Source organism: Lepisma saccharinum, chromosome 18 (assembly GCF_977018435.1).
Source record: "Lepisma saccharinum chromosome 18, izLepSacc3.1, whole genome shotgun sequence".
Classification (NCBI taxonomy): Eukaryota; Metazoa; Arthropoda; class Insecta; order Zygentoma; family Lepismatidae; genus Lepisma; species Lepisma saccharinum.
Window position 1 is genome coordinate 22,395,079 of NC_139246.1, and position 261,910 is coordinate 22,656,988.

The 261,910-nt window shown below is 39.5% G+C and overlaps 2 protein-coding genes across 3 annotated transcripts; both read right to left on the reverse strand.

The window, feature by feature from the left end:
- Positions 1 to 3,678: 3,678 nt before the first annotated feature.
- LOC146002464 (tetratricopeptide repeat protein 28) lies at positions 3,679 to 190,626 on the reverse strand. 2 transcript variants are annotated; one of them, XM_083140323.1, is made up of 22 exons: positions 190,442 to 190,626; positions 89,055 to 89,312; positions 71,983 to 72,130; positions 69,160 to 69,386; positions 67,516 to 67,720; positions 65,767 to 66,909; positions 61,855 to 62,087; positions 60,702 to 60,992; positions 57,956 to 58,138; positions 57,645 to 57,796; positions 42,353 to 42,639; positions 26,426 to 26,703; positions 23,272 to 23,521; positions 21,210 to 21,372; positions 19,506 to 19,667; positions 16,080 to 16,773; positions 15,035 to 15,301; positions 13,405 to 13,614; positions 11,316 to 11,547; positions 10,213 to 10,407; positions 7,102 to 7,209; positions 3,679 to 5,862 (listed from the first exon to the last, which is right to left on the reverse strand). In XM_083140323.1, exons 1-22 carry the CDS (start codon positions 190,463 to 190,465, stop codon positions 3,863 to 3,865), a joined length of 7,710 nt encoding a protein of 2,569 aa, XP_082996449.1. In that variant the 5' UTR covers positions 190,466 to 190,626; the 3' UTR covers positions 3,679 to 3,862. The 2 variants fall into 2 exon arrangements, with proteins under 2 accessions (XP_082996449.1, XP_082996450.1); XM_083140324.1 differs by lacking the exon at positions 190,442 to 190,626 and adding an exon at positions 118,236 to 118,284.
- A 22,948-nt stretch (positions 190,627 to 213,574) lies between these two features.
- Positions 213,575 to 214,102, reverse strand: LOC146002158 (uncharacterized). Its single transcript, XM_083139876.1, has one exon. It carries the CDS (start codon positions 214,100 to 214,102, stop codon positions 213,575 to 213,577), a length of 528 nt encoding a protein of 175 aa, XP_082996002.1.
- Positions 214,103 to 261,910: the final 47,808 nt, after the last annotated feature.

Here is a 261,910-nt window from a genome sequence, read left to right on the forward strand (position 1 = left end):
ATAACTGTACACACAAAGGGATGAGAGTTTGGGTATATAGTCAGGTATTGTACCCACCCATACCCGCATTACTTGATGTGTACAGTTACATCCCACAGTAAGCTCAGCTACATTGGCAGAATCATCTGTACAGTGCAATGCAGATTGGTGTTTTCTTTTTCACATAATTCAAGTGTTCATCTTAAGGTTTGGCCTTGCTTAGCACCACAGTGCTCCAAACAGACTCGCTCACTGAAGAAGTGCATGCCATCCTCCAACAGAAACTGCCACTGGACAAATTAGCACATCACACCTGGCACACACTGAAAGATCTGAGTTAGAAGGTGGAAGCACAAGCCCATTGCAAGCTTCCATCACCAGAGTCTATACAGTGCCAGGATACCTACCACCTTTGGTCCAGATGCAATAATATATGATATTGAAGGCAGGAGGAATCTATGAAATTAGTAGGTCACAATAATAAGAGCAATGCCAAAGCAAACTTTTTCAATACATGATTTCCTACATCATGTAGTGTCAAGTTGCTGGTAAATGCCAAGGGCCTGTTCTGGGTTATACATGTTAAGTGCAGGAGGTCTGTGTGGTTATCTGTTTCAGTGAGGGAGCTTGATTCCATGTTGAGCTGTAAATCGAGATTGTTCCACTTTTCTTTGGAGGAGGAGACTGGCTACTGTAAAAGCACTCTTGGGTGATTGAGACTTCATCCTGTAGATGCACTTCAACAGGGTAACATCACACAAGGTAAAATTGTCTCTATTATATGAGGTGTAGAATTCAAGATAGTTGAGCACCCTTGTGTAGTTATCCACACTGTCATAGAACACTTACAGCATACCCAAGATATTTAGCAATCATAAGTGAATCAGATTTCAGATACGATAATTATATAAGGTATGCCTACTACTATTATTTTCCTGTAGTTTACGGTTATTACAAGCATAAGAAAACAGTTTTTCTTTGTGACGTTTCAGGAGAACACACACTCCTTTCATCAGACATTTATTTTCATTTTGACTAAAGATACAGTTATAACAATGGTTAGTAATTTTTTAAACAAAAAGAATCCGTTATATAATGGATGTTATAGCTATATTACAACAATGTAACATTGACAACATCCATTATATAAGGGATTCTTTTTGTTTAAAAAATTACTAACCATTGTTATAACTGTATCTTTAGTCAAAATGAAAATAAATGTCTGATGAAAGGAGTGTGTGTTCTCCTGAAACGTCACAAAGAAAAACTGTTTTCTTATGCTTGTAATAACCGTAAACTACAGGAAAATAATTCTATAATGCAAGCAATGCGTACATACAAGAAAAACTATTATGCCTACTACTGTTTTTGTGGTCTATGACAGTGTGCATACACAATGGTGCTCAACTGTCTTAACTCTACACCTCATATGAGGGAACCACTTTACCTCATGTAGCGTTATCCTGTTGGAGTGCATCTACAGGATGAAGTCTTAATTACCAGCGAGTGCTTTTACAGTAGACAGTCTCCTCCTCCAAAACTTCCAGAGAAAGTGTTATCTGAAAGGGGAAAAGGAACAATCTCCATTTACAGCTCAACATAGATTCATGCTCCCTCACTGAAACCAAAATAAGTTTCTACAACCATGCAGACTCGACTAGCGCAGCATTAGCCAGGACATGCCCAAAGCCTAAAAATCCGAACTATAGGATTTGAAATAATAATACTCATTAGGTCTGCCAATTAGTATAGTGACTAGTACTGTTGCCATGCAATTAAGGGATTTGTGGATTACATTAAGGTTTGGCACACACAGGTAAAACGGTGAAAGCAAAAAATTAGGTGAAGTATGGGCAGATTTGTAGATCAGTTGGTGGAGCATTGGCACGGTATGCCAGAGAAACTGAATTTGAGTCCTGGTGAAGACTTCATAAGGATTTGCAGTTTAATTTCCAGTGGACCTAGACAATATTTAACCCCAGCCCCCACCAAGCACAGATTTTTTTTTTTAAAATAGGTAAATGTTCATGTTTTTTCATCCACTTTCACAACACTCATGATCCAAATAATTGCACATTCTTATCTTGGTTAGGCTAATTACCTCATTCGTTCCAGGTAAATGTTCAGAAATCTACAATAATTTTGTTAAGCGGTTACTAACCAAAGATGCTCTTTAAATAAATTATCCCAAATTACACAATTCAGAGAACTCTTTAAATTTAGCTAAGGTAATACCCACTAAAATTGTACATTAACTAGTGATCACAAAATGTTCACCACCTTCAAAGACTCACAGGCCTCTGCCCTTGAGTTGGTTCCTATACATTAACATGGAATAGAGATTTCCTTCTACGCATGAAGAACAGTAATATGCAAGTAGAGTATGTAATACGCATACACGATGCTATCTACGGAAACATGGTGATAAGCTTGGGCATCACAACTGGTGCTGTACAAGCGAAATCAAATTATCCACCCCTGGTCCATGATGCACAGTTGCAAAGATCGGATCCGCGCAGGAACGAAAACTTTTTTCAATGACTTTGTTATCCTAAAGCCGTCCAACTCTATTATTACCACATGCTAACTACTGTGATCCTGAGTAAAATACAGCACAGTGCAGTGGTTAGTGCATATCCAGAGGTTCAAGGATTTGGAAGCAGCGAGAACTTTTTCAAGAACCTTCAATCATGATGAAAATTCGACTGGTTCAATCAGCAGACTACAGTGATCGATCGACAAGTCTTCGGAGAAGCCAACCCATCTCTAACATACTGTATGTACGGCAGCAATCGAGAAATCTAAATCAGAAGTTAATGCAGTGAAAAAAATTATTGCTGCTGCGACAGGAATCTATTTTTGGAGCTCTGGAACATGCAGCAAATGTGCAACCACTGCACCATGATCTTCTTATTTTCCATTTTCAGCCGCCAGCCTGGAAATTAAATTGAAAATTCCTTCCACTCCCAGCTGGGATTGATTTCCTGCTCGAGGCATTTGCCCTTCATCGTGTGAGGTGATGCGAGGCAAACTGGATGTTGTGCAGATACCTGTGCCACCCTTTGGGTGTGAAGTTTGAGGGGAAAAAAACAAAAACGAAGTTTCTCTACCTGCAATATTTTCAGTTAGTCAATTCGTAGACATTAGCGATGAAGGCTACCTTAATGTTTGACGGCTGTGGCCATTTGGCAAGGAATGCGACATTGCTACTTGAGGAACACTGTAGGTGCCTTGGGAGGAATGACTGCTCCGTCTCCACGTTGAAATGTTAGTGATGTCCATTTTGTGAAGTGTACCACATTCAGTCCATAGAAGGTTTATCTCTGCTCCGGCAGTACATTTACTTCCCATCGTTTTTCAATGTACATGGTGAGTCACTGGCAACAGCAATTTTGCTGATGCTTTTGAATGATCCTAATTGGACATTGCACTTGCAACCTCGAAGTCAAATAGATCCCTTGTTAGATTATCATTTCAGCTGTAGTTTACTTACAATGTATAGACATCCTTGTAGCACCATGTCAAGAAAATTCACCAACCTTAATCAGAATTCCCAGAAGGTTGCTTTGCTCCTTAAACTGCAAGACAAACACAAATTGTCAAGACCAGGTAATCTGCAAATTGTGAAAAAATAATAGGTATTAGGGAAAATTAAGACTTGGTATAAACTGCTATGTCTACTGTCAGCTGCAAACTAAGTTATTAAATAACAATTTGAAATTTATTTCTTGTGAAGTTTTCATATCACATACAAAATTATAAAAGTTTACTCACAAATGGATATGAGAACACATCCAATAATTTGGCTGTTTTCCATCACAGTAATACATTTGTACATATTTACAACTCTTGTACTCACTTTCACACACAAACACACGCACTGTTAGCACTGTGATGGTTGCTGACCAAAACTAGTGAACCTGGTAGACTTCATACGAGACATGTGTTTACTCGTTGAAGATTTCCTAATGGTGTCTTCAGTATTTGCAATAGACTCTTCATTGTTCACAGTTGTCCGTTGTCTCTCACTTTCACTTTCTTCATGAAGGTCCATTAGACCGTTCGTCCTGTGAAGTGGTTTCGGATCACTACTATGGCTTGAATCACCTCCCACTTTTGTAGCAAAAACACTTCCACTTTTGTCCTGACGTGAAGTAAAATACGTCCTTTGTGAAATTGCCGATTTGATTGCACTAGGGGAGTATGTACTACTGCACTGCGAGTCTGTTATAGATCGCCCATCCCCTTCATCTCTCCTGCTGAGATCACTACCAGAGGGTGAACTTTTGTTTCCAGACGAACCGGAACCCTCCCGACCATTTTCACTGAGCTCGCTGTCGTGAAAGTGGAGGGAGAGCCACGGTTTACTGGATTTAGGTAACACTGGTGGAAGAAGAGAGTCCATTTTGCAAGTTCCCGAACTCTGCTGACTCGCTGTATCGTCAGAGAGCAAGATGTTGTCGAACCCTGCCAAACCATCATCCAAAAGTTTGCTGCACTGGTCTTTTCCTCTATCACTTGGAGGCCCTGCCATGAGTAATTTCGAGAGCGGAGGTGCCAATCCTAAACCGATGTTTCTTTCGTGATACACGTCTGAAATAGGGGTGAGCTCTCGATTCAGTCTTCGCAGCTGGGTCGCTATGATGTGATCTTGGATGTTGTTATGGCTGAGAGTTCCCGATGCTTTCCCGCTAACATCATCTCCACCCTTTATCACAGATGGCCCGGTATCAGTCTCTGCAGAGTGTGGAAAGTACAACCCACTTCCTGCACTGTTGTCTGCATTATGTGTGGATGTGGGAACTGAAGAACTGTGTCCCATCATTCCCCTAACCATGGGTTGCAGCCTAGCATGCTCCGACGAGTTTCTTAAAGTCTTATTCCCACAGCCACTTTGATCACCCAGCACAGCCGAAAAGCTCACGGAAGATCCTGATGAGGACTTGCCACCTTTGTTTGGATCTTCAAGCTTTCTTACATTAATAGGTCCGATTTCGGTACGAACGCTTAACCTGTCGATGGTTGAACCAGTAGTATTGTTCAACTTTAATCCTGCAGAAAGATTTCTGCCAGTTGTGTAGACTGATTTCACATGACCTCCTCGACCCATTCCACTTAAATTAGAGTGATTCGGTCCAAAATCTGAGTCGGAACTTTGAGATTCGAATCCCGAACTGTTTCTTGAACCAGCTTTGTAAAGCCCAGCTTTGTTGGCAAGCCTGCCCATTGGTGCACTTAGAAGGGATGGCGGAAGAGGGTGCAGCGAATCTACTGACGAATCTGGTGCTGTGGACTGTTGGGCTGCCTGCCGGTGAGGTCCAGAACCGGATGCGATGGGTTGACGTCTCACTGTGGCATGGCCGTTCTCCCAGTCGGTCATGGAGCTGGTGCTGCTCGAAGAATCGGGACGATGCGAACCTCCATGGCCACCAACACCACCGTCACTTGTTGGTGGCGAACCATTGCTGTAATGATTGCGGATTCTGTTTTGATGAGCCAAGGTGAGAGCCATGCAAGGACTCGTAGATGCCGGAGACATTCCGTTGGCTCCTACAGGTCCATGTTGGTAGAGAGGACGAGTAACGGAATCCACGGGGCTCGGGGTGAAGGCAGCATCACTCTCCCTACCTTTAACATCACCAGCACATGCCGTCCTACCATCTGGCTCTCCCCGTCGACGGACGTAGCTGGTGAATGCTCCAGTGTGTCCAAGTATGAGGGGAGTTGTCCGTCGGGGAGGGACAAACGGCAGAGGAGGTATGGATGGAATTGGAGGGGATGGTGGTTGGCCACTGCCTTCATCCATATCTGCTTCCAAAGATTCCAGGCTTTCCAGGGAACTTGATGAGTCTATACTCAGGCTCTTTGGCGCTTCTTGTGTATCTGAAAAATACAAAAATAAATTATTAACATTATGTGCAAAATTACAACTTTCATGATAGAGCAATGGGATGGACCGATATGGACTTTTGGCTGATGCCAATAAAGTACAGATATAACATTTACCAATACCAATAACAAATATTCTACCGATCCAATATAAAATTCAAAATGGTTCATTGACCTCCTTCTTAAACATATGTTACCAGATGAACCAAGCTTTCGCAGTGCATAAGAAGCTGCATACAATAATATTTACTTTAAAAAAAATACAGCGTTGAGATTACATGTTTATATCCACAAAAATAATAACAAAACTACACTACTAAATCATAGGAAATTTATAGATATATTGGATCGGTAATTTTACCGATTAATCTGTCCCATCCCAATTATATATAAAGAAGTTAGTTCTGCATTTTTTTTCAAACTTCTTAATTGTGAATGCTCACTGTGGCTTCACTGTCCTCAGATTATGTGTTTTGAAATCAATACGTTGAAAAGAAAAACACAGAAATGAGAAATATTTCAGACTTGTTAAAGATCCAGGAATTGTAAATAAATTCAATTCCGGTCCGGCAAGCGTAAATCGGTTCTGGACTCTTAAAGAATCTTTTAAAGTAATTCAATTCAGTCCCGGAACCTTTTTCCAGATCAATTTAAATGCAGTCTAAGTTTGGTATTGAAATGAAACAATATGCAACTTGCACCAAATTTAAATTGTGCTAGAAAAAAGTTCCTGTTCTGTTACGGAACCGATTAGCATTTATGGGTTACTGGACCTTTAAGCTGAAAAATTTTCCACTTTGAATTAATCTGTAGCAGATATTTAATATCCTGAAAAATTACATCTGTTTATAGTTTCTTCTACAGCTTTTAATTCGGTCTACTTGAGGTTTGCTCCCACTATTTTCTAGATATCTGCCTTTTGTGGCACACACTGTATGTCTGTCTATTTTCTATCACAGATATTCAGACAACAGCAAAAGTGAACCACATGTGAATTGTCTTAGAATAAAGTGTAATTTTTCATAATTTGGAATACCAAAGTGGATTTTCGAAAGTACCAAAGTGGTTTTTCGAAAGTTTTGATCTTGGCCTAAGGTTCAGCATGGCCTTAGCTGCAGAAGTATGCCCAGGAGGCATCATCAAGGGTAGTAAATTCACCGCATGATGGAAGGTTTATATTTATATATCTGACTGACTAAACATTGTCTTCCACCATTATTCAGAGATACTCACCAAACAAAGCCAGAAGGGCCTGAAGAACAAACTGAATGCTCCTCTTGTTAGCCTGCTTGCCAGTCCTCAGAGTCACTTGATCCTGGCCCACGTCCATCAAATCAAAACCTGAGAAAATGTAATTCACAGTTAGCAAATCCATCACACAACCTGATCGTTATTATTGCCCAACAGGTCTCCGGAAGATTTCACACTGAAGCAACAAGCTGCAAGCGACACGGGCATTTACACAGAAATGACAAGCGACATGAGCCAATTCAGTCTAAAGCAAAATATTTACCATGCATGTGCTAACAACAGCACAATTGATTGATTTGGTTTCTTTTACTTCGCTTTTCTGCCACTTTTGGCTAATCTCGAAGCTGAGGATGAGTGATGATATGATGAAATTAATGAAGGTACAGTGGGATCCATGAATATTACCATGCAAATTGTCCATCACCCATGTTCGTGCACTTATTTGACCGAATAAGATCTTCAAAAATTAAAAAGAAACTCAAAACAAGCTGTTGACAACTTCTGCACCAGCATACATAAAAATCCATTGCTTAAAAACACACAGGATGTTAAGAGAAAAATTCATGAAAATAGTCATGGACAATTTGCACGGTAATACTCATCGATCCCACTGTACACTTACAAACACCCATGCCCAAGCCAGGATTCGAACCTAGGACCCATGGCATCGTAGAACAGCAACATGAGCCAACATGCACAGTAATAAGACATGCAAGCAACAAGTGACACATACAGCTTGCCGTGTCTCTTCAGTTCGAAAGGTTGTATTGATTACTAAGGGTTCGCTTCCAAGCAATACTTGTTGCGTGTTGCTTCAATGTGAAATCTTCCTGAAACCTGACAAAATTGGCAGATAAAAGATCCCCAGCAAAAACTACATGAAAAATATTGTAAAAATTTACTTTTCTACAAATATAAAAAATTAACCAAATATTTGGTCTAGGAATTAATTCGTGCACCTGGACAAGAGATGGCGTAACGAGCGTATCGTCCCACAGTTCCGTGTATCCACACATGCATTGAAAACTCCTGTCAACGTGCATCGTTCGTAGTATAGGGCAGTTGATTGATGCGTCAACAAGAGCATTTTGTAGTCAACTGAACATGGCGCAGTTCGTGCCAGATAAAGTGTTTTTGCGGGGTGTTCTGCTTCATTACTTTAACATGCAGAAAAGTGCTACCAAAAGTCATCATATTTTGGTGGAAGTGTATGGTGACCATGTGCTAGCTGAGCGAACGTGTCAGAAGTGGTTTGCACGGTTTAGAAGTGGTGATTTCGGCCTGGAAGACCAAGAGCGACCTGGACAAGCAAAAAAATTTGAAGACGAAGAATTGAGAGCATTGCTCGATCAGGATTCGTGTCAAACGCAGGAAGAACTTGCAGAAGCATTAGGCGTTGATCAAACAACAGTTTCCAAATGCCTCAAAGCCATGGGAATGATTCAAAAGATGTCACATTGGGTTCCACATGAATTGAAAGACAGAGACGTTGAAAGACGAAAAACCATTTGCGAATTGCTGCTTCAAAGACAGAAAAGAAAGGGGTTGTTGCATCGCATTGTTACTGGCGATGAGAAGTGGATCCATTACGAGAACCCGAAACGAAAAAAGGCCTGGGTGAAGCCAGGTGAACCAGGTCCATCACAACCGAAACGAGATATTCACTGTGCAAAGGTTATGCTGTGCATATGGTGGGATATGAAAGGTATGGTGTACTATGAGCTGCTGCAACCGGGTGAAACTATTAATGGAGAACGTTATCGACGACAATTAATGCGTTTGAAGCAAGCTCTGGCCAGGAAACGACCAGAATGGGAGAACAGACATGATAAACTTATTTTTCAACATGATAACGCTCGCTCACATGTCGCAAAACCGGTCAAAACCTATTTAGAAAATGTCGGATGGGAAGTTTTACCCCACCTGCCCGTATTCACCAGACGTTGCTCCTTCGGACTTGTTCGATTGCATGAATAACGATTTGATTGGACAGCGATTCACTTCTTCAGAAGATATCGAAAAATGGGTCTCTGACTGGATCGCTTCAAAGGATGAGGACTTCTTTCGCCATGGAATCCGTAACTTGCCTGACAGATTGGCGAAAGTGGTGGCTCGCGATGGACAATATTTTTCTTAAGGTATTTATGTATTTTGTGTTTGAACTACAGCTTCAATGTGTGCGTAACAACCGCACGAATTAATTCCTAGACCAAATATTTCACTAAATAATCTAACTACCATATTCAGAGAATACATATATTATAACATGCTCAGTGTACAGATACAATAATTATTCAAAATTGCTGTTTTGGTTATCGTGAATCTGTTTTCTCTCTAGGTTAGTCAAAATGAGATTAGATGAAATAGATTGGAGAACAAATACAATGAAATATCCATGCTTTTACAAAAGTGCTAACAACTCTGCAACAGGGGCCAATTAATTACAATAACTATTGGAATACATGAAGTAAAAATAAATAAAACCCAACAAAACTGTGTGAAACAGTTGATACTGAACTATTTGTGATGGCATTTATAGATATTTTTATAAATAGGTTTTCTTCACTTCCTTCTGCCATTTTGTTCTATGTGCCCATATCATAAACGTAATGGAACTACATATTTCTCTTTACAATTATTAGAGCCAGATCTTTAGGTGCATACTTTTGACTGTTTAGGTGGAGAAAAAAAATCTTGTGAAACCTCAAGAAAAAAAATATGACAATTTATTTGTTTATATTTAGTTTCAAGGATGCATATTAAAGTTAAAAATCTAGAAAAGTTTTTACGAGAAAAGCATTTACCAAGCAGTGGTTTCGTGAAGGTTGAGAACCACTGCCCAAGATAGTCTTAATTGTAGGCAAGTTTGTTGTTGAAGACAGCAGAAATTTTTGTTACAACAACTAGCTGGCTAATTTAAGTTTATGCATACCATCATGCTCAGTTCCATTTGCCATTGTAGAAAATTATTGACTGCAGCTCTGAAGAGCACTACAAAATTTCTAAATGAACTTTGCAAGTCTCTGCTTCTTTCTGTCAAGAATAACAGCTGTATAAGCAGGTGGAAGAAAGAGAATGCTTGAGATATCTTACCAAGAGATGCCAGAAGCTCATGGCAACCTGGAACCCTCCACAGCTTCACGCTTATTGGAGTATCAATGCTCTCGGTCTCTATGTTCTTCATGCTGATCTGGCCGATCACTTGCCGCACGACACTTATGATATCATCAGACACTTCTACGCTGGGAACCAGCTTCGACAGAGCATACAATGTGGTGCTGGACAAACCTGTTAAGACCAAGAACAATTCTTCAGTAAATATCTCTTATCTCTTTTTCCCCACACACTGGTAACTTCAAACCATCATATATTACACATTAAAGCAATATTTAAAATTTTGAAAACTGAATCACAAGCATTAAAGACTTTCATAACTTAGATTTATAATGAAAACAAAGAACCAAAAATTTATTGTGTACAGTTCGAATGATTCAGTGTCAAAATGTAAAAAATGCATACATTTTATATTTGAATAAGATTCATACTGTAATACTAATATATTTTCTAACATGCACTCTCCTCAAATAAGATCTTGCACACTAGCACTGTGCTCCCATTTTGAATAAAAATTTTGTTTACTTCAACTGCAATGTGAAGGTGTCTCCTGCTGCAGGCCATGTGTATCGGATTGATACACATATGTATAGTTCTTATACACAGCTCCTTTGAAAACAAGTGTATGTATGATACTACTTTGTTACTATATTGTGTGTTTAATTATTAAGCACACAGCCTAGGGAAGAAAAAATTATAAAGTGCATTACACAGGTTGTACATAATAATTATACAAACCATCAAAATAGCTTCAGCCTCCCACAAGAAAATGCAAAATCCGGCCTGGCAGTTAAAGTGTTAAATTTTAATTTAATATCTGGAATTATTACACATATTTTACAAAGTTATTTAATATTCTATATATATCTTGGTAGTTCTTATATACATTAAGTAAACTTGCATTTTTTGAAACACATTTGAAATAGCTCTAGATGTAATTTCTGAAGCATTTTCCTTGAGAATACAGTTAATTTTAAAATCTGTGTAAAACATAGTGTAAGTAAAAAATACATAAGTTAACAAAGGATTAATGACATGATTATTTTCCTACTTTATTTAACAATGGCACTTTCATAACTCACCAAGCAGAGCCTGCAGACTTGCACTGCACTGAGTCAGTCGTTCTTCCGGGTCACTCTGGGGGAAGAAAACGGATGATGGAATCCCATTGGCAGCTGGCTCAAATCGAAATCCAACAGACATCAGTAGATCTTTCCATCCGCCTACATTCCCTACTTTATTCTCTATGCTTTTCTGTGTTGTATACATAGCATTCTTTTGTCCTCTGTGGATTCTCTGCAGTGACTTTTCCACCTGAAACAATTTCCAATTATTCATTTACAGAACAAAGTCGTCGTGGTTTTTTACACAAATTATTTTGTACTATAGTACTTGCACAATACTGATTAAACTAATTCCAAGAGACAAAAATTTCCTTGTTAAACAAGTTTTTTATATTTCTGGCAATTCCAAAGGTATTAATGGTCTATAATTTAACTTTTGAATGTTTATTTACACATGTGAAAATTTATTGGGAAGTATCACTTCACATCACCAATACTTCTCCAGAAGTATTGCAGTGTTGCAGTCTAAATATCCTGAAAAACTAGGATCATTTTAAAAAAAAAAAAATTACTCAATAATATGTCCACTGTTTTGTCACGTAACAATTAATCGTGTATTCAGATAATGAATGGCTTTATTCCTGCCTCTACACATGACATATCATAGTTCCACAGATTGATATGTGGTGGCAGCACTGCACTGACTGTAGCAATTTGGGTAGTGCACCCTAAAACAATATTCTCACACAAAACAAGTTGTGTTCATCAAAATTCAAGTTGCACATGAAATAAATTATGTTCAGTGTCACAGAGAACTTATGCAAGCTTGTGATGTTAAGGAACTTCAATATCAAATAGTGGTTAAGTGGTTTGCTACACTGATTCACCGAGACCGTTAAAAGTTCCAAGCACTCGGCAACATTGAAGTGATGCTTCTTGTTGCCTACGACTACAAAGTCAATATCCTTTGTCACACAGTACCGAAGGGAGTTACTGTTAACAGTAAGTATTACAGTAACTTTCAAGAGAATCACCTTTGTTCAGCCATTGCTCCTGGCGAGACATCCGATTGTGCTGCACAACAACTCGAGGTGCCATGTTGCAAATTCAGTGGGGCAACTGCTTGAACTGTGGGATTGGGAAGTTCTGGACATGAATTCTACAAACTATGACTTGTTTTGGAAGCTACAAGATTCTCCTCTATGAGGACGTTGTTTCAAGACCATCGATGACATAGTGCGGGTAAGTGATACTTGGAAAAGCAATTCCACTGAGAGTATGAGAAAATTGCCAGAAATTTAGCAATTTGTGCTATACTTGGCTGATGACTACAGCAAAGGAATATAGTAACCTTGTTTTCCACAATTATATAAGTAGACAGTTGTCAGTCTGTGATAACTTTTTTTTAAAAAAAATGATTCTTGTATATATGCAAGATTTATAGTTTTCATTAACTGTGCACCCGTATTGTTTGGCAAAAGTGCATTTCACGGTTGACAACTATGTTGTATGTGTATCTTGGTGTAGTTTGAAAAAGCTCTGGGAAACCAGGACAAAACATCGCAGATAAAATAAAAACCGTTACAAATAACTGTTAGGTTATTTTGCATGTGATCATCTCATGTGAATCTATACATATTTAAGAACAAAACATAGGAATTTACATGAACAATGCAGGCTTGACCAAGACTAAGCTGGATCTCTAGCATACTATGTCACTGCTCTAACAACTGAGTTAGTCTTGGCTTGTACCATATTTTGTACTTTATACACTGATAGATTTCTATGGCAGAGTTGCAATAAAATTAAAATACTCCTTAAAACTTTACCAATACCACCCAATATTTTTTTGGTGTTTTGATCTTTCACAAGGTCTGCAAAAATTCCACATGACACTTTCACAAAGTCAAATTATCTTGGAAATTGTGTAAAATTCAAAGCTTCCATTTATTTCCATTCAATGTTTCCACTAGCATTAATCACTAACTTGAACAACTATTAATTGTTACAATTTTCATCTGTATCACCATCAGTATGGCGGATATTGGCTCAACCCTAAATAAAACTGGTTTATTAGTATTATTATTCATATATAGACAATTCTTACCAGATGCAGCGACACCCTCAGAGCATCTCTACACTTGTCGGGAGTCTTGAGCAGCTCGCACAGTGCCTGTCCCATGAGCGCCACCTTATTCGAAAGACGAACATCTGCCCCTACCAACACAAAGCCTGCCCAATTCGCTGGGTGGGCAAAGTGTTTCGTGTGCTGGACCGTTTGCATCGCTTCCGCCAAAGCTCTGCTCACACGAGAACCCTGGTTGGGAAGAAAAGAGGAATTCAGTGACAGTTTGCTCACACACACATACACTTCAAATTTTCACTGACTACAGACCCTCAGGGATGGGAGAAAAGAATGAACCATGAAGATACATTAAGATAATCTATTCAAATCAACTCAGTACTCACTTTAGCCACTTATTTTTTTATGTCAATCAATTTTACCATTAGTACATGCCTGATGAAGCTGCCAGAAAGGTGGTGAAATTGATTGTGGTACAAAAACTACATGGTTAAATGAGTAGAGTTTTCATACAAATAGATCTTCATCCATGTACATACCCGACAAATGGATATCTTTAGATATAATGGCTAAAATACTTAAGAAGACTATGTCCTAATCATGCCTCTTGAAGCAAGCAAAATGTTTAATCTAAAATTGACACTATTTTAAATTTCAAGTACAGTGGAACCTCAAATTTATGTTTTTGAGGGGGCCAAGCTGAAAAAAACTCAAAATCCAGGAAAAATGTAAAAAAAAAATTTGCTATGTTGGAACCATCAAGATTAACTATATAATGTGAGAAAATGTAAAATAAAAATGCATTACTGTTTATTTATTACAATTAGTTAGTTCCCCTAAAGCACAGTAGTGTAGCATTGGAAGTCTCCATTTTTTATTAATTATGCAACCCCAAGTTTCATATTGCCGGATGAATGTTATTTTGTCTTATCTCCACTTTTCGTCAGAGATGAGTTGACGACATTATAGTGTTCTGTACATGTTACTGCGGCAGAAGCGATGAAATCTGAATGTCAGGTGGTGTGAATAATAATAAAATATTGATTCAAGCCTTGTAGTATATTCCATATCCACAAACGCCCAACTTCAATCACATCTCCTGAGATGTTAGTGCAGATGGACATAAGACAAAATAGTATTCAGCTGGCGATAAATGGACAAAGGTTCATTAAACTTAATGCTATTACTGAACTGGGAATACAATGAAACCTCAATTTTACATTTTGCAGGGGACCACGATGAAAAAAAACTTAAAATGAGGGAAAATGTAAAATCCAGAATGTGAAATTGGAGTTTCACTGTAAAATCTATGTAACTCGGCACTTAAAATTAATTGTGCAATAACTTTATAATATAACTTCTTGGTGGTATGGTGTAACAAGAGACTGCATAATCTAAGAAGATGTTTATAGAAAGTTCCTGTAAAAGTGCATGGAAAAGAAGTGGACAGTGTTTGAGCCCTGTTGCCAATTGTTCACCCCCCATGTTGAGGAGAAAGGGGGAAGGGTGCTACAGTCTTATTCTCAGTTTGTGTTCCATCTAGGAAAAGAAGAATTTAGTACAGTCCAGAAATCTGACTATTAGCATGCGTGTTGTCCAATCAGAGCTCCAGGAATCATGAATTAATGTTTCGTATTTTAAATGATTGTCTCACCTGAAGCAATGCCGAGTAGAAGGCTCTGAGAAGTATTTTTGTTGCTGTATCTGGAACTGGCCACAGAGAAATAAGTACGCATTGTACGCCGGCTGCCAGCAGAGCCCGCGTCAGTCCGATGACTCCATCTGCACTCGCCCAGCCGTGGTAGTCCCTTGTGTGGCAGGAACTCACCACCACAAGTCGAGCAGACAGACGGAGGTTCAGGAGATCGGCAGCTGTTAAGAGGAACTCTGATAACGAAGGTAAATCCATAGTCGATCCCGCCTAGAAAGTAAAAATCAGTGTTAATATTTTGAAGTAGAACATGGGTACACTTAAAGAAAAATTTAACAATCATTGCAAGAATACCACGAGTTTTGTATTCCACTTTACACAGAGATAGGTTAATCAGAATGGGCATTTCAGTTTAAAATGGAATCGAAACTACTATGTGTCTCCACCGGGCATCAAACCTGGGACTGTTTGATTACCATGGCACCTCTTGATGGCATAAGGGTAACGGCCTTCTTTTAATCAAGGACTCCTGGGTTTGATGCCTGATGGAGGTACATGGTGGCATTGGTGTAGCTACATATCACGGGCCCTGGGCAAGATTAAAATGGGAGGCCCCATTCATTCTTTAAATTTGAAATCTCAATGTAAATCGATACAAAATCTTCAGGCATGTCAGCAAAATATTATCAAACAAATAATAATAATAAATACTGGTTATACTATACATATATGTTAATATTATGATTAATATAGTATTTTCTCTATGGAGCCCTCTTTCAATTTATTTGTTTATTATATCTTTTGGAAGCAATTTATGAATCCTTGATTGTAATTTTCTTTCAAGAAATCATTATCATGTAGTGTCATAGTAATCAATATGCTTATAGAAGAGAGTGTATATTCTACAGAAAAGTTCCTCTGTGTGTTCCAAGGTGTACCAAGAAAATCATAGAAAGAGATTGAGGTCCCTCAAATTATCCTGCATTGGGACTTGGATTGTGCAATGCATGCATTTTGCAAGAACTCTTATAATAAATACAATACTAACCTCAGAGACATCATCTGCACCTGGATCCAGACCTTGTTCTGAACTTGGTGGAGTGAAGAATCTCTTTGAAGCCTGGGACTCCACCATATCACCCGGTGATAGAACAATCGCTGACAGCTTCCACGACACATGAGTTGCCAAGTGCACACACTCAGCCTGCGATATCTGGCGAAGGATCGTTTCCTTGTTTGCAAGTGTCCCAACCAACGGTTTCACCTGGAGCATTTCCGCCACGGTGTTCGCCTCCTGCTCAGCATACGGGATGTCCCCCCAACCCCACTGCTCCGTCACAGATGCTGGAAGTTTTGGATTTCCAATAACTAGCGCCGACATCTGCTCGCCATTTCCGAGGCTTTTCGATTTTGATCGATGATTAGTCCGGAGTGAGCTTAACGAGGGGATAACCAACAGACTGAACCGTTCGCACAGGTATTCGGTGCAATTGTTTCCCTTGAGCACAGGGAATGGTACTAGGTACAAGTCTCCTTCTAGCACTAGGAGCAGTTCCCACCGCCCCTCACCACCACCCTCCCTGCTCTTGCCTCTTGTTGGGAGGTAGTCTTCGAAAGGTGCGATCAGAAGCTCATACAGTCCGTTGAGGCACGATGGTCCTTGCCACAGTGAACGTCTAGAGCGAGTGCTTCCAGGTCGACTTGTAGAACCACTAGCCACGCTGCCGCTCACACTACCAAGGCTAGAAGGACAAAATATTACCCATTAAAAAAATTCAGTTCTCTGAGAACAAGACACATGATTATTCTATACACTACTACAAAGATGTAAGGCTGACCCAATACCAATATTGATGTATCAGCATGGAAAAGTATCGGATGGAATTTAATTACTGATACTGGTTGATACCACAAAAACCAGCATGATACTTTCATGGGATCTACGTATCTTTTACGATTAAATGATTATCTCTTGTGAAATTATTAATACAATGTATTCCGTTTAGAGGGATCGAAAAATAATTGATAATTTGAAGTGTTAATAATGTTTTATTAATACACCTTTTCACATACTTTGATGTAGAAACTCTCCGAGTTTAGGAAAATGGTCAATGCAAGTTGATATGTGCACCTTGAGTTCCCCTGCAGACATCTAAATGGTCCACATTCTTACCATCGCATGTCTGTTGCTCTACTGAATAGTGCCAGGCTTGTTCCCGCACACATGCGCAAGCACATGTGTACTCACAGTTTCTGTATCTTGATGACAATCATAACAATATCTTCCTCTGTTTTTAAACGGTGAGCGTTTATTTCTCAATCCTTCTAAGCCAGTGTATCTCAACCGAAGGTCCAGTACCAGGTCCTGGCATTATACCAGGCTGCAAGAGGCCTGCAACTTGCAGCCCAAGCTGGCAACCAGCTGGAAAGATGACCTTTCATTCGGTGTTCACCGGCAATACGATTAGATACTTTCTTGCCAGTGAAAATTCAAAGCTACTGAGAAGTAACTTATCTCCAGTTCAGCCTCTAAATTTAAATTTTAATGGTTGGGTCTTTCTCAAGGTAGAGCCAAAAGGATGAAGTGACTTGCAGCCTAAATTAATTTAATGATATTGGCTAAAGGGAAACTAAAAGATTCCTTTACATCCAGTTGTTGTCATATAACTTAAACCAAATTTTACATTTGTCAGGAGGACTAGACATAAATGAAAGCTATTTAAGAGTAAAATTGTTTGGATCGGGGCATCGATTTTTAAAAAATGAATTTTCCGAGCCACAGGATCACAAAGGTTGAGAAACAATGCTCTAAGCAGAACATGCTGTACTTTAAAAGCAAATCCCTTGTAGAGTGTTATGATATAGTTCCAATGGAAAACATCTTTAATCTTGTACCTATTCTGAATAAATTTCGAATGTTACAATTTCCAAGTATTGGTATGAATCGGTAAAAGTATCAGTAGACAAAAAATATTTGGCATTTAACAAACAAATATTTTATAATTTAAAAGAACAACATAACTTGCATCATTACTAAAATAAAACATATTCAACAATACTGAACAACATATTCTAAGAGCGTGCCCACATGCCTATTGAATGAAGAGGCCAGCAAAGGAATGTATCAAATCCGTATGCAACACTTGTCTCCCTGTCACAGATAGAATGAGATGTTGTGTTTCACTTTTCTGTCTATCACATTAGTTAAGCATACCATGCTTAAAATCCTGGTGGACTGGCATCGTACATTTCCACTGTACTATTTTCTGTACTGACATAGCTATTCTTCAAGACCATGAAATTGATTAAATTTACTTCGTTACAAAAAGATGCAAGTACTTGTTCAAATGCTGATAGAAATTACCAGAATTTGGAGGAAAATTTAAAGAACCAGTATTTGATTTGGTATAAAATGGTGTCCAACCATAATGGACATGAATCATACAGGTGGTGATCTAGAGTGAAGATGCCGTAACCTTTGATAATGAAGGCAGCAGTCCTTCAAAATTAATCAGAAAACCAATTAAATTTTCAACGCAGAAATACGAACACCACCTGTACAATACTAAAAATCACATTTACCCAGGATTCTCACGCACCTGGAAAATCTGGAAATCTCGGGGAATTTGAAAACAAAAAAACCTGATGGAAATCTCAGGACTAGAATATGTTTCACACAAGCTACTTTGAAGATACAGGCTTTAGATATATGTTTATTTTGCATTACAGATTAATTGATATTGTGTCAATTTGTAAACTTCTGTTTGCAAAAAATTTGAAAATATTTGTTCTCTATTTTTGATGTGTGTGAAATTTTATTTTGTGCACTATAATACAGTTTCAAAAAGCGTTTAACTCCCACAAAAATCTGTAACCTTATTCCTTCATTATATTCATAGCGACATTATTTTATTCTTGAATCAGTTTCGTTATCAGAGTGTGAACTGATATGAAATTTTTATCAATACTGATAAAGTAGTGATACTGATAACTGATATTCTACTGATACTATATAAAATTGCTTGCTTGAACAATATGAGTAGTTCATTCACCTTCTTAATTAACTAAGTGAAATGGGTTTTACTTTTGAAAGCAAATTGTGTATTTAAACATTTAGTTTACAAAACTATGACATATGAATTATATGCTTTTATTCATAAAATAACAAAATGACAGAATATTGCATTAAAATAGAGGCTATTTATTAGAAATATACTTATTTGATAAAATTATATGTAATATTATGATATACTGCTATGCTTATATCAGCCAAAACTCCTAGAGTACTGCTGATTAACCTCTCCCATCTCTAATAATAATAATAATAATAATATAGAAGATGAGAATGGCATTACTATGAAGGGAAATGGAGGCCATTGCAAAATAAATTTAAATTAGCAATATACTTTGAGTACTCTGGGAAAAAATGACGATTCTGGAAAACTTGGGGAAAATACAAATATGTTTCTCTCACCTGAACAAGCTGCTAAGACTGTAGTTGCTGGAGTTAAACAGGTGGTTTCTGTTGACCATGCGAAGGAACCCTGTCCTGTCCCCATCTTGATTCAGCCTGTCTCCAAGTTCCTCCAGATGCTGGGACCAAAGATCAGAGACATCTGCGTCAGTGTCTCCAGTTCTAGAAATAAAAGTATAAATTAGAATTCTCAGAAGATGAAGACATAGCATAAAATTTAAATTAGTGCTAATTTTTTGTGAATTACAGGGTGTACATAAAAGAATATAGCATTATTTTCCTGTAGTTTACGGTTATTATAAGTATAAGAAAACAGCTTTTCCTTGTGATGTTTCAGGAGAACACACGCTCCCTTCATCAGACATTTATTTTCATTCTGACTAAAGATACAGTTATAACAATGGTTAGTAATTTTTTTAACAAAAAGAATCCGTTATATAATGAATGCTGTCAATGTTACATTGTTGTAATATAACAACTTAACTGTGAAAAGAAGCAGTTTGTTTTATTTTTATTTCAGAAAAAAAATTAATGGGATCAAAAAATTTTTATTTAAAATTATGAATCCCAAATATCATCAGGTAATTCAAATTCATCATTGTTTTCACAAAGTCTCTCGATGTTTTCTGTTACATTAAATTTTAAAGATGGTGGCTTACTCCATTTGCGAAAATTTTTTTGTAATCATTCTGTTTTCTTATGCTTGTAATAACCGTAAACTACAGGAAAATAATTCTACAATGCAAGCAATGCGTACATACAAGAAAAACTAAGAATATAGCAGTTCCAACAATTTTTTATTTCCTGTAGCGAGGAGGTATGAGAACAAATGTTACATTGTTCTCTGTATTTCCATGGATAAAAGATATATATGCAGCCATGGGCACAATAAGATTGCTTTTATATATGTGATAACATGCTAACTCCCATTACCACTTTCTTCATGTTTACTACTTCTTATTCATTGCCTCAGTGGACAACTGCATAGTGCCAGACTCATAGTACCCAGTCTGGGTTTTGGCACATGGAAAGGGGGGGGGGAGGGTTGCAAGTGCCTTTCATCTTCATCATCGCAATTAGCCTAGAGAGGTAGAAAAGCTATGTAATACAAGAGATATGAAGAAATAAAATACTACTTATTCAAGTCAATTAATAGCTTGTCAGACAAAGATGTGTGTCAAAAACATTTTCTCTCTCTTTTTGTCATACTCACTGGTAGGATTAGACTGCACCTAGAAATATTTTTTTGATGATTCAAATTATAGAGGACGTCTCACAGCTAAATGACATAAATAAGCAGGGCTGAGCCGATAGTGACACACATCAGAAGTACTGGTACACAAAGTATCAATTAGAACCAAGAGAGCATCGTCTCCGAGTTCAATACCTGTTTGAGGCAAATTGCACGGTAGTTCGGATCCTATTTTAAACTGTAGGTCCTGTCCCGACTAGCCTATTTGTGCATAAAGTAGGCTTAAAACTTCAATTCTTAATTCTTGAACCAAGGGTGGGGTGCATGCAGAAACTTGCTGCCAAAGCACAATGGTGATTAGGTGAGACCATGGGTCGATCACTCAATTCACTTGGCCATCAAGGCAAGGGAAGAAAACTACTCAAATTTAAGGACAGTACATATTAAATTCAGAAAAAAAAATAAACATTCAGTAGTAACCTCTTCCTTTGGCCTACTTTGATGCAACTAACCTCGTCATTCCGGACGTCTGGAGTTCTATGCCTAAAGTTTCGCGTACGCTCTGGATATATTGCTCCAGCACAGAGCCAGTGGTGGTAAGCAGCTCCTCACTGCCCTCTTGTTCACGTTCAGCTTCCACTTCATTCACAGCTGTTTCATGGAATTTAACCACACCTACAAGTTAAAAATCACAACTGTTAATACAAATTCAATAAACTCAATCCATTATTAGGGACATGATGTATTTAAAGTATAGGTACCTCATTCAAGCAATACTGATACCAGTATCAATACTCTTTACAGATACTGATAAAGAAAGAAACTGTGACAATTCAAAGCAGTTCAGAATATTTATTGGAAATAATCTACCAAAATTTTGCTTTAAAATATTCATATTCAAATGAGACAATCACTTAATTACCAAAGTCCTTTCTCCCTACAATGTTGTCATTAAAATAAAGAAAATTATACATTTTGCATAATTGCCAGGTACTGCAAAAAGTGTTGTGTGGCATTTTTGCAGACTCCCGAAAAGCATTGGCTGGTAAGGTATAGATGGTTAACACCTTCTCTGCCACATCGGTTATAATGACCGAAACATGTGTCTTGCACTTTGTTGTTCCTAGCATGCTGTCGGTCAACATGAGTATAACAATGATGCACATAATGCATGACCAACAAGGTGTGGGGAGTCAAGTGCATAAAAAAGTGTTTTGGCTGTTCTATTTTTATTTTTTTTACAGAAGAAAAACCTAATTTGCGAATTTGCAAAATTAAGTCCAATAACCAATTTGGCACAGGATGAAGGAATTGGTGAAACCACCCTGGCAGGGAACTGGTTAAATTCCAACCGATATTTTCCGCTATCGATGATACATGATCCAGATACTTTATCCACCTTTTCCAACATCTGAGAATCCCACAGGGTATGTAAAATACCAATAGGCACTTTTAGAGCATGAATATCCTAGAAATTATGCAAAAGGCATAAATTTTTTAATAATTCCGCATCAATATTTAAAGTGAGGGGAGATTTCATCATTCTGTATTTTAATATTCCAATGATGTCATGTGAGCCTATGAATATTTTAACGCAAAACTCTGGTAGATTGTTATGGTACAGCTACAATGGAATCCTTGCATTCTAGTAGATCTGTTCTGAACTATTTTAAAACTACTATAATACGAGTATCCACTTGTATCCCTACCTGTATCGGCATTGAATGGTAGCATGGAATATCAATTGCCAATGAAAACCAAAACCGGTACTTCACGGAATTCAGATATCACGTTAAAAAAAAAGAGTGGTCGTTCTTCTAATATTAGAATATAACTGCATTCACTGACCTGAGAATATTTTGTTAATATTCTGTTAAGGTGGTACGATAAACTTGGAATGTTTTGACTTCAAAAATGTGCATGCATATATTTATGTTTTACCATTCATATGCACACCCAGGAATTTTCTATGAAGAGTAAAAATAAAATAGTGGGTGTGGATCTTATTCTCATGCAACAAATCTTGCATAGGATGAATTGAACGTCTTACAAAAGGGTGCAAAGATTGATAAATGCTGCTATGCTGTTTCAAAGAGTGCTTCCTGTTATTAGTAAATAATACAATGAGAAATTTTTCATTATAAAATTGTGGAAAAAAGGAATTTTCTGTATAACATGACCCAAGGAATTTTCTGTATAACATGACCCAAGAGAGATAGGGGGTCTGACCCCCCATATATCCCCTTCCCTTTGGTGCACCCATGTTAGCATCTATTTAAAATAATTTAACATTAATTTTCTAGCAATCTAATCAGTTTGAAATGGTACTGACTGAATCCTTGAGAGAAATACAGTCATAAAATAGATATAAAGATATATTAATGCTTCTAACAATAGCAATAAAACAAATTCAAGGATTGGAATTGTTACATTTCATATTATACTATGATAATTTGCAAAATGTTCTGCAATTTAATATAAAACACTCCACCATTATTTCATTACAGCGATAATGGAAATAAGACAGATTTTTGATGTAGACTACCTATTGCATCATTCCATAACATTAATTACCTTTTGTAGGAACAATGAGCCAAGAATATAAGTATCCTGCAGCCAAACTGTAGTAGATCACAGACGCTTTCTGTTTGTTAACTATATCCACCAGCTGGTCAACAGAGACTGGAGTGTTGTCTTCAATTCTGGAAGAGCGGGTGCTGTGAGCTCCTTGCCGTTCCAGCAACAGGTCCACAAATGCTCTCGTCCTTCCACGTTCCGCAACCAACAGAGCCTCTTCCTGTCTCCCTAGAGCAACCAGGACACGCTGCAATACAATGAAACAATTAGATTTATATATTAATGTGTAATATTCTTGCAAGCAAAGGTCGCATATTCAAACAGCCAGTTGAGACTGGTAATTTGAAAGAGAGGGAGAGGGCTGGAGTCCTGTTTGTTGAGACATCCTGGAACTGATCATGCAGTGGCGTACGCAAGGGGGGGGGGTTACCGGGTTTATACCCCCCCCTTTTGAGCTTTTGAAATATTATGGAAAATGTTGTAGAAAAAAACTAAAATGGCTAATTTATCACAGTCAAAGATCTGCGACAGTAATAACAATAATAATAATTTGAATTATTATTCCCATGCAGCATGAAGAAAAACACAACATTCCAAACACAATCAAAGAGGACGCAAAGTTCAATTTTGCAAATTTTTTTGCAAAGTAGCGCAGTGACTCTCGCGAGAATTGTAAAAATTCCTTGCTTCGTCGCAGTGTGCCGACCTTATTGCAAACATTCTTCCCGGTACTGATTTCACATCCCCTTGTGAACTCTCAAGTTATGCTGAGTCTACATCCACATCATTAAATAATATTGAAGAAGTGCTTTGTGAATCACCTAGAAGTGATAAACGTGTTGGAATGTCTATAAACTTACTTTTCAACTAAAATATAGACTCAGTGGAATTTAGCAACACGTATTCTCGCGCTTCATCATCATCCTGGGGGAGTTCCATAAATGTAAATTCCCCCGTGCATATAGCACCGTGCCATGAAGGCACATGTAGTGGTGTGGTGGGCCCCAAAGATTCTCGATCTCGAACTATTCTGCAGGTGATGTGATCAGCACCATGCTCCGGCAGCCATCATCCCCCAGGGTTGCTCTCAGGTACCCATTGGTATGAAGCTGGGTGCGGAGACAAGGCTGGATAAATTCCAACCAATTCTGGGAATCGAACCCGGATATCCCACGAAGTTGTCAGACTAGACCAGCGCGGCTCCTTGAATGAGTTTCATATTTCGATTATTTCAATAAATCCAATATATTTGCTTCTTTTTATGGACAAATAACCATTGACTAGACAATTATTTTGTAACAAAGAAACAAAAGAAATGTAATTTTGTTCTATTTCTTCATAAATAGCAGCTGCATTAGTAGTAATTATTAGTAGTAATTAAACTAATTAATTAATTATAAGAATTATTAATTAATTAATTAAAGTATAATAAAACAATGGTAATGTGAATTTGTAGAAAGTTTTCAAAATAACACCCCCCTTGATGAAATCCTGCGGACGATACTGTGATCATGTAATTCTGGGTTCATTTCCTCTGTTGTCCTGATTACTATATTTTTGTTTCCATAAGTAGCATGTAAGATTCTGACAGTAGAAAACTTCTTATGTCACGTGCCGGCAACATATTTGTTAAAAACACACAAACAGCATGATAAAAAATACTTTAGCAGTTCTTCCAAGCTTTCGATCCCATCTCAGAATCATCATTAGGGTTGGTCAATTCTGTTATTGTTTAAGCCAGGAGCAACGAGACTAACATACAGAAGATTAATTCAACATTTGCATAAAACTGTTCATTTAAATAAGAAAATGATGCTTCAGGAGTTGGAAACCTTAAAATTTAGGAGTTTGCAACATGTCTGCACTTGGCATGGCAACATGTCCTCCTTGAAGATGCTGAGAACAAGCACAATGGGGGTGTGTAACAACTTGTACACGGCATGTAAGAGAGCCTAGTCTGCTCCCTTCCTCCATCGCCTAGGACCCCATGTCATAGTGATATAGTCCAGTTCTTTGACTCAGAATATGCCACAGACCTACAGTTTAAAGTGGAATCCAAAGCACTATTCAATGTGCTTCCACCAGAGAACAAACCTAGGATCCCTTGATTACATTACCACTCAGGTCAAGCACACCATCATTGGCACAGTGAAGGAGGTGTTAACAGCACCATGCTCTTGATGGTACCCAGTGATAAGCAGGCTAGGTGAGCCAGTTACACAATGAAAAGACCAGAAAAAATCCTGCCCGAGATCTCCACCTTGGGAATAGAACTGGTTTTCTGCATATGGCTAAGATGTCAATACATACATACATATATAAATAGTAAAAAAATGTCAAAAATTTGATGAATGAGCAATTTTCTTTACACTTCTTTGCCATTCCTAAGGATGGTTCAACATCAGCCAAAATGTTGTAAAGCCACAGTACAAACACACTAAAGAGATTATCTTGCAACTAGGGCTGAGCCGATACCAATGCTGATATATCAGTATTGACTGAAAGTATTGGTTGCTATACCAATACCAGGCAATACTTTTCTGGCATTTGGATCCCTTATGCAGCATGCAAAAATGGCATGCAACACTTTTGCAGTCTAATTATCTTGAGAAACATTCAGAGTTTGAAGTTTATTTTTGTTTTGCCACAGTACTGGTAAAAAACTAGATTTTTTGATTACATTACATGTATTTTAATATTCTGATGTAATTGTTGAGATTTTAAAGCAAACCTATTGGTAAAGTGTAGTGGAATACTTACACACTAACATTAATCAATATTTAGACAACTTTTAATTACTAAAATTCTCAAGCATCGGTATTTACTAAAATTCTCAAGCATCAGTATTTACTAAAATTTTCAAGCATCAGTATTTACTAAAATTTCCAAGCATCGGTACCAGTATTGGTATCATTCAAAGTGGTATTGATTCAGCCCTACTTACAGCTTGTGTACATACCAGAAATACTGTTAAATTATGTGTAAAAAATACTTATATACCCAAAAGGTTCCCATGGCTCATTGATCTTGTCAGCACCATAATTAAAACCGTGTCTAGAACAGTTTGAATGAGAATCAAGAGAGCAGTAGTCCACATATAGCAATCAAATTGGGAAAAAGTAACTCCTATACACGAGCACAAAGAGTTTACCTGCAAAGCTTGATATGAAGCAGTCTGAAGATCGAAGAGTGAAAGCTTGTAATCGCTTGAACCCCTTGCCTCTCTGCGTATGGACTCCAGTAAATGTGCTGCTCTCTCCAACTGCATCTGCGATCCTTCGAGATCTCCATGTCCCCACAGCGCAAGACCCAAGCGATGGCGAATCCTGGCTTCCTCTTCACGGCGACCAAGGAGTTCTGCGATCTGCAAGCCTTGCTGAAGGTAGGCAACTGCTTGGCTTGTATTGCCAAGAGCATGGTGAATTCGTCCTGAAAGAATGCATTGGAATTTAGTTAAGGCCCAACTTCGTACTTGACAGTCAAAATTATTCTAATATTTCCCTTTGGCCCATTTTATTGTTATCTTGCTACCTATAACAGAACAGTCGAATACAAAATTTAGAAATTTTAAAAAATACAAATTGATGGTGGTGGTTAGAGTATCTGTTAATTATGTTGGTACACAGCAACAACACAGTCAGATTGTCAAGAGATGAAACACTACATGCGTAATGCTTGTTAGTAGTCTGTGACCGGACAATTTTTGTATCTATCATTATTCTGTGTATCTCGTCTCTTTTTATACAGCATACTAGTGATACTACACTAGTAATACGCGTAGTATGTAATCCTTTCGTTTAATTCTATGTGCGTGCTCATAAAACATGACTAATATTAACAACAAATTATTCACAACTTAAATAATTTTTGTGACAGCCATTTCTGTCAACACCAATAAAACAATTGAATTTCATTTTTAGAGAGAATTTTTATGAGCTGCTTTTAACACTTTTTTTTAACACATTCCGGATGTGTGACATTGTACAACAATTACCCAATAAGGCAGAACGTGAAGGGCACAGTCTGCCCTTCGCTATACATATATAATGTGTATATTGTACCTATATTTGTACTCAAGTCTCTTGTGCACGTGTATTGTAACCTCCTCTTTCAAATTTCAACTGCTAGATGATGCATGTATATTTACAAGCGTGTGGAATTTATGTTGAGCTTGTGTTATTTAGAGTGTGTTATGCCACTTTTGGCTAATCGCAACAATGATGAAGGGGGACACTCAAAAAATACCCATACCCAGATTAGGATTTAAAGCTGGAGGCCCTGGCATGGGTGTGCTAACCACTACACCACACAGGTCAGCTTGTGAATGGCACTGAACAATTTAAATGCAGAATCACTTTGTGGAAATTCCTCAAGGATTCCTCTTCAGATTTCAAAGTTACTGACAATTTCAATTTTGATAAGAAACTGTGTATATTGTGTTTAGGTTATTTTGTCATTGATTACTTCTATATTACATATTCAAAATTTATTTTCAATTAACTTTTATTACAATGTCATATTTTCCTTTCAAAAAATTGTTCCAGAAAAACAATCACATTCATAAATGTGAGAAAATGTACATAAAATTGTACATGTTATATATCTGGGGAAAGATCGCACTTTGTAGATTTCCGAAAGTTCTGGTGAAAAACAATAATTTAGAAAGATTCTTCAAGATCTCCGCCAGAACCACCACATCAAAATCCTCCCAGCTGACAAGGGATCCACCACGGTGGTCTTGAACTCTCAAGATTACCTGGCGGAAGCCACTCGCCAGCTGGCCGACTCCTCCACCTACAAAACTACCACGGTCGACCTTTCAGCCACACACCTCAACAGAATCCAGGACTTTATCCACACCCGAGGTCCCCCGGAGGGCCTGACAGCCTCCACCATATCCATGCTCATCCCAGACAACCCCCGCACCCCCACTTTTTACCTGCTGCCCAAGATCCATAAACCTGGCAACCCTGGCAGACCCATCGTGTCCAGTTACAATTCACCTTCTGAAAGAATCTCAGCCTTTGTCGACTACCACCTCCAGCCTCTTGTTAAAGCTCTGCCCTCCTACCTCCGGGACACCAGCCACTTCCTTCAGAAAATTAACACTCTCCCACCATTACCTGCCAACACTATCCTTGCCACCATCGATGTTACTTCTCTCTATACCAACATACCTCACTCCCATGGCCTCTGCTCCATAGAATCCTTCCTCAACAACAGACCAAAACCCCACAATCCCAGCACTAATTTCCTGACCCATCTAGCTCATTTTGTCCTCACGTGCAACAACTTCACCTTCGAGGACAAGCACTATCTCCAAATCCGGGGCACAGCCATGGGTACCAGAATGCCCCCATCCTATGCCAACCTGTTCATGGGCAAAGTTAAAAAAGAGTTCCTGGAGACCCAATCTCTCAAACCTCTCCTCTGGCTACGTTTCATCAATGACATCTTCATGCTTTGGACGCATGGAGAACCTTCCCTGACCACCTTCCTAGACAAACTTAACCACTTCAGCTCCATCAATTTCACCTGGACTCACTCCACCAACCAAATCACCTTCCTGGATGTGGATGTGCACATGAAGGAAGGACATTTGGAAACCTCCATCCACATCAAACCTACCAACCATATGCAATACCTACACTTCTCCAGCTCCCATCCGTCCCACACCAAGAAAGCCATCCCATTCTCCCTGGCCCTCAGAGTTCAACACCTCAGCCACCTCCCGACAGAACTATAACCTCAGTTTACACCAAGCCTTGACCAACCGTGGATATCCTTCCACCCTGGTCACAAAACAAATATCCCGAGCAGCTTTATGACAAACTCTGTCATAAGCGACATTCCGCTGTGAATTAATTTGCTATATACTCAAGTGAGTATTTGTAAGATATTTGATTCAGGACTGCCAACCTCAAATTGCTTATTTAGCGTAACAAATTACCTAATTTATTGTTTGCACGTGAGATGGCAGCAGTAGGCGGTAATACATTTGAAGTTCTTTTGTAATACCAATGGTACTCAATAGATGTCCTCGGTTGACACTTTGTATAGAAATAGTCTTCTTTCTTACTTTTTTTTTTAGTCGCTTGTTATAAAAATACTGCTGTGAATTATAATTTAATTAAGTAATGACATTTTGCAAATTGTACTATTAATACGATATCATCTGGGATTTATGCATTCATCTTGGGAAGAATGAATGTGCATGAGATCTGAGGGAGAGAGTACGGCAGGATCGGATTGTTTGGAAAACCCGGAAGAAAGGACGGAACGAAAATGGATTCTGGAGAGAGAAGGAGAAATAATGGACGAGTAAATTGGACATGATGATGGAAATCGAGGGATATCCGCTCAATCATGAACGTACGAGGTGATCTAAATAGAAAGATATGAGCACGAAAGTTGATGTTTGACGATTTGATGAAAATATGAAGCCGATGGACGCTATTACGAAGGATAAGTGAATTTCTTTTCGGCTTACAGGAATTGATGGTTGATATGCACAGTGACTATGTAAGTACGAAAATTCTTTATATATTTAAGTGACTACCAGATGCTGATGTAAGGATAATTGAGAAAACCGCCAATCATCGCATTCTGCATTATGCTAGCATTCGTGTGCAACGGGTTATGGCCATAACATATTCGCGTTAACGCTATACCGCAAAGCGTGGTCGGTAACAAAGGATTCTAAGAATACCTACGTGAAAGAATATCGTTGACTAGTCATAATAAACATTTATGAACAACATAGGTAATCTATTCATATTGTCTGTAAAGAGTATTGATTTCTCATTCATTGGCTTTTATGTAGCGCAAAGGCGTAATTAGGTCAAGGTCACGTGACGCATGATATCATATGATTTAGCTCTTATCAAAGTAGATGTTGATATATCAGTAAAATTCGTTGATTATGTAACCAACGTCTCATTTAAAAACAAAAGTCTTATGATATGTTCATTTTGAACTCCGGCTGATGTTTACTATTTTATTACGCATCCATATCTGTAAGAGATGCATAAAGTCGGGAAAGATTGAATCAAAGGTACACCGCCATCTTTTGAGTGTCATTAAATTGTTGTCTGTCACAGATCGGTGTACTTCCAGAAAGTTTTGAGCAGTGTCGATGTAATTGATTATACAAACACGAGTGAAATGTAAGTAGTTGTTATTAACATATGGCCTTTTTCAGCGTTGATTAATGATTGTGAAACTAACATACGAATTCTTTTCATGTTAATAAATAAATAAAGTTCCTATTGTTAACTCGCGGTGTTGCAATTTAACCCAAAGGGTACCTCAGTGTGTAGATCATATATTAGCATATTGTGTACTAATACCAGTTTCTTTCCAGAAGGGGGGAAGCCCACCTCCCACTTTTCATCCTGAGAATTGTCGGTAATATTGGGATTATGATGATATCTACGGGCATACATTACTATTATCAAGTTAACCGGTTTTAGCTTGAATTTATATTTACAATCATCGGAATGATAGTTCCATGGTAATTTCAAGGGAATCTTGTATGGTGGCATAGGCCTTAAGTAAAGTTCTAGTTTCATCTCTCGCGGGAATTGTCAGTGGTTTTGATCCCAGGTGACATACCAGTTTAGTATAACCTGTCACTTTGAGAAATGAAATTTCAAAGCACGAGATTCGTATGAATAATCAGAAGGATTATTTGAGTTTGGTCTAATTCAGCATATAGGGTGTGCCTAAAAAGGGGGTACATTTTAGTTAAATGAGAAAGTCGGATAGTGTTATGAAATTTGATAACTAACAACTTGAAGACTTAATCAGGTTTGGCTTAACGTAACGTACAGGGTGTACCTAAAGGAAAGGTATAGTTTGTTAATAAATAAATGAAAGACTTTGTGATTTATTGTGGAAGTTAGGCTCCACATTACCTATAGCGAGCGTTTATTCGACAACGAAAGGTGGTTTCTGTGGGAAGTTTATTAAATTTATTTGGAATCACATTATACGAACATAAGTTTAACTTGTGGCCCTCCAGTCATAGCTTCTAGCGCTACTGGCGAGACGTACAAGAACACATTGAATGGTTTAGGAATTTAGTTGGGAGTTTCGGGCAAGGTTGAAATATTAGTTGGTGGTTCTTGTCACGCGGTGGAATGTAGGGAAGACCCCTCCACTGGCGAATACGTCTCATATAAGATTATGAGACTTAGTGGCTGAGTGGCTACAGTTGTAACTTTACAAAAAAAAAAAAAAAAAATTGAAATTTGATTTTTTTTTATATAATTTTCTTTGACTAGTAAAATGGGTACTGAGAAGGAACCAGTAACTCTTGAAGCCCTCTTTGCTCTAGTTATGCAGAGCAAGAAAGAGACTCAAGAGAACTTTGAAAAATCAAACGAATCGCTCAGGTCTGAGTTACAAGCGAGTCATGAAAAGACTACAGAGCTACTCAGATCTGACCTGGCTCAAATGCAAAGAGATACCGCGGATCATATTTCAAAGCTGAAATCTGAAACTGAAGAACTTCGGCGTTGCGTATCCCAGTATCGCGTGGAGTGTATGACCAGGGCAGAGACGGTAGAGAAAAAATATGATGCATTATCTAGCAGACTAGATGATGAGGTACAGGGTGTTCATGAAGTTTTGGATCGAATGAAAGTAGGGCAGATGGAACAGTTTGAGATCTTGAAGGGTCAGATAGATGAGAAGTTCAGAGATATAGTACAGGATAGTAAAGGGGAAATGGTACAGGTGGCACTGCGAACGCGGGAAGAGGTTGAAAGGCTAGTAGATCGCGTGAAGTCTGAGAAGGTTGAATCTTCATCTCAATTGCTTGTTCAGGAAGCTGCAACCCAGTGTGGGGTGAAAAGTAATCTGGGTGATGACATGGTGTCAACAGAAATACTTTCTACCCTCAAATCATTAGATATGTCGATGGGAAAATTCAATCACATGATCACTTGTTTAGAAGATAGACGTTCTTTGGGGACGAATCATGATACAGTGGAAAATGAAAGGCATCTTTTGAAAGGGGGTTTGATCTCCCGAAAACGTGGGGTTGATAAGGCAACTTCGACGGAGGATTCGGATGCTGAGGTTAACCATATCATGTTCAAACTTGGCTCTCACCAAGTGAGGGGGGCAACAAGTAGAGATTCTTCGAGTAGTAACGTGGAAATAGGGGAAGGGGCTTCTAGTAGTAAAAGGAGATCCATGAAATCCCGTTACAGAAAATCTTTGAAGCATAAGGATAAGGTAGACATAGGAGAGGGTGGTGATCAGGATAATTCAGGTGTTCGAGAGGTTCGTCGTTCGTCACCCAGGAATGTAGTTCAGGTTAAACCGCAAGACTTACTGAAGTTTCCTAAATTCAATGGTATTATCACAGATGTCACTCCAACCGAGTTCTTAGAAAAGGTCGAGGAACTTTTGAGTTTGAACAATTTAGACGAAAATGAGTATCTTAATTATGTCCCAAAATTATTGCTAGATAGTGCTAAAGTATGGTACAATGGAAGAAAGGCTGACCTTCTTTCATACAAGCACTTTAAGGAGGAGTTTATTGGCCATTATGAAAGTTCGAGATGGCGTAGCTCTTGCTTAGCTAAGATCTTGAATTCCCCTTATGTTCGTTCTTCAGAGGAGAGTGTCTTGCAATTCTTCTCTAAGAACTATAAATTACTTAGATCAATCCAACCTAATGCAGAGGAGACACAAATCATTGCTCAGCTCAGTACGTTGTTACCGTACAAATTGAGAGAACACTTTGTAATGGCTGACCTTTCTTCATTCTCTGATGCGATCCATGCAATCGAGAATTTCGAATCCTTAAAAGAGGTAAATTTGAAAAGGGAGCCGAATCCTTTCTCCAAGCAAAAGAGCAACAAGGTAGGGGTAAATAAGGTGTCTATAAATTCTCAGGATGCTGATGCTTCTCTTAAGTGTGAATCTCAAATTCAGAAAAGGTCACCGTTGGCGGTCAGGAAAGATGGGCGGACTAGTCCAAAGTTAAAAAATTTTCGATCGAGTACTACCTTCATTCCTGAGAACTCGTGGCAGGGAAACGAAGCAGATCTCACATCGTAGGGGGTGATGTGGGTGATCATAAAAGAAATCCTCCTGTAAATACCAGCCCGTCCGTAAATGGGGGTGCGAGGGGTTCTGGGATTGACTTGTCTGGACCCATGTTGGAAGACAAACAGTTCATTGGTGACAGCATGTTTGTCAGATTAGCACAAAAGTTTGGTGACCATCAAGTCAGTATTGATGAGGACGGTAACCGTCGAATCGGTTTGTCAGTGAGTGGTCAAACTTCCGAACAATTAAAAGCACGAATAAGGTCTGCTCCTAGATTGGCTGATTCTGTTGTGGTCATGGTAGGCACAAATGATATTTTAAAATTTAGGCCTGGTGATGAAATTAAAAGAAATTTGAAGGAGATTGTTGATCTTTTAAAGGAAAGAGTTAAGGATATTGCACTGCTTTGTCTTCCACCCATTCCGAAAGTTATGAAATCCAAAGATAGTATTGTCTGGCGGAAATGGCACGAAATTAACGAGTTCATTCGCTCTCTTAAGGAGGGTGATATTGTCAAGGTAAATGACCTGAGTCCGTTGTTTCTGATAGATAATGCTAATATTCGTGAGGAGCTGTTTGAAAGTTTCTTAGGCAATCCTTCTCATAGGAGAATAGATAAAGTGCACTGGAACCGATATGGCATGCTACAAGCGCTGGAGTATTTGAGACAAGTAGGGGTCTTACAGAATTTAGGTAGGAGTCAACCTAATTGTGAAGCTCAACGCGTAGTGGAGTCAGGGGTCCAGTATGAGGGTGTGCAATCCCGGGAGTCAGTTGTTAGTAGAGGTTCGGAAAACGTCAGGGGAACTTTCGTCCATGCGCAGGGGGCGGGAGTACAGTAACCATTCCTGCCAATCGATTTGTAAATATGTACAATAGTGATTCTGATTCAGATTTTTGTGATCAGATTAGTTCTAAAATACCGATTAATGTAGATTTTCATAATAAAGGCTCTGCCCTGATAAAAGTAAAAATTCTTGATAGGGAATTTAACGGACTTTGTGATAGTGGGGCTGAACTGAGCTTGCTGTCCTATGATGCGTGGAAAGAATTGTCTTCCATTATTTCTAGGCCAAGATTGGAGCCTGCTTCACACATCAGGCTGTTTGATTATACTGGAACTAAATCAAAAGCAGTAGATGGAATCACTAAGTTAATGATTAGTTTAGGTGGGCATGACGTATTTGTTCAATTAGTGGTGGTAAGGAGTTTAAGTGTACCTTTGTTGTTGGGTTTAGATGTTATCTACAAAATTCACGGTGAGCTAAATTTTGATTTAAATGCCTTTTTTTATAATACACCCAATGGTAAGGTTTTCCTGAGGTTTACTCCACTAGAACAGGTTGATCCAAGTCCTCAAGATTTAAGTATAAGAGAAGTTTGTTGTTCGCAAGACTCCTCGAGCAAATGTTTTTCTGAATTCGGCGATCAAATTAAACGATCCTTAGTTCTAGACGAATCTCATTCTTCGCAATTAATTGCAATGTTACAAGAGTTTCAAGACATGTTTACCGAAGTACCGGGTTTATGCAAGGAATATGTGCATAGGATGGAGCTAGACACGAACGAACCCATTGTACGAAAAAACTATCCCATTCCATATGCGTATCGTGCAAAGGTAAAGGAACAGCTGAATCAGATGCTTGAATGGAACGTAATAGAACTTTCTGATTCAGAATACCATTCACCTTTGCTGGTTGTTCCAAAACCCGATGGTGCTATCAGGTTATGTGTTGATCTAAAAAAGATCAATCAGCATGTCAAACTCAAGCAACTTGCACCGCTGAAGATTAATGAGTTACTGACATCATTCCAGGGGTGCAAATACTTCACATCCCTTGATTTGGGGAATGCCTATTGGCAGGTTCCTCTCGATCCAGACAGTAGAAAATTTACGGCCTTTTCGTTTGATGGGATATTATACCAGTTCAAGAGAGTGGTATTTGGGTCAGTTAATGGTACTTCAGTGTTTGTCGATGTGATGAACCGTGTTCTACGATCCTTTAGCGACTTCACTGTTGTATATGTCGATGACATAATCATTAAATCCCTAGATTTCGAGTCCCATCTTGAACATGTAAGGTTAGTGCTGTCCAGATTGAAACATGCAGGATTTACATTGAAAGTGGAAAAGTGCAAATTTGTGGTGCAAGAGTTAAAGTTTCTTGGCCATGTCATATCCACTCAAGGCTATCATAAAGATCCAGCCTATGTCGTAAGCATAGAACAATTACCAAAGCCGGAGAACCTAAAACAACTACAGAGGGTTCTGGGTTGCTTCAATTGGTTGAGCAAGTACATTCGTAACTATTCAATGTTGGCACACCCCCTTTATGAACTTCTCAAACAGAAAAGTAAGTGGAAATGGAGTGTAGAAGCGGATGATGCTTTTAAAGAATCAAAAGAGGTAGTCAAAAGGGAGGTTACTTTGTTTTATCCGGACTTTGAGAAAAAATTTTACATTCAGACCGATGCATCTTTGGTGGGGATAGGAGGTTTCTGTTATCAGATGGTAGACGATCACATCAGACCCTTGGGGTTTGTAAGCAGATTGCTGAAATCGTACGAAAAATCTTATACTTCGACTGAGATAGAAGTTTTGGCCATACTCTTTACGATATCAAAATTCTCCTCCTTTCTCAAAGGAAGGCAGTTTATAGTAATCACTGACCACAAGGCACTTACCTGGCTCGAGACCGCTCATACCTGGAACGCCAGACTCACCCGATGGTTTATACAGATACAAGAATATTCTTTTGTGGTGCAGTACTGTAAGGGATCAGAAAACGTTGTGGCTGATACTCTTAGTCGTAGTTTTCCTGGTGTGACCCTCTCAGAGTTTAACGTTAATTGTTCAGGTGCTCAGTCCTTAGGTAGCTTAAACTTGACCAAGGAGGAATTGGTTTCAGCGCAAAGGGAAGATCCCTACCTGAAAGAAATTATCTCTCACGTATTGGGAGAGGTTCAGTCCAGTGGGTCTCGCTCAAGGTCTTGGGGCCAAACTTATGTTGTAGAGGACGAAATTTTATATATCAAGGATTTTCATGATCCGAGTAAATTGAGGATTTGTGTACCAATGAAGTTGATCGGTAGGATCTTAATACATTGTCATGATAACTCGGGACATTTCGGCGTAGCTAAAACTCTCGCTCTGATTTTCAAAAGTTTTCATTGGAAGAACATGAAGAATGACATCAAAGATTTTGTTAGGGACTGTGATGTTTGCGAAAGAACGAAACCCAATAAGCATCCGTCAAAATTTGTTTCAAGGTCTCATATAATTGATAGACCAGGCCATACTTTGTTTTTGGACTTACAAGGACCGTTCGCGTCGGGGCCTAAAAAGGAAAGATTCTTGTTCACAGTTTTGGATGTCGCATCCAGATACTTAGTTGCTTATCCAGTTGTAAATAGTAATGCTCAAACTGTCATCGCGAAATTGATAAAAATTTATTTTGTTCATCTTAGCATACCTATGCAGGTATTTACGGATAACGGACCACAATTTAGGTCAAAGTTGTTTCAGGAGGCGATGGAGAAGCGGGGAGTAAAGGTTGCATATACTCCAACATATCATCCTTCCTCAAATATGGTAGAACGTTACCATAGTGAACTAAATAGGCTTATGAGGGTCTTATGTTTCGATAATCATGCGAAATGGCCTGAGAGGATTGAGCAAGCTCTCTTCCTTTTGAATAATTCAGTATCGTCACAAACAGGTTTCACTCCTGCTGAACTGAGACTGAATGTGAGTAGAAAACTTGTAGACTTTCATTCTATACTTAACGATGTTGGGAATGGCACTTGGGATTCAAAATTGCTGATGGCAAGTTGGTCGAGTTCTTCTAAAAGACGAAATAAGCTGAATCAAATCAATGAGAGAAGATTCAACAGACAAGCTATTAAAATGGGGGATTTAGTCTTTGTTAAAAACCATCAACTTGGCAACTTAAGTGACAAAATTATCAAAAAGTATTGTGAACTTTACTTAGGACCGTACTTATGTATAAAAAATACCCATGATTCTACGTTAAATTTGGTAGATTGTTTAACTGGAGAAATATTGGAAAATCATTCCATTGAAAATTGTAAAGTGTGGAGTTGCACTGAGGAGAAATTAAGATATTGGTTGCAGAAGGTTATGGCTATGGGATTGGATATTATTACAGATATTAAGCCTAATCTTTTAGACTTATGCAAAACTGATCATTCTAATAAAGATGTAGTTCAGTGGTAAGGGTTAGTGGCGAAGGAAGGTTCGTGATTGCGACGGCCACATGAGTTTATGCCAGCGGCGGACAGTCTTGTCAAGTGGGCATAATCTCACGGCAGGTCAACATATGACTGCAGGGGGTATTCAGGAGTCAGTATCTATATTGAGGTACTTCAGGAAAGGGTGACAAGCGCGAGCTTGGGCTTCTTACTCTTTGGTAGAAGGCATGAAACTTTATCTTGTAGCAAGATCAGATTCGTGTAAATAATGTATATTATAATTCATCATTAGCTATTATGTAAATCTTGTGCAGTATGTCTAATGTCTATGTGTGTACTTTGAAGTGAGATGTTTGTAAGGTGTTGAATTTCAAGAAGAGTTGTTAGTGTAATGGGTTCAGCCCTTGTTGGGCGCCATTTATGACAAACTCTGTCATAAGCGACATTCCGCTGTGAATTAATTTGCTATATACTCAAGTGAGTATTTGTAAGATATTTGATTCAGTACTGCCAACCTCAAATTGCTTATTTAGCGTAACAAATTACCTAATTTATTGTTTGCACGTGAGATGGCAGCAGTAGGCGGTAATACATTTGAAGTTCTTTTGTAATACCAATGGTACTCAATAGATGTCCTCGGTTGACACTTTGTATAGAAATAGTCTTCTTTCTTACTTTTTTTTTTAGTCGCTTGTTATAAAAATACTGCTGTGAATTATAATTTAATTAAGTAATGACATTTTGCAAATTGTACTATTAATACGATATCATCTGGGATTTATGCATTCATCTTGGGAAGAATGAATGTGCATGAGATCTGAGGGAGAGAGTACGGCAGGATCGGATTGTTTGGAAAACCCGGAAGAAAGGACGGAACGAAAACGGATTCTGGAGAGAGAAGGAGAAATAATGGACGAGTAAATTGGACATGATGATGGAAATCGAGGGATATCCGCTCAATCATGAACGTACGAGGTGATCTAAATAGAAAGATATGAGCACGAAAGTTGATGTTTGACGATTTGATGAAAATATGAAGCCGATGGACGCTATTACGAAGGATAAGTGAATTTCTTTTCGGCTTACAGGAATTGATGGTTGATATGCACAGTGACTATGTAAGTACGAAAATTCTTTATATATTTAAGTGACTACCAGATGCTGATGTAAGGATAATTGAGAAAACTGCCAATCATCGCATTCTGCATTATGCTAGCATTCGTGTGCAACGGGTTATGGCCATAACATATTCGCGTTAACGCTATACCGCAAAGCGTGGTCGGTAACAAAGGATTCTAAGAATACCTACGTGAAAGAATATCGTTGACTAGTCATAATAAACATTTATGAACAACATAGGTAATCTATTCATATTGTCTGTAAAGAGTATTGATTTCTCATTCATTGGCTTTTATGTAGCGCAAAGGCGTAATTAGGTCAAGGTCACGTGACGCATGATATCATATGATTTAGCTCTTATCAAAGTAGATGTTGATATATCAGTAAAATTCGTTGATTATGTAACCAACGTCTCATTTAAAAACAAAAGTCTTATGATATGTTCATTTTGAACTCCGGCTGATGTTTACTATTTTATTACGCATCCATATCTGTAAGAGATGCATAAAGTCGGGAAAGATTGAATCAAAGGTACACCGCCATCTTTTGAGTGTCATTAAATTGTTGTCTGTCACAGATCGGTGTACTTCCAGAAAGTTTTGAGCAGTGTCGATGTAATTGATTATACAAACACGAGTGAAATGTAAGTAGTTGTTATTAACATATGGCCTTTTTCAGCGTTGATTAATGATTGTGAAACTAACATACGAATTCTTTTCATGTTAATAAATAAATAAAGTTCCTATTGTTAACTCGCGGTGTTGCAATTTAACCCAAAGGGTACCTCAGTGTGTAGATCATATATTAGCATATTGTGTACTAATACCAGTTTCTTTCCAGAAGGGGGGAAGCCCACCTCCCACTTTTCATCCTGAGAATTGTCGGTAATATTGGGATTATGATGATATCTACGGGCATACATTACTATTATCAAGTTAACCGGTTTTAGCTTGAATTTATATTTACAATCATCGGAATGATAGTTCCATGGTAATTTCAAGGGAATCTTGTATGGTGGCATAGGCCTTAAGTAAAGTTCTAGTTTCATCTCTCGCGGGAATTGTCAGTGGTTTTGATCCCAGGTGACATACCAGTTTAGTATAACCTGTCACTTTGAGAAATGAAATTTCAAAGCACGAGATTCGTATGAATAATCAGAAGGATTATTTGAGTTTGGTCTAATTCAGCATATAGGGTGTGCCTAAAAAGGGGGTACATTTTAGTTAAATGAGAAAGTCGGATAGTGTTATGAAATTTGATAACTAACAACTTGAAGACTTAATCAGGTTTGGCTTAACGTAACGTACAGGGTGTACCTAAAGGAAAGGTATAGTTTGTTAATAAATAAATGAAAGACTTTGTGATTTATTGTGGAAGTTAGGCTCCACATTACCTATAGCGAGCGTTTATTCGACAACGAAAGGTGGTTTCCGTGGGAAGTTTATTAAATTTATTTGGAATCACATTATACGAACATAAGTTTAACTTGTGGCCCTCCAGTCATAGCTTCTAGCGCTACTGGCGAGACGTACGAGAACACATTGAATGGTTTAGGAATTTAGTTGGGAGTTTCGGGCAAGGTTGAAATATTAGTTGGTGGTTCTTGTCACGCGGTGGAATGTAGGGAAGACCCCTCCACTGGCGAATACGTCTCATAGCTTCATACACTCCCACCAAGAAACCTGCCACCAATCCCCCTGCACTTGTCACACAATATCACCCCCACCTCAACAAAATCAGACACACTCTACGTTCCCTCCTTCCCATCCTGCACAGTGATCCTGACACCAGAAATATCTTCCCTGACAAGCCCAGAGTTGTCTTCAAATGCCCTCCCAATCTCCAAAACATCCTGGTCCACCACAATCCACCTACTCACGATCAACTCGCACCTGCCCACAAATGCAACCGGCCAAGGTGCAAAACCTGCCCCATATTTGTCACTTCCCGCACCCTCCAGATCCACACTGCCACCGGCAAATTCACCCTCTACCCCAAAGGAACCTGCAACAACTCTAACCTAATTTATATCCTCACGTGCAACATCTGCGGGAGCTTCTACCTGGGGGAAACATCCACAGCCCTGAACCTCCGCATCAACAACCACCGCTCCTCTACCCAAAACCTGGACTTTGCTGTTGCCATTCACACCAATCACCACAATATTCCGTTTAATGACTGCTTCCAGGTAGCGATCGTCCACTCCTTGCCCCAATCCACCAACACCTCAATATGTAGAAGATGGGAGAGGGCCTACATATTGACCATTAATGCAACCACACCTCCAGGCCTGAACAAGGCCACCCAGTAACGCCCCTCATCCCCCATCCTCACCCTCACCACCACCCTTTCCCAACCAACCTCTCCCCCCCACCACTCATAGTTTTCGACAAGCCAGGCGAAAGAACTAAAATTTTTTTTTGTGGTACTGTCAACACTTTTTTTTCCTTCGGGACCTGGCAACACTGCAGGTCATGCTTACTCTTCCCTCTAGTCACTTAATTATACAACGACTCTCTACTCCTAAAGATGTGATATACCATCATGAAAATTCCAATTTTTTCTTTGTCCGGTGAGTGTATCCTCTCTCCTCTTTCACTTTTTATTTAGCCCTTGTGGCCCTCCTTCCTTTTATCCTATATATATATATATATATATATATATATATATATATATATTATATATCGTATTGGCAATATATTGTCACAATATTTTAGTGATATATATCATGTCAGCGATCATGATATTTGGCAATATATATCATGGAGACAACATATCACTTATCACGATACAGAAAAAATATCGTATCGTCTGTGGCTATGTTTTCTTGACCATATATATATCGCAATATCAAATTTTCAATATTGTCCATCCCTAAGAGGTACTCAACGTAATAATACTCTCAGCCACTGACATGTAAAGGGTTTTTCATTAAGAGCGCTCGAACTTTGAAATGAAATAAAACAAATTGTGTAAGTGATATCACCATGCTTGTACTTTTATTTTGAAGCGAATTCGATGACGTTATGTTTTAAAAGTTGTATCAGCCAAATGGCCACTGCGGCTCCTCTGGGTTATATGAATCCTGGAGATCTAATTTTCGATGACATTCTTACACAAAAGTGGCTCAATTTCACCAACGACGCGAGTTCTGTTGGCCTTGAGGGTGGCAATTGTCTGTGGTTTGTCGGTATAGACCCTAGATTTCACGTAGCCCCACAAAAAAAATCTAATTGCGTTAAATCACCGGATCTGGGAGGCCAGCTGATGTTGCCACCTCGCGATATAACGAAGCCTTCAAACTTCTCATGCAACGAAGTCAATGTATCGCGTGCAGTATGGCACGTTGCACCGTCCTGTTGAAACCACATGTTTGTCAGATCCATCCCATCCAATCTAGGCCAATAAAAAAATGTTAACATCGCCCTCAAGGCAAACATAAGTCACGTCATTAGTGAAATTGAGCCACTTTTGTGCGGCCATTTGACTGATATAATTTTTAAAACATAATGTCATCAAATTGGCTTCAAAATAAAAGTACAAGCATGGTGATATCACTTACACGATTTGTTTTACTTCATTTCAAAGTTCGAGCGCTCTTAATGAAAAACCATCTATAATGAGAACCAACAGAAGGGTCATTACATATTAAAGTACTCATTGCCATAACTAATCTACTCACCTAGACTGCTGTACGCCATTGTTTTGGCCACCTTATCATTAATCTGTGCCGCAACACTGAGATGTTGCTCCTGGAACCTCACAGCTTCTTCAAAATTCCTTAGGGATTCGTGAACAACACCAAGGTTGCCACACGCCCGTCCTTGCAATGCTGGTAAGCCTAGGTCTTCAGCGATGCACAAGTCCATCTGGTGAAACTGCAGGGCTGTGTTGTACTCTCCCATCTGCTGATACACAGTACCCAACCCACATGCAGCATCTGCTTCAGCTATTTTGTCCTTTAATTCCCTGTAAATTATTGTTACTAATAAATTATATATTTCAGTTGTATTCAGTGAAAATATAAAAATTGCAAATTATTTTAACTGTTATAGAAGTGCCATATTTGTCTTTACACTATTTTTGCTGGTGTACTACTCTTGTCTGTACAGGCAGATAGAAGACCTTACTTGGAATTAGAATGTACCCATGGGTTACTAATGGGTGAGCACAATTTACTATATTTTAATGTATCCTCCTTATTCTCCATGGTGCAACATGTCTCCGAGCGTTGGGCCTCATAAGTAATCACATAGGGTGATGTGTGATCAGGACATCAAGTCTGTACGACTTAAGAGAGAGAGAAATGTGATATTTAAACACACGAGAGAAACAGGACATGACATAGAGTGGGATGAGGCTAAGCAGATAGGAAGGGAGAAGAGAATGCTTGTAAGAAAATGGAAGGAAGCCAAGGAAATAGAGAAGAAAGGTGAAGAAGACACAATGAACTGGAATGGGGGACTGAAGTTAAACAAAGAATGGAAGAAGGTGTTAGAAAGAGTGGAAAAGACAAGAGAGAAAGAGGAGAGGAGAAGGAAGAAAAATGAAGGAAAAAGAGCATGAGATATGAAGCCCAACCACATTCTATATGGAAGTAAATATGTCGTATCACGCCGCAGACGTGAATCGAACCTAGGACCCGGGTATCATAAATAAATAAGCTAATCACGTTATAAAAAGGGTCCCGCTGAAGCATTGAAAAAGAGCTTCTTAAAAGCTCACCGCGACAGCGTCCTTCAGCGGAGTTGGAAAAACTCCGCTGACATTGCATTAGAAATGAAATCAGGAATCAGCGTTCTTCCTCGGGATTGCCGTTGCGAGAGGACGCGATCGAAGCAAGCGTCGTAACGGCCGATAGTTCAAATTTCACATAAATAGGTCGCGTGAGAAAATCTCAGTCTTAGTTGTCTTCCGTTTTTCGCCAGAGAAGTAGTTGTTACAAAATAAATCCGTTGCTAGTTGTTTGCAGTTTACGCGAGAGAGCTCCACAGGCATCGTAAGTTCAGAAAAAGGAGCAAACGAACAATCGGGAAGTTAAAGTTATCGTTAGAATATCGGTCGGCGAAAGTACAGAGTTTGGAGCCCGGAGTTGCTCCCTCGTCCGTTTTCTTTCAGAGTAGGACCTCGTCGATCCAAGGACCAGCGGAGAAGAGATCGCCGTAGAACTCCAGGTAACGAACATTCCTTGTCTTTCCTTCCCCTGCCTGTTCAGTCAAAGGTAGTGTTTAAATATATGTCCGTGTGTTCTTATTTACGGGGCTAGTCCCCTTGTAGTTTAGTGTCGACGTGCTCTCCAGAGCTACCCCCTTCCTTTTACAACGTTCCTCTCGCCTAACAAGCGAGTGGCTAAAGGCTGTCATAGCCTATCTACGATCCCCCCTCTTAGACTTTATACGTGGTGGAGGTTTTGCGCGGCTTTTTTTTCATACATTTCCCCCCCGCGAAATGCATGAACGAGATTATTGTTGTTATTTTTTGAGCTTATTTTCTAAAATTGAGTAACTTTCCCTTTACTTTTTGTCGTTGTTGTTCGACTTTTATTCCTTTTAGTATGTTTCATGTCGTTCAACGAGGTAGACGACCCTCTTAATCACACCTTTCGTTCTCTTCCCTTCCCGGACGAATTAGATGAGACGCTCGATCATCTCGCGATTCTAGCCGAAAACGCGGTCAGCTTTCGTCTTAACGACACAGGCCCTACGGCCGCATCAACTCCAATTCGAAGCCCCATCTTGCTTAATCGTCACACGTGGGAGCGTCCCGCGAGTACCTTGGCTCCAGTCCCACAGCGCCGCCCGAGGATGGCTTTTTCCGGATTTCTGAACCCGTTTATGCTTGACGGCGTGCAGTTTAACGGCACGACCGGCGAGGACGTTCGCCGCTTCTTTGACCGTGTCGCGAGTCTCGCCACCCTTAACGATTGGGATACGCCGACGAAACTCAAAATGGTTCCGGCGCTGTTGGCGGGTCCGGCGCTTCGTTTATTCGAAGCCTGGAAAACAGCGCAGGCAGGTAGGGTGTTTACCTATGATCAGCTGAAAACACAGCTGATTACGGAATTTACGGGCTCCGTAGACAAGTTGCAATTGGAGGATCAGATTAAAGCTCGCCTCCACAAGGACGGAGAAGCCGTCACGGACTACATCCGTGACAAACACCTAATGTTGTACCGACTCGATCCCGAGATGTCTCCCGCCACTCAAATTAAACACCTCACCTTAGGCCTTCAGCCAGAGTTTATCCGGGAGACATATAAAAAGGAATATGCTTCCGTCCCGGATTTTGTACAGGATCTAAAGGCTTTAGAGAAATTGCAATTTCTTATTCGGAAGCGCAAAATCCAAGATTTATTGTCGGAAGCGAACACCGACTCCCTCCTCGCCCAGCTGCGATCGCCGCCTTACAGCGCGCACGTGAGACCGGAAGCACCAGAGCTCTCTCCCGAGGTTGCACGCTCACGCGAATCCCCGGGACTTGATCTCCAGGTGAAGGCCCTCCAAGCGCAACTCGACGCGCTCCAGCACAAACAGATGGCCACATCGAACCCGCAACCTGTCCCTAAAGAAACGGGCCTTGAAGATCAGCTGAAGAGTCTGACTCTTCGGCTGGATGAGCTATCCAGTCCGTCTCACGGCCAGCAGTCGCCGGGCGACGGAAGACGGAATGACTTCTACCACCCCCGCAATAATTATCGCGGTCAGACAAACAGAAGATTCTATAATAATAATAATAATAGATCATTTTCTGGTCGCGGCCAAGGCCAATACCGTCCCCGGTCTAATAACTTCAATAGGTTTGACCGAAATGACCAACGCCAACAGTGGCGGCGTGGTAACTCGCGGTCCGCATCTCCCAGTTTTCAATCATCTGCGTCGCGACGCGGACGGGTGGAGCAAGGGGAACGCCGCGAAGGAGTCCGCTGTAACCGATGTTCGTACCCCTATCACACTTCCGATGTATGTCAGGCCACCGATAATGATTTAAACGGCCAGTAGCTACTTGGAGACGAGACGTCCAGGTAGCCCCCAAGATTAAATGTCTCTCCGTCAAGACTTTTCCCCACTCGGAGTTAATTTACGTCAGTGCAGAGCTGGACGGGCAATCACAGAAGTTCATTCTTGATACCGGATCTATGATTTCTGTAATTGGTGCGAAGGACGTTCCAGCCAGTGCGAAACGTTTCCAAATTCCCACTCTCATACAGGGTGTGTCCAACACACCCCTTGCGGTAAAAGAGATCGTGCTCTTGACGTTTTCCTTAGGTGGATATCAATTCCGACATCCCTTTCGCGTTCTTCCTCATTTTCAACAGGGTGTAATTCTGGGGAACGACTTTTTAACGAATCAGAGGGCTAATTTAGACTTCCATAGAAATCGTCTCACCCTGTATCGTTTTGGATCTCCAGTAAAATCTACTCTTAGGGCCACTACCCACAGGGCGTTCGACGTGTCTATCAAGCTCGCGCACATGATAAAGGCTAATCTCACTCCCGAATTTGTCGCGGCGAGGAAGATAGTAGTGAAACCTCGCTCTCACCTTTGTATCCCTGTGCGTTTGGTGAATGGTATCGCCGATTCCGACACATTATTGGAACCTGACGTGCCGTTTCAACAGAAATCTGGCTTATTAATACCTCGGGCTATTTTAAATACTCAGACCAACCTTCTTTGGATTAGCAATCCATTGACGCATAGAATTATAATTCCCAAAGGTCAGCGTATCGGCGCTGCGGACGTGTGGGAACTCCCCGTCCCGGTGACCCACACCGGGGCACCGGTCGCCCCGACCGGGGAATGTGCGAGTGACACCGCCAGTGTATTTCCTACCTCGGCTCAAGTGAATGTCACGACAGAAACTGAAGATGCAAGTCACGCATCTCCGGTTGACAAGCAGTTCGACATTAATCCGGACCTTACGCCCATCCAAAAACAACAATTATTGCAGCTCTTGAATAACTATTCCCACGTTTTTTCTTGGTCCGAAACTGACGTGGGTCGAGCTACAAATTACGTACACCGCATTCGCCTAAAAGACGATGTTGTTTTCCGATCAAGGCCGTACCCGGTGCCCATTCATTTGAGAAAAGAAATGAATGAGCAAATCGACTCCCTGTTACGGCAAGGGGTCATCCGGGAATCTACGTCCCCTTACAACTCGCCTGTGTTTCTCGTGCGCAAAAGTAACGGGAAATACCGCATGGTGCAGGATCTTCGTGCACTGAACTCGAACACCATCTTTGATGCGATTGGTATGAACGATCTCAACGAGACTCTATATCAAATGGGCGGCAAACGTTTCTATTGTAATCTTGATTTGCACCAGTCGTATTTTCAGTTACCCCTGTCGGAAGACAGCAAGCCGTATACGGCATTCACAGTGCCAGGAAAAGGCCATTTTGAACTTAATTTTGCTGCAATGGGCGCAAGCACCAGTCCTGCAGGATTAACAAGATCGATTCACTTGGCTTGTGCACAAATGGATCCTTCCACGTTCGCCTCCTACATGGATGATCTGTACTGTTTTGCCGACGAGTTCTCGGTCTTATTGACCACCCTAGAACAACTGTTCAAGTGTTTAGAGGCGGCCGGTTTGAAACTTACCCCTTCTAAATGTTCCTTCGGTTATAGCCAGATCATCGCCCTCGGGAACCGAGTTGGCCGTTTCGGTTACTCTATCTCGGATAAGATTATCGACTCTATTACGCACTACATCCAGCCGAAAACCGTGCGTCAGGTGCGCCGCTTTTTGGGTCTTACTTCCTACGTCCGGCGGTATATTAAAAACTACTCGGACATAGCCGCACCGCTTCAGGCTTTGGTAGGAAAGAATAAGCGTTTTCAATGGGAAAAGGAACAACAAGACGCCTTTGAAGCATTAAAAAAGGCTCTTATTACGGCCCCCGTTCTCTTGCCGTATAAGCCTGACAAAGAAGTTCGGGTTTATACTGATGCATCGACTACCGCGATTTCCGGGATATTGATGCAACAAAACTCTGAAGGGGCGTGGCTCCCTTGTGCGTATTGCTCACGAAAATTGAAAGATCACGAGACTAGGCTCGGGATCATTGAACTTGAACTGCTGGCCATTCTTTATACGTTAAAGAGCTTCAGGTTCTATCTTCTAGGACGCCATTTCTTTTTGTTCACCGATAACAAAAGTATAACGTATCTGCGCACCGCTAAATCTCTCTCCCCTAAACTCTTACGTTGGTCGTTATCGATAGATGAATATTTTTTTACGGTTTCCCATTGCCGCGGTACTCAAAATCCGGCGGACCCCTTGTCCCGGGATACTGGTATAGAACCGACCGACGACGCACCAGAACTGGAAGAGACCAAGGTTTTATTCATGCAGGATAAAACCATTGATATTGCCTCTCATCAGCGCGCGGATGAAACCCTCGGCAGTATCATTCGCATTTTGGAGGATCCACAGGGGGTGGGCAGCCGAGCCCCCGCCCCCCTCCAACGGCAGGCGTGTTACCATTCCATCGAAAATGGGTTGCTCTATCGGCTCCATCGAATGGCCTCGGGTGCACAGAAGCTTCTGTGCATACCGACCGCCCTCCGAGACACGGTGATTGAATCTCTCCATTCATTGCCGACCGGAGGCGGCCACATGGGTTTTTCCAAAACTTACAATCGAGCCCTCAAAGAAATTTATTTTCCCTTTATGAAGAACTTCATACAGCGGAAAATCAGGGAATGCGCAGTGTGCCAAGCGAATAAGAAGCCGCCCGGTTATCCGGCCGGCGAGTTATTAACTTATCCGCCGCAAAAACCATTCCAATCCATCGCGATTGACTTCAGTGGCCCTTATCCCGCTTCAGGACCGCTCAGACATAAATATATACTCACGGCGACTGACTTTTCAACCCGGTATATGGTCGCACGTTCGACTCCCGACGTGTCGGCTCAAACGGCTGCCGACTTTCTGTATGAAGAGATTATTCTCCGGTTTGGGATCCCAGAGACCATCCATACCGATAAAGGAAGCGCATTCACCTCTAAGCTTTTTCAGGAGTTGAATGAAAAGCTCGGAGTGCACCTCAAGTTCGCGCCCACGGCGTGCCATAATCCGCTGGGTCTCCAGGAAAAAGGACATTTTTCCTTGCAGCAGATTCTTAAAAACTTTGTAAATAATGCTCACACGAATTGGGATATGTATCTTGGCCCCGCCCTATTTTCATATAACACGGCCCGCCAGCAGAACTTGCGTTTTTCTGCATTTTATCTATTGCATGGTTTCGAACCACGCACTCCTTGGTCTGCAATGTTACACAGGAGCGTCTGTGCAAGCGTTGAGAATGAAACGAGACTTAAAATCCTAGACAAAGCGTGTGCCGCGGCCGCGGAACACCTTCAAGCGCGCTATCAAGCCGTTAAGCCAGCTTATGACCGACGACATTCTCAAATCTCGTTTAATAAGGGCGATGAAGTCCTTATTTTTGATGCCACTCAGCGCATCGGAACGTCTAGAAAATTTTCTGGACGTTTCACTGGGCCTGGTACTGTAATAGAACGCGTTAACCCCAATTCGTATCGTGTCCAATATCCAAATAAGCGGGGCGTTACTGTCATAGAGGAGATTGGCGTACAACGGCTGAAACTGTATCATTCCCCCACGTCTGAGTCCGAAATTCAGGATTAGAAACCACCAGGACGAAAACGACGTTGACCCCCCCCCCCCCCCGCCTACGTAGCTTACGAACCGGTCATCTCTTTTTTTTTGTTACAATCAGCGGTCAATGAGCAGCGCCGTCCAGACAGGCAATTTTTTTTGGGGGTTCATTTTAACTTAAAATATATATGGCTAATCAATAACTATTTACCTATTTACCTATTATGCGAAAATGTTGTGAAAAGTATTAGTTAGAGCCAACCACCACAGTGGCGCTTAGCGACACTGTGAGTCACCCACACCAAATTCCAGAAGGCTCAGAAGAAGCAAAGTTTGTTAAATAACACTAAGAGTGTTTATATGTAGCGCACAGTGTAGTAGTCTCAACGATATAAGTTAACAATTCAGATAAACGGCGCTTATTTTTTCCCCTACGCGTCCCCTATGTCCAGCTGACGAGCTCGAACCTGAAGGGACACTTTCTGTTTAAAACAGGAAGGATGAACGAATTAAGCCACCAATGGCTTTTGTATTGATTTATTACTATGTCGTGTGCTTAGCACACGTTCCATGAATAGCGAGAATTCAATTCTCCGTATTTGGTGTGTGGATGGACTAAAACTGGTTTTCAAAATACGTTCACATTTTTACGCATATTATTTTTTTTATTACAGGTGGAAGAAATTCATTCCCACCCCTTTTGTTCCTTTCCCCTTTCCTTAACCGGCACGGGAAACGAAAATCTTGGGTACAGGGTAATTTTCATTGCTTGCGCGGACATACTTGATTTAACGCCCCTCAAGTTGTATTCTTGCTCAGCTTCGATTCAAGATACGTTGAAATAAATGCTATACCAATGACTTCGTTTTAATTTTTGTAAAGAGATTGCGCCACGACAGAGACTACGAATCAATTAATAAATAAATAATAGTGACTCCGGCAGGCCTGCCTTCACTAAGTAAGCGACGAAGATATTTTTGTTCCGTTCAAGTAAGAGGAACTGGGGTTTTAGCGCCCGACTTATCAGAATGGCGTTATTTTTCTTCGTATTATTCTTAAGTATGTTTTTCCCGCAAGTGCAAGCCTTAACTTTTAAAGAATTCATTCGTCAAGCCTTTACATACCCCTATTTGTTTGGTACGTTTGTTATCATAGCTCTCTTGGCCATTTGTTTGTTTTTAGTGCTTAGTTGCCTGTGTCACCGTTGCTCTGGCCGACGACCCGTTCAAGTTCAATCGCAGAACGTGGATGACATCAGCATGACCGATCTCGGAGGTGAATGTAGCTTTCATAGTTTACACGTATATGAAAATGCAGGTTTTACCGCTTCAACGGCGACACTCCACGAAGACACGTCCCCCATGGGCAAAATCCCCCAGTCTTGGAAATTATAAGTCCGCCCCCAATCTTACTTCAGTACGATGACGTAAGGCCCCCAGTCATGGTTCCGCCCTTGCCGCTCCCTGTCAGCGAACTCTCTCCCGTCAGTTTACTTGTGGAGCCCGCAGTCTGTAGTTCGCACCAGGCTCCACCCGCTTCCGTCGAGGTGTCTTACACACAGGCGCGTGACCTGTCCGCTGATCGGCCGTTACCCCGTCCCCGAAGTAGAGATGGGCCGATAGCCTTTATTGCCCACTCCTCGTATGATGACTTGTCTTTCTTTTAAATCGTTTTTCGGGTCCAGAGTTGGTCTGGGATGGCTTGTTTTCTCCCACCAGGAATGGTGCCCTAAACGTGCTTTGAACGCCGACTAGCATTTTGTTTATTTTCCTCGTCCCCAGCCTGGTAATCTGGAGGCACCTCGATTGAAATCCACGCCGCGAGCGCCGCCGTCAGCTCGCTTTTAAAAACGGCTCATTTTGTTAAATGTACGGTTGATTGTTGCCTACGTCATAAGGCAAACCAGAGGCGACGCGCAACCTTTTCCGCGCAGTTAACGTCTACCGGCCAATCCCCCCCCCCCTTTTTGGTGTCTCGCTTCCCGCACGGAAAAACCTCTCGCGAGGTGCCCGCAATGTCTTGCTCGGATCTTGTTGTGCGTTGCAGAAATCTTATAACTGACCTTTGCTCGGAGAGAGAGGCATCCGTTCAGGGTTGCCAGGCCCCAGTTTTTAAATGAACAGAGTTTCAGTCGCCTTTCTTGTGATCTGGGATTTCTCTCCGCTCGTGTCTTCCAACGACACTGGCGACTTCGTGCACCCGCCACCCCCCCCCCCCCCCGGCACCTGCTCGGTGATCTGTCCTTCGCGACCGTGATATCTTTCTCTCTCTAGCGCGGATTCTTTATCGCCAAAGTTAGTGTTGCCAGCCATCGCGTTCTAGTTCTAGAAACACCCACGAGCTTTCCACGCCAAGGAACAAACTTTGCTCGAGACGAGTTATGAACGAAATGTCGCCTGCAGCATTCTGGACTTCGGACCTCGCATGCGCCTGAGAAACTCACGTTCCGCTTAGGTTCCGGAATTCCGGACTCAAATTACGACAACAGAGCAGAGTATCCTTTTGACAGCCTGCATACTGTACCCGGGTTTCGTGATAGCACTCACCGCAAACCAGGGGACAATTTCCTATCCGTTCACTTTCTAAGAACCGAGTTTTTTTTAGATATACTTCAATACAAAGTTATGGAAGCGGATATTTCACGTTGGGTTTTTTAACGTTCATCTCGTGGAATGGGGCTATACTTCGAACATTTCATTCTAAGGTTACAGCATCCCTTTAGTTGTTTTTTCCTTGACAGTTGACAGCCGTTTATTCAATTGATCCGTGCCGATATATTTATTTCACTCTTTTTTTTTTGTTGTTTGAATTGCATTTTTGATACAGGGATTGGATCTTACGGGCTTAGCCATTTCCCTTCCGAAGTTTCTTACGTTAATCCCAGGGAATTAGCGTTTGGGGTAATCCTTTTGGGGACAGTCACAACTGTTCCCTTGGCTAGCCACGACGAAATAACCCGCCCTTCGGCGGTACCGTTTACATTATGTTTCAGTTATTTATAACTTCCACACTCCCTTTTAGTGGCAAGCAGCCAATTATTTTACGTATTTTAATTCTCGCCACATTAAATTTACTACCTGTAATTTATTACTTCAACTTCTCCTTTCATGTCAGCCACAATACAATCTTTCTTTTTAAACCAACGTCAACGCACATTATTCCCCCGGAGTTTTTACAAAGTTTTTACAAAGTACGGCCCTTATGAACATTTACCAAATCTTCCCTTGTTAATTTTGTACACCCCCCCCCCCCTCAATGGCAAAACGTCGCTTGTAAGTCCCCTTGGTACCCCGACGAACCCTTAAAATATTTGCCTTCTTTTACACCGTTGTGAGGGGCAATATCTAGCAGCCGTACCCTCTTACAGCTGCTTTAAATAAACCTTGTTTTCCCATGAACATTTTTTTTTGTAGAATTAACACCCCCCCCATCCATTTTCCCCCTTTTATTTTTGGTATAATCTTTCATTTCTTTTTGTAATTTTTAATACTCGTGATTACATTACGTGTAACCCCCCCTCCCCGGCTTCAACACATAGGCCTGACCATTATCTATTTTACACATATCGTTCATTTTTCCTACGGTCAGTTATTTATTTTTTAAATAGACATTCTTATTTCGCCCCAGCATCAGTTGTTTTGCCGGAACCTCACGATTCCGGGCTTCCGGCCTTATATTTCCTTCGCTCGCCCATACGGGGATCTACAACAGGTCCCATTCCCTTCATCAAGCGTCGTTTACACCGATGCCTTTGCCTAATCGCAACGACTCTTATTACCCATAGCATTTACGCCGTTGTGAAGGAACATCCATTTCGCCTTATTGCCCCTTGTGTTTTGGATTTATTTTAGACCCCTTTTATTTTTAATATTCGTATTTAAGCCACCTCCCCCCCCCCCTTATAGTTTAATTGTTTCCCTTGTCGCCCCGGTACTCCGTCCCCAGAGTACCAATACTTCTTGACTTTGGTTTTAGAGTGACAATAGTCCTTTCCAAATAGTATTGGTGGAAAAGACAAGAGAGAAAGAGGAGAGGAGAAGGAAGAAAAATGAAGGAAAAAGAGCATGAGATATGAAGCCCAACCACATTCTATATGGAAGTAAATATGTTTAGCCTTTTAGGTGAAAGTACAGTTGACAAGGGAAAGCCACCTGCTAGAAAGTTGCAGAACAACTTTATAATAGTCTGGAGGGAGTAATGTTTGTGTATATATATCGTCCTGTTTTTTGTATCTTGTTAAATTTGTACTTGGTGCAGAGTCTGAAGAAGACCTTGCTAGAAGGTTGAAACGTTACGTTTAGTTTATGTTTTTAATAAAATAAATTACTGCCTTGGTCAGCATATTTATTTTTCATAATCATGGAAACAAGGCTTAATGGTGTTATAATCTGGCTTTCGACATGAGAGCGTTTTCAAGATGGGTTCTTTTCAAGTAGCTCCCAATTACCCTCACAATGCTGTCAACAAAGAAATTTTGGGGTCCCCACCGGGAATTGAACCTGGGACCATTCTCACCAAAGGCAAGAGCACTAACCATTTGGCTCCCATCCTTATACAGTTTTAAAATACCTAAAGATAAAGTTCCCCATGCATATAGCACCGTGCCATGAAGGCACATGTTAGGCGATGTAGGTGTAGGGCCCACACATTCTCGATTTCAGTCACTTTGGAAGTGATGTAATCAGCACCAAGATCCAATCACCTTCACACCCCAGGGTTGCCTCTAGGTGCCCACTGATTTGAGGATGGGTGAGCCCCAGAGCCACATTATGCGGGGACAAGGCCACGAGTTTCACCCCAGGAATCGAATCCTGGTCTCCCACACGGTAGTCAGACACCCTAACGACTAGATCACCTCTGAAGGAAAAAATCAAAATTTGTTACCAGCATATATCAATTACACCTTATTACTTCTCAGGTGGTTGCGAGTGTAAGAAGTAGTATGAGTTTTTTGTAGCCTTTGTTTTAAGTCCACTTCATGCACAGCAAGGCTAATCGAGACTGGACCTGCGGTTTATAGTGGGATCCGAACCACAATGTGCCTCCACCAGGTATCTAACCACAGTGTGATTGGATTGGAATATAGTAAATGGCAAGAGTGGTGGAAGAAAATATGAACTTGTATTCCACACTAGAAATGAAGGAGGATTACGATAATAACTGGGTGTTTTTTTTTGTTTTCTTTTTAAGCATGCCTTGTTTTGACCATAACTGGTTGTTTCAATGATTATATTGCAATTCATATCATTATAGTGTAAGTTTAATGTTAAAATAGCATAAAAATTATAAAGGGGAGAAATACCAATATTAGGTCCAAGGGAGTGCTACTTTATGGATTTTCATCAAAACGGAGGAAAGATATCAAAGAAGATGAAGCAATACATTGAAATGTCAGGCAACTACAAAACACACCACCAGTAGTGACAATTGGATACCAAAACTGGGGGTGGCAAGCAGGAAGGTATCTAGAAATACATGGGGGGGGGTGACAAAGTGTCACAATAATAATAATAGTAATAACTATTGTTATATTCAATTACATTAAATAATATAAATTATATATGTATATTTATTATTATATTTTTATTACATGAATACGTAAAAAGAAGGTAAAAGAATAGATATAACAGCATGTAATAATTATCTAGCTTATGTGTAGTTAAATCGCCAAAATTTGTATAAAAACCACTGCCCTGGCAAGGATATTAATGTCAAATAGATAATAAATTAAATATATATTGAATAACAAAAAAGGAGTTAGATCCAATTTTAATAGCCAAAAATAATTTTACGGAGATCACATTTAATTGCCTATTACAACTGACGAAAAGTAAAAATTGCTGATTAATATTTGATGAGTATTATCATGAGTAGTGGTGTGCATAAATCTTCTTTGGTACTGTCATTAAAAGTACATGATCCCAATATAATCCTTGCCTTCCAATAAGTTAAGTGGAAAGAAATATCCATCGATTATATAACAAATGGCTAAACAATTCTATTTTGATTATTTAATTTTAGTACTTGGTAAGTCAGGAAGGTGTGGGGAGGGGGGGGGATTCCGGACCCCCGCTAAATACATCCTTGGCAGTAGAGTCCAGCGCAGATAATTCTGCCGTGCAATGCGCGACAGAACTAAAGAAGCAGTGTTGCTAATGGACCAGATAGAAAAATCGCTGCGGTGCGCCGATGCACAGCTGTTACGTACAACAATGAAATTAGAGAATTCAGGTCTATCTAACGTTGAGTTTTAAACGTCATGCATTATACCAGGACTAGGATTAATATGTACTAACAAGTGGCTTTGTATGTAGCTACTAAAAATTCGCAAAATATGAACTAACACATAAGTAAAATTACCAAAAATGCTGCAAAGAAGACTTCTTCATACGATTCCTTATTTGAGTGATTTCAAACAAAATAAAAAAATATATATATTATTTTTCATTGCATTAATGCACTGGTGGCGTTCTAACTTTTCACTCCCAAAACCCGTATACACTGGTATGGAACTGCAACGGCAGATAATAACATGCCAACGTGTTAAACCGCTACAATTGCACCATAACACTCCTCCTGAAGCAGTATTATTATTTCCTCTCTGAGATCGGCGACAGTCGGTTGCCTTTGTTGTACATTTACAAAGGATGCCGGCTTCCACAACAATAACAAGTACATATACTGCCACTAGACGATAAGCTGCGCGGCTTTTTCTTTTGTTATGAACCAGGGCCGGCGCTAGTCATTTTGCCTCCCTGGGAGGTGGCGGCAGATGCCGCTCTATTTCGACCCCCCCCCCCCCCCGGTCATTACGCAGCAACGGAAAATTGAAAATCAATATATTCCTAACTAAAACATCAAAATATAAAATAAATAATGAGACTTCTTATGCTATTTCAATACTATTCAGCGCAAAAGAATATCTCGCTCGATCACAGTTTTCAATAGGCTTATTTTTTTCTTCTCTTCAAATTTTGCCGCTCTGGGCGATGGGACGGTTCGCCCTCCCCTTCCGCCGGCCCTGCTATGAACTTGGTCACCCATCAAAGCATGGCAATTTTAACACAGAAAACAATATGCATCGCATTAAGCAGCAAAAATGACAGCCTCCTCTATGCAATTTCTACAAGAACACTTGCCGGAGCCAGAGTTGAAATGATGTTGGAGCCACATAATTTATTTATTTTGAATAATTCCAAAATTATGAAATATGAACAATTTGTTGCTGCTGTTCGCTGCTCTCTTGCCAAAATGCTTTATTGGGATGCTAACACCATGACTGGCTTCCTCCTTCATGAACTCGTGCACGTTGCTTAGAATTTCCCGAGCTTGGCTATGCAAGGTTTTTGATTTCAACTTCGACAGAACTGGAGGCATTATGGAATTTAACGTTCATTAGCAAACACACACTTTTACATACACACACGCAATACACGCACACAACGTCAAACCGGTCAAATACTTAGTATAAAATAAAAATATGGTGCTTCCAATCCAACGAAACTCACCGTCACTTTACCTGCCTTTTCCCCTTCCGTGACAGAAATAGTGCTTCATTATTACAGTTGGCAACACTAGTTACTAGCTAGCCAATGAACATGCACTGCATAAAAGAAGCAACCACTACGCCGTGCTATATTGCCACATCAGCGTCCCTACCGAACGGTGGGAACCGCGAGCTGGAGCGCTAGTCAATTGTTTTCAATGATGTTTGCGCGAGTGTGTCCAGGAATGGAATGACAATGTGGCAACAATAGCGAAGGTTTTCGAGCAGGGTAGAACACATGATGCTAAGGGAGAGGGAGACGAAACGAAAATTCGTTTCTACGCAACGGCAAATTTACGTGTGTGGCACTCTAAGACAGTTTATTTTCTCTTGGTGGACCAGACTTAGCATTAAGAGACCACAGTGCAGGGGCATAAAAAGTGAAGGGGGGCAACTGCCTCCTATGGCCACCTTATCACCGCCTTTGCACATCAGTATATGAAATTTAAGCAAAACAAATGCTGGATGAACCAGGATTTCAACCAGTGTCCCTGACATACTATGCCATTTCTCAACCAATTGCAGTACCGAGGCAGCCTTGATTTTGTGTTTTTTTGCATAAGATCTTTTACCTTTGTGGACCTGTCTGTCAGTGATACTGCAAGACAATGATGATGTCGATGATGCCTAGTATCTCGTACCACAGAGTTTATTACATTATACTGTAATTTGACACAAACAGATGTCTACTACATAGAAATTTAAATGCAATTTATGCAAACGTGCCACTACATGGTAAATTTTCTAAATCTCATTTTTACAAAGTAGCGATTACTGCAAAGAACTTTGAAAAACTTTTCTTACCTGGCTATGGCCAACTGATGTTCTAGGCACGAGATAGCCTGCTCAAAATTCCCAAGTGTGCTGTGAATATGGCCTAATTCTCCGTACGCTGATGCTTTTGCAATTGGGTTGTTCAGTTCATGTGAAACGACTAGCCTCTTCTCAAAACAAACCTGTGGATAAAAACATAAGCAAAATTACAAACTGATAAAAAAAATGCATATTTACTGAAAATAATTACAATATATCAATTCTTCACTTGTTAGCATACTTTCTGTCTGCTGTTTTCAGAAGATGAATTCAAATAAAAATTGATATACAAAGGTGCATACCAAAGCCTGCTGAAGGTTGCCAATGCATTTATGGGAATGTCCAAGGCCACGATAAGCACGTTCTTGATCGCGAAGGCTTTTCATTTTCAGTCCTATAGCTAGATGTTGTTCGTGGCACTTCACTGCTTCTTCATAGTCTCCTAGTGCATCGTAGCAGTCGCCCAAGTTTCCAAATGCTCGGCCCTGGAAATAAATAAGAATAATTAAGTGCCAATCTTGAATTATGTATTCAAGTTATTTATTGGCTTATGCAACCGTAACCAACTTCTTTTTTCTGGAAAGTGTATTTTTATGAAAAAAATAGCCACAGTTGAAGCATGGTGATCACATCGTTGTCACTATGGTTAAGATTGAGATTATGTGGTCCCCTACCTCGTGACTCCCTGTGCGCCATGATTGCACGAGTACATAGCAAAGAATAGCCTTAGCCTTACCTAACCATAGTTATTACCTTGCAGTGTTATACTTTCATATGGCTGTTATGATTTTGCTCAATTCAATACCATATAAATGAATTAGTAACATTACTAACTAACTCTCTAGCCTTCTTAAACCCGAAGATTCATGGCTGCAGCAATACAAGCCTTCCGTCTGTCTCTATATACTCTTTTCCATCCCTACCGATTTCCTTTAGGTCCATATCAACGTTATCTCTCCATCTTCATCTTGGCCTTTATACTGGTCTCTTACCATCAGGCTTCCCAACAAGAATCCTGTAAACTCTTCTTTCCTCTCCCATTCATGCCACATGGCCTGCCCACATAAGTCTTCTCGATTTAATCATTCTAATAATATGTAGACATGAATACAAATTACGTAGTTCTAAATTATGTAACCTTTTCCACTCACCTGTCTCCTCATCCCTTTTAGGTCCAAATATTTTCCTAAGGATCTTATTTTCAAATACTCTAAATTTATATTCCTCTTTCAATGTAAGGGACCAAGTTCTGCATCCATATAATACTACAGGGAAAATTACTGTGTTGTATATTTTAACTTTTAGTTTCTTAGATATGAAACAAGAAGACAAAAGTTTATGAAGGAAAAAGTAACACACATTTCCTGAATTAAGCCTACTTTTTATTTCCTCTTTAATATGTTTTCTTGTTAGTATTACTCCTAAGTACTTGAATTGGGAAACTGGTTCAAACGAGTTGTTATCAATAATTAGATGTTGATTATTACCTAACACTTGGTTTCGGTCTGTAAGCATATATTTAGTTTTCTATTTCCTAACTTCCAAACGTACCTCTTTAGCTGCTTTGAAAATTTAACATTATTCTTAATTGTATTTACATTATTCTTAATTGTATTTACATCATCCCCTATACTCCTCAAAAATTCCTCCAGCCCCTTGCACAAGAAACAGACATTTCCAAGTCATCTGCATGGTGAGCTACTAAGCTTTAAACCATTAGAAAAATTTAATGAAAATATCAGGAGGGAAATTGAAGCAATTTCGGAAGAAAAACTAATGCCCGTGTGAAAATTTCCTGAAAAGATGCTGTAAATGTGTGAATGCAGGAGGACAACATTTCCAAAACCTCTTGTAACAAGGTAAGTGCTCATTTTAATTGTAACTCCATGTAATTGTATGAGCTTATTTCATTAGTAGACCTCTGATTTTTAGGTACTAACAACTGTGCTTTTAGGTTCCTATAAATAAGCTCTAAAAATTCTAAAATAGGTTCCAAAAATCCTTAAATAGGTCCTAAAAATCTTAAGTTAGGCTCGAAAAATTTTGAAGTCTGTTCTAAAAAACTTAATAGTACAAAATTCTTGAAAAATGCTGTGCTGATTAGGTATAGTCACCGGCAATGAAAATGGGACACCTATATCCTGAAATTCGCACTATCTTGCATAACGTTATGCATGTTTTCTAATCCTACAGTGATGGCAGAACCTACCATTGGAAATTTGCTATTAAAATCCACTCTTTTGTCGTATAGTTAGGCAAAAATCTTTTTCCATTTTATCCACAGTCAAACTCCGCAATTTTGTTCGTAAGGATCATCTTATATACTGAAAATAATCTTTCAACAAAAACAGTCAGTGGTACTAACTTCAATATTGAAATGTTAGTTTCCAAGGTGTGAATGCCACAAAGCACCGAAGTGACGTGAAAGTGAGCAAGACCACACAGATCAGACCACTTTGGATTGTACAGGTAACAGTGGCACCAGACATCTTGCTTTGTTTAGAGCTTTGAAAAATCACCATGGACTTGGAAGAAGGGAAATCGACAGAGAGTATGTTTCAAACACGTTCATCATTGAATTTTTTCATGACTAAACAAAGCAAATGCCTTTGCCTGACATAAAAATCCAGTAAAACATTTAAAAATATATAAAAACCTAAAAAATAGCTTGATTTAGGCGCATAAACATAAAATAGGTTCTAACAAGCAAAATAGTTTTTTTAGGCACTATAAAACTTCTGTTGCATTCTTTAACGAAACTCTGACATAACTTAATATTTCTTACATACCTGTAAAACGAAAAAATAGGTTAAAAACCTAAAATCCGAGGTATAGTCATTACATAGCTAGCGGTTACAGTCACACGGATGTTGCATTCAGTTTTCCGACAGACGCGCTCTTGCTGCCTGGTGTGCTAGCTGCAGATCTGCGGCCAAGCCAACCGTGAAACTCACTGTACATGCATGTCTGAGCTAAATGCATTACACTAAAACAATTATGAACTAAGGTAGTCATATCTTAACCAGGAGCCGCACAAATTACTCTTACCTTGTCAAGAAGAGCTGTGGAAGATGATAACTGTTCTAGTGTTGCCAGCTGTTGCTCAAAGTAACCAATGGCATCTTCAAAATGTCCCATGTTCAGTCGAGCAATTCCCAAATTTCCAAATGCCTGAGCCTCCACAGCACTCTCCTTCAGCTCCTTGGCCCTGTCCAGCTGTTCCTGGTAGCATTTCATTGCATTGGTGTAGTTCCCTAGAGACATGTGGACAGCTCCCAAATGGCCATGTGCCCTGCATTCACCTTTCAAATCGCCCATTTCTTGCCGTAACGTCAGCTCCTAATAAAAGAAGTAACATTATGGAGATCTGTACAAAATTTTCCAAGCAAGGAGGGTCAAAATCAAAATGTTTTGAGAGATGTGTGTAAAGGAATAGTGGAAATGGAGAAAGCATGAGAGATAATAGTCAAGAATTAGCAGAGGAGGAATTAGAAGTGAAATTAAGGCGAAGAGCGACAGTTTTGCACCAGGTGCATTTATTTCAATATCGTCAAAATGGGTAATGTTACTAAAAATAACCCCAACTACCCAAGAAAGTATGAATTTCTCCCCATGTTGGAAGTGAAAGTGTTTCTTAAAGTTATTATTAATTAAGCTAGACAAGGTGTTTGAAAAATACAAAGAATAAGTATTTTCAGCATCCCATGCATTCCTTATGGAGAAAAAACTGCAACAACTTCAAGTTACGGCTAATCAAATGGGAGTTTTTGACTTTTCCAATGACACATGAAATCTTCAACAAGTCCTCTTTCTTCTTGAATTGCAAGAAACCTTGTTATGATGCAGATAAAGGATTCTAGAACTTTTGTATTCAGTTGAACAAGTGATATTAAGAATCTACATGTTTGCTAGCAGATTCAAAATTTTGAAGTATAAACTAATTACACTAATATTATATCTATTATTTGGATTGTTGTGCATGTTCATGGAGCAAACAAAGTCAATTTGATGCAAAATGCTGAGTAACACTTTCATCAAGTCTAAATATTTTCATTAATTTTGCACCAGTTTATAACTAAATAACTATATTAATATTCTGATCATCTTGTGTGTTAACTATGGACATTTTAATATAAATCTTTGTTGATTTAAGCTATTCCAGCATGCAAATAAACCTGGAACAACAGAGAACAGTTCATACCTGTGTGTGATATCCTAAAGCTTTATCAAAGCATCGCATCAGTCGATGACCAAGGCCCAAGGCACCATAAGCTGCAGCTTCCAGGCCTCGCTCCCTCCCCTGCCTTGCAAGCGTCAGTTGGCGCTGGTACATTTTAATGGCTTCTTCGATGTTCCCCATTTTGATCAGCGCATCACCAATGTTTCCGAGGGCTCGGAATTTCCCAGGAAGATGTTTCATCATGTGAGCCACAGCTGTTGAAAGCAAGATTCATGTAATGGCAAGTTCTGAAAACTTTACTGCACACATGAATTACAAATAATAGTTTAGGCATTTACATTAAGAAAAAAAATGTGCTACTTCCATTCATACCCCTGCATACCGGTCTCTGTACTCCACCCACTTTTTCATCAATTGGTATCCAGGGGCGACCCTGGATGGTAAAGGTGGCTAGAGTGCGGTGTTGATCACATCACCTCTACTATAGCAAAGATGTGTGGAGTCCTAGCCACATACTCCCACTTTCATGTGCTTCTACGGCAATGTACAAGAAATAATTTTATATTTATTAGTAAATAAAAAATCATGGAACTTTTGTTGTAGATTTTAGGAAGTACACCAAAAAGTGACTTTTTGGTCTCCTTGATGGTGTAGTGGTAACACAGTGTAATCAAGAGGTCCCCAGTTTGATACACCCAGTTCCAATTAGCCTTTTATAAATACGGAGAAACTAGTACTCACTTTTATCCACGAAGCTGTTTTTTCTTCTTTTTCGATTAATTTCAGTGGCCACTGCCACCATCCTCGTTGGAACTTGCTGCGCTGTTGCTTGGCGTGCGTCTTTTGTTCGTAGTTCTCTGGCTGCCGCTAGGTGCGCTGTTAGGTGTGCCGTGCGTCTTGGTGGGTCGTCTGCTATTTCCGGGCGAGTGGAATCCAAGTGTGGTGCGCTTGCCCGCTATCGATGTTTAGTTCGTGCGGGAAGTGCATTATGGCGTGCGTTTCCTTGATTTTGGTGTCTATGAGCGTGTGGGCAGTGTGTTTGACTCGAACTCGAACCTCGAGTGTTTGACTCGAACCTTTTGCAAGACCAGTAGTGGGTTGGGCTTTTTTCGCATCTGCTAGGTGCTGTTGGATTCTTTCATTGACAGATCTGATGGACCTGCCGATGTAATGAGCCTTGCATTCACACTCTGCATCATATACACCTGGGTTGTCAAGGGGAGAGAGGAAGTACCGTTTGTGCTTGTTCAGTTTATCAGTTATTTTGGAGTTGGGTTTGTGCGCTACTTTGATGCCAAATGGGAGAAGGGCTTTGGCTATGCGGTTGGAAGTGGTGGGATGGTAGGGGAAGGCAAACCATTTATATTGGTCGCTGGGGGTTGGTTGTGGCTGGGCTGTTTGTGGATGGGTTGATTGTGGTAGGTTAGGGTGTCTGACCTGTATTTCCACCTTACTGCACCAAGTGGAAAGTTGTGATTCAGTGTAGCCATGTTTCAGGGCTATTTCTGTGATGGTGGCTATCTCCTCTCGTAGATCCTCTTCTTTGCCACAGTAGGAGAAGGCTCTTCGATTAAAGTTTAGCCACACATTGGCTTTTTGCTTAGGGGGATGGCTGGAGAGAGCATGTATGTACTGATAGCGGGTTGCCCATCGCAAGGCCCTCGGATTGGTTGTAGAATTTATCTTCAAACTGAAAGTAATTGTGTACAGTTCAATCCCCATAGACCTAGCACTGATTTCAGTTGAAAGATGGCTGACAACTAACAGAATCCCGGCCCTAGAGGTACAAGAGATAACCAGGCTATTGGAAGTTTGTCTAAAACACAATTACTTTCAGTTTGAAGATAAATTCTACAACCAATCGAGGGCCTTGCGATGGGCAACCCGCTATCAGTACATACATGCTCTCTCCAGCCATCCCCCTAAGCAAAAAGCCAATGTGTGGCTAAACTTTAATCGAAGAGCCTTCTCCTACTGTGGCAAAGAAGAGGATCTACGAGAGGAGATAGCCACCATCACAGAAATAGCCCTGAAACATGGCTACACTGAATCACAACTTTCCACTTGGTGCAGTAAGGCGGAAATACAGGTCAGACACCCTAACCTACCACAATCAACCCATCCACAAACAGCCCAGCCACAACCAACCCCCAGCGACCAATATAAATGGTTTGCCTTCCCCTACCATCCCACCACTTCCAACCGCATAGCCGAAGCCCTTCTCCCATTTGGCATCAAAGTAGCGAACAAACCCAACTCCAAAATAACTGATAAACTGAACAAGCACAAACGGTACTTCCTCTCTCCCCTTGACAACCCAGGTGTATATGATGCAGAGTGTGAATGCAAGGCTCATTACATCGGCAGGTCCATCAGATCTGTCAATGAAAGAATCCAACAGCACCTAGCAGATGCGAAAAAAGCCCAACCCACTACTGGTCTTGCTAGACATATCAAATACAATAGCCATAAAATTCAAAAGGTTCGAGTCAAACACACTGCCCACATGCTCATAGACACCAAAATCAAGGAAACGCACGCCATAATGCACTTCCCGCACGAACTAAACATCGATAGCGGGCAAGCGCACCACACTTGGATTCCACTACTGCAGCAGCTATCGCCCGGAAATAGCAGACGATGCACCAAGATGCACGGCGCACCTAACAGCGCACCTAGTGGCAGCCAGAGAACTACGAACAAAAGACGCACGCCAAGCAACAGCGCAGCAAGTTCCAACGAGGATGGTGGCAGTGGCCACTGAAATTAATCGAAAAAGAAGAAAAAACAGCTTCGCGGATAAAAGTGAGTACTAGTTTCTCCGTATTTATATACTACCGCGTCTCTCTTTTCCCAATTATGAATAGCCTTTTATGCATATTAAAGACAAAACTCAAAGAAAATATGAGTTCATAGTCAGTGCTTGAAGCGAAGGTGGGTGGAGGGGGAGGCGATATTCCATCAGCGAGCAAAATTTATGCAAAGCATCCCCAATTGTCTCATTACCACCACGTCAAACTACAGGGCATCCCCTCATCCAGTCCCAAGACTAGAGTAAAAATCCTCCCACCTAGTAATTTCCACTTCAAGCCATAATTATAGCATTAGAAGTAACTAGATAGAATAGCCCTACAAAGCAGTCTGATCCACCAAGATGTTAATATGTTGACATTTTTGTGGACAAATGTCGATATTCTAGAATACTGTTTATCAGCCTGACTGTAAAAGAAATTTTATCAGGTGACAAGGTAGCAGAACTATATTATATCTTTGCCAGCAGGGGGGTTTGGCAGAGTTTTCCTCAACATAAGATGCCTCTGAATAAATAATTAGTCTCAATTTTTTATTATATCATTTATATCATAACATAATGCGTAGCTCTACAGCCCTGGAAGGGCCTCTGCCTATCTCCAGACTGCCAGTCTCCTTCCATCAATCCTACCTAGAGGTGTGGAGATCTTCAACCAGTAATGTGGTGACGTGGGGTCAGCAGGTCAAACCCTCAGCCGTTATAGGAGATTTCTCAGACAAGGTTACACTACTCACTCCTAGCTCCCCAATTTTCTCACAATGGTGGGCTAAACAGGCCAAAAACCCAGAGACTGAACCCAGGAAGACTCGATCCCATGCTGTCCCACAGTTGGATTCCAAAGCACAGTGCCTTAGACCACACAACCATGGAGGAGGACATTAATCATTTATACAGTATATCATTTTCACTATTTTTTCACAATTTGTACTTGATAACTTTACTATCTTTATGATTAAGAATGAAATCAGAACCTCTCTTTATCACAATTGCAAAAGAAAAATGCAAAAGAAAAAGACACCAGTTCTCTTTCTTCAAATTGTTAAGAAACTATGAAAGCATCTACACATACATGCCAGAACAGTGTGAGAAATCCACAAAGAATAGCAAACAATAGTACTTACCCAGGAAATATTTTTGACACTCAAGCGCAGTGTCCAGGTTTCCAAGTGCCAGATGTGCTAATCCCAGGTTGCAGTAAGCTCTCCCCATATTCATTTTGTCCTGAAGGTCTTTAGCTAGAGTCAGATCTTGATCGTAATATCGAATAGCCTCCTTGAAGTTTGCTAGACAATAATGTGCATATCCTAAGAAGTGACATGCCTTTGCTTCCCCTTCCACATCGTGTAGTTCTTGAGAAAGCATTAAGTAATTTTCGTAAAATGGCACAGCTTGTCCGAACTCCCCGCGCGAACTGTGACAGTTCCCTAGATTTAAGAGCGCACACGCTTCACCCGCTGTATCTTTCAGTTCACGAGCAATATTTAAGTGGCTGTGGTAGTGGAGTAAAGCCATTTCGTGCATTCCCAACGCCTGATACGCCACAGCAAGATTCCCATGTGTTGACGCTTCGGAACTCCGATCGTTCACTTCTTTTGATATCGTAAGTTCTTGCTTGTGATATTTGATCGCTTGTTCATAATAACCCATTGCACTGTATGCATTTCCGATATTGCCATACGCCCGACCCATGCCCGCCCTGTCTTGCAACATGCGAGCAATGTTCAGATGGGCTTGATGTAATTTCAGTGCCGCATCGTGATCACCTAGTAACTGGTACACTATTCCAAGATTAGAACACGCACGTCCTTCCGCCACTTTGTCTTTTGTCGATAACGCCATGTCGAGCTGCCTCTCGTGCCATCGCTTGGCCTGCTGATAGTCCCCCATGCATCTCGCTGCATGACCCAGTCCTGCATATGCACGAGCTTCGACTGTCCTGTCCCGTAATTCTTGAGCAATTTGAAGCACATGATTGTGAAACATGATGGCTTGTTCGAAGTTCCTTTTGTAGTGGTGCGACGATCCGAGATTGCTGTATGCCCTGGCTTCTTCAACATGGTTTCCCAACTGTTTTGCGATCCGTAAATGCTGCATGTGGCAATCTACTGCACTGTCAAAGTCCCCCATTGCGAGATAAACAGCTCCTACATTTCCAATTTCCCGTGCTTCTTGCAATTTGTCCCCCATCTGTTTCACTAACTGAACACATTGTTTATGTGATGCTAGTGCATTTGGATAGTCGCCGATCGCTGTATATACATGACCTGCAAATAAAATGCACAAATTACGAATCAACACATATTCATCTAGGTGTCAATTACACATATAAGACAAAATTAATACATAATTCCAGACTTCCTGGGATACTTTTTCCTTTTTTTTTCAAATTTCCAAGACTCAGTTTTATGATGTATACAACCTTCCTCTAGTTTCACATATTTGTTGCAAAAAAAGTCAAGAATATCTGTTCTCTGAAGATTCAATTACACTTTTAAATACAGCCTGACGCACTTTAATTTTATTTTGACACACGTTATCTTTATTTTTACTTTAGGATCAACTGTAGAAGAGAATTCAATATGAGTTGTGTTTGGTTTAGAGAAAAACTGTTATAAAACTACCAGAAAACAATATTTATACAGTAAAAACAGATTGAATTAATCACAACTCCCATTATCACACAAGTTCTCAACAAAAAGAAGGGCGCTGATTAAATTGTCACAAATCCTAGTATCACAAAAATTCTAAACAAAAAGAAGAGTGCCTATTAAATTATCACAGTCTTCTATTATCACAAAAGTTCTAAACAAAAAAAGGGCACTGATTAAATTATCACTAAAGTTCTAAACAAAAACAAAAAACACCATTACCTAAGCTAGTGAGAGCTGCTGCAGCTGCTTGAGTATCCTTGCACTTCATGGCAAGTACAAGCTGGTACCGATGAGATGTTAGAGCCTCCTTGTAACTGCCTTTGCTGAAATAAGCAGAGCCTAGGTTTCCATGTGCCCTGCATTCACCAGCTATATCCCCCAATGACTTAGCAACCGCAAGGTCTTGTTGCATGTAGCTGATTGCCTGAATTGAATGAAATTCAAAAGATTATGTTCGTACAAGTCTTATAACCTGAACATTTACACTATAACAACATTTACGAGGGTTGAGGCATTGTTTTATTTTTCGCAGAAATGCAAGACCAACACAAAAATTTGAAATGTACAAATGGAAGAGGATATTGTATGGAACTGAACAATGTAGGACATGCGTAGCAGGGGTTGGTACAAAAGTGCCAAAAAAAATTGTTAACGAAAGCATCGTTCTACAATCATGTATTAGTCACAAGAGACTACATTGGTAATACAAAAATAAATACAAAAGAAAGACATAGCAACTACAATACAGGTATGATCTTATCTTGCATTCTGAAGAGTGCGTCACCCATAGTAGTAAATTTTGTCACTAGATGGCACTGGGAAGTACGGTGCAAGAACATCAGTGGTGAGTCAACCTTCAAGCAGGACGGAAGTTACTTGGCATGACCAGTGTTCTTATGTGAAAATAGCTATTCTCCACTGGCAAATTGATAGAGAAACGTTTACATTATGCCAATAGGGACAAACGTCCTGATCCTCTGGAATATGGCATCATTCTCCATGACAACATAGCACCGCATAAAGCAAGTGTGTACAGGAGCTACTCCACTGCTGGGGATAGGAGGTACTAACAGCACCCACCATACTCACAGGATGTCCCCCATGTGATTGAGACTCATACCCAAAGTAAAGTAACAACTACACAGGAGAAGATTTCTGACTCTAGAGGATATTTTAATCGCTATGAAACGTGAGGTGTCCCGACTCAAAACCTGATGAGGCTGATAGTATTCCAATGCCTTCCACATCATTGGCAGCATGTTGTGGACACTCTTGGGGCCTACTTTAAGGGTTCATAGGGTCTTTTGTGTGTGTCTCTTTTGCTTATGTACTGCTAATGTAGCTTTGTAACTAATACAAGCATGTAGAACGATACTTTTGTTTATGTTTTTTCGTACTCCTGTCCGCCCTGGTAGATACCACCTGCAATGTTCATACATTGCTCAGTTGCATACAGTGTCCATGAAAAATAAAAAAAGTTGCCTTGACTATGTCCCTACTCTTATACATGGGATAAAACTATGTGACACATTAATACTTACAATAATCTATACTGATTTGCAATTTTTATTGATAGTGAACATAACTTGTTACACTTCAAATTAATGAAGTGTGAAAAATAACATGAAAGAAACTACATTTTTTTTATATTTTACATCATTTCAGCACAGATCTACATTTTCCCCTGAAGCTACATTTATCCTCAAATAGCCCTCCCTCTCCCCAATGAAGCTTTTTGGATAACCAGTTGTGAAGATGACAATATAGTAAAAAGAAAACGAAAATAATATAATAATTATTGATGTTAGTTGTCTATGTTCAGACAAAACTTCAATTTTCCCTCCATTGTTATTCTTAATGTACCTTGTCCAGTGAGTTAAGAGCCCAATAGGCTGATGATAAAGCTGAAAATACTGATCCTCTAAGCTTGAGACTGCAGGTACCTATCCGAAGTGCCCCTTCAAGAACCACAACTGCAGCAGCATACTGGCCAACAGCCAGGAGTTCCTGCCCGATGACGGAGATTGTAACAAATGGAGACTTGTCCAACTTCATTGTCTGCAGCTGATGGAATGTTGGCTCCAGTGTGGCTACAAAAGATTGAGTTTCATTTTAGTAACCATGATACCAATGACCACTTATGCTAACACCATTCACAATAAATCATATTCGTAAGATGGAAACCTTGGAATAACCTGGCCAATATTTCTTAGAAATAGTAGTTATGAAAGGGACAGGCATCAATCATAACTACCAAAAAAGATATCCTGCATACTTATACAACCAGTTTTGCTAGTCTGGTGTTATATGAGGAATAGGCTCCTGCTGACATAATTCTGGACTGCTAGTGTTGTCAACCAACATTATATGCCCCTAAAATAGCACTTTTTCAATAACCCAGAATAACTGCTTAACCAATTGGTTGCAAAACGCAGATTAGAATGGCATCAGGCAGGAATTTTCGAATTACGGCCCTGCGAAAAAGAATTTAATCTCCCTTCTCTGAATTTAGTATTCTCCTACTTGCCGCATTAATTAATTTCTGGAGCTTTCAGTATAGAACTTGGCAATGTAAAGTATTAAAAAATATGCCTAAGGACAAGGCTTCACTATGCAGAAAATCTGGTGTAACTGGGCAGTCAGTATTAATGAAATTTAGGTCTGAGCTGTCCCGAACTGTGGCCGCGCGGTCTAAGGCTGGCGTTCCGGCTACAGGATGCGTGCATGTTCAAGTCTCCCAGTGGAAGCATAACAACTTTTCTCCTGAGATTTCGGTCTGTGTATCGGACCGATGTCCACCCACCAGCGTGAGGAAATTGGGAAGCTATGAGTGAGTAGCGTAACCCAGTTATGGAGCCCTAACAAAATGACTGGGGGTGCTTATCCACACGTCACCCTGTAACTTGTTGGATGATCTTCCATCTCTGGTGGGAGTGAGGTCCGCAGTCAGTAGATAGGCAATGGCCCTCACTGGCTGTTACACCACAGGTTATTAGGGATGAGCTAGCTACTTGAAAACCGAATGTATTATACAGTGTCCTACTTCATATGACTTAGGAAGAGTATGATTGAGAGCTTTATTTGACCAAATGTAACCAGAAAGATTGTCGGGGTTTGGAAATAAATTTTCTCATACATGCTGTGAAGAAGTACAATAAAAATATGATACAAATGACAGAGAGTAACAAAATGACTCGATAACAATGTGATTTTATGAAATCAATCCTGCAAATTTTGCAAGGAATACATATTCATTTTTACTAGCTTTCAATTGCCATTATGTATACCGGTACTTGCATTGTTACTATCTAACAGTGGAATATATAACATCTGCAATCACTGGGATATACACTGGACCTACAGTTTAAAGTTGTAATTGAATACAGCACTGTCCACCAGGGGTGATTCCTCCATGTAGGAAGTAAGGAACTTCCTACAGTTCATTTGTACTTATTTCGAGTTCTCTACTTCTTAGGAGTTTAATGCGTTTTATTAAATTATAAGCACAATGTATGTACAATTGACTAGATTAGCTACTGTCAAGAGTTGACTGGTCTCGCACGCACCAGCAGCAGCCCAAAGACGATGGTCATAGGCTTTCTGCATCTCGCTGAGGTACATCGGAGGTGATCCTACAGACAGATGGGTGAGGGGTGGAAGGGGCAGCGAGGTTGCGAAGATCGGCGACGACTGCGAAACCAGCAAGTTTTTCCTCAATCAGCGATGACAATCCCCGCAAAATGGTACTAAACCCAGCACAGTTTCGTCTTTGTTGGCACTTAGGACCCTGCTTTTGGCATAATGGTAAAATCTAGCATAATCTGCAAACGCCAGTCCCTGGGAGAGGGAAATCAAATTGAATGGAATATGTTTTCAGGAAATAGATATAATATTATGTCCAAATCTTATTTCTACTTCACCAGCGGACATGTTTCAAACGAAAGGGAGTATGCCGACCCAGCGGCAAACTTTTTTACAACCATGCCACGATCCATCCTCTATGTCTTTCTTCATCCTGTCTGATTTAGTTCGTCAGGAGATTTTATGGTAGGAAATCGGTAGAAAGTTGGAGGTAAACCTTTTTAAGTTCTATGTTGAACCCATGTCGTTTGTTGCACAATTTTAAACAATTTTGGGGGGAAATTTACACTATTATATAACTGTTAAGAATAAGTAACGCAAGTTCAAAACTCTAGAAAAGTAGATGCAGAATTACAATTATCCGAAAAAAAGTAATTAATAATAAATCCTAGCACAATTTAGAAACATTTAGCATAATTTCGAAGTTTAAGCCGCACTTTTTGTTATCGTGAATCCACTCGACGTCAGGGAGGGGGAAGAAAATCGAAATTCTTGAAAAATCTGAAATATCGTTAATGTTATTTTCATTGTTTTTATAGGTTCACATTTAAATACTTCATAGTCCAAAGTGAGGAGCAAGGGCTCCTTGCCATACCTTGAGCATGGGCCTGCAGCTAACATTCTAAATGCAAAGGATAGTACAACCGATACGTGTAATGTAATTGAACTCATTTTTTAAACCTTCCTCGGTTTCACAAATCGCCTCTGCTGTCCACCCCATTGGGAATCGAAACCCATCCCAGCTGCCGAGAGTGCTAATGAAAAAAATTACCCCATCCCTGATGTTGTAAAATTACACATTGCTGAAAACTTGTAGAGCCTTACCTCTTAGAGGGGATTTCATAGCAGCTTCCACCAGTCCTGCAAGCAGCTGTGATGATTTGGGATCTTGAGCCAGTCCAGAGCTGAAAGCCGCCAGAGCATCACCATGTCGTCCAAGGCATTGAAGGGCCACCCCCTGTCTGTAGTAGGCCTAACAAAGAAAAAAGATATTGTAAAACGATATACACACACACACACACACACACCAAGTTTTCCTTTGTATACATTGCTATGGAGTAAGGTGAAAACATAAGGTTGCTCCAAAAACGTAACGCATTACAGTTACTTTGCTTCCAAAGAAAACCACTGCCATTACTTTGTCATACAGTAATGGCATTTAACTGGGTATGAATGAAGAATATAGAGAATGTCTCTAATTACATTAATATTTGGTATACTAACTAAATTTGGCCTTCTAATCACGAATCTGTTGTTAAAATGCAGCGGACACGTGTAAAAATTCAAGGATAGCCCCACAAACCATTCACGGATAGCCCCATGAACCATTCCCGGCAAGGTTCGGTTAGGTTAGGCAAGCATAGTTAAAATTTTGTTCGTAAAACAACGCGAAAAAGCTCTTTCACGATTTCCAGACGTGTCCGCAGCATTTTAACAACAGATTCGTGATTAGCAGGCCAAATTTAGTTAGTATACCAAATATTAACGAAATTAGAGACATTCTCTATATTCTACATTCGCTCCTTTAACTGTTTTCTCACTGTAATGATTTTTTTTAAAAGGGCAGGTTTCGTCCAGTGGCAAATAAATCCTTCAAGTACCGCGTTAATGGCTTGATGGAAGAAGTGCGATGTGAACCTTGGAGCTTATTAAAAGGAGTGTGACGTGTACAGTGGGATCCATGAGTATTACCGTGCAAATTGTCTGTCACCATGTTCGTGCACTTTATTTCACCCAATAAGATCTTCAAGAATTAAAAGAAAATTCAAAGCAAGCTGTTTGCATCTTCTGCACCAGGAGATATAAAAATCCATAGTTTAAAAACACACAGGATGTAAGAGAAAAATTAATGAAAATAGTCATGGACAATTTGTACGGTAATACTCATGGATCCCACTGTACCGTGGAGCTTAGTATAAGGAGTGCAGTGTGGACCGCAGACATGGGCATCGCCAGAAATTTTTGTAAGGGGTCAGGCCACTGATAAAACTTTAAACTTTACTAATAGAAATAATAAAAGTAATACACGAGTATATTGTTATTTTACACAAACTATTATAAACTAATAAAAATAAACAGATTTTATTCCAAACTATTTATTATTATTATTATTACATTTCATACAGTTATTGTACTCAATGTCATAGTTATTGTATTTTCTTTTAACTTTTGCACATCTCGTTCAAAAAATTTTACTCGTAAAGTTTATGTTGCGTTTGGAACCATTTATTCTAATTAATAAATAAAGAATATGAAAATATAACATTATTCCTGCATTTTACACTACATTTTATCGATCTAATGCAGTTTTTACTTTGATCATTCCGTTCGAATAATGTAACTTGAAATGAACGATGCTGCCAATTTCCAGGGATGATCGACAGACCCTTCGAAAATATGCGTTGATATGAAAATTGGAGGGTTTCTGTGACCTCTCCCACGCCCCTGGTTCCGAAGAACTTGAAATCAATTCGAATACTGCCTGTTGAAACATTCAGCAAACGTGCCAAGACTAAAACAGAATCAAGCTATAAAAAGCGTGACTTAAATATGCAAACTATGATTGCTCAACTTTCCGAAGTAAAACTGTTCCGTTCAATAAAGAAGAAAGAATAAATAAAGAGAAGATTGCAACGGTTGAATTTCAAAGTCAGTGGTGCAGAAATGAAACTTTGGCCACTGCTGAACAAACACGATCGATGTGTTGACATTCCCTTGTGCAAACTGATACAAAAAGAAGAGGATTGTGGGAAAGTATATCCTGGAGATTTTTCTTTACTTGTAGCCGTTGTGTCAGAGGAATCTAGACTCAAATCAAGGTTAAATGAATGCCAGAAACAGACATTCCACTGTCCTTGTTCCTTAGCTTTTGTGGAGTGGGATGCATACGTAATACTAAGCAAACTGTCCATCACCATGTTTATTCTATTCGTTTTAGGCAATGAGAGCTTCAAGACTTGAAACGAAACGCCAAATAAGCTGCTGACAATCTCTGCACCAGCATACGTAAAAATCCATTCCTTAAAAACACGTATAATCTATCTCCGGAATCCGGGGGCGGCGCCAAGGGGGTGTGAAGGAGTGTTTCACTAATTTTCTTCCGGATCCCTTTTCAAAACCTATTTTCAACCGAAAACGCTATCAACTCTTGCAGTGTCATCTTGACTTACTAAAATCATGTCATACTGAGCGTAGAATTGTCGGTTTTGAATTGAGACTGCCATTATAGTAAATACAACAGGAAAGTCATTGATCCTAATCTGAAAGAAAATCTGCATTTACTTCCCTGTGCAGTGGGATCCATGAGTATTACCGTGCAAAGTGTCCATCACCATGTTCGTGCACTTTACTTAACCCATTAAGAGCTTCAAGAATTAAAAGAAAACTCTAAACAAGCTGTTGACAACTTCTGCACCAGCATACATAAAAATCCATCGCTTAAAAACACAATAGGATGCGAGATAAAAATTAATGAATATAGTCATGGACAATTTGCACGCTAATACTCATGGATCCCACTGTACATGTAGTTCTTGTGGTCAAAGCAAGAAAAGATAGCGCAAGTCACGAGTAGTTTTAAATGTCCTTGGTATATTTTCAAAGAAGCCCCAAAATATTTGATATGGTGACTAAAATATCTCATGTTTTCTTTATTTTCAACATCGCACCCCCTCAGCACACCTAGATGATTAATCGTGACGCCGCAGCTGCCCGCAATCTGGGGAGCAAATGTTGCAAATCGAATAGGCAGAGCGAAGCAGTACAAGCTGCGAGCAATTGCGTAACACTTTGAAAACTAGATCGGTTGGAAATTGGCATAAACAAGACTAAATATGAGGTACAATTAAATAATCAAAACTTCATAACTGATAGTAAACTATTTATTAGTGTTTTTTCGATGTTGATTTGCCTAATAATACTGTACAGGACAATCAAAATCGTTAATAATAATATGACAACCATCATAATAATAAAACTGTGAGCTGGTGCTGCGTGGTTGCATGCTTTCAGAATAAATTCCATTTTCTTCAAGGGTCCGTAGCGTCAAACCGAAGCGTAAAAGTTAAAAAAAAAGTTGTTTCCCTTAATAGCATCTATACGTTGTGAAACTTCGTGCGGTGACACAATATGGGTCAGGACTCGTTACACACAAGACGAGACTAGGTCGAGTTTCGTTTATTATTTATAACTCTTATTACATACAAATAATTGTAGATGCGATATTATTTCTCCAACTAACATTCGATATTTCAGTACTATTTGAGCATAAAATTTCAGCGTGATTTGACTATCGAAGATTAGTTCTACCAAAGACAAAATATGGCTTTAGGCCATGTCTTGCCTTAACGTAACCTAAATAACACATACAAAGACGAAAGAAACTTTCATTTCTTGGCTCGAAAAAACTTTAAAATATAGAAGTTGGGAAAGGGAGGGGACAGAAGAGCCAAATCAAAAACGCAAGGGGGTAGGAGCTAGGGATTATAAACAAAAACTACAAAGTTAGTTTGAAGTTTGTTTCAAAATCTCATGTTTACTCAGCACAATGATTAATAAAACTCGACTGTTCATTGAAATTTACATGATTATATGAATTGTGAATATACTGCGAAAAATAGTTTTCACTGTTGTGAAAAAAAACGAGGACGACAACTGGGCCGTAGGATACTATCAATTCTACCATTCCGTCACCATTATCTGCCATTGACTGAAATATCCCTAATGAATAAATACAGGCACGGATGTAGAGGGGGCTTCGGAGGGCTACAACCTATGGTCTCAAAATAGGCCACAAAATGGAAAACAAATACTAAGAAGCCGCAATTAATTATCTTACGTAACTTTGCCTAAAAGTTAGAACTCAAATTATGTACTGTTACGGGGTTTCTAAGCTCAACGCTACCCTGGGGATGTATGAGGACCGGCGCGACAGAATAAATAGCAACAAAAGCCCATTTGTTTTACAAGCGCTGGACAGTCGGCCGATGCAAAGACTTGGCGCTGTGTAACAAAAGCCACTCACTCATTTCACTGTGCAGAAGACTGAGACCCACTTTAGACGGAAGAATTGCCCTTAGCATTTTTGCTAGCATAAATGCTTCCAAAAATCTCATTGTATTTTTACAGCAGACAATTCTTTACAGATAATATATAGCACGAGAGGCTACAAGATGAGCCAGAGACCGGTGTTTACAATTGAAATAACTAATTTATTCTTCCATGCATGTACTGCATACGCTAATAATTATGTATTTAGGCAGCGCCATTGTTTTGTACCTAATAACGTTTTATACGAAACGTTATTCCTCTCGGAGGAATAGTTACCGGCGTTTAAAAATGTGAAGTGATACATTGCTTACATCTCACTCGGTCGCCATTACAGCTGCACTCGTGACCTAGAGGTCGCTTCTGATTGGTTATGCTACGAAAAATGCTACGTCATATCTGTCCAAACTTGCGCATATATAAATCCGAAACTGAATAAAGAAGTACAAGGTGAATTTCAACTTTCTTCTAATCCCTTTATGCACAGATTGGCTAATTGGCACTGCCGTTTAAAGTGAGATCGGAACCAATATGTGCCTCCACGGGGTATTGCACCCCTTCATTACAAAGCGACGACGTTACCACTACGCTATCGGGGAGACACTGAGTAAATGGTTTTATTGATTAATTGATTTGGTATATTTATTGATTGATTTGGTGTATTTTACTTTGCTTTTCTGCCACTTCTAGCTAATCGCTTAGATGAGGAATTATTATAATGATGAAATCGAGAAAGGAATATTCCCAAAGAACACCCATGCACAGGCCAGGATTCGAACCCGAGCATCCCTGGCGTCGTAGCGCGATGTTCTAACCACTCCTCCACGGAGGTCGGCACTGAGTAAAAGGTGAATACAGAATTGTACAGTCACGGACATTGCCGGCTTGTAACGATTCCATTGAAAGTCAATGTATTAACTACAAGCTAGCAGTGTCCGTGACTGTACACATTATAACATTATATAGTCTCCTGGCAATGTAATGAAATTATGTAGCCGACCTCCGTGGCGGAATGGTTAGTACATCGCGCTAACAACGCCAGCGGTCGTGGGTTCGAATCCCGGCCTGGACATGGGAGTTCTCTTTAAATGTCCCTTCATCAGTCCATCTTTGTGATTAGCCAAAAGTGGAAGAAAAGCGAAGTACAATTGGCTAAATTAATCAAATGAAATTTTACTCTAGAGATGCGAACAAATGCAGGAAACTGGAATCTTGTGGGTCGTTTGGGGACGTTTTTGTGAGCAGAACATCGCCGGTCCCTACACTTAGATTTGACGCATTCCTTAACGTACGGTGGACCACCGCACGTTACCTAACCACCTGTTCCTGAATTGACAGGAAAAGTGGGAGGTGCCAATGGTATGTTAGCAGGAATCTGATGGCCCGGCATTCTTCAAGGGCGTTGAAGTCCGTCGGCATTCCTCGGCCCATCCATTCAGCCGAGGTGAGAGTGCCATCAACCTTCCAGCAGCGCCGCTGCCCGCCGGGGAGGCTGTTCGACAGTCCGTGGCGTACTGGTCTGTACTGGTGAACTCATATGTTTTTCTAACGAAAAATCTGTTTTTGAAAAGTCTGTCCTTTCTTAAAAATCAGATTTTAGTTTCCAAAAATTTTCAATTCCAGATCTACCCGGTAGTGTAGTAACTAAGGCTGTCGACTTGCTGTCCTAGAATTTTGCACCGTCCTGCCAAAACTTCTTGGCCTTTTTAAATTTCGATTTCGGTTTTTAAAAACCCTTCGTTCGGGAATTCGGGTTTCCAAAAACCCTTCTGTCCGCGTTTCGGGTTTCATAAAGCCCTTCTGTCCGCGTTTCGGGTTTCATAAAGCCCTTCTGTCCAAGTTTCGGGTTTCATAAAGTCCTTCTGTCCGCGTTTCGGGTTTCATAAAATCCTTTTTGTCCGCGTTTCGGGTTTCATAAAGCCCTTCTGTCCGCGTTTCGGGTTTCATAAAGTCCTTTTTGTCCGCGTTTCGGGTTTCATAAAGCCCTTCTGTCCGCGTTTCGGGTTTCATAAAGCCCTTCTGTCCAAGTTTCGGGTTTCATAAAGCATAAAGCCCTTCTGTCCGCGTTTCGGGTTTCATAAAGCCCTTCTGTCCGCGTTTCGAGTTTCATAAAGCCCTTCTGTCCGCGTTTCGAGTTTCATAAAGCCCTTCTGTCCGCGTTTCGGGTTTCATAAAGCCCTTCTGTCCGCGTTTCGGGTTTCATAAAGCCCTTCTGTCCAAGTTTCGGGTTTCATAAAGCCCTTCTGTCCGCGTTTCGGGTTTCATAAAGCCCTTCTGTCCGCGTTTCGGGTTTCATAAAGCCCTTCTGTCCGCGTTTCGGATTTCCTAAAGCCCTTCTGTCCGCGTTTCGGATTTCATAAAGCCCTTCTGTCCGCGTTTCGGGTTTCATAAAGCCCTTCTGTCCGCGTTTCGAGTTTCATAAAGCCCTTCTGTCCGCGTTTCGAGTTTCATAAAGCCCTTCTGTCCGCGTTTCGGGTTTCATAAAGCCCTTCTGTCCAAGTTTCGGGTTTCATAAAGCCCTTCTGTCCAAGTTTCGGGTTTCATAAAGCCCTTCTGTCCGCGTTTCGGGTTTCATAAAGCCCTTCTGTCCGCGTTTAGGATTTCATAAAACCCTTCTGTCCGCATTTAGGATGTCATAAAACCCTTCTGTCCGCGTTTCGGGTTTCATACAGCCCTTCTGTCAGCGTTTCGGGTTTCATACAGCCCTTCTGTCCGCGTTTCGGGTTTCATAAAGCCCTTCTGTCCGCGTTTCGGATTTCATAAAGCCCTTCTGTCCGCGTTTCGGATTTCATACAGCCCTTCTGTCCGCGTTTCGGATTTCATACAGCCCTTCTGTCCGCGTTTCGGATTTCATACAACCCTTCTGTCATCGTTTCGGGTTTCATAAAGCGATTCAATCCAGATTTGGTTTTCTTAACTTGCCCCTAGTTCCGATAACAAAACCGTGATATATAAAATCTTAGTGGGGTGCCTTACAATTTCCTTCCACAACAGCATTTTCCACTGAAGTACCACTATGAGTGTGTACCCTGAATTGCATCTGAAGTGGAGGACAAAATTATTTTTTTACATCTTAATAAGAATTATTAGATACATTTTTATAATTCATTTCTTAGTTCATGGTAGCCAATTCCAAAAACCCGAAAGGCAACACAACTGGCAGTTTTCTTCATTTTCGTAAGTGTTAAATATTTGGTTTGGTAAATTCTCATAATCCTCAAGCATGAAAGGTAAAATGTGTCTTGAAACTTTTCATATAGTGTGTGTAGAGTTTTCTTTCCTTCCAGTTCGACAATAAATATGTGAGCAGTTCGTCACGGCAGTATCATTTTCCAAATAATAAAAGCATGTTTGGTCAGAATAACTTGAATCATTCAAGATTAAGGCATTGCCAAAGCTTTGCACTGAATTTTAATTACAAAAGGCATCTGTTCTTAGTAGCTTATCCGTGGTGGTTGATTCATGATTCAACTGTTTCAACTTTTAAACGCTGGACATGGTTTACACCAACATTTCAGGGGCTCGTTCTGTTTCAGTCTTCACAGTAGTGAAGGCAATAAGTAGTGTTTTGTGTGGAATATACGTAGAATTCAATGACGCGGTTACATTTCTTTCCTTCATGACTTAATCTTTTTCAATAAGTTTGTTACAGGGTGAGGCGAAAGTCAGTTTATATAGGTGAATGTCCGCCACGGTCTCCAGACCTAACACCCCTGAGTTTTTATTTGTGGAGGTACGCAAAGGTCATTGTGTACGCCAGGGTGCGAAATCACTGCAGATTAGTGAGGGGGAAGGACCAGACAGACACGCATATATATACACACACACTATATATACCAGGTGGTTATAATTAAAGTGACGGTGTTCAGAGTGGTACAGCACGGGCTGTAATGAGACTAGCAGTCTGAAACTTCGTAGATATGCTAATGAAGCAATGCGCTCGCGAATTATGGAGGGGAAAAAATAGTTCCAATTCTCGCCACCAGGGTAAAAAATGGCGCTGTAAGCAGTCAAAACGTGGTATAGTTACAGGAAAAAGGCACTATAAATCGCAGAAAACAATACTCTTTGTAATACAATATGGCTCGGGTACCCTTCGAATTACATGAACATTACTAAAGGAAAAAACAACAAGCGTCACCAACAACAACCAGGGAGCTCACACAATGGTTAGACTATATCACCGACTTTGACGTCAGAGTTACGGAAAATTCCAAGTTTTGACTGCTTACAGCGCCATTTTTACCCTGGTTGCGAGAATTGGAACTTTTTTGCATAATTCGCTAGCGCATTGCTTCATTAGCATATCTACGAAGTTTCAGACTTCTACTCTCATTACAGCCCGTGCTGTACCACTCTGAACACCGTCACTTTAATTATAACCACCTGGTATATATATAATGTCATTAAATTGTCAATTATTAAATAATCAAATTATATTATAAAATATACAATATATTTATTACATCCACTGTCTTTCATTCAAAATATAATTGCAAATTGAAGATTTTAATGTACTACTGATGCTATGAACAATGATTTGTATAAGAGAGGGGTGACAAAAATAAAGAAGATAATAGTTTCCTGTATAAAATTCACATATAAGTACTATGACGTGTTTTATTAATATATTTATATACTTCGTGGTTGCTAACGAAAGGCGATGAGAAATTGTGATGAAATAAGTCGGTCAAATTTCTGTGTTCTGGGGATTGCTGGATTCAGTGTCCTTAGAGATGAGGCTCTTTGTTGTCCGTTCTTTTTGTATGTTATCGATATTATTCCAGTCAAGTCTATTAGAAACCCAAATTAATTATTTACGTTCGTTAAAACAAAAACTTTCCCCCCCGGAAGAGTTTGGTGGTGGGGGGGGGGGATTTCAGGACAAGGACGTTGGTGGGGGGGAAATCCCCCGCCACCCCGGGATTTCGCACCCTGGTGTACGCTAAATTAAGAATCTGGATCACCTAAAAGCAGGAGTGTACACCCCCCCCCCAAGGCCAATGGCGCAATCCCCCCCAAAATCATGTCATGCGTCCCCCCAAATTATATTATTCGCGCATTCAAACCATATAGTTATCCCCACAAAGTAAAGCTCAGGACGATAATATAATACGGCAAAAGGTGATCAAGTGATCCATATCTAGTATTTGCATTTCTCCTTATTTAGCGTCGCTTTCTGCCACTTTTAACTAATCGTGACGGTGATGACATACGATAATTAGATGAAATTGATGAATGGACATTAACAAAAGAAACACTCATGCCCACACTAGAATTCGGATCTGGAACCATAGATGGTCAGTCTGGGGTGACACAATAGTCTACAGCAATTGTAATTAATAAACAACATAATTTTTTAAACTTCTAAATAAAAATAATATGCACAGGATTAGATTTGTTTGTAGTAATTCCAACCTTGTCTATATTTGTACTGGGACATATCTATGCTTGTATCAAAAGCACTTAAAACTTCCGTCTCGACAATTTACGTTTGGCCTTGGCATTCTTCTCAAGGTGTCCCAAAACGTCCACGAAGTATCGCTGCAGTTGGTACCACTGTCAAGTTCCCGTCGCCTTATCTTCAAATTGTACAGCACTTAAGTTTAAGAGTGACTCACAGTCTCGCGATGGAATCAGGGAAATATGCCATTAATATCGTCGAAACCGATTGGGGTAATGAAGGATGAATTAATCTTGCTGACAGGTGGCAGCACAGGTAAATGGGTTTAGGGGAACATCTATCATGATCTGTGGTGCCTGTCTCTTGATAAAAGGCCAAGGTTGAATACGTACAGGCGAGCCCGTTATGAGTTTGGGAATTTTCGTGTGACGTGGGTTCGAGAACCTTGTAAGCAAGGGCGTATTTAGGTGGGGATCCAGGGAGTGCGGCCCCCCTTCCGGAATGAAAATATAATTGTTTTAGAATTTCTTGCATAATCGATGGTTATATATTTCCGCCGAACTTATTAGGAGGTTAAGGAATTGGGATCGTACGGCTTTGAAGGACAATACCAAAGATTTATGCACACTACTACTTGTGATAATATCCATAAATTATTAAACAGGAACTTTGCTTTTCGTCAATTTGATCTAACTCCTTTTTTGTTATTCAATAAATATATTCTTTATCAATTTGACAATTTCCTTGCCAGGCCAGTTGTTTTTATACAAATTTTGGCGATCTTAACTACACGTAAGCTAAATAAGGAATACGTGCTGTTATATATCTATTCTTCTACCACCTTTTTTTACCTATTCATGTAATAATAATAATAATACAATATTAATTAATGTACATGTTTAATATCTTAATTACATAATCATTCCAATTACATTATTATTATTATTATTATTGAGGTACTTGGTCGGACCCCTCCCCCCGAAATATTTATGTGCCCGCTTGAAAGGTCACGTACAATGAGTCTTTATGTCCTTCACTGGATTACGGATTATTCAATATATACGTGGTAAATTAATTGTACAAAACCGAGGTCACATTTAAAGGTAGGTTCAGGGAATTCAGACCTCCTCACCCCTTCCTGAAGAAAGAGGTGACAAGAGTTAAAATTAAATAAACTCTTCTCTTTTGCTTAATAAAATTAAAATGACTATAACAGCACTAACATTTAAAAATAAAATATCTGTATGCCGTTTGTTGCGTAATATGAAGTTTATTTATTTTCGCCAAACACACACCAAGATAGGATTCGACTGGGATGAGTCAGTTTTGTATTGAAAGTGTGCACGAAAATTAAGTCCGAATACAAGGATAGAATACAAAGTTTCATGGTCATAAGAAGAAATTAGTTAGATAATGAATGTATGCCGTTATATCTATATCTTTACGCCATCTTTTCAGCATACTGTTTCATAGAATAATGATCCATTATAATTCATAATAAAAATCTTGCAAATAATTATCTACTCATTATCATTAACAATAAAATATAATGTGCGAGATTCTTAGTTAGCGTGCAAGAACCGCTCCAGAAATAATTTCTGTAGACGTGATATCGTCGCGATTATCCACAAGTGAAATACAAGCGTCGATAAAATGATCTAAATCAAATCACATCGATACGTGCCTGCATAAAACATAAGACATTTAATACTACCATTCTCCAGAAGATTAAACACCTGCATTGTGACGTCACCTAATCGTGTGTTAAATATTCCCGACGGACGCATATGTACAGATATCAACTTGCTAAAAGACACATGCAATTTTCAACGATTAAAAAGCACGAAAGGTTCGATGCTCAGATTTCTTTGTCTGGATTCATAGCTTTTTTCAGCCAGGGTTGAGTATTTACTTGTAAAAACACAAACTGCGTATAATTCGTAAAATACGAAAGAAAAACGTTACAAATTTACTAGGCACTTCAAGGAATACATTTCGGACATAGGCGACGACAGAAAATTTTGTAGTAGGGATCAGCCCATTGATAAAAGTTTATTAGCAGAACCAATAATAATAATTAATATCACGGTTATAATTGTAATTTTCTATAATTATAAACTAATAAATATAAATTTTCATCAAAATTACTATAATTATTATTACTATTCTAATTATTACTATATGCTCCCTGTATTTTCCAATAAATTGAAGTTTTTACTTTGGTCATTCTGTTCGAATAATAAATAAATTAACTTTATTTCTGTTCTTAACAACAAAAAGTAACAAGCTTCTGCTTTTTTGTAACTTGGAATGAGGAATGATGCAAATTTTCGGGGGGGGGGTCGACAGACCCGTTCGATCCCTCCCTCACGACGCCAATGATTTCGGGTAAGGTTCTCTCGCACGCTAATCAGGCGTCTCACATGTAATAAAAATAATAAGCATAATAGTAGGAATAAATTATTTTAAGAGAAACGGGTATGTTATTACTACGAATAAATAATTAAATCATAAGAATCTAACCTAAAATCCGTGGCACAACAGCCTCTGAGGGACAGGGTCTGCCAAGTGGCTTTTCATTCGTCCCCCCCCCCCCCTCTGCATTTTGTCAGCACACTTTTTTCTTGTCACATGTTTAGCGAAGTTTTCACCCACCCAACTAATTTGCATTGCAATCAATTTTTAAATTTCTGCGTAGCCATGTTCGTTTTGCTATTTTCATGTAGGCTAAGCATTTTTCGGTTGTGCTTATTTGCCTTTCTTGCTGTTTGTGTAACCCGCAATGCCTTGGTAATTTTTTTCAATAAGAACATACAACTAAAATCTCATGATAAACAATTACGCTGCTCCACATCTACTTAGATTTTTCAATAAAATCTGCTAACCAACGTGACGTCATATCCCATCAAGGAGTACCCTAATCGACCAACCTGTATGTATCTACCTTGATTACGCGGAGATCTGGCAACATGGCCCTCGGTTGCCATGGCAAATGATGCAGCCATCTGTTATCGAAAAATTACCACAAAATTGCCTTTAGTACGGCCTTAAAACACAACAAGAACAGTAAAAATTACATTCTACAAGTGATAACCTTATTTTTCGGCGGAGTTTCAAGCTCGTCCCCCCTTTCTCTGTTCCTTTCCTTTAAAGTATCATTTTTACCACACAGACAGCACGTAGCCAGAATTTTATTTCGGGGGGGGGGGGTTCATCCCTTATCAGCCGCTAAGTAACAATTATAAAAAGTGGCAGGTCTATAAACCAAGAAAACATTTGCAGGGATTCGGGACGGGGGGGGGGAGGCTTCAGTCCTAAGGTTTGAGTCCCGGCATGGACGTTCTTGCCAAGTGTCCCTTCATCAATTGCATCTAATCATCCTCATTGTCGCGATTAGCCACAGTAGAAGAGAAGCCACGGTAAATAAAAACAGAAATACGTACTCGTAAAACTTGCCCATTAGGCAAGCAATGAATTTTTTAAAAAAAAAAAATAATGCAATTACAATAAGCAAATATAACTGATGTTGTGTGTACAAAATACTGCATGTAAAAATAATAATCACGTTTAACGACCACTAACAGTAAAAATTAACGATTTTTTATTGTTGTTGTTTACGGTCGAATTTTAAGGCAGAACTTGGCAGTACAGCCAGTGTTGTTTTGTAGCCCGGACGCGAATTTTTTTTTCAGTGAACTTGTGAATGAGTTTCATTTCTTGCTCTCTGATTGGCTGTTGGAAAGTTACGGTGCTCTGATTGTGAGAATATCTTATTCCCTATTCTTCAGCGAAAATGTGTGTTTTCTAATCTAATCTAACCTAACCTAACGTACAGCGCAAGTAAGATATTCTCACAATCAGAGCACCGTAACTTTCCAACAGCCAATCAGAGAGCAAGAAATGAACCCGCATTCACAGGTTGACTGGGAAAAAATGCGCAGCCGGACAAAGTGTTACACCTTCATTAGCTACTACATGTTATGGTGTTCAAGGGTTTCACTTGTGTCAATTAATATCTCTGCTTTTGTGGGGAGGGGGTTGGATTGCTGGATTGGGGTTTAAACAGGAAGTGAATAAATTTTGAGGAAAGATAATAGCAAAATATTAAAATAAAATAAAAATACATCATGAATATTTCGATTCCTCGCCAAAAATACATATTCTTCTGATGTTTCCTGCTTCATTGTTGGTCTGTAATAATTTCTATCAGGAAATGTTATTGCATGTTGTACTATTTTTGTAGAATCAACTCAATATATTTTGGGTCACATATTTCATGAAACCCGTGGTCGAGTGTGGATTTAACGTGATAATGACGAAATTATGAACATTTGAATGCTGTGGATATTGCCCTATAAGAAAACTTGTTCAATATATTTTACTCTTTAATGGTCAAGAATAACAAATGTTGGAGTATGGATTTTAGCGTTTTCGCACTCGAACTAACGTGACATTCAACAAGAATTTTGTGGCTTGCTATTTTTTTAATGGATTTGCAAAAAATCCGGACATTTCAACTTTGAAATGAAAATCCGCCACTTTTTTTTTCTCTTCATCTAAAAAGAGGACATGTCCAGGCAGAAAGGGATGCATGGTAAACCCCTTCCAAAGCACAAAATGTTTGTTTACAGTTAGTTGTATAATATGAAGTGCACTGGTATACATCGGCGTACATTCGATTGGATTGAATCGTCCATGCACTGACTGTGTCTGCGAAAATTAATGCCTAATAATATTAAAAATACGATTATAATAAAAATCAAGGATTCATTTTTCATCAGTTGAACTAACATTTCATCTATAAATGTTCAATTTTCTACTTATTTTGGCATTAGTTATTCTTGGTAGAACAGATGTTGTCTACATAAATTTTAGTAGCCCTGTGCTGTTAAATCTCTATTTTTGCTCATTCCTATTCCTTTATCATATTATTATTATTAATAATAAATCTATTAAATTTAATATTATTATTACATTGTGAAACTTGATTCGTGTACGAGGGCCGTAAATTGCCAAATTTCATGTCTATCCCCTCTCCCTACTCTGCGAGGTCCAAACCACTCCTTTAAACAGTCTAAAAATAAACATTGGATGACCCTAGCGGGTATCAGTTGGGGAAAAAAGGTCATTCACCTCCCTCGAAACATGATCGTAATCCGCCACTGACGCCAACTGATTTAAACTACACTGGGCGTAGCTTGGCTGACGTGTTTGGAGTGTGTGTGTGTGTGTGTGTGTGTGTGTGTGTGTGAGTAGGAGTTTTAGTTCTAAGTCCACTTTATGCACAGAAAAGCTAATCGAGACCGTACGGCCTACATTATCGAACCCCTTGAGTGCGTGCGTGTGTGTGAGGCGGATATACAACATAATATGGCTTAAAAGTTATATCTTGTTTTCCTAATTTTCATTACATAATAGTATACACAAACACACAATTCCTGTGCCATATTAAGTTTTCATTAAGGCCGTACTAAAGGTGACTTTGCGGTAATTTTTCGATAACAGATGGCAGCACCGTTTGTCATGGCAACCGAGTGCCAATGTTGCCAGATCTACGCGCATAATCAAGATAAGTACATACAGGTTGGCCGATCAGGGTATTTACTGATGGAAGATGACGTCAGATTGATTAGTGGAATTTAGAGAAAATTCGTAGGTGTGCAGCAATGTTATTGATTTTTGTGAGATCAGTTAGATACTCTTATCATGGCTTTAGAACCCCCTTAATATATAGCACTACTTCTTAATGTACATTAATTATTATTAATAATATTATAAGTACAATAACTCAGGTGTGCCCATCCCCAACGCCAATGGCGAACCCCTCCCCCCACGATTATGACATAATCCCCATAAAGTATTTCATTACCGCGTGTCTATTACTACTATCCTATTGCTGAAAATCACTTTTTGTAGATTTACTAAACACATCACAAGCAAGCACTGAAAGAGATGCCGATGTACGAGTACTGGTGGCAGCCTCTGAAAAGATCAGCGGTCCTTTTTTTACTTTCGTCAGCATTGTTGTTATGAATTTTTCTTCTTTTGTTTCTTCAAGTGGTTTTCGATAATAATTGCCTATAGCTTAATGTGAGTTATGTTTTGTTTTTGCATTGTTGATAAACAGTTTATTCTTCCGCCTGCTTGTTCTTCCTCACACTGAAGCCAACATTTCAGCTGCTTTTAAGGTATCACCAAGTCGTGCTCGGGAAATTATTTAATGCGAGTTGTAACGTGAAGGGTAGTTTTCTTGTTAATACGTTCTATGTACGTATTTGTTCCACGTAACATGTCTAGTAAACGTACCACTTCGGGCTTTATCAAAAACTTAGGAAGAAGGCCAATGTTCACGAATACATTTTACAGTTCGTTGTTCGTGATAGTGCGGCAGAAGGGATTTCAATGAAGGCGAAGTTGCTGTAGAAAGTTCAAAAATTGTGTTTTTAAAGGCAAGGATAATTTCATTTTATATTTCAGAACATAGTTCAATAAGACTACAACGTGTATCTGAATGCTTACACTGTATGACCACTTTCTTGGAGTAGAATACTTAATGCACATCATCATGGACGTCCAGGGGGAGGGGGAGGGCAAGGGGGCACAGACTCCCTGGAAAATGAATGTCAATCAAAAGTTATATACTCGTATTTCACACATATAATTTCATTTCAGTGAGTAATTTATGTTAATCAGTGGTGCAGTTGCCCGCCACTTTTTGCTAAGTGTATTTTTGCCTCCGCGCACTATGCTAAATCTTTTTTACCACGATAAAGCAAACTGTTCTACCCCCCTACCCAGTTTTGGCACCTTGCTCCCCCAGTTTTGAAAGTTTGCATGCGTATTTTTAATATTTTCCTTACTTTCAGCATAGCAGCCCATACATTTCTTTCCGCACCCCCTCAGCACCCCTAGATGATTAATCCTGACGCCGCCGCTGCTCTGGTGCCTGGACCCACAGCCAGTATAATTCTCTGTGCGGTTTTGTCTCTTACTTATCATCTTTCATCTTCATTTTCGCGATTGGCCAGAAGTGGCAAATAAAGCAATTCCATTCAAAAACATGAAACGGATTGTGATCTACATGCATGCAGCTTTATATTAAAAAAAATGTAGTTTTTTTCATTTTGAAGTCTCGCTTTTCTGTCACTTTTGATCAATCGTGGCGATGAGTCATATGATGAAATTTATGAAGGGACACTTACAAAGAACACCCATGCCAAAGCCGGGATTCGAACCCGGGACAACTGGCGTCGTAGGGCGCTGTGATAACCACTCCGCCAGGGAAGTTGGCTAACGAAGTTTCTGACTGGGAATGGCCAAATCCGGATAAAAATATTTCTATCGTAATTTCAAATATTCTGATATCCAAATTATCTGCTGCATCCGAAACGGATAATTTCATAATATCCCGATTCCTGACTTCACATTTCACCGTGCAAGCACCTACCTTAGGCCACTTGGGGTTGAGTTCCCGTGCTTTGATGGCATCCTGCAGCGCCTTGGAGAAGAGCCCCATCTTGACGTAAGCGGCCGATCTGTTGGAGAAGAGAATATGGTTGGAGGGATCCAGGTCCAGCGCGTCCGAATACAGGGACACGGCCGTCGGAAAGTCTCCGCTCTGGCACGCCGCATTCGACTGACGCACCTTCTCCAGGAACAAGGATTTGCTGGCCGCCGGCAGGCTCGACGTGCCCTCCAGATCCACCTGGGGGCGAGAAGAGAAACTAACGTGAGCATCGAGGCAAGAGCTGGACGTGCAATGTCAAAACATTTTGAGATGTTGAGCCTCTGTTGAAGCCAGTGGCGTAAGAACTGGTGGGAAGGGGGAGGGCACTACCCTTTCGATCAAATTGTATCTCATAGAGTCTTAATTTTAGAAGGTAAACACAAGAAGGTCTTTTTATATATTATAATTAAATTGCAGGCTGAAGTGTTTGGAGGGGGGGGGGTACAAAGGGCCACGCAGATTAAATATATATAACTCAATACAGCTTACATATATTGTTACCTAACACTATTCACTACAAAATACAGTATATTAACCGCACACACATACAATTTATGTGCCATATAAGTTTTCATTAATACATAAAGAGTAGTGCTTCGAGTAAATATATTATATTATTATTTTTACATTTATATGTAACTTAGTCTAGAAATACAATAACTAAAAAGATGAAATCGATTGGCATCTACATGCAAAGCTTATTTATAAAATAAATTAAAATTTCCTAAGCCCAAAATTGAAAAAAATATGAAACAAAAATCACTATTACATAATAAAAGCTATTGTTTTTATTGTCAATTTATTATTATTATTCCTCTGGTGAGACCCTTCTAATCTATGCACCGGATGAATGAATTGAATATCGGGTACAATGTTTCTTTCTAACATTTAATTTCGTTTAAAAACTGTAATGAATAGTTAGTTCAGTACATTTTAGCAATGCGTTTGTTATTAAATTTTATAGACTTTGTTGATGAAAAATCTTTGGAAGTTGGAGGATGGGGGGTTGTCACTACGCCATGGAAGTCGGCTTTTAAATTTCGAAAACTAGTTAACCATTTATTCCGTAGGTTAACTGGTAGTATGTAAAAATCATTAAGTTCTTACCTCGTCTTTGTATTTTACACTTCAATTTTCAAGACAATTAATATTTGTCATAAATTCAAATCCAAATTCTAATTTTTCTCATATAAATGTAACAAAGTAGGTTGCTCAAGATTCTATTTTGGGAGGCGTGTGTGTATGTGGGGGGGGGGGCGTTCCATGGCCTGCAAATTATACTACACAGAAATATTTATTCGTTCTGATTAACAAAACACGTATGGTTAGGCTTTTGTTTTTTGTTTTGGTAACTGAACAAATGTGCATGATTACTGGAAGAATTTGTTTGGTTCTGCCTGATGAATAACCATTTGCTTGTTGCTTATTTATGTTTTGTTAAACCATACAAACTTTTTCCGCTGTGCAAGACACATTGTAAGAGCATTCATACCGCTGATTTGGGGGGAAGGAACTCACTCAGAAATAGTTTTTATTTTCTTAATTTTGTACCTTTTCCAAGATACGTATATTTTCTACAAATTATCTATATATTCTCAACTTTTTCCGCTTATTGAGGGAGAAAGAATAATAATAAAATCATATCGTGGCGCTGTATTTCGAATTCCTTTTCTGGCTTAGACAACACCACACACCAGCCGAACGGTTCATTTTGGACCAGTTCACTGTGAGCTATTCGCGAGAGCGAATCCTCCCGCCGCTGTGTGGACAGCAATTTTCACAGGGAACGCCAGCCAGCGTTTGACCTTTCAGAAGGGGTTATGCTCGTAGTACGACCGCGACTAAGAGCTTGGCGCATTCCAGAAGAAACCTTTTTCACCATCCTTCGGACGGAAAAAGGTAAAAATTCCTGGAATTGTCATTTTCTCAAGTGGCTAATTTTCTTAAGACAGCAAGTCACGACATAATGGAGATGATTATCATGGCTGTGATTCAGAGGCTTTAATTCATTGCTCGGGTCGGCAAATGAATTCTTCCAGGAGGGGGGAAAGGGGGGGGGGAAGCGAATAAACAAAACGAAATGGAATCCGAAGAGCGATTCGTGGAGATTGGACTGGTTCAGATTCAGCGGCCGAATACGGTTGGTGTTGCTTGGGGTGTTCATAAAGTTCCCGGATCCGATTTAGAGCGATCTGGAAACGTCGTGGCTCGCAACGTTTGTAATTTGAATTATATAGTTCGGAAGTTCGGAACAAGCATAAAGAAACCCGAAACATATCTTCCTAACAATACTGACGGGTGTGACGAAGATAATGTCCTGCTTTCTTTACATTTTTCCGAAACTTTATATTTCCCATGTCCGAGTTGGCCCTCCATGGAGTAGTGGTGGTAACGTTAGTAAATTGTAATCAAGTGGTCCCGTGTTCGATTATCTGTGGGGTTACATTACACACTGGTTCGGATCCCACTTTAAACTGTACATCCAGCCCCGATTAGCATGTTCCAGCTACGGGTTATGCGAATTAAAAACTTTCAATGCCCTTACAATTTCATTGTATCTCTTGTGACTGACATTCTTCATATAACATTCACAATTTTACTGTAATATACAAATCTTTGATAAGAAAAAGGATATGTACGTTAACTGTCACTGTTATAAAATGTAGTATTATGGGATAGAATGGAGTACATGAAAACTTGTAAGTTGGTTTCTGTTTTATTTATATGTGTACATAATTACTCCCATATCAAAAGCAAGCACAGTATACTAACAGCTTTTTTACAGCCAGGGAAAAATCCCTAATCCCGAAAATTTATTTTCCTTTTGGTAACCTCAGCTAATGATAAAAATCAACAGGCAATCCACGATGCAAACTTGTATTTTCAGGATAGGGCGCAAGTTGCAGAAAACTCCGCGTGTCCGGAATTTCCTTTTGACTGCATTACACATCCCGACATACATATCCATGAGCGGGTTCAAAACAATGCTGACAAATAAACGTTTGTAATATTTAAATCGCAAAGTTGACCATTCCTAAGACAAATTATACGTGTTTTTGTCGGAACCCTTGTTATACCCTGCCCAGAAATTTTATTTCTGAGCATGATATTCACATAAGATGCTTGTTTTTTTACACACACCCACACCACATAACGCATTTCGACATAACCTAACACGTGTGTACACACATACGCTATTATCTTTCCTTTAACTTGTACGAAATAATTTAAATGCTCGCTCTTATCTGCATTTTTGAACAAAATCACAATGTTCAAATAATTAACGGCTGATTATTTCTTTCAGGTTTTAATTCTGTTCTTTTGTAAAAGAATCGTGCTGTATAAACGACAGCAAGGAAACCACAAAGCACTTAATAAAGTTTAATAAATGTCACTAATTATTACAGTTCCCATGGCCTGGCAAAGCTGTTACGTCAGCATAAATTTTCTTCTTTTTTCGTTTTGCCTTTTAATTTCCTTTTACCAGATATCTTCCATTAGGTCTTTCATTTCATTAAACAGTAACTCCCGACATCTGTCGGGGAAGCCTGAAATTACAGTTCTGCCCCATCCCGCGTAAAAAAATGTTATATTGGTAGATATGCAAACGCGTTTGGTTTACCAGATTCCATGCATTAGCGACCTGGTAAGGGGAGTATGTTGTACATTATTTCTGAAAGCCATAAAAAGAAAGGAAAAAAACTTCCTTGCCCGGTAGGCTGCCTAGCTATTTCCAGGCTGGAAGATCGTGCATCTGGAAGGGGTCAGGGGTCGATAGATGGAATGGGGGGAGGGGGGCCCAGCCCACTCACGCATCCCACTTCGGGAAGGCAGGGGAAACAAACGTGCCCTACCTCCCAACAGCCCAGTGCTGCCCTCCTCTTGTTTCCACTTTACGTTCCTCATGAGCTCGGCTACAGATGGTACGCTGAACCACCGCCATGATAATAATATACACCTTGTCCTCAGTGTTGCCGTCTACCATGTTTTTGTACTGGCATTAGTTTATTTTTTCTTTCGTGCATTCTTTTCTTGCCCCAAACGAGCGGGTCCTCCCACCATTGTGGGTGCGGGGGATTTGGTTGGTATTTGAACACATTGGAGCTCTGTTTAGGACTTCTCGTACCAATCTACGAATGTAGAGGGTTCCCTTCCAACTTCTACATTTTCTTTTCGGGATCTAAACGTCTAAATCAACTTTCAACAGGTAAAGAAAACGTCGTCCTGTCTGAGAATATATGCACTACCATTATTTTTTCATTATTCATAAATAATTTTCAACGTTACAACTTAATTTTAAGCTGGACAAGTGGTAATTGTATTACTGGCATCATACTAAACAATATTCCTTCATTTAGCAGTCAAGGTTCAGGCACCTACATAGATAATGCAATGATATGTTACGGGTGACTAATTTTTAGAAATGAAAAAGTAGGACATTCACCTTCAAAGCTGCTTCTTTCTCCCCTCCCCCCCCCCCCCCTGCTATTCTAAACACACACACGGATACATAACATGAAATGTTATATACAGGGAGAAAGCTTGTTAATTTTGTAATTAGTTGTGGAAACTATATTTTACGCTCTAATTATTCAAAAATTAAGTAATTTTAACTTGCTTAAGGAACCAAGTATAAATTTATTACATGCAAGAATCATATATTCAACAACGTCATATGAAACATAAGCTACTTGTCATTAGAATGCATGGCATTTCTTGTAGTAAAGTACCATTCTTCAAAATGAATTATTATTATTGTAAACGCTCTTTCAGTTGGTACATCTGGAAGACATAAACCAAACTCTACAATTCCATACATGTTTTCAAACGGAACTTCCACCATATTCTCATCGGTAAACAATTGGTTTCGATTGGCATTTTTGCAGTACATTGTTGGAAGAAAGGATATATTCTACTTTTGGTAGTAGTATTACGGACAGCAGGACAAGACTAAAAATAAAAAACAAACTGTCCTACGATAATGAGGATGCCTGAGCAACCTAGGAAATGAGCATAATATACAGTGAAGATAGACCTAAAGGAAAAGCCAATATATAATTGTAAACACACTTTCAATTATATATCAGCGAAAATATGATAGTGATTTTTTGTAATTTTAAAATATGGAAATATAGAAAAACAAATTGGGGCTACATTTATGATGTATGGTAACTAATAGAACATTTGACTATAGATTCTTTTCACGAACTGCTAATAAAAGATAATTTATGCAATAGAGAAAATCAACATTTAAATCTGATTTTTATTACACAAAATTTCGTCTTTCTATCTTTTCTCGTTTTTTACATAACCGAGTTATTATTATTATTAACGGCGGATAGGTCGTTAGAATACAGATTTTTATTGTCCACTAATTGACTCGAATTGCTCTCTACATAACCTCGGATTTATGTACGCACATGACACCCCCTTAGGGTTGCCAGACGTCCCGTATATCCGGGATTGTCCCCTTTTTTAAAGAAATGTCCCGGTATCCCGAAAAATGTTCTCGGGACGCCTAAATGTCCCGTATTTAGCTAAAGAAATAATAAGTGAATGAGAATAAGTCATGTTCTGAATTTTATAGTAATGCATTGGAAAAAAATGTCCTCTTAAAGGATGCCAAGAGTTCACTCAAATATTAATATAATCAAAATATTGAAAATTAGGGATTAAAAATGCTTTAAACAGCAATTGATTTTGTAATGTTTAAAAATGCTATAAAAAATAAATTTAACTATATCCATGCCTATATAATCAGTATGTCCAGTTTTTTATTTTAGAAATCTGGCAATCCTACACACCCTCCCTCTTACAGACAGCCGATATACATAATTTCAGTTATAACTGCAAGGCCACTTATTTGCAATGACTAGTTATTTCTAATATTTTATAGTTTTGTCACATTTCAAATACCTCGCACTTTTTTCAATTCGAGATCATTTGGCCGCCTAATGGAAAGAAAATTGGAGGAAAACCACAATTCTTTATTGGCAACACTGAATTCAGCCATCGAATTACACGAAGAAAAGGGAAATTTGGGCGGAATTCCGTGAGAAAGGGATGAACCCACAACGCTCACGACAAGCGCGACTTTAACTCACCAAAACACCATGGAATTTCTGTGCGGGTGATACGAAAATTTCTTCGTCCCGTCCCTCTCATTGTTACGTAAAAAGGCCATTACTCGCAAACAAAGTTGTTGCCGTGGATGGAGCTAGAAGGAGCTGTTAGGATTCCAGGCATCTTCTCGGGGTATTTTATATGTATTTTATGAAGTGGATTAGTCGTGAGAAATGCTCTGGCAACAATGCACGTCCACTTTGCAGTCGTTCTCGAACTTAGTTTTCTTCATCATCTGCTGAAACAGTTCCTTCATTGCTGGACTTGCGTCGCCGAAACGAAGGGGGGGGGGGGTCCATGCCCTCTAAAAAGGAAAGACTAAATGTAATGTCATCGTCATATCCTAACAACAAATATTGTTCGAACAACACATGATAGAATTCTTCAATAACCCCTTCTGGTTTTCTGCTTTCCAAACAACCAAATATTGAAATTTAGCACAGATTTGTTTGACATTGGAATGTGCGTCACTTGAAATCGAAACTAGGACGTCTTGATTAGAAGATCACGTTAATACTGCGCCATTTTCGAGGACCTCAAAGAATAAAGTATGAAGAGAAGTTTCACATAAATTGACACTAATGAAGATGAAGCAGAAGTATGTAGAAAAGATATCCCTCCCTCTCCCTCTCTCTCATAGAAATCTTCACGATATTTGTGACACTTCTGCCCTTTGCCAATTCTCAACCTTCATTCTATCTTTATTAAATCGCTGTTAAAACAACTATTGTAGCTTACAAAAACTGCTAACCCTGTCGCCTTGTAATCAAAGGTCCTAGATTCGATTTCCAGCAGTGGCGGCGATTGGGGGGCGAGGGAAGGCAGTTGCCCCCAGTTTTCGCCCCCACACTATGCTAAACTTTATATACAAAGGGAAATATACTGTCTTTGTCCCCCAGTTTTCACACTTTGCCCCCCCCCCCCTGGTTTTGGAACCCAATTGCCGCCACTTATTTCCAGTGAAGGTATACGGCACAATGGGTTGGATCCCACTTTTTAAACTGCAGGCCCCGTCTCGATTAGCTTGCTTGAAAGCAAAGTGGGTCTACGTGGGATCCTTGAGTATTACCGAGCAAATTGTCCATCACGATGTTCGTGCACTTTATTTGACCCAATCAGAGCTTCAAGAATTAAAAGAACACTCAAAACAAGCTGTCGACAACTTCTGAACCAGCATATATAATAATCCACCACTTAAAAACGCATAGGATGCAAGAGAAAAATTTATGAAAATAGTCATGGACAATTTGCACGTTAATACTCATGGATCGCACTGTACAACAAACTTTGCGCAACTTCCCCCCTCCAAAAAAAACTCGCAATACAGCACAGTATAGCTGCATTTACTATGTTCATCCAAACTTACATCCTACGATATGCTATTTTTGGGATTTTCATATTCTGCGCCCCTCCCAAAAAATAATTCTGAATCCACCTATGTTTCAATGTATAAAATATTCTTATTATAATAATGCATTAACAATTATTATTATTCAATGTCCTCTAAGAAGCATTTTAATTCTCACATGTTGCTGTCTCTTCATCTTTCCTCGTTATACAGACTGTAAACATATGTAGCAGTCGCGAATTAACACGCAAGATGAGAAGACAAAAAACTGTACAAGAGTGACACATTGCGCCATCTATGAGCGGGCGTTTTGCTCCGACAAGCAGGCTTAATTCTCTGACAGACCAAGAGAAGCGGGAACCGGTAAGAATCCAGCCACGTTCTCGGCCAGTTTTGCCCCGCTTCCCGATGTCAGAGTCAGATCAAGTTTTTGTCTCTCTGGAATGCACACTATGTTGATAATTTTTCCAAGCCGAGTCCGCAGTGGACGTATTACCCTATCAATATGGACAGGACTGCACCTACGTTCTCACATTTAGGATGCACTTAGCGACTCCGTATTTTTAATCATTGTTGGAACGAAAGACACGTATGTAAATTTTCCTTCATTGCCCCTTCTTCCATCACGGTCGCAATCTGTGCCTTGATAGCGACCTGCTATGGAAATTTTCCACTGAGGAAGATGGGCAGAAAGCTTGTGACAACGAGTGTTCAGTTTAAGGCTGCAAGAGCGTGGAATCAAACTGTCCCTTTTCATAAAAACTAACTTTAAACAACCAATCTAGATTAGCAATATCTGTGTGCAGTCAGAAGCTAAGATACTGATAATTGCCAATTATTGTCCATCGCGATTTCAGTTTTTTTTCTTTAAGGTTCTGTTTTGGTAAGCAACGGAACCCGTGGCGGCGATTAGGGTGGAAAGGGCGTAGTTGCCCCCCCCCCCCAATAGCATCAATGCTAAGCTTTGTCTACCAAGAGAAAGTATGCTAAACCTTATATACATCCAATCGTCGCCACTGAAAGGAATTATGATGCTGGGGCGGAATTCTTCTGCTTATTGACATTTTGGTTCAATTCTTGAACCCCAAATTGCAGAGAACAGAATGAATGAATGGGGTATTGGACAATTTGTCGCAGGCTTCACAAATACGCACGATAACAATCTCATGTGACAAACTTCCAAGTCATGAGTTGAAGTTGAGTTTTAAGGTCCCCTTTGTGCACGGACAGGCAAATCGGAAGTGAACCTACAGTTTAAAGTGGGATCTGAACCTCTTTTGTGCCTCAGCCTCAAACGGGTATCGGACCCGGATACAAGAAATTAACTTTACCACTTCTCCATCGGGGGAGCCAGGAGTTAACTTTATAAGTTATAACTTCTCTTCCGTTATCCTTCAAGCAATTGGTAAACTAATTAACATACTGTCACAGATGATTTTAATCGAAAACTTTAGAGCACAAATCACCTGATTTCAATGATTCTCCTGTTATGCAATACAGTGGAATGCACAAGTATTCCTCGGCAAGGTGTCTATTTTTCTCTTGAATCCTACGTATTATTAAGTAATAGTTTTTGCGTATGCTGGTGCAGAGGTTGCAGTAACTTCTTTGGTGTTTTGTAATTCTTGAGGCTCTCATTGGGTAAAACAAAGAAAAGCAATTTGCTTGGTAATACTTACACTGTACCATAGTCAAGATTCTAGATGTGGATTGGCGACTTACTTTCAGGATGAGCAATGTCGAGTGTATATACACTGGTGTGCAACGATTCGTAAAGTTCAGGGTGGTGTACCTCCTCCCCCGGCTGCGGTCTTGTTATGTAGCCACCTTGGAAGAACACTCGTCAAACCGAGTAAAAAGTACATGATAAAAAGTTCCTTCACTATATTTCACAACCAACTTAAGGAACTGGTCCAAAAATACTAAGCGAGCTTTCAGACGACGTGATAAGCGACAAACTTCAAGTGGCATGCGATAAGCCGCACGACCATAAACTGCATGCGCCGAAATAGGCATTTTCTTTTAATTTCCGTGAAAAAAAATAATCACTGCACCGAGGTGACCCGATACACGTCAATTGACGAAACAGCCCAATCCGAGCAACATGCAAGAGACAATGACATGTGGGCGATACGAAAGGATGCATTTATTTCTCAAGGTACGATTTCAAGCGACACGTGATGCTTGTCGCCTGTGGTTTGTCGTTTTGTCACTTAAGTCTGAAAGATCCTTAAGCTTCCTTAGCTCGTATTTCGTTTAGCAATGAATGAGGCTCATTTCAGACAGTCTTCTGACAATCATCGGCGTAACTTGGCGGGAGCAAGGGGAACCACTTGCCCCCATACCCAAAATTTCGGATTTGTTAAAATTTACAAGTTAATGGTACTTTTCTTAACCCCCTGAGACCTGAAATTCGCAAATGTAATAATCATTTAGAAAACATCCTGATGCTATTTTTATGGGATGGAGAACTTTCCGATTCTGCCCTCTGAAGTTGCCCAACGAGCTCAACAAACCGTCCTTCGTCGAAAACTAATCGCTCACGAACAGTTCGTTCGCACAAACTGTTCACAGAGAACAGATTGTTCACAACAACAACTAGTTCAAAGACTGTTCATGTTCGTGAAGAACAAAAGGTTCACGAACCCTTTACCGAGAACAAATCACTCACGAAACGTTCGTCGAGAACAGCAACTCTTTATTTCAAACAACACCGAAGGTAAAGAATACATCTTCCTAGCGTTCCGATCTTGCCTTTTTGCACTCGTCTTCCGTCCTGTGGTAAATTGGACCTGCCGAACCAACTTCGTGCCTTGCATGATCCCACAGGAAGGCAGTTAATGGCAGTAGACGCCACCTGGCGAGAAACGGGCGAGGGAAAATGAACATGTATCCGAGGAGAGGGCCGGATATGGGTTACGCACATTCATCACGATCCATCCGAGATCAGCCTCACGTTCTGGGATTTCATTCACCTTCGCTATGCAGAATTAACTCCGTAGTCTTGGCAATTACTCCCCGGCTAAATGTCTTTTATGACCAGCAATGACACCAATAAAGGAAAAACTGTAATTGAAAAAAAAAAATGGTGGGAGAGACTTAGAATTGCGAATTTCATGTCGTAATCCAGCAGCAGCAGGTGGTCGAGGTTTTTTACTTCTTTGTTGGAAAGGGAAAAGTGTAGCAAAAATGTTGGCAGTTTTTTTCCCCCTTTACTCGCCACCCATTCCAACAAAATTATTTCTGTTTATCAAATACTTCGTTTACGAAAGTAAACCATTAGGGAGATTTCAGGTCAAAGCTACAAGAGACACGTGTCGCTTGGAAGATAACACTCAGTAATCGAACCTTTCGAACAGAAGACACAAGCGGCATGTCTCGCTCAGACTGGGCCGTTTTCTCAATACCGTGCATCGTGTCGCCTCGGTCTGAGTTATTCGCGAATGCGAGATGAATGTTTTGCTTTGAACTGAAGGAGCTCGTGTCGCCGCTTTGGTGTGAAATCTCCATGTCGCTTGTGGCTTCGGTTTGAAAGCTCCCTCATAGGCACACATCAATCAAGAACTACCACAAGCGGAAACCAGGAAATCGTGACTTAAAGTTACTGGAAATTGAATATTTCGTTATTAAAAATAGACAAAATCTCATTAACCCATTCCATTCACCCTCTCAGATATTTATTTTCAATAAAGAGCGTTAATGATATTTCGTCGGCCATTCGATACATTCTGTCAGTGGCGGCGATTAGGCGGGCAGCCCCCCACTTTTTGCCACCTTTGCCCCCTCAGTTTTGGAACCCATCACACTGCATTCTGCATATCAAACTCGACCAGTACACTGACGATAAAAAATTCGGCCGAAATCGGAACCAATGGGACCATAAGGTTATATACGAACCACGAAGAATCGACTCAACAAAATTTTATTGAGCACGAAGACTGGCAATGGTATAAAGCTAAGGCGGATACATGCAGGTGAGTCAATAAAGAGTATTGGACGGTGGTTCGTAGATAAGATATTACGTCAATATGAGTTTATATGAAATGTAAATAAAAACAAAGGCACTTAGTGGAGTATTTTGGAGAGGAGAGTTATTCTGATTACATGTTTAATGCCGAACATGACAGATTACATCTCCACTGTCTTATTGAGTTTATTGTTTATTAATCATTATACGTATTGTTCAGTGACAATTTAGGATACACGTGCTTCACCACATTGCGAGGATTAATAATTGATTATTCTGCATGTTATATTGTTCTATAAAATTACTATGAACAAGAAGTTAATATTGTCATGTATTTGTATGCGGAAAATGTTCATCTCTGAAACAATAGCACATGCATATGTAAGTAAACTGACAAAAACTGTCAAATTTAACACTAATCTAATTTTGTCATTTTATTAAACTGTATTACAAAGCGTGGAAAAATATTTATATAGCATTTCTGGGCTACAGAACACAAAATTAGCCGACCACCGGGGCGGAGTGGTTAAAACAGCACGCTACCACCCAAAGGGTCGGGGTTCGAATCCCAGACTGGGCACGGGTGTTCTTTGTGAGTGTCCCTTCATCAAAATCATCACTCATTCTCATCTTTGCGATTAGCGAAAATTGGCAGAAAAGCGACATAAAATAAACCAAATCGAAAGAAAATATTTTTTTACGTTTCGCACATATGCAGTTATTAAGAGTCTCCTTATGCTGATTATTTCATTCGATAGAATGTTTATCTCTTGCATTGCAAATCTTCCGATAGCACTCTACTTGCTTCAAATTGCCTTGGTATAAAGCCGCCTTTGTATACCAGTAATGTTTATAGTATATTGCACGTAACATGAATTTTAAACGCCGAAAGAGTCTACATCCAGTACGATACAAGGCGAAGAGTAAAATTGGGTGCACTTAAAGAAACCGCACAGCACTTTTTCCGTGAAATAAGCCAAGATCGTCAACCACAAATCGCTTCCTGCAGTCACGTTTTTCCAGAGATGGATTTCCAGGTGCACGTGACTCCCTGGAAGGTTCCCATGGAAAACTCCAGGGAGATTTTGGTCAGAAGAAAAACACGTTTTCTTTCGCCTTTGATACTCGTTCGAGCAGTGACGTGCTTCTGTGCATGTATATTTGTATTGTTGTCACTTTACGTCGCATTTCTGATACTTTGGCTACTCGAGATGATGAGAATGAGTGATGATTAGATGAAATTAATGAAACCTTAACAAAGAACGCCCATGTCCAAAACGGGACTCGAACCCGGAACTTTGGTGACGGGAGTGCGTCTATGCATACACAACGCTAGTAAACATCGACACGCATACAAGACAGGCTATGAAATACATTATTTAAGAGACAACGTACCGTAGTGAATTTTTGTAACATGGAAAATTTGGCCATGAATGAGGAATATGTGTTTTGTTCTTGAATTTTTTTTATTTGGATTTGTGTTTTAAGTTCACATTATGCACACATGGGCTAATCGGGACTGGACATACAATTTAAAGTGGGATCCGAACCACTGTGCCTCTGCCAGGTGTCGACCCGGGAACCCATGATTACAAGGCGACGACGTTACCATTACGCCATCGAGGCGGCCCTATTTTCTGTTCTTAGAAGGCCCCTTTTCTTCCACTTTACTATTTTGAATCCTGGCCTAGAGCAAGGCGGTGGTTATGACCCCCTGACCCCCCTTCCAGCCCCAACTGCATCCACAGAAGGATTTGGATAAGTATGAATACAATTATTAATATATCTGTGGATTTTTTATTCGGGCTGGGCGAAAAGTTTTCTTTCGTAGGTTATATATTTTTTTCTTTCAGATTCCAGTGAAGAATTCCGCCGAGTGGGGACTGGGGAGGAACGTATTGAGGTGATCTAGTAGTGTGCCCAAGGGGGTGTTTGTGGGGGTCATACCCCCCTCCCATTGGCACAGTATTTCTAAACAAAAAAAAACGTCAAAGACAGGAAAAGATGGCAAAATAAGGACTGGCTATTAAAAAAATGTATACGTAACCTCTTCCCCCATTTTTCGAAAATCCTGAGCACGAAACTGAGGTGATCCTGCTAGTGGACACCCGAAGGTGCAGGGAAGTAGAGGATGAATTCAACGGGCGTCACCCAGAATATTCAGGGAGCACACACGATACAGTGGCCAAGTTGATACAGAAGTTGAAATCGTCCGGCATCATTGCAGATCTACCGAGAGAGGACGCCCCAAAACAGCCGTAATGAAGCTACATCGTCCTGGCATCGCTGGACAAGAATACGTGACCGGAGACAGGTATCATTCGAACCAGCATCCGGAAAATATTGAAGCAAAACACTGTTTGGATTTACAATTTCCAGAATTGTGGATTGGATGACGGAATCCTGTGGAGTGGTCACCTTGATCTCCTGACCGACTTCTACCTGTGGAGCCATCTCATGGGCGTTGCCAAAAAAATGTAGGGGGGAGTCAGTCAACCATTGATAAAACGTGAAAAGTAGAAATAACAACAATAATTACTATTATCATGCTTATGATTATTATTATACAATATTATAAACGACTACAAAATCATTCGATTCGATGTAGCAGATTCCCAGAAGATTTTTTATATATTTCATATAGTTATAAAATACTCTGTTATTACCTTTTACACATCTTGTTTAAGAAAAGGTTTAAATGTTAAGATAAAAATTTAGTCACAGTGTTTTTGTTGTGTTACGTCTCGAATAAAACTTTAATTTTAAAATTCTGTAAATGTAAAACCATTTATTCTTCGATTTAAATGGTCGAATATGAAAACAAACTGTTTCCTGAATTTTACACTAATTATTCTCGACATAACGCCATTTTTACTTCCTTACGCTGTTCGAACATTATTTGCGTTAGTCACTATAAAAATAACTAGCTTTCTGATTTTTTGTAACTTGAAATGAACGATGCCAATTGCCACTGCGTCGACGGACCTGTTCGATCCCCTCCCTGCCGACGCCCATGCGTCATGTGAAGGCACAAGTGTCGAGGTGTACCGGCGTGTGGTTTTCAGAGGGGTAAGTAGAAGAACAACCATGCACCATAATTGAAATTTCAAAACCACTTACGCACAAATATTATTCGAGATCTGGTGATTTCAAGGACACTCCATAATTCTGTTAACATGAGTGTTGGACTCGCCAGTTGGACAACAACTGTCCCGGTTCGAGCGTGGCCTTGAGTTTTCCTTATTAGTGTTCCGTCACGAATTTCGTTTAATCATCTTTCAGCCTCACTCTTGCGATTAGCCTACATATGCACAAAGGCAACGTAAAATAACAAAAATACGGATACACTTACCCGTGGCGTACTTATGATTTTATTTCGGAGGTTCTTTTTCATACCTTAAATACACTTATTAGATTGTTTCCGAACAAAAGAATATCTTGGTAGACCTGCCCACTCTGATAGCAGGTTTACCTGCAATATTAAACGACAATCATTTCCACTTTAAATATATGTAGTGATTGCTGCTACAACTGTTTCAAGTATTCCCATTGGCTGGTAGCTTTTTGGGTAATAATCTGTGGTGGTTAGGTTAGGCAAGTTAAGTTTGGTTCTCTTAGAAGAAGACGACGACGAAAATGGTTGTAGCAGCAATACGCTATCTTTTCTTTCGAGCTGTGTTAAGTTAACAGTTGGTTTATTGCTTCCTACCAAAAGTTGAAACTTTTCTTCCAGAACTTAATTTTTTATTCAATTTTAAAAATCGTGTAAATTAAGCATCTTAAATTAGAAAATCAAACTTATGAACATTTAATTTAAAACAAATATTGAGACACATTTTCTTTCATCCAATCAATTGTAAATCGATAAATCTCTTCGTGTTATACTAGCGATTTCTTTCATTTGAAGTTGAGAAATAGGCTGTGATCTGCGTGGACCGCACAGCATCTTAAAATTGAATTAAAAATCTAATTTTCGACGGAAAGTTGTAATTTTTGGGGGGAAGCAAGATTCGTCCTTCCCCTACAAGAATATATGCAAGGGAAGCCTATGCAGTGCACTTGAGCGGGCCCTGTGGAATACGTGGCGGCCACAGGGCAAGAAAGCAAGGTAGTCCCACTTGCGAGTCACGGGGAACACATTCAATCTCCATTCCCCGAAATAAAGTTCTGAATACGCCACAGATTCAGTGAGCTCTGCCCTCCTCCTGACTACACAACTCGCGAAGAAGCTAATTTTCACACGCGTTTAGGATATGACATTCCACAAGGGGCATTGTGTCCGCGACGGTGCTTCCACCTGCCGGACAGGAGTTTAGGTCCGAGGCAACACAGCTGTTTTCTTCGGCACAGTGTTGCCACATGAAGGGAAATTTCCCTCAGAATTTTAGGGTAAAGGAGAAACTGGAGATTTTATGAAAAAGTTTCAAAACTGGGCGGAAATTTAACATGTCTGGTTCACATATTAAATTCAAGTTCATTGGAGTGTGAAATACATTCCTTTCTTTCGTTGCGAAATTGTTCCCTCCCACGATTTTTTTATCATCTGTTATACCTTTTTAATCAAATCAACTAATCCTACTATTTCTGTGAATTAATGTTTTTCATGTGCCAATGGAAGTAAAAATTATACTAGTAACAATAACAGTTGATAAAGTGTTTATAATCTCGACTTCAATTTGTCCAAGACGAAGAGATAATTGGATGAACAAGGGAAATTCTGTGCCTTTAAAAGGGAAATTTGCTTTCTGGCTCTGGCAATACTGCTTCGGCCCATTCTCCGAGTTTCCTGCGTACACAAACCTGCCGGGAAGGGAAAAAAACGTTAATCAAACCAGTGAATCAGATATTTGTCTTTTCTTTTATATATCGGAAGAGGTGTAACTTCTGCCGAGCATCTTAGGCCGAACAAAAGCGTTGGGTCCGAATCTGAAATATTCCACCGCCCTCTCCATTGTGTTTCCAGCTGTCTTGGAAAGGAAATGAGTAGAGGGGCTGGGGAGCGATTGAAGACGCTGAGAAAATAACTCCAAGCTTAATTATGAGGTTGAAATGAATTACGCAAGGTTCTGTTTGTGCAAGGGCACACAATCACACACAAAGTTATCTAAAGGAAAATGTTCCAATGAAAATCCACGTGTGGATGAAGCTGAGCTAACAATGTGTCCCTAAGGGCACTAGTTAATGTTGAAGATGTTTATCTTGAAGGTTTATTACAATGTTAGAAAATCTGTAGAGTAACCCCCCCCCCCTTAAGTCCGAACCTCCATAATCTGGCATATATCTTGTTGACAGTATTCGTCAAGGGTTGGGATTGAGTAGAGAAGATACTTGGTAGCCTTCGTCTCATCTCGAAATATGAAATAAAATAAGAATTTGTAGCATGCCACCCCATAAACTAAGTCATCAAGGAACACTACTTCTCTAAATAAGGCTTTTCGATTTGACACATCGTTCCGAAGCTACGAATGTTTTGAAAAACTTAATGCAGCCATACCATCACAGGCTCATAATTGTACCAATAGATTGACTTTCTACTTACTATAAATCAGCCGTTCTCAAACTTTTTGTGGATCGCGGTACACTACTACAGCAGTTTGGAACTTATTCAAATATTTAATACATATGCCTGTTTTGTATTTGTTCATTTTTTCCCATTTCAATGACGCCTGTTATATTTATTACATGAAATTAATCCACCATCATTAACAATAAAGACAATTGGACAAATGTTGTGGATTTTCACGGCACACTCTTAGAGAACTCTGGTGTAAACGAAATATGTATTTGATTAATCCATACAATCAAGTAAATGTGTGCTCTTGGCATGTCTGAAAATATAATAGTAAAATAAATTTGATGCAGGTATTTTTTTAAAGTATCATACCAAAGTCTCGAGCGAGACTGAGAGAAAGTCTCGTTCACTAAGTCCCGGTTTCATCTCGATTTACAGACGTTTGTCTCTGTCTTGTCTCAAGTTTAAAGAGGCCTGTCTGTCTGTTCGATCTGTCTGTCTGTCTTGATTTTAAAAGGTCGTCCGTCTTAGTGTCGGTCATACGCGTAGCTAGAACTTTATATTTGGGTGTGCACAAAGAAAAAAAGTGAGGTCTTGTACCTTTTTAATAGCATATTTTGCAACACAATCACTTGGCTCTTTAACTGCACTGTAAAGGAATATAAATTCACTAAATGACAGTGTTGGAAATTTCTGAATATATGTAGTAGAAAAAATCAAATTGCATAGAAATTACACACACACAAAATGTTCATAAAGTTACAAACAAATACATCAAAATACAAGTCATCTATAACAAGAGACGTCTGTCAAAGGGTACAATGTTCTTAAAGTCATCAATAACTTTATTTACATCAATAGACTAAGCTTTTTCCTGTTCCACAAATAGAAAGAGCAGGGCTTCCAATCTATCCTGCTTCTGAGTTGCTCTTAATTTAGTTTTAACTTGGGTAAGCTTGGAGAAAGCTCTCTCACACGTGCAGCTTGTGACAGGTATAGAAGAAAGGCGCTGCAGTACAGAGTAGAATGCAGTAAATATCTTCTTTCTCCAATGACATCAAAAAATCGAAAACCTATACACTCGTTTCATCAGCGATAATGCACACGTTTGTACAAAGTAATAATGACATTTTCAACTTCTTACAAACTGCCGCTTATTTTCTATCTTGTTGAAATATTTATCTTTAATTCTCTTTGATAAAGCAGCCCATTAGGGTGTGCCTAGGAACACCCGGCACACCCCGTAGCTACGCCTATGGTCTCGGTACCACTGCTATTCGTATTCTCGTCAACCACGACCGAAAAATGTATTCAGCTTGGTTCAGATTTCTCGGAACCTCGCATTCATAATGTGCCTTTTCCAATAAATTTAGTTTCGTTATTGTACGCACCATTGAATGCATTATGCTTGCTTTTCTCAGACGAACTAATGCGAAATTGTAAAAAAAGCTTCTTTTTCTAGCGGTATGCAACGGTACGCCGTGCCGGTACCTTCTTATAGATGAGAATAAAAACTAATAACGTTTTACTTTTACGAAAGAAGTGTGTAACTAGATGAACGATTATTATTTGTAAACATACTACAATATTTTGAGTGGTTCTTACATGGGTAAGATATATATTGGCATCATGTTTACATGTCATCATGAGAAATAAGTTGTTAGAGGGAGGGGGAAAAAGAGAGATGAAAGAAGAGGCAGAGAATGAGAGAGACTCAATAAAACCACAGAGGGAGGGAGAAAAGGAAATAGAGAAGCGAGAAAGAAACAGAGAAGCAAATTTTCCCTATTCCAAGGGGACGGACGTGAGTTCTTATGATGGACTAGACACAATAACATGGGCGTCGAAAGGGGAGAAGGGGGTCGAACGGGTCGGTAGACCCTCCCCTAGAAATTGACATCGTTAATTTGAAGATACAAGAAACCCGAAAGTTTGTTACTCTTATTGTTAACAGAAATAAAGTTCATTTACTTAGTATTCGAGCAGAATTACCAATGTAAAAATGCATTGGATCGAAAACATTGAGTGAAAAATACAGGAACAAGGTTCAATTCTATAATTTCACCCAAAGAACAAATGATTCACAGTTTTCAAATTTCTAATAATTACAGTTGTATTAGAAGTCACACAACACAATTTATATAAAAAAAATCCCTAGCATTTAAAGCCTTTTCTTGAACGAGGCGTGCAAAGGTTAATATCAAAATGCATTTCAGATAGTAACTGCATAAAATGCAAAAGAAATAATGGAAAATAGTTTTGCTGGTATTCACTCCTTTCGTGGATCGAGTCTCCTCACTTATATAATAATAATTAATTATTATTACTATTTCGAATAAAATTTACTTTTGTTAGTTTATAATATTTATTATTGTATAATAACATTTATAACCGTGGTAATAATACTCATTATTTATCTACTATTCAACTGTTATCATTTGCCCGACCCTCCCCCCCCCTGCAAGGATTTCTGGCGACACCCATGGACAATAACGAACCTAAGCCAAGCGTCAGGTTAACCTTGCAGTAGGTTTTCGCATATATAGATCCAAACGTGCGCGCAAGAATATAGTTCCACTGAGACGGGTTCTATTCCGACACAACTGCATACTTGCAAGAGAACAGTTATTTAATTTGTAAAATACAGACAAAATAATACATCCATTAGCAGGTGTGGACTTGATCGGTTGCAATCACTGTGCAGACGAACTTGGATCCGCAGATTCGCCAACTGGAGTTTGTATTGAGCTGAGGAATCCCTGAAGCCCAAGTGCGAGTCGAGCAAGACTGAATACGTTGCAGACCGCGTGGAATCCGTGATACCAGTGTTGCACATCCCACTATTTTAACTCTATGTTTATTGTGATTAATAATCGTGCTATACAGCGGCGAGAATGGCTGAATCAAGCAAGGTCTCCTGTTCAGCCAGTGTTATTGTGGGCTTCATCCGAAGGGAAAAGCTCTTCAAATCAAGCAAGTTGTTTAAAATGCATAATCCTCCTTACGGAAACAAGATCAAAGTAAAACAGGGCGTGAGGTGATTTGCCGTCAATGGGCGCACGAACTGTATCCCGGGTGTTGAATGATTTGCGGTTTGAGTTTAGGAAGAGGAAACGATTGTTTGTTGTTTGACTACAAAAGAATGTCCCCGGTATTAAGAGATATCCCCGTGAGAAGAAACATGTTTATTATTTGGAGCAGACGTGCTTTAACTCTGGGAGGGGCGTGGGCGTTATATTGATTTTATATATATATATATATATATATATATATCACCATGCAAAACCACCGCCAGGGCTGAAGAAACCGATGAGAAAGGGAGAGGGGAAGGGAGAGGCTTATTGTTTCACCCACTGACGGCAATGACGTCTTTGTTGAAGGTGCAAAAATTTACTGTTCCGTGCAAGGAAAGGGATGGATGATTAGCAAGAAATGGACAGACCAAGATTTGAATCCTGGTTTAGTGAAGTGATTCATAAATTGTAACCAGAATAATAGCAGCAGACAATGCACCTGATTGTATATATCCACAATAACAAATCATACTTTTTTTTTTGCTGGTATAAATTGAAGTGCGTGTGTCTTACAGTAACAAAGGTTTTCATAAACGTATTTTTTTATAAACCAAAAACAATAATTTGTCTTTAAATTCAAGAGGGCCTGTCGTTGTTTACTTATATCTTTGTTTATTTTTATTTTTGCGTGCTCGAAATATACACACATGCTCATGGGCATCCGGAAGGGGGGGCAAGGGGGCCGTTCCCTCCCTGGAAAATGAAAGTCAACCAAAAATTATGTATTTCACACATATAATTTCATTTTAGCCACAATAATATGTGTTAATTATTGCATTAACACAATAAATTCAAATTTAAGCAATGTTATTAGGGAACTACACTCTTTTGGGGGAAATGTGACTTGTTTGCCCCCCTGGGAAAAATATTCTCATGTTTTGAAGATATTTCGCATTTATATTAAGTAATGACACATTTTTTTAAATAATTTATGCGCCGAAAGTACTTCTAAAATGTTATGTTTCAGGAGACAAAAAGAAACACAAATATATTCCGCTTGACATGCATGCGGGTTTTGATGTGTTGTGCGGTTGGCAATACTGTGGATTTTCTCAGTGTCTGCGATGTAAGCAGCTCGGCGGTTGATGCAAGACTGGCACGGAAGATTCTGTGCTCAGTTCCCGCGCGGATTGATACATAAAACCTGCTGCAAACTTAGCCTGACGCGCGGTTTTTTTCTTAGTTGAGGAGTACCGAAGTCTTTCTTCCCCGAAAAAAAGGACATATACATTCGTATATATCATATACGAATGTATGTGCAAATTTGTTATTTAATGTATGAATGTATTTGCATTTTATTCGTACAAATTTATTACAAAAGCGTATCAATAAAGTTATAGGCTATGATGATGACGACCCCCCCCCCCCCCCAATAAAGAACGATCGCATGAACCATGCGCCTGTATGACGGACGCACTGAGACACGGTCAGATTGGCAATGCACGTTATAGAAGCAACAAGTGATTCACGCACAAGGCTGCTTGCAGGTTCTTGCTCTGCGTACACTGTAGTGTGTGCTGGGGTTCATTGGATTTCAACCTGAATGGGCAGACTTGGAATTCCTGCCTCCCCCCTTCTCAATCTTCATCTTTCTTGCTTTTTCCTTCTTTTATTGTTATTTCCCGAGCGGAATGCAGCGTGAAGAAGCCAGAACACGTAATACGGTATTTAAATCCAAAGCAACTGCAGTTATAAGCTCGTGTGCCAATAAAAGAACGCAAGCTCGTGGTTTCCCTGTCTTCATAAATTCTGGAAGATGAAATACGAACTGGAAAGTCCAGGAGAAATGTTGAAATTAATGTGGAATGTTTTTGGTGTCCTTTCCCGAGCGCGATAAAAGAAGAGACATAAAAGTTGTGTTGTTTCTAGAACCGCAATGTCACGGAATTAGCAAATTGTTTCGTATTTCGGATACCGAATTAGGCGTTCATATTTTATACGATGTAGTCAATAAAATGTGGTTTGTTTCTCCCCGCTGGAATCCAAGATTTTAAAGCTACATTCCAATCAGCAAATAGTTAGGTTCTTAACTTCTTCAGCGTGCAAGAGAATAAAATATTTCTTGCTTCACGTTCAAAAGTGTGAGGGGAGGAGATACTGGGAATCGGAACTCTCAAGAACAAAAACAGAGATAACCTAACAATAATCACATCTATTTTGAACTCCTTTGCATTGTAAATTGCAATAAATGCAGTTGTTATTTGATAATTAATTCAACTATGCAGTAACAGTATGGTTTTTGATTGAATGATTGATATGGTGTTTTAAGTCCACTTTATGCACAGTAAGACTAATCGGGACTGGACCTACAGTTTAAAGTGGGATCCGAACCACTATGTAGTAACAGTATGGGTTCTTGAATTCCTTACACATTTAGTGTGTAATTGTGTTGAGGAAAGACAAATACTAGTTTAACATAGCACTAAAAAAATATTGTGCCTTATCAATGAAGTATAGGAAACAATATTGTTGATAACTATACAAAAGAAGGTGCTGATTTGCCTATAGTTTTTAATTTATCAATATGGTAAACAGATTTAATGCAAACAGTAAGAAATCAAAATTGAGATAAAGATAAGTGGTGTCAATTAGAACAAAAAAAAACCTTGTGAAAAATTATTGAAATTTGGCTATTATAACAACATACTTAGGTTGTTCAAAAAATGCCAACGCTTTACTATTGCTATGAAAAAACTGGTCATGATTAAATGCACAAAAAAATAATAAAATAAACATTTCAAGGTATTCATAAGATCTATGTCATAAATCGAATTTTATGAGTGTTCTAATTATTCGTCAAAATGAAAACACTTCACAAAAACTGACCGTCACATTCAATTGCATTACTTATTACGTCATATTTATTAATATGAAACCAAGTATCAAAGTAGGTTACATTTACTATCAATTTTCAGAAAAATAAACAAATATATATGTTAATAAATTTCTTAATTTTTATTTGTATGACATACTCTTACTCTCTAAATGTAAACCACTGATTTTCCCTCGATGTTTCCGTTTGACTTAGTTACTGTGAGCTGTATATTCATCAAAATGTATGCTGGGCGTAAACAGCCACATGTAAAGCTATAAGTCCAATAAAATTTCGTTGAGTTGAGTTGAGTTGTTATATATTCATGAAGTGTACCCTATTATAGCAGAAAATTATGGGGAGAATAGTTGCAGGTGTAATCATACGAATAAAAAGAAATAAATAAAAATACCCGGTCGTGCAACATTCTTACTTGTGTACAAACAAGTGACGCATAGCATTGTCAATTGCTGAATCAGACAAACCTGTACATTCCCATAACGAAAAGAGGCACTGAATAGATTTCATTTGGTTTAAAATATGTCCCTGCAATTAATTGAGGTTCCTCGGGGAAATCCAAATGCTTTCTGATTGTGTCTGGGTGAACCATGAACCTTGAAACAAATGAACATCAGTTAAGTACACAACAACGCCATCTATAAAAAGGAGCTTAATTCCACGGCCGCAAGTCTTTCGTATGCTGCTGTACCCCCAACATCATGTTGGATTTTCGTGCACGCTTTTTTTCCCCGACCGGCTATTGTTTTGTTTTTAAGTGGGAGGTTCTTTCTGCACAATTCCTATTCAAAAAATACCTTCAGTGTAGCCGCAGCAGGATTTTTATCTGGAACAGATCACAGCGGTTAAACACACGGCTATTGCATCATGGGAGCTCGAAGAATATTGCAAGGGCATTATTATGTTGGAAGGAAGCTTTCTTGCTTATCTTTTTAAGAAAAGGGGGAGGGTTGGGGAAGAAGAAACACTGCGTAAGAGATAAATAAGAAGATCAGCGGCCGAACTACTGAAATTAATATCAGTCAGGCTCCTGTTGACTTGCTCCACTCACTGTAATTTTCGAGTCGGAAAAGAACAACGCGAGTTTTTAGCTCATGAAATTTGCCGAGCGATTTAGCGGGGTGATTTTTGGGTTGCTTAACAACTTGTCCTCGAATTCCAGCACGGCACCGACAGTACATGCAGTGCGGGAGGTTTTGTACTTACCATCAAGCACATTGGAAAACGAACACTTTGTTTCTCTGTACGGTGGGATCCATGAGTATTACCGTACAAATTGTCCATGACTATTTTCATTAATTTTTCTCTTACATCCTGTGTGTTATTAAGCGATGGATTTTTATGTATGCTTGTGTCAACAGCTTGTTTTGAGTTTCCTTTAAATTCTTGAAGCTCTTACTGTGTCAAATAAAGTGTACGAACATGGTGATGGACAATTTGCACGGTAATACTCATGGATCCCACTGTACAATTATCGCGATGAGAATTGAATGTCAGACGAATTTTGTATTTTATACACTAAAAAAGCATTCATCCGAATTAGCAAGTTTCAAAGTTTACAAAAACATTTAGACGCCGCGATAATCATATTTAATAGAGTACAGTGGGATGCATAAGTATTATCAAGTAAATTGTCTATCGCCATTTTATCTTTGATTTACCCAATGAGAGCCTAAACCAGCAATATGAAAAGAAAAGAAAAAAACGCAGGATGAAAGAGAAAAAATACGAAATTGGTCCGATCAATAGTTGTGCTTCCCACTATACACAAGTGATTCCCAACATTGTACACGTAACGTATATGCTGTAACGGTAGTAATAATACTGTTTTATTGTTTGTATATTTACTGTATTTTTTAATGGACAGTAGACGTTTAATACAATATATTCCAAGTTACCGAAAAATCCTTTATCCGAGACAAGCACGATCCCATCAAATTCGTATAAGCGCATTTGGAGGGTGCACGAAATTTAATTTCAATGACATTGATAAATAGATCTAAGCTATGATCAATACATGTCTGTCGAATGAACGCCAGAATTTTAAATTCAGGCCAAGTTTGGTAGGAAAATGAATTGTTTGCCACTCTCTGAAAAAAAATTCGGCCAATTTGTAATAAACTTTTGTTATGTGTGTGTGTGTTGGGGGGGGGGGGGTAGGATTAACGTTCGTTTCTAAGTGATACGTGTCGCTTGTCGCTTCGGTTTGAATTCTCTCACATTCGAAAATTTCATGGAAAATTGTATTGTGTTACAAATGTGTGTAGTACATTGTTAAAATAATCTTTGGTAAGGGTGAAAATTTATCTTTTTTTGAAGTGAGGGAGAAATCTCTCCCATTACTTTGACCGTGAATTTGAACCACTGACAGAGAGCTCGCTTCTGATTGGTTAACCTCACTGGCATACGCAGGAGATAGCTGATGGGGCTACAACCCCTCCCGAAATTTTTGGAATATCAAAATTTTCAAACGAAATCAGCAAAAAACGCGAGGAAACTGAAGTGGTAAATGCAAACGCCACTTAAAATGACACATGATTCCACCTCCCTCCGAAATAAAATATTCCGTACGCCAGTGGTTATGCTACTGAAGGATTATAAAACAATTAGAAAAGAATCTATGAAAGGTATCACGGAATAGGAGTTTCAAAATTTAACAAAAATTGTCACTTTACAAAGTAGCATTTCGAGCGTAGGACCAATTTTTGAGCTGGTCATAAAGCGTTGAGACCCTATTGGTCTCAGTTTTCGAACCGTATTCACCGCATAAAATCAGACAGAATTCAAATAGGAACTGATCACCTGTTACGTGAAATCACTGCTTTACTCATCACCACTACATACTTCTCAGGGTCAAATTTCTTTAAATGCAGCAGTCTATAAACATCCGTAATAAATAAAACGATTGTTAGTTGCTGGGTCACATTTGCGCTTTGGAAAATATCGTGGGAAAGGAACTCGAGTAGAAGCTTTCATAAGCGAACCAGAGGGAACGAAATAGCATGAAAAGAAGACGGACAAGTTCGTCGAGCGATCATTTTTACGACCGGTAATTAAATTTCAACAGATTTTCAATCCCCACTCCATCACGCTCGTTGGAGTTGGTATGCTTATTCCGATTCCAAATGGTTCGTCAAAGGTATTAGCATGACCAAAAAATTCCCTTTAAAATGTACCCATCTTGTAGTGTGGGTTGTGGAATATGAAGAAAAAAAATATCTTCCATTTTTAAGAAGGTGGCTACATAAACAGGTGGGTCAAACAATGATAGCAAATGGGTATTGGTTAACGAGAAATTGCGTCAACAGGCATTCGGGTTCAGGAGAAGAATAGAAACTCAACTACGCACGTATATATTCATGAAATTCAGGCATTTTAGTGGAATAAAAGAACAATTACAAAATTAATAACATGCACGCCTACGTATCTCTCAATCTAGGTCTTCTGAAAGCTAGATCGAGCATAAAATTATCATATTTAGGATTTATTTGGGCAACACAGCGAACAGCGAGAAATGCACTAAAAAAAACACACAATTTCATGCTCACTTCATTCTAGAAGACCTAAATTGCATTGCAATATTGCAATTTTAACATACTATGCAATAAATTTCGGAAGTGCGCGTGCGTATACTTTCAATTATTTATTGAAAGCCTATAATGCACTTCGGAATTCTGTTTCTTGAAAAAAAATAATCCAGTCTAGGTTACGAATAACGTCCAAAATGCCCGATGGTCTCCCCTGTATGTAGTCACCTCGATTTTTCTTTACAGACCTAGAAATCAACAACGAGAGAGAGAGAGAGAGAGAGAGAGAGAGAGAGAGAGAGAGAGAGAGAGAGAGAGAGAGAGAGAGAGAGAGGGAGGGAGGGAGGGAGGGGGGATCTGGCAAGACAATTCAATTTTGATTTCAAAATGTCATCACGTATTTTCGCTGAATAAAGCAGGCGCGCGAGAAAAGTATGACATCTCGTGGGAAAATTCCGAACTCACAGAGGCATCTTGTTTGCTGCCGAGAGCTGCGGGTAAAGAGATCATCCCAACAAATGGCCGAAACACGTCAGCTTCGTTTTATCTTTACGCCCAAGAGGTGCAATTTTCTTCCATCCCGTCTCAGTTTCGTTCACGCCGGGTGTGGAAAAGCAACGTGTTCCCTTTTCATCGTCTTCTTCTTCTGATGACTGCATTTTTTTTAACGAATAGTCTGTGACATGGCAGGCTCTTTTCGTTATCAGGACCCATTCTGCCATTTCACAGCAATCTTTAGAGATAAGCGTTCAGTTGTTTTTCACTTTGTCTGCCTTTCCCATGGTAACAGATGGAAAAGAAGCACTCTAAGGCTTAATTCTACGTAGTATGTCCACGCCTGTCTACCGATTCTGTCCTTCAGGCGATCGTGCCATTTCACTTCCAATGTCTACCAACCGTGATAAATTCATAGATCACAGAGTCAACGAAGGGTAGCCGGACATAGTTCTTTTTTTCATTCTTTTTATGTTCTGGAGGGAAAACGCCATTAACTGCCTCTGTTGGGAACGATTACACGCCAATTGGGCTTTCTTCAAACTACCATGTTCCACTGTTTTTTTTCTCTCTGTCTTCAGACCTTCACAACGGCTTCCTTTGGAGCGTTTTTCTTACTGTAAGTAACTGACCAGGAAAGAATATGATGAGCTCAGTGAGGTGTGTGTGTGAAGGGGGTGGGGGAGTTTCTTTCAACTCTTTCTTGTAGGGGTGTTATACGTAATGACATCAGCGTCTACGTCACACGAATCGCCCCGTGGGGAAGTTGACTTAACTTCCTTTTCCCAACCTTCCTACAATATGAAACACCAAACCCATTTTTCGTGTGTATTACACTTTCCTTCCATGTTTGAACTATAAAGTAAGTGAGACTTACTTTTCTTTCCCAATTCTAACAGAAACATAAAGAAAAGGGGGAAACCCCTGGAAAAAAAACGCCTTCAACCGCAATACTTTCAGGGGTATGTGCTTATTGTCCTGGTACCCTTCAAATAAACCAGGACGTCAGTTCCGCGAAATTCATCGGTTCCCCGCTTTTTATTGCACTTTATTGTTTTATTGATATACATATATAAAGTAATTTATATTATGCACAAAAATTTGTGTGAGTATCATATTCATTTCTGGTAGCCAATAATGAGCATGGTATACACTGTTTTCAGTCTTGTACATACAGTACTATGTATGTGTCTTGTATATTTTGTGTATTTCATATGCTTGTATGTATTATTTGTTGTATTGTGTCTTGGATGTGCATACACATAAGGAAATGAAACACATAAGAAAATAAGAAGAGTAGATTGGTAGGTTTATGGCATATGTGGTAATATGGTAACAGAAAAATAAGTAGTACATCAGTAACTTCCTGCCAGGCTCATAGCGAGGGGTAGGCAGGGCGGGGCTGAAGCCTAGCGAGCTAAGCACAACATTTTCATTCTCAGATATCAGTCGGGTTTAGTAAATATCTTGTAAATTTTATTTACAGTCATGTGTAATACATACTTTATAACGACGTTATCTTTTGAAGTTGAAGCATTTAATTTTTTTTTCTGAGAACATATTGCATTACTTATTATCATTATTATGCTTAACCTTTTTATTACTCGTAGACACTACACAACTATTCTCGGGATGGCGTAGGATCCAGCGCGGAGACCGCCTTTATGGCAGGACCCTCTGTTGCCGCCTTTACCTACGAAGGAACTTGTGGTCACACAACCAATTAGGCCTATTGCTTGGGCAAGAAGCGGCAACAGGGAAACAGAATATTGTCAAAATGTAGCCTCGTGTCATTCAGGCATAAGCATCAACAAGATGATAAATCAGAAGATAGAAGAAGATAGAATGCTGGAAAAAAATATAACTGTTGTATGAAAATAAGGTACAAGGAAAGAACAAATAGGCAATTTGTCCTTATTTTTCGGGGTAGGGGGTGCCGACGCCGAGTGACTCGCCCCTTTGGTCCACTCTCGCTCGTTGAGCACACAGATCATTTACTTGAAGCTGTGTGCTCATTGATCCAAATATCAGCGCCTTTGAATAATCTGTGATCAATGTGGCTGCGTCGAGTGGGCAAGATATCAGTGTTTGAAAAGCTGTTAATTATGGAAATAGAATAGTTGATGTGAACAAAACTGCCATTTTCACACCCTTGCACAACTTTACAAAACTACGGTGTATATTTAATATTTGGAATAAACAACAATTTTAATGCAATTACAAAAAAACTGGAATATTACATTACCTTCTGTTCGCAAGTCGTTATTCATATATTTCCTCATTGGTCGTCATCCCACCATCCTCATATAGTTTTCCTCTTCTTTCCTTTGCCTCACGAGATCGAAACACAAAAACGCTATATTCTGTGGCTCAAAGGTGGTGAGCAAGGTTCAAGTTCGCTTAGCGATCAGCGCTCGCCGAGCAATGCCTATTTGGCCGTCAAGTAGCTGAGCGATCACATTGCTCGCTGAGCGCTCAGATACTTGACGCGCCCCTGAATACACGTCGACTCATCCCCTTCCCAGCGAAAAGGTTATTGCCCACTGAAACAATACGTGCACTCCTTACCTCGTCGCCGTGTCTGCACTGAATCGCCTTCAGGTCATCGGCTACCCGACCTATTGTTTTCCCATTCAACTGCTTGCGAGCGATGATAATGGTAATGATTATAATCGGCGACATCAGCAAATAAGTCTCTCCTTTTTTTTCCCCCTTTGACCAAAGCCCTTCGCAGCTCTTGTCATGTGGCAGCTCCGTACGCCCCGCCCAGCTTGCCGATTCCGCGGCGGCGAAAAAGCTACCCGACATCGCGTATGTATCGCGGTGGTGTATGGGCGTGGCAGGCCGGGGCTACCGGCTTGTCATTAGCATACGAAGTCTCGGCGTTTATGAAAGGGGGGGGGGGGATAGTACCCTCGGGTGTCTTCAGAAGGGTCACGAAACGTCAAGCCTTCTCTAACGAGTCAACCTAGCATGGAATACGATCATATCCGCGGTATAAAGTGGGAGGCTGGGGGGGGAAGGGAAATACGAGTTAAACTGTCCACAACCACGGTCAATCACTTCGTTTGAAGTAATGTCGAGTCCGAGAATTGTGATACTGAGGGGCATTCCATGCCCAAATCCAATGCTGTAATTTTATTCTATCTTGTGAATCAATACCATAAAATTATCATTTGGATATAAATTCAAGTATTATACATAATTTAGTTTATAGTAGTAAGTATTTTTACATATTGTTTTATTTTAACTTTTTGATTTGCTTTTGTATTGTTCCCCACCCGTCACATCAAAAAACAATTAAATTCTCCTTTAACTGTTACTTTTCCCCTTCAACTACACTAGAATATTCAACGATCAATTTCTTCTTCTCATTGTCTCCGTTGGCCGGAGCTTCACTAGGCGCTGCGCCAGATAAAAAATAATTGTGTCCGGTTTATGACAAGTTTGTAGGACGCTAGTGCTTCCAATTGAGCAACTAATTTGATTTTTTTTTAATTAATGGAATATTATGAGATCCTTAAAAATATCTAAAATTAGTGAAATCTTATTCTAAAGACAGAATTTAAAAAAATAGTATTCAAATATTTCAACCTAAAATAGTTAAGTTAATATGCACTATTCGTAAAATTATACAGTTAAATCATGAAGTGAAAATATTATTTCATATGAAATTGTGAATTAACTACAGTGCCAAAATTCAATGAAGAGTAAACAGAAGAGAAATATAACGAATCTTATTGGATATAATTAAAAATTGGCCCTTTGATACGTAAAATTATAGTTTGACATCCAGTTTTATCTGAAAATTGTTAAACATATGAGTGCCTGCGTCCCCCTTTTTTCCCACTATAAAAGCTCCCAAAATTCAAAATTTTGAAAAATCAGAGGTTTGGTAATCTGCAACCCAAATGGATGATAGAATTTGCACCACTAAAATTTGATGGTTTTTTTTTTTCGAATAAAAAAAAATTTCCCCTGGATTATTCATTCATGTGACTCGTACGATTCTACACACGTGACCAGTTCCAATGAATCGGTTCGCACAAGCCATTCAAATTTCTTATCCGAACGAATCGTTCGCGAAGGTCATCTGGTTTCTCTTGGGCATTCAGGGAGTCCCAGAAGCAAAACGAAGACTCCCATTCACCACACAGTTCCACTGGATTCCACACAAGCGTTTTGCCACATTTAAATAATCTATGCAGGCAAACTGAAACAATGACAATAATTAAGACGGTATTTCCAGAGAAGCAGCCCGCCACTCGCACGCAAACCGCCTTCCGATATTCGGCAACGCCAGGAAGCTAGGCTTCGGGCCAGAAGACAGGAGAAAAATTATCATAATAACCTGCCACACTGGAGCAATGCATAATTAGAACTCGGGTGTTTCCCGGTGTGGACGTGCGGACGACACACGCACAGCCAAGTGTGTCAAGAAACAGGGCATTTATATTTTGCCTATCCATCTTGGCCAAAGAGATGACAGAACGTTTTCCAATAACCTTTGTCTTCTATACATCTCGCTTTCGAGCAATGCGGGTGGTCAATGAACAGTAATGTAGGTGGCAGCACCATCACGCTTTGATGGGCAATTGTTCTCCCATTTAAATACATGAGGAATTTGATGCTTAACGTGCTGCTAATATATTAAATTACAAGTTTAATGTCATCTTAACCTTACAAATTATCTCAGAACATGATTTATGAAACAGTGATGTAAAACTAGGATTTCAAAATAATTATCGTCAATACAACAGAAAAAATATCAAAACTCAAAACCCTCAAAAGTATTTGTTTAAGTCACTTACAATATTACCAATTTAAGTTCATTATTGTTGTGAATCCGTTAAAGAATAATAATTAATAATTCCGTACGACTGTATTTTTATTTTTATAGTTGTTCTTAATAACTATTTTTTATTGCATGATATCACACCTTTCGACATGGTTAGTAAATATGATCATCTGTTTTATTTAAACGCATTTATCGAGAAGAATAGTTATTACAAAAGAAATCTTATCTTTAATTTCATGTCTTGCAACCTCTAGGGTATTCATATTTAAATGAATTGTAATTTTGAAAGTACTGTAACCAAAAATAGAGGACGAATGTACGAGGGGAAAATGTCTGCTTAATACAAGACAAACATACGTTAATATTAAATTATTGGATAGGGCATAGTGTATAATAATAAATATCATGCGCACACGCACTTAATTCACTTTTTTTAGTTATAATTTGGGGAGTTTCTTAAATTCCCCGCCGTTGAATTACGCATACTGGCAAAAAAACATGAAACGTGTGTAGAATCTAAATTCTTGTATAATTGGCCCCCAAAGGATGTCAACTTTAGTGGTCTTTGTGAATAAACATATGACATTTAGTACGTTCGAGCAACCTTGCCGTTGTGCTTTCATTTATTAATTCTTAGGTTCAGGAGAATGTAATTTTCAAAAACTTATGACTTGCTATATAATCTTAAAGCTTTACTAAACATATTTTTATTATCGATTTACACGAGAAAATAACGTTTGAATTGCCATCCCATTGTTCCATTTCGTTATATATTTTTTTTTTTTTTTTAGATATTTCACTATATTTTTCTTATCAGTGGCATTCATATAAACTTCCTCTCTCCATGGCGATACGTTGTTGACGCGAAGGACTCAGCAGAGTATGATGGTGTGTCTATGTTGTCTTATTTATTCTTTATTTACATTTTACTTGGGATTACCGCTAAGCAGTTTTTCCCATATCTATGTTGCCTTCAAGTTTTTGTGCCTTGTGGTTCTCTTCTTTTTCTTACCTTTTTACTTGTTAATTATATTATTATTATTATTATTAGTTGTGGATTCGATTGTTCTAACCTCTGTTCGAGGTTTTATGATCATTAGTTTTTCTTTTACACTTTCGTCTTTTATATATTCCTCATTAACTTAATCAAATCAAATCTATTGAGAGAAAACAAGACAGCTCTTACTTGATTTGATTGGTTGATTTGGTTTGTTTGACTTCGCTTTTCTGCCACTTCTGGCTAATCGCGAAGATGAGGATGAGTGATGATATGATGAAATTGTGTCACGGTATCTAGTGACATGTGAAACGCAGTTCGATATAAATTATTTTTTGTTTATTGATTCATTTTATGCACAAACATGAAAGTGTGAGGTTTGATTTATTTTGTGAATAAACTTGTATCCGAGCCAGACGTCGGGAGTTGGGGACGAGTTTTTCTTGAGTGACAGCGGAACTGACTTTTTCGGCTTAGAACATGACATATTTGCACCAACACGGAGATAAGGAAAGATTATTTTCGCCGCTACCGGGCTCGAGTCGCAGCAGGCGTTCGAACCCATGTTCACGGATGACCAGGAAAATCAGCTGGAGCCCAAGCCTGCAAGGATCGACGACGCGCACTTGACCGCGTTTCAAGACAATGGAGAGAGGTCATTTCCATCCCTCTGAAACAGAAGCCAAGCCACTAGAGCGTCCTTTTCAACGGAAGAATTCGAATCTCTTATATATAGGCAGTACTATGATTCCAGACACAGTTTTTACCCGGATTTCATAGAGAGAGCATCTCCGCGCTACACTCTCGCGTGATCATTGCTTTGTGTCCGTGAACTTTGTTTTCTTACGTACTGTGAGCGACTTGCAGATAGAGAGTTACCAGTGTGCGCCTTATTTTGGTGAAGATTACGCGGTGATTTGTTTTTGCCAAGCGTGGACTACATAACGATGGAGGGCTAAAGAAGATAGAGAAGGGAGTCCGTCGACTCCCCTGACGCCTGCAACGACGCCGAAGCCAGTCAGACGACGCCGAAACCAAACACTGCCCAAAGCCCGAAGGACGCTTTCAGATCGACGTCCCAACCAAAGCCCGAAGGACGTTTCCAGAGAGAGATGATTGCAGATCGACGTCCAATTGATGCCCGACACTGGAGAGATTCCTGACCGGCGCGTGACCACGTACATCCGACGCTAGTGGCAAGAGGAACGCCCGAAGTACCAAGGAGGTGCAAGTACACCAGATCGTCGCAATTATTCTTCGTCGCGATCGACCTCGGAGGACAATTTCGCCACAAAGGAACCGTGTACAAGTCCCGCGTCCAGGAGAGATGAATGACCACGCCATGTAGCAGAGTCTGGTACAGTATACTTCAGAGGGTCTCCTGTCCATGTAAATGTGCGTCGTTAGTATCAACACCGTACAGTTAACGCCGAAGTCTCACTTATTTGCAAAGTTACTCAGGAAAACCCAAACCTAACTTCCGCGTCTAAAAATTGTTTTGGTATTGTTATAAAAAAGGGTAATTTCATGTTCAGATGTTCTAATTTAATTGTCTGCATTCAGGGTTAGAAGCTCCATTTCATTTCTTTAATATTTAGTATAAATTGTCAAAGTGTGCTCCATTTCTTGTGTAACCGACCGCCCCGTCGCGCCATTTAATTTGTCAATAGTTGACTGATGAGTCATTTTTAATTGTGGAAAGCGTAGTTGTTTTTATTGCAAGGTCGTGTGCGTGAAATAGTATTATTTGTTGCATAGTGGTTTTTAAGGTAATTTTTGCTCGCGCCGACGATTGATTAGTGTATTCCGGCAGCTGGAGCCAATTAAGTTTTTGCATCCCTATGTAATTGTGTAGTTGTTCTCATTGGACGAGAGAGGCTTATGTGTAATACCCCCGTCCGAGAAACTTGTATAATGTCGTGCTTACGACTCGATGCATACGTTCATTCGAACGAAAGATTTAACCACGCCGACCCAATTGTCTTAGTTAACCGCTTTCCGAGGGCTGGCACTTAAGTTAATTTAAAAGAGCACAGGAGGTGGCAGACAAATGCCCTAAATTCACATAAAGGTTTGAAAAATTAAAAGGAATGATATGTTAATGAGATCCATGATTTGTATCCATACTTCACATGTAAAAATACCTCATGTGTGTGAAAGAGAGATAGAGTGAATGTTGTGAGAATTTGAGGAGGCTTTGTAAACAGTTGTTGATTGCAATATTTTTTTGTTGTTACAATATATATTCACTTTTTTACCGTTCGTCAGTGTTGTTGTTTGACGTTTTTCAGGTACCAGATATTATGCTATTAGTGTTTTATGATTGTTCGAATCTACACATCAAAGGTAAACAAAACAGTGTAACTTTTCAAGGTATTAATCTCCGCCTCGCAATAGTATGACAATAAACGACCGTCTCAGTACCGAACTTGATAACTGGACCGTGAGTCACGACCGGTTTCCCGTACACATAACGACGTTTGGCCCCGTGCCGGGGTATGATTGACACGTCATTTCGGGGACCGTGAGTGCACTCGTTACAATTGATTAAGGGACACTGACAAACACCCATGCCGGGATTCGAACATGATAACCATTACGCCACGGAGCGTTGAATGCTCTTTCAGTACAAACTTTGTTGATTAATACGCTGAATTCTACTCACACGTGTGTAAACTTCTACAAAATGTTGATTGAGTTTATTTTACTTCGCGTTTTGTGCCTCTTGGCTAATTTGCGAAGATGGGGATGAGTGATGAAATTGACCCTTGGCGTCGCAGCGCGATGTGCTAACCACTCGGCCACAGGGTCCGGCAAAATGTTATTTGAAAAGAAGGATGTACTGAAGAAGATCCATTCATCGACAAAATATCAATGAATGACTTGTAATTCTAAATGACTGCTTGGTTGGAGTACAGTGCATATTACATAAGTTACTTACAAAGCACTTATTCATTTAGACTATTTAATTAGTTTTCAAACATAAATATTTATAACAAGCAGTTTCTATGTTGAAGTGTGTATATTTTGCCGTCCCGTTTTGTTGCTTTCGAAATTTGGTCCCCTTACCGTAGCTACAAACAAGGGAGCCGACTTGTCAAAATTATTGGGGGGGGGGGGCTCTGATTACTGAAATAAATTAATGAATGACTCACTCCCTCCCTTTTTTAAGTTTTGGCCTCAGTGTTCGGAATCTCGTAAAAGCCCATGAATTCCTCAAAAATATTAAAATTTTCATTTACAGTTCGAATGCGAATTGTCAATTCTTCACGGATGGATATGTCACAAGTTTCGTCAACCATAATAGCAAAATATTCCCGACTTTTAATATCTGCTACCACGGTGTGCAAAACAGATCTCCATAATATATCAATGATCTCGTTCTGAATGTCATGTGAGAGCCATTTGTAGCCCGAACGTCCCATCCACTACTGTAGTTCATGCACATCGTCTTTTGAAACTCTTTTTAGTAAAAATGTTAACAATACTCATAATTATATACTTAGTATATTGTAATAAGTTATGTGTTTTGCTGTCTCTGGTCATAGCCCCCCCCCCTCCCCAAAGTTGATGGTCTCGAACATTTCAAATGTGTATTTAAAGTTAAGTTCATGTGGCACAATTCAGAGTAAACTTTACAAGAGAAGCAAAATAATACATTACATTCTCTTAAGCAAAATTATTTGGGGGGGGGCTCGAGCCCCCCCAGCCCCATCGAGTCAGCGCCTATGGCTACAAATGATTTTGGTTGGCATCGCTGGCATAGAGTACGATGCTATGTCCTCCTTGTCTTTTTTTCCAAAACTTTCCCCTATCATTAGGAGCACTGATTTTACCCTTGCTTTTTCGTCATTAGTTCCTATTCTTTTGTTTTAAAGGTACGGATGCGCAGATGTGCAAGTTGTTTCTTTTCCCACTGCTTTCTTTTTAGGAAACACTTCACCGCCACCTCAACACAAATTTCCTCCTAAATGATGGCCGGACATTACCGTGGCTTGTTGAGACGGCGGCTTCTCCCATCCAGTTAACTTTATGCGGTCTTCTGTCTGAGGTTGGGGAACAATGAGATCTGGTCGTTTGAGACATAAACGAACGTTTAGTGTCGCCCTTTCATCACTTAGTATCAGTGGCACCTCCGTTTTGTGGTCGGAATTAACAAGTTGGAGCTCGGTTCATGGCAGCGCCGGACTGGCGATCGGGCAGGCTATTGTGAAACAATGCGTTACACGGCAAACAATTAAAGTTGTTTTATTTACGTTCAGCACTCGAATTTAGTTCAATATGTGTTATACACAGATAAAAGTTTGTTTGGAATAACAAAAAAATAGTATCCTACTACAAAATGCTTGTTTAAATGGGTAACACCTACACCATTCTTTTAAGTAAACATTGTGTTTAAAGTTAGCAAAGAATTTGGTCACAATTACCGAATTTAGTAAATGTTTCCAAATATATAGTTTATACTCAATAAAAACCTAACCAAACACGTTTGTGAATTCAAACAAATGAGTTTTTTCTTGTACTTATTGTAGGATATCAGAAACCTGTTATTTTTTTTTGTAGAAAAATGACGTAACTGACCTTAGAGTTTAAAATTTTTTAAAAAAATCACGTTAGGGTAAAGTGGGGTAAAGAGGGCACTAAATAGCATGATTCGACTTTGTTTGTTGTGAATCATTACCTGTGCGTAATTCGAGATCGGTTAGTTTATTGAACTCTCCAGCCTAATTATTGCCTATTTTTGTGGGAGCAGGGAAAGGTTTATTATCCATTTTGCCTTGACTCATCTCACTCAACAGTTCGCTAGGTGCCGAGGCTTGACCTGAGCCGATAGCTTCCTGGAGATGAGGCCTTGCTAGAGAAAAGGTTTATTATCCGTTCAAGTGTTGTGCCTGACAAAATATCAACACTGACTAGATGTTTTCACACTTTCTCTCAATCTTTGTTCTTCTGACCATGGTGAAATTTCTGAAAGCTTAGCATTGGAAAATTTTTCTTTTTTTTTGCTCGAAAGCGAGATGGTCCACTCACCCCGACCTCTCAGTAAAGAAGCAAAACTACTATTCGCGCCTTTCTCTGCCTTCCAAATCACTGATTTACATCTAATAATCGAGCAACAATATATAACTTACTACAAATGCCACAGGAGATTATAAATTGATATCTTTGGTGGTCCTCTTGGCAGTGTTACCACCTCTTATATTATTTTCCCCTCTTCATTAAAAATCCCTCTAAAATTTCCCTCAAACAAGCAACACTGTCATTGTGCTAAAACAAAAAAAAAGCTATAATTACAAACGCTACCCGCGAACGAGGATTTGGGGGACGGAGAGACAAAGGGGGGAGTTGTTATGGCTGCCTCCACTACCAGATGACCTTCCTCCGATCGGTGGTGCGGGAGGGACGGGGGGAAGGCGGGGAAAATAAAAATTACCCTGTTACGTCTTCGGCCGGGTGTAATTAGATTCTGGAATCACCCAGATTACGATATTGGAGAGTGGTGTGCTTTGGAAGGAGCACACTGCGTCTCATCAAGCCTCGACCTTGACACCAGACACAACTCTCTTCTCTTTCTCTTCCATTCTCTCAACCCTGCTTTCTCTCTCTCTCTCTCTTATTTTCTCATGTCTTTCTCACTCTTTTTTCTCTGTCTAATCTCTCCTATTCTTTCTCGTTCTATCATGTCTTCTCACTCTCTCATTCTTTCTCGTTGTATCATGTCTTCTCACTCTCTCATTCTTTCTTCTTTTCCCTATTCATTCTTTCTCATTCTTTCATGCCTTCACACTCTCTCATTCTTTCCTCTTTTCCCTAATCATTCTTTCATGTCTTCTCACTCTCTTCTCATTCTTTCTTCTTTTTATACTCATTCTTTCATGTCTTCTCACTCTCTCATCTTTCATTTTACCTACTCATTCTCTCTCATTTTTTCTTTCTTTTCCGTACTCATTTTCTCTCATTCATTCATGTTTTGTCACTCTCTTCTCATTCTTTCTTCTTTTCCATACTCATTCTTTCATGTCTTCTCACTCTCTTCTCATTCTTTCTTCTTTTCCTACTCATTCTTTCATGTCTTCACACTCTCTCATTCTCTCTTTTTACCTACTCATTCTCTCTCATTCTTTCTTTCTTTTCCGTACTCATTTTTTCTCGTTCTTTCATATCTTCTCTCTCTCTCATTCTTTCCTCTTTTTTATACTCATTCTTTCATGTCTTCTCACTCCCTTCTCATTCTTTCTTCTTTTCCCTACTCATTCTTTCATGTCTTCTCACTCTTCTCATTCTTTCTTATTTTTCATACTCATTCTTTCATGTCTTCTCACTCTCTCATTCTTTCTTTTTACCTACTAATTCTCTCTCATTCATTCATGTCTTCTCACTCTTTCTTTCCTTTCCGTACTCATTCTTTCTCATTTTTTAATGTCTTCTCACTCTCTCTCTCTCTCATGCATTCATGTCTTCTCACTCTCCATACTCATTCTTTCCCATTCTTTCATGTCTTCTCTCATTTTTTCTCATTCTTTCTTCATTGCCCAGATTATTTTTCCCCCATTCATTGATGTTTTCTTTTTCACTGTCGATCTTTCATTCAATCATCAGACCGCAACCCCAACAGCCCCACCTTCACATGAGCTGTTTATTCAACAATAATTATTTATTTTTATTTATTAATCAAGCTCTGAAAAGCTCTATTAGACAGGAATACAATAAATTCCCTTATTTTTTGAAGAGTGTCAACTGCATTACCGTTGTTGTTAATTTGTCATACATTAATTTGAAATCCTACTTGTAAAACTTTGTGGTAAATTCTTTAAACGTTATAGGAAGCGACCAGGAGCGTATATTCTAGGCTAACAAGGCTATCTGCGAAACCTCAAGCTTAGCGAATAAAATACAGGCCAAAAATCGAACAAAAATTGTTCATATGAGTGAGATGGTGATGGTGATTCTGGAGTTGGGAATCTGATTTCCTATGAGTTGGCAACCTGATTTCTTATGGAGTTGGCAACCTGATTTCTTAGGAGTTGGCAACCTGATTTCTATTCATAGCCTAGGACCACGTGACATATAGTGAGATAGCCCAGATCTTGAACTCCGTATACGCCACTGGAAGCGACGTGACATTCACTTCTCCCACATACATGATTATCATCATTTGAAAGAGGAAAATATACTACAAAAAGACCTACATCTCTTTTTGTCATTACAATACATACAACGCTCTATATTACTTTTTTGTACAAGAATTTTATTAGATTCCTGCATGGGCGCAACTTGGGGCCTAATTTAAGGGGGGGGGCAGAATCGAACTTGGGGCGTAACGTTTGGGGCACACTCGTAAGGCTTCCCAACCCATAAAGATATCGTCCAGGATTATTTGCTATATACCTGTTACGTTTTGGGAAATCACAAATATTACTCTTTATATCTTTGCTAGAGGTTCCAGGAGGTTAACAAAAGTGCTCATAACTTGTAAATGTTAATAAACTAAACATTTAGGAAGGGGGCAAGTGCCTCCGTCAAGTTACTCCCATGGATTCGTGAGTACGACGCTGGTGCCAGGACATGGAACCCACATGAACATTTTTTTCTCTGCTTTTCAGTCAACAGAATTTGGTGACGTGTTCAACGGTCTTTTTTTAAAAAAAAACATAGCCTGTGATTCGTTGATTGCACGTGTGTCTATTTGCCTTTTGGAGTAAACGGAATTTTGTTCCGTGGTGCCTTGAATGAGAAATTCTGCGGTCACATCCACGTTGGCGGCTTCCTAGGAGAAATTCCAGGTAGGGGAATTGACGAGCGGCCTTTTCAAAGTGTCCCCTCCCCTTTGGACACGACCCTGCCGCCGAAGCCCTCATTAGGTGGGAGACACGACGATTGCGAACGGTCTGCAGACGCGCACACGGGCGCCGACGCCCCCAGAGTGCCAGCGGACAAATCTACATTGATATTCCAGAAAGGGGATGTGTCACCCTTGTCTCGATAAGAGGTCTTTCGATCACGATGGTTCGATCTGAAATACCCTTATTTCGTTTTTTTTTTTCTTTTATATATATCTAGGGTTTTCGGGAAAAAGCACTTCACTGTTTAGAATATTTACACATGCTAAATATAAAATTATAGTTATAATTAGGCCTAGGATGTTAATGACCTTAAAATTGCCAAAAAATGACCTTTAAAATGCATTTATGACCTAATACGTGCAAGAAAATACCCTATAAACTTAGAAAAATGACCTAAAAATTCTGAAAGATTTGTAGAACAAACCTACCAAGAGAAATTCAAATTACAAATTAACGTTACAGTATCTATCACATGTTCATTGTTCATAGTACAAGTAAGAAAGTTCACTTTTTATCATCTTTCAGACTTTACACACACAATGAAAATCATATGTAAATTTTCAAAAATGAATGATTGTCGGTTGTCGGACAAGAGCGCCTTGTACATGGAAAAACTCCAATGAACTTGACCTAAATGAACAATATCACTTGGAATTCCATGGAGTGCAAATTGTTTCCCTGACACAATGTCCGATAGAGAGCACAAAACTTTCTACCCCTTGTTTTTAACAATAATCCGTTCGGCGACAATGTATTTATTGATAGAGGGGGAAATCACATTGTTTGAGCTTAATTGTTACACAACAGCTTGTATAACAATACTGCACAGAATTTCTTTGTTCCTTCAAACACAGGCGTTCAGAACTGCGCTGAGGGCAATGAGATGCGAGTCGGGAACCTCTCTCCTTCAAAGGGTTACATTTGGATGTAAAATGCCCCTTCTTTCACCAAAATGAAGACAAATGCATAAGATGACTTTTAAAAGGCCGAAAAATTACAAATTGTTCAAAAAGTTTAAAAAATGACCTTTACTCCAAAAAGCAAAACAATGCCCTAACAAAGGAATCCCAATTTATTCACTTACGTGTAAAACACACGTTCCTATCTACTTATGCAACGTTTCTTCCTTACCAAAAAAAAGATGCATTTGCATCAAAATCCTAGCCCTAGTTATAATATTTTCTTTAATTGATTTAGTGTGACTTAAATGAAAGACAGAAAATTGCAATTTGTGACTTATGTGCCTTTTCCCTAACACCCTCGATACATAAATGATGGTCATATTCTCCCTTCAAAAGAGGAAAAAAAGTCGAGTCAAAAGGAAGAAATAGCAAAAAGCAAATCAGGAAAGGAGAGGAAGGAAAAGTATCGAGGGAAAGGAAGAGTGAAGGAAAGAAAGCCAATCAGAGGGAGGCAAGCCTGGACAGAGAAGCAATGTCAAAAAGGAGAGAGAGAGGAAATAAAGAAAGGGGAAGAAACGCAAGGAACTGGAGAGAAAAGAAAGAAAGAGAAAAGAAAACAACAAAGAAAGGGAAAGACAAGGACTGACGGAAGACGTTAAGAGAGAGAGAGAAAGAAGAAAATAAAATCAGAAAAGGAGGGAGAGAGGAAAAAAGCAAAGAAAAATGGGAAAAAGGAGGGAGAGAGAGAAGGAAGAAGACAAAGTAGGGGAAAGAAAGATTGGAGAGAGGGAAGAAAGACATTAAGGCTCGGCTGGACGTTTGGCATTCGAATGGGCGATTTTTTTAAAAAAATCCTCTGCATTCGAAAAACCTCTTGGATATTTCAAAATATGAAAAAAATACATCAGCTTAGAATTGCTTCTAGAGCATTGACGTGAATTTTCGTGTAGTTTTCTTTCACTGTTGTCTAGATATTATCAATAGTTTCGTGATTACGTAAGTCTATTCAACTATTGATAATATCTAGATAACAGTGAAAGAAAACTCCACGAAAATTCACGTCAATGCTCTAGAAGCAATTCTAAGCTGATGTAATTTTTCATATTTTGAAATATCCAAGAGGTTTTTCGAATGGAGAGGAAATTTTTTTAAAAAAAAAACGCCCATTCGAATGCCAAACGTCCAGGCGAGCCTTAAGAACGGGGAAGGGAAAGAATGGGGGAAAAGACAAGAGGAAGAGAAAGAAAGACAAAGAACAGAGAGACAGGGAGAAAACAGAAGAAAAGGAAAAGAAGGAATGAATGGCACACTCGGGAGAGGACAGTTACGGAGAGCCAAAAAAAGTGAGATGATCAGAGAACGTTGGAACCATTTTCAATAAGCAATGGAAGTACAAACGTGATTATGTTTACGCAAACTGGAAACCAGCATAAACTTTAAAACATGGACAACGACGAGCAAACCTGGAATCACGAAATTAAGATTTCCCAGAAATGTCCATACCGAGAAGCGAAAAACAGAGGAAAGTTAACAATGCACACGAGACGACCAGCTGCTCAGCAGCTTCTCTTAATTGCAACACGCAACAACCACTGTAAGTTAACAGCAAGAGGATAATGTAATCCCTATGTTCCATGAAAACCAATTGCTTCCCTTGTATCTTTTCTCTGAATAGATTTCAGGATTGTGTTCGACGCTACTAGATAATTACAATCGTTCATGACCCGTTGGTAATTTTGTGAATAGTTCAAAAACCTATTATTGCACAAATGATCTTCAATTCTGTCGCCTTTTATATTTAATTTTGTTATTAAAATTTGTTTATCCTTTCGTGTTCGTATTTCGTTAACGCCAAGCATCGACATTTCTCCTCATGAAGATCAGCTGCACAAAAGAACATTCCGCTCCTTCTACGTATGAGCTTTCCCTGTGAACTCTGAAATGCAAATGTGACGGAGAGAATTTTTCATGCTTGGCGCGGAGTGCGTAGCTGACGTCACTGTCAAGTTAGGTTGCACCAAGGTATAGTGTTACTTTGCACCAACTACAAAATAATTATACCTCCTCGAAAGCATAGTAGTCAGCGCTTTTATAATTAAGGGATCTCCGTAAGACTTACCAAGTACTAAAATTAAATATAATGAATATATAATATAATGAAAATATACTTATGTAGCATTTTCTGTACAATTGGAGGTTATGTATTTCCTCAAAACTTACTAAAAGCCAAGGATTAGATTGGGATCTCACGGCATTGAATGACAGTATACTATTGCTTACAATAATATGTATAAAATATTAATCACGAACTTTACTTTTTGTCAACTGGATCAAACAAATTAATTTATTTTTTGTTAGTGAATAAATATTCAGTTTTCTATCTATTTGACCTTGTTAAGAATAATAGAAACACTGCATTCTATGATGTGTATTTGTTTGGTGCTGCCAACTGGTGGCTGAGTGTAGAACTTATCAATGTTGGTGAGTAGTATGTGTGGTAAATCACGGAGTATTCTGTGTTAGCAGTCTCAACTGCATGGACATTGATTTTTCCTCGTTCGTTTTCTCTGTCTGTAATATTCTTGTACAGCGGGATCCATGAGTATTACCGTGCAAATTGTCCATGACTATTTTCATTAAGATTTCTCTCACATCCTATGTGTTTTTAAGCGATGAATTTTTGTGTATGCTGGTGCAGAAGTTGTCAACAGCTTGTTTTGAGTTTTCTGTTAATTCTTGAAGCTTTTATTTGGTCAAATAAAGTACACGAACTTGGTGATGGACAATTTGCACGGTAATACTCATAGATCCCACTGTACGCTAAACACAATATATGCTAGTGCTTGAAATTGATACTTTGACTATTTCTTCAAATAACTTTAAGAGACATAAATAAAACAGTATTGGCAGGCAGTTGTTTTTATACAAAATGTTGACGATTTTAAGCTAGATAATGAATACGTGTGGTTATATCTCTATTCTTAAACAGTCCTTGTACCTATTCGTTATAATAATACGATATATTAGTTTTTATTATTATTTTAATTTAATATAATTATTTTAGTTTATTATTATTGTCATTATTTTTATTATTGAGACTCGGTTCGGACCCCCCTCCCGCCTCGGGTCCTATTCCTGTGTCCTATGACAGGCACTGCTTTCTACGGTGGAATCCGATTTGGTAATCAATGCTTTAATAATATACAAGCAGGATTAGTGATTTAAAAATGTGATACATACATCAACAATTGAACTTGGAGACCAACAAATCTATTGCTGATTTGAGAAACTGAATTTCTTGTTTTGTCGGAATTGCTTTTTGCGGTGTGGTGTGAAACTTCTCATTGCTTTAGGTGTTAAGTTATTCGGCAAACAGAAAACAGCTCAACACCGGTTACAAGTTCTGTTGGGTTTTTTTACATATTAATTTGCGATATAATGGCAACCTGTTAACACAGTTAACCCAAAGGGAAGAACTAATTTGTTGTTGACTTCGGTTTCGATTCTGTGCAGAATGATCTGTTGTTTTTAAGAGTGATGGCTATATATATTTTAAAGCTCGGGACGAAAATAGAACATGAATTTGAAGTAGCGCGCTACGACGCCAGGGGTCATGGGTTCGAATCCTGGTCTGGGCCTGGGTGTTTTTTGTGTCCATCTTTTTCATCATATCATCATTCATCCTCATCGTCGCGATTTACCAAAAGTGGCAGAAAAGTGCAGCTAAATAACAAGAATAAAATAAAATCAAAACCAATGTATGGAATGAATTATATTTCAATTTATTTTTCTTATCGCTCTCTGGTTAGATTAATCGCGATGACGGCAATAGGAAACAATTGACACACACCCAAAACAGTTTTACACGTATGCTTGACCGCGCGCTACCCCATGGCGTTTTTATGTCATGTGGTATTGGGTACATAGAAATCTGACTGAATTCTTTAAAAATCAGCCATACCATACACTTAGATACGGCAGTAGCGAAGCTAAAATCATTTTACGAAGAGGTCAGGCAGGGAAGAGGGTCGTTGGCGGTGGGTAGGCAAAAATTATAAGTTGAAAAGTTAATGCAAAATATCGTGTGGTAATATTGATTCCATCATATTGATAGGCGAAACATTTCTATAAGAACTCGGGGCTAGCTGCTTTTCTCAAGACAGGGGGCTGGCCCACCCTGTTCCCCCTTTGGTATCACCACCAACGTGTACAAAAAGTACGTACAAGCACAATCGTCGAGCAGGGAGTGATGAAGATCTGAAAATTTTGGACCTACAGTTTAAAGTGGGATCCGAACCACTACGTGCCTCCACCGCAAATGTGAATGGATTGGTTATATTATTTTTTCGGTGATTCGGCCAGTTTAAACCCTTCTCAAAAAGCTAAAAACATTCCTTAAAACATTCTCCCAGCAAATATGATAATTAGACCTCGGATTTTAAGTTTTTAAACTATTTTTTTTCCTTTGCAGGTAAATAAGAAATAAAAAATTCAACAACTGATGAAGTTGTATAGTGCTTCCTAATTTTGCGTGTTATAACCTAGGTTTATGCACCTAAATCAAACCTCATTTTTTACGTCTATGTATTTTTTAAGGTTCTTACAGGATTTTTACACCACACAGAGATATTTGCTCTTTTTGGTGACGAAGAAATTCAATGACTGACGTGTTTGATTACTCTCTGTCGATTACTCTCCCTCCAAATCCATGATGTGTTTTCAAAGCTCTAAACAAAGCAACATGTGTGGCGCCACTGTTACCTGCACAGTCCAAAGTGCAAACTTCTGATCCGTATAGTCTTGCTAATTTTTGTGCTTTGTGGAATTCACACCTTGCGACGTAACGTTTCAGCATTGAAATTTGCACCACTGACTAGGTTTTGTTCAGAGATCATTTTCAGCACACAAGATCCTCATCAGGTTCTTTGGAACCTACTTCAGGATTTTTCGAGCCTAATTTCAGATTTTTAGAGCCTATTTTAGGAATCTAGAAGCACATTTTTTTAGAACCTAAAATTTCGAGGTCTACTGATTGAAAATGCCAAACACTTAAATTAACATTACATAGACGGCGCCTATCGAACCCAGGACTCTTTCTTAAAACGGGTCTCCTTTATTGCACTACGCTACACCAACTTCGTGTTCTGACGTCATACGAGGAATGCCTACGTTGTTAGGTTAGGTCTGTTATGTGTGGTTCCCTAAGCATAAATACACAGGAAATATAAAAATACATGCTTAACCTAACAACCAGGCACGTATCTAGAAATAATTTCGGGGGGGTGCGAAACCAAGTGTGTCTTAATAATAATCTTTAAATTAAAATAATAATTATATTACATTAATTAAAATAGTGTTAATTAAAATATTCAAATTAATTAATACTACGTACGTGAAGATAGCAACATAACAGCACGTATTAATTATCTAGCTTACGTGTAGTTAAGGTTGGCAAAATTTGTAAAAAAAAATAATAAACAGCCCTGGCAAGGAAATTAATTTCAAATAGATAAAGAATTGAATATTTATTGAATATTAAAAAGGATGTTAGATCCAGTTGACGAAAAGTAAAGTTCCTGGCGATATTTTATGCATATTATTGTAAGTAGTAATAAATCTTGCATAAATCTTCTTTGGTACTGTCATTCAAACTCGCATGATCTCAATATAATCTTTGCCTTCCAATAACTTTGGCAGAAATAAATAACCCACGATTAAACAACAAGAATATTCTCACTATTTAATTTTAGTTATCTTATTACATTATTTAATTTTTGTACTTAGTTAAGTCTTTTTTTTGGGGGGGGGGGTTCCGGACTCCCTGGACCAACCCCCTAAATACGTCATTGCTAACAACTTAGGCATTTAGCGTTACAAAGAAAGCATTCCGTGATGACGTCAGAACGCAAGGTTGGTCTCGCGTTGTGCGATAAGGGAGACCCGCTTAAACTTTAGAAAATGCAATTAGAATTCTTCTTCTCCTCCTATTTGTCCCTATCGCCATTAAATAAGGCGATTTTGGACACGTGTACTGAAGGAAAATGCATCAGACAAAATCCGATAACATCCCACGTTAAAATAAACTCTTCCTCCTTCGCATGAACACAAACCTCTTCCTCCTATTCACGGAAGAGTATAAGGTCCTTCGCAACATGAATCTTTGCAATATGATTTGGACAAACACAACACATACGTTCATCTCACACCGAGGCACAAGGCGAACTCCGCAATTAGAATTCGAAATATTTCAATTATTACTCAACGGAAACGAATCGAAATCAGCGATCTTGACATTATTTATCTTTATACAGCGTCCTTCAACTAAAGAAGGTCCCTGTAAATTTTTCCTCAACGATGAATACAAAATGCAATGAAATAGAGAAATAATCATTACTTGTATGGATATATAGTCACACCGCCGTGCAAAAACCATAATAAAAATACAAACACCCTCACTTGAGAGATTTACATGCACTCAACGTCAAGCACAATGCTAAACCAGTCACAATGTTACAACAGCGCATGCGCATCTTCGCAAGCGAGAGGTTGCCGTCGCACACACCGCTCGAAGTCTCCACGTGTTGCAGTCCCACTCGTTCATTCAATCACCAGCTATTCATAATGGAGATGAAAAAGCGAATGGTCGTAAATAAAGTTAATGGGGAACAAGCTCCGTCATCAACCAAACCAGAAACATTAACACGACACCTCGCAAAGGCTCACAAGAGTGCGAGGCTCCAAGGTGTAAGCGTCCAGGCACGCTCTCTCCATCACCGGATGAAGACTTAACACATGGAATGTAATGACGCCATTAGGATATTGAAGATGAGAAGACATCAGGTGGTAATGGTACTCGGGTGCATCTTAATAAAAGCAGTAAGGTACGAGGTAATCAGGAGTTTCCTGTTCTTGAAAGTCTAGAAGTTCTAGCGAAATTTAAAACCATATTTATGATATGTAAGGGGTTGAATATTTCTATTTTTCTCATTTTTCGGTGTCACTTACCCCAAAATTAATTTTCTGGTGTTTGATTTTAGTTTTCAATTTAGAAAGGTAATGCAGCTAAATTAACATATTATTATTATTAATTAAGCCTTTACCTTACAATTACTACCAATATTTCGGTAACACAATAGCACGGGCGTCGTCAGGGGGCTGCGAAGGGATATTTGCGCAGGCCCAAATTTTCTTCAGCACTCCATTTTAAAAACCTATGTTCAACCGAAAACAATAACTCTTACAGTATTATCTTATACCTTGCCGTCACATTGAGCACCTAATGTTAGGTACTGAAGTGAGACCGCTGTTCTTGCCTCTCCCTGGAAAAAAATATTCTGTCGTCCATGTATATCATTGGCCTCCCTTGAACAAGCTGTTCCTTTCAAATTTCTGACAACAACAACATGTCGATGTTGTTCTAAAAACAAGCAAAAATGAATCAAGTTATTAGTATTCTTCAGTTTCATTGGCATATTAGCACATTTGCTTACTAAAAGTTGATTAGCATTTGCAGTGGCGGCGATTAGGGGGGCGTGGAGGGCAGTTGCCCCCACTTTTTTCCAATTTGGCTCCCGCAAATGCTAAGCCTTGTTTACCAAGAAAAGTAACTTGTATGTTTACGTGTTACCAAAAGGAAATGTTTTAGAAGAAAGAAGAGATTAAATAAATTATGGAAAATGGTAGAATAGAAAGTGGATTGAGGCTAGATACAGAACTAGAAAGAAAGGACAGATAGAGAAGAAAGGTAAAGGGAAGAGGAGGAGAAAAAGAGAAACAAAGAAGCAACAAAGAAAGAGAATCAAAGGCAAATATAAAAGCCAAAGAAAGAGAAAGAAAGAAGGGAACCGAAATAAAGAAATAAAGAAAGAAGAAAAGAAAGAGTATACATACGAGACAGAAAAAATAATCAAAAAAGTAAAGTAAAGAAACAAGACAGAGAAAGAATAAAGGGAAAAGAAAGTAAATATAGAAGCGAAAAAAGAGAAAGAGATAGAAATGAAAGACAGACAGAGAGAGAGAGAACGGATCCGAAATATAGAAGCAAGAAAAAAAAGTAAAGGAGATGAGGTGTAATAAGTATATACTGTACGTGTAAACTAAAAACTGAAGGGTTTCATATTGTAGTTTTTAAAGAATTTTTTATTGTTGATCTTTACATAAAGATAAACAATAAAGACAGAATACAGAATTATGTAAAATAAAATGATGATTGTGTACAGCCTACGGCTTGATCAAAGAAAATGCAAGTAGGAACATAAAGATATGATCAAGAAGAGAGGAAGTAAACGCAAACAAGCAAACGCTAAGAAAAAAGGTAAAGTGCTCCCCTGTGCTTAGCACAATGCCATGATGGCGTATAGGGGGTGTGGGGGTAACGCCCCACACTTTCTTGATCCGGTCGTGAGTGGGGGTGATGTGATCAGCATCACGCCCCTGACCGCCTTTACCCCCCAGGGTTTCCCCCAGGTACCCATGTTATTCGACGCCGGGGCCGCTTCCAATGTTAGAAAAGTTCCCGGATTTGAACCGGCCGGGGATCGAACCCGGGACCTTTAGCATGGTAGTCAGAAGCGTTACCGACTGAGTCATCGCGGCCACCAACGCTAAGAAGAAGAAAAGAAAAGAAGAAAGCAGATTCAGGAAAATAAAAACAGGATATGCACGCAAATAAAAGTTAAAGTGAAAAAAGGAGGATAGTGGCAAGCCCCCCCCCCCCCCAAAGATTTCTGGAAAGAATTGATGTAATTCGAATGGTGACATTTTAGCGATATTTTATGACAAATATTTTTTGTGGGGCGTTACCCCCATACCCCCTATACGCCTTCATGGCATTGTGCTAAGCTCAGGGGAGCACTTTACCTTTTTTTCTTAGCGTTTGCTTGTTTGCGTTTACAGGCCATAAGTAACAGCAACTATTATTATTTTACAGCACCCTTCGACACTTTAAAACATGGATCAGAGGTACTATGAAGGACAGTAGATTAAGTGGTCTCTGATTGATATCTGTGCATTGTGAAAAAGTACAAAAAGACAAAGAACTGTTCACCAACAAAGTGATGGATGTTTATGGAAAGGAAGCGAGGCGATTCCAGTTTCTATCTAAATAGAAGACTCGAGTCTAAACTTTATACAACGCCAAAGTCTTATCAATTCAATTTGAATTTTATGATTTGTAAAGTAGTAGTAGTAGTATTAATAATAACAAAAATAATAGCAATAATAATAAATGTTTATATGACTTCCCTCACACCGGAGAAAAATTCTGCGGGCATTTTTTTCTTATTTCTGGCGACTACACTTAAAATAATATGTCAAACTGTGAACAAAAATTCTGGATTTTGTTCACTTCGAACATTGATCCCGGACAACCAGAAAGGTTCACAACAGCTAGAACAAACTTCTAGAGTGACATCTGGGTAAAGAGTCAGGCAGGCCACTCCTAACTGATCACAAAAATCAAAGCCTACAACGTTCGAGTCCCGCCCATCAGTGTTGACAACACATCATCGCCATTATCGGCTTACATGTTCGGCAGTGTTTACACTTTGGCAGAGAGGAACCTCATTGCTTTGGCGTGGTTTTCCAAAGACTTGGGGGAAGGGGAGCTTGTTCACCTGTTGAAGGCAAATTTGTAGAGGCCCTTCCTCGTCTTTCTTGGGTCCGACTGACAGGTGCCACAAACTCAGGAAATCGTGGTTTTCCGAGACGAACGGAAATATCATTGCGGCCAGACGGCAGGGGGCGGGCTCGTCGTCCGTTCAAGGTCGTCGTGCCACGCAACCCCAGTACGTTCTGTGGTAATTTCACGTCCCCCCCCCCCTACCTAGGGGATTCTTTAACCGATAATTCCACAGGCCTTCGCGTTTGGAAGTTTCAGATCCAAGAACAACATACCTAAAACTACCGCCTGCCTGATGCACGTAAGTGCCTCTTCTAAATCCTGAGTTAAGTCGCATTTGAGCCACTCTTTGCTAATCGCGACGATGGGCATGAATGTTAAGATGAAAGGGACAAACATACAGGGTGTCCAAAAAGTAGCGCAACCGAGACTTTGAACATAACTTTTGTACAAAAAGCGATAGAGACATGTGGATATTTTTGGAACACTAAACAAGAAAATCATGCTCTACATGGACGTTCAGTATGCCGAAAATGTTACTAAAAATGTAAAAAAGCTTGGATCGAATTGATAAAAGAACGATACATTTTCAAGCATTTTATGCATTACAGACGATTTAGTGGGTTAATTATGGAATATTCATTTAAAAAGTTGTTTCTTTTCTTTTTTAATTACGAGGTGTACTGACGACATTGGTCGTGTCAGAGGACAGTACCAACTGTACCCGACATCTGGTTAAGTTAGTCAATCAGTACCTAGATGAAAGCAAAGAGTTGGAATTTATCGTACAAAAAGATTGGTAGGTTCGTTAGTTTTTGATACGATAAATTTCAATTTAGATATTGATTGGATAACATAGCTAGATATCGAGCACACCTTGTATTGCCCTCTGACACAACGAATGTTGCCAATACACCTCGTAATTTCAAAACAGTGGCGTATCATATCGCGAGGCCCTGGGCGAAATTAGAATTCGAGGCCCCTGTCCGTTCTTTACATTTAAATCTCAATGTGAATCGATATAAAATCTTCAGGGATGCATCAGCAATTTATCATATTTAAATAATAAATTACTGACGAAAATGATAATTTCACTCACTCTAAAAATGAATTTCTCTATTTTTCGGGAGCTGAAATCTGAAGCTGTTGAACAGGCCTATACCCATAATCCCTTCGAACAGTGGCGTATACTGGGCTATCTCACTATGTCACATGGTCCTAGGCTACGAATAGAAATAACTTTACCAACTCCTAAGAAATCAGGTTGCCAACTCATAAGAAATCAGGTTGCCAACTCATAGAAAATCAGGTTGCCAACTCATAGAAAATCAGGTTGCCAACTCATAGAAAATCAGGTTGCCAACTCATAGAAAATCAGGTTGCCAACTCATAGAAAATCAGGTTGCCAACTCATAGAAAATCAGGTTGCCAACTCATAGAAAATCAGGTTGCCAACTCACAGGAAATCAAGTTACCAACTCATAGGAAATCAGGTTGCCAACTCCAGAATCAGCATCATCATCTTCACTGATATGAATAATTTTCTTTACAATTTCTGATCGATTTTTCTCCTGTACTTTATTCTCTAGGCTTCAGGCTTCGCAGATACCCTAACTAGCCTAGAATATACGCTCCTGCCTTCGAACTATAATGTGAATATATAAAAACCTACGAAAATAACATTCAGATTGTGCAAGAATTTCGATTCCTTCCTTGCATATATGAATAGGTTGTTTGGGGAGAAAGGCAGGTTCCAGAAGTCTGCAGTCTGCAACATTGAGCATTTTTTTGTCTCATAACTGCTGATGCAACTCTACACCCCCTCAAAGAAATCCTGGGTACGGCCTGCTGTATGAAGGAAGGAAACAACGCAAGCATTTAAATGTCTCACGCTTGCTTTGTGGCAGCTGGAGGTGCTTTATTGTTAACTCTCTTCTAGGGCTCCCTTAGGCTTGGGGTCCGGCTGCCTGTATGTTGAAGTATTCGTTCAAATTATAACGTTTAACTATAATTTAAAACCAGATAAAAACAGAATGTTTTAATTTTATTGCACACAACAAAATAGTATTTTTCATATTTCTTTCTATTTATTACATTTTTCGTATCAACCCCATGAGACGGTTAGTGTTGCCCACGGGACGAGACGGGACAGGCTTTTAAAAATTCGAGACGAGATTGACCATGTGCCATAAGACAAACGAATATTTTCGAGACGAGACAGCATTTCCACGAGACTCCACGAGACGAGACAGGCCAAAATCTCGTCTCGTGGGCAACACTAGAGACGGTCACCCACCCCTTGCTACGCCACTGTTTCAAAAAATATACTTTTTTATGAATATGCCACAATTAACCCAATAAATCGCCTGTAATGCATAAAATGTATCGTTCTTTTATCCATCCGATAAGCACCCACAGAGATCATCGATACACATCGAAAATGTTTGCAAGCGACTCCACACCTGTATTTTATCCAATTTTGTTTTTTACTTCGTACACCAACTTTTTTTTTACACCTTAGTAACATTTTTCGCATACTGAACGTTCATGTAGAGCATATAGTGTTCATTCATCAATTTCATCATACCATCACTCATCTTCATCGTTCTGATTAGCCGAAAGTGAAAGAAAAGCGACGCTAAGTAATAAAATATGAACACACCCACTTATCTGGGTACTTATCAGAAGAAAACTTGAATTTTTTTTTCTGGTTATACGGAACATCGGATTATCGCGACACTACTGTACTACGTCTTCTTAACTCAAACCCAAATATGACGCCAGGGGTTCCGGGTTCGAATCCCGGCCTGGGCATGGATGTTTGTGAGTGTCCATTCATCAATTTCATCATAGCACAACTCATCCCCATCTTCGCAAATTAGCCAAACGTGGCACAAAAAGCTAAGTAAAATAAGGCAAATCAATCAAACCCAAATATGTATTTTTGTGGTATTCACGGATACATTATCATTGGTAAACATCCTGGTACTTTATGGGCATACCAAAAACATATGTCTTGCCCCAACAATAAAGGTGTTGAACCGCGGCAGTATTTGGAACACAGATTACAACGCGATAACGTTATGCTCAATGCGGTTGTAACAAATACGAATTTGACAGGTACGGTTTGGAACGAAATAAACCGTGCCACCTACCTGCTTCCCGCCAAAGAGAGAGAGAAATGATGAAGAGGCTCAATGACGCAACGGCGTCCGCGTGCAGAAGATGGCAGATAATGTTCCGGCTGAATTGTTGAACCCAAATGTGTCCCTTTCCCTCGGCCGCTTGTCCGTCTTCATTGTCCGCGGCCGTGTCACTGCGGGCGAGCCGTGTAAGCGCGGTGGGTGGGGGAGGGAGGCGATTTCGCAGGAGCCGAGCGATGACAATGCCCCGCTGGGAGGTCACAGGTCATTTCGACCGCCCGTGGCGCTGTCTGGTTGCCAAGCTACAGAAAAAAAGGTCGCTTCGAGAGGAACTTGCAGAATTTCTGTTGGGTCTCGGATCTGTGGCGATTTTATCTTGATATCAAGTCACACAATTCCCAATAAACTTGTCACGGGCTGCTAATTTAATAACTAACTAATTAACTCAATTAACTCAACTGAACTGAGCTTAGCAACGCAACAACGAAGAATCGCTCGCCTCACCTGCTGGGCGAATTAAACATTACATGAATTATAATACGGTCAGGATAAGTGCCTAACAGTCGGTGTTACCAAGAATAAACCTAGGAGGATTTGATTTTAAATACCTGAAATGACGTTACATAATACTACGGTGTTTCTGAATATACACATATATTAAAGCACAGATAAATACACATTACATCTTGCCCTCTTTCACTCGATCTCACATTCATACTCTCATTCCATGGCATATGGCGACAATATGACAATTACAAAGGTTAGATTAATTACTACTTTGACCATACTCTTGTTATGTCTGGCTACATTGCCTTTTACAATTTATCGTTTAGGATTTTAAGCATAAAGTGAATAATTGTTCCTTGTGCGAACTCCTTCTATCTTTTCCGAAGGTATAAATATATTTCATGAACTATCGTTTGCTGTTAACATAAACTCTCATCTTTAACATTTGATTACTCCGCCGGAAAACAGATGTCTAGGGATGCCATAGCACTGATTTAAGTTAAGCAATGATTTGATTTACGCAGATTCGCGGTAGATTGTCGTCATCTCTCTCACACACGCACATGGTTGGATCTTACCTTCGCTGCATTCCCTCTGACCTGGGTTGGGTGAAAGTGGTCCTACAGTTTTGGAAGGCCCCCACACTCCATCGTTGCACCTCGCGGTTATCCTGGTTGGCGAAAGTGGATCAGTCGGCAGCTCCATCTGGCCTCATCGAATCCTGGCTTCACTCGTTCACTTCGCAGGGACGTCCAGGACGGTACACGCACACTGTCGACTCCATACGACAACTTGCACAATAATAGGTCAGTTCTTCGCGGTTACTCGTAAGTACAGATACGCGACTTGGGCGATGAGACGAACATACGCGATGAGCCATTCGCGGTTTCACATGGATATCAAATGTTATTAACTTTCACTACTTAGGACGTTGTTTCGGACGATTGACACAGGTGGACGTGTCTGGCGTTATTCTCACATAACCACACGTATGTGCACGGATGCGTTGACGGCGAGGGGGAGAAGGATCCCCTGGTTCTATTCTGCTCTACTCCATGGCTCTGAAACACTCACTCGAGGAAAAACAAATCCAGACCTCGAGTCTGCTTGCAACTCGCAGCTCGGTCGCGCGAAGCTCACACTCCGGTGGCGATTGTAGGCAAAACTGTGTAAAACTGTGTCCAACCATCCCTTTTATTCTAGATTTGAACGTAGTGACGCTGTACCCTCTATGATCAGGTGCTTGTTTATTGTTTCTGGTGCTTTGACCGTTGTCCTCCTATCCTGGTCAATGCTCACTCCGGTCCTTAACCTTTGGTAGCAGCCCCTCGCGCAGAGATTAGGCTAACTCTTCCTCCATTGTAGTCAGTCACGAAAAGCAAAGGCATCTCAGTAGGGTAGCTTCTCCCTTTCAATTCAGCGATGAATCTTTAATAATTCATAACTCCCGTAGTTCTGTTCTGATTAGGCTCAAATCTTGGAATCAGTACTTTCATGATGTGTTCCTCCGCTGGTTGAAATCTCATCAAATTCGGTCCATTGGTTTAGAAGTTGCATTTTTCTTGTTATTCCCATAAGAATGCATGTAAATCCGAATTCGGGCGAAAAACGGTGGTTGAGCAAGCTAGTGTTGGCTAAGGCAGTTCGCTAGACACCTGTATTCGCGACGGATATTAATAATACCAATTGCAATTAATTCCTACTAACGGGCAATTAGATTAATTACTTGTCACTCAATATTTGACCGTTATAAACTCTTTAAAATCTTGATTACTATTTGTATGATAATTAAAATAAATAGTGTGCTAACGATGTGCAAACGTTTGAGATATAATTTAATAATTTATTACTGTAATATGTGGCGATTTCTACTTGGCATACGCATGCCTGTACGCTAGTGGTTCGTGCGCACAAAATCCATGGCGATGTTGCCACGTTGTGTCAACGGTTTTTGCCTTTCAAGGGCCCCGGCTGGGTTCTTATAAGTTGACATATTATGTATCATATATAATGTAAATGTCTATATTCATATCATAAGACGGGCAATGTATCGCTGCAGAAGGAGGGAGACACCAGCAGACCCCAGAGACATAGTCGAAGCTAACCTAACCTAACATCAGAGTTGATCACTAAAGAAAGATATAATTGGTACTATATACGAGGGTGAATCAAATATGAACGAGCCTTGTGCGGAAAACAAAATTTATTGAAGGAAACAGAGACATTGCCACATCCTATTTTTCTACATAGTCTCCGCCCTTAGTGATACATTTTCCCCAACGTTGTGGTAGGTTCTTGATGCCGTTCTCATAGAATGAAGCTGGGCGGGTAGCCAACCAGTTGCGCACAAAGGTTTCCACCTGATCGTTGGTCGCAAATCGCTCGCCCCCAAGTGCTTCTTTGAGGGGTCCGAACAGGTGAAAATCACATGGTGAAAGGTCTGGGCTGTACGGTGGATGCGGAAGCGGTTCCCAGTGCATTTCCACCAGTTTCTGCCGCGTAACACCTGCTGTATGGAGTCTGGCGTTGTCGTGGAGGAACAAGACCTGGCGGATGGGACAGCCTCGTCGTTTGCGTCGATACTGCACCTTAACTTGATCCAGGAGGCCGCATTAGTAGGGTGCGTTGATGGTCCGACGTTCGTGTAAGAAATCCACCAGTAGGGTCCCCCTCCAGTCCCAAAACACCGTGGCCAACACCTTCCCCGCAGACAACCGAACTTTGACCTTCACGGGGTTTCCTTCGCCTTTCCTCCTCCACTCCATGCTGGCACGCTTGGATGCTGGGGTGTAATGATGCACACATGTCTCGTCACAGGTAACGATGCGATGCAAAAACGCTTCCCCTTCCACGTCAAAACGAGTGTGAAGCTGGCGAGCAATGCGAACTCTGTCATCTTTTTAAGCAACATTCAGCAGCTTGGGAACCCACCGAGCTGTGATTTTGCGGAAGCCCAAGTGCTTTGTGATGATTGATTGGACACTTCCATAGCTCACACCAAGTTCTGCCGCAATTTGCTTCACAGTGACTCGGTGATCCTGTTCGACAAGCTCACGAACACGAGCCATGTTGTCATTCGTCACACTGCTGCGAGGACGACGGGGGTGCACTTCATTTGCAACACGTTCACGGCCTTGCTGGAATTCCTTACACCTCACCTTCACTCTTGCCCACGAGAGGGTACCATTCCCAAACTGGGCCTGCAGTCTCCGGTAAATTTCGGCCGATTTGACGATTTCCTGGGTGAGGAACTTGATGATTATGCGTTGCGCAACAGACACTGGCACACACTGCTCACTCATCGTGAGAGCTACTAAACGAAGCATCCGACGCGCCGGCTGTTCTGGTTCCTGACTCACGACAGCCCCACCTACCGGCCGCACATGCCCAATCACACCCTGCTACCCATTCCGACACTTAGCCAATCAAGGCTCGTTCATATTTGATTCACCCTCGTATGTGTAATACTTCTCGATATTTGACTTTTAATACAATTAAACGATCCTCTACACAGGCCAGCCATTACACATAGATGTGGCAACGCAGCATTGGTTGTTGTGCTCTCGTGGCACCTTCATATATCACGAGCGCACACTTTCACATTTTTGTGCTCTAGTGGGACTGCACCCTCTCAACCTTTGTGATCCCGCGGTCCGGTAAATTCGTTTTTAAACGTCGATGCCCCAATCCCAACAATTCCACTCGTAAATAGCTCTCTAATTTTTAAAATTTGTACGTTAATCAATATGTACTCTTGCAATAGTAATAAATAAATTATGGCATAAATAGAGAATAATAGTTCGATTATGTCTAGGGTTGTTGACAATTATAACATTTGGTTTAAATTAGTTGACAAGTGGGTCTAATGGAATGGAACCTTTCAGTTTCGTCTGGCCAATATCATTAAATTAATTTGGTTAAGTGATTTTCATTGGCATCATCCATTTCGGACACCGAAAAATTCCAATTCATGAGCATATTTTTCAAATCCTTTATCGCCCCATTCTTGAATATTGCTCCCACATCTGGACTATGGATTCTAAAACTAATGTATCCATGATTGATTCTGTTCTCAGCTTTTTCCTCGCCATTGCTCGCCATAGAATACCTACTCTCAGACACCTCCATAAAACAGATATTATGTCTATTTTGAATATCTAGTCACTTCACACTCGTCAAAACTGGCAGACTTGAAATTTCTGCATAAAATCGTGAACGGCAAAATTAAAACCGAATTCCTAGTCAACCAATTTCATCTGTGAGTACCCACACGGCCAACTCGTAACGTAAAGAAAGCTCTTTCACATTCCCGCTACAAGGCTCTCTTCTACAGAGGTCTCTTTACTATAGGTTCTCCCACTTCTATAATAACCTGCCTCTAAATATTGATATTTTCTTGTCAGAACGCAGTTTCCGACAATCGCTAAGAATGTATATGTATTTCTTTTCTCTGCCATCTTGTATTGTTTCTTGTGGTCTTTTAACACTGTGCGTCTGAGACATTAAGTAAGTAAATAAATATTCTCACTTCAATATATTTGTTTATGAAAATTGCTGCGCAAATTACATTGACCGTGGTGTCGTCAGTCAACCTTCAAATCTGGAGGCGGTAAGCAACCCCCCCGGTTAGATCGTTTGATCTCTCACGCCACTGTCACGAAAATATTTCCTATTATCCTACCACTCTTTCCAGGTAGTTGCCAGCTTGGGCTGCAAGTCGCAACCTTCAGGAGAACCTCTAGCGGCCCGGCGGTTGAGAAACACTGCTGTACACCATCCAATACCAAGGCACGGTAGCCATTGGTAATGTGCGACGCGTGACACCATACAGGGCTTCGCGTTCCCGGAATCTAGTTCTATAAATGGAGCATTATAGCCACATGACTGGAGCAAAAATTAGTACAGAATTTGGGAGACGCCGTGAAGTGGCTATCGACCTCCCCTCCGTGGCGGAGTGGTGAGCGCAGCGCGCTACAATGCCGGAGGTCCCGGTTTCGAATCTCAGTTTAAACATGTGTTCGTCTAACCAGAATAATAAAGAGAATTTAGATTGATTTATGCGAGTTTGAAGCGTGGGTTTTCCTTACAACAAAAAAAGCTGGTTAGAGCACTGGATTTGGAGTAAATTCACAGGTGTGTCGTAGGTTCGATTCCCACCACCGGCAAAATAAAATTTGTTCACCTGAAGATTCATCATCAGGACAAAGTTTGCTTTAACGACGTCAATAGTGTTTAAAGTAGTCCTAACCACTGCCCAATATCTCTACACCGGGCCCCCGACTAACTCACAGGGTTGGCCACAAAGCTACAAGAATTCTCCCAACAATCAATAAATCATTGTAGGGGCCGTTTGCACGTTGTACAGAAAGAAAATCACTTCTGAAATATTCTACGAACTGGTGGCTCAAGATGTTAATACATGAATTGGTTACTTGTGAAAACCTTCCAAATTTGATTCTACTCTACCGTAATCAATCAAAGGGAAGGAATTAGCAACTTCTCAGTATGTTTGAGAATCCTTTTTGGAAACCACTTACCATTTCTTGCAAGACATCGGTCGCCAGTATCCACACACTCGAGTTATGGGCACTTACCTGGAAGAGAAAGACCAAAGTTAGTAATGTCACTCTATAGACTACGCATGCCATGTAACGTTATTTTATTAATTAGATTACCTGTACGTAATGCATGATTATCATGAGGGACGATAAAGAAATCAGAATTTTCGAGACTTACTCTCCAGAATCTCATCTTATTTCTTCTCCCATACTTTAGTTTACTTCAAGTTCAGCACAAGATGAAACATTATAAATATATCACCTGCGGGGAGAATGTGTGAACTTTACAATAGATGCTCCGAAAGGGAACCAAAATTTAGACACATTCCACATGCCTATTGAGACTTACAAAAACGCTATTCAAAGTGTGGAAGAATAAATGTTGACATTGTGAAAATAAGGCAATTTCTTCTAAATATAGATATCTTTCCGTAGTTTTTATTCAATTCCATACATGTACTTTGTAGGGTATTAGTTATTTACAGATTCTGAGCCAACATATTAGTGTATTGCATTCTGCTAGATACAAAATGAATAAACAGGGACTGTGAAATTATGCTAATGTTAATTAATAATTAACTAAAAGTTTTGATTTAAATATAACCTCATTCAAATACTCAGAACGAATGCAGAATTTAATTTCACAAGGAATTTCAATTTTAATTCACTGTAGTTCAGAATGTAATTAAGACAAGCCCCTTGAATATATCTTGGAAGTTATATCTTTCATCCTTAAATTTTACTGTGTTTATATTAATGTCATAGTTTATGTAAATTATAACGCATTATATTAGTATCTCTTTATATTTTGTTTTGTAGTACGTGATGGTTCAGATCTGAAACATTGAGTGACATTTTATGTTACTCTTTTAATCCAACTTACATTATTATTATTATTATAACGTATTGTTCTAGTAATTATACTTTCTGTTGTACACATTTACTTTAGTGTTGACATGTTTTATGTTTATCAGAAGATATAGAACACTGTAATTGGGCAGTAATTCGCCTGTTGTGTTCAAATAAATAAGTAAATTCAAATTTTAGTTTCCCTTCATAGGGGACCAGTAACGCCTTCATGGCGTAGTGCTATGCACAGGGGAACACTTTACCTTTACCTTTAGGGGACCAGTAACAATAAAATCCGTTCACTCTGCTCAGAGATCCCTTCAATACAAGATGCAGGATCTATGCCCGTTTCGCTTTATGTCTTTATCAGCACACAGAAATCGTTTGATCTCCAGAACAGTGGAGATATTTTGCAACTCTATGAACGGCACGGCCGAAAAAGCCAAAATTGTAATATGAATAAGCAACTCAAGAAGAACCGTGAAATGGAATAAGCTCCCAAACGCCGGAAATATCAGCGATAGAATGTATCGCGCTTATACTGGCGACCCTCCCCCCATTGTTCCTAGAAGATTCCCACAGGCTTGCGGAAACAAAAAATTGGTTTGGAAACTAGAAAATAGCCAATAAAAACGGCCCTTGTAAACCGTACCTTATTGCAAAACTACCCCCAAGGGATGAAACCCCTCTTCCTATTATCCAGGAAGATAGAGGAGGATAAAGTGCAGTATTGTTCAAATCCTTTTGAGGTTGCCGATTCTCTTGTATTCGGACGGCGGCATCTGTATCCTCCAGGTGTACCGATAAACAGGGTACCTGGTTTCCTTCTGTCGGCACGCATAAAAAAACAGCACAAGTACCGCCACAACAGAGAAAGGTTCCATACAAAGGGCTCGTTTCATGGTAATGATCTGGTGATGAACCCTTGGAAACTTCTTGTCCACCGCAGTGTCAAATTAACTTCGCCAACTGTCGCAAAACTGCCATAAAACATGATCCAGTGTCAGTTTCAGGAAGGCAGTATGGCGTTCATGTATAAGAAGCAGCATAGTAATTGAAACGTAGTACTCTCCGTGGGTGGTCTGTGAAGAAGTGGCGGCTTCATTTCTTTTAAATTTCCGGGTAAGGTATGGTAGGGTAACAGGGGGGGGGGGCAGAGTTGCAAACTTTTTATTATTATTATTATTATATTACTACTATTACTACTACTGCTAGTTGTTTTTTTAAAATTACATACATTTGTAATTTTCATATTCTGTAGCTAAATCTATATACAGTTTGCATAACTGTGTACTTAACATTAATTTAGGTAGGACAAAAGGCTGTTTTTATAGTTAGATAATCAATGTAAAATGGACTGTAAGCTTAAATGTAGCCCTATTTCAAATATTAAAACTAATAATAATAGTTGCTAAAACTTACGGCCTGTTAGTCACAGAGAATAATACTTTTTCTTATAAAATATCTCTACAATTCCACCATTCCAATTACATTTGTTTCCAGATATCTCAGGGAAGGGGGGGGGGCAAGTGCCCCCTGTCCCTTCCCTGCGGGCGCCCATGTAGGGTAACCAACTCTTTGTTGGGCCAACCTAGGACAAATCTTCCTCAACCCTGAGGTTAAGTTTGTTCAACATTTTTTGCCGCCTTATGTAAATAAACTTTTCCTACCCCTCCCCCGTTCTTTCTATATATGAACAAAATTTTTAAAAAATAGAATGATTTGTTTATGAGAAATTTATCAAAAATTGCAAAATCAATTCCATTGGGCATTTAAATTATAACTGCACTATTGCGAAGGGAACCTGGGTCAGTGATACGCCAATCTCGATATGTAAAGCACTAATGAATGGTATTTGAGGTTTCCAATGAAAGGGCTTCATTTGAGGCATTGGGATTTTTGTCACCCAATCGCCGCCTCCTGATTTCCAATGTATGGGCAATTTATTCTGCAAACACATGGACGAAACATCATTAAAGTGTGTAGGAGTGTCAAAAACATGAAATTTGCTACAGTTCGAAGTTGGATAGTTCAATTACATGACATAATGCACCCCTTCCGTAGTTTTTTCGAACTTTCGTCGGCTTGAAAATACTAATTTTTTAAGAGCATAATATTGCTTAATAACGGTTATAAAATTCCTCTACACTGACTTTCTAAGTGAGATCATGTCCCCACCTGGACATGGATGTTCTTTGTGAGTGTCCCTTCAATGAAATCATCACTCATCCTCATCTTAGCCACAAGTGGCAGTAAAACGAAGCAAAACAAACCAAATCAATCAATCAATCAATCAATTCATCAATTTCATCTCATCATTCCTCATTTCCAGAAAAGCGACACTAAATAACACAAGTACAAATACGATGTAGAGAGACAAGATGCAATAAGAATGATAACATTGTAAGAAAGAGAGAATTAGGAATTATGTAAAATAGAACTACAGCCTAATGGCTTGTACAGTCCCGAACACTTCTGGGTTGTAGTAGTTTTATTAATAGTCAACGAAGATGTTACAATCCAGAAGTGTCCGTGACTGTACAAGAAAATACAAGTGGGAGACGTCATGAAAGAGAGAGAAGATGTGGAAAGCCTTTACATGACCGTGACCTGACAGAAGGCAGTCAAGTGAAGGTCAAACACAGACGAGGATTGGTTCGCAGGACAATCATTTGCGGATTTGACAACCGGTCCTCCTGCGTCAAGTGCAGGAATTTGTTTCCTCGACATGACCTCATTTCAATTACAGGAGGTTGGAAACACTGCAGCAGGAATAAAAGTGGGAGAGAGAGATAGAAAAAGAATGCGTGGAACAACAATAACTGTAATTGTGGAGCCCAAACGTGAAGTCTTCATTTCAAAGATGGAATCCGCTATCAATTATCATGCCCTGGCCCCAGGACCAGGTACATCCCGTGTGGGCTGGAATAACTATCAGTTCGTACCGAGATGAATCTCTCTTGCTTTGGATTTCATTGTCTGCTCAAATTGTTCCGTTGTTTCAGGGTCCGTGGTAAATCGAGCATCGCCTGGTTCAATCTCATGCTGCCACGCTTGTTTTGGTTCATTCACGACATGTTGGAAATTCCTATTCGATTCAGTTTCTTCCGATTCTTCCAACAGGTTCCCCGTACTTCATATTGAAAGGTCCCTCCGAAATTTCACTTATTCCATTTCTTGCATGCTTGGAATTTCACTTATTCCATTCCTTGCATGCTTGGAATTTCCAGTTTCAATTTCACTTATTCCATTGCATGTTGGAATTTTCCCCGTTTCAATTTCATTTATTCCATTGCATGTTGGAATTTTCCCCGTTTCAATTTAACTTATTCCATGTTTTGAATGCTGAAATTTTTCCAGTTTCAATTCCACATATTACATTTCTTGCATGTTGATTTATTCTTCGCTTCAATTTCACATATTCAATTTCATGCATGCTGGAATTTTCCCCGTTCCAATTTCACTAATTCCATTTCTTGCATTTTGGGATTTTAACGCGTTACAATTGCACATATCCCATTTCTTGCATGCTGGATCTGATCATCTTTCAATTAACTTTTCTCGACTTCTTTCATGCTCGAATTTTCCCCGTTTTAATTCGACGTGTTCCATTTCTTGAGATTTTCTGTTTCAATTCCACACACACTCCACTTCTTGCATACTTGAATTTTCCCAGTTTCAACTTCACTTGCATACTGGAATTTTTCAAGTTTCAATTTCACTAATTCCATTTCTTGCATGTTGGGATTTTACCCGTTACAATTTCATTTATTCCATTCTTGCATGATGGGATATTTTCCCGTTTCAATTGCACATATCCCATTTTTTGCATGCTGGACGTTTTCCTCCTTCAATTAACCTTTTTACATTTCTTGCATGGTCGGATTTTCCCACATTCAATTCGACATGTTCCATTTCTTGCAGGCTGGTTTCAGATTGTATCGTTCTCACCCCTAACTGTAAGCCCGCATCCCCTTCACCATCCCCAATTTTTATCTGAATAATAATGAAAACATGATATCAAGTACATATATGTAGTACATAGTAATAAAGTGGTCTGTCACTACATTCTCGGTAACCATACACATGTCCAAAGTATAATCCAGTCCCGATTAGGCTCCGTGTAATGAAATGATTGTTCTTTAACATTGAAAAACCAATCATATTAAACGATCACGAGTAATTTAATTTTCCTTTTTTTTCTTACACTATTTTCTAATCTGTTATTGCGTTGTTTTATTATCTATATTTTGGTTGTACACTATTAATATATAATGTACCGGGTGGCCAGAATTAAAGTTACCCAATTCAGAGCCCTCTGTAGCCTGTTTGAGGCATCGTAGAACGCTGAAATTTGGTGAATTCACACTATGCAGACCATGGGGAAGAGGATGGCGATAAAAAGAAAATAGTTAAATTGTCCGCCACCAGGTTGAAATGTGGTGCTGTAATTCCATGATGGGTTGTACAAATAATCACGTTAAGTGATTTAGCTGAGTTATTAATTAGAAAGACATTTGTTAGTGGCTGGAAGTTGCGAGAAAATAATCTCTCGTTTATTGCAAGATTGCAAGGTAGCAAATCCATAACCAATTGTAGCAGTTTACGTCATTATTACAACCCATCATGGAAGTACAGCGCCACATTTCAACCTGGTGGCGGAAAATTGAACTATTTTCTTATAGCCATCCTCTTCCCCATGGTCTGCATAGTGGATTCACCAAATTTCAGAGTTCTACGATGCCTCAAACAGGCTACAGAGGGCTCTTAGTTGGGTAACTTTAATTCTGGCCAGCCGGTATTAATATTAAATTTTGTTGTGTGTGCAGGGCAAAATGCTATATTACACGTAATCTCTGCACCCTACATACAAGCCCTTTGATTCCCAATCATGGCACCGCCAATGAATGATACCATTAATTATGGCATTCTTTTACATCCTAGACTGTCATTCTTGTAACGCTCCATGTCTTTTTAGTCCCTTTTGCCCCTCGATAAATCTAGCACCCTATACTACAGCCCAGTGGCGACGATGAGGGTCTCGCAGACCCCGCGGTTCAAAGGGTTGCAGGGGCAAATTAAAAACAACTCTCGAACTGTTGTTTCGTACCACTATTATAGGAACCATTGTTCTAACCATTAGTACTTTTGTACCTGTAAAGGTATGAATTTCTCTAATGATGGGAGTTGAAGTGTGTGACAAAGGTTTCCATAAAGAGCAACCTTTTCATATTCGTTATACATTTCCGGCATGACACTTGGATCTGTGCCTGCCAAGAATTGAATCTACATTAAGCATCACTGGTATTGTAATAGAAGAAATCTGTTATTAATCAAGGAGTTCGTATTCAATTTTGTAACTGCTCTGATTTGTTTCACAATGTCGAAAACTTACACATTCATCACAGTGTATATCAGATATACGTCGTCAATATTAGTTCATTCATCTGATTTTCTCCTTGATTATTATAAAACAAGAAGCTATTTAAAAATATAAAATTAGTGCAATGAACTCAAGGCTTACTAAAGTTACCAATAGATGCCTACGCTGAGAAACAAAACGTAAAAATCTAATAAAATAATCAATAAAACGAAGTTTTTATAGTTTGAAAATAAAACAGTGGTATTATAAATATATAGCTCTAAAAAGCATCCAAGGAGATAATAATAGCACCACTAATTCCCAAAATTATTATTTTACTGAAATTATCCCTTGATATTAAAATGCAACTTATAATTATTACCACCACACGTATTACCACTATCGTTAATAATATTAAAATTAAAGCACCCATTATTAATACTATTAGGTAATGTCATTTTGTTCGTTAAATTCTGTTCAGATTTATTACGTACAGTCACTTACACTTCTGGGTTATAACGATACCATTAGCTTCCAATGGAATTATTACAACTTAGAAATGTCCGTGCCTGTACAAGGTAAACTGATATGGTATCATGCACTGGACACTACAGAGAAAATGTATGAAACTCAAAATTATATGAAGTACCTTATCCTGTTCTGCAAAGATGGGGGTTCAAAGTCTGTATCACCGCCATTAGTATAGCCTGCTTGTCACAGCGGCGCTGTTTACGACTATTTAATCCACAAAAACATATTTTAACAAATCATTTACCATCTCCTCGTTGTATAAAATTCGCTTCCCACCACGTAACGGTCCGATTAAACAATAAAGAAAAAGTCCTGAGCGTAGTTGACAACTAAGAGACAACTCAACAATCCCTGACTACTTCAAATGACCATTTTTTTGCCTTCCCGAAAGCGGCGGGCAGGCTCTCAAGACACAGAATGATCAACAAACGGCAATAAATTTGGTGCGGATTCAAGATAGAAAATGGAATGTGAGAAGCAGTAACGGTGTGTAACTCTGCTGGAAACAGGCGTAATTCATTTTCCTCCTTCTTATTGGAACAACCAGTTTCGCCACGTTTCAGACCACGCCGCTGCGTACAGCGCCATTGAACTTCAACCCGTACGATCTCCCGTTGCGGCTTATTTTGCCATAACTTCGCTTTGTTAGGAACATGACCAGTAACTTGTTTCTACATCGTTCTTTTCCCTCATTTTTTTCTACTGAAGTATTTACACCACTTGGAAGACAAGAAAGCAAGCAAGGAGCAAGGGAAAGAAGAACATCAGGTTTGCACAAAGTGAAGAAAATTGGACTTGTACATACCGTTCCTGCTGTAGTTAAGTTTTTAAAGACGCCATTACACACCAACGAACAACTTCGTTTGTCGGTGGTATAAACATTTCAACAGCGAGGGCTTTTTTCTCTTCCTGCGCCCAGTTTAATAGAAGTTGTGTTGGAGCTATGATTATTGAAGCACAAGGATAAAACGCTTTCAAAATCAGAACTGACACTTGGGTAACAGAACCATAGACTGACACAAGATTCCAAATCTACGAGTAGAACGAAGACAGAATCTCGAATTTAGAGACTGGTGCCAGGTTCTGAAGTCCAGAGAGCTAACACCACAAGCTCAAGTCCAGAGACAGATGTCAGAAACTCAACTCCATATACTCAGAGCCAGACTCAACTGCAGGGACCGACATTAGAATCTGAAATCCAGAGACTGATACCAGGAATTCGGAAATTGTGATTGAACTTCGAATTGCAAATTCATAGGCCAATATTGGCACCAATGGAACTGTGATTTTATTGTATATAGAAAAGCTTTTTTCTGCATCTCACCCACTCTGTATACTTTTGTACTGTTCTTTGGTTTCTCAACAAGTCGTTCGCCAGTGTACACCGTAGCTTTCAGGTCTAACAAATGCGACTCGTGCTTTAATTTGCAACGGACGGAAATGTCCTTAAGAGTATACAAGGGTATAGAGAGAGCGTCTGTGACGTCAGCTGATGCCAAAAAAGCTTTCGGCGACCGCCATGTTGAGATATGCCACCCGCCTATCAAGTCCATTTGTTAACATTCAGCGAGAGGGAATTTTGTCGGGAAAATTAAGGCTGCTTGTTATGTTTCTTTGTGTAAATCGTCAGAAACAATAACACGAAGTTCTTAGAAGCTAGTTTTGACGAATAAACAAACAAATCTAGACCTTTTTACATACTGGGGCGTGTTCATTTACCATATGTAATGCTACGTTAGTATACCAGAAAGAGTTTAATAAAATAACAATAGAATCAAAATAGGAGTTGCATTATAACTCCTACACTCGTAAATGCATCAGAAAACATCATTATATAAAAATATGAGCTATGTACAAAGGTTTAACACGATTTAATAACAATTTACGCCACCTCAATAAGTAAGCATAAGTCGAGATTATAGGTAGATTTCGGATCGAAACATCAGGCGATACGCGACAAAAGACAGAAGCCCGTTCATTCAATGGAAGCAATGGAAGAATTCACACCGAAGCGACAGGCGACACGTGTCGCTTGGGAACGAGCCAATCAACAGCAAACGTTTCACACAGTAGCGACACGACAGGCTGCACCATCAGAAATAAATGAGACCTTCCGAACCGAAGCGACACGCCAAGCTGCAAGTGTCGCTCGGACTGGGCCGTTTTCTTAATACAGTCCATCGTGTAGCCTCGGTTTGTTGGTGGCGCATGCACGGTTAATTTATTTTGCTTCAGTCTGAAGGGGCCCTTGTCGCTTGCCACTCCGGTGTGAATTCTCAGGTGCTCGCGCGACACATGTCGCTTGGGAACGAGCCAATCAACAGCAACGTTTCACACCATAGAGACGTGACAGGTCGCACTAGGCTGCCTTCGATTGGTGAAATCCTTAAGCTACACATGCCGCGTGTCACATTTCGGTGTAAAATCTCCCTAAAAGTAAGCATTCACCGCGCATGCGCTACAAAGAGACCGAGGCGACACGATAAACGCTATTGGGAAAACGTACCAGTCTGACACATGCAGCTTGCTGTCGCTTGCTGTGTTGCTTCGGTTCGAAAAGTTGTTGATTTCTGAGGGTTCGCTTCCAAGCGGCACGTGATGCTTCGGTCTGAATAGAGATGTTTCATAGCCAAACAACAAACGATGCGTACCGCTTTGAGGATTTCACCAATGCAGGCTTGTGCGGTCTGTCTTGCCGCTAAGGCAGGTGTAAACGTTGACTTGCTCGTTCCGACGCGACATGAGCGAGTGTACATTCGATCTGAAAACTCTTTTTATTTGATGCGGCAAGCGACACGGGCTCCTTCAGTTTGAAGAAAAAAAATAACCGTGCAGGCGCCACCAACAGACCGAGGCGACACGATGGCAGTATTAAGAAAACGGCCCAGTCCTAGCGACACATACAGCTTGGCTTGTCGCTTCGGTTCAGGTCTCATTTATTTCTGATGGTTGGTTTCCAAACATGTCTCTCATTTTCCATGTCTGAAGTCTCTCTTTGTTCGTTCAATGAATTTACATTCCACAAAGTTCTCAACACGTATGGACATTTGTAATATTTACCTTTATGAAACGTGCGAACTATTTTCGCTATTCCGATGTGTCACAATTTTGAATTTAAAGATTTATACATACCGTTAATAATAATACACTAACAAAATCACAACCGAAATGCGTGTATAATAAACGTAAATATGTTGTAAGCATGTTTATCTGGGGACCTCTCAATTCCTTCTTTTTTAAAACATTTCTTGCCACTTTTTGCATCCGAAAGCCATGGACGTCCGCAGGATTTTTTCCAGGGGGGGGCAAACAAGTCATATTTTCCCCCAAAAGAATAGTTCCCTAAAAAAACATTGCTTAAATTTGAATTTATGGTGTTAGTGCAATAATTAACACATATTATTGTGGCGAAAATGAAATTATACGTGTGAAATACATAACTTTTGGTTGACTTTCATTTTCCAGCCCCCCCCCCCTTGCACCCCTTCCGGACGCCCATGCCGGAAGCTGCGCACAGATGCATAGCTTCTTATTTATTATCTACTCGCAGTGTCACTGAAATGTACAGATAGTATGCACTATAAACGAACATTCCACGCTCAAATCCTTACTTCCACCACTGTATCAGCTGTAACTGTGCCGCATCCCAAGATGGCGGTTTTACCTCACCCCTTCCCCTCACGGCTTCATTCCCCTCGCCCAGAAAACACGCTTAGGCTCTCTCTATACCATTTTCTATACTCTAAGGAAATGTCCCTCTCGATTTCTCTTTCATTCTCACGGAGCAATACACAAACAATAACAAAAAAAAAAAAACGAATTGAATGCATTCCTTGTGGCCCCGGAAGCGGAGAAAATTCTCTTCCGAGAGTCATTGCGTGTCGTTGCTTGATTTGCATGAGGCATTTGATCGTGAGCCTCTTCACCGCGTCCGAAATATGAAACGTATGTGTTTTCTGCCCATATTTTTCCACACCCTTTCACCGGCGACGACAATCATGGAAAAAGTAGTCATTAAATAACCGAATCGCTATGGAGGAAGGGAGATAAACAAAGAAGGTACAGTTTGCACGACAAATGATTCTCCACACCAACAAAACATACTTCAAATCCAAACAGAATCTTCCTACAGGCCATAGGATGAACACGGAAGAATACGCTCCATGTAACCGTCGGCGAAAAATGCTTACACGGAAAGAGAAATTCCTTTAAAAATAAAGAATTGTGATTTCACTATAGGTTTCTGATACTGGTCGCATGTATCGATCTTCTCGATATGGAATTCGAGAACTGGTTGATTGATTGATTTAGTTAATTGGAATTTGGGTGTCTACAGGATGGCTACAAAAGGCCACTTTCTACAGCAGCAAAATTATACTGTCGTTGGAGAGTTCAATGCAGTAAGGTCTCTCCTGTACCAGTGAAAAATATGTAGGTAGGGCGTACCCCGGATGGGGGGAGGGCTAATGGACCTGTCCTAAACCAATCAACGAAAAAATTGTTGCCGTTGATTGGCTCGTTCCCAAGCCAATGTGTCGCGTGACGCTTCGACCTGAAATCTCTGTCTGTGTGTGTGCACTCCCTCCCAGTGATAAATTCAGGAGCTGGCCCAGGAAAAATCCTCTTCGGAAATAGAAAAGTACCCCCCCCCCACAATTTCAATATCCTGATAAGAAGTTTGGAACTTTTTTTGTTGCATCTAATTTAACACATTCAGTCCTCTTTAAAATTCAAATTCAAAATAATGAACGAATTTAAATTATCGTTCGTGGAACAAAGGACACAGAGAGGCTGGCAGAGCGGGTGTAACGTAAGAGTCTATTCTAACAAATTTGAACTTCTTGAAGTTATTATAACGGTTAGTCAGTCAACAGTTGTCTGTGGAAGGTTCCTGCAGTGTTTCTGCAGTCTTAACAAAATCTAGTCTAATTTAATTGAATTACATGTTAAGAGTAATTTTAAAATATAAGTATTGTTTATATTTGTATTATAATTTTTAATTTTGACTGACATTCCCCACCCCCCCGGAAAGTTTGATATCCTTTGGAGATAAGTAGCTAGATTCAGCTCCCTCCTCTTAGTGCTCTTTCTCCCTGTCTCACTGCCCCCCCCCCTCCTTCTGTGCTTTCAAACACACCATTCATTGCGTAATCAGGAAGCCTTGCGACGGATTTGAAGCTGGCACTTGAACACAAGAAGAGGGTTGTACCCGCTTCGTAATATCTCGAGATCGCCCCAGTGAAAAACAAAATCGTGCAGTGAACGTGGATTGTTCTCGCTTTCTGCTTACATATCGTGAAACAAAAACACATCGAGTGCTTACACAACCTACATCCACATCAACTGACTCATGTGTTTGAACAAGAACCCGATGTCACGGAAAGACATGGTGGGGGATTAAATGCCGATTGAAGAATCTGCAGACTCATTCTTTGTTTCTTTATTTTCGGAGGTCCAGTTACAGACCGTTGCAGGGGTGGTGGCGAACGAACGAAACTCAGTACAGACACAGTCAGTTTCGTTCGACTAGACCAGCGGTGTTCAAACTGTGAGGCGCGCCTCCCTCAGGAGGCGTCAAAGTTTCGCAGTGAAGGCGCGAGAACTTCCGAAAAAAATATTTATTTTTCTCATGTTTACAACGTGTTAATAAGAAAAAAAATCAATGTCTTCTGTATTACTGCAACTCACGTTGGTTGTCCCTCTGCAATGTCATCTGCCGTGGTATTGAACGGACACGGGAACTACACTCATACTTTGTAGATAGATCATTTATACTGGCTGAGAGTCCTGACGCCAGAGCCTCGTTAGTCTGCAAAAATGCGGTACAGTATGTAATACGTGCAAGAGAGGTTGACTTGTAGTTGCGTTCCGGAAAGATCGCCAAACATAAGATCGAAACAACACATTATAACCAATCCACAGTGTTAGAAATTACCCGTAACATTTACAGTACTCTACCCACCACCTTTCTGTACTCTCATATACGTGGTACAATCCAAAAGTTCGGGGACTCGGATCAATCCTCCTTACCGAACTTTTGGATTGTCCCACTTATACATATGCACCGAGACACCAAAGGTTTTTTATAAGCATAAAGATAGACAATGTAGTTATATAAACGATAAATATATATTTTTAAATGAATTATTACAATCACAATAACTACGGTTAACTATGAAAGAACCGTTAATAATTTTAAAACAGACATGGTCCGTTTCTTATAGTAGTTGAATGGCCGTCGTTTTTATCAATTTTCTATTGTAGGGATAACAGTTTCTAGAATTTCTTAACATCTACATAAATTTAGGAAAAAGTGTGTATCTCAACACCCAAGCCCTAAGTGTTAAGAAGTACAAATTAGTAAATGAAACGCCAAAGAAAAAGATGAGTGTCGGTGGAAGATCAGCCACCGGTAACCTTGCTCACTTGACATATAGTTGGAGGCAAGGTGAAGTTCAGAACGGTACTCCTGTACAATCGCAATCCGAGTCCTGCATAATTATGTTTCCTCCTTCCGACTGTTAATGGACAATAACGCGACTGATTCATGGTCTTATCTTCATGCTTCGAGGTTTGCCCTCCGGAACTTAGCACGCTCAGATGTGGCAGCTCTCGTAGCCACCTTAAACCACTGCAGAAACCATAGTTTCTGGTTTCCATGCTATTTACGTATCTATACACCTTTAACGCGTGATCTAATTTCTTTTTCGTCTCTTTCCACTTCCCGTTGTACCACCCTGTCTTTAGACCTCTCCCCCCTCCCTTTACCATGATTCTTCCTGCACGTTCAAAGATATGGTAGCTTTGCTGGACACCTTCGTCTATATTTGATTCGTCTAAGGCTGCGCACATGCGTTCACGCATAATTTTTGTTATGTCATCCCTCATAAATCCATATGTATTTACGTATATTTTTTTTCCCGGCTCTGTCTTCAGCTTCGTATTACTGTTAGTAAAATCTGCCTTCCCGTTTATTTTGTACTGGAAGGAGATTTCGAGAGGTATATGATGGAATTGCGTTTGGGCATGCACACGGAAATTCCTGATCTCTTTCAGCATATCGAGTGAGCATATGGTATAGCCAATTGTGCTACTTCCCCCGCCCCCGCGTACGTCAAGTGTCCTGGGTGATCATCGAAAAATTTGCCGGTTAATATCTGCATCTTATGTATCGCACAGAGATCCAACAGCGCCCTCTCCCCCGCGTTTAAAGTTGTGTCCCTGCTTTCTCTCCTGTGTCCCAAATACGTACATTCTGTCATCCGTCATTTGGTCTCCCGGTAAGTGTCCCATGGCACTTCCTCCCCCTCCCCTCCATGCGAGCATTCAGGTCGCTCCAAACGCAACAAATACTTTCCAAGATTTCCTGTTCTGAATAGAATTTTGATCCACGTGGTTGCCTGTATACTGCTATTAGCATGAAGTTCAGTGACACCCCCCCCCCGAAAAAGTGAATCCCCATCTTCCCCTCATAATCAACATTTAGTGGTTTCATGAACTTTTCCTTTTTTGTTTAAATATAATTGCTATCCCACCCAGGTGCCTTCCCCTATTACCCCTCCTACACGTGACTTTCGTTGTTATTTTCTAATAAGAGTACGATGTATATTAACATAAAGAGGGTACAATATTAATACATGACTGTAAGGAAAGAGTAAGTGTGTGTAAAGAAAAAAATATGTAGTGCGTACAGCTCGCACAAGGAAAATACAAATAAAATAAAATAATAATTGAAAACCATCGTTTCCTGGAACTCCCCCAGTTGACCTCGAAATGTCTTCGATAACTTGAAACAATCGACTTATTGACACTCCTTTACCTGGATTATGTTGAAACTTGGGGTTTGAAAATTAGGGATGACCACATCGGGAATAAAATTTTATCCGGATATTGGATATTATGATATAGGGATTATCCGAAATGTCCGAATATGTGCGTAATCCGAACAGTTTAATCGTGTATCCGTTTCACGGGCTATCGACATATTCTTTTCTTCTACATGTGTACTATCCAGATACCCGAATTATCCAAATATTTGGATTATCCAGATATACGTACTATTCGGATTATCCGAATTGCATATGAAACGGATATCGGATAATTCGAAATCCGCATATCTGTTATTGGGGTTTTGTGGCCATCCCTACTTGAAATGCATCAAATACATGTCGATGCATTTCGGTAGGCCTATCCTTGAAATTATCTCGCAACTGCTAATTGTTTCGTGCAACACACGGAACAGAGCTGATAAAAAAGTTCCCTTTTATGCATTTATATATGTATTTTGATGCAGAAAGGGTGCATCATTTGCAGTTTATGCACTTCAATGTATTACTGGAGCCATATGTGACATTTGAAACATTTTGGCTTCCGTGGATTATTTCCTGCGGGGTTTGTCTGCGAGGGCATTAGTGGTGTAACTACGGTTTCTTTTGTTCATATTAAAGATCTGGTTCCTAGGTGTGTAATATAATAAATAATAATATATTTTTAACACCGTGAAACCTTCAAAACGTGAACTTCTCCAATTGTGTACTGGCTTACGCTGTTGCCTTCCAATCAAGATATTTCGGGTTTGAGTCCTAGCGGAGGCACATTGCACAGTGAATCGATCGATTGATTTGCTTTATTGTACTTAGCTTTTTGTACCACTTTTCGCTAATTTGCGAAGATGGGGATGAATGATGACATGATGAAATTGATGAATGGACACCCATGCCCAGCCCAGGATTCGAACCCGGTACCCCTGGCGTCGTAGCGCGACATGGACGTCCGCAGGATTTTTTCCAGGGAGGGGCAAGGAAGGTATTTTTCCCAGGTGGGGCAAACAAGACACATTTTCCCCAAAAATAGTGTCGTTCCCTAAAGAAAACATTGCTTACATTTGAATTTATGGTGTTCATGCAATAATTAAAACTAAACTAAACTAAAATGAAATTATATGTGTGAAATACATAATTTTAGGTTAGCTTGCCCTCCCCCCTTCCGGACGCCCATGTAGCGCGATGTGCTAACCACTCCGCCACGGGTGTCGGCTCACAGTGAATCGAATTTCAGTTTCAACTGTCTTAGTCACCCAGCCATGTTCACATACGAAAATCTTTCACTTTCTCATTTTATGTTCTCTTTCTGCTTCTATAGCCCAAATGCTAAAATGGCGATTTTTATTTGCAAGATCTTTGTGTGGAATCAATGCATTCAAACGTACGTATAGAACATGATGTAGAGGTTTATTCGCGCCAGAGGGTATGCACGTGCATGGGGAGGAATTCCGCGGTGCGTGTCGCATCGCACGACAAACGCCACGAATTCCAATCAACTGTGCGTTTCGATGTAGCAAATTCCTGTAGGGACAAAGAAAGGAAAACATCATCTTTCCAAATATATGCCACGTGGTTTTATACTTAAAGAGATTACATGAAAATCCAGTTTCCCGAGGGCTGGTAGCGTCGATGGATTGATTGAAAATAGAATTCTGGGTACGTCAGCATATTCGCGATTCAAATTACAACCGTGGCGCTAGTGTCGCTGCCCCTATGGCCTCTGGAAGTGGGATGCAATCATTGTTTACATTCATTAGTTCCAGTGTGGAGGTGCACCAGGCATGCCTTTATTTGAATATCGTCCAATGGGCACTGCTACTATAAAAAAAATCCCCGACTGGACAAGAGAGTATGAATTTCTCCGCATGTTGCAAGTGGAAGCGGTTTTTCAAGTTTATTATTTAGCTAGATACAATGTTTGGAAAATATGATAAATATTTACAGAATTCCATGTATCCCTTACGGAGAAACAAATTCAACTTACGGCTAAACAAATGAGAATTTCGACTTTTTCTAAGACAAATATCATCTTCAGTGGATCTACCCCAGGGTTTCCCAAACTTTTTGTGTCTGAGGCCCCCTTAACATATCGCATGCATGTCCAAGGACCCCCTATCCACAGTAAACAAAAGACAGAACTTTGTAATGTTACCATGTTTGATTTTATTCGTATAGCTAATATAGATATAAAGTTTAATTAAACTTCATTTATGTACATAAACATACTTCCTAAATGCATAAAAATTATACAACAATGTGACACTTGGCTAATAATTACAACAGACTGGATCTGAAAACACTTGAGAAATTTCACTTGGTACAGTTGTTGGATCAATGGGACCAAGACCAAGCGCTGTAGGTCTGGTACAAGCGTAGTCACTCGAAACCGAAGATCAGCCTCTATATTAGCTGTTTCTGTGCTTCGTTTTGATTTGTGTAAGAGCACAAAAGGTACACTCACAAAGGTACGTTGTTGTAAAAGGCATTAAACGCAGTATTGCCTTTCTAGAAATGGCAGGGTATAGGGGACGTGCATGGATCCAGAAATCGATCAAGACGTGGAGTTGTGATAGAGGGTCTTCAAAGAGGAGTCACAATATACTTCGGCTAGTTGATCTTCCTCAAGGGAGGGCAGTTCATGTTCAGTTCCCAAGGAGGTATTTCTGATCCACGAGATTTTCAAATTTTACTTACATTACTAATTGAGTCTGTCCGAATCGTATGAATGATTTCTTAGTTTACCAAAAGAAAATTATAATTGCATATAATCGCTTTTTAAGTACTTGCAACTTACATTGTTATTGCAGACCCCTTGGATTATCGTCGCGGCCCCAAGGGGTCCGCGGACCACAGTTTGGGAATGACTGCCCGATCATACCGGGTGGTCCAAAAGTCCCTGAACGGTCACATATCGTGAGAAATACACATCGAACCGGAAAACTAAAAAATACGTGTTGAATAAGTGAAAGAAAGCTATTCAATGATATCACATTGTGGGTGCAACTGTGAAATTTTAAATCGAAACCCCCATTTTGTATTGTAGAATCGGAAAGAGGACTTCATTCCGAGTCCAACGAGCTATCAACCATACTCCTAGCTCAATTAGGAACGGAGATTAAAAAAATAATCAAAGGGACGTATCTTTGCCCCTAATTGAGCTAGAGTGAAAACGATTGCAGATTCGGAGGTTTGATATTCCCAAAAGAACGAATAAAATATCATATTTTTCAAACATCGTATCTAGCTTAAGAGTCAACTTAAAAAACCGCTTTCACTTGCAAGATGGGGTGAAATTCATACTCTCTTGTCCAGTTGGGGATTTTTTTTAGTAGCAGCGTCCATTCCGACGATATTCAAATAAATGCATGCCTGGTGCGAAATTGTCCCTCCTCACCTTAAGTGGTACTCGTTCAGAATTATGAAACTAATGAACAAAAATTTGTAGAAAAGTTGGAAGTATGAGTAAAACAAAGTTTTTCCCTACGATTGTAACCAGAAATATAAAAAGCAAGTAAATATACGTAGAAAATGCAGTCAGATTAATTGCATATGGATCGCGTTGTAACATAGTGAAATTGATTGTAGAGTGGGATCCATGAGTATTACCGTGCAAATTGCCCATGACTATTTTCATTAATTTTTCACTTACATTCTACGTGTTTTTAAGCGATGGATTTTTATGTATGCTGGTGCAGAAGTTGTCAACAGCTTGTTCTGAGTTTTATTTTAATTTTTGAAGCTATTATTGGATCAAATAAAGTGCACGAATTATGACAAAGTTGGGGGCGTGGATTTCGTTGATTAAAAAACACTATTACTGTGTTTACGTTCACCACATGAAAATTCTCTTGAAGAAATTCTCATGAATTTTCTCTTGAATACTCTTGAAGGAATTCTCATGAATATTCTCTTCAATGGTCTTGAAGGAATTCTTATGAATTTACTCTTGAATACTTTGTAAGGAAACTACATGAAAATTCTCGTGTGGAAGGATCATGAAAATTCTCTTCAATGCTCTGGAAGGAATTCTCATGAATTTTCTCGTGAATACTTTGGAAAGCAGAGGCGTCTCGTGAACGCATGCGGTGCATGCTGCGCATGCGACAATTGTGGGAAAAGGGACAGCTTGCTCTGCGACGACATTAATGAGTATTTCTACATTCTAATTTCTTCCTATAGGAGAAGTATTTATTTTGCTGAAGTGAAAGAAAGTAATAATTATTTTCCCACAATTGATGCATGCGTCACTTCAGATCCAAGAAATGTAATATAAGCTTAGTTCAGCGCTCTCGTGTAAAATAAATACTTCTCCTATACGAAGAAATTAGAATGTAGAAATGCTCATGAATGTCGTCATAGAGCAAGCTGTCCTTTTTCCCACAATTGACGCATGCGCAGCATGCACCGCATGCGTTCTCGAGACACCTCTGTTGGAAAGAAACTTCATGAAAATTCTCTTGAATACTCTGGAAGGAATACTTGTGGACATTCTCTTGAATACCATGGGGAAAAAAATCATGAAACCACGGAGGCCGGCGTGGTGTTTTTTTTCCAAAACGAGAGAAAATGTTGAAAATACCGTTGCTGAAAGAAACAAAAGTCCAACTACACCTTAACAACTCAAAAATATGCTATAGAGAAAAGTCACTACGAGGTGGACGGAAAGGGGAAAAACGAGGCATAGACTGGGGGAAGGGAAGGGTACTCCTTGGGACCCTGCATTAACAACCCCCATTCTACGACTTTGCGCCCTGGTGCAAGGAAACTTCGCTTATGGCGAGGTTTAATAATTCATTAGGGCTAAGGAAAGAAACAGCAGGCATTTGACCGTATTGAAAGCACATATGGGGAGATCATTAGATCCAACCTCCGTCAACTCTTACCCCCCCAAAACGACACCAGCGCTCCCGTTCATATACGAGTACACATACTTTCTGCACACCCACTGCCCGAGGACAATGCAACGTACGTGTTCCCGGCAACACTCTGCACACGTGGAAAGGTGGCATTAAACACTTTATGCTCCTCTCTCGGTAAGTTACGGATCTCGCTTCTTAGTTTCCTTCCTCCTCCTCTTCTTCTTCTTTTTGTAATCTGTGACCTTCGATGGCCAACGGCTCTGGCGATAATTGAGCAAGACCTCGTCGTGGCACAAACGAGGAGATGTGTTGTTGCGGACGAAGTTTGCTTAAAAACCAACATCACAGGGACGGTAATTCCGGCGCCGTGTTGATGGATTGAGAGAACGTGCCCCTGAAGAATGTTGAGCCGTAATGGCGGCGTTTTACCCGCTAAGATGGCCGCCATTAGATGCTGAAACTCGCTCTACACCTTTTGACAACCGACGGACGATCCTGAATGTATTCGGGCTGAGCCGTTTCGTTGTGGAGATTTGAATTGATGAAACACTTTCAACAAATAAGAAAGGTGCATATGAAATTGGAAAGAAAAGTAAATCTATTCAACGCCCAACAGCATTACCAACTCAGAGGCAAGTCACTGAATATGGTGCAATTTGAATTTACGTGTAACCATGACCATATATGAGGGGAGGGTTTAACGGGTTCAAACATTACCTTCTCTATCTGATGGTCTTGGTTCAAGCCCCTTTCAATTGTTTCTTAAACATTTCGCTTTAATTACATAATTAAATCGTAAACCATTAACCATTTCATTATATTACATGGAAGGATTTAACAAATGTATTTGTCGTTTATTTATAATGGATAAAATCGTTAACAATTAAGTAATTCATTATGTTACTTGGAAAACGTTTGAAAAATATATTTGTGGCTTATTTATAATGGATCAAATCGTCAACAATTGCTATTTTCTATTAATGTTCTTATCAGCTCTCCACCGTTGTTACGTTTTATTGTTGGCAGGGAATTCTGTCTAGTCCTATATTGGTGAACCTTGTACACAATAGCTCTAAAGAAAATGATGAATATTATCTTCAATCAGAGCATTCTCTGAACAAATTAAAAAAATATTATAAAATAGAGTTTTTAAATTAAGGTATTCCAATCACTCTTCATACAGAGTGGAGGAGAATTAGGTAAACATTTTTGAGAAGCTTTTAATAAGTGCTCTTAAACACATACCGTACTGTTTTATAATGAACAATAACGCAACATTTTTTGTTTTCTTTACAGGTAAACCCGAAAACACTTGACAAGGGGTCCACTCAAGATGGCGACCAAGTACGAAAACGAGCATCGTGTGTTCATTGGGGAAAAGTATTTAAAGAGAAAAACGCCATTTCATGCAGAGGAAGTTATGCACGCTAATCTAACAAATAGTTTCTGAATTGACTCATTTTTGCCACGTGACATTGAGCTGCTGAGCTCCACAATAAACCATGTCCTCCCGTTTCGCCTTATTGCGTTTTCACTTCCCCCAATAGAATTTCAAATGATTTATGTGACATGAACGTTCTAAGGCGAAACGGGACATCCCATTTCGCCTTACACACAAAAAATTTCCCACTTGGGAATATTATCGTCTTGAAGGGTAATTCATAATGGGAGCACAGAGCTTTTGATGTTGCCTACCTTGGTTCCCATTGTCCTGTCGGTTAGGTTAGGTTGGGTTAATAATGCATTAATAATAATGACCTTTCATGTCGATAATATTCCCTGGTGGGAAATTTTGTGTGTGTATGTAAGGCGAAATGGGATGTCCCGTTTCGCCGTAGAAAGTTAGTGTCACGCGAAATTGTACTGGGGGAGGTGAAAACGCAATAAGGCGAAACTGCCCGTAATCCAATTAACAACCCAGTAAAATTAATATTTTTAGCTTTTTTAAAAATTTATGTGGCCTTTAATGAATTAATAATAATAATAACAATAGGCAAATTACCGAATGGGCTCGAGCCCCACAGTCCCTTATAAGTTGACGCCGCTGTGTACATAAAGCAGTGTTCCTAATCTCGTGACCGTTTCACTCATATTTAATTTGTACCTTCGCAATTTAGTCCCACGAAATTTCAATCAAGACATTCCTTGCCTGGTCCTAATTGCCTTACGGTAATCACACCGAAGGGCACAGTACAAACTTGCTCTCCCAATATGCATTTAAGTATCCTGTTAATCTGCCATTTGATAACACGTGTTTGTCGGACGTGACAACAAACAACCACTTCCTTTGTTGCGCTACGGGTTCGATTGTTGATCCTGGAAAGAAAAAGACCTGTGGTCGAGACAGAACGGTTTGCTAATTAATATCTTCAGAGCTTCAGATTCCATCGTGGCCAAATACCAGAGATGTTTCAGTATAACGGACTTCTCTATTAACTTAGGAAGCTGGAAAAAAAATCCCTTTTTTTTACCTAGCCCTTTCTTCTTCATTTTATCTGCATGGTTCTCGGCGTTAGACAAAGTTCATTTGCATTTTCATGTTTTTTAGTTTTTTTAGTTGTCGCACCGCTTGGACATAATTTGACGTCACATTTGCCAGTCAAAATATCGAGGATTCAGTCTGCCTATTCTAATGATGATGCAGGTAGAAAAATTGGCAACGTTGCTTTGTCAGTGTTGCCGTCTCTACTGATTTTAACCAAATGGGTTGTAAATAATACTAGATTTCGAAAATGGTTGTTCGACAATTTTCTAAATGTTATTCTTTGTGTGTGCGTGTGTGTCAGTAGTTCAAAACTATTATAATTTTATCACATGCGGTTTAGAATTGGAACCATGCTTCCGTCATGGTACGTATATCTTACTTTACTTAGATTGTCGATCTATTTTGGCTATCACGACAATGAAGATGTGAAATTATTATTTGCACAACTTTTCGACAGATGAAAATAATGTGTGTAGTATGTGCCCGAAATATCAATATACACACATTAAGTGTTCCAGTAGCGTGCCCAAAGGAGGGTTGGTGGGGGGATGTAACCACACCTTTGCCCAGTATTACTAATAAGGAACATTAAAGGCAGGAAAAACAGTAACGTTCGGTTTTGCAACAGCGCGCTCATTCTCCAATCATCTTAAATGGAGATATTTTATACATATTTGGGTACAATGTATTATGATATTACACCTGGCACGTTGAGAAAATCACAACTTTTTCAATAAGAGTTCACTGTCATCACTACCTTTCGCCGTAAAAGGGGTAAAAGAACAGTTAGCAAACTTTAAACGCAGAATTGTAATTAATATGCTAATGAGATAAATAACGAAGGAAGGAGCAAGCAATTTAAGGGAAGTCCGCGACAAGTGCGAAAAAAATGTATGTTATTATTATACTCAATCATTTGGTGCCGCTAGTTCTCCACCGTTAGACGTATCGACGGCTTAATTATGGGTGTCGGGTTACTGAAGGTTTCGGCGTAGACAAACGGTCCTCGCTCTAGTCTTTGGCCCAGAGTTCGATCGCCGTTAAGAACCCAAATGACAATCTCTCTTCCACGTAGTACACCCTGGACTGCATTCTGCGAACTACCGAGGCTCCGGCGCCTGGACTCATCTTGTGTGAAGCCTGTGTCCATGTGTGTTCGTGATTATCCCATCACCCACTCCCTCTTATCCTTCGCTGGGGGATGTTTGGTCAAGCCTTGGGTGCCACTCCTGTGTTTTGACAAGATAGCAATGAGAAAGCTGGGGGGGGGGGGATAATTCTGTGGAATAAACGGCAATGTCACTGCCTGTTAAAATTTAAAAGCTTACTGCAATACCATAGACCTTAAAATGACAAAAGAAAGCTCTCCCATATTATAAAATCTAATTAATTTGTATTCGTTCTGTAATTAAATATAACACATTGACATATATGAATTACCAAGTAAAATATATTATTATTATTATTATTTTACAATTATTGTACAAATCATAAAATTGAAATTGAGTGAATATACCTTGGCGCTTTTGACATATTCCGACTTCGAGTCCAATATTTAAATAGAAACTGGGATACGACACTCACACATATCCCCCCTCACTTCGAGGACTGATCTTTTCACCATTGGTTTTCATCGTGGTCAGCAAATAGAACTAACTAACTAACTAACTCTCCAGCCTTCTTAAACCCGAAGGTTCATGGCTGCAGCAACACAGGCCTTCCATCTGTCCTGTCAGCAAATAGACGCAGAAAAATGAAGTTAAATAAAATAAACAATCCCCGTTGGCAATTCCCGCAATATCAGCGCTGACGTCATAAAAGTAAAAACCGATAACCTATTCATTTATCAAGGGCTGGAATTGTAAAGGTGGATATTACATATTTGCGTCCCAGAGAAAAAATGGCGGGGTACATTATAAAATATTTCATAATTACTCACGTTGAACATTCGTTTTAAAAGTTGTTCAAAGACAAGAATGGTAATCTGAGCGTGGGCAGCTGGATTTTGGATTTACGGCTTCGAATTCCTTTACTGCTCTCATTTGAAAATTTTGATTTTCTCAAACTTTTGAGATGGGGCTGTAGCCCCATCAGCTCCCTGCGTACGCCAGTGTGGAGCACGTGCTCAGCTTAGTGCGAATTAAAAGAATGAGAATTCAAAAGAGAACACATTTTCCCTTACTTGCAGGAAAAAATAGGAGAACATTTTTGGCATTGTCGTTATTGTACACGTTTCTCAACAATAAGGAACCTAGATATTTATATGATCAAATTGCCCCGTACAGGATGAATGGAAAACAAATTTGCCTTCGTTAGAAAATTAAATCCACGATACCTGTACACAAAACACACTGTATGGAAATTATTTCATAGTCGCCGCAATAAAATAATGGAATGAGCTCCACCCCTCACCCTGCAACACACAAAATAAACAAAGAAGCATCTACTGTCCAAACAATAGTGCCTGGCTTTGTCTTATCTGTAATGAATGGAAATGAGGTATTGGTCTTAGTTTTCGTTCTAACTCCGTAATAATTGTATTCTAATTGTGGTTTTAGATTTAATTCTGTATCTTTAGTGTATTAATTCTTTACATTATAAATATAAATGTTTTATTTTGTTCTACTGTAACAGTGATTTTCAGAAAGTATAAAGTGTCAATATTGTAATATGTACATGACAAGGGTATGTTGTAAGAGCGGTGGCCAACTCAATCAAGGCGATTCTATTCTATACTACACTGGTAAGCATGTGCTTCAACTTTGTTCTTTAGTGTTCAACCCTGATGGTTTGCTGAATCAGTCGCGCTACTGACAACCATGAGGGTTGTTAAGGGTCCAGGAACCCAAAAATTCTAATGGGTTCTATTGGGTTCCGATGCACGACCGGGACCTCTGTTTTCTACAACAATGTAAATTCGGTCCAAGTTGCATATTGTTTCATTGAAAAGGGTTCCTGGACGATATTTAAATTATTACAACATAACCCATGGCTCGACAGAGCTCGAAGGGCCTTAGCCTATCTTCCGACTGCCAGTCTCCCTCCCACAATCCTACATAGAGGTGTGGAGATCTTCAACCAGTAATGGGGTGACGTGTGGTCATCAAGTTGAACCCTCAGCCGTTATAGGAGATAGTGACCGGGTTACGCTACCCACTCCTAGGTCCCCATCTGCCTCACGATGGTGCCACCGGTCCTATACACAGGCCGAGAACCCAGAGACTGAACCCAAAGCTCAGCGCCTTAGTGCTTATTTAAATTGATCCGGGGAAAAAAGGTTAATGGACCGAATTGCAATACTTTACAGATAAAAAGGTTCTTTACGGTCCAGAACCCATTTACACTTGCTGATTTTCTCTTGGACCGGAATTGAATTTCTTTACAATTCCTGGACCTTGAACAACCATGCTGTCAACAGTCCGCCACTGGTCCGACCTATTTTTTGAATATGAGAAATAGACCCCGCTCACTCCCAGATGTGATTGAAGTTCACACAGACGATGACAGCGACAAAAGCTCTGTAATACTTTCTGTATTTCGAACAGACCTCCCAGCATGATTATCTCGATGAAGAAGGGAACTTCGTACACAACGTTCCAACAAGCCGTTATGTTTTTTCCCTCGTTTTCACTCGCATATCTTTGTAAAAGGGGACTCGAGTAAAAGTGAATTATCATGCTTGAATAAGTTTGGGAACGAAGTCGTTTGTTTTTCTGTTAATTACACGTCCAAGGAAGACAAGAACTGTCTACAAGATGGTGTGAGTTGACTTGTGTAAACACACAGTGTGTAAGTAATGTTAGTGAGAGTTTATTCTCATACTTTCAGATCTTATTTCAGTGCGTTCTTCCTACAGTGTGAAGCATCATTTTTTGGCATTTCATTCCGTACTGACTAGGGTGTTTTCCCCTTCTGGAATGGCTTCCCTAGTTTCTAAAAATTAGTCCCTACTAGAGCGCTGCATCGAAGCCTTTTTGCTCGATCGTCGAATAGTTCGCACGGATGATGCTAGATGGCTTTACGGAATCGACAGTTTCTTCGCTCGAACAAGCAAACGATCGGTATACGCTCGAAGCCACGTAGTTCACGTGTAAGCGTAATTTGTCTGTGGTAGTGTGCCTTCAAATATGGATCGTGAAGTGACGCAGTGAAATTGAAACTGAAGTGAACGTAGTCATCTCAATGTTAAAATGTAATTTAGTCCATCTTACTAATACATAGCAATATATGAAAATGAATAGATGATTATGGGCTGAAACTTCCAGGACGAATTTTTACGATTATTATCCCATTGAAATGATATCCAATATATATATAGCCCCAATCCCACCACTCACTCACTGACATAAATGTTCTCCATGAAGGAAGCCCCGGAGGCGAAAAACGCCCGATTACGACCCCCCATGAAATCGTCCCAAAAGGCCGAGAAAATTCAAAAATCTCTCAATCGGCCCTTCCTTAAGGGTGAAAATGCCCTTTTCTCACGTCCTTAGCAACCGTTGCCACGGGCATTTCTTTTGCACACATTGTTTCCTTCAATTCTTAATTGTCCAGCTACATTATATTTCTCACAGATAAGTAACACACATCCAATATATATATAGCCCCAATCCCACCACTCACTCACTGACATAAATGTTCTCCATGAAGGAAGCCCCGGAGGCGAAAAACGCCCGATTACGACCCCCCATGAAATCGTCCCAAAAGGCCGAGAAAATTCAAAAATCTCTCAATCGGCCCTTCCTTAAGGGTGAAAATGCCCTTTTCTCACGTCCTTAGCAACCGTTGCCACGGGCATTTCTTTTGCACACATTGTTTCCTTCAATTCTTAATTGTCCAGCTACATTATATTTCTCACAGATAAGTAACACACAGATGAATGAATCAACTCCTGGTTTTGAAAAGGTGCCTGAAACAAGGGTGACATCTACATAATAAGGAGTTTCAGCCCAGATACAATTACGTATATATTGTTATACTCAATGCGTAAATATCTGCATCGTGCTTGTTTCAACTAAATGTTTAGGGGGTATAATGACATGCAATTCCTTAGAGCTTGCCGTGCTTGTTGTTCACCATGGAAACGGACGTTGCTAGGGAACTTAAAGAAAGTTTATTTTCACCCCGAATGCTACTGTAAGGGAATTATGCTAGAGTTTTCGATTGATTGATTGATTGATTGATTTGGTGTTTTAAGTCCACTTTGTGCACAGTATTAGAGTTTTCGAATTTTAAAATGTGAGCATCAGAATTCATTGCAGAGGAGAGATAGAAATTTGCGAAGAATGAAGGAAAACATTTCTTTATTTCAATTATGTTTAAAAATGTAAAACTGACTACAGAAGTAAAATGTTACTTTTCCAATTTAGTGTCGCTATTGAATTCGTTTACATAAAACATCTAACTAACTATCCTGAAACTGTTATTACTTACCCAGCTTATTATTAACAAAGAAACCAATAATATTTTGATTATTTGTACATATTACAGTGCATACACACATAAATTTACGTTCAAAACTTTCCAAATAAGCGAACCACGTCGGCGAGCGCACGAGACGTGGCCACAGGCCACGTCGAAAGTGCGCGAGTCCAATATATATAAAGCCCCAATACCACCACTCACTCACTGACATAAATGTTCTCCATGTAGGAAGCCCCCGAGGCGAAAAACGCCCGATTACGACCCCCCATGAAATCGTCCCAAAAGGTCGAGAAAATTCAAAAATCTCTCAATCGGCCCTTCCTTAAGGGTGAAAATGCCCTTTTCTCACGTTCCTAGCAACCGTTTTCAAGGCTTTTCTTTTTTGCTCACATTGTTTCCTTCAATTCTTAATTGTCTAGCTACATTATATTTGTTATAGATCAATAGCACACAGATGAATGAACTCCTGGTTTTGAAAAGGTGCCTGAAACAAGGGTGACATCTACATAATAAGGAGTTTCAGCCCAGACACAATTACGTATATATTGGTAAACTCAATGCGAAAATATTATCTACATCGTGGTTGTTTTAACTAAATGTTTAGAGGTATAATAACAAACAATTATTTAGAGAGTTTGCCGTGCTTGTTGTTCACCATGGAAACGGACGTTGCTAGGGTACTTACAGAAAGTTTATTTTCACCCCGAGAACTACTGTAAGGGAATTATGCTAGACTTTTCGAATTTCAAAATACGAGCGTCAGAATTTATTACAGAGGCAAGGTAGGAATTTGAGGAGAATGACAGAAAGCAATTATTATCCAATTAAGTTTAAAAATGTGAAAATGACAAAAGACGTAAATATTGCATTTCCAATTTAGTGTCGTTATTGAATTCGTTTATGCAAAACATCCAACTAATTATCTTGAAACGGTTATTACTTACTCAGTTTATTATTAGGAAAATAGACAATAATATTTTGAATATTTGTACCTTATTAGAGCCCATACAGACATAACGTTACTTTCTAAAGTTTTCAAATTAGCGAACTTATACACTTGTTTGGCTTCATCCAATAAAACATGCAGACATTTTACCCCATCTATAACATGATTACGCCCACAACGTGGCAGAAGGTCACGCATTCGAGCGTACAAGACGTGGCCAAAGGCCACGTCGAAAGTACGCGAGTTTGATATTCTATATAGATATTCGAGCGTGGGATATTCGATCGAGTATTTTCTAGCAAAAGTGGTCCTATGGTCTAGTCCTTACTTCATTTTATCGATTATTATTACTATAATACATATGTGGAATTCCGCAGTCACGGGTGGGACACGCGGACTACATTTTTTATATTAAAGTAACTATTTTTTTAAATTTCTGTGACGTCAAATGATAAAAAATGAATTATTAAGACAAAGAGAGAAGGTAATTGACCTTTGAATATTCCAGTGAAGTTGAAGGTTAAATGTAACACTTAAAGGAGAAATTGTTTCTTGATGCCACGGGTGGGACATAATAGAAAACAATAGGATATTATATAGTTAAAATAAACGAACAATATGTAAAATACCTTCTAACTTTATTATGTATAATACTTGAATTTTTATGCAAATGACAATTTTAGATTGTTCACGCACAAGATAGGATAAGGGGACAGTTGCATTTAATTTTTAAAAATTGAGATTCAGGGCACTTCTACATGAAATGTCTTGAAATTGAATTGAAAATATAAATATTTTGGCATTGTTGGCAAGTTCGAACTTGAATTTAACTTGAAGTTAACTTAAATCCACTATTCAAATAGAAACTGCATTCGCATTGCTTCCTTTCCATAAACAACTATAAATTAAACTAAAAACAACTAGTTCTTTGTCTTTTTGTACTTTTTTCACGATTCACAGCTATCAACCGGAGATCACTTAATATGGCCCCATTTATACGCCGAGGGGTACTGTAATTCAAAACGACGGTGCGTGAGTTGTCTTGGTTAGGTCCCAACTTCGGGGGCCTGAACAGTAAAGAAACTCCAAAGGATCTTATTTAAAATAGGTTAATTCTTGGCATTTTCTGCATTATAAGTGTCTATTATTTCTTGACGTTAACTGTTTTTATTCCAGGACTGCAAAAGCAATCGCATGAGGGGAAAATAGTGTGTAGAATTGGAGATTTTCACAGTGTCTGGAAATTTCGAATGTCACTTTCTTCCAGTCCCGATTGTCGAATGATAAAATTCCTCTTTCGAATACCATCCCGCACACCCCTAGTTATGGCAGACTCTTTCCAGAAATTTCAGGGGGGGCAAGTAATCCCTTTTACTTTCTAATATTTGTTAATAATTATTATTTGTCGTGTCTTGTGGATTCTATTGTTCTGACGGAGGTATCCTCCTGCACAATATATTTACACAAATTCGGGTTCTCTTATTATGAGTATTCTTCTACTTTCATACTTTCGCCTTTTATATTTTCCCTGATTAACGTAACGGTATAAATCAGGGTTGTTAAATGTCCAGGAATTGTAAATAAATGCAATTTCCGTCAGGGAGAGAGTGTGAATGGGTTCTAGACTGTAAAGAATCTTTTTATGTTTAAAGTATTTCAATAAGGTTCAGGAACCTCTTTTACAGATGAATTTAAAAACTGTCCAGGAACCTTTCTTTCCCAGGGTTACGTGCCCGCATGAGTAGAACATACGGCGAACGATTGAAATAACGAATCATAGATGGCAGCACGCGGAAGAAATATTAGGATCGCAGATTAAAGCAACAATGTGCATGGGAATTGAATGAAAGTGTTTAGGAATGCTGAAACTAATTGTGTTTACCTAAACTTATGAACTTAGCTTAATAATGGAGAAGGATAAAGGCGAAAGAAAGAAATGATCGCCATGTATAGCCCATGTGATTATATGCAGAGATTAATGAAGTCAGAAAGCGATTACGATTTTTGTATCTCTATCGTTCTAGCAGGAACGAGTTTTTCTGCTAAACATTTTGGTTGTTCCCCGGTGTGGCGCTAACTCAGTGGCGTCCCCATGCTCTTCCGTTGCGGCACATATATTGCAGTCCCGGATCAAGGTCGAGCGCGGGACAGGCGGCACCCCTTGATTAGCCCCTTTCTCTGCTTGTATTAGGCGGTGGTGCAGCAAGACAGCGACCCGAATTAATATTATATTTGAGACATTAGCCAAAAGAAGAAGAGGCTGGCAATCCAATGAAGAAAGATGGATACATGAAGTTTGTAAATAAGAAATATATCCATTAGAAGAATAAGTACTCGTGTATATATATATATGAAAAAGCCTATGGAATCTCATGTACGAAAGATATATATACATATTTAGAAGAAAAAGCCTAATAAAAGCTCATTAGTATATAGAAGAAGTCTAATAGAAGTCCATTCGTACATAGAAGAAGCCTAATAGTTCATTAGTACGTAGAAGAAGAAGTGTCTATTAACCAATACATATATATACTATATATAGAAGAGGAAGTAGTCTTCAACTATCGATAACCAGATGTCAAGAAGAAGAAGTAGTCCTTCACATCCCCATACCGAAGAAGAAGAAGCCTTCCAGTAGATACATTCCCATACACTTACAAGAAATATATATGTGATAAATAAACAAATAGACAGCTTCAAATGCAACCATGTATATAAATTGAATTGTAGCCTGAAAAATTAAGAATATACAGTGCATTATACCTTCTGTAGTAGGTTAAACAAGTTGTTTCCTTTCGCCATTTCCTCAAATAAGTTGTCATTCAGTTTTGGTAGCCCTGAGCGTTTCATGCTTTACCCTCGCCTAAGCCGGACTGGTGTCACCCTCTCCGGGACGTGGCACCAGATCAACGTAAATACGGTCAAGGAACCTTTTTCCCCCAGACCAATTTAAATACGGTCCAGGAACCCCTTTTTTCCCAGATCAATTTAAATACGGTCAAGGAACCTTTTTCCCAGATCAATTTAGCCCAGGAACCATTTCTCCCAGATCAATTTAAATGCGGTCCAGGAACCTTTTTTCCCAGATCAATTTAAATACGGTGAAGGAACCTTTTTCCCAGATCAATTTAGCCCAGGAACCATTTCTCCCAGATCAATTTAAATGCGGTCCAGGAACCTTTTTTCCCAGATCAATTTAAATACGGTCCAGGAACCTTGTTCCAAGATCAATTTAAATATGGTCCAGCAACTTTTTTTTCCGGATGAATTTAAATAAGGTCCAGTAACCTTTTTTCCGGATGAATTTAAATACAGTCCAGCAACCTTTTTTCCGGATGAATTTAAATACGGTCCAGCAACCTTATTTCCGGATGAATTTAAATACAGTCCAGCAACCTTTTTTCTGGATGAATTTAAATACAGTCCAGCAACCTTTTTTCTGGATGAATTTAAATACAGTCCAGCAACCTTTTTTCTGGATGAATTTAAATACAGTCCAGCAACCTTTTTTCTGGATGAATTTAAATACGGTCCAGCAACCTTTTTTCTGGATGAATTTAAATACAGTCCAGCAACCTTTTTTCTGGATGAATTTAAATACGGTCCAGCAACCTTTTTTCTGGATGAATTTAAATACAGTCCAGCAACCTTTTTTCTGGATGAATTTAAATACAGTCCAGCAACCTTTTTTCTGGATGAATTTAAATACAGTCCAGCAACCTTTTTTCTGGATGAATTTAAATACTGTCCAGCAACCTTTTTTCTGGATGAATTTAAATACAGTCCAGCAACCTTTTTTCTGGATGAATTTAAATACAGTCCAGAAACTTTCTTTCCGGATCAATTTAAATACGGTCCAGCAACCTTATTTCCGGATGAATTTAAATAAGGTCCAGTAACATTTTTTCCGGATGAATTTAAATACAGTCCAGCAACCTTATTTCCGGATGAATTTAAATACGGTCCAGCAACCTTTTTTTCTGGATGAATTTAAATACAGTCCAGAAACTTTCTTTCCGGATCAATTTAAATACGGTCGAGGAAACTTTTTCAATGAAACAATACGCATCTTGGACCGAATTAAAAATGTGCGAGAAAAAAGTTTCCGGTTCTGTTGCGGAACCCATGGGTTCCTGGATCATAATCAACCCTGGTATAAAGTGGGCTGGGCATCCTAAATCACACTCAAATGAAATCGTTCGTGCAACATGTTCTTTACATTTCTGACGTAAATATTTTAACTATTATTAATTGTAGTACAGCGTGTCATATCAATAATAGTTAATGTGTCATATCAATAATAGTTAATCTTATCGTGCGGAAATCATAGACAATACCACGTTAACGAAAGTAAGGCGATCAGTTTCGTGAAATAATTCAATTTCGAGCCCTGCGTCCATTGTTCCAATATGCCCGCAAGGTGCAGCGTGTGTTACCCCGGCGACATCCTAGCAGTTGGCCATGCACTGCTGGTACACTGGAACGCAGCCACTGAGCGCGTAAACAGTCTTTTGAGGAGGATTTCATGCCCACTGAGAACACGGACAATTAAACGAGGAAGCGACGCGATTTGCTTTTGATTTTCCTACTGGCTACGCACGTCGGGTAATGAAAGACGCAGATGCCGCTTTGAAATCGCGGGCGCGTCAACTCTTGGGGCACTTGCATCGACAGACAGCTGAGGGGTGGTCAGCATAGGGTGTTACGGAGCCAGAGGCCTTAGGTTCGATTCCTGGCTGTGGCACTGGTGTCTTAACGTGCTCAGTGCTTTATCTATTTCAATTCATCATTCCCCCCTTACAGAGCGCTAGAAACGAGACCTTAAATGACCAATAAATGCATAAACTAGTAGTTTGCTTTTACGATGATACGACAAGGAGGTAGAGTTGAAAATGGTCGGAAAAAATGGCTTTTTGGTTGGTTTTTTCCTTTTTTTCTCACAAAAGTGTCTCAAATCAATGAAAATACAAAGTTGGCAGTATTTTTCCTGTTCCATGATTTCCGCTTATCCCCCTACTTGTGAAACAGACACTCATTTCTAAATATAAAATACTATTTACAATATGAAATTCGTAGTTAGACATAAACAGTGTTTTCAAGAAAGCTGGCTTTTTTGAATGGGCAGTTCTTTCCGAGTGTTATCTTCATATTTCGGTAGGCTTATTAAATATATCTATGTTGTATAAAAATATTCACATAACTAGAGAACTTTTGTATATGTTTTTAATAGAACCTAATAGTGTGCTTTTTATCGGGAGAAAACCGTCCATTCTTTTTTGCAACTCTACAATGAAGCAACACAAGAAACACAAGCATAGTGATAACGTAGTAGCCTTGTAATTAAGCGGTCTTGGATATGATACCCGGCGGAAGAACACAATGGTTCGGGACTCACTGCAAAAGTTTAAGTCCAGTTCCGGTCAGTACATAAAGTGAACTCAAAGAACTCAAATAATGGCAACACACTGCTCACAGCAAGAAAAGCGCTCACGAAGCAGAGAACAACGTGTGCTCCAGCACAAATACAATTCCTTCCCTTCATTTGGCGTCGCTTTTGCCACTTTTGGCTGCGACGATGAAGATGAGTGATATGATGCAACTGATGACGGGTGTACTCACAAAGAACACCCATGCCGAGGCAGGGATTCGAACGCAGGTCCCCTGGCATTCTACAAGATGTCTACCAAAATAACAAATCCAACATTCTCGACCTTTTCTCTAGTTTTTATTAGCCTGTATTTATTCGGCCCCTACTTACGTAAAGTTGGAAATTAGCAATTAAGAAAATAAATATTTATTTAATGAAAAACCCTTACTAAAAGGTCAGTTGAGATGAAAACTGAAGCTGTGTTTAGCAAGAGAATTACACTTGCTTCTTCTATTAATGCATCCTGTATGCAGACTAGTGGTGCTCTGCCTTCTAGACTCGCAACCAGTGTAGTCTTATGTGGGGCTCGTGTTGTCGTCCCTATATATCTGTGATTCTCCCTTCATCCGTCTTATCGTACCACCATCTTCGCAATTAGCTAAAGGGGCAGAAAAGTGAAGTAAAATAAATTAAATCAGTCAGTCATTGTGATAGCAAAAATTATTTACCGCAACTACAATTTCTTTACTTTTTATTGACTTTTTGACCTACTTTAAGTCAATCTCTTGGAAACCAAAAGGATGTAAAAGAGGAGAAAATGAGCCAATATGATAAAAAAAAGAGTCCCATCGCCGATGCTTTCAGCCTTTCTAGAAAAAGCGTCTGATACTGCTGCTTTCTCCTAAGCCCCGCGACAGGTTAACCTTGCAGCAACTTTTCGCATATATAGACCCAAACGAGCGGCCAGAATATAGTGCCGCTGGAATACTGCCGATTTTCTCACTGTGTGACATGAACAGCCCAGCGGTTGAGGCAAGACTGGCACGGAAGATGCTGAGCGCCATTTTCACGTGGATTAATACATAAAACCTGCTGCAAACTTAACCTGTCGGGGCTTAGCTCCCAACATTCCTCACGATGCTGCCTCAACACCAAAATCTCCCTATGCGAATCAAACTCGGGACCATTCACACACTGTGAGAGCTAACATTTGGCTGCACGGGAGCCGTGGACAATATGGCTGCTATAATATATTTGCCGCTGACTGTACTGGGGGAAAGGGGGGCAATAATCACTAAGCCCGTCTCCCTCTTTACTGTATATTACACGTGTCATTATTGCATCCATTGTACTAGCGTTTGTGTCTGCATGAGTTGTTCTTAAACGGGTTGGCGCTTGGCATGGGTGTGTCGCAGAGGATGTCATTCGATCATCCGTTCGCAGTGAATCTGCATATTTAGTTGAGAGCGACGATGAGTATTAATCATACCGATTCTTGTTTCCTTTACAGTTTCCAGTGTCCATCTTTCCTCCATTGTTGTCAGGCTGATGTGCACAACAATGCAGCTTTATCCCCCACCTTACGACGAGTGCGTTGACCGTACAGGGCCATTCGCAGGCCATCTCCGTCACACTTAACCATGCCATATTTAGTTGATCACCAGGGCCCTATGGATACTGTAGGCAAGCGAGGCTTTGGCGCCCATTGATGAATACAGTAACTTTCCTCCAGAAGAAAATATCAAACTTCCCGGGGAAAATGACATAGGCACCAAATTATATGTAATACTACACTATACTATAGGTATACTATGTGTAAAACAATACTAATATTATTGAATTGTCTCTCTCACCCCTGATGTGTAATTAAATTAAGTGTAAATTTCGACAAGACTGCACAAGCACGTCACGACCATTCCACACCAAACTGTTCACTAACTGTTAAAATAGTTGCAAGAAGTTGAAATTCGTTACAAGAATGGAAGCATGCATTGCGCTCTAAACGTCTCCATTGTTGAATTTAAATGACGGAAAATAATTCAAAGTCGTTCATTATTTTGATTTTTTATTATAAAGAGGATTGAATCAGTGCTATTATCAGGGAAAAGTAAGGAAAAAGTAGGTTCTACGTTAAATTACATGAAATAAACCACAAAGTTAACACGGTCGCCAAATTTCTTAGCCATTGTCCGAATGCTCTACCAGGTTATTGAAATCTTCGGGGGGATTTTTTTTAATTCCCAATGAGGATTCCTCCCTGGGCCACCGCCTTAATTCATCACTGGTGGCGACTGGACCAGCCAGTAGAGTCCTCATGGGCTTTGGTGCCGTGACCGCGTGTTGATGTAATGGAATTGATAGCACTCGCAAAGAAATAGCCAAGCCGGGTCTTTAACCTGGATGCGACGGTGGTGATATCAGAAACCGACCACTCAACGCGACAACCGACATACAGGAGTTTGCCAATGACATTGCCAAAGCAGTTCAATGTACCCTAAACGGAATTCCCACTGGGAACATATTTCAGATTCGCATCGTATTTTCCCGACTATCCTGTGTGTGCACAAAAAGTTGACTTGCCTCAGGATGTGATAGCAAATACATCAGTGATTTACCCCAAACTTTCTACTTCAACACCTTGACCTAAAGCAGTGGTTCCCAAACTGGGCGCCTTGGATGGCTTACAGGGGCGCCGCGAAATGTTCTAATATTTTCACTGAAATGACACTTGTTCCAACGTATGTGCTTATTTAGTACTTTGTTTCTGAATTTGAAATGTGTGTTTATTTTTTAACTTAAGGCAAGCAACCTAACCACGCTAACAGAGCATTGCAAATGTTAGATAGGTCTGCATTCTGACTTGGGCGCCACGGAAAGATCTTGAAACGCTGAGGGCGCCGTGAGACGAAAACGTTTGGGAACTCCTGACCAAAAGTCTTCAGCAAGGTCCGAATTTAAGATAATATTGGTGTACAGGTAGGAAGAGTCAGCAGCCGAACGAGCAAAAAGATAAAATATCGTACGACGCTGCGCTCTGTGTATGGGCTCCATTCAAAGAAATATTATTTTCATATTTTGAAAGGAAATGAACTCAATTTTTTTTCTTACTGCTGCTGCTCGCAATACACATTGCTGCAAGAATAGTTAAATCATATACTTGTTTCTTAAAAACAGATATTGTCTATGATTTATTCATGGTGGTGTGATATGCAAGATATCGAGTTATGGCAAAGTAAATGCAGGGGTGCTTTGATAAAGTTATTACGAAGGTGCGCGTTGAGAGAAAAAAATATTCTCAATATTGATTAACGGCTTGCTGTTCTATTATAGTTAGTGCAGACGTTTATAATTTACACTGTTGGTGTATCAGAAACAATAGTGTATCAACGAACCTCTGCTCTAATAATTGTATTCAAAATACTGCGTAGTAAACCCTCCGAACAATTCTCGAGAAGTGGTAAATTCTGTATTGTTTACGAAGATTGTTTAAACCTTTTCTGTTGTGTTTAGACAGAGGAGATGTGATATAGCGAAGTAATTAATGGTTTTATGTGGAATCATTTATCACGTCATGACGTCGTTGCTTATAGTAATTTTGCGTTTTTGTGAAGATGAGAATGTTTGGTTTAATGCTGTTAGAATTTTAGACTGTGTCCGTACAACATTTTTTTAACGTAAAAATGTTCCACGATACGACATATTGGATGAACGCTAGTCATACCTTGGTACCAAATCACTTAGTTATTTGTGGTTTCCACATTTTGAAATAACATAAAACGCTGAAATTTGTCGATTAAATAAATCAGAAAGTCGAAATTTTAGAGGGTGAACTGTCGGTCACCAGCTCTACGAATTGTAAATTGCCAACTAGAATGAGAAATAATGCAGCAAAAGCACATTTCGAACCTTTTGTCGAAAAACAATTTTGTCTTAGTAAGCTTTGCGAAAATTAAGAAACAAGAAAAGGAGCGTGCGCACTTGAAACACGAATTACTTCTGGATGTAGAGAGTTGTTCATTGGGAATATTAAAAAAGAGAAATTTGGAGAATTAGCACTTGACCCCTCGCAGGCAAACGTGGGAAGGGGGGGATATATTCTCGTCCCGGGCACAGAAATGTAGCCACGGCTCTGTTGGTGCTAAATATCTGTTAATGTGGATAATGTAAAGGGATTTAACTGACGTTAGGCCACATTGTCAAAGGATATAAATGCACAACTAGCGCCACATTGATAATTTGGATCTTTCTCTTAATTTCAATGTAGCTTTTAGTAAAATGGTTACTTTCTGTAATCTTAAAAAGTGAATTACACTCGTCAAATTGGATTCATATATAAAGTACTGAAACTTGACACTTTTGCTTGTGGAAACGCAATTTTTTTCAGATCTAGATCTAAGTGGTACAAAACCAGTGTTTTCCTTTGCAGAAAGCACTGGCTGGTTGTTTTATTTTACTTTGCTTTTCATTTCAGACACTTTTGGCTAATCGCAAAGATGTTGATGCGTGATGATACCGTGAAATTGATCAAGGGACACTCACAAACGCATGCCCAGGCCGGGATTCAAACCAGGGTTCCCTTGGCGTCGTAGCGCGCCGTGCTAACTACAACGCCACGGAGGTTGAATTTTTAAATTTACTTTAAAAAGACCACATCTGCAATTGAAATGTAGGTTGTCAGTAGTAAATTAAATACTTTGAAATTCCTACAACTTGCATTGCCTCTTCATTTTTACCATTATCTGGCTTCTCTGTCAACAGGAATATAAATTACAAAAATATTACGGTGTCTAAATGGTTTCATAACAGCGGCAATTTCCTCCTAACTGCACTTAATACCTCTTAGGTATTTGTATTCTTCTTCTATCGCGCCACTCTTCTGCCACTTTTGACCAATCGCAGCGGCGGGGATGACTGGACGAAACTGATGACAGGGCACTCAAAAAGAACATCACGGCGTTTGGGGCATTCATAAATATGTAAGTACTAATTTACAACCTGAGAATTTTTAAGTCAACAATGATGTTAACTCACTTTCTTGTTCGAAATTTCTGCAGGGTAATCCGAGACTAGCTCATCAAATAAACAACTGATAAACATTACTAACACATTTAAAAGCACTAATATTGTTCAGACGAAAAGAGACTATGGAATTTGCCATTAAACTAGACAAGGACATTTCTTGTAGAAATAGTACCACGGGGTGGAGTGTAAGGGATGGCCTTTCTAGACACACTCAAATGTCAATCTCTGATCACATCCTGGGCTCCATTTGGTTAGGTTCTGGCATCTTGATTTATTTTATTTTACTTCGCGTTTTGTGCCTCTTGGCTAATTTGCGAAGATGGGGATGAGTGATGAAATGATGAAAATTGATGAATGGACATTCACAAACAACCAAGCCCGACCGGGATTCGAACCCGGGACCCTTGAGGTTCTGGCATCTGAACATGCAGTTGTGAGGCTCGTGTTATGTCGCCCCTAAATGTTAGTGGTTGTAGCTTCATCCATCTCATCCCCATCTTCGCAATTAGCCAAAAACTGGAAGAAAAGTGACGTAAAATAAACCAATACGCACTGCGTTGTAATATAGAATTACAAAATGAGAAGCGATACCGAAAATGTTTCCTATGACCGCCACTGTGAGGTTGTGTATTGTACGTTAGAGCTGAAGGTATAAACACCCTATATAATATCGAGGGCGGGAAGACACTATACTTTTATTAATGAATGAGAAGTATACAACTCCTTGAACGTAAGTCGAACGGTTCAGATTGTTTTATGATTTCCTTCAAATTCTCCCAGCAGGAAGACTAATTATCGCAGAATTTTTGCAATCATTGTCACACGAAATTTGAACCTTTCTTAAAGTAACGAGCACTGTTTGGATTTCGAAAGAAAGTTATTTATGTTGAAAAGAACAACTTAAAATTACCTTACGCAAGCATGCGCGCTTCCCATGGAGAATGTATTTTCCGTTGACAAGCGACTGTAAGTATCGTAGACTACTGGGAATTAATGTAGAAGTACATCGGAACCTTAGTAGAATGCATTTAGGGACTGGACTATATTTTAATGCTATGAGAACCGAACCTGTCCTGGCCTGCCTAACCTAACTACGAAAGCATATATTGCACAAAATCTTAGTAATCGCTAAAACTCCGCAATATGTGTTAACAGAAGTAAATCGAAATCGAACCATGTTAAAATTGCATTCGTAGCATGATGAAATCGCAATAAAACAAAAAGGAACTTGGGCCAAAGTTTCCCCTCAATATCTGCAAAGCATCCAGTTTTGTTGCATGTTCCCATCAGATTTTCTTGGTCAAAAGTTGAGAGGTCAGGCTGTTAGCCGACAACCGCGGGGTTTAAAATTCCTCAACGTTGCCACCAACGCAAAAAAACAGTGGCCCGGCAGGTGCTTGGCTGCTGAAAGTTAATTACCAAGAGTATCAACAGTCTACAGCGCCAGAACGATTGCTTGTAGGCAGGTTCCCCCTATACAACCACCAACACAGCGGACGAAACAATAACAAAGTAGATAAGATTAACTCGCAACTACCATCCGCATAGCTTCGGTATGGAAATGAATGCCAGTAGCACCTCTCCCTCAACTACCAAGTTGAAAAAATGGAAGAAAAAAACTGGTCCTGGAGCCTCCAGCACATCCCGAGCACCGGAAGATAACAGTTACGTCCAGAAATTCCAGAGGAACCAAAACATCTGAAACCCGAAAATGAAATTTGAGGCGACATCAAGTGTTTTGGGGGGGAGGGAACGTAGGAATTGTTTCGTTCGCGCCCGATACGACATGATTGGAAAAGATCAGTCATCGTACCTCGTCGCCAAATACTACCAAGTCATGGCAGACACATTAATTTCAGCGTAAGAATGCAACACGATATAGCAGCGTTGTTTTCTTCGCCCGCTCTCCTCGTCGAGTGATGTTTGCCCCCAGGGTACCCTTGTAAAGGCAAGTCAGAAACAAAAGATGTCTGCAGGCATACGAAAAAGTGTAACACGTTCGGAATGGCAATATTTTGACAAGGCCACCGCAGGGAAGGTGTCCAAAGGTGAGCCCATGACATCGTGGTAATCGCTGTCGGTGAAACATATCTCTTGGTAGATTTGCCATTGCCGTCAATGCTTAGAAACGCTCTGATTTTTTTTTTGCAAAAAAGTATTCGTTATGGACCTCACGAACTGTACAAGGAGTGTTGAACTGCGACCGTTGGGAATGGTTGTGGATATCAGCGGCTGTCGTAACGATCACGCCACTGTCTACGTGCGTCTAGGAGAGCCTGTCCGATGCCAGCCAGGAAAGAAAGGGGTGTCTGGTTTGACCCCTAACATACCAGAGAGGTCGGGAAGATTGCACAGTCCCTCTGCTGGTGGACGCACCACGGATAACAGCAATAAAAAAGCACATGGGTACTCACCTCTGATAAATCCCGTTGCGACATGGTGTCCTGTTGGTGTTTCGGCCGTCAAAAGCAGACTTCACCATGATCCAACCGCGATCACGCAGCGAGCAGTCACCGCGGTACGAGCACCACATTCCTCACTCACCGCCATCTTGGAATGCCTTGCTGGGCTGTTGCGAGGAGAAGCCTTCACCCACGTCCACGCGTCTGTGTTAAGGAATTTATCCGGGAGAGGCGCTAGTGGTCGGAACGGCGAGGGAGGGGTACGAAGACCACCTGGTCAAGGATCAGGTGGGAGTGTGAAGCGTGGTGATGAGATAAACAGTGATTTCACTTCAACAGGTGATACAGTGCAGGTTGGAGAGCCAATCACTGCACCGTATCAGTCAAGGACGTATTTAGGGCGGGGGTCCACCCCCCCGAAAAACTTACTAAGTACTAAAATTAAAAAATAAAATAATTACAATTAAGTAATGAAAATATACGTGTTGTTTAATCTAGGGTTATCCGCCAAACTTATTGGAAAGCAAAGATTATATTGAGATCACACGACTTTGAATAACAGTACCAAAGCACATTTATGCAAAATTTATTACTACTTATAAAAATATGCTTAAATATTACCAGGAACTTTACTTTTCGACAACTGGATCCAATAAAAAATTTTATATTCTATTCTTTATCTATTTGACATTAATTTCCTTGCCAGACCAGGTTTTTTTTTTACAATTTTGCCGACATTAACTATACGTAAGCTAAATGAATACGTGCTGTTATATCATTATCCTTATATCGTCGTTTTACCTATTCATGTAATAAAAATATAAAATTAATTAATTTGAATGTTTTAATTCATAGGTACTAGGGATGTTCCGAAGCCGATTACATAAGTATGAAAATCGGCAGAAATTGACATATCGGCATCGGCAAAAATCTGATATTTAAACCGGTACAGATTATACTATAGTTTTACCTTCTAATAAGTTTTATATTCTACTTTTGTAAGATTTATTGACAATTAGTTTATGATTCTTCATCATTGTAGAGTTTTTGTAATTAAATTATTGCAAACTCTCATTCAGAGGATCAACCTACCTCAAAATCAGAAATAAAACAGAACATTGCTGAACTAACTAGTCCACATGACCAGGATCCACGCTGTCGTATTGGCAATTCAAAAATTAGTATCCAAACCTGAGGCAAGTGCTGAGAAAATACTTGGGCACACTTGCTGCATCAGTATTCAGTGAACGAGTGTTCAGTGTTGCTGGACAGATTTGTGATAAGAGAATAAGTAGGTTACTTCCAGGAATGCTTCCAAAACTCGTGTTTCTGAAGTTGAATCTACCAGCATTAAATTTACATTAAGAACAGGAATTAATTTTGCATTTCAAAGAACTGCTTCTGTACTAATGTTAAATCTGTTGAGAATCTATATTCTTCTTATAGGTTCACATAACCACTTTTTGTAGATGCAAATGTACATTCGAATCTCTTGAGAATATATATGTATATACATATGATATGCAATAGAAATGTACATAGCAAATTTATATTTGTCATGCTGAAAATAACACCCCATTTCTGTTGAATAATCTTATATATCGGAATCGGTTAAATATCGGCATCCGTATCGGTTCCAAAAATTATCGGTGAGTACATCGGCATCGGTGAATTTTCAGCTTCGTCACATCCCAAATAGGTACTATTTTGACATTATTATTATTAATAATATCTTGAGACACTTGATTCGGATCCCCCCTCAAATATATTTCTAGACACGTGTCTGATATCAGTGGACACCACTTCGGGATGGTGTGTTGAATGGCAAGACGAAACATCTAGGTATCAGCCAGGGAACGAACCTAGGACCTATGGGCTCTAGGTGAGAGCATGGGTCTGAAAAAATCATAGATTTTTGTTCCTTTGTACATGTGTCGTATATTATCACAACTTAAATATTATTACAATTAATTTATATATTTCGTATTATTACCTAAGAGCAATAAGAACATATTGAAGGTTAAAGCCAAGAATTATTTGTTTTTATTTGGATTATTTTTACTTTGCACTTCTGCTACTTTTGGCTAATCACGAAGATGAGGATGATATGATGAAATTGATGAAGGAACACTCACAAAGAACACACATGCCAAGGACGGGATTCGAACGCTCCCTGGGAGGTCGGCAATTTATAATATAATCATATCCTTTAGATCTCACTGTCATAATTCTCTTCTATCGAATTTTGACGCTGTACTGACTTTACATTTACGTTTCATATGAAATAATATTTTCACTTCAGGATTCCATCCTATAAATAATCGAATAGTCCATAAATTAGCTATTTCTGATTGCGTATATTAACACGATTTTTATGTAGCATTTTGTTTGAATATGATTTCAGCAGTTTTGGATATTTTTAAGTATGTCTAAGTCCTAGAAACTCGCAATAAACCGTACACAAACATTTTTTTTTTATCTCTGTTGAGTTGCCCCTCTGAGGGTATCTAGACCTATCCCCCTGTAATGCGAGTTGTGAAAAAAGTTATTTTTTTCATTCCTCCCTGGGAAAGTTGTTTGCCTCCCCCTGGAAAAAGTGATTCCCTTCTGGACAAAAATGTTTGTTTGCCCCCCCCCCTCCGAAAAAAGTCTGGGTACACTCATAGTAGGACCGAATGCGTGTTCTAAGTCCCCATTGACCTCAATTTCTCTGCGAATGAGAAGAAACTTACGTTCGACTTGTGCAAAGAAAGGTTGAGAATATTCAACGAAGTTTGGTAACGCATGGAACACCAACGATTACCACTGTACAAAAGATGCATTTTGATTTGTGTCGATTTTATAGATCTTTGGTTGATCGCGACGATGAGGATGAATGATGACATTGTTGACGGGACAAACACATTGTTGACGGGACAAACACATTGCTGACCAGAGGTCGAACCTGAAACCTTTGCGCTTTGGCCTGAACTCTACGCTCCGGAGGCCTGCCAAAAGTTGTAGATAAGGCCCTATTGTTGATGTTTACTAATCAACAACAATGACAATCTTCTCTTGACTTGAATTTAAGACTATTTCTAGCATGGCTCCAAAGTGATAGCTCTAGAACAAATGAATGGGGAATGAATATTTTCCAGGTTGGAGTCACATTAATCATACTACAAAAATGTATATTTGGACTAAAAGAGCATTTATTTATCACCTTTATTATTATTATAACTCCATTAAGCCTTGTTTCCATGATTATGAAAAACTAAATATGCTGACCAAGGCAGTAATTTATTTTATTAAAAACATAAACTAACGTAACGTTTCAACCTTCTAGCAAGGTCTTCTTTTGTACTTGATACAGAGTCTGAAGAAGACCTTGCTAGAAGGTTGAAACGTTACGTTAGTTTATGTTTTTAATAAAATAAATTACTGCCTTGGTCAGCATATTTAGTTTTTCTTTATTATTATTATTCTGTGGGGCAGAAGGACGGGTCAACTGGGAGTGGGATATTCACCCTCTCGGGAAATCTTTCGTTACGTTTAATCTAAAATTAAATACTGTTCTCCGATCTGGTCTATGGCATTTCCCTCAAATTTATATAGACTAAATTCCATTTTAAACATCTTCCTGCCCATTGTTCGTCACCGAATTCCATCCACAAAACACTTGCAAAAGCCTATCCTTCGGAAAATGTTAAGTATCAGAACTCCTCACGTTAGACATAAACTCGTACACCATTCCTGCAAGAAAAAGGCTGATGGCAACATCAGAGTTCTCCAGGAAATTCACTCTCGAATGCCGTCTCGCACAAGAAACACTCAAATTTTCGCTTCTCAGAAGTGAAAATTATGAATCATTCTTCATTCAGCGCTCCCTGTCCCACAGACTCTAGGCCCGTAGCTAGAATTGATCTCCGGGGGGGGGGGGGGCTCACGGGTTATCAGTGGGGCTTTGTAAACCAAGTAAATTTTTCAAAAGTCTAAGAGTGTTAAATGAAAGTAAATTATTTGTGTGTGTGCGCGTGGGGGCGGTCATTAAGTTAATATAAAATTTAGAAATATCACATAGCAAAATAGTACATTTTTCTATAGGTATCTTCTAATACATCTCTTGAAGTGTTAATTGTTATTGACACCATCCCTTATTACATACTACACACTGCTTTTGATGATATAGATATTTATATCATACAAAAAATGCACAATATTCAATCTTAGTGCCTACCGAGATTCCACCCCCAGCTGAAGGAAGAAAACTTCCCTTCGTTCCCAAAACTTAGGAACTGTTGACCTTTGATGCAGATATGGAAGGAATGTGGATAATGACGTCAAAGTCACAGATTTCTGTCTAAACGGGAGACCGCAACAGGGGCAGCAAATTGTACGGATAAAGAAGCTCATCTGTGAAAGAACATTCTATAGTCTAGAGAATCTTCTGAATACTTGCCGCTACTTCGACTTCAACTCTGAATTTTTCCTTCACCAAGCTGTGAGCAAAATAATATGTGCTGTCTACATTTTCACTCTTCACTGCAAAAAAAATATACAAAATAGTTTTACCTAATGTCAAGGTGGAGCTCGGCCTGGCTACGGCCCTGCTATGGAAGAACTTCTAAACTCTATACAACCTACTAAATACAGGGTGTCTACAAATGACTGAAGCAGTTTCACGATGTTACCGTACGTGTATTATTGAACACATTGTGAAGTGACTTTACAGTTTTGTAGATAAACTCAGCAAGTTTTATGACACATTACAAGTGTTCAATATGCGCCCTCTTTGTAATTCTGCAGACGTAATCTTTATAATCAAGTCAAGTTCTTCCCAAACGCGATGAAGCATGTAGCTATCAATTCGATCAAAAGCACTGATGATACGTACGACCCCCAGTTCTGCTAGATCACTCGGTAATGGAGGCACAAACACTAGATCCTTCACATAACCCTATACAAGAAAGTCACCGTGAGGCAATGACAGCAGTTGTTCATCATCATTTCCACAACGACCGACCCATCGGTTTGATACTCTGGTTGTTAAGATTTTGTGGACATCGTGATGGAACTGGGGCGAAGCACTATCCAACTGGTGGATAAAGTTCTCCATGTCCGTCTCCAACTGTGGCATGAGCCAATTTTCTAACATGTCAAGATATTCGTATTCTGAAATGGTTGTTCGCTGAAGAAGAAGCGGCCGTAAACTTTAAATTTTGAGACTGCACAAAAAGCATTACGTTCCGGAAAGTCATGAATATGCTCAACGGCGCCACGGTGAACAGAAAACTTCCATTACTTGTAATGTGTCACAAAACTTGTCGAGTTTCTCTACAAAACTGCAAAGTTACTTCGTGATACGTTTAATAACACATGTACAGTAACATCATGAAACCGCTATCTATCATTTGTAGACACCCTGTACTTTCCGCTACTTAGACTTCAGTTTATAATCAAGATGAAGGAATGTGATAGCTGATCTTCGTTCTGTGAATTTGTCCGTTCATCAAGTTATGACCACATAATATCCGCTGTCTACATTTTCACTTGTCACTACAAACAAATTATACAAGTTTTATCTAATGACCGGGTGCTAACGACAATGGAACGGGGCTAACGATGATGCCAGGGGGGCTGCAGACTACCCAGCCAATACAATAATTTAGCAAGCCAAATAAACGTTTTTGAAAATCAGGCACGCTTTAGAAGGCTGTTGTGAGTAGAGTAAATATGTACTTCTGACGACAACTTTGATTTCTTGACTAAACGACCACAAAAAGTTGAAAAACTCACTTTCTCTCCCCGTTCTGCGCCTCATTTATTACGCTGACGACGTTTCACGGGTGCAAAAAGGCAGTGATGAGTGAAAGATGAGCTCTCATCTCCTCATCCTCTCATCTTTCTCATTCTCTTTTTATTCTCTCATCTTCCTCTTATTCTCCTCTCATCCTCCCATCTTTCTCTTATTCTCTCATTTTTTTATTTTCTTATTTTCTTATTTTTTGAAAGATGAGTGCATCTTATCGTAATTTTCCAAGTCTGGGACCAAATGTTTATATATTATGACCTACGTAAACCTCTTTTCTCATTCTCTCATTCTCTCATTCTCTCATTCTCTTATTTTTTGAAGGATGAGTGCACTTTATCGTAATTTTCCAAGTTTGGGACCAAATGTTTATATATTGTGATCTTCGTAAACCTCTCTTCTCATCCTCTTATTCTCTCATTCTCTCATTCTCTCATTCTCTCATTCTCTCTACCTTTAGAATATTGTCGTCAACATTAGAGATGAAGTTGGAGTGCTGGAATCAACGGGGCCAAATGTTTATATATAGTGATCTTCGTAAACCTCTCTCTCGGGGGGGAACGATGTGGCATATACACACGCGCGCGCTCTCATCTTCTCATTTTCTTATTCTCTTATTCTCTTATTTTTGAAAGATGAGTGTATTTTATCGTAATTTTCCAAGTCCGGGACCAAATGTTTATATATTGCGAGCTACGTAAACCTCTCCTCTCATCTTCTCATCTTCTCATTTTTGAAAAATGAGTGCACCTTATCGTAATTTTCCAAGTCCGGAGCCAAATGTTTATATATATCGTGACCTTCGTAAACCTCTCCTCGCATCCTCTTATTTTTTGAAAGATGAGTGTACCTTATCGTAATTTTCCAAGTCCGGGACCAAATGTTTATGTATTGCGACCTACGTAAACCTCTCTCTCGGGGAGGGAACGATGTGCCACACACATACGTGCGCGCGCTTATGTATTGTAACACAAACAAACAAACAAATAATAATTGTTGTTTTTTAGGATGCCTGGCCCCTATAACCTCGCCAGGGTGCGTGGTGCCCAACCAAAAATGTAAAAGTTTTCTAATGGCTGCGGTTATAGATTACCGCACCTCTGTAGAGTTTCACGTGTTTTTTTTTCCCCCAAACTTCCATGAAACCCTACAGAGGACCTCCGTAATGCATGCAACGTGTACTAACGACTCTAGTGTTATTTGATGTTGTGATATTTTTTGGATATAGAGTTTTATTATGAGATAGATAAAAATGATTATGTTTATTATAATATTTTCTTGATGAAGATGGAGAATGTATGTGTGTGTGTTACAAATAAAGTTGCATGCTTATTTTCTAGTGTGTGTGTATATGTTTTTGATGTTTCGACAGCATCTGAAACGATAAAAAAGAAATTTTATTGTTAATTTTCACGTGTAAAAACAACAACAAATTTTTTTGTGCAAATTTTCTGATTGTCTCGTGCTATAGTGCAAAAAGATATTGTAGCTGATAGCTAATGAAATTGAGATTTGTAACTGATCTGAACTAGTGAAATTCGTATTGTGCTATTGTAACTAATTGTGCTAGTGCAGAAAATTTCTTATTATGCAAGAAAAGATGTTAAAAACTTGTTAAAACTGCTCTGTGACCCTCTCGTTCTTCGCGTCGTAGGCGAAGGACTTCTCTGCAATCAGGATGACACTGCATAGGGTATCCTCGGGCAAGGCATCGTGGAACTCGCAGACGACCTTGATGTTGGTTCGATCGTTGACCACCACCTTCTTCCTCTTAGATGTGTTGATGACGGTCATGGGTCTCCGTGCTTTAAACTCGCTGGGCGTGTAGTACATGTCCACGCTTCCCTCGGTCACGCGTTTGTAAGCCGAAAACGCTTCGTAAAGTTTGAGGTAATCGTTTTTGGTCACGTCAAGATTGTAATTCTCGCGCGGGAACACTTCATTGCGTCCATTCTTGAGATAAACGTTCTTGATCTTGCAGTCGTCGAATTTGCTGGAATCTTTTTCCTGATTTTTGTCCCTCCCGGTCTGAAAGAGCACTACGACGAAATCTGGCATGTCGAACTGTATGTTGTTGAACTGCGTCGTCACGTCGAATTCCATGTGACTTCCGGACGCCATCTTTTGCACGCACTGGTAACCGTGAAAGTGAATCGGCACCTGGGGACTTTTCAAGATCTCCGCTTTGTACTTGAGGGCGTAGTTTGTTTCGTATTCCACCACCGGCATTCTCAATTCCATGCTTCGGATGACGCATTTCGCTGCTTCGGGTAAAGTGTTGGCTATCGGCGTGGTGCCGTCCGGGCCCAAAGTAGCGTATCGCATTAGTGCGTTGTTATCGTTGGCCGCTCTTCGAAACGTTACTCTCAGTCCTCCCTTCCACATGATCTCCTTGTAATCGGAGAAGAATCCCGGAAGCAGACGCATGGGAAAGAGCACTGTGTGACTTCTCGTCGATATTTTGGTCCCCGCTTCGAATCCTCCCGCCTGATAGTATGCTGCATCCGTTTTGGATAATTTCAAAGTTCCCACTGCCGTCGACGTGATGCCTGGATAATCTATTCTGTCGATGACGGTGTTGTGTTTCCTCACCTCCACCTGCGAGAACAGGTGAGGCACGAAGTTGTCTACGAGTATCAAGTTTGCTGCTGCGGGAAACGCGTCTCCGCTTTCTTTCTTCACCACGTCGAATTGAAGGTAGAGGTCCGCTCTGTGAGGATGAATGAACCCATCGCCTACGTCAACGTCGTATTCGATCTCCCTGTTCGCCTCGTTGAGATTGGCGAACGTGCGACGGTTGGGAGGGAAAGATTGCAATTCGTAACTTTCGATTTGCTCCATTTTACATGTATGGTTATTTATTATACGTTGATCTCCACGATGGCCGTCGTAGTGGCACCTGCGAAATCTACCACGTCTCCTTTCTCGTTCGTCACCACCAACTCTATGTCGTCTATGCGGTTGCAACATACTGGAAAATAGATCGGCGAAGAGGGCGTGTAGATGATCGGTTCCATGAACTCGGAACTTGGTTTGAAAGTGGCTATGATTCCCGTCTGCTTGTGACTTCCTAACAATCCGTCCGAGGATTTCGTGATCATACCTTCTGCCACGTTGCAGTGTACGTTCAGAGTCTCTATGGCCAAAAATTTAGGAATGTTTGTTGCCACGTGCTTGATGCCAGCTTCGAGTTTTGTGTTGTTCTCGAAACCTAAAAGTTCTCCTATGGTGCCCAGGTCCACGGTCTCCGTCGCCGACAGGATTTCCACTCTGTGCGTGACCGAATTTTGAGAAAGGTACGTGCCTTTGGGTAACTGAGCTTGCAAAGTGGAAAGATTGTATTGTCCTGGCGTGACGACGATGTGTTCGCTTCCGACGCTAATTTTGTTGTTGTGCTGCGTAACATTAGGTATGAGGTACATGCTGTAGAATGCACGCAGAGCCACGGATTTAGGATAGACAATGTCGTCGTGCAGCGTGAGTTTCAAGATTGAAGATTCGCTCGTGAGGTGGAACACGCCCATCCTAGTGATGCTGTTTGAGGTTCCACAATGCTTTCTGGAAATCCTCGATCGTAGGGTTATTTATTTTAGAGAGAAACGCGAGCACGGAGAGGCAGAGATGACCGCAGTTCACGTCTCCGAAATCTTGAATGCGTTCGTCGTTGTAGTATATGGAGGTTTTGCTTGTTTTCAGATAATGAACTAAATTTGTAGGTGGAACACCTCCGAAAGAATCGAAAACGAATGCTTTATCATCATTTTTGTGGTAACATATCCAATGCGTGCCTGGATTTTCTTGACCGTCCAAGTTGACTACTCCACATTCTCTTTTTTTCACGCTTGAAGGTAACGAGTCGGACATGAAAACTCCTCTGAAGTGTTTGATTCGTAACGGTTCGATCAGAGATTCAATGTCTCGGTTGGTGAGTGCTTCTGTTTCTTTTTTTTATATTTCTTCAAAGCATCGAGGTTGCTTTTTTGTTTTTTGGTTATACCTTTCCCCTTCTTCTCCATAGCCAGGTTGTGACGTTTCTGTTCTTCCAATTCCGCCTTGTTCTTCTTCGAGTCGATGACGGTTTTCGCAATGGCGGCACTTCCGCCGGCCAAACTTCCAACGGCCCCCAATGCTGCCAGGATGGCCGGGATGCTGAATATGAAACCTCCAATCTTTTGCTGTTTCCGCGAACGCTGCAACCTTTTCAATTGAGGTGTGCTGAGCAGCAATTTCATTCCATGTCCTTTCGACAAGCAAGAACGTTTCTTCTCGCGTTGTTTCTTGGTGAGTAACCCATCGAGGGTACCTAGATTTTTTAGATTCGAATATGGTATCTGGTACACGACACCCTTGGGCTTCATGTTGATGCTCTATGTGTTATTTTCGCGGTATGTTATTTATATATATTCTGAGATTTTTTCTTGTGTAGTTTTTTTACGGTATGTTATTTATATATAAATATTCTAAGATTTTTTTTCACGGCCCCGCAGTCGCTACACAAATTCTATTACGTGCTTTGTTTTCTTGCCAAAAAGTTCCTTTGTCCCCTTGTACACGATTCGAGTTTTGTTCTCGATTAAAATAGATAGCTTCTCGTCCGATAACATATTAACATATCGATCTGGTAAAAATAAACTGTATTGTGCGTTGAGCAACAGGCGTACCTTGGGGCCATACTGGGTAGAAACGATTGAACCAGAAGTTATCGTGTAAGATTTGTCGACTTCCAATTCCCGAATTTTTACATACTCGACTGACAAATTTAGCATTTGTTTTAATGCTTGGAGATCACTCATTTTTTCAGTTGTCATATCGAAGAAGAGAAAAATTTCAGTGTGTGTGTTAGAGAAATTTAATTGTTTTTTCACGATGTGTGTTATTTATATATACCAAAGATTATTTTTTTCACGATGTGTGTTATTTATATATCAAGTTTTTTTGACACGTATATATATATTATTATTTTTTAACAGAGGAAGAAAGTCCGTGCTTCGGAAAATGCGATGATGTGCGTAGTGATATCTTCCGTCTCCTGCATAGACTTGTACCAATCATCAGTATACCGTCTTCTTCCCTGCCTTGCCTCGTACAGTTCGTCCGACCTATCGTTCAATTTCTCCCCTGCAGCCGAAAGCAGAATGTTGAGATCACCGCACCTCAGGCCGCTGATCCCCCGAAGAAGGTCCTTGAGAACCATTTCACAAGGGATGCGAAATTCCGGCGTTGTTCTTGCTATGATTAGAAGTTTATTAACATCTCCGTTTACTATCTTTTTGAATATTTTAGATAGTAGCTCGGGTGGCAAATCAGTTATGCAATCCATGTTGTTTTTTTTACTGGATGTTATTTATATACCCCACCCCAATTTTTGTTTCGTATTCATGGCGATGGTGGTACCCAGTGCGGCGACCCGTTCACCCAGCGATGCGTCTCTGCTGACGAATCTTTCGAAAGCTGCGTGCTCTAACTTTCTGTCTGCTTCGTGACGTGCATCCAGATCCGTCTGCGTGGTGTTGTAGGCGATGTCGTGATCTTTGCATGCCGCGTCCAACGGATTCACACCCTTGTCTCCTCTCTCCAATCTTTTCTCGAGTTTGGTACCCGGTCCGCAGTACTGGTAGCCAGGTAAATGCATCTCGAAAGGTAACTTGTTGATGATGTCGTTCACAAGCCCCCTTCCTTCGGCCACGTTCCAAAATTTAGGAGGCAGCGTGTTGATGATTTTGATCAGGTAACCTATGCCCTTGTCATCGTTCACGATGAAGTTGGAAAGTTTCGTGCTGATCATGTCCACGATGCCAACCTTCTCGTTGTAGAAATTACGGTTGCCTGCATTCTCTTCGCCGGCTATCACCAACAATCGGTCCACGAGTTTCCTAACATCGTCCACCCAAACGAATTCTTGGGGTAACGTGTTGTAGCGTTTGACGCCGCTGCCTGTTTTGACCTGGTTCCAAATCGGTTTGATGAGATTCCTGTACTTCTCGCCGCTGCTCGATTTCACCCTATTCTGCGAGGCGTCGTTGTTTTGGTACAAGGCATCCGTCATGATCAGAATTTCCTTGTAACTTTGGTAATCTTCGTCGGTGTAATCTTTCGGCTGCTTTTTGGCGACGAGTTCCCACAGTCCCACCGTACCCGGATACCTGGTCCAACTATCCTTGTCGCCTAAATTGACTTTAATATCGTTGCCTTCGAAGGTCACCTTCGATTTCCCAATCTTCCACACCACACCGCCGCCTTCGTTGGTTTCCATGCTGGGATACAATCCGAACACTTCATCCTTGTCGAACTTCCCCGTGCTCAGGTAGTCTCGTGCCAAAGGTCCCAACTCGATTTTATCCGAAGACGACGACGTGCTGCCTATGGCTCGACGTCGTGCCGGTGCATCCTTCAGTTCGAACGGCGTCGAAGGAATGCTCGAAATGGGCGTGGGGACAGCATAACTTTTAGCTGCGAGCGGTACGAGTTCATTAATCAAATTTTTATTTTGTTCCGTGACACTTTTAATTTCTTTACCTAGACCGCTGATGGCATCAATCACAGGTTGATCCTGACGTTTCTTCTCTTCGTAGAATCCGCGATTCTCGGATTTCCAACCTTTGAAGCGTTTCGCGAGGTAATCGCGAAGCTTGAGATTTTCGTCTTCGATTTTTCGTTTCGTCATGACGTTATTTATATACGTCGTTTCTCACAACGTTGCAACGTTTAGAAAGTCGTTGATTTTGTTTCTGTATTTTCCGTCGTTGGGTTTCCTCGTCATGTCGATCGTCACGAATCCGAAATCGTCAGCGTTCCAGCAAGAAGAGCAGCCTTCCGAAAATTGATTGTAGTTCATGTCGCCGCCTACGTAGTCATCGTACGCGTGCTTGAGGTTGGTGTGATCTTGACGAAACAAACATATGAAATTACCATTGTCGCGTACTAACTGTTTTGGAATTTTGGAAAACGTTTGAGCTAGGTAAAAGCAATCCATTCCTTTGTGACGACCTTGCGTGAAAAAGTTGCGAATTTCATTTTGATTTTCCAGGATGGCGTCGTCGAACACAACAACTGAATTTTCACGACAATCGTCAAGTGGTTTTATTTCCGAGGCGAACGTTGCAATGTCCAGACCATCGTACAGTTTCATCAGTTGCTGGTATTTGGATTGCTCCAAACTTTTCGAGAACACGTACAGATGCCTGTTCTTCCAATCTAACCAATTCGGTGCGAGGAGAAAATTGTCCACGAGCAGTGTTGTTTTCCCACACCCCGAAGGACCTACGATCAGACAGCGGATGCTGTCGGGAAGCAATTCGCCGTTCTTTTTCTTCCTTCCACTTTCCGAATTAGGTAAACGTTTCACAACATTCCACGTACTCATAGAATCACTTTGTTTGAATCGATCCAACTTGTTTCCGGAAGTCCCAGCCATTTCACCAAAAGTTTGTTGCCTCTCTTGCGCAAAACTTTTTCAATAAGGTACGTGTCGGGGTATTTAGTTTTAGAGAGTTCCTCTTCATAGAAGCGCCCCAATAAAATTTCACCGCCACTGTCCTTTATTATATACGTGTGACGGTTCCCGGGTAGAACTCGAACCACGGTAAAAAGTTCGGTGCTCCAGTTTCTTGTGAAACCCCTGTCAAACATTCGCTTCAATTTACTGACCCTCACCTGTTCTCCAATTTTGTATTTAGCTTTTTTTGTCGTGGGCGTGTATTTTGGACAGTAAACGCTAGAAATTAAACGTTGCTCGTCAGACTTGGTAACGTCAGCTGGCTTCATGCCTATCGTTGCGTGCCGTGTGTGATTATAGTCGTTAACAAGTTCCGGAAGAATAGTGACCCACTTGTAGCTTCCCTGAAGCGTGAAGCGTGACCACATGCGCGATTTCAGAGTGCGATTGAATCTTTCCACGATGCTGGCCTTGACGTCACTGAAGGTCGAGTAATGTTGAACGTTGTGTTTCTGAATAAACTTTTGGAATACGGCATTGTAAAATTCCTTCCCTTTGTCCGTGTGCAGAAACCGTGGTTGTCTACCGCCGCTTTCGCGAAAAATTAATTTGAATGCTTCCGTGACGCATGTTCCCGTTTTCGCCTTCAAAGGTAGAGCCCATGCGAATTTCGAAAACGTGTCTATGACGGTGAGGAGGTACTTGTTGCCCTTGTTCAATTTATGTACGTTTTTCAAATTGCCGCTACTCATCTCCACGAGGTCACTTTGCCAGAGGTCGTCGATGCCCTTGGTTACCACAGCCAAACGTTCGTAGTTGCGGCGTGCAGGTTTATGCAATTCTTGGACGATGGCCTGCCTTGACATTTTTATTATTTTTAGAGATTACGTTTGAAGAGAAGCACAAGCGTGATGGGATTCAAAGAGGGTGGTACTTCGCTCGTGTTTTGAACGATCAGCTTATCGCCGGCACTCACGTCGAAAACGGTGAGATCTTCGTCTTCGTGTATTTCATATATGTTGCGCGTTTCGTTCCAACGTGCCAGAGGAATATTTCCTGCTTTCTGGACACCACGATTCGATATCAAAGTCATGGTGGGAACGCTAGCTTTTCTGCCGTGAGACCAGTACGAAAATTCGTTTATCTGAATTGTACCATCGAGGAGAAACTTGTAGTACGGATGATAAGGATGCAACATGTACAGTTTGTTACCTTCGACGAACGTGGAGATTCTCTGTTGATTGGGTACGCTGTTGATTTCGATGGCTTGCAGAGAATGCAGTTTAGCGAATTTAGTATCGATGCTAACGAGGTTGCTGTGAAGCTGACCCAGTGTGTTTTGTACGGGCACCAAATGCTCGACTATGGTATCCGTTACGGTAGAAAATGACGGTTTGATTTTCACTTCCACGTTCAACTGCTTGTAGCTTTCGTTGAGTTCTTGCAACTTGGCACCGAAAGAGGCCAGCGTCGATTCCTGCGTTGATTCCAGCACTCCAACTTGATCTCTGATGTTGACGACAATGTTCTGAAGGTTCTCGACTTGATTCAATTTCGAGCTCTTCTCGGTAAGATCGTTCACGATGATTCGCATCTCTGTAAACTGCGTGTGAAGGTCGGCGACGCTCTGCGAAGTGGGCAGCATCGACACCAGCGAAGCAAGTTCGTCTCGAATCTGTTCCACGTTCGCCGTTTCCGTTTCTAGTCGTTTCAGCATTCGAGATATGTTCCTTTTCAAAGCATGTAATTCTTTGGAGGTAGGGAGATTGGCCACTTTACTCTCGAGATCGCTCAACGAACTTTTGATGTCACTCGAATCAGATAGTGCCGTCACCGCCGTTTTCAATTTTTCCAAATCTTCGCTTGAAGGCACGCTCGTTCGTAACGATTCCAAGTCACCCTGTATGTTGTCCAGTACGTGATGAAAATGAGTAAGATTGGATTCGACGTTCAAATTTTCCAAATATTGGATCTTCTGCTGAACTGTGCTTAACGTGTCCTGAATACTCGTCAACACACTTGCTTCAGCGTGAATATTTTTAATTTCTTCGTTGATCAACTCCAGAGACGCCTGAAGCGTAGCAATGGTGGTTTGAATGTGTTCGAAATCTTGATAAGCCTCCAATTGAATTTTTATGTTCGCGACGCTTTTACCGATGACCTGCAGTTCGTCCGACGATGGTAGGTTCGTCATTGTATCTTCCAAAGTCTGCAACTTGGATTTGATTTCTTCCAACGTGCCGGTGAATTCTTCTTGTAATTTAGAAACAACGACCTGCAAGCGTTCTATATCAATATCATTCACGACGGTTTGAAGTTCAGAGAAATTCTTTTCTATTGCGGAAGTTCGCTCTTCGATTTCGAGTTTCAATTTTTCCAAATCTTCATTTTTCGATTGAAATTGCTGTAATTTGGCCAAATCATTTTGAAGCGAATCCATGCTCAACTGTATATTTTGAATGTTGTCGTAAGAAGGTACGTCGACATAATTTTTTATCAGTGTTTTCAGTTCGGAATCGATTTTCAGAATGGGATCGAGACATTGCGTTTGGAGCGTAGCGATCTCAGACTCTAAACTTTTGTTTAAGGTCTCCTGCAAAGCGATCAAATCAGTCCTCAACTTCTTAACACGAACGTCCAACATGAGAATCTCTTCTGCATGGTCTACACGCTTGGTGTTGCCGAAAATGTCGTTAGGCATTTTTGGTTAACGGTTATTTATAATAGGATAGACGATTCGTAATTCTACGAAGAGAAAAATAAGTTTGTCGTAGTCTCCGAGGAGTTCCACGTACAGGTAATCTCCTGCAGACACATCGTACGTAATGTTAGAAAGTATCTTGTCGTGCTTCATTCGAAAAATGTTCTTGCCGGTAGAAATTTTGATTTCGCCTGTGTTCTCCGGATTCACGGTGATTTGAAGTTTCCCGTCGATCGGAATTTCATAGAAATGTAAATTGTTATTAAAAACATAAAACATCTTGCCCACATCGTTATTTATTTCCGTCCATATACTATTAAGATGTACAATTAGTAGACCATTGAGTTTAGATAACACGGAAGGTAAGAGGTTATTGGATTTTGGCGGTACAGTCTCCATGTTGTTTTGTTTGCGAAAACCAAAGAGATTCATTGTCCTTGTTATTTAACACGTTGTGCATTTGCTATTCTTCAAAAACCAGACGGAGGAAAAGAATGAAGGAGGGAGCCCTCGGGCGATGAAAAGTTGCAACCTGCTATTATGTTGTTAAGTCTGCTCCCAACCGAGGCTCATTAAATTCAACTCTTATTTTTCATCGCCCGAGGGCTCCCTCCTTCATTCTTTTCCTCCGTATGCTATTCTTCTTCAAAAACACAGCGGACTTCATGGCTATGAGGTTACGGTTAACACACGTCACATTTATCGCTTGTATTGTAGTGCCCCCACTCTCGCGTGTGGATTTGACAATCGAGAACACGTAACTTGTTGTCCGCTGCATCCAATGCTACTTTGGTTACGCGCGTCGTGTACAAATCATGCAATTTACTTGCAATGCGATGATCGGTGCTGAGTTGCCTTTTACCATGAAAAAGGCATTCTTTGTAGTCTTGCATGCTAAATTTGCTGGTACTTATTTTTCCCACCCCCTTCGCCTTCTTGATCTCTTTTTCTTCTGTAATCTTTACACAGTACATTTTGGCACGAAGCCCCGCAAATTCGCCAATGTACTCCCCGCCAACTTCATCTTTGTATTTTCCAATCGTCATTTTGTTTTCTGCCGAATGTAAGTGATGGCCTGATGGTAAGTTGCTAAAATCAAACAGATGCTTCATCTTAGTCAGATCATGTTCGAGGCTTGGTGTTTGGATTAGAAAAATGAAGCTATCCGTGTCAATGTAACATATTTGGATGTTATCTCTATAAAAAGGTTGAAACTGATCGTAGTACGATTGGTACATGTGCAATTTTGATAGTTCAAGGACAGTGGCACCTATGGCAATCGGCTTGTTGAGCTTCACCTGCTTCTTGCTCCTCTCGACGAATACTAGATTCTCGTCGAAAATAGTGAAGTTTTTGAAGTAGGGGGACGCGACGATCTTTTCAAATTTCTTTTCGTCCGTGACCAACATTGCGTCGATGTAATTACGCACGTTCTCCATCGTCTTGCCGTAGATGGCGTTATTGAACAGTTTGTACAGATCCTTGTCTGCAGGCGATGTCGATTGCGCTCTGCGGCGCGTGTTCTCGGCTATGTACGGTTCGAGCCACTTGCTCTGTCGGAACTTCAATCCTCTATGAACTTTCTTCAACTGCAAGCCGTGACTTATGTAAAATTGGAGGAGTCGGTAGTGCAGAACGTAATTCCGCTTGTTCTCCATGCTTAGTATGAGTTTTGGCTCCGATCCTCCAGGTGGCTTCTTTTTGGAGGGGGCCAGGGCCAATCCATGATGTTTCTCGTGAAGTGTTTCGGGATAATCGAGATCCACTTCCAAGAAACAGCCCCATTCGTTATCTTCGCTCCAGTTGAGAAAATCCTCGCAGGAGAGTTCCTCTTCGGTCATCCACGCGTAGTCGCTGATGGGAAGACACTGGGACATGGAGTGGCCGTACAGGTTGTTGACATCCCAGTAGACAATATAGGTGTTGGGCTTCGATGCATCGTAACCAGGCGTATGAGGATTGTTTGCCTGAGCATGGCGTCGGGGACATTGGACGATGCCACCGCGTATCGCACTCTCCATGAAAGCATACTGTTCCTTCTCTGCGATGAGTCCCAGTTCCACCTTGGTGTATTTCATCATCGATTCCCAAGTCAATCCCGGCGTGGTGAAGAAATACGCAGGATCCAACTTGTATATCGCGATGCATCTCTTACGAAACGATTCGAAAATATCCATCAGAAGTGTCACGTCCAATTTCAGATAAAGATCGTGATAATCGCGAAAAGTTTGGCAATTGAATGCCGTCCACACACTACGAGCGTGTTCGTAGTCCTCTTCGGAACAGACGTCCTCCGTGAGAGAAGAATAAAATACCTCCCGGGGTGGAAGTTCCGTCTCGTCAAATTTGTCGAAATTGTTGACGTACTCGTAGGGGTAGACGCCCTTGCGACGCAACAGATTCAAATTCTCATCTCTCCCCGAAAAACATTTTTGCTTGGTGGCCACAAGATCTTCGTCGCCAAGTTGAGATGCAAGGCTTGCGAGGCTGGAGGACAGGAAATTGTAAGAGTCCAGGATTCGCACTTCCACACTTTTTCCTTCTTCGAGAGGGATCCACACTCTCACTGTAATATACTTCTCGCTCGTTCTCGGAATGATGCTGATTCGAGAAGTTATGTTGTGGAGCTCTTTGACAAAGAGATGCGTGTCGTACTTCTCCGTGTAGTGCAGAAACACGGCAACAAAATGCGACTCCTTAATCTTGAGATTGCACGAATTACAGATGGTGCTTAGAAATAATCCATTCTGGTGGTTATGGTGGACGACCTTGTAATTTTCGGCGGTGAAAGTCTGGTAACACTCCTCGCATCTTGTCGCCGCGTCATGTCTCTGTTGTTGTTCCGTCGTGAGAGCAGGTGGAGAAACGTAAGAGCCTTTCAGGCTGGGTGCAAGTTCTCTCGCGCATTCCGCTATCTTCTCAACAAAATGTTTTGCCGCATCGGGTCCGCAATACAAGATGACATCATTCAATTTTTCTCCGTAGATGGAGAAACTGCAAGGCTCGTGGTGAAAAATTTGGGTCGTGCTTGAGGTAGAGGGATCAGGGTCGCAAGACGTCATGGGAACTTGGAAGCTTTCAAAGTCGGCATAAAGGACGACGGGATGGTGGAGAAGAGCCTGGTGTTTCTGAAATTTCATCTTGGTTCCGGGTTCCGGCATGACATCTTCGGGTTCTGCATTCACGGAGCCAAAACACTTGTGCTGTTCTTTCATCTTCTTTCCCTCGCGAAAAATTCTCAAGCATCGATCGCAAATTTCGATCTTATCGTGATGCTTGGTGATCTGTCTTCCTACTAATCCTGAGAAATTCCGTATCAAACTGTAACGGCCATCTACAAGCAAGAGTCGAATTACATTATTCTGGCTTCTAGCAGGTCTTAACACACGAATATTGCCGGAATCGTCAACCCCAAACACAGAAATATCGATATATTCTCCTTTTTCCTCTCTATAGTTTTTTAAAAATTGATTGATCTTATTCAGGGGCACAGGATAGGAAATTCCTCTCATCATATTCTCGTATCTTCCCTCGTATCCTCTGTAATTGGACAGGCGTTCGGGGTGAACATTATTAGCTGGGTGTAATGCGGCGATGACAGACCATAGGAAACTCTTCTGATCATTACTTTGTATGTTCAACACTGCATTTTGTTTTTTTTGTTTTTTTGTTTTTTTTTGAGTGCTGCGTAATGGTTTGAAATTGCAGACTCGAAGTTCTAACATGTGGTTGTGACCGCAAAGACTCCACCCACTTCCTCTACCTTCAAACTCTTCTTGTTTTTGTGTCAGGTGCTCAAATAGCCGTGTCACTATCTCGTCAAGATTCTCGTTATTGTCATCGTGTAAGCTTTCACACCCTACGTAAAAGCTAAAAGTGCTTGACTCGGACGAGACAACTTTCTCATACAGCAGGGTCAAGACGAGATGAATTTTAATTGCAACATTGACGAGGCAATCACGTAATTTATCGACTACCAGAGATTTCACATTGTCGAGGAAGATGCTCGAGTCACATTTTTCGTCGCTTCCAGATTTATACGTCATGATGCGTGCATTTTTATTCAAAGCACCGTCTTCATGCACATCAATGCGAGATTTTTTTGCCGGCGGGGCTACAACATCATGATCCGGTCGACGACATTTTTTCAAATGCCTAGCAATATTAGGTTTAGAAATCAACTTTCCACAGTTGCGACATGCCACTTTCCCGCAAAGACCGGAGGGACCTGGTTGCGATTCCATTTTTCTCTCTGTTATTTATATATATATACAGAGAAATTTTTTGGGGGGGTTGTGGTGATGGTAGTGGAAAGCGCACTGAAACAGAAGGAAAAAAAAGTTGAAAAATGCTAGATATTTTTTCCTTCCACATATATATTAGACGCGAACAGTATGTATGTATGTATGTATGTGTGTGTGCACTGTTGTAGGGGGTTAAAAATATACGACATGTAAGTATGTGTCAATTTTTATGACTCCTTTGAATATGTGTGTGTCAGACGCAAAACAAAAAATATTAATATATCATGAAAAAATAAAAACTTACCTTTCAACAGAGATAGAGAGAGAGACTTCAAAATAAAAACTTGTAGCTCACTAAAACTTCCACGATGATATATATGTATACTGCTAGATAAACAATTAAGAATACTGAACTGCCACGATTGACGTTCACCTTTCAAGAGAGATAGAGAAACTTCAAAATAAAACTTGTAGCTCACTAAAACTTCCACGATGATATATATGTATACTGCCAGACAAACAATTAAGAATACTGAACTGCCACGATTGACGTTCACTATGATAATGACGTACAAAAAACTGGTAGGTTATATAGGAACTCCTCTCCTTTTTTTCTCCTTCTCTCCTTCCTACTCCACGCGACTCTCTTTGGTAAAAACACAATGAGCGCTATAGTCAATGTCCTAGCAAATAAAACCCTTGTTGACTATAGCGCTCATGCTATATTTTTTTCAACAAAAGATTTTGTGATGCGCACAATATCCTGTGGGGGACAAATAACAATAAACGGGACGTTGATAGTTCCACCCATGTATGTATTGTCGATCATTTCCCCCTCGGCCTCTATTCCACGCCCCGTCAGGGTGTGGTGTGTGAAACAAATGATTCCCAGTATAAAACTCAAAAAGCGGAAGATGCTGCTGTGTTTGCTTCCGCCACATCCCCCTCTGATTCTATTGTTATCGGGGATGTGATGGATTCTTCATTCAGAACCGTGGGAAAGCTGAAAAAAAATAGAATCTCTTCGGGCGAAAGAGGATGCAAGGTGAATGGGTTCGGGGAGGGGTTGCTGTGGATAGTTTGGTCCGTGATGAAAATGTTACATTGGACGACGAAACACAATTTCTCCACAGGAACAGGAAAAATTCTACCGAGCGTGGCTATCCACGCAAACATTAGAAATTGCCTGAATGCCTTGGGGGCTTGGCATAGGATTATCGATTTTCGTTTTTTAGAGAATAATCTATGTAAGATTCTAGCATTGAGAACGAACAACGTTGATTGAATTTTGACAACATTCACAGTACAAATCTAAACTCGTGATGATTTCGTCGCCACCATGCACCCCGGCGAGGTTATATAGGGGCCAGGGATCCTAAAAAAACAACAATTATTATTTTGTTTGCTTGCGTCACAATACGGAAAATAATAAGAGGCATACGCACGCGCGCACGTATGTGTGTGGCACATCGTTCCCTCCCCGAGAGAGAGGTTTACGTAGGTCGCAATACATAAACATTTGGTCCCGGACTTGGAAAATTACGATAAGGTACACTCATCTTTCAAAAAATAAGAGGATGCGAGGAGAGGTTTACGAAGGTCACGATATATATAAACATTTGGCTCCGGACTTGGAAAATTACGATAAGGTGCACTCATTTTTCAAAAATGAGAAGATGAGAAGATGAGAGGAGAGGTTTACGTAGCTCGCAATATATAAACATTTGGTCCCGGACTTGGAAAATTACGATAAAATACACTCATCTTTCAAAAATAAGAGAATAAGAGAATAAGAAAATGAGAAGATGAGAGCGCGCGCGTGTGTATATGCCACATCGTTCCCCCCCGAGAGAGAGGTTTACGAAGATCACTATATATAAACATTTGGCCCCGTTGATTCCAGCACTCCAACTTCATCTCTAATGTTGACGACAATATTCTAAAGGTAGAGAGAATGAGAGAATGAGAGAATGAGAGAATGAGAGAATAAGAGGATGAGAAGAGAGGTTTACGAAGATCACAATATATAAACATTTGGTCCCAAACTTGGAAAATTACGATAAAGTGCACTCATCCTTCAAAAAATAAGAGAATGAGAGAATGAGAGAATGAGAGAATGAGAAAAGAGGTTTACGTAGGTCATAATATATAAACATTTGGTCCCAGACTTGGAAAATTACGATAAGATGCACTCATCTTTCAAAAAATAAGAAAATAAGAAAATAAAAAAATGAGAGAATAAGAGAAAGATGGGAGGATGAGAGGAGAATAAGAGGAAGATGAGAGAATAAAAAGAGAATGAGAAAGATGAGAGGATGAGGAGATGAGAGCTCATCTTTCACTCATCACTGCCTTTTTGCACCCGTGAAACGTCGTCAGCGTAATAAATGAGGCGCAGAACGGGGAGAGAAAGTGAGTTTTTCAACTTTTTGTGGTCGTTTAGTCAAGAAATCAAAGTTGTCGTCAGAAGTACATATTTACTCTACTGTTGTGTAATGTGTAAGTCTCTTTATCGAATGTAATTTTTGTATATGTTCTTATTTGTTGTTATTTTCTACTGTCTGTAGATACCTTCCACGTATCAACATGAAAGAAAACTAGCATCTCTGGGTATGACGCCATATTGTCTATCTTACCATAGGGCTGGAACAACGGATATAGCAACAAATTCGCATATGATACAAGTCCTTTAATTCACTTGGTATTATATAATAGTTAAATACGTTTGCACACTGAAGAAATACAAAAAGGCCCACATCCGATAGGCTAGCTGAAATGTTCTCCCGCTGCCGCGAGCCGACATGCACCATGCCGCTGTGTTCGAATACCACGCTCCCAGAATTCCGAGTTCTTGCAAGAAGCTCCCAGCGGGAGTAAAATAAAAACAAATGAGGAGCGGAAAGCAATACTATTTACAATCTTCAACATTCTCCCCCCCCCGTTGGAATGCACAGCATCCAAACTAAATCATGAAAGTTCAATTGATCTTCCCATCTGGAAGAGGTACAATCTTACTGAGAGCCCTTCGGTACACTCCATCCTTGGTGCGAACCACGGCTACACGAACTAAATTGTCTTTCCCTGGAAACACTTCTTCTATAATGCCCATTTTCCAGGATAATGGGGGTAGGTTGTCTTCTTTCAGAAGCACAAGTAGTCCTGGTTGCAGGTTGGGCTGCGTGGTTGTCCACTTCTGACGCTGTTGCATACCATGCAGATAATCTCGGGACCAGTTTCTCCAAATCCTTTGTTGAAACTGTTGAACTCGTTGCCACCTGGAAAGTCTATTTTCCTTGAGATCACTTAAGTCTGGTTGAGGAAAGGAAGTTAGTGGACCACCAATAAGAAAGTGGCCTGGAGTGAGGTAATTAAATTCTTCATGAGAATCAGGTAAGGATGTAAGAGGTCGAGAGTTTAAGCAAGCTTCGATTTGGCACAAAAGAGTTGACAGCTCTTCGTATGTCAGTACAGCATTCTTGGCGACTCTACGAAGATGGTACTTCATGGATTTTATGGCGCTTTCCCAGACACCACCGAATGTTGGGCTACGTGGAGGTGAATTTTTCCACTGAAAGTTTTCTTGTGCTGCATACCTTTGAATGTCTTCACTGAATCCTTGCGATTGAAATAGCAATTGAAGTTTCTGAAGTTCGTTCTTCGCTCCTTGAAATGTTGTGGAATTATCTCTGATAATGGTGGAACACTTGCCTCGCCTTGCTGTAAAGCGTCGCAATGCTGCTATGAAAGCTTCAGAAGTAAGGTCTGTTACTAGCTCAAGATGTATTGCTCTCGTGGCTAGGCACGTAAAAAGAGCTATGTAGCATTTCTTTGTGATTTTACTCCTGATTGACCCTACTTTGATGACGTATGGTCCGGCATAGTCTATGCCCACATGATTAAATGCCTTGCTAGGTGTAACTCTGATGGATGGGAGCTGTCCCATTAGCTGTTGTGCTGCAGATGCCTTCAAACGATAACAAGTTAAACACTGATGAATGATTTGCTTAATAACTTGTCGTATTCTAGGTATCCAGTACCTTTCTCGAATGGATGAGATTAACAATTGAGGTGCTGCGTGCATCAATCGTTCATGCTCTGATGCAATTAGTAGACGGGCGAAGTGACTTTTTGGATGCAAAATGATTTGATGCTTGCTGCTGAATTCCAAGTTGCTATTTTCTAGCCTACCTCCGACACGAAGAATTCCCTGATTATCCAGAAAGGGGTGTAAGTCCTTGAGGATACTTTTGTTGGATACTTGCCCTTTGGCAGTGAGATCATTTATCTCTCGATGAAAGAACGAAGTTTGTGTCATAACGACGCACGTTTGAGTGGCATCTTCAATGTCAAGTAAGTGGATCGGATTGTTTGTTACTTGCATTTTTACAATTGCGAATGAATCTTTTACAGAGCGCTACAATCCTTAACAATTTGAAAAATGTAGAAAAATCGCTTATTGTTGCCTCTGATTGCAGATGAGACACCAGTGTAGTTACAGGAAGCTTTCGTTGTTCAGGAACATCTTTGTTCTTAAGACTTGTGTCAGATGATGATGATGGCCAGCACGTTTCATCTTCTTGCAACCAAGCTGGACCATGAAACCATAGCGAATGATGATGAATATCTTGAGGTTTAACTCCACGGGAGATTAAATCCGCTGGATTATCCTTGGACGAAACATGTCTCCATTGATAAGTTTGAGTAAATTTTTGAATTTGCGCTACTCTGTTGGATACAAAAGGCTTCCATCTGCTTGCTGGCGATCTGAGCCATGCCAGAACTATTTGTGAATCTGTCCACAAATAAACATTGTCAATATTAAGTCTCAAAATTGGGAGAGTCTTGTTGAGTAATTTGGCCAATAAGACTGAAGCGCACAGTTCCAATCTAGGAAGAGTGGTTTTCTTGATCGGAGCGACCCGTGATTTTGAGCTCAGTAAGTGAACTTCGGTGTAACCTTCTTCGTTTGCTGAACGAACATACAAGCAACTGCCATAATTTTTCTCCGATGCATCGGAAAAGCCATGGATTTGTATATTCTTGACACAACCGTGTGTTAGGATGAAACGTGGTATTTGCATTTCACTGATGACTGGTAGCTGAGAATGAAGATGAACCCATTCAACTTGCAGGCTTTCTGGAAGTGGATCATCCCAGTTTATGTTGTGAAGCCACAACTGTTGTAAAAAATACTTATACATTACAGTTACTGGTGAAAGTAGTCCAATTGGATCAAAAATCTGGGCAATAACACTGGCTACTTGACGTTTGGTTGGTTTGTGTGACATCATGTTGACAGACTTGGTTCCAATGTTAATCATGAAAGTGTCTGCCGATTGATTCCATGAAATTCCTAGAGTTTTAACACCTTCGGTATGAAAATGAATTAGATTTTGAGTCTCTCTCAGTGATTCTGGAATAGCGTTGAGTACTTCAGTGCTGTTGGAGCACCACTTTCGTAAGATGAATCCTCCTCTTTTCAGAAGTTCTGAAAGATCTTGATAAAGTTGTAAAGCACCTTGAACGCTACTGCTTCCTCCAACGTAATCATCAACATAGAAATCACGCTGCAACACTTGATATGCGTGTGGGAAGTTAACTGCTTCATCTTCGGCTAACTGCTTCAGACATCTGCTTGCTAAAAAGGCACTTGATGTAAGCCCATACGAGACCGTATTCAATTGAAATACTGTTATGAGTTCCTGAGGAGAGTTTCTCCACAGAATGCATTGCAGTGGCCTGTCATCTGGATGTATGTGTATCATTCTATACATCTTTGTTACATCAGAAACCAATGCCACCTTGTGAGTTCGAAATCTTAGAACAATGGAAAACAAATCTTCCTGTATGGTAGGTCCAACCATTTGTATGCTATTTATTGATTCACCGCTTGTTGATGGCGAACTCCCATCAAAAACAACACGTATTTTCGTTGTACTGGAATCCTTGAAAACACAATGATACGGAATGAAAAATTTTGTGCTGTCATTTGTTTGTACATCATTTAAATTTCCTATGGGCTCCATGTGTCCCAACTGGTAATATTCTTGCATAAATTCTGTATAATCAGCCTTTAATTGTGGTTGACGTTGAAACCTCGTTTCTAATTGGTGAAATCGAGTTAATGCATAGTGTGAGGAGTCACCTAACTCTGAACGCTCCTTACATAATGGCAGCCTGACCGTATAACGGCCACTTTCATCTCGTGTCACATTTCGCTGAAAATGTTGCTCGCAAGCAATTTTTTCTGGTGATTGCAGTTTCGTGTGGATCTCCTCTAAGATCCAGATCTGTTGGAGTTGCGAGCTGAGAGAATCTTCCTTTCTCGTGAAAAATGACCTAGTAATACTGTTGCTAGAAGATGTTGCTGGAATCTTCCCTGCAATAATCCATCCAAACTCTGTGTCTTGAAGAATGGGGAAATTTCCTGGTTTTGTTCTCTTTTCAGGCTTCATAACGGTAAAGAAAACCTCTGCACCAAGCAGAATCTGTATTTTGCCAGGCGAACAAAAGCTTGGGTCTGCTAAACGAATATCTGTTGGAATGTTCCATTCAGATGCATCAAACTTTTCTGAAGGCATTAGTCCTGTAATGGTTGGCAACACTGAGCACGAAATACTTGTCGTAAAATTGCTATTATTAGATCTCAGACGGATCTCTACTGAATGACTCGATTCAGCTGACGAATTGTTGATTCCCTGAATGGGAACTCGATGCTTTACCTTTCTAAAACGATGACTTTGAACAAAATCTTCAACAATGAAATTATTCTGACTCGCCGCGTCCAAGAGAGCACGACAATTGACCCAATTGCCCGCTATATCTTGTACTTGAACAATTGCCGTAGCAAGTAACACCTGTGACGCGTTTTTCTGCTTAATTGAACAATAAAACCTGAGGTGCTTGATCTGAATGCTGTGAAGAATCGCTTGTATTGTTTACCATCGATGTGTTCACGTGACCCCCAGATGACATTTCACGCCGCTGGTTTACATTGGATGTACCTTCATCTACATGAAGTAAAGTACTATGCTTCTGTTTACATCGCTTGCACACTCCATATTTACACTGTGCCGAAACGTGATTGTTGCTGCTAAGACAGTTAAAGCATACGCGATTCTCACGTAAAAATTTATACTTTTGTGAAATAGAAGCTTTCTTAAAGGCTTCACACGAAAATAAGCGATGTTTGTTTGCTTTACAAAACATGCACAATGAAGAATCTGTTGTAATATATGACTTCGAAGATTGTTGACATTTAGCACTGTACTGTTTGTGCATATTTGTAGATGATTTTGTTGCTACCTTGTTACCTTCACTCGTAACTGGATTAATCTTTTCAAGAGCCTGGCATCTGTGCTCTAGAAAACTAAAGAGCTGATCTAATGTGCTAAATTCAGTATCATTACTTTCTAGTTCAAATGCTCTTCTCGTTGCAGGGTCGAGATTTGAAACAAGATGCTGAACTAAAATTATATCAATTAACGACATGTTGTCAGCTATCATTTTGAGCGCTGAAATAGAGCTAACTGCAGTGTTTGTAAATGCACGAAGTTCCTGACAATTTTCCTTTACAACTGGGTTGATATGTAAAATATCATTTACATGTGAGACTGCAATCAACCTTTTATTGTCGTATCGCTCATTGAGTTGCTCCCAAGCAATAGCGTAATTTGCTTCTGTCATTGGCAAATTTTGAATTAGATGTAAGGCCTCGCCTTTCAACGATACGCGCAAATACTGAAACTTCTGAACATTTGAAATATCTACATTGTTGTGTATCACCGATACGAACGTGTCCTTGAAAGACACCCACTGCGTGTAATTACCGCTAAAATGTGGTAATGCAATTGCCGGCAGTTTCACTTGCGTATTTGAAGTTTTAGATACACATTTGTTTTCTACACATGTTGCTTTATCATGGTTGTCAATTAATGTTTGCATCTGTGACTTTAAATCGAAATACATTTCTTCGAATTCATTCCTTTCCGCGTCGTGCTCACCCTCGGTTGTTTCTGATTCTATTGTGTCTAGAACGCCTTCCAATTTACTCCAGATAGCATTTACATGTTCCATGCGGGTTTTTATTTGTTGTATTTTAGCTGAGGATTCGTCGTAAGTACTGACATACGATTGAATGCGTATAAGTTTCCCTTTGTGGGAGCTTCTTTCTTTGATCAATGCTCTTACGTTTGCCATGCTTGCTGAGAAACGAAACTGAATGCAGAAATAAACACAAGAATACAAAGGGCTATGAAACAATGAAGGAAAAGGTATGTTATAGGAAACCAGACTTTTGTACTCACCGCTGCCGAAGCTAACACACTTCACGGGGAGTTGATTGTTGATTGTGTTTTTCTCAGCAGAGCTTCATTGTTGATTCCGACGAAAATCGTAGAACGGAAGAAAAGTTCAAGGTCAGCTATTGCTTCATGCGTTCGCGAACGAGAGTTCCTGAAACAGCTGATTCCACCGTACCGTGACGATTAATGCTACTTAATCGCAACCGAGTTCAAGGTCACTGCAAAATTCGTTGTAACGATGTTCGTTACGAAAGCGCGGAAAACATGTATCTGTGCAAACCAAAAACACTGTTTGTTCTGTAACACTGTCACAATTAGCACTGTCACAACTGATGATCACTGACCTGCACGAAACAAACTGTCACTATATCCGGAATGCGGAGGACCATAAATGTCTGTAGATACCTTCCACGTATCAACATGAAAGAACTGGGTATGACGCCATATTGTCTATCTTACCATAGGGCTGGAACAACGGATATAGCAACAAATTCGCATATGATACAAGTCCTTTAATTCACTTGGTATTATATAATAGTTAAATACGTTTGCACACTGAAGAAATACAAAAAGGCCCACATCCGATAGGCTAGCTGAAATGTTCTCCCGCTGCCGCGAGCCGACATGCACCATGCCGCTGTGTTCGAATACCACGCTCCCAGAATTCCGAGTTCTTGCAAGAAGCTCCCAGCGGGAGTAAAATAAAAACAAATGAGGAGCGGAAAGCAATACTATTTACAATCTTCAACATCAACTGTTAGTACATTAAACGTAAAATGGATAGTGCTGTATTTGGGATCCTTTGTTAAATAAATAAATATATTTATATTCATTCTTCATTCTCTGCCTTATTCCTTCTTAAACAATTTCTTTTATCTTTTCTTGATTACTTCTGCATTGCTCTTCTTTCACCAAATATTTCCAATGTTCCATTGCAGCTTTAGGTCTTACTTTGTCCATTTCACAGGCTCCACTCTTCGTCACAGCCACATTTCCTATGCTTCTTCGTCTTGCAGTCAGCCCAGTTTCTTAAAAAAAGTGGAAAGGTGGTCAGTCAAATGACACATTTATCGAGAAACCTAACCGATCGCGATGGTGTGCCATATACGGTTCAGATGCTGTAGATTATAAGTATACATGTATGTGCTTTATCTATGCGTAGATTACATTGGCATATAGTTTACACAGCCTAGGTTGATAATGTAAGCTATACTAAAAAATTATGACACTGCTAAAGAAAGTGACATTTCTTAATTGCGCTGGTTCATATTTAGATGAAAACAATCCGATTTGCAACAAAAGCTTCTAGCATTATCTACCAAACGGCATCTGTTGGCAAAAGGTCAAACGTAAATAATAAACTCGTAGCAATCGTGAAACGAAAATAGTAAATTTTTCCATTAATCGTCAATATTTCATGCATTCTGTTTCGACACTTAGCAGAAAATCCTTCGTACAAAATACTTCTCACACCTTTTCAACAGTTGAGATGCAGGATAATTACATTTTATTTGTAAGTTCACGCTCCTCGTCATGTTGTTTACATAGACTACATTGTCTACACGTATTACATAGTCTACATTGTCTACACGTTTTAAATAGTCTACATGTATTACATAGTCTACATTGCCTACACGTATTAGTAGTCTACATTGTCTACGCGTAAAATGTAGACAGCTGTTGTTTTCACGTAAGTCGCACATCACTATTCAGATGATCGAGTTCAACAGTGGCTTCTCAATGTCCTCACATGTAACAAGTCACTAGTCGTAGCAGGCAGAAGCAGTTCCAGATCTTGCAGGCACTAAATCACAAGGGGTTCACACGGGAAAGCATTCCACAGGCATCATGCATCCTTTAACAGACCATTCCTCTATCGCCCCGGAAGTAGTAATATGCACGAAGATCTCGACCCGCTGGATAATCAATTGTTGCCACATTCCATTGTTGACTTCTCGGTGAACACGTCAGTTCTTTGGCTAAGGTCAGCAACACCGAAGGATGGCCTCGGTGGAGAAGAGTGCATAGCTCACGGTGATCAGAGACGGTGACTGGGGTCTGGGGGTGGACGCCTTCCCGTGCGGTCGAGTGGATAGCCCCCCCTAGGGCGTCCCAATGGCGTAATGCAGTGGTTCCCAAGGCGTCGTGGCTCGCTTACAGAGGCGCCGCGAAATGTTCCAATATTTTCACTTACTTGCTAGTCTTCACATGATTTTAAAATTGTAAATTCAATCAATGATATGATTGTTCCAAATATGTGCTTATTTCGTACTTTTTACCCACAAAAATGTTTTTGAATTTGAAATATGTTTATTTTTTAACTTAAGGCAAGCAACCTAACCACACTAACTGAGCGTTGCAAGTGTTAGATAGGCCTACATTCTGACTTGGGCGCCGCTGAAAAATTTTGAAACATTAAGGGCGCCGTGAAACGAAAAAGTTTGGGAACCAATGGCGTAGCGATAGCATTGTCGCACTGTAATTAAAGGTTCCCGGGTTAGATTCCGGTGCAGCCGCATTGCAGAGTGGTTCGGATTCCACTTTGAACTGTAGGCCATGGACGTCGCGCCGGAAATTTTTGTAGGAGGGTCAGGCCGTTTATAAAACTTGCATATCAGAAATAATAAAAAATATATATTATTATTATCATTAGTGCCGCGGTGGCTCAGTCATTAGGGCGTCTAGTTACCATGCGAGAACCTGGGTTCGATCCCCCAGGATTTTCCCCTGTTCAAGCGGCTCCTGCAGGAAACTCTGCGGGTAAAGGCGGCCAAGGGCGTGGTGCTGATCACATCACCCCCACCTTCGGCTGCGATCAAGATATGCCAGATTTATTATCGTTATTATTTTTATTATTAATAATATTATAATAATATTATTGTATCCTCGAGGATCCACGAGATGAGTGAATCTCCAGCAACTCCTTTCATTAGCTTTATACATTTCTTACTGTTTGTGTACTGAAATCCATACTTATTATAGTATTTTGTTACTAACTTTTATACACCCCGTTCAAGAAAAAAACCTTAAAAGTAAGTTATGGATAAATTTTATTCATTTATTCATGGAGTTTACGTTGCGGGACCTCTCATATAAAACTACAATTTTATGTAATTTTGAAAATTGTGGATTTGAACTTTGGATTATGGTAGAATATGAAAGCATAACCTGCTTCCTGTATCTTACGATGTTTTTTTTTATCTATAGCCGTTTTCAGTTTGGTTATTCTCTTCGAAAGACTTAATAATTAAGATAACTTTATTTTACGTGTTATTAACAATAAAAATTACAAGCTTTCTGCTTTTTTGTAACTTGAAATGAGCGATGCCAATTTCCAAGTAGGGGGGGGGGGGGGCTACGCCCATGCTGGAGTCCCCAAAGTGCCCCCCGAGCATAAAGTGGACTTCAGACAGAAACTCAAAACGCTCTATGGTTTGTAACTTATCTACAAATAGTGACTACAAGTAATCTAGTTACTTTGTAAAGTGACGGAAACAGAGTTGCATTTCAAAAAGATTGATTGTAACATTTACTTTTTTTTTCTTTTGTAACTATGTTATATTTTGTAAAAGTAAATTCTGTGGCTGAGCCGATACCACTTTTAACGAATACCGATACCAATACTTGAAAATTGTAACAATTAAAAGTTGTTCAAAATGCTACGTCCCGTAGCGATGCACTTCACAAGTACACTTACCTTGTAAGCTCAGCAGAACATGATATGAACTAGGTATGGCCAAACGGATCCGGATCCAAAAGTTTCGGATCTGGATCCGGATCCGGATCCGATAGTGTCGTATCTCAATCCCATTATAATAATACCACACCATACATTAAAAGGTATTATGATCTTCGATTACAAAGAAATTTTTCATTAGTTAGTCCTACAAGAATTTTTTTCAAGTGTTGTTCCTAAAATAATTTGCTACGCATCGGCTAACACACTCGTGCACAAAAATAATCTTACTTGCTTAACATAAAATGTCAGAGGTGATTTTGTAGATGCCATTGAAACGAATATGTATTCATTCGAATGTATTGGAAATGGAAACACACATAAATGTGAGACGTTCCATTCCAGGATGAAACCTTTAACACATTTAACAAGATAGAAATGTTATACAAAAATTATACAATTGTTCTACAGTTACAGTTTTAAAAATTAAAATAAAACATTATAATATATGCAGTGTTTTATAATTACACAGTGTAAGACTAACAAGGGAGGTTATCTAAGTGTCCCCCTCCGATTTCCATAAAACTTGGCAAGTGTATAGAGGGGCCCAAAGGAAGAAATGTTTCGGCTAAAAAACTGTTCTAGGGGGAAAGCCCCCTCAAATGTTAAGATGAGGACAAATTGAAGTGGGGATCTGACCCCTGTGTCCTCCTCGGATTTCCATGAAACTTGGTAGGTGTATAGAGGGGCCCAAAGGAAGAAATATGTATTTTTTTTTGTTTCAGCTAAAAGACTGCTTTAGGGGGCAAGACCCCCCTCAATGTCAAGATGAGGACAAATTGAAGTGAGGATCTGACCCCTGTGTCCCCCTCTGATTTCCATGAAACTTGGCAGATGTATAAAGGGGCCCAAAGGAAGAAATACGTGTTTTTTTGTTTCAGCTAAAAACTGTTTTAAGGGGCAAACTCCCCTCAAATGTTAAAATGAGGACAAATTGAAGTGGGCATTTGACCTCTGTGTCACCCTCCGATTTTCATGAAACTTGGCAGGTGTATAGAGGGGCCCAAAAGAAGACATACGTGTTTTTTTGCTTCGGCTAAAAAACTGTCTTAGGGGGCAAAACCCGCCTCAATGTCAAGATGAGGACAAATTGACGTAGGGATATGACCCCTGTGTTCCCCTCCGATTTCCATGAAGTGTATATTATATATGTATATTAGCAGGTAACGATATATTATAAACACATTCTTACTTTCCAAAGAAGCGCGCATGTGGGATCCGTTTGGATCCGGATCCGAAAAATTGTGGCCATCCCTAATATGAACATCTCTGGGTTCGGGCTGAGATACTATGTTCCTTCCCCTTTGATCCACTGGTGAAGTTCCGTGACGGCCTCGTGGATGTTCTCCTATTCCTGCTCTGAACTAAGTATAACGGCTTTTAAATAAAGAAAACCGCAGTCTATTTATTCTAATCTGGTTTTATTAGAATATTAAACACACTCGTATACAACCTAAACACAGATAATGCCAACCGTTATCCGTGCGAGATACGTACGCGAAAACGCCCGCGATGCGAAGCATCTCTTGCTTATCTCACCGGAAAACTGTTAGGCGTTCTCTGAGAGACGGTTACACCTTCCCACTGCTACAGTGGTACCAGACACAACAACTTTCATATTACCAGAAATTGGATATGTTTGAACAGTAAAATATTAGAAGTATACATTCATCTGGAACAGTGAATTTTTATATGTCGTGGCAACAATGCAAGCAGGAACGCGTGATCTACTCGACAAAAGAATTGAAACAAATCAACAATGCAATTTGAAATAATGCGGAATAAAATAGCGTCTGCCAAAACCATGAACTACAAATGAATATAAGGAATTTAACTTAGAAATTAATAACTTCGGCTTCAATGCACTGATCAAAATGAAACTTATAACACTCCTTAGAACATTTAAAGGCAAATAAAACTATTAATGTTGAATCTTTATAAATTGCTTAAATTTTCCGTTATTTATACTCATAGATATATCAGTGTATAATGTTAACGATTATAAAGGCGGCCATATTGCAAAATTGTCAGAAGGCAGTAATATAATATTTATGAATATATATATATGAATTGTTAACTGTATAATAATATAAGATATAATAATAATAATAATAATAATATAAAACCACGAGGTAATGGCCAACTCGGGGTCATTACAAAAATAATGATTAATATTAGTGCGTGAGTATTCCATTCCAACCAGGGGTTCCCACGGGGGGGGGGTAATTCATGACATAATACGCCTGCGTCATGGGATTTCTTTTGGGGGGACAATATTTTATAGCTTAGCTACCAATTCTATAAACCTTCACATATTCACATATTCACCACACGTCCCGTTTTGACCGGGACAGTCACGTTTCAGAGGCGTGTCCCGGTCGTCCCGTCGATGTTATTAAAAACCACCGTTTGTCCCGTTCTATAATGTATAGGAGATATCTTGGAAACTAAACCTTAATTTGAGAGACATTTCATGCTAAAAAAAATATATTGATAGATTTTTCAAACTAGCGTCAAGGAAGCACCGTGACTAAACAGCTGGACTGCATTTCAAGCACTTCATAGCAATCAAAATGTTCCATTAGGGTTGGGGTCGAGAATGTTCGAGCAGAGAGCAGTTTATTGTTTAAGTTAACTCTCCTCCCGAGTTGTGTTGCTTTGTGTGCGTATTCCGTTATTTGTAGAGCATTGCCAAGAAGCGTATATGTAGTTTCAGTGGTGTTTATTTATGTGACCCATACTTTAATAAATAATAATACGGTAATAATTTTATAATTAGGCCTAACCGATTTTTCAGGATGGGGGGGGGGGGCGGGCTTTTAAACTGACCTCCTTAGGATGTCCCGTTTTGGGGTCAAAATATTATGGTCACCCTACATCTCGGCCAGTGATAAACAATGTCTGGTGTTTATGTGGACTTCAGTTTAGTGTTGGATGTTTTAAGGCAGGGTTTGTTTTGCTTGTTTGTGTTCCTGTGCTACGACTAACTGGATAATTGTAAAATACTGTCAGTTTTCGTTGTCTAAAGCAGTGGTTTTCACACTTCTTCCTTTCAGAGCGCCCTTAGTGTTTCAAGATTTTTCCGCGGCGCCCAAGTCAGAATGTAGGCCTATCTAACACTTGCAACGCTCAGTTAATGTGGTTAGGTTGCTTGCCTTAGGTTAAATAATAAATACATATTTCAAATTCAGAAACATTTTATGTGTAAAAAGTTCTAAATAAGTTAAAAATAAACACATATTTCAAATTCAGAAACGTTTTATGTGTAAAAAGTTCTAAATAAGTTAAAAATAAACACATATTTCAAATTCAGAAACGTTTTATGAGTAAAAAGTTCTAAATAAGTTAAAAATAAACACATATTTCAAATTCAGAAACGTTTTATGTGTAAAAAGTTCTAAAACTATGTGTTGAGTAACAAGTAAGTGTCATTTCAGTGAAAATATTGGGACATTTGACCATTCTTATGTAAAATTATATGCTGCATGAAACCCTTCCCATTTAAAAATCTGGATGTAATTCCAAGATGGCGGCTTTCAAGATGGCCACCATGATACACACTAGCCCCATCTGGTGTGCACCCACCCCAATTACCCATATCCGAAATTTCATCGCCCTCCCTCAAGTCGTTTTCAAATTAAAAGGGTGATGCCGGACTTTTGCCTTACCCTGTACTTTAGGTGAGGCCTACTTTCTGGCCACTATTATTGCTTTAATCTGTGGTTTTAAAGTAAAATTTGTCACAATATTTAATAAAATTATAACCTGATGCACAGGAAACGCAACTGTATTTTCATGTGCTGACCGACTAATCGTGTGCAAGGCTCACTCTGAAAGGAGGTGAATGACTTATTCAGAAAACCTTGTGGTGTATTTTATGCAACCTTGAAGTAAAAATACAGAATTTTAAAAAAATGCTTTTTCTCTATGTTTCAGTAGTTTAAACCGCCAAACAATGGGTTTTATCGATTTTTTCGAATTATTCAACTACGCTCTTATAATTTATGGAAAAATCAAGCTTTCATTCTAAGAGCGAGATACTTTCATCAAGTTGATGACCGAAAAAATCTTTAAAAATGACCTATACTATTGGGGATTAAAATTATCCGATATGCCATCTGGTGAGATTTTCAGGAACCACTCCATGTAGGACACTTCGCTGCGCTGCGCTGTGTTGAAGCCGTTCTAAGCATGGGGAACATGCGAAAAAGTAACGTCTACTGTTCATTTTTTTGCTCTAAATCGTTTTGTGGGTCAGGACAAGTGAAAAGCTTACATGTGTTTTCCACCCCGTGGAATCAACAAAATGAAATTTGTAAATAAATCAGGGAAAACAGAACTGATTGACAAGATTGGTATAACTGAAATGCGGCAAGGAAATTACGAAGAACGCACGAGTCTGTTCACTTATTTTCCGAAAGATGATTTAATTACCATGAAAGTAAGTTTTAAATTGTTCTTTATGAATATAACATTTTTTTCGAAAACAATGTATCATGTATGTAATTTGGAACAGGTGCAAGTCGATTAAGTGCGAAGATGAAAATAGTTTGAGAATTAATTAATATCTGTAATCATAAAGGTAAGTCAGAAAAAGGAAATTGACATGCTAATGTTGCTGTTTCAATCAGTAAGTCAATTTTCAGTGAAGACTGAAGATAGCCTGAATGAAATTGTTGTTATTATTATTATTATTCTATGTTGTTATCAAACCAGCCTGCCTCTTTGGAGAAAAAACTCCAACGGCATGTTTACATTTTTCTTCTGCCCAAGCTTTGCAATACGCGTACAGGTGAATTGCTTTATTTTCAAATACTTTCTGAAAGCCCCAGTTACAACCGAGGTGCAGATGAAATAGCACTGCTTTGAAGAACCAGTGTGTATACATTAGTTTCATTTGCGTTTTCCCTGTTATTTTTGCCTATCATAATTAAATGCTTCGTTCTCAGCACAGCTTCACCTTTGTTATAGTTCCTGAAATTCACATCGCATTCGCAATATTTAAAAATGTCGCGTAATTTAAACGTTTCATAGGTACCAGAAATGACAACACGCTGCTGCTATTACGTACTACTACCATACTACTACTGAATGTAAACAAAGATTTATCCGACATAGAGCGGCCATTTTGGAAGCGACACTAGCGCTCAGGTGGTAATTTTAATCGCGAATAGAATTACCTTAAATTAATGGAAAATGGCCTAAAAATTTGAAAAAAGACCTAAAAATAATTTCAATTCCCGAGCTCTAGACATGCTCTGTGTAATGTTTGCCAATGTTGAGACATTTCCCTATCCTGAAGGAAATTCCCACAACTGAGGGATATTTCCCTGCACCAAGAGTTATTTCCCAGTGCCGGTGAACATTTTTCTGCGCCTGAACATTTCCCAATCTTGACATATCATACGGTAGTTGCCTACACTGACGGATATTTCCTTACAAGGTTATTTTTCTTCTGCACGTTGATCGAAATTTCCCTTCGTTACTATACTGACAGAGGGTGGGGGAAGGGGTTGGGTGCAAGAACCAGTAGATCAAGTACATCCGAGAGCGTGACCGGACCGCCCTTATATGTATTGGTGGTGGGAGAGTGGATGAGTTTTCTTTTATCACCCATTGTTATCAAAGTTTCGCATAGCTCTCCCGTCTGTTATGTTACAGACTCACAATCTGGTAGCTTTGTGCAGTGGTGCCAACTCATGTGCAATGTGGAAACAAGAATCGATTATGATCTTCCTAAATAAATGCATTTTTCTACAATCATAACCTTTGCTTCAAAAAATCGAAAAGCTCATTCATAATAATAATAACAACAACATTAATAGTCAATTGTTGAGTGCTGAGCACAGTGTGAAACCAATTACGAGTCAAATGAAGCAACCATTCGCGGTGTCTCTCGAGTTGTATTGTATTTATATTTTCGTCCGCCACAAATAACATTACTGTACAGTCAGTATAAATAAAATTGCTCCTCTCTTCCCGTTTCACCAAATGGCCCAGAGGCGCAGCATTACATCAGATTTCACACCTACATAAAATTTTCGGCGAAACAGGAATTCTGAGAGCAGAGGCGGAACCACGATTTTTTGTCTGAGGGAGGGGCAAGTAATAATAATAATAATGTAATAATAATAATACATTATTATTTCTAGTGGTAGTAGTAGTAGTAGAATCAAAGACGTTATTATCCTCATAAATTACGCAAAAAGGGGGGTAGACGTCAGTGCTAAAGCATTTGTTTGGAACAAACGATTTGAAATATTTTTTCAACACGTTCAATTTCACGTTAGATAATAATGGAAAACATGCACACAAACTGCATTTTTGAATGGCAAAAAATGAATGACAAATGCATTCCGAAGATAATTCTTTTTGTACATAACATGTATAACTTTCATGTACAAGATGCGACATAAAATAAGAAATTACATATGCAACATGCTAACACTAAATTGTATACTTATTTAAAGTTTATTCAATACATATATACAACACATATTATTTAAATACATTACATTACAGAAAACAATTAGGCTAAATTGCCAGCGAAGCGAGATAAAAAATTTTTAGATACAATTTTCGCAACTGAAAACATTGCGTCCATGGCCCCCCAGATACGGTTCTGAACTTCACGATAATGAGAAAAGCAGGCATTGCGAGCGAAGGGAGCAAGAAAATCTTACGAAATGTATTTTTATTTGCATAAAATTTGAAATCGAGGGGTGCAATTGCTCCTCTGTGCTCCCCTGCATGTCAACGTTTGCCCCCCGTTTGCCCCTCATAAAATTCACTTCCATCGAAGATTCTGTGGTTGCGCCAGTGACTGAGAGTAGAAGAAATTACTGAGGGAAGTGAAACTGGGGGACAAAAATGCTGCCGATCACCTTCAGCTGCCGATCACCTTCAGCTGCCGATCACTTTCAGCTGCCGATCACCTTCAATCAGGGGCGCCGACCTGTCAAAATTATTGGGGGGGCTCTTATCACTGAAATAAATGAATGAATGACTCACTCCCTCCCTTTTTTAAAAATAAAAATTACGTCTTCGTATAGCAGTTTTTAAGCAGCTATTATATTATATTCCTCATGCGAATGAAATGTAACATCAAAAACGTGTGTCTGTTCATTTGTTTTTTAGATAACAATTAACATTTTTATTTAAAAGTATGTATTTACATTAAGAGGCCAACATAACAGTTTTATGTCGGCCTCGGTAGCCGAGCGTGTTGGGTGGTCGGCTCAACTCGCTTTGATCCGGAGGTCTCGGGTTCGAGTCCCGGCGAAGGCATGGGTGTGTTTTAATGTCCACAACAGACTTGTAAAGAAAGGACATGTGACGGGTGCAAAGAACCTTAGTGTTGACGTACCCATAAAAATAGCGAATATTTACAATATTTAACAGCTTTATTTAATTATTTACATAAATGCTAACACAAATCGCAGGCAAATAGTTTTACTTTTTTGTTCTGCTACAATATTTTACTTTTTAAATTTAATTTTGCAATAATAAATAAACACATAGCACGCCGTGCTTTAGCAATAATGGCTTTGATCATAGCCGTTCCCGCTTTCGCAATACAGACTTTTCATAAACTTTCCTTGCGTACTTTACTACAAGCCAGTGTTAAATAAACTCAAAAACTTTAGAATTATTTTCCCCTTATTCTTTGGACTAGAGGAAGAGATTTCGAGGATAACTAAATATCCTACATATCAATATTGCCTGAAAGTCGTGTTTACGACCTCAAATTGTTCAGAATTCACTAAACAACATACTAGTATAATTGTCATATCACCTCGTTATTTTGAAATTCTTTTTAGTAAAAATGTTAACAATACTCATAATTATATACTTAGTATATAGTAATAAGTCATGTGTTTTGCTGTCTCCGTTCATGTCCCCCCCCATGTTGATGGTTTGTTAGCGGTCTCAGTCCCCCAAATTTGATGGTCTAGAACATTTCAAATATGTATTTAAAGTTAAGTTCATGTTGCACAATTCAGAGTAAACTTTACAAGAGAAGCAAAATAATACATTAGATCCTCTTAAGCAAAATTATTTGAGGGGCTCTGCCCCCACATCATTAACATTGGGGGGGCTCGAGCCCCCCCCCCAAGCCCCCATGGAGTCGGCGCCTATGCCTTCAATGTTCAATACCTGCTCAGAAAAATTGTTAAGGAACTTTCTCGAGAATATTCTCGAGGGGTTAATAATAGAAAGAATAATAATAATGCGGACGGTATGGCTTTACTAGAGGAACACGAGGGGACGGTGAATACTTGAATGCCTTCTGTGAGCATTCGGGATGAAAATCAATGTAAACAAGAGAGAGGGTATGGTTATTGGGAAGAAACCAAGGAATATTCGACGTGAGAATTCGAGGTCAAAGTAAAGAAAAAGTTGACCCGCAATGTATCATACGGTATCATACGCATTGACATGAGCTGCAGTCAGGAAGTAAAGTTGAGAATAGTAGTGTCAAAAGATGACGTGCGTGTCGTATGTGTGAACGCTTATTATGTAAATAGTCTGTATGGTTTATAAGACCTTTGAAATTGTGAATATGTGGTTAAAAACAGATTATGTTTGGTATTGTATAGTTTGTTGAATGAAATTTTGTGATCAATTAAATAATGTTGAATTATGCGTGCATATCATTTATAATCTATTCGACACCTTGAGTGCAATCTGCGTGTGTTCGAAATACACAACAGATGTATTAAATCGCAGATCGCACTCAAGGTGTCGAATAGATTATAAATGATATGCACGCATAATTCAACATTATTTAATTGATCACAAAATTTCATTCAACAAACTATACAGGACCAAACATAATCTGTTTTTACCCACATATCCACAATTTCAAAGGTCTTATAAACCATACAGACTATTTACATAATAAAGCGTTCACACATACGACAGTGTGTTTCTGGACCTTTGGACAATAAACTAAGAAAGTGACTAATGAAGTGTTTTGTCGTGTGGAGTGTAGCGTTGTATGGTGTAGAAACTTGGACGCTAAGAAGAATTGAGGAAGAACAACCAGATGCTTTAGAAATGTGGCTATGACTTGAAATGGACAGACCAAGTAGGAACGAAGAGCAATGCTGGAAGTTGATTGATTGATTGATTGATTTACTTCATTTTACTTCGCGTTTTATGCCTCTTGGCTAATTTGAGAAGAAGGGGATGAGTGATGAAATTAATGAATGGACATTCACAAACAACCAAGCCCGAGCGGGATTCGAACCCGGGACCCTTGGCGTCGCAGCGCGATGAGCTAACCACTCGCCGCAGAGTCCGGCCAATGCTGGAAGTGATAAAGAAAAGAAAAAGTAATGAAAAGCCAATGAAAATGTACAGTGAGTTTCTGACTTTGTTGAAATTATTTTCACTTGAGTCCCTGAAATTTCAAAGAGGAGGGAAAATTCTCTCCCCATTAACATATTCAGCAATATGGGATTCAGCAAAACGGTAATTCCCATTTCGCCCAAAATTTTGCTTCGGTGAGATATTTGTCACTGGGGCATTCGGCGAAAGGGGATTCTTGTTACATAAAAAAATAGTAAGTGGATTTAACGGCTACTTCTACCGCCGCCGTAGAGTTAGGGAGTTAGGCAACACACATAGCATTGCAGGGAAGCAAGTATTTCAGGAGTCCCATTTTTATTGCCGTTGCCTGTACAATCATATTAAATTGAGCTGCCGCTCTCGAGTTCTAAGCAAGCATACAGGGCTCGAAATGAATATTTCCACGAAACGGAACGCTTTACCACTGATAAGTTAATATATATATATATATACTACAATAACTTATCTGTGGCTTTACCCTTCGTTAACAAGGTATTGCCTACCTTCTCTTCACAGCGACGAAATTAACGACTAGTGATACGTCGCAATGTACAATTAATAACAGCTAATTTAAATATTTACATCAAATAATATATATAATATATTGGACACAAGTGTTCTGTAATTTTCTTCCCCTTTTATAATTTAAACAGAGAAATAAACAAACAAATAAAGCCAGCTCTCCCAACCGGGATTTTTATTTCCCACAAATTCAATGTACTCATCCTCAATACTTTGTCTTAATAACGTTTATTAAAAGAATAAATTTGTGAAAGTGAAAGATATTTCTTCCATATTGTTATTTTACGTATGATCAAGAATTGGATATATTCTTTAAGTAATGTCAACAATATACCTGCGGTTAACATCAGAAATATAAAAAGCATGCCGCATAAACGATTTGATTAGTTTTTGATTTTGAATGCCCAGACTACTTTATATCGTTAGGTTAATCAGGGAAAATATAAAATACGAAAGTATGATAGAAAAATTAGTGACCATACAAAGAGAACTAAAATCTGTTAAAGATCTTGTGCAGGAGGATACCTCCGTCAGAACAATCGAATCCAAAAGACACGACAAATAAAAAGTAAAAAATAGGGCCACAAGGCACAAAAGACGAAGACAACATAGACGTCATTGTATTCTGCTAAGCCTCCTTATAGCAACAACGCATCTCCACATGGCAAGCTTATATAAATGCTATAGTATGTACTATTAAAGAGTATTAACAATTTAGTTAGAAGCAAAATGTAGTGACATATGTAAAAAATAAATAAACAAATAACTAAATGAACCGGAATGGTCTGTTACGATTTCTGACTAGACAGAACGGAAAGGTTCCATTCTATACCGCGTTTGTTACAACCTGTCCCGGTTCCCGCGCTAGTTGCTGCCTGGCTTTTCTCGGTGCTGGGGAAAGTCAAAGCCAGGCAGCCAATTAAAATACGCAACGTCGCAACAGCGTCTACGTAAGCGCCTCTCTTCTGGCTTCCATTCGCTCCTCGCTGCCCAGCAGACGATTTTTTCCTCGTTTCTCATTGGCACCGAAACTGTTGAGCGCTCCCTAGCGCGGGAAAGGGGACAGGTTGTAACAAACGCGGTATAAGCCCTGCAAACATATGACCAGATAAACAGATGTCTAGCAGAATAGTCATCGTAGCAGGGGTGCCCACAGGGGGGGATTCATGAAGCGCCTGCGCCATGGAAAGTTTTTTGGGGGACAAAATTTTATAGTTAAGCTGCCACTTCTACATATCTTCACACAAAAATGGGGGGATCGTTTCATTTGATTGACTTGTTATTGGTTTTTAGTTATGGTTATTATGTACAGTTTCTCTAACTACCTGTGGCTGATCGCGGCGATGGTGTTGTAATGAGGCACCACCGCTTATGCCTTTAGAATCAGTTTGGAAGAGGGGGGGATGCGCTGTTCGCATAGTCAAGCAGACAAAATGTTAAAAATAATGTTTAGTTTAGCTAGAATTGATCTCCAGGGGGGCTTAGGAATTATCAGCGGGGGCTTTGTAAACCAAGTCCATTTTTCAAGAGTTTAACAGTGTTACATTAAGTTACATCAAATTTAGAAAAAAAAACCCTACATTTTCTATATCTTTTAAAACATCGCTTGAAGTGTTAATTGACTGCTACTGAAATCATCTCTTACTACACACTCCATACTACTTTTGATGATCCAGATATTTACATCACACAAGAAAAAATGCACAGTATTCAATCATAGTGACTACAGTAGCCCACATTACACCCCCGGCCGAAGCAGTGAAACTCCCTTTCGTTCCCAAAACTTGAGATCTGCTGACCTGTGATGCAGATGACATCAAAGTCACAGACCTTTGTCTAAATGGGAGGTCGCAACAGGGGCAGCGAAGTACAGATAAAGAATGTAATATCTGTTGTATATGTTCTGTGGATTTATCCTTCAACATGTTCTGAGCAAAATAATATGTGCTGTCTACATTTTCACTCTTCACTGCAAACAAATTATACAAAATAGTTTTACCTAATGTCAAGGGTGCTGACGGCAGTGCCAATCGGTTGAAGGCAGTTCCAGGGGGACTCAGCCCCCCCCTGGCCCATGCCTGGCTACGGGCCTGGGTTCAGTACATTAACAATGGCAGTGAGCCAAGGCAGTTTTGTACGTACGTTTATGTAAGCAAACATGAATGAACTGTGTTTTTGCTATCTTGCATTGAAAGGTTTCGAATGTTATGCACCTTTCGATTGTTGGCATTTCGGCCAGTAGTAAGCAATGCCTGGTGTTTTTCGGACACTGCAGACTTCAGTCTTAATGTTGGATGATTTCAGGCACGATTTGTTTCGCTTGCAGTGGTGGAGATTAGGGGGGGGGGAGGGGGGGCGAATTGTCCCCCCCACTTTTTGCCACTTTTGCCCCTGTACTATACTAAACCTAATGTACTAAGGGAAAGTAAACTGTCCCCCCCCCCAGTTTGGCCACTTTTTTCCCCTAGTTTTGGAGCCCAATCACCGCTTGTGTTCCTGTGCTACGACTGACTGGATAATTGTAAAATACTGTCAGTTTTCGTTGTCTAAAGCTTACTCTTATTGACTATGTCAATTGAAAGGAGAACATTCATTCCAAAGAGTCTTACAGGACAGTTCAAGTGTGTGGAGTACACGTGTAGTAATACCATTCATCGCCAGGATAAGTGGAAAAAAATACTATGAACTTAAACATGAATATAAAACTAAAAATAATCTTCCAAAACTGTGGAAGTTAAATTTGGAAGTGGGCCTTGGCAAAATGACACCAATGATGAAAGTGCTTCAGGTTCAGGACCATGTTAACAAAATCAGCCTAATGAGATGAGCCACGAAAAACATGACAGGTAATTATTTTAAAAGGTTTTTTTTTTTTTGCTATCCTTCCTGTTCACATGGTTTGATTGTAAAGTGTTTCTGAAGCTTTGCAATGGAAAACATTATTTATATTGAGTTATTTAACGTCGCTTCTTTACTTTGTGGTTAACCGCGATGGAGAAGATGGGATTGAGAAAGAAAGTGCAGGTACACACGACATGGCGGGTTCTGAATAAGTTATGGATCTGCAGAAATGGGTTAAGAATGGATTTCTTAAACCATACCGTGTTGTTGTACAGTTTTCGACCTTCCCAAATTTGCAGGTATTATATAAAATAAGTTGACAAATGGCTCTGCTGAACGCACAATGAGTGTAATTATGAGCCAGTAAAAACCGACTACGTTCGTGTATGGCTGATGAGTGGTTAATATCTACCTTAATTCCACCCTGTGAGTCCGATATTTTAAGAGTGCAGCCAATTGAGGAAATTATCAATAAGCTTGAACACAATCGCCGCCACAAAGTAAACACATACTGTATTGCCTAAATATGTCTGTGTTATACTGTTCCGCAAATTTTGTCTGAAGAAAATGATTTGAGCAATTAATTCGGCATAAAGGAGGGGGGGATGGGCACCACTGCCTCGTAGTATGGCTGAATAAGTCGTATAAAAACTTTGGTGTGCTCACTCATGAACAGAACAGCCCGTGGAAGCAGTCTTGAAGTTTAGTACCAGATATTAATTACAGATCACACAAAAGAAGCCATGGAAGAAGTCTTCATGAAGCATAAGTCTTGTGCTATATCAGGGGGATATCAGAAATTTGCATTCATATCAATAATTATAAAGCATAATTTCAGTACAATATCTGTTGGTACTAGAAAATAGTATTCGTTCCAGAAAAGACACTTATGTTAGACCCTTTATATAGATCTCCACAAAACACATCCATATCGAGATATAAAGTACACACACCGCCATCTGTTGAGCATTTTTTATATTATATACGTTTGAGTTTGTATTTAAGTCTACTTTATGCACAGGAAGGATAATCAAGACTGGATCTACAGTTTAAAGTGGAATACGAACCACTATGTGCTTCCACCGGTTATCGAACACGAAACCCTTGATTACAAGGCGACGACGTTACCATTACGCCATCAGAGAGGCTATGTAACATATGTATTTTCATGTTTCTATGCCCAGGAGTTTGGACTGTACGTTGATGAGTCGGTGAGGACAACCTGTTTTACATTATTAAGGCATAAAGCAGACCAATAAACAGTAATTCCTTAACTTGAAACCCACATATTTACAATCACTTTCTCCTCTTTCCATTTTTCGCTATGTGCACTAATAATAGAGTTGTCCACGGGATTGAACCTTTGAATCACGGTGTGTGTGTGTGTGTGTGCATTGGCGGACTTAGAGGGCGGGCACAGGGGCACGTGCCCCTCCCAAAAGGAATGACTACATTTAAAAATATTCTTAATTAATATTAGAAAGAACAAAACATGTTCGAGCAATCCTTTTGTAGACAGTAAATGAATACTAATACAAAGGTTAGCACAAATACATTAATAGGAACTAGATACGCTTAAATATGTCGACACTGGAAATCGAATTCAGGGTTTGATGGTTACAAGGTACTAATGTTAACTGATAGGTCAAATTTCCTGAGGAAAGATTATCTATTTCTGTACTAAATGTTTTTTTTTAAAAAAACTCTACTAATGCTACCCCTTATGATTAAAGGGTCCTTGGTTCGTTTCCTGGTAAAGGTACATTGTACAGTCCTGGACACTTGTGGATTGTAACACTCGCATTAAATTTAAATGGAATCATTACAACCCAGAAGTACAGCAGTTCTGATTCCACTTTGAAGGTTCAGTCCCGATTAGTATATTCGAGCACAAATTGGTCTACAATTGTCTTGATGTGAATATTATATTACACACACACACAATGGTGTTCCAAATAGTATCGAAAATCTGCACATTATATTTCCAGTACTGCATCCTATCGTATGCCTTCAGTGTATTCTGTTCCCCTCTAGGAAAACAAAAATTCTAGATTCCGTTTGTTTGTGTGTGTGTGTGTGTGTTGTTTTCCTCTCTCTCTCTCTCTCTCTCTCTTGCTATTTTCTCCATATCCATTTCTCTGCTGTTGCGCTTAATATCTATCATTCCTTCTTCATTTGTTTCGAACATTCTCCCAAGTGTCATTAAGATCCTTGCAATTAGAATTCCTTTCCACAAGAAGAAAAATTCTCAAAATAAAACAATTAACCACCAGCAACACCCCTTTCTCATGGCCTTCAGTCAGGGTTTGACTAAACAATGGCAAATGATCATTAGCTTGGAGCTGTAATAGAATAACTGTAAGAAAAAAATAAAGTAAATATTGTCAACTTTGCCTGCAGTCGCTAAGTTTGACATCGTTCATGAGAAAAGTTGGGGCCGAGGTATGTTTTCAGTTCATTTTGATATCATTTCACCGCGAAATAATACGACGAATTCTTCACTAACTTACGGTATGTTTCTGAAACATAGCAAAGTTTTTAATTTTGACATGATAGTGAATTGATCAATCTGTTTTGCCAGATTTTGGTGTTTTTATATTTTTCCCCTTAATCTGAAGAGGTTAATTTTTTCGCCTTTCTTCTTCTTCCATGAGTGTTTACATGATAGATCGCGGAACGAAAGAGATTATGGCGTCCGCGTCTTGACCTACGGCCAGCATAATCATTTGTAGGGCTGTTTTCTCCTGTGTGACGATGATGAGGAGAGAACGGATTTTAAGGTGCAGCTCTTTTGCAAAAATATAGCTGTTTTCATACAGATCGCTTGAGATATGTATTTTTCTAACATGAAATCAAGCAAAATGAACACACTTATAAGTTGCACTTTTTCGTGAGATTAGCACATTCATTTATCATCTTTTTACCCCAGAGGCGTCTCGTCAACGCATGCGGTGAATGCTGCGCATGCGTCAATTTGTGGGGAAAAAAACGGCTTGCTCTGCGACGACATTCATGAGCATTTCTACATTCTAATTTCTTCTTATAGGAGAAGTATTTACTTTACGCGAGAGCGCTGAACTAAGCTTATATTACATTTCTTGGATCTGAAGTGAAAGAAAGTAATAATTCTTTTCCCCACAATTGACGCATGCGTCACTTCAGATCCAAGAAATGTAATATAAGCTTAGGCTCTCAGGTAAAGTAAATACTTCTCCTATATGAAGAAATTAGAATGTAGAAATGCTCATGAATGTCGTCGCAGAGCAAGCTGTCCTTTTTCCCACAATTGACGCATGCGCAGCATGCACCGTATGCGTTCACGAGACGCCTCTGTTTTACCCCCTCTTTGTTGCTTCAGCACCTTTTCCCTTCCAGTTCTTTCATGTTTTGTTAAAAAAGTGGGCAGAAAAATAATTTTCACTCATCTTGAGCAGCTACATAATCTCGTATAGCCTCATTTTGTAGAGAAGAACGAGAACAAAAAATAATATTGCATCCCCCAGTAGTTCCCAAGGAAGAAAACACAAACTTCAAGAAATCCTATTCGACAGAACCACAGTTCTCTATGCGGTCCGCGCGCATTGCAGAAGCAGTGTTGCCACATGAAGGGAAATTTCCCTTCATGAAGGGAAATTCGAACCAAAGTTTAAACGAAATGGGATGAAAAATACCATAATTCCATGGAAATTTTAAGACACCAAACTCAAAAATAGTACAGATTAGTGCAGATTATGTACTATTTATTACTATTATATTTAAAGGTTTTTAGTGAAGGGAAAACTGGGTGCAAAAAGGGAAATTTTGATCCTTGGAAAGGGAAATTATGTCATAAGATTGTGGCAACACTGTGCAGAAGGCGCAGAAAAAGAGAGCTTTGAATAAAGGCATTTTATCAGCACCTTTTTTTGCACCTTTTTTTAAAACATTTTCAGAATCTTTTATACCCTTTCCCGACCATAATTTTGCACCTTAGAATCCCTTCCCTAATGATGAGTACCCCTTTCCAGCCTCATATTTTAATATTTTGGACTTCAGAGACAGGTGATTTTAGTTAGGGACTTCGCCAACGAGGTGCCTAAAAGTTAATAACAAAGAAGAACAACTATGAATGTCGGTGACAGTATGAAATGTGAAAATACCTAAAAAGAACCTATTGTGCCGTATACTCACTCATCTGGAGAATCGAGTAGACGAGTCTCCGCAAGGAATAACTTGACAATAACAAATTGAATATGAAAATGAGTGTAGTAGGCTATTACTTAATAATAATTGTTGTTATTATTATTATTAAATTTGAGTTTGAATTGATGCAGAGATAGGTTAATCGGAACTGGACCTACAGTTTAAAGTGGGATCCGAAGCACTGTGCAATGTGCCTCCACCGGGTATCGAACCCGGAACCACTTGATTACAAGGCGAGGACGTTACCACTACGCCATCGGGGAATTATTATTATTATTAGCTATTTGGTTATGATTATATTTACTACACAATTTTATATGTCAAATGTTGCCTCGCCCCGGTTAGTGGCGTGCCCAAGGGGGATTGGTGGGGGTTATAACCCCACAGCCGATAATTTCTAAAAAAAGAACGTCAAAATCAGGAAAAGCTGGCAAAATGAGGACTGGCTAATTAAAAAGTATACGTACCCCCCTTTCGAAAATCCTGGGCACGCCACCATAGGCACCGACTCCATGCGGCTTGGGGGGCTCGATCCCCCCCCAATGTTAACGATGAAGGGCAGAGCCACCCTAATAATTTTGCTTAAGAGGATCTAATGTATTATTTTGCTTCTCTTGTAAAGTTTACTCTGAATTGTGCCACATGAACTTAACTTTAAATTCACATTTGAAACGTTCTAGAGCATCAACTTTAGGGGGCTGAGACTGCTAAACCAACAACTTTGGGGGGGCTATGACCAGAGACAGCAAAATACATGACTTATTACTATATACTAAGTATGGAATTATGAGTATTATTAAAATTTTGACTAAAAAGAGTTTCAAAAGACGATGTGCATGAACTAGGGTAGTGGATGGGACGTTTGGGCTACAAATGGCTCTCACATGACATTCAGAAGGAGATCATTGATAAGCATATTAGGGAGATCTGTCTTGCACTCCGTGGTAGCAGATATTAAAAGTCTGGAATATTTTGCTATTATGGTTAACGAAACATGTGACATATCTATCCGTGGATAATTAATATTCTGCATTGGAACTGTGAATAAACATTTTGATATTTTTGAGGAATTCATGGGCTTTTAAGATATTCCGAACACTGAGGCCAAAACTTAAAAAAGGGAGAGAGTGAGTCATTCATTAATTTATTTCAGTGATCAGAGCCCCCTCAATAATTTTGACAAGTCGGCGCCCCTGCACGCCACTGACCCCGGTAACTGCAGTCTTGCAGTTGCAGGCCATTGACATTCGTTCGTTTTATGTTTTAAAACATCGGGACAGACTCAAAAACAGGACTGGTCGCCTTATCCCAACAAGATTGGCTCGACGGCCGAAGCTGCAAGATTCGATAAGAACCAAGAAAAAGCTCCAAGAGCTATATGGACACCAGGGCAAGAGAAAACAAAGCAACGGTCTTCCAAGAGTTGGGTGCATTTATGTGCGGTTATGGGCATGTTACGAGCGTGTCTGGGCATATTACACGGGTGAGGGATTGACCTGGCCCCGCTTATTATTGCATATGGTTTTAGTCTGCTTGCTTGCCCTCGGACATATTATGTGGCGAATGTTTGGTCGGGGCTGGAGGCAGTGACCTCGCTCAAAACAAAAGAAAGGAGTGAACGCTGAGAGTCGGGGATTTTGGCATGTGTGCAAGGGCTGTAATGAGGAATTAAATCTGACGGACTTGCAAGTTAGAGCTTTGGTACGCATTCGGAAAGCGTAACAGGTTATGTTAGGTGAGTCATTAGCAGGGCTTGGATTTTTATGTAGCCAAAACATGCAAAATATGTAGTGGGCTTCCACGGGAGGAAAAGGGGGGGCTTGGGGAATATGGAAATAATTCCTTATTTATTCCTTTTTTTAAACTAATTAATACGTTTATATCTATTTAACAGGAGCGTATATTCGAGACCAACTAGACTATCTGCGAAGCCTGAAAACTAGATAGTAGAATACAGAAGGAAAATCTATTATAAATTGTGAATAAAATTACTAATTTCAATTAAATGATGGTCATTCTGGAGTTAGCAACCTGCTTTTTCAGGAGTTGGCAACCTGATTTCTTATGAGTTGGCAACCTATCCGCCGTTGGCATGGCAACGATACTTCCCTGAAGACGCCGTGAACGAGCAAAATGTGTGTGTGTGTACCCATTTATAAACTGTGTTCAGGTCCTCCTTCCATAGCCATGTGTCATTGTGAGATAGCCTATATCTAGAACTTAGCATATGCCACTGCTATTTAATATTATTAGCTAATCAACTGCATTGCATTACAACGCAGCGATTGATTTATTTATTTTATGTAGCCATTTTTTAAAGAATCCTGCTTGAAATTCTTTCCCCTAGTTCTGTTTCTCTCTGTTCTCTAGATATTCAGTTCCTTCGTATCTTTTAGAATCTATTTCTTCTTTCATTCTCTCTCTTTCTCCCCCTCCTTTCCTCTCTTTCTCTCTCTCTTCTTGACTAATATTTTACTATCTTAGCTGTCTCTATCTATCGCTCTCACTGTAAACTGCAGTTCCAGTCCCGATTAGCCTATTTGTGCATAAAGTGAACTTCAAACTTCTTTCTCGAGCTGGTTTTAACTCATTCTCACTCTCTCACTCTCTCTCTCTCTCTCTCTCTCTCTCTCTCTCTCTCTCTCTCTCTCTCTCTCTCTCTCTCTCTCTCTCTCCCGTCCCCTCTGTTTCTATCTCACTATTCTGTTTGTGCTCCTTTTCTCACTTTGTCTTCCTTTCCTCTCGGCACCTCTCTTAAAACATCGTTATTTTACGATTACCCGCAAGATGACCTCACACGAATTTCAATACAAGGCAAAACAAATTTCGACTTTATAAAATATCTTTGAGAACGTCCATAAATGTGTAGAAAAATCACTGAAATATAATATATGTGTGTGTGTGTGTGTGTGTGAGGGGGGTGAAAATGTTAATATTTTTCGTAGTCTTCGGTCATTTCCAGCATTCCTGTTCTATCTTAGGTTCGAGTGAATTTTTCGGAAATTTCGTCAGGGTGACAAACTGAAATGCAGTCATTATTTCCAGAATCAGAAGGGGTTGCAAAATATGGTAACAGTCAAGAGCAAGCCTTGATTTATCGGTGTAATTTTCATGACTTAAGAAAATATTAAGTGAATGTAAGATAATGGGTCAGTCAAAATCGTGTAAAAATTGCCAATTTTTAGAGGTATCATATTTCAAATGTTTATTCCACAAGCATATCTGCATTATTCAATGAAAACTAAAGAAATGTCGTAAATGCCGTGTTCCATGTAAAAATATGTAGTTACTCTAAATGGTAAATGTGCAACATACTTCAAAATATGTAAAAATATGTACCATAAAATGTATGTATTATATAATGTTCCTGACATCGCCATTCGCCAATGACCTGATGTTTAGCATTACCTTGGAGCAGTAGCGGCAATTGGGTGCCAAAACTGGCGGGGGGGGTACTTTTCTTTATAGACAAGACTTAGCATTAAGAGGCCATAGTGAGGGGGGCAACTAACCTCACGACCCCCCCCCCCTCAACCCTAATCGCCGCCACTGCTTTGGAGGACTGTTGTGATACACCTCTCCGGAATCAGTCAACGGTGTTCCAAGGTAGGGAACTTTAAGAAGATTGTGTTGGGAAGAGTTTAAAAATCATAACCAACTAAGCTATCTGGGCACAAGGTATTCCTTTCTTGAAAAGTTAGTTATGTTAAGAAATATGCCTAGCCGGGCGCCTAAAGAACAATTTCCTTACTTGTTTTACCTTCTTTTATTTTATTTGTATCACTTTTCTTACTTTCGCTTATATTTTATTATTCTTTTTATATCTTTTTGTTTTAGGTTTTCGTTTCTCTTGCGCAGTCTTATACCATATTTTGTCTCGAGTCAATTGTTTTTTTTTACTGCCTTTTCTGCTTTTTCCCTCCTTTGCTCTTTCTCTTAGAATTTTCTTTCTTTTTCTCAGCAGCGCTCTCTCTCTCTCTCTCTCTCTCTCTTTATTCATGTTTCTTTCCCTCTCTGTATCTGTATCACTTCTTTCTTTCTTTCTCTCTTCTCTAGCGAGGTTATTTTTTATTTCTCTTTCTTTCTTTCTCTACTTTTACTTTTTTCTTTCTCTCTGTGTTCTTTTATTTATTTACTTCTCTCGTTCTGTTGTATTTCTCTTTTTCTCTGTCTCGCTTAGTTTCCCACTTTCTCCTGTAGCTTTTGCATTTCTCTAATTTCCCCATTTGGGCCCGTGGGGCCTCCCCCATGGCGCAGTGGTAGCGTCATTGCCTTGTAATCAAGGGGTCCCGGGTTCGATACCCGGTGGAGGCACAAGTGGTTCGGATCCCACTTTAAACTGTAGGTCCAGTCCCGATTAGCCTTACTGTGCATAAAGTGGACTTAAAACACCAACTCAAACCAAACCAAAACCCATTTGGGCCCCTAGGCTATCTTTTGTTTTGAGCCCTGCCGACATTATTATTATTATTATTATTATTAACAGTTTTCATAGCATGGTACTTCACTTCCACTAATTCCATGCTCTGTATTAATAACACTTGTAAACTTTAAATATAAAGTTACAAAATTCCTGCATGAAAGAATGATCGCCATGGTGAAATAGTTTTCAATGAATACAGAAAAAGAACCTACCTTTACTTTCTGAATATAGTATCCGCTCGCGTTTTTTTTTAGCTGTCCTTCCTGAAAAACATCTGTTTCGTGAACCATCACGTTTGCACAGCTTCCAATTTGAAAAATCTAAGTTATTGATAATGTTCTTTTGGTAAATTACCAATGATGTAATCAATGTCCTCGGAAGTTAAATTTAATCACAAGGAGGGTTCACCCTTGTCTAACTTTGATTTGTTCTAAGAACTTGGAATACAAACTTATAATGCACATCCTGCTGAAGTGAACCCTGAAAACGGACGTCATGTTTTGCAGGACATTGTTGAAAGAAAGCACATACGGTATTTGGATTTTTGGAGTTGCTTCACAACTGTCCTGCGAAAAGCAGGACGTATGGTCAGCGTAAACATGACGTTACAAAATTTTCAACGTATACCCGACTTCAAAAGACAATCTTTTAATAATACCCTCAGAAAAATGTCTGTGGATGTCCATGTTTATACTACATGATCTTGTGGTTCGGTGAATCTAATTCAACTTTCCCTAAGTAGACGACAATGCTGCAGCAAATGCAAGCATCGGAATACGCCGAAGAATTCTTAAATGTTGGTGGTCACCGTCCTCTCGCTTGAAATGCCACAATAGCCTGGCTAAAGAGCCCTGTTTAGGCGTGACCAACAGAGAGTAGCTTCTCGATTGTCAAATATCTGACGCACCATCAACTATCCGAAGATTGATGCCGTTTCGGTCGACCTTGCATGGAAATGCTCTTAATGAAAACTCCGTGTTGCTCGTCAGATGGCGCTGTTCTCCTGGAGGACTCTGCCCAAGTCTAAATTTGTTCCACTCACTTCTGTGGCCGCGACATCCCTCAAGAATGCTGGTGTTGTGTAACTGAGATAGAAGTTGGGAATGTTTTTGGTCTGTTTCTCTTTTCACCTCGGCAGCTTCGATATCTGCATTAACATCGTTCCAGTAAGTGTCACGAAAACATCTTGATATTACCGTGTAATTCTCCTGTCAGAGAAGTATGGATACATTTGGGACTATGAATCGCTTCATACATGTCAAATATGTTACGTGACCTGAGTGTAGATGGCAGTAGTGTTGCCACGAAATGTCCACATTAAAGGAAAAAGTTTCCAGGGCACAGATCACATTTACTAACAGTTTGGTAAATATACTATATTTTCTCCCAGTTAACTACCAGATTGTCGAAAAGCGTCATTAGAATCGAATGGGATAAATTCTTCTAAATTTCTTATCTCCTATTTCCTATTTTGGTTACTTTAAATCATTAATTCAGGTTAATAATGAACCGATGCATTCGTGGTGTAAATAAAAAGGCGCACTTATTACTTTATTTTATGTTTTTCCTATTTGGGGGGGGGAGGAGGACAACGTACTTTTATGTCTGATGAACCAAATTGAAAATATGCTCACTGAAGGTTTCATTAATTGATTTGGTTTATTTTACGTCGCTTTTCTGTAACTTTTGGCTAATCGCTAAGATGAGAATGAGTGATGATATGAAATTCAGGAAGGAACACTCACAAAGAACATACATGCCTAGGCCGGAATTCGAACCTGGAACCCTTCCATGGCTAGCCTTAACGATGACCTTGATCAATAGCTTTTTTGTCTGATATTAGATATCTGTGAAATATATCCAAGGTTGATCGGAATTTGTATAATCAAAGTGCACCTATAGTTCTGGCATGTTTTGCCGTCTCGGTGACGGAGCGCGTTGGGTGGTCGAGTCACGATTTCATCACCGAAAGTTCATCATCCTTATCATAACCCATGCAACAGGGTGAAATCGCAGGGACGAGTTACCCCTTCCACTGAAATTGTGCATGAATCAACATCTGCGTATTCTATTTCATGTGCCGAAGAGCTTGGGAAGTTTTGTCCAGACCCAGAGGTATTCATACACCAGAGGGCGGCCATTGTATTGTTTCCTGACAGAAGATATAAATATCAGTAGCAACCATGAAGTTGTGCCTCGTGGTTGCATACAGGATAACGTGTATAAATTCCAGAATTAGGCCTACGTGTTTCAAACATGAGAAACAACGAACTCCAAATGTTTTCGCGACATCTCCGTGAATCACTGATCAACAAGATAAATCCACATAAATAACAAAAAATCCCAGAGAGTTGTCAGAAATTATTTTAGTTTTATTCAACTCAATTACTTTCATTTTCTAAATAACCGCTCTTATATTGTTTTACCATTTTAATCTGGCCTCGCCGATACGTAGTGGTAATGTCGGCGCCTTAAATTCAAGGGATCCCGGTTCGATACACGGTGGAGGCACATAGAGGTTCTGCTCTTATTTTAAACTGTAGGTCTAATACCGGCATAAAGTAGACTTAAATCAAACTTGAATTCAACCATTTTACTCCATGTTATTGTCTGGTCTTACGGCTGTGATTTTTAATTTTATCATTATTATTTGTCTTTGGAGACGGGGGAGGTAGATGCAGTGCTCGAAGTGTAAATTCCTAGCTGGGGGGGGGTGTTTGATCGAGTTACAATAACAGATGAACCTCGCTCATGAATAAAACCAATTCAATTCAGTTATATTTTATATAACCTATAATATCACTAACATAAATGCAGTTCTTACCATAGCCAGGCACGTATCTACAAATACACTTCGAGGGGTCCGATTAAATGTCCCAATAATAATATAATGAAAATAAATATATTTAACCAAAATTAAACATTATTAATTAAATATGTAAATTAATTAATATTGTATTGTTATTTTTACATGAATATGTAAAAAGATGTAAAATAATTATCACGCTTATCAAAATTTGTATAAAAACAACTGCTCTGGCAAGGAAATTAATGTAAAATAGATAAAGAATTGAACATTTATTGAATAATAAAAAAGGAGTTAGATCAAATTGACGAAATGCAAAGTTCCTGATTAGTATTTTATGCATATTATCATTAGTAGTAGTGTACAGTGGGATCCATGAATATTACCGTGCAAATTGTATATCACCATGTTCGTGCACTTTATTTGATCCAATAAGAGCTTCAAGAATTAAAAGAAAACTCAAAACAAGCTGTTGACAACTTTCGCACCAGCATACAATAAAATCCATCGCTTAGAAACACATATATTCCTTTTCCTTAATGTCTGGAGTAGCGACGCTCAGGTGCGAAAGCTTGTGGGCGGGGCCAGACTATGCGGCGATCTCCTGAATGCAGAATTCCCACAGATCTACTGGACCGCGAATGACCAGTCGAGTCGCCCCCTCCCGCGCGTTCATTGGACAAGGCACGCACCGCAACGTGCGCGCAGGACGCGTTCGCGTTCTCTTACCCCAGACGTTCCGGAAAAGGATTTTTTTTATAGGATGTACGAAAAAGTTAATGAAAATAGTCATGGGCATTTCGCACGGCAATACTCATGGATCCCACTCTACATAAATTATTGGAACTGTCCTTACGCCATATGATGCCAATTACAAAGACATCGATTACATAATAAATGCTAAACAAGTATATTATGATTATTTAATTTTAGTACTTTGTAAGTCTTTCGGGGGGAGGGGGGACTTCCCCCTAAATACGTCCTGGACCATAACCGTAACTTGGCAGGGGCAGAGGGACACTTGCCAACCACACATTTTCAGGTTTATGAAAATTTACAAGTTAATGGTACGTTTGTTAACCTCCTGGAACGTGAGGAACAAACGAGTATTTTCTTATTAATTTGCAAATGCAACAGTTATTTATCCAAATTCTACTGGATGATGATATTACCTTTATGGGCTTGAAAACTTTTTGATTCTGCTTCGCCAAATTTAAAGTTGAAGTTAGATTCTGCTCCCCTACAGCCGACGAACACCTGACCTATCTCCAGGTGATGTGCGTTGAGAATACTCTTTCACCTGTTGGCTAGAAAGAAGCCTTGTGGGGCAAATATGGCTTGTCTAGACACTTCCCAGACGTATTGCGTGATAGCCTGAACAGCAAAGAATCGCACCATTTAAACATGAATGGGAGGTGTCCACCCAAAAACCTTGCCTCTGGTCCTTCTCGCTTTTTTCGAAAGCCAATATGATTTTGCGAAAGAACCGCGTGCTAACTCGTTTTCATTGAGCTCATTGAACATTACCGAGAAAGCAACTTATATTACATATAATCATGACATGTTTATCAGAATTTCATTGAACTATAAGTTTACTTTAAGTTTGAACTGAAAAGCTACGGGAAAATGTATGTACAGGATTACCATAATTAAAGTAGTGGTTTTCAGAGTCACGTGGAGCCCATTCAAAGCATCGGATTGCTGTGAAACTCGGTATAGAAGCCATGAAGACCATGGGAAAGCGAATGCTGATGAAAAATAATTAATTTAAATTTTCACCACCAGGTGTAAAAGTGGCGCTGCGAATTAAAATTCCCCTACTCAGAGCCTTCTGGAGCCAGTTCGAAGCATCGGATTGCGGTGAAACTCGGTATAGAGGCCATGAAGACCATGAGAAAGCGAATGCTGATGAAAAATAATTAATTTAAATTTTTTACCACCAGGTGTAAAAGTGGCGCTGCGAATTTAATTATAAGTTATTATTTTTTCTTTTGCATAGCATAGTGTATTTTTATTGTATATATAGGGTTTCACCGGATAACACTGACAAATTTTCACAGCGTAGAACCACCACCGTATTTGAAACACTGGGAGGCAGCGGGGCTCGTGTCGCTAGTGAAAGTCTTTAGTTCGCATATTTTCCGAAGTTTCAGAAAGCTTGGTGAGGCGATTTCTTCATTACTGAATACAAAATCATATATATTTTACTTAATTGAGTGTTCTAAAGTGACAACCAGCAGATAACCAATGTTTTTCCATCATCGGCTGTATTCACACATAATAATGAACGTAACATTGCCGTGGCCACAAAAACAGGCAGGGATTCGAACTCGGGAGCCCCGGCCGTCGTAGCGCCATGTATTAATACTAACACCACTACGACACGAAGGCCGGCTCCGCGAAACATATTTCCCACCTAACTCACAATTGGTTGTACGAAAATTTGTTGGTTTTATGCCATAAAGAAGTTCATCTGTTTGGCACATTTCAAAAATATATATTCGAAAGTGTAGAAGAAAATATAAATCCGATACAATTAATTGCAAAAATGCCAAAAGAGTTAACTTTCCGAAACGAGTATTCGAATATTAATGAATATATAAATTTAGTCAATTATATATAGTCATTAACAATTCTACTCAAATTGGCAAGAAATTGAGAACATTACGATTTTAATATTCCGTTATAAAAGAAGTGGACAACGAAAGCTAATTTTGCATTGCGCTCTATTTTCAGAATACTATTGTAAAGATATTTCATACAGGGAGAAAGGTTGAACGACTTGATCATAGTCATTACAGCCACAATAATTCCGAAGATAATGCAAGTCACTGAGCTCAACGTGCCAGGGACTTACATTCGAAAACATAGAAATGTTGAGCATAATCCAGTATAACAAGTTGATTGAAATACAATAAACGCTACGTTTACTTCCTAAATGCTTGTTACTTTATGTAACTAAAGCCCCTATCACACGGAACTGGATTTCTAGTAGGAATGCCCTAGTTGGCGCTGAACTGACTTTCTAGGTAGAAATCATGGCCGCCTGGCTGACTGTTTGACTGGTTTTGAGGAATAGGTCATGTTATAATTGCTACTAGCTTTCCTCGACTGGATTCTGTGGAACAGCCAATCAGAGCAAAGTTTGGCCATGTGAAGATAATCTGTGAGTTTGCAAAGGAGCGTTTTTTGCTTAGAGCATACTCTAAGGTTTTTTGTCTGTGGTTTCCGAGTGCTGGCTGTTTATGTTATAGTTACTCCGTTTCTCGATGAAAAAGTAAAGAGATGATGTGCAGTGCATTCGTCTTCAGTTCATTAATATTTAGGTATTTATGCAAAGCGATGAGATGTGTACGTGACAAATATGATTAGCTGAAAATGAAAATCCTTATTATTACAAGTGTATTAATAAATGTTTGACTTTTTTTGTGAATGAATCCTGCGAATCTAATGTATGAATAATGCAAACCCGAGTTAAAAAGCTTGTTCGGTACTCATTGATCACCATTTTTTTTTTTTCGAGCCAATCTCTAGTTCATATACTCGTCCACCTTTAAGCCGGCTTTAGACGAAAGCATTTCCATTAACATTTTTGCTAGCATAAATGCTACGTAAATGCTTCCAAAAATCTTATAACAGACAGTTCTTTACAGTTTTACACCAAAGCATTTCATGGATCATTTCGGTTAGTTAGCTTCCGATTACAATGAATAATACATACAGCACAAAAGGCACGTCGAGTTACACCGTCTATGGTGAGTGCACGGTGTTTACAATTGAAAAAACTAAAATATTCTTCCATACGTGTACAGTAAGCGCTGTAAAGTATGTATTTTCTCAGAGCAATTCTTCTCTATCTACGAAGCGATATTCCTCTCGGTTGAATAGTTATCGTATTTTAAAAGTGTGAAGTGATACGTTGTTTACATCTCACGCGGCCGCCATTATGGGAACGAAAGACTATCGACAAGTACGGTGTAACAAGTACCGTGTGAGGCGAAAACTAGCAAATGGGTAGCCAGTCCAGCGTCAACTAGAACATTCCTACTGGAAATCCAGTTCCGTGTGATTCAGGCTTAACTAAGAAAAAAAGCCCAAGCGTCAGGTCAACTTTGCAGCAGGTTTTCGCATATGTAGATCCAAACGTGCGCGCAAGAATATAGTTCCACTGAGACGGGTTCTATTCCGACACAACTGCATACTTTCAAGAAAACAGTTATTTAATTTGTAATATACAGACAAAATAATACATCCATTAGCAGGTATGGACTTAATTGGTTGCAATCACTTTGCAGACGAACTTAGAACCGCAGATTCGCCAACTGCAATGTGTATTGCGTTGAAGAGACACTGAAACTTTAGAGCGAGTCGAGTGAGACTGAATGCGTTGCAGAACGCGTGGAATCTGTCATACCAGTGTTGCACATCCCACTATTTTAACCCTATGTTTATTGTAGAGCGGTGAGAATGGCTGAATCTCCTGTTCAGCGCGCGGTTTTACCCGAATGTTATTTTGGGCTTCATCCGAAGGGAAATGCTCTTCAAAGTCAAGCAAGTTGTTTTAAATGCATAATCCTCCTTGCGGCAACAAGATCAAAGTAAAACAGGGCGTGAGGTGAATGTGCGCACGAATTGTATCACGGGTCTTGAATGATTTGCGGTTTGAGTTTAGCAAGAGGAAACGATTGTTTGTTGTTTGACGACAAAAGAATCTCCGCGGTATTAAAAGATATTGCGTGAGAAGAAACATGTTTATTATTTGGACGAGACGTCCTTCAACTCGGTGGGTGGGGGAAGGGGGAATAAAACATGGAAGGATACCACCATGCAAAACCACCGCCAGGGCTGAAGAAACCGACGATGAGGGGAAGGGGGAGGCTTATTGTTTCACCCACTGGCGGCAATGAAAGCTTTGTTGAAGGCGCATATTTACTGTTCCGCGCAAAGAAAGGGTGATTATCAGCAAGAAATGGACAGACCAAGATTTGAATCCTGGTTTAGTGAAGTAATTCATAAATTGAAACCAGAGTAATAGCAGCAGACAATGCACCTGATTGTATATATCACCAATAACAAATCATGCTTTTTTGGTGGTATAACTTAAATTGCGTGTGTCTTACAGGGACGGATGTATTGCGGACGAAGCAACCACGTTTTTCATAAATGTATTTCTTTCCAAACCAAAAACAATAATTTGTCATTAAATTCAAGAGGGGCCCATTGTTGTTTACTTTTATCTCCGTTTATTTTTCGTTTTGCGTGCTCGAAATATACACACATGTTCTCATGTTTAGAAGTTATTTCGCATTTATTAAGTAATAACACATTTATTAAATAATCTATACGCATATACGCAGAGTACTTCTAAAATTTTATGTTTCAGTAGACAAAAAGAAGCAAAAATACATTCTGCTTGACATGCATGAGGGTTTTGATGTGTTGTGCGGTTGGCAATACTGTGAATTTTCTCAGTGTCTACGATGTAAGCAGCTCGGCGGTTGAGGAAGGACTGGCACGGAAGATTCTGAGCTCAGTTCTCGCGCGGATTGATACATAAAACCTGCTGCAAACTTAGCCTGACGCGCGGTATGCATGTAACTAATGATGTCATTTGCTACAGTATTGAATAAAGAATGTTAATGTAACTAGTTTATATCTTTTGCACCTTTTTAAAAACATTTTCAGAACCATCACAATTTTGCACCTTAAAATCCGTTCCTACTCATTATGCTTCCCTTGCTACTGTCGATATAAAGAGTAAATAACTTTGAGAAATTGAAACAATATAAAAAACACGACCAGTAAATGTAAGAATCCCAGACACTGAGACTGTGCCCAAATATGTTAGAAGTACCTGGTTCCGATACGGTTGCGTTGCCAATTTAGCCCTAATGAACAAAGCATGTATCCGTAGCTAGCGACGACTGGTAGAAGGATGGCGTTATTACCGAAATCAAGTTCCTTATCTACGCGTTTCCACCTCGGGGAATCTGCAGGCGTTAATATACAAGAAACATACGCCCAGTAGTGGCTGATAGAAACAGTGGTACCAACTCCTCAATGTTGTGATTTCCGTTTCGTTGCTCGGTTGATCACCAAGTTAGGGGAAATGAGAGACAACCTCGACAAACTGATTCAACGTTTTGAAAGTGTATTCAGTGGAGGAAAACGTGGACATAAATATATCCAAAATCATCCACGATGTGAGAAGTGCAATACCTGAAATTCCATGTGTAATTAATCTGAAAATAAACGTTCTATTTAAGGAAGGGTGCGAAATCTTCGATGAACAGGGGGATTTTCCCCTACGAAAAATCTTGTCCTAAGAACAACCCCACCAAAAACATCCGAGGTGGAGTTTTTGTTATAGCAACAGAGATAAGCAATTAGTTTTGACTTCAAGTATATTTTACTAAGGATAATATCGAAAACATACACAAAAAAGAGGATAATGTCTGTGTGTGTTTGTGAATGTTGCTTTCTCTATCTCTTTCTCAATAACAATTTATGCAGAATAAAAATAAAACAGATGTAAGTATTAAATCTAATTGATTAACATTAAGATAAAGCAAAAACTAAACAAAAATGTGTACATAATAAAACAATTTCAACTATTTTGTAATTTACAGAATTTTACGCCAATCGCTGAAGGAATTAATTTGCTACTTTACCGGTATAAATATCTGACATAGCTATGTAAAGCAACAAATTAATAACTTTATGTGTATATAACAATAAAGCGTACATATCTTTAGAATTTAATAGTAATATGTATTAACATAATAAATATGTTATTAAGAATATACATACACTCACACACACACATATATCTATCTAATATACACATATGTCTGTGTGTGTGTGTGTACTTAAATTAAGATTCCCCCCCCCCACCAGTCTTACATTATTTCTCACCTTGACTCAAGGGAATACGTAACATTAACCCAATGCATGGAATAATTGAACTTCGACTATTGCTAAGTTTGGACATCTCTGAGAGGCGGGAGGCAATGGTCTCAAGGGATAATCGAACCAGGGATTCATTCATCCATTCATATATTATCCGTGGCGGATAATTTATCACAGTGCGCTTCGACTCCAGGAGTCCTGGGTTCGAATCCCAGCCTGGGCATGGGTGTTCGTTGTGAGTGCCCCTTCATCAATATCATCATACCATCGCTCACCCTCATCTTCGTGATTATCGAAAAGTGGCAGAAAAGCGAAGTAAAATAAATCGTAGCCATGGACGTATTACTTGGGCGATCCAGACCCCCTCCCCCCGAAAGACTTACTAAGTACTAAAATTAAATAATGAAAATAATAAAATAACTAAAATTAAATAATGTAAATATACTTGTTGTTTAATCAAGGGTTATTTATTTCCGCCGAACTTATTGGAAGGCAAGGATCATACGACTTCGAATGACAGTACAGTGGGATCCATGAGTATTACCGTGCAAATTGTCCATCACGATGTTCGTGCACTTTATTTGACCCAATCAGAGCTTCAAGAATTAAAAGAAGTACTCAAAATAAGCTATCGACAACTTCTGAACCAGCATACATAATAATCCACCACTTAAAAACGCATAGGATGCAAGAGAAAAATTTATGAAAATAGTCATGGACAATTTGCACGTTAATACTCATGGATTGTACTCTACCAAAGAATATTTATGCAAGATTTATTACTACCTATAATAATACGCATAAAATATTACCAGAAACTCTACTTTTCGACAACTGGATCTAACATCCTCCTTTGACATTCAATAAATATTCAATTATATATCTATTTGACATCAATATCCTTGCCACGGCAGTTGTTTTAATTTTTACAAATTTTTGCCGACCTTGACTATACGTATGTTTTTATATTACTATCCTTATACTGTCTTTTTACCTATTCGTGTAATAAATATATCATATTAATTAATTTGAATATTTCTATATATGTGTCTGCCCATAGCCCATTCAGATGGCTCAGTGTCAGTAACTTATTTATCGATTCGATCAAGACATCTGTATTGGTCTGTGTATCTGTGGAAAAAAAACATTGCAATCAACGCACAGCTTAATTAAAAGCATGTCGAAAGAAGCACGAACACAAATATTTTCTCCCGTTCACAAAGTTAATCGAAAGTCTTTATTTTATTTTCCATTCATGTCTCGCATGTGACGTACTACATTGCTTTGAAAATGTAAAAATTCAAGGAAACAGTTGATTCGAAAACCGGTAGAAAAACTGGACTCTACTTCCTGCGTGCTCGGCTTCTGCTGTTGGAGTTGTCTCCTCGTGCATTCTGAATTCCCGAATAGCCTTGAAAAACGAAATTCCACGACGGCTTTGTTGGCAACCTGGGGCTACGAATTGCTACGTTTCATGCCAAGATTCGTGTAATGCTCTCTAACTTGCCTGCATACTTTGATACATGTACATAAAAAAAACTGCAAAGTTAGGTTACAATCGAAATAACTCCACCCATTTTCAGAATCTCGCTTGTTCCTTGACTATAATAATCATTATGACACACACGCACACAAATGCATATACATACAAGCCTAAACGTTAGGGCTAGGCCGACATGAGTTTTTTTGCCTATACGGATCATCCATATTCTGTAAGATATGAGGCAAATTTAGTAATAAAAATACAATTGAAATGTATGGATAATATTGAATATGTTGATGGACCTTAAAAGATTAGAACCAGGATCTCCGGTTTTGGAGCCCTCTGTACTAACGCCTGCATAATGAAGATCTGTAGTGGCACACACACAGTAACTTTTATGTAAGTCTTAAAACCTTTAGTACTCTAAGCCTCTAAGGGCAGAGTACGTAATCAATTAAGATATTGGCCTCCCCGGGATTTCAAAGATACATCTCTAATGGCACCTGGAGTTGCGTAAAATCTGACAGTGCCATTTCTCGCTTAAGAACAGAGTTGGTCTATGATGTCGGAGCATTGAATCACCCTGTATACATAGAGATTGTCAAAAGACAACTATTATCACTTCATGGACTTAGTCTGGCACTGATTTTGGTGTCACCGTTGAATTCTGGAACCTCCAAAACACTGCGAGTGATTCCAAACCTGATGCTTGCTTTTAAATTTTGGCAGCCACATTGACCACCATATTTAATGTTATGTGATAAAGTGGGTCTTTTAAATTTCTTCATTTCATAATAAAGTTTTAAACTGCAACTTGCATGAAAATAAGATGCCATGATGCGTTTAAAAATTGCACTACAAATTCTGACGGCAGCCATATTGGTGACGTCGTAACTCCGAAACCCGCAACGGGATTCTTTGGGATTTTTTGTGACAAATACAACTCAAGTAGTCCTACATATACCAGCAAGTTCCAGTGACTTGACTATTCTTTAGTCGTCCTCGTGGGAAAACTCAACAACTGCTGTTTTTGAGAAACAACAATGCAATGAAGAGACTATAGATGATCTTGAACTTGTGTCAAATACTGTTGCCTTACACAGGATTTTTTTTAAAGATGGAGGGTGTAGATCCGAATATATGGAACAAAGTGAAGATCAGGAATGCTGTGAATTTGATTGAATTAGGTTATTTTGCGTTGCTTTCCTGCCAAGTTTGTTTAATTCTAATCTAAGAAATTCAACTCACCGATACACCCCTCATCCCAACAATCAGCCAGCCACACAGTCACTTACAGACAAAGATGTCAAACAACCTACCTTAGTGCTTAAATTATTGGAATAGTTCTGTGTTCCGCAAATTAACAATATTTTCAAATTTCCTTTAAATTTTTTCTACCAGCATCATTGAACAGTCATGATAATTCTATGTTTAGAAACTAATCACGTATTTATAAATTAAATTATACGTATTATTATTTTTATAATAAAGAACATGTCTAAATGTGAGTTAACAAAAGAAGTAGTGGCGTAGGAACGTTTTACATTTGGGCGGGTACAAAAATTCAACCTTCCATACAGATATATGTATACCTAGGTAAAATGTGAGGGCATAGGAAATTCCATTTTTGACGCGAATATCAAGTTTTTAATGCAAAATTTGCCTAAATAATTTTTATTTATCTTTTATAATTATTATTTATTTTTTACAATTTATGACTATTTAAAAAACAGGTTTCAAGACCAGATAACAATTCCAAATCATATAATGTTGTCGAGCTTGTTCTGAGCTAATTTTGAAATTAATGGGATGGATTAATTGATTTGCTTTATATTACTTCGCTTTTTGTGCCACTAATTTGCGAAGATGGGGATGAGTAATGGTATGATGAAATTGATGAATGGACACTCACAAACATCCATGCCCATGCCGGGATTCGAACCCGGGACCCTGGCGTCGTAGCGCGATGTGCTAACCACTCCGCCACGGTGACCGGTTTAATGGGATGGAAAACCGGGAGTTCGTAATATGAAAATTGCGAGCAAAGCTACATCTATTCACTTTAATGCATGTTGCGATTTAAGGGTGTGAGGATGATTACCCCTCCTTTAACTTGAGTCATTCCAAATCAGGAATAATCATTTCCCACCCAATGAATATGAAAATCATATTTGTTAAATACTTGTATATCGTACTTACAGAATTCCACTTCAGTTCAATTCATTCTAGAGCTCCATAGCTATATATAAAATATAATTAAACTAATTTATGGCAGATATGTATTCGACATTTTCTCAGATTTCTAGGTGATTTACAAGTACTTTTCTATCAAATACGAAAACTGTCTTTGACGTATGTTAACAGCAATTTTCGAACGCTTCGTGACAGCTATAGCGTTGTGTTGTCTTTTTTAAGAAAATACTGAATCGAGATGATTCCCGATCAACTCACAAGAGATCTAACTTTGAATTTGAAGTACTTGTAAGATATTTCACATAGGTAGTAATTATTTGTAATGTAATTAGCTGTACCTTATGATGTTCTTCAAACACTGAAAGTACTACCATTGCATATACAAAACCGAAATCCTTCAGATCTCAGAGCAAGCAAAGTCAGAGGAAAACCATACGCTCGAATTTTTTTTTTCGATCGTTGTTGGACTATATGAAGAGCTGGTTTCAAGAGTTTGGCTTCTTTCCGGATGTAGTCGTACATACGTGTATTTTATGGTGATATGTTAATTCCTTGTTTATGTAAAAATGTAAGCGAAAGCATGTGCGTGTCACCAGTCGAAGATTTTCGCATATACAATATAAAGAAAATTCAATACACATTCCTACTTCACTCAAAGACCTTGCGAATCCAATTCAAATTGTACCAATACCTACAGCTGAATGTGAAAGCGGGGTCAGTGCCATGAATCATAACTGATTAGGGAAATCATTTAGAAGTCTTAAACCTGCTTTTTCTTTCAATAGACTCCCAGTGCATTGTTTTAATGCAGAAAATTTGCAACAAAATGGATCAAGTCATAAGCATTAAAGTGTCATTGACAAGCAAACTGGCAAATCATCGAACCTGCAGTGAGTCTAATTTATTTCGTGCATTCAACTGACCAATGTTATTTATCTTGCAGTTTGACTTTAGAATTTAACTTAAAATGGTGTTTTGTTTGTGTTGCATTCCATATAAAAATTCGATTTTAAGCAGTTTTTGACCAATTATAAGCATACCTAATTCATAGGTAAATCCTCCCCCTTCATGATAAAATCACAAATCGCACCCGTTTTAATGTCTATGAAACATCGTAGATCCACTTCAACTAAAATGATATCGAGATGAGACAAATGTGTCACCACTTAAACATTCACAACGTATACGTATATGTCATTAAAGCAAAACCCTTCTTAATAACGTTTTTCTGTTTTACATTTTGTTCGACGTTGCGAACCATCGAAATACGAAATTTTATCCTGAATTGATGAAACCGGGTAGCACAGGCTCGCTATTGTCACTAATGGATTAACTTTGCAATTACAATAAACAAAATATACGACTTATTTGAAATATGAACAAGATATACGCTTGGTATGTCTGAATAAGACAGTAATTTAAATGTATCTTAAGTAAATTCTTCAAATGTGATACCAAAGTTTCGAACGAGATTGTCTCAGACATCAAGTATCGTCTCGTTTTGGTATTGCAGAGATTTATTTCAGTCTCGTCTTCAAATTTGAGACTTTTCTTGTCTTAGTACCATCTCTATTTTGAAAAAAAATTCTTAATATAAAGTTGTAAGTACAGTTTTCCGAACACCCTCTGACAAAGTTATGAAAATAATCGGTGACGTACAGGAGTCATTGTACTCCTCCCCCAAATTGGTCTGTCCTGTCGCGTCTCGAAAATTAGACGAAACAGGAATAGTGTGGAGGTATTTCGTTTCGGAAAATTTCATTTGTAAAATTCAAATTGAAAGAAAGTCAGTCATGTACTCTTCTGATGCAGATTTATATCTTCGAATCGACGCGATCACTTGCTTACAAAACATGTACCCCCCTTACACGATGGGGCATTCGTCTGCAGCGTGATTTTCTGAAAGTAAACTTTAGCTCATTCCATCGTTCCAAACACATTTTAAACAATTTTCATCTCCTTAAAAAGATTTACAAAGACACAGGTTAATGAACTAACTATAGTGCGCGTCAAATCTTCTGCATATGGCCTTGAAAGGCTGTACAGCAGCAGCGAATCATAGACGTGCGGCGTTGCCTAGTTCCGTGACAAGACGTTTCGCTCAACCACGCTGTCTCTTTTCCGTGTGAGATTTTGACATGGCACCGCTGCAGTGCGATGCTATTGGCTATCGCCATATGCAAGAGATTTGACGCGCACTCTAGTAGCAAGCACAATGTAGTAAAATAAGTTTACAATGGTTTGAATTCCTGTCGTAAGGAAAATAATGCTTATAAGCAGTTTACAATTTTTGTATTGAGCGACTAGAAAATACTAGGTTCTTTTAACAGTAGCATCTTGCGTCTGTTAAATTATCTGAAGCGGGAGGGGTACAAGGGGTTCAACTAGAATCTTCGATTTAGGGGTACAGTACCCTCTTTAAAAATTGGGGGGTTAAATGTACCCCCCCCCCCGTTCCTGCTCCACTGAAAAGAAGGAAGAAACATTTTCGTGCAGTTCGAAATTAAAGTCGAGACAGGGATTAAAAGGAATGGACTGTACCAAGTAAATCGGGACGTCTGGTAGCCTTGCATCAATGGTTTTAAAACTAAACCTACCCAAGATTGCAGACAATACATTTGTGGAGCCTGCCATTCCGCACAAGCACATGGTTGGTTCATTTATGCAAGAACAAAATTGAAAAATCGTCGAAGTTATTTTCGTGGCTTTATATGGGGGTTATTCCTGAGTAAACAAAAAATGTTCGATCATACAATTCGATTATTGATGGCGGGGAAAGAACTTCCGGTTTGGCGAATTTTCCAATGTAAACAAGTGGAATACAGATCGTCACCGACCTTATTTTCTTATAAAAGATCGGAAACAAAATGGATCACTTGAAATTTTTGAGTGATGTAGAGAAACAAAGGTACCTAGAAAAGATTGGCAATTTCCCGGATCGTTTGGATGCAGATATAAGGGACAATACTAATATTTTCCAAGGCAATGTTGATCTTCTACCATCAGTTTCGTTCTTGAAAAGACTTCTCCAGGTTGAAATGAAGCTTACATTAATTATAAACTTTGGAATATTTCGATCACAACAGTAAAAGAAATAATAATAATTACTACGATTAAAATTATTGTTATATATTAACAATACCTAATTAAATACATTTTATTCGAATTTAATTATTATTGTTGTTGTTTATTATTATCATGCTATTCGATCCACAAGCCGAGTGAATATCCATCACAACTATTTTCCATTAATACTTTTAAATTTCATAGTTACTATACTGAAATACACAGTTGTTGTATTTTGTTATTAACTTTTGCAAGTGTCGTTCAAGAAAGGACTTTACAAGTTAGAAAAAATACTCACAAAGTTTATATTGTGTGACCCCATCTAAAATTATAATTTTTCGAAAAACTGTGGAACCATTTATTCTTTGAATTAAATGGTGGTAGAATATGAAAAAATATCCTGGTTCCTGTATTTTTCACTCATAATTTAGATCTAATGCATATTTTACATTGATTACTCTGTTCGAATACTAACCAAGTTAAATTTATTACTGTTATTAACGATAAGAATAAGAAACTTCCTGCTTTTTTGCAACTTGAAATGAAAGATGCCAATTTCCAGAGGGGGGGATGGGTCGACTGACCTACCGACGCCCATGGAGAGAGCGCTTATCTACAACCAAAAGGAAAATGCGTTATATTATTATAAATAGTTCCAACTTTTAAATATAAACAACACATGTGCGTTAGACAATTATAATTTTCGAAACGTGTAAAATATTTTCATTTGATTTGATGAAGTGACGACTGCAGAGCCTACTCCATCGTGTTTGTGTCCAAGATTTTCGTTTTACTGCCTAAATCCACTGATCTTTCAATATCGGGTCTGTCTGAAAACGATGCATAGATACCTGAAAACAATTGTTTGTTCCCTATCTCTCATGTTGAAACCAAAAGCCACACAAACATTGTCGCTTTTTCCGAAGACACTGCCTTTACACCATTGAATTAAATGTCTTTATTTTCAAAACCGGAAGTCCAGTCCCCGCCACCGCCAAGGAAGCACAGAAATGTAAACATCCGATGAATAGCGCCCATAGGTTCACATTTAAATATTTCATAGTTCGAGGAGGGAAAGGCAGGCTCCATGGCCCCTCCACTGGGTACGGGCCTGCTTTCCAATGTTTCTTTTCAAAACGGAAATATGAAACCACAGACTAAAGCTGCAAGAAACTGCATAAGCAAGAAAATGGCGTTTATAAATATGTGAAAAATGATAGTAACTGAAAGTACAGGAACGGTATTGTCTGACTTTCCCACTTCTTGATCGAAGTTACTTCGCATTTCTGCAACTTTTGGCTAATCGCGAAGATAAGGATAAGCGATATGTTGAAATTGATGAATGAGCGGTCACAAAGAACACATGCTCAGGCTGGGATTCGAACCCGGGGTAAGAAAACTATCACTGAACACTATAGCCACATAAAAAATTAATCTAAAAATACAAAAAATAGACATTTTCGCTACAAGCATTTTGTCTGGAAAGACTTCATGT

What these genes read in the sequence shown, in the direction of transcription:
- LOC146002464 (XM_083140323.1), bottom strand. Translation starts at nt 190,465, where the DNA reads ATGTCGCAACGGGATTTATCAGAG. An exon ending in TCAACCCCAAGTGGCCTAAG is followed by an intron (nt 72,131 to 89,054) that starts GTAGGTGCTTGC and finishes TTTCTTTGTTAG; the next exon opens with GCCTACTACAGACAGGGGGT. An exon ending in CCACAGCTCTTCTTGACAAG is followed by an intron (nt 58,139 to 60,701) that starts GTAAGAGTAATT and finishes ATTTATTTCCAG; the next exon opens with GGCCGAGCATTTGGAAACTT.
- LOC146002158 (XM_083139876.1), bottom strand. Translation starts at nt 214,102, where the DNA reads ATGAAGTACCATCTTCGTAGAGTCGCCAAGAATGCTGTACTGACATAC.